The sequence below is a fragment of the Schistocerca serialis genome, chromosome 8, assembly GCF_023864345.2.
Source record: "Schistocerca serialis cubense isolate TAMUIC-IGC-003099 chromosome 8, iqSchSeri2.2, whole genome shotgun sequence".
Taxonomy (NCBI): domain Eukaryota; kingdom Metazoa; phylum Arthropoda; class Insecta; order Orthoptera; family Acrididae; genus Schistocerca; species Schistocerca serialis.
Genome location: NC_064645.1, coordinates 620,096,207 through 620,384,564, shown reverse-complemented (window position 1 = coordinate 620,384,564; position 288,358 = coordinate 620,096,207). Strand labels below are relative to the sequence as shown.

Genomic DNA, 288,358 nt, shown 5'->3' with positions numbered 1-288,358 from the left:
AGAAAACTTGAAAGTTGTATTTGTGGCCTTTCGGCTTATAATTAGAACACTACTACGGAATCGGAATCGCTCGAAATTTTGTTATCCTGCCCGTTCGCAGAGTACAACTATACGAAATACTTTCATTGTGTGTGTGTGTGTGTGTGTGTGTGTGTGTAAGGGGGGGGGGGGAGGTGCAGGAGGAAGTGGTTAGAGACAGGGGTTACGAGGACACGGACAGAGAGTGCGAAGAAAGAGATTAGAATGTGTATCCAGTTTCCCTTACACATTTAACGATTGCAAAGTAGTGCTGGGTTCACTAGTAAATTAGATACATAAGCCTTCCTAAGCGAATTAGTCAAGGTATTAGTGAAAACCGTGTCAAAATCCCTACAGTAGTTCCTGTTTTCGCCGTCCACATTCAGAAGGAAAAATGCGTCAGGAGGCTTTTCAAGATAGGAATGTTGAAGACCAGATGGTTAGATCGAATAACAAATGAGGTGATGTGTCGCACTGAAGAAAGATCACTTGTATTGCAACGTGTCTAAATGAGGGGATCGGTCGATAGGATATTTTTAAGCTGCGTTTAAACCAGTGTGCTTTGCGGCTAGTCGCCCAGCGGCTGTGCCTGGCCCACACGCAAGTAGAGGTACCAGTCTGTCGCCAGCTATGACGATACTCCTGCGTCCCCGTGCGCACTGAAGAAAACAACAACAACCGAGATCTAAACACAGGTTCTGGTCAAGTTTCACTGCTCTCTCGAGTTGCGGTGGTTGTTTAGTTTACTGCTTTTGCCGCTAGATATCGCCTCCTCTGCTGCTAACAAGCCTATACCTCTCATTGCCATGAGATGTCATTCCAGCCGCCAATTAACAATGGACCAGATAACGTTACTTGTATTATATTCTCAGCATTGCTATAATTATAAGTTATGTACAAAACCTTCCTCGTGAAATGTTCTATTTATTCATGAAATCCGTATCAAGAAAAGCGCAGGTGACGCGTGTATATAAGAAGGGTAGAAATACGGATCCTCAAAATTACAGACCAATATCCTTAACATCGGTTTGTTGCAGGATTCTCGAACATATTCTCAGTTCGAATATAATGAATTTCCTTGAGACAGAGAAGTTGCTGTCCATGCATCAGCGCGGCTTTAGAAAGCATCGCTCCTGCGAAACAAAACTCGCCCTTTTTTCACATGATATTTTGCGAACCGTGGATGAAGGGTATCAGACGGATGCCATATTCCTTGACTTCCGGAAAGCGTTTGACTCCGTGCCCCACTGCAGACTCCTAACTAAGGTACGAGCATATGGGATTCGTTCCCAAGTATGTGAGAGGCTCGAAGACTTCTTAAGTAATAGAACCCAGTACGTTGTCCTCGATGGTGAGTGTTCATCGGAGGTGAGGGTATCATCTGGAGTGCCCCAGGGAAGTGTGGTAGGTCCGCTGTTGTTTTCTATCTACATAAATGATCTTTTGGATAGGGTGGATAGCAATGTGTGGTTGTTTGCTGATGATGCTGTGGTGTACGGGAAGGTGTCATCGTTGAGTGGCTGTAGGAGGATACAAGATGACTTGGACAGGATTTGTGATTGGTGTAAAGAATGGCAGCTAACACTAAATATACATAAATGTAAATTAATGCAGATGAATAGGAAAAAGAATCCCGTAATGTTTGAATACTCCATTAGTAGTGTAGCACTTGACACAGTCACGTCGATTAAATATTTGGGCGTAACATTGCAGAGCGATATGAAGTGGGACAAGCATGCAATGGCAGTTGTGGGGAAGGCGGATAGTCATCTTCGGTTCATTTGTACAATTTTGCGAAGATGTGTTTCATCTGTAAAGCAGACTGCTTATAAAACACTAATACGACCTATTCTTGAGTACTGCTCGAGCGTTTGGGATCCCTATCAGGTCGGATTGAGGGAGGACATAGAAGCAATTCAGAGGCAGGCTGCTAGATTTGTTACTGGTAGGTTTGATCATCACGCGAGTGTTACGGAAATGCTTCAGGAACTCGGGTGGGAGTCTCTAGAGGAAAGGAGGCGTTCGTTTCGTGAATCGCTACTGAGGAAATTTAGAGAACCAGCATTTGAGGCTGACTGCAGTACAATCTTACTGCCGCCAACTTATATTTTGCGGAAAGACCACAAAGATAAGATAAGAGAGATTAGGGCTCGTACAGAGGCATATAGGCAGTCATTTTTCCCTCGTTCTGTTTGGGAGTGGAACAGGGAGAGAAGATGCTAGTTGTGGTACGAGGTACCCTCCGCCACGCACCGTATGGTAGATTGCGGAGTATGTATGTAGATGTAGAAAATCCCTACATTAGTTTCTTTCATTAGCCTTCACATACAGACAAAAAAAGCGGCGGCGGACTTAACAATATCTACAGATTTCTCGTTGGCTATAGAAATACTTCACGTTATTCTAATTTTGATGCTACTCATCCGATTTAATAATTATTTACACCAAGACAGCGATGACCAATAGATATGTTCCTTTACGATTGACTAAAATGAGGAAGCTACAACCGGAGTTCAGCTGACGTTTGGGTCACGTGACGTCCCTAACTCGCCGTATCGAGCGATCTCTCATTTGACCGTCGAAGTTAGAAAAGCGTTCTTAACGATTAGATCACAGCTACTTGTTGTAACAAGCAAGAATATAAAGTAATTTATGCTGTGCTCTGAGGTTTCTCTCTAAGCACACCCTCGGAAATCGGAAGACATTCGGAAAAACGCCTAAATATTTGTGACAATTGAGCAGACAAATCACTGATAGTCGTTACAGTCGCACGAATTTCATCTTCCGTTTTTTTCAATCGGACTGAAGTCACAAAATTGAAGAAAATCGTTCCTAAGAGAGCACACTCTTATATGTAAATAACATCGAATATTGCAGAATACACTTCTGCTACACGAATAAGAACGAACCAGAATCTGTTAAAAATGCAATGGTGAAAAGAAATAGGTTTGCGTGTAGCAGGACACAATCCTAATTTCTTCAATTCCGTAACTGCATGTGTCTAACTGCAAGGCCACAGCAAACACATCGAACTACAACCGAAATTAGGATTTCCTAAAGGCCTTTATCACTGTTGTGCTGTTAACTGACATTTAACATTTAATTGTGACATTTTGTACCAAGAGTGACGTGTCTGTGATACGTCTTCAACGCGACATCGCCTTGTAAGACATACTGTCATAACACGGAAGTTATTACGTGAAAACAACACAAGACGATGAAATCCAATGAAGCCTCTCAAAAGTAGTGAGCGAAGGATGTCACGTGAGCGCCAGTCGCCTGTTGTAGTGTCATCATTTTAGTCACTCGTGTTTCATTGGAGGAGGACTCCATAAGTGCAAGGATACTTGTGAGAAGAACAGTCGGTGGTTGGTCCCAGACAGGTGGTAGCAACCCAACAGATCTGTAATGTTGCCTCATAACTCGCTAATTCAATTGGTTGTTTTCTCAGGCATCCATTTGGGGGCAATATAAAATGGTGTCAACCATGACAGTGTACTTTTTTATTGTTAGAGGCGAGTCTTCAGATATGACAGCTCAGCTCACTATTGTTGATTTTGTGTAGCAGCAAGGATTGTCCCGGTTTCTTAACATAACATACTGTGTCCCGAAAAATTCTTTCTGGGCTCTCATAGTCATGGATTCAGTTTTTAAATGTACTTTATAAATTTCTATTAGCTATTAGACATTTCGATCAACTAAACGAACACGACACGATAGATTAATACTTTTTATGATGATGCTGAATAGACAGCCGGAGTTGCAACTAAAATGGACGTTTGTTTAGTCGATGACCGATTTCGGCCTACCTCCATTCTCAAAGCAACCTAGGTACAGAAGGCAAAATTGCGATTTAATCAAACACATGTTTTAAATATGAGTGCAGATCATAAATGGATCGCATATTGCAATCGGTAAATACCAAAATAGCAGTAAATTAAGAGGGTATATGTGTGTATAGCACCAACTAACGTTCGTTAACGAATGATACTGGTCAAGTTGGCAGCTGTTAGGAACCCGGCCGTGATTCTTTTATTTCGGGAAAGATTTCCGTAGCAATTCAGACTCTTAAAAACAAACAGTCTACAAAACGATTACATAAGATATGTGGCAAGTGTGTTTTGTAAGAGCGCTTATCTGCACAAAATTTCAAATTGCTCTGAGCACTATGGGACTTAACATCTGAGGTCATCAGTCCCCTAGAACTTAGAACTACTTAAACCTAACAAACCTAAGGACATCACACACATCCATGCCCGAGGCAGGATTCGAACCTGCGACCGTGGCAGCAGCGCGGTTCCGGACTGAAGCGCCTAGAACCGCTCGGCCACAACGGCCGGCTATTTGCACAAATTTTGAATCTAACTTCTGCACCATTTCAGTGCAGTAATGTGTTCATTGTAAATAAGTGTGTGTGTGTGTGTGTGTGTGTGTGTGTGTGTGTGTGTGTGTGTGTGTGTGTGTGTGTGTACAATCTAACTTCAGCATCATTTCAGTGCAGTACAGTAATGTGTTCATTGTAAATAAGTATTGTAGTAGTTCTATTATATGTTTATTACTTTATAAACAAAAAAAACATTTTTTTTAATTTTAAATTCAGTGCATTAATGCGATCTTAGTAAATGAGTGTTTGTAAAATGATTCTTCCATATAGTGTTCATTAAAAAAATGACGATCATTCCACTTTGGACCTGTGGAAGGGACATTTGCTTATTTGTTTAAGTTGTAAATATTTGTCATGTATTATTGTTTTTCTGACATGTTCTACATTCTGGAGGACCTCCTCACTACGGATCAGTTGGAATGAAAGTAAATCTAATCTAATCTAAATGAAATATAATGCAATGCTAAGGTGTAACTTAGAGATCCAGAGAGGGCAAGACGTCAATAAATCATCATAGAACCAAAACGTAACATTGCTCCATTGTAGCCTACATAGCGTTGCCATTTTGTAGCACAACTGTGGCAAAGACGCCAAACATGAGCATAAACTGCAAACAAATGTTTAAGAAAGCACCATTAAAAGATATCCACAGGCCTAATCATTTTTACATTTTTTGAAATAAAAATGGACCGATGTACGTCCCCCCCTTTCGAACCCTTTCCTCACATCTATCTCATCCACATCTTTTCCGTACCGTTTTCTTTTCGCCCTCTCCCTTCCCCTTACGCACCCCATTCCCCCTCCCCTCCCCCTGCTCTTGCATCTCTCTTTGTTCACGACGTGGACTGGTCTAATTTCGTTTCAAGAAATGTAAAAATGAGCTTTTTATGACATGTTTTTAAACTTTTTAAACATTTGTTTGCGGTTTATGCTCGTGTTTGGCGTCTTTACCACAGTTTGTGCTATAAAGTGGCAACGCTATTTAGGCTACAACGTAACAATGTTACGTTGTAGTTCCGGATGATTTTTTGATATTTTCATGTCTTACAGCATGTAAATTTTACTCTCTTTGGATCTCTAAGTTAGACCTTAGTATTACATTGTATTTTATTTGTGTTGGTAAGCACACTTACAAAAGATATGTATATTTCACGTATGTTATGTAATCGATTTGTACACTGCTTTTTTTCAAGATTGGGATTTGCTATGGAAAGAACCTTCCCCGAAATAAGAATTACGGTCCGAAGAAGGCGCCACCTCTCCTAGGTTTCGTAGAAGTTGTCAACTTGACCAGTATCATTCGTTAATGAACTTTAGTTGGGATCATACACGTATGTACTCACTTTATTTTCGACTATTGGAGGCAGACATTTAACTTGGCAAACGTTGTTATGTACCGGTTGCGTTATGCTCTCTCTCCATTTATGCTTTGCACTCGTATTTAATGTAAACATGTGTTTGGATATATTGTAATTTTGACTTTTGTACATAGGTTGGTTTGAGAATGGACATAGCCCGAAACTGGTCACCGACTAAACAGACTTTAGTTGCAACTCTGGCTGTATTTTTTGAATCACAGTCCAAAATGAGTTGCTGTCCCACTTTAACCAACATGCTGCAGTCATGCAATACATTTTAGCTTATTTCTCTAAACTCCACAGTCTAATGCACGAAAACAGTAATTTATTTTAAGCGGTACTGTGGCGGCAGAGTGCCAAAATGAGAAAGCGTTGAAGAGACAACTTCTTAATTGAAGGGGAAAAAATTGAAATAGATGACTATTCTCTTTGATCAGTTCGGGAAACTGACAATTTTCGTGTAAGAAGAACTCCACTGGTGAAATGATGCAAACGTAGCACCACTGCAATGCATGAGACGTGGGTGAGTTTTTTTAATAGATGTGACCAACTTCAGCAATACTCTGACACAGTGTCAATTACAATCTATTTGTTTACAGTACCAGCTCATAAAGCCAATGTAGAAAAGGTATTTTCATTCTTGAATATCAAATGGACTGATGAAAGGAACTGAATGGATGTGGGCCTTCTTGAAGGAATACTACTGAACCTGTACAAACACGAAATCTACTTTGTAGAATTTTACCACTATGTCTCAAAGAACAAAGACATGACCAAGAAGGATGGAAGCAGTGAAAAATGGTCTTTTCTCCATGGAAAATTAACACCATCTATGAGCGCTCGGTAATATTTACAGCTTATACTAATTTTACTTTATGAAAATTTCCATGGCTGTAATGTTTTGAAATATCGTAATAAAATTTTTATTTTGTGCGTCAAAGATCGTTAATTAAACATATATTGTGGAAATACATCTGAGCAAATCTGTTTTCAACCTTTTTATTAATAGTGAATACGCTCTCGTCGGTTAACAAATCAGATTAAGAAAACATTAATAAGTAAAAATTAAGAAAAAACGGGGTAAATTTAGGAACCAGCTGATTTTGTCCCGCTCTTCTCCAAAAATGATTTGGTCACTCACAATGGAACTCATGCTAGGCGCCACATTGGCGAAAGTCTGGCACTGAGTGTTCACGCACACAGTGGAGTAGCAAGAGCCTCTAACATAGGTCATAAAGTTCACTGTTTGTGAGGAATAAATCGTCTTCGTGATTTGAGAGATCCGAAGGTGAATCGCCAACGCGTAGTCTTGAGCTACATGTTGGGTGCTGCCGTCAACAGGCCAGCCAACAGTATTTAATATTCCACTGTCGCTTGTCATTGCTTACATTTTTGTCTGTTAACTGATTTCAAAAACAAAATGCTCTTTAAATATCAGAATATATTCGTTTCTCAAACCCCTTTTTTTAAATTTTGACTGAAAATGTCTGTACGCTCTTTTTTACTGGTAATTGGTCGAACTTTCTTGTATGGCAAAATACTGGTAGATTTGATTCCCTTATAACTACGAGACTAATAATGCATAAATAATGTTCTTTTAAATTACAGACCTGAATGTACAACAATTTATTCAGTTGCCTGAAAGCTTCAAAACTATACAGCTTGACTACAACTATAAAATTTTTCTAAACCAAAGGTTTTTTAAATTCTTATAATTTCAAAATTGCAATTGTTTTGAATGTTACTATACAAACAATTGACATAATTATCTTATCCCTGCAGTACCCTTCTCCTTATGCTGCTGCTTATTCTCCTCGAGCTGATACTTCAGCTTCCCATATGCTTGTATCAGCGATCAATCTCTCACGTTCTGTAGGAACTACTTTTTCTTGTTTTTGCAGGAGTAGTTGAGACCACTAGCGATATTTCGTTACTGGCTATGCTTACATGTATTAACCTCAAGCTGTCATAAAGGCGAAGGGTGGACACACTTCATAGTGACGTCCAGTAGTAGTTGTCTATATACTTTGATTAAGATACTGCACTTCAGCAAACTTCAAAAGAGTCATATCATCGCTTCCATATTGTCTATAGGGACTCGGCTGTAGTGCAATGACTGCAGAAAGAGTGGCGACGAAATGAAGTAGGGCTCAAATGGTTCAAATGGCTCTAAGCACTATGGGACTTAAAATGGTTCAAATGGCTCTGAGCACTATGGGACTTAACAGCTGTGGTCATCAGTCCCCTAGAACTTAGAACTACTTAAACCTAACTAACCTAAGGACATCACACACATCCATGCCCGAGGCAGGATTCGAACCTGCGACCGTAGCAGTCGCGCGGTTCCGGACTGCGCGCCTAGAACCTCGAGACCACCGCGGCCGGCAGTATGGGACTTAACATCTGAGGTCATCAGTCCCCTAGACTTGAACTACTTAAACCTAACTAACCTAAAGACATCACACACATCCATGCCCGAGGCAGAGTTCGAACCTGCGACCGTAGCAGCAGTGCAGTTCCGGACTGAAGCGCCTAGAACAGCTCGGCCACAGCGGCCGGCATGAAGTAGGGATACTAGTGTGGTAAGAAGGGTAGACATGCTTTCATCCAGAAAGTACACCATGAGAAGATCGCAGGATTGTTCGGCTGGCTCTAGCGAACGGCTCGATGGCAAAAACTGAAATCTGAGCAGAGGTTACAGACAGTGTCTCCACGAACCGTCGGGAAACAATTATAGGAAGCTGGGTTAAGATTTCGAGTTGGCATCCTCGATTACAGCTGACACCATATCACGGGCAACAGGACCTCGAATGCTGTAGAATAGGCGTGGCCAACCTATGGTGATCCACAAGCCTCGTTCACTAACTTGTATTGTATTGTTCTGTATGGAAGTGGGGATCCAGAAACGACGGAATGGCTTCGTCCCCGCCGTAGACCTCAGTGGTACACAACCCCGGAACCGGCTACAGCAGTTCACTGACCCCACTGCCACCCCACAGCGAACCCAGGGTTATTGTGCGGTTCGGCCCCCAGTGACCTCCCGGGAACGTCTCACACCAGACGAGTGTAACCCCAACGTTTGCGTGGTAGAGTAATTATGGTGTACGCGTACGTGGAGAAAGTGTTTGCACAGCAATCGACACTAAACCGCCAGGTGGATTCGTGCCGGGAAACAGCACATCTACCCGCCCGAAAAGCAGTGCATTAGACTGCACGGCTAACCGGGCGGGCTTCACTATTTTACTAAAACTCGTTGGCTGCTCACGAACTTTTTTCATGAATAAAGCGATGAAGAATTGTTAAATTGGTTTTCTCAATATTGAATTCAGCAGATTTTTATTTAATATCTTTTATAAAAACTTTCTCTGAACTGACCATCACAGGTGCTCCATCAGAACTAATTGCAACGAGTTGAGTCTGCCATACCGCCTTTTCGCCAGTTTCGTGAACAAGGAGAGGAATGGCTCGAGTGGTTGGAACAGTTTGAAGCCAACGTAATTGCTCATAACCTACAAGGTACTGTGGAACTTCCCTAGCTATTGTCCACGGTAGGAAGTGCAGTGTTTAGACTCATTCAAAAATTGATTCCTAACGCTACTCCGAGTGAACTTTCGTATGATCAGGTTGCAGATTCGCTAATTATTATGATCAACAAGTGAATGTGGTAGCAGCTAGATACCAATTTTTTAATTGCAAGAAACGGTCAGAGCAAACTTACCACGAGTGGTTAACAGATTTGCAGGGTATGACGAGGAAATGCAAATTCATATGTGCTTCTGGTGCGCTATATTCAGATGTTATGTTGCATGATGCAATCGTGTAAAATGTAACTGTCAGGCTTCGAGAATAGATTCTGAAATAGTCCGATCCATCATTTCAGCATATAGAGCAAATTCTAGATCATTATGATTCAGGTGCCATGTCGGCCGATAAGTTTGAGCAGGCAGCAATTTGTCGCATCGAGTCGTCTCTTGCTTGCGACCGGTCCATTAGGCAGCGGCAGCTTGCGCACGGTATGCTGCATAAACAATTCTCCATGCCGTGTGAAACGTCCCCTTTTGAACAATTATACAAGACTGTGCTTAAACTGACACACAATATTTTTAGCGCAACGCAATCTGACATTCAAAAAATTCCTACGAAAGAATGGCCCTGACTAACATTAACCTATACCTTTCACAAATCACTTACCTCACAAAAATCTTCGTTACTGGAACTACTGCAATACAGCGAGCGCCACTACTGCCAGCTAAATAAAAGATTCAAACTACGGAAGGCACTAACTACTGATAGGCATAGTCAGCAAATGAAAGATTTTAATAGAGAACAAACAATGTATTTACCTTAATAGTCACAATATATATAGCAGTTCATGACAAATTACAAAACTCCGCCATCTCTCTCCCCACATCCACCACTGCTGGCGGCTCACCTCCAACTGCGCAACGCTACGCGCTGTTCACATCCAGCTGCCGCTGCCCAACACTACAATGGCAGACAACAATGCAAACTAGCCACAGACTGCACACAGCACAGCCAGTGATTCTTACACAGAGCGCTACGTAACGTTGCCAATAAGAAAACATAAACAGCCTACTTACACGAGTAAACAGCTCTCTAAACAGGCAAACATAATTAAGTCATGGCCGCAGTGCTATTCACACCACAAACGCCGAGACTGCCCATCCCAACAAGCACAGTGTTACGCTTGTGGCAAGAAAGGACATGTACAACCCGTGAGTTTGCATCGGAACAAACTTAAGAATTCTGTCCACTCACAAAAATCTAGTCACAAGGCCTATATCATTAATGGAGCATCCGACGCCTTCGACATCTGGTTGTGGGCCTCAGGAGATGGACGCATACCGTTCTTGTTGTTTTCCAGGGGACGTTTCCACCAGAGCGAAGGCCGGATGGCGGGGTACGACCAGAAGCCTGACATGCCCTGCAGCCATAGCTTCCGCTCCGGTGTAGCAACCATACTCCTGCCTCCCCCGTCGTTCCTATATGACGACAGTCCTTTGCTTTGGGGGGCGGGAGGGACGTTCTGGTGTAAAGTCAAGCGCCGGCAAGATGGGCAAGAACGTTAGAACAGAAAGTAATAGAACTCAGTACGTTGTCTTCGATGGTGAGTGTTCATCGGAGGTGAGGGTATCCTCTGGAGTGCCCCAGGGAAGTGTGGTAGGTACGCTGTTGTTTTCTGTCTACATAAATGATCTTTTGGATAGGGAGGATAGCAATGTGCGGCTGATGCTATGGTGTACGGGAAGGTGTCGTCGTTGAGTGACTGTAGGAAGATACAAGATGACTTGGACAGGATTTGTGATTGCCGGCCGAAGTGGCCGTGCGGTTAAAGGCGCTGCAGTCTGGAACCGCAAGACCGCTACGGTCGCAGGTTCGAATCCTGCCTCGGGCATGGATGTTTGTGATGTCCTTAGGTTAGTTAGGTTTAACTAGTTCTAAGTTCTAGGAGACTAATGACCTCAGCAGTTGAGTCCCATAGTGCTCAGAGCCATTTGAACCATTTTTATTTGATTTGTGATTGGTGTAAAGAAAGGCAGCTAACTCTAAATATAGATCAATGTAAGTTAATGCAGATGAATATGAAAAAGAATCCTGTAATGTTTGAATACTCCATTAGTAGTGTAGCGCTTGACACAGTCACGTCGATTAAATATTTGGGCGTAACATTGCAGAGCGATATGAAGTGGGACAAGCATGTAATGGCAGTTGTGGGGAAGGCGGATAGTCGTCTTCGGTTCATTGGTAGAATTTTGGGAAGATGTGGTTCATCTGTAAATGAGAGCGCTTATAATACACTAATACTACATATTCTTGAGTACTGCTTGGGATCCCTATCAGATCGGATTGAGGGAGGACATAGAAGCAATTCAGAGGCAGGCTGCTAGATTTGTTACTGGTAGGTTTGATCATCACGCGAGTGTTACGGAAATGCTTCAGGAACTCGGGTGGGAGTCTCTGGAGGAAAGGAGGCCTTCTTTTCGTGAATTGCTACTGAGGCTATTGAGGAAATTTAGAGAACCAGCATTTGAGGCTGACTACAGTACAATTTTACTGCCGCCAACGTATATTTCGCGGAAAGACCACAAAGATAAGATAAGAGAGATTAGGGCTCGTACAGAGGCATATAGGCAGTCATTTTTCCCTCGTTCTGTTTGGGAGTGGAACAGGGAGAGATGCTAGTTGATGTACGAGGTACCCACCGCCACGCACCGTATGGTGGATTGCGGAGTATGTATGTAGATGTAGAGAGAGCTGTGAGACGATATCCGCCAATAGTATCCTGAGCGATCCCTCTATAGGACGACAAAGAGACAGTACCACCACCTAGGCAAAAAGAGAACATAAGCGCCGCACCAACTGGCCGCAGCCCAGTTAAAGTCAAGCCGAGTTAGGAAATGTATTGTTTCACTGTATTGGAATTGGGTATACTGAAGAGACTTCTTATTTGTCTGTCGCCATTTGCTTGCGACACCATTGTAAATTCCCAAAGTTAACTATTGCCATTTATCTTAATGTAACAAAAATCGTTTGAATTTTTTTCTAGCGATCCGAGAAAGCAGGTTTCCTAGGCACCCCATATCGACAAGTAAGCACGACACAACAGACTCTACTGCAGATTGACTGTTTCGATGATTTTTTTCACCCCTTAAAAATGTCTTCAGCAGTAGTCGTGGTATCACGTATTGATACCGTCCCAAGGGCATCATAGCAATGACACTGCAAGTTTCCGTTAGACGCCGATAGCGGTCGCGCAGGATCTGGTGGGCCCAGTAGCGCGTGGCCACTGAGCCACGCCTTCTGCAGCTCTGGCCTATGAGCGGCTTCTGCCACTGCAGTGGCAGCTCCCTTGCATTCGGAACCTCTACGCTACGTGAACCTATGAAGATGTCGCCTTTTAGCTGCTTTGACCCAATAGTTCATACTTTAGTTCAGGGTGTCCCATTCTGGTTGACATTGTGACAGCTTGCTATATTAATTGTAATGAGTCTTCATACGTTTGGAGAAATAAAAGTTAAGTAAATCTTCTGTTTGTTGTGCTAACTTCTTCGCTAATCATTTCCGCTCCTGTCCAGCTTTCCTGCAACGACCACTCTGTTGTGTACGAAGACCTGTATCTGACAAATCAATGCTCTTATCCAAACTAATAGAAAATGCTTTGATGTAGCAGCACGATCATACAAACGCTTTTAATGACGTCGTACCGGTTCGTCGAACAACTGATCTTATTGATAGACTTACTCCTTCGAAATCCTTTTCTTTGCCAGGACGTGGCACTTCTGCTTCGCGTACGAGGCACTCCATTACAGGTTCGCCTTCAGCAAAAATCTTTAACGATTTCGAAATTTTTCTGTTTATTATAAAATTAGCTCTAACAGAATTGTCACACTGTTGCCTCGGCTTGGCAAACATTTTCTGTTGCTCGTTCAAACTGGAAATTAAAATATTATCTTCGTCTTTCTGCAACTTCCCTGGAAGTTGTGTTGATCAACGTATTTTGCAGAAAAGTACTGAGGTCCCCTGCTATACCCGCAGAACAGGACACACAGTTTAATTTGTGAAAAGGGGCCAAAATGAGTGGCTGTCAGTTACACTCGAACATACAACTTTATTCATTTGACAAACATTACAAGAGTAAAGAAAACATTAAAAACAGAGCAAGCCAAACATTAATTTTAGAACTTAATTCCCGGCTAATTGCGCCATTCAATCTCACGCCTCAACGGCAATAGAACTTTAATTTAAAAACGGCTGAAGACCAATCACTTAAGACTCAAAAACAAGAATTTAAATTTAAAAGGCAGAAAGCCTTATCTTAAAACATTTCTCTAAATTAGGCTGAAGGTCCAAACAGTCTCACGCCCTAAGGGCAAAACAATTTTAACTTAAAATCAGCTGAAGGCCAATAACTTAAGGCTCAAAACAGGAATTTGAATTTTAAAAGGCAGAAGGGCTTATCCTAAAATTTCTTTAAATCAGGCTGAAGGTCCAAACAGTCTCACGCCTTAAGGACAAAACAACTTTAATTTAAAATCGGCTAGAAGCCATACACAAACAAACAACAAGGACAAATAAGAAAAGGCAGCACATCAAACGGCGCTCTGAAGTTTCCAAGCTGTCGATCTGGAATTCAAACACTAACGCTCGCTTTGGTGAGACAGGCAGTCGGCCCAACAATTCTCAATCCGACGGCAACCCATCCGACAGACAGTCAACGGACCAAGCGACACGATAATTTCGGCTCCACCCGACCAGCACACAACAGGGAGTTCAATGGAACAACGAATTACACATTCAGCTGTCAAACTACATGCCGTGCTGGACAGCCACAACACGAAAGGGAAAATACACTTCCTGAATTTACGTCAGCGGCCAGAGCATGTAATTAGAGCGTTAACGGCCACAAGGCAGAATGTTCCGCTGGTGCACTTCAATTCAAAAATAATCAAGTTAAACTCTACAGGAATTTCGCCAACTTGAAAATACACGTGTTTGCTCGCGAGAATGTCCCAACAGCCCACAACGAAATTCAAAAGATGCAATGTGAACAGTTGGGGCTGACTGGTAGATTAAGTAAATGGTCAACTTTCGTGTCCAAGATCAGTGAGCCACAGACCTCGTCCATGGAGACTTCTCCGCTGCTCCAGGCCAACCGACCAACTGCCCGCACACGGCACAGCCGGAAACTATTAGCGCGAGGCCAAAGATGGTACAAGGGTGTGAATATCGATACACGCTGCTGCTGCGACTCGCGGAGAGAGCGGAATACAGCATAATCGCGATAACCGCGGGAGACTAATCACAGAATAGCAACCAAGGTTTAATGCCAAGCACAACACGAGGCAGCAACGGCTCAAGTACCTTCTGATATTATATTCGTTCACAACGGACAGTGATTCAATAGACAACAAGCCAACATGGGAAAGAAACAGTCCTTCGTCTATTTCTCCCGGAGTCGATGATATTCAGTATGTGCTTTTCACATCTTAATGTCAGACAGGAGGACGCAATGAAACACTTGCACGAATTAACGACCAGATAGCACAGAACTTGACGCGTAAAATCAAAATGGTTCAAATGGCTCTGAGCGCTATGGGACTCAACTGCTGTGGTCATCAGTCCCCTACAACTTAGAACTACTTAAACCTAACTAACCTAAGGACAACACACACATCCATGCCCGAGGCAGGATTCGAACCTGCGACCGTAGCAGTCGCACGGTTCCTGACTGCGCGCCTAGAACCGCGAGACCACCGCGGCCGGCTGACGCGTAAACTGACTTCAGATAACTAATTAGTTCATCATGTTAAGGCCCCGGCTGCCGTTGTTCAGAGTAGCAAATTTCGCTAACACTCAATAGTTTTCGCAGCATTGTCGCCTACTACTAACGTTTGTGATCTGGAAATATGTATCAAAGACATAAGCCGTAAATAATGCGTATTTGTTGTCAGCACGGATCCAGAGGCGAAAACTCCCCGCACCCCTTCAAGGCAGTGAGCTGTCCTGCAATCGGCAGAGACACTAAATGCCATTCTGTGTTGTTCATTGATGATCCTTGCTGCTTCTTGTGACGGTCAGTTCGACCTCAACATGGCTGTAGACTCCCCCTGCGGTGTAAGGGGTTAGAACAGACCCGCGGCCCTTCCTTGCCTGTCGAAAGAGGCGATTAATAGGAGTCTCTTTTTTTTTTTGGATCAAGGTTTTTACTTTGCTCAAGTAACTGTTCTTAGAACTTCTGAAGGCTTTCGCTTTTTTGACTTTTTTAACGATTTTTGCCTCATCAGTTTTGATTACTTAAGTCGCCTTTTTGGATTTGACCTCCACTTTCCAAATTTTACCAAAGTGCAGGCCGTTTGGGGAAAGACACCTTACTGTGGTGCATTGACTCTGCACTGCTACCTTTTGCTCCTACCAATTAAGTGAATCTACCTCTGCACCGGAAACCAGTGCTGTAGCCAGTCCATCATGGTGAAGTTGTCATGTACCCACTCGATGGTAGCCCCCTGACAACGCACGGATCGCACTGCCAATACCTGAGTTGTAACCTCCCCATATCAGCCAAGGAGTAGGTGCCTGTCCACTTTGATGTACTGGGACTCTGAGCAACAACTATGAGGTGCATTCAAGTTCTAAGGCCTCCGATTTTTTGTCTCCAGACTGGAAAGAGATAGAAACATGCGCATTGTTTAAAAATGAGGCAGGGTTCATTGTTAATACGTCCCAGAGATGGCAGCATCGTAGGGCAGATGGAATTTTACCGCCAGCGGCGAGAATGAGAACTGTTTTAAATACTCAAAATGGCGACGTTTTCCTTACTTGAACAGCGTGCAATCATTCGTTTTCTGAATTTGCGTGGTGTGAAACCAATTGAAATTCATCGACATTTGAAGGAGACATGTGGTGATGGAGTTATGGATGTGTCGAAAGTGCGTTCGTGGGTGCGACAGTTTAATGAAGGCAGAACATCGTGTGACAACAAACAGAAACAACCTCGGGCTCGCACAAGCCGGTCTGACGACATGATCGAGAAAGTGGAGAGAATTGTTTTGGGGGATCGCCGAATGACTGTTGAACAGATCGCCTCCAGAGTTGGCATTTCCGTGGGTTCTGTGCACACAATCCTGCATGACGACCTGAAAATGCGAAAAGTGTTATCCAGGTGGGTGCCACGAATGCTGACCGACGACCACACGGCTGCCCGTGTGGCATGTTACTAAGCAATGTTGACGCACAACGACAGCATTAATGGGACTTTCTTTTCGTCGGTTGTGACAATGGATGAGACGTGGATGCCATTTTTCAATCCAGAAACAAAGCGCCAGTCAGCTCAATCGAAGCACACAGATTCACCGCCACGAAAAAAATTTCGGGTAACCGCCAGTGCTGAAAAAATGATGGTGTCCATGTTCTGGGACAGTGAGGGCATAATCCTTACCCATTGCTTTCCAAAGGGCACTACGGTAACAGGTGCATCCTACGAAAATGTTTTGAAGAACAAATTCCTTCCTGCACTGCAACAGAAACGTCCGGGAAGGGCTGCGCGTGTGCTGTTTCACCAAGACAACGCACCCGCACATCGAGCTAACGTTACGCAACAGTTTCTTCACGATAACAACTTTGAAGTGATTCCTCATGCTCCCTACTCACCTGACGTGGCTCCTAGTGACTTTTGGCTTTTTCCAACAATGAAAGACACTCTCTGTGGTCGCAAATTCACCAGCCGTGCTGCTATTGCCTCAGCGATTTTCCAGTAGTCAAAACAGACTCCTAGAGAAGCCTTCGCCGCTGCCATGGAATCATGGTGTCAGCGTTGTGAAAAATGTGTACGTCTGCAGGGCGATTACGTCGAGAAGTAACGCCAGTTTCATCGATTTCGGGTCAGTAGTCAATTAGAAAAAAATCGGAGGCCTTAGAACTTGAATGCACCTCGTAGTGTACCAGGTGTCCTCTGCCTTGGTGGTGTGGCGCTCAAGGGGAGAGCCTCCAATCAAAGTGAGATCGGGGAAAACGATCCACAATGAAACGGGTCAAACTTACTGGTGGCCTTACCAACATAGCCGTCTCATCAGTCAGGAACAGTGATTTCAATGCAGAAGTTTGCAATCTTACGGCATTCATGACATTTACCGTGCCTCAAGACGAGAGCGAAGCAAGGAGAAATGGAAGTGGATAGTTTGTCGAGTTCTTGGTTTGTTCCCCCACTGACGGCGGCTCTTTCGCTACAATGAAGCCAATGTTTTTCGTTGAAAACATGGAAAATGAGTTGGGGGAGGCTGCAGCAATAGAGAAGATGAGAAATAGATCTCTGCTGATAAAAACATCACACGACAACCAATCATGGGCATTTCAAGCCTGTGTGAAGTTAGGAGATATACCAGTCACCATGTCTCCTCATAACAAGCTCAATAGAATTTACGGGTTTATCTTCTACTAGGACCTTACACTGCAAACTGTTGAAGAGCTCTGTACTAATGTGGCGCGATGTGGAGTCCACTTTGTTTGCTGCACCCAGAAGGGATCCAAGGAGATGTTTTAAATGCCAAAGGTTGGGAGACATGTTCTCCCTCTGTTCTAATGAGGCTATCTAGAAAATTCAAGGATTTAAAATGATTGACCACCTATCTTATCAAGATGCTAGGAAGAAGTTTGAAAGATTTCATCCAACTAATATTGTCTCCAATTTTGCGACTGTCGTGTCACGCGATGATAAGGATTGTCCTAGAATTGGGGGAGGGAACGTCAGCTCCCTCTTCCCCTACACCAATAACACCAGTGGTTCCCATGGCATTGGCCAGAGATACCTACCCTTCCTCTGGCATTGTCACGGACGAGGATACCCGTCAAGGCGTCCACCTCTCAAGACAAGGGCCGAGAGACACAGGCTATGGGCCAAAGAAAAATATGTTCCTCTTTGCTCCCGGAGGATAAGATGGGGAAATCTTCACAGGAAGAATAACCAGAAAGATTGGCTACTTTCTAAGGCTCTATATGTTCCACTCCCCAGCCCTGCCATGGTCATGCCTATACACACAAAAGATGGGTCACGCTATCAGGTGGACCACGACCAGGTAGCGAAGTAGTCTTTTCCGTTCGCTGCTTTTCTTACCTGACACCAACGCTCCTTCTATGGAACTGCAAGGGCTGCTATCGCCATTTGACCGAACTCCGTCATTTTATGGCTACTTACTCCATAATTGGCATATAATTTCAGGAAACACAGTTTACAGCAACACGTCTCCCTGCTCTGAAAAACTACAAACCCTACTGTACCAGTCGCGTTAATGTCGAGAGAGCATTCGGTGGGGAATGTATCCTCATATTTTCTGATAAGAGGTGCTCCTTACCACTGCACTAGAGGCCGTGGTCGTAGGCGTCTGTCAGTTCAGATGAAAATATGTAATGTTTATGTACCACCAGACGGACATTTCCATTATCAAGAGCTGTTGGAGTTAGTGGCACAGCTTCCTGCCCCCTTCCTCTTATCGGGGGGACTTAAATGCCGGCAATTCTCTGTGGGGTGGCGATGCTGTCTCACAGATGCTGTGTTCTAGAACACCTCCTTCCAGAACTGGAGGTCTGCCTACTCTGGAGCTACAAATCGTTTCAGTTTGGCCATGGAACGTTTTCAGCTATTGATTTCGCAGTTTGCAGCCCGAGTATGTTACCCCTGATTGAGTGGCGCGTCTATGGCGATCTTTGTGTCAGCGAACACTTTCGTATCATTGTCTGCGTCTCCAATCACAGACACCTAGAACATGCCTCATGTTGGTCACTTCGGAAAGCTGATTGGCAGGTCTTCTTCTCTACAGACACTTTTGCAGGCAGTCGTGTGTGACAGATGTCGACAAATTGCTACAGGATACTATCGATACTATTACTCATGCTGCAGCAGCAATGATACCCTACTCCTCCGACTCATCCTGGCGGTCGCTGGTGCCATGGTCGTCTGAAGTTATAGTCACAGTTGTCAGGGAAGGCCGCAGTGCGCTTCAACAGCACAGATGCCATCCTCCAATGGATTATTTAATACGATTCAAGAGACCCCAGGCGAAAGCGCAGTTTTTAATAAAGAAAAGGAAGCAGGAGTGTTGGGTTGGTTGGTTGGTTGTTGTGGGGAAGGAGACCAGACAGCGAGGTCATCGGTCTCATCGGATTAGGGAAGGACGGGGAAGGAAGTCGGCCGTGCCCTTTGAAAGGAACCATCCCGGCATTTGCCTGGAGCGATTTAGGGAAATCACGGAAAACCTAAATCAGGATGGCCGGACGCGGGATTGAACCGTCGTCCTCCCGAATGCGAGGCCAGTGTCTAACCACTGCGCGAGTGTTGGGAGCCATACGTCTCAACAATGCTATCCCACACCCCATCATCCCACGTATGGAATAAACTCCGCCGCATCTGCGGCCATCCACCACCCACGGCGGTTTCTGGCACATCCTTGTCAATGGTAATATCTGGACTGATCCTGTGGTACCTGCCGAATGTTTTGCGGTTCACTTCGCTGAAATGTCCGCTTGCAGTAATTGCCGTCCTCATTTCCTGACACGGAAACACCTTATTCAGTTTGTGTACAAGCTACCAAACCACCACCCGAGCCAGAAAAGAGGCATGATTAATACGCTCGTAATGCGAGCAGGACGAACATATGGGCCGCAGAACCTCAGACGAGAAATGAAACACCTGGAAAGTGTTCTGAGGAGCAGTGGGTACTCCACATATTATGTCGGAAGTGTAATACAGCCAAACACTCGGAGAAGTAATAAGTCAGAAAAAGAAACGTCGAGTACGGCCCTTCTGCCATACATTCCCAGAGTGACGGACAGAATCGGCCGTGTATCGCGCAAACACGGCGTATGGACGGTTTTCAAACCGATAAGGAAGGCCGGCCGCGGTGGCCGTGCGGTTCTAGGCGCTACAGTCTGGAGCAACGCTGTTGCTGCGGTCGCAGGTTGGAATCCTGCCTCGGGCATGGGTGTATGTGATGTCCTTAGGTTAGTTAGGTTTAAGTAGTTCTAAGTTCTAGGGGACTGATAACCACAGCAGTTGAGTCCCATAGTGCTCAGAGCCATTTTGAACCGATAAGGAAGACCAAAGAGTGTCTTAGATCGGCAAAGGAGAAAAGGGACCTACTTGCAATGTCGGGAAGATAACGCGTACCAGGCACGTGCACAAAAGTTTATGTCAGAATGACTGGACGATCAATCAACACCAGGATCAAAGAACATAAGCGATATTGCAGGTTGGGCAGGTGGAGTAATCAGCCGTGGCAGAGCATGCACTGAGTGAGACCGACCACGTAATAAAACTCGCTGACATGGACATTCTGGCTGTAGAGAAGCACTATCACACCCGCTTGTCCAGAGAAACTATAGAAATACAAAAACATGGGAATAGCTTCAACAAGAAAGAAGAAAGCCGTAAGTTAAACGCATCCTGACCTCCCATGCTGCAGCAAACGACTGTCGCAGGTAGCAAGAGGAGAACCGCACCGGAAATGACTGCAGAGAAGCCCTCGGACGTTGGCAGGACAGGTACATATGGACTGAGGCCGCGAGCTCGGCTCCAGTTCGCAATGGAGGGTGAAGCTTTGACAATGCCAGCCACTCGTGCTGGCAAAACGTCAGTAAAATCACCAGAAGAACGTCGGCCGAAGAAGCCGAGACAGAAGCCAATAGGCAGTTTGTCAACAAGTAACCATGAACGCCTTAACAATTTTGTGTTATTGACGCTATCCACCATGAGGGGATTAGGCTCGCCACAGGTGGTTATAAGAAGTAAGATAAAGCTGTCATCACCCAACTCTGCGTTGTTGCCAAATTTTTCAAGATGGCGGATCCAAGATGGCGCCGATAGATGTGGTAACGTTGCAATGATGTCATGGTTGCAAGTGCAAATTCTGGCGGGAAAATAGGTCGATTGGGCTACCTCCACTAACCTAACACCCCCACATCCCGTCCTCAAGAAAACGGCGGGAAGTTCAAATTTTGCTGGGAAAAAGGTCAATTGGACTACCTCCCCTAACCTACAAAACACTACATAGCCTACAGACCTGCAAACTATTCGTAAATCATCGAAATAATGCAGTACACTGATGTGCAGATACGAAAACAACTCGTAAAATGTCAAAATGATGCATGTATAACGCTCCACAAAAAACACACTAAATGTAAACTGTCGAAATTTGGCATTGCACAGGCCACAGACATGTTCACAAAGTAATGCAACAGAGACATTCACCACTCACTAATTGGCGAAATAATGCATGTATAACACTCTGCAAACACGCTCACAACGCTTAAACAGCCGAAATAATGCAGTGCACAAACACTCATTGCATGTAAAAACACTCGGTAGGTCATCCACCGCAGCCGACAGTCACAAGTCATCTGCCCCCGCACACACAGTGGCCAACGTGTGACCAGAACACTCTCAGCAGACCGAGGTCACTCTCCGAACTGTTGTACAAAGGCTGGGTCGGTTCCCCTCGTCACAAAGGCATTACTGTTTCTGGCCATGACCTGCTTGCTTGCCTGCTTTCTACACCCATCTCCAGACTTTGGGATTACAAGAACAAATGTATTTTCACTTGGTTTATCAGAATATCATACCATTTTCGCGATATTTCTCGATATCAAGCACATAGCAATATCGCTGGCATAGAAATATCGCCTGCGCAGTATAATTCCGAAGATATAGACTGAAAATTATTTCTCTATAAACCCAAAACTTTAGCGAGGTACACCACTGAACAACTAGAAACTTATCTCACTCGCAAAGACCTTTACGCGAAAACTCGAAAAAATTGAGTTAACTGATATTTCCATTCACGAATACCGATGTCAGTGATATACCAGATTCCATATCATCCTTAGAATTTACAAAGTCAACAACGGTGTTTCTCATATCTAGTGAAACAGCAAACGTGTCTTCCACCCGTCTTTCACCTGCTAGATGCACACAACACACACCACAATCGATGTTCTCTCAACTAAATAAAGATAGGAAATGTGGAGAAGCAGTCAGCCGGACAATTTACATGGCAGGGAATAATGGTGCAGCTCAAAGACACACCCACATTGAATCTCCTCGATTTTCCACGGGAAACACACGCGATCAGGAAGGCTGTCCAACACATACTTAGTGTTAGTTCGATGTTTTCAGCCGTCTAGAGGACGACACAGTTGGGTCAGCTACATTCCTGCACCCCAACTGGACAGTTCCTTCCATTACCTGGCAACGTGATCATTCCCACCACAGGCCATCACCGCCATGCGCCCTGCACCCCCAGACAAAATCGTCCTAGGAAACTAGCTACATATATATTTGATCGCTACACTTACAATTAAATATTATGATTGTGTCTTCAATTGGATGACGTTTGACAATGAGTGAAGTTTTGGAAATACACCCTGCTGACAGTTGTGTCTCTGGCAGTAGCAATATCTGTACCATTCTTATGACTTGACATACTTTTCCAAGCAAAAAAAAAAATCTTCCATTCCCTTTGCTATCGCAATCATATCTGTACCTTCCTACCCTCCTTACTACCAGACATAGTCATTTTCTTTGCACATGTCAGAAAACACACACATACTTAACAAGCCTAATGCTCAAGATGAACCTATCATGCATCCCCTGCTACTAAGCATAGTACTTCGTCAATAACTGATTGCTGGTGACACTAAACAATAGTGAACGAAAATCAGCAATGGGTGGACATGTCTCATAATCTGTATCGATGCCATTTCAGATGTTCTGCAACATATATTCACTGGGTTATAGGCGATGAGTCATTGAGAAGGATCACAAACAGTAGATGGTGTGTTGATTGAGATCGTAAGAAATGTACACTAGGTTTTCAGATCTCTGGTGCTACGCTTTCCGGTAGAAATGCTGTCTGTGATTTGGAATCAAGTTTCTCCATTCAATCACATGCGTGCATTGGATCCTATGGAGAAGTCTTTTAATGGTTACGGCCACTAGTGAATCATATTTCTGGCACACTCATATCTCGAAATGAGTCACTTTTTTCGAACCTATCTGCTACAGTAACATTTTAGATAGTCCCTATGCATCTCGCATCTACTCCTCAGACTCTGCACTGCCACCCTCCAGCTTTGTGCATGTGATTGTTCCAGTTTAAGTCGGAACTGAGCAGAAGTCGGAGAGAGCTATTCTGCAGCCTGAGTAGAAACAGGCTAAACTGAGTTAGTGCAACAGGGCCATGTTCTGACCATTCGATGGAAACGGGAACATGTTGTCATAGCTCCGCCAACAGTGTTGTTGTTGTTGTGGTCTTCAGTTCAGAGACTGGTTTGATGCAGCTCTCCATGCTACTCTATCCTGTGCAAGTTTCTTCATCTTCCAGTACCTACTGCAACCTACATCCTTCTGAATCTGCTTAGTGTATTCATCTGTTGGTCTCCCCCTACGATTTTTACCCTCCACGCTGCCCTCCAATACTAAATTGGTGATCCCTTGATGTCTCAGAACATGTCCTACCAACCGATCCCTTCTTCTGGTCAAGTTGTGCCACAAACTTCTCTTCTCCCCAATCCTATTCAATACCTCCTCATTAGTTATGTGATTTACCCATCTAATCTTCAGCATTCTTCTGTAGCACCATATTTCGAAAGCTTCTATTCTCTTCCTGTCCGAACTATTTATCGTCCATGTTTCACTTCCATACAAGGCCACACTCCGTACAAACACTTTCAGAAACGACTTCCTGACACTTAAATCTATACTCGATGTTAATAAATTTCTCTTCTTCAGAAATGCTTTCCTTGCCATTGCCAGTCTACATTTTATATCCTCTCTACTTTGACCATCATCAGTTATTTTGCTCCCCAAATAGCAAAACTCATTTACTACTTTAAGTGTCTCATTTCCTAATCTTATTTCCTCAGCATCACCTGATTTAATTTGACTACATTCCATTATCCTTGTTTTGCTTTTGTTGATGTTCACCTTATATCCTCCTTTCAAAACGCTATCCATTCCATTCAACTGCTCTTCCAAGTCCTTTGCTGTCTCTGACAGAATTACAATGTCATCGGCGAACCTCAAAGTTTTTATTTGTTCTCCATGGATTTTAATACCTACTCCGAATTTTTCTTTTGTTTCCTTTACTGCTTGCTCAATATACAGATTGAATAACATCGGGGAGGGGCTACAACCCTGTCTTACTCCCTTCCCAACAACTGCTTCCCTTTCATGTTCCCTCGACTCTTGTAACTGCCATCTGCTTTCTGTACAAATTATAAATAGCCTTTCGCTCCCTGTATTTTACCCTTGCCACCTTTAGAGTTTGAAAGAGAGTATTCCAATCAACATTGTTAAAAGCTTTCTCTAAGTCTACAAATGCTAGAAACGTAGGTTTGCCTTTCCTTAATCTTTCGTCTAAGATAAGTCGTAAGGTCAGTATTGCCTCACGTGTTCCAGTATTTCTACGGAATCCAAACTGATCTTCCCTGAGTTCGGCTTCTACTAGTTTTTCCATTCGTCTGTAAAGAATTCGTGTTAGTATTTTGCAGCTGTGGCTTATTAAACTGATTGTTCGGTAATTTTCACGTGATGTGTGAAGTCAGCACCAAAGGAAACCCTCTCCTGCAACACAAGGTTGTATAAAGACAGTACAAACAATTACTTACAGTGAAAATGAGTAAGACTCAATATCATACAGTTACTGCAGTCTAAAGCAGTCCGCGGGCCTCAGGGTCCATTCATCTCTATCACCCCAACATTCTATCGTCGTTATTCTGCACCATCCAACAGGAAAAAATTACAGACTATAAAAGCTCTGCTAACTTCATCCGATAGAGAACTCAACAAGATTTTTACCACATCTCTCTCTTCTCATATATCGAAAACAAATATCGTCTGCATGCCGGCATCGAGCGCATTTGGCGATCCTATTAAATATACTGTTACTGATCCATTGGAGCACGCAGCCAGTGATAGAAGTTGCTTGCACATTCCAGTGCCAAGTGTCAACGCCGATACTGTAGGAGCATGACCATATCCCACAGGCTGCTGTCAGTCGCAAGAGAGGCTCCCTGTATCATTGTTTGAAACATTGGTTTCTTTCTGTGGTAAAACGTTTTGTACACTGCCATACATTTTGTTTTTACCACCACGACTTCGAGGTCTGTGTCAGGTTCTAAACTCCAAACTGCTGTACGAATGTGATTGAACACCTCTACATTTAAACTCATCTGTCCCAGTGATGGGATAGCTGATGGCTCTGTGTTCCATTTTGATTGATTCCTCGTATTGCAGTCATGTACATAATCAGTGTTTCAGTGCTAGCCACCCCCAAAAGGTGTTGACCCTCCTCCGAGGCTCTTTCTCCATCTCAAACAAGCGATGTCAGAAAATCATTATGTGGCAATCAACAGGGAACCAGTGGACGAATGGGATGGAAAAGACACCATCGACGTGCTGCAGTAATAAGCATCACAGTTGATAGTGCGAACAATTTTAGCAATTTTGCAGTAATTTCAACACCGACCAATGATGCGACAGCATACTTCCCAATTCCAATATCACCGCTAAACTTCCCCTCCTCTACTTTGCGAGTACCATTTCGAATGTAAGTAGATGACTGTGCAGTACATCCATTCATTGTTAATTCTAGAACATATACATCATCAGACTTTACCAAACAGCTATCTACATATTTCTAACACCTCTAGTACAGTACTATTTTATGCCGATGGAACAGAAAAATAGTGCATTTACACTAGGTTTTGGCAGCTGTACTACATTTACAAGCAATTTTAGAACACGGAACGAGACGTCATGCCATCATAACGTGGACAGAAGTGCCTTAAAATCGATAAAGTTACAAAAAATGACGGAAAATACGTAGATATTGAGGAGAAAATACACCAAAATGCAGGGAAATTGAGGGTGTACTTGCTTGTCTTCTGATAGGTGCAGAAGAATTCGTATACTTGGGAAAGAGTATGCGACAGCAAGAGGAAAACGAGGAAACGTTTACATGGAAGCATCGGGAATCAGGGAAATAGTCATATTTTTCTTCGAGGCAGCATTCTGTGTATGCCTATAAGGTAATAGTGATACATGAGTTGACTGCTGTCTTTGATGCTTTCCTGGAAAAACAGAGAACCATCTGCCTCTAAACGTACTTGCAACTGCGTTAAAGGATGACAGGGAGTGGATGGAGTGATCGGTTGAGATGGAGTTGTAATGAGGTAGGATGTAATGGTAGACTGATGATGCATCCTAGAGAGGGAGAGAGATGTTGCTGCAGGTCATTTCACCATTTCTTTCTGATGTTCAGTCAGGCTGCAACAGTTGTGTGACATAGCCTGTTTTCGACTCACATACAACAGCGTGTTCTGTTTGTGTCTTAGAGCACTGTCTACTTGCGATCGTTAACAGCAAACCTCTCAGTCATCAGAGGACTTCCAGCTCATGTGTGATGAAATGTGACCATACTGTTTCGACACATCCCTCTAAACGAACGAAGATTTATGATATGTACTCCATACCCCTGTCGTATCTTGGGTATAAACCGAGATTTCAGTTTCGTAACTAAGATGATTCTGTGTTAGCTATAGGTGTTTGTGAGGTACTGCAATCCCCGTGTATACATTTACTTGACAGATGTCCTGTTTACAGAGTTAGTGGCAGCATGACATGTGATGTCACATGTCAAACGGCACTGCTATGCGTTTATCAGCTTCCTTGTAAGAGGTATTCTCCGTTACTAATGATCATTTATATAGTATAATTTCTGAACCGTGATCGGATGTGAAAAGTGAACGCTATAGATCTTTGCAAAGCTATGTGCATGTATCCCGCAGAACCTATGTTGTAAGGAAGTAGTTTTTTCACTTTACAGTTTTTTACCATAGTTTATTGTAGAGAAACCTGCAAGAAGGGTGTATGTCATGCGCTGGAAATATATTTCTTACGTTGGAATATTAACAGCGTTACATTCCACTAATAGGTTGGAAACTAAAGCGATCTAACATCATAGCCTGTTTTAAGTGCAGAACCGTGTAGCTTTAGGAGTGCGAGTGTTTATGTTCTATCTTACCAATACCCTCCTGGTACTGATCCAGACACTAGACTTCTGACTTGATAACGTAATTGATTTACATAAAACGTTTCGAACTCCATCTGTCTGGAGCTCCATTATGCATAAAAACCACCCTTTTCATGTTCTTCTTAACCGTCTGCTACTACATCACAACACTTTCAAAACTCTCACTATACACCGATAAGGGGTATCCTCCTCGAGATGCATGCATCTGGAGAAATCTTATGCACTTGTGTAATTGCGGATGTGGCAAGATCCACTTATTCACGAGACGCGGAATGTAGCGGTCTACTTCTGGTCAGCTGGAGATTAAATCGATAACGGTTTTGCAGGGCGGTTTTGTCAAAGACAGTGCGAGTGGGTCTTTCAGTCTCTAACTTTATCCTAAGAATGCGAGAATGTTCTGCGACTACCAGCTGAATAGAGACAGATCATAAATTACACGCTATGCTCGAGGTGTTAGAAATATGTAGATTGCTGTCTGGTATACTTTGATGATCTATATGTTCGAGAATTAACAATGAATGGACGTAATACACAGTTATCTATCTACATTCGCAATGGTACTCGCAAAGTAGAGGAGGGGCGGTTTATCAGTGATACTCAAATTGGGATGTATGCTGTCACACCATTAGTCGGTGTTGAAATTACTGTAAAACTGCTATAATTGTCCGCACTATCAAGTGTGTTGCTTATTATTGCACTTCATTGAGGTGTCCTTTCCATCCCATCTGTCCACTGGTATGATGTTGATTACCACATAATGACTGACTGACATCGCTTGTTTGAGATGGAGAAAGAGTCTTGGTGGAGGGGCAACACCTTCTGGGGTTGGCTGGCAGCGAAACAGTGATCACGGACATGACAGCAATATGAAGAATCAGTCGAAATGGAACACAGAGAGTCATCAGCTACCCCATCACTGTGACGGATGAGTCTAAATGTAGAGGTGTCAATCACCTTCGGACAGCATTCCGGAACACTTCATAACACCGCAAAACTCTCCCAGTTTCCTTATGTTGTAACTCTCTTTTATTTAAAATCATGCAGCAACAACATGCTTAGCACTGTGCGACATCTAGTTTTATGTGAGAGGCAATGGATTAGAACATGTTAATGCCAGTTTAGAACCTGACATGGACCTCGAAGTCGTGGTGGTAAAACCAAAATGTATGGCAGTGTACAAAGCGTGTTGCAGCAGAAAAAAAACAATGTTTCAAACAATGACACAGAGAGCCTCTCTCGCGACTGACAGCAGTCTGTGGGACACGGTCATCCTCCTATAGTACAGGTGTTGACAATTTTCACTGGTCTGACCAAGTAAATTCGATCACTGGCCACCTGCTCCAATAGATCAATGTCTCTATTTAATAGGATTGCCACATGCGCTCGATGCCGGCACACACACGGTATTTCTCTTCGATACATGGGAAGAGAGAGATGCAGTAAAAATCTTGTTGCGTTCTCTGTCGGATGAAGTTAGCAGAGCTTTTATAGTTCGTAATTTTTCTCTGTTGGATGGTACGGAATAACGATGATAGAATGTTGGGGTGATAGACGGTCTTGGTTCTACAGGTGCTCACAAGTGTCGCTAACGATATCCGTATTAAAAACTGTACGAGCCTTATAAATCGAGGTATGGCATTACCTCCTAAAGAAGTGGTTTTTTCATATAAATACCACGACACTGAATATAGAGTGTATATCATCAGACCAACAGTGTAGTTACACGTCGCCGATGGGTTTAAGCTCATAATAAAATCACCGAATTTAGAAAGTGATTCGGCTAAGGGATACAGTATGAAGCCAATATTTGCAACTCCCTCATGCTGCTGCTAGATATTTCTCCAGTATTTGTAACACTTTCTGTCTCGATGCCATGTCAGAGGTTCTGCTATATATCCACTAGGCTTTAAGCGATGTTTGATTGAGGAGGATCACAAACAGTAGATGGTGTTCTGACTGAGGTCGTAAGAAATTTACACTAGGTTTACAGATCTCTAGTGCTACGCTTTTCGGTAGAAATGCTGTCTATGATTTGGCATCAAGTTTTTCCATTCAACCACATGCGTGTGTTGGATCCTATGAATAAGTCTTTTAATGGTTACGGCCACTAGTGAATCATACACTACTGGCCATTAAAATTGCTACACCAAGAAGAAATGCAGATCATGAACGGGTATTCATTGGACAAATATATTACACTAGAACTGACATGTGATTACATTTTCACGTAATTTGGGTGCGTAGATCCTGAGAAATCAGTATCCAGAACAACCACCTCTGGCCGTAATAACGGCCTTGATACGCGTGGGCATTGAGTCAAACAGAGCTTGGATGGCGTGTACAGGTACAGACAGCTGCCCATGCCGCTTCAACACGATATCACAGTTCATCAAGAGTAGTGACTGGCGTATTGTGACGAGCCAGTTGCTCGGCCACCATTGACCAGACATTTTCAATTGGTGAGAGATCTGGAGAATGTGCTGACCAGGGCAGCAGTTGAACATTTTCTGTATGCAGGAAGGCCCGTACAGGACCTGCAACATGCGGTCGTGCATTATCCTGCTGAAATGTAGGGATTCGCAGGGATCGAATGAAGGGTATACCCACGGGTCGTACCACATCTGAAGTGTAACGTCCACTGTTCAAAGTGCCGTCAATGCGAACAAGAGGTGACCGAGACGTGTAACCAATGGCACCCCGTACCACCACGCCAGGTGATACGCCAGTATGGCAATGACGAATACACGCTTCCAATGTGCGTTCACCGTGATGTCGCCAAACACGTATGCGACCATCATGATGCTGTAAACAGAACCTGGATTCATCCGAAAAAATGAAGTTTTGCTATTCGTGCACCCAGGTTCGTCGTTGAGTACACCATCGCCGACGCTCCTGTCTGTGATGCAGCGTCAAGGGTAACCGCAGCCATGGTCTCCGAGCTGATAGCGCATGCTGCTGCAAACGCCGTCGAATTGTTCGTGCAGATGGTTGTTGTCTTGCAAACGCCCCCATCTGCTGACTCAGGGATCGAGACGTGGCTGCACGATCCGTTACAGCCATGCGGATAAGATGCCTGTCATCTCGACTGCTAGTGATACGAGGTCGTTGGCGTTCCGTATTACCCTCCTGAACCCACCGATTCCATATTCTGCTAACAGCCATTGCATCTCGACCAACACGAGCAGCAATGTCGCGATACGATAAACCGCAATCGCGATAGGCTACAATCCGACCTTTATCAAAGTCGGAAACGTGGTGGTACGCATTTCTCCTCCTTACTCGAGGCATCACAACAACGTTTCACCAGGCAACGCCGGTCAACTGCTGTATGTGTATGAGAAATCGGTTGGAAACTTTCCTCATGCCAGCACGTTGTAGGTGTAGCCACCGGCGCCAACCTTGTGTGAATGCTCTGAAAAGCTAATCATTTGCATATCACAGCATTTTATTCCTGTCGGTTAAATTTCGCGTCTGTAGCACGTCATCTTCGTGCCGTAGCAATTTTAATGGCCAGTAGTGTATTTCTGGCACACTCATATCTCGAAATGAGTCACCTTTTTCGTACCTATCTGCTTAACTTTTTAAATAGTCCCTGTGCATCTTGCAACTATCCCCCAGACTCTGCTTTGTGCATGTGATTGTTTCAGTTTAAGTCGGAACTGAGCAGAAGTCAGAGAGAGCTATTCTGCAGTCTGAGTAGAAACAGGCTAACCTGCGTTAATGCGACAGGACCGTGTTTAGACCATTCGATGGAAATGGGAACATGTTGTCATAGCTCCGCCAACAGTGTACGATGTATAAGGTCAGCACTGTACGGATGGTCCCGGCGGAGATTCGAGTCCTCCCTTGGGCATGGGTGTGTGTGTTTGTCCTTAGGATAATTTAGGTTAAGTAGTGTGTAAGCTTAGGGACTGATGACCTTAGCAGTTAAGTTCCATAAGATTTCAATTTTTTAAATTTTTTTTTAAAGGTCAGCACCAAAGGAAACTCGGTCCTGCAACACGAGGTAGTACAAAGACAGTACGAACAGTTGTGGTGGTGTTTCTTATCTGGAAAGTTAGGAAGACTCAACATCATACAGGTACGGCAGTCTGAATCAGATGCAATCACATGAATGTGGTGATACTTTTACAATTTTGTGAACTGTCCGACATTTTCTCTGAAATTTTAGGGTGCCGTTTTTAATGTATTATCTTGGTGGCTAGCTCATCCGTGCTTTTGGTAAGTGATCAGCCAGCCACATATTGCTGCAAATCTCTTACAGTTTTCCTCTAGTCTTCATTGTGTTTTAATTGACAGTTTCGCACTTCTCCCCATTTCTGGCGTTGGTTTGCTTGTTGTGAGCTAGTGTGATTGAATGTGTGATAATGGGTGGGGTTGGGAGAGGTGAGTGTGACTTTCTTTTAGTTTGCGTTTTAGTTCTTTCATATGGCACACTTACCGTAATTTGTTTGTCCTTATGGTGGTTCAAATGGCTCTGAGCACTATGGGACTCAACTGCTGAGGTCCCCTAGAACTTAGAACTAGTTAAACCTAACTAACCTAAGGACATCACAAACATCCATGCCCGAGGCAGGATTCGAACCTGCGACCGTAGCGGTCTTGCGGTTCCAGACTGCAGCGCCTTTAACCGCACGGTCACTTCGGCCGGCGTTTGTCCTTATCTTGCATATCTTCGGTACGGATCTTCGGGAACTCTTATAAAGTGTTCACATATGCGTTAATAACATGTCATGTAGAAGAAATCATTGGTTACTGTGTCTGTGTATTGAGATTAGTTGCTTGTTTCATTGTCCTCTACTCGCTCGTATAACAGCCACATACCTTGCATTAAAATCTGCACCTGCTTTAGATGTGACACTACAGCTGCACCGTCATCACACTCCGCGTGAGACAGAGCGGAGGGTCACTACTTACCTGAACTGAGATCAATTCTCCAAGCACACGCGCTCCCAGCTTTACCGCGACTCGGCTGGAGCCCACGTGGTGAGCGAATTACCTTACTGAGTTGGCGGTCGATGTTGGCCGAGGTTCGCGGCGTATCCGGCGCGTGCGGGAGTTGCTGATGGCGGTGTTTACTTGCTGATAGAAGGGCGTTCTTGTCCAGAGTGAGGTACGAGGGCGGAGGGCGCGGGGCTGTGCGCTGGTACCCCCAAGCCGCGTGTCTAACGACGCTACTTCGCAAGCGCTTATCTCGTTAACTGCGAGCGCCGGACGTGACGCGGACAAAACACTGTCGCCACACGGCCCCCGCGCCGCGCCGCACTTAACCCACATTTCCTTTGTACCCCCAACGAGCCCACGCCTTCTTCTCGTATTTGTCTTAAACTACGTAAGCATAATAACACAGCCAATGGAAATATTTTAGATCTGGTAGCCACGAACAGACCAGACCTCATCGACGGTGCCAGTGTTGAGACAGGGGTTAGTGATCATGACGTTGTCATTACGACTATGGTTACGAAAGTTAAAAAGTCGGTCAAGAAGGCTAGGAGAGTATTCTTACTAGAAAGAGCAGATAAGCAGTTGCTAGCATCCCACTTAGTAAATGAATCGACTTCATTTACTTCCGATACGATGGACGTGGAAGAATTACGGGCAAATTTTAAACACATTGTAAATCACGCATTGGACAAGTATGTGCATAAAAAGTGCGTTACGGACGGAAAAGACCCACCGTGGTTTAACAGCGCAATTCGGAGAATGCTCAGGAAGCAAAGGCAGTTGCACTCGCGGTACAAGAAAGATCGGGAGAATGAGGACCGGCAAAAGTTAGTAGAGATTCGTGCAGCTGTAAAAAGAGCGATGCGCGAAGCATTCAACCACTACCACCGTCATACTTTAGCAAAAGATCTTGCTGAAAACCCAAGGAAATTCTGGTCTTACGTAAAATCGGTAAGCGGGTCGAAGGCTTCCATCCAGTCACTCACTGATCAGTCTGGCCTGGCAACGGAAGACAGCAAAACGAAAGCTGAAATTTTAAATTTAGGATTTGAGAAATCTTTCACGCAGGAGGATCGTACAAACATACCGCCGTTTGGGTCTCGTACTGATTCCCGTATGGAGGACATAGTGATAGACATCCCTGGGGTTGTGAAGCAGCTGAATGGGTTGAAAATAAATAAATCGCCAGGTCCTGATGGGATTCCAATTCGGTTTTACAGAGTACTCTGCTGCATTGGCTCCTTACTTAGCTTGCATTTATCGCGGATCTCTTGCCAAACGTAAAGTCCCGAGCGTCTGGAAAAAAGCGCAAGTGACGCCTGTATATAAGAAGGGTAGAAGGACGGATACTCAAAATTACAGACCAATATCCTTAACATCGGTTTGTTGCAGGATTCTCGAAGATATTCTCAGTTCGAATATAATGAATTTCCTTGAGACAGAGAAGTTGCTGTCCATGCATCAGCACGGCTTTAGAAAGCATCGCTCCTGCGAAACGCAACTCGCCCTTTTTTCACATGATATCTTGCGAACCACGGATGAAGGGTATCAGACGGATGCCATATTCCTTGACTTCCGGAAAGCGTTTGACTCGGTGCCCCACTGCAGACTTCTAACTAAGGTACGAGCATATGGGATTGGTTCCCAAGTATGTGAGTGGCTCGAAGACTTCTTAAGTAATAGAACCCAGTACGTTGTCCTCGATGGTGAGTGTTCATCGGAGGTGAGGGTATCATCTGGAGTGCCCCAGGGAAGTGTGGTAGGTCGGCTGTTGTTTTCTATCTACATAAATGATCTTTTGGATAGTGTGGATAGCAATGTACTGATGATGCTGTGGTGTACGGGAAGGTGTCGTCGTTGAGTGACTGTAGGAGGATACAAGATGACTTGGACAGGATTTGTGATTGATGTAAAGAATGGCAGCTAACTCTAAATATAGATAAATGTAAATTAATGTAGATGAATAGGAAAAATAATGCGGTAATGTTTGAATACTCCATTAGTAGTGTAGCGCTTGACACAGTCACGTCGACTAAATATTTGGGCGTAACATTGCAGAGCGATATGAAGTGGGACAAGCTTGTAATGGCAGTTGTAGGGAAGGCGGATAGTCGTCTTCGGTTCACTGGTAGAATTTTGGGAAGGTGTGGTTCATCTGTAAAGGAGACCGCTTATAAAACACTAATACGACATATTCTTGAGTACTGCTCGAGCGTTTGGGATCCCTATCAGGTCGGATTGAGGGAGGACATAGAAGCAATTCAGAGGCGGGCTGCTAGATTTGTTACTGGTAGGATTGATCATCACGCGAGTGTTACTGAAATGCTTTAGGAACTCGGGTGGGAGTCTCTAGAAGAAAGGAGGCGTTCTTTCGTGAATCGCTACTGAGGAAATTTAGAGAACCAGCATTTGAGGCTGACTGTAATACAATTTTACTGCCGCCAACTTACATTTCGCGGAAAGACCACAAAGATAAGATAAGAGAGATTAGGTCACGTACAGAGGCATATAGGCAGTCATTTTTCCCTCCTTCTGTTTGGGAATGGAACAGGGAGAGAAGATGCTAGTAGTGGTACGAGGTACCCTCTGCCACGCACCGTATGGTGAATTGCGGAGTATGTATGTAGGCGTAAGTAGGCTGTTTAGGTTTTTATATTGGTAGCGCCACGTAACGCTCTGTATGAAAATCACTGGCTGTGCTGTGTGCAGTCTGTGACTGGTTTGCATTGTTGTTGGCTATTGCAGTGTTGGGCAGTTGGCTGTTACCAGCGCGTAGCGTTGCGCAGATGGAGGTGAGCCGCCAGCAGTGATGGATGTGGGGAGAGAGATGGCGGAGTTTTGAGAGCGGTTGATCTGGACAAAGACAGTAAATTTGTAAGACTACATGTCATGAACTGATATACACTCCTGGAAATGGAAAAAAGAACACATTGACACCGGTGTGTCAGACCCACCATACTTGCTCCGGACACTGCGAGAGGGCTGTACAAGCAATGATCACACGCACGGCACAGCGGACACACCAGGAACCGCGGTGTTGGCCGTCAAATGGCGCTAGCTGCGCAGCATTTGTGCACCGCCGCCGTCAGTGTCAGCCAGTTTGCCGTGGCATACGGAGCTCCATCGCAGTCTTTAACACTGGTAGCATGCCGCGACAGCGTGGACGTGAACCGTATGTGCAGTTGACGGACTTTGAGCGAGGGCGTATAGTGGGCATGCGGGAGGCCGGGTGGACGTACCGCCGAATTGCTCAACACGTGGGGCGTGAGGTCTCCACAGTACATCGATGTTGTCGCCAGTGGTCGGCGGAAGGTGCACGTGCCCGTCGACCTGGGACCGGACCGCAGCGACGCACGGATGCACGCCAAGACCGTAGGATCCTACGCAGTGCCGTAGGGGACCGCACCGCCACTTCCCAGCAGATTAGGGACACTGTTGCTCCTGGGGTATCGGCGAGGACCATTCGCAACCGTCTCCATGAAGCTGGGCTACGGTCCCGCACACCATTAGGCCGTCTTCCGCTCACGCCCCAACATCTTGCAGCCCGCCTCCAGTGGTGTCGCGACAGGCGTGAATGGAGGGACGAATGGAGACGTGTCGTCTTCAGCGATGAGAGTCGCTTCTGCCTTGGTGCCAATGATGGTCGTATGCGTGTTTGGCGCCGTGCAGGTGAGCGCCACAATCAGGACTGCATACGACCGAGGCACACAGGGCCAACACCCGGCATCATGGTGTGGGGAGCGATCTCCTACACTGGCCGTACACCACTGGTGATCGTCGAGGGGACACTGAATAGTGCACGGTACATCCAAACCGTCATCGAACCCATCGTTCTACCATTCCTAGACCGGCAAGGGAACTTGCTGTTCCAACAGGACAATGCACGTCCGCATGTATCCCGTGCCACCCAACGTGCTCTGGAAGGTGTAAGTCAACTACCCTGGCCAGCAAGATCTCCGGATCTGTCCCCCATTGAGCATGTTTGGGACTGGTTGAAGCGTCGTCTCACGCGGTCTGCACGTCCAGCACGAACGCTGGTCCAACTGAGGCGCCAGGTGGAAATGGCATGGCAAGCCGTTCCACAGGACTACATCCAGCATCTCTACGATCGTCTCCATGGGAGAATAGCAGCCTGCATTGCTGCGAAAGGTGGATATACACTGTACTAGTGCCGACATTGTGCATGCTCTGTTGCCTGTGTCTATGTGCCTGTGGTTCTGTCAGTGTGATCATGTGATGTATCTGACCCCAGGAATGTGTCAATAAAGTTTCCCCTTCCTGGGACAATGAATTCACGGTGTTCTTATTTCAATTTCCAGGAGTGTATATAATATGACTTTTGAACAATATTAAGGTAAATACATTGTTTTTTTCTCTATCAAAATCTTTCATTTGCTAACTATGCCTATCAGTAGTTAGTGCCTTCAGTAGTTTGAATCTTTTATTTAGCTGGCAGTAGTGGCGCTCGCTGTAGTGCAGTAGCTTGAATAACGAAGATTTTTGTGAGGTAAGTGATTTGTGAAAGGTATAGTTTAATGTTAGTCAGGGCCGTTCTTTTGTAGGGGTTACTGAAAGTCAGATAGCGTTGCGCTAAAAATATTGTGTGTCAGTTTAAGCACAGTCTTGTATAATTTTTCAAAGGAGACGTTTCATAGTAGATGTAGAATTCTTTTTACGAGCGCTATCCGGGAAGTGTGCATCCACACCTAAACGCTGCAATCCAAAGTGAATTTCATGAATTTCGTTGCACACTTATTAAGCCTGGTTTACACTGAAGCGAACACAGGCGAACTTGCGACATCGGACGACAGTTCTCTTCGGCGCAAACGGTAGGTGAGGGAGAGCGAACACCATCCGGTCGTGTTCGGCTCGCGTTCACAGGTACTCCTTGGGTTACGCTGGTTATCGGTCTTTCTGTGCATCAAGGGGAACTCGAGTCTCCTCCGCTTCGACATTAGTAGCACAGAGAGCACTCATACAACTTTCGTCTCCTGTTTTGAGGGCGATCTGCCTTGTTATTAACATGATTAGCATGAGCAATGGATTTGTCGGAAGAGAACACAATGTTTCTAACAATAACATACACATCACTGGAACCTGTGAGGTCCAAAAGATACACAGCATAATAGCCGAGCAAAATGAAATAGGATTCGTAAAAAATAGTTTACACATACGAAGTACTAGCTTGGGACGTGAGAAAGAAAATAAATTCATTAAATACCTCTATCAGACGCGAAATGGAAAGTATATACACAAGCTTAGTGTTTATTTTTTATTGAAAAGTAACAGCACAATATATTTTCCTGAAAGTAAATAAACACGGATACGTATCTGTAAAGCCTATTAAAATTAAGATTACGAAAGTCCTTATCATTCTTGTTGCCTACGTTAATTATAGCTGTAATTACATCCTCATGCTTCATTGTTGTTTTAGGGCTTTTTGTCCTAATAACCGAATAAATAAAAATTGGTTTTTCGCGAGCACGCTACCTTTCCTCTGACGAACTAGCAGATTTTATCCAGTAGCAGGAGTGTGTATCAGAGACAAGGGCATCGTCAGCACCGCCTCCCAGCGAAGGGTGATAGGACTGCTCTTATTCTGTATATGCAGGGTGGCCCATTGATAGTGACCGGGCCAAATATCTCACGAAATAAGCATCAAATGAAAAAACTACAAAGAACGAAACTCGTGTAGCTTGAAGGGGGAAACCAGATGACGCTATGGTTGGCCCACTAGATTACCTTCACCGAAGAGTCAAGCAGTATATTGCTCCCTCCTACGTATATCTCGCGAAGGGACCATGAGGATAAAATCAGAGAGATTAGAGCCCACACAGAAGCATATCGACAATCCTTCTTTCCACGAACAATACGAAACTGGAATAGAAGGGAGAACCGATAGAGGTACTCAAGGTACCTTCCGCCACACACCGTCAGTTGGCTTGCGGAGTATGGATGTAGATGTAGATGTAGTTACGTTATTTACAGGAAGTGTTCACCCACATGTAAAACGTCAACCACGACCTGCAACAAATGATGATGCCCAATTAGGTGTTTTAGCTGCTGTCGCGGCTAATCCGCACATCAGTATCAGATAAATCGCGCGACAATCGGGAATCTCAAAAACGGCGCTGTTGAGAGTGCTACATCAACATCGATTGCACCCGTACCATATTTCTATGCACAAGGAATTGCATGGCGGCGACTTTGAACGTCGTGTACAGTTCTGCCATTGGGCACAAGAGAAATTACGGGACGATGACAGATTTTTTGCACGCGTTCTATTTAGCGACGAAGCGTCATTCACCAACAGCGGTAACGTAAACCGGCATAATATGCACTATTGGGCAACGGAAAATCCACGTTGGCTGCGACAAGTGTAACATAAGCGACCTTGGCGGGTTAATGTATGGTGCGGCATTATGGGAGGAAGGATAATTGGCCCCCATTTTATCGATGGCAATCTAAATGGCGCAATGTATGCTGATTTCCTACGTAATGTTCTACCGATGTTACTACAAGATGTTTCACTGCATGACAGAATGGCGATGTACTTCCAACATGATGGATGTCCGGCACATAGCTCGCTCGTAGTTGAAGCGTTATTGAATAGTATATTTCATGGTCATCGAAGCACCATACCATGACCCGCACGTTCACCGCATCTGACGTCCCCGGATTTCTTTCTGTGGGGAAAGTTGAAGGATATTTGCTACCGTGATCCACCGACAACCCCTGACAACATGCGTCAGCGCATTGTCAATGCATGTGCGAACATTACGGAAGGCGAACTACTCGCTGTTGAGAGGAATGTCGTTACACGTATTGCCAAATGCACTGAGGTTGACGGACATCATTTTGAGCATTTATTGCATTAATGTGGTATTCACAAGTAATCACGCTGTAACAGCATGCGTTCTCAGAAATGATAAGTTCACAAAGTTACATGTATCATATTGGAACAGCCGAAATAAAATGTTCAAACGTACCTACGTTCTGTATTTTAATTTAAAAAACCTACCTGTTACCAACTGTTCGTCCAAAATTGCGAGCCATATGTTTGTGACTATTACAGCGCCATCTATCACAAAGCGAAAAAAGTGGTCCAACTAAAACATTCATATTTCTTTACGTACTACACGAATACGTAATTTAAAAAAATGGGGGTTCCTATTTAAAAAAAAAAACGCAGTTGATATCCATTTGAGTTATGACAGCGCCATCTAGCGAGCCAACCATAGCGGCATCTGGTTTTCCCCTTCAAGCTAGACGAGTTTCGTTCTTTGTAGTTTTTTCGTTTGACGCTTATTTCATGAGATATTTGACCCGGTCACTATCAACGGACCACCCTGTATATGTAAATGATCTGTCGGACAACGCGAGCAGCACTCTGCAGCTGTTGACTAGTGGAGCTATGGTGTACGGGAAGATGCCGTTGTTGATTGGGTGTCGGAGGATATGAGATGAATCAGGCAAAATTACTAGTCTGTCCGATGAATGGCAGCTTGCTCTAAAAGTAATGAAACGTGAGTGAAATTAGATAATTAAAAAAAGAAAAGAAAAACTCGTAGTGTTCGAATACAGGATTAGTGGTGGACTGCTTGACACAGTCAAGTGCATTAAATGTCTAGGTGTAAAGTTGCAAAGCGATATGAAATGAAACGATCACGTATGGACGCTAACAGGAAAGGTAAATTGTCGACTTGGGTTTATTGGGAGGATTTTAGGGAAGTGTAACACATCTTCAAAGGAGACCGCGTATGGAACACTTGTACGACCAATTCTTGAGTACTACTGGAGTGTTTGGGGTGCTCACCAGGTCAGATTAAAGGAAGACATCGATGCAGTGGAGAGTCGTGCAGCTAGATTTGTTAAAGAGAGGTTTGATCAACGCCCGAGTATTAGGGAGATTCCTGGGCAATTCAAATCGGACTCCCTGGACGGATCACGACGTTCTTTTCCCGAAACGCTATTGAGGACGTTGCTATTTTTTTCATTTCTGGCACACACTCATTTTTATGATAAAATCGTAACTGTTTCGGCCTTCAAAGGCCATCTTTACATTCTGTGGGCGGCATTTCATGTCGACAACATGTAACCACTTATTCATCAAATGCAGTCCAGTGCATCTGAAGATGGGCTATGAAGGGCGAAACTGGTTACGATTGTATCATAAAATGTTCGTGTGAAAAAGAAAAAATCATGCCTTATACGTCAGTCACTGTCTCCGCAAATGGAATGTCGTTTTTTTCCAAAACTATGGAGAAAATTTAGAGAATCGGCATTTAAAGTTGGCTACCGATCGATTCTACGGCCGCCAACATACATTTCGCGTAAGGAACCACGAAACTGAGATAAATCAGAACTCGTACTGAGGCATACACTCAGTCGTTTATCCCGTTCTCTGTCTGCGAGTGGAACGGGAAAGAAAATGACTAGCAGTGGTATAAGGTACCCTCCACCATGCACCACACGCTGGCTTGCGGCGTATGTATGTATATATTTCGCATTTCATTAATCATACTTTATTGACATTACTTTCCAAATACTTACTTCAGCAAAATACTTGAAGTGCTTCGCATATGTTGTTGCAGACCACAGGAACTATCTGAGATGTAGCAGCTATTGAAATACGAAACAGTTGTCAACGTAAATGCCCCCAGTTGCGAATAACCAGTCTGTAAATGCTACGGTTTCTCCATGTTATGTAGTTCGACCGTAATTATTCTGCTTTTAAATGTCTTCTTCAATTGCAACGATGAGCCAGCGAAAAGCGTCAAATGACATACGTGCAAAGTTATGGTATAATCCGAAGGAAGACTCGAGCAGCAATTCAGCGTTAAGAGCACCACCTACACACGTTTATCACTTGCGTACAGGTTGACACCTACATTTTTATCGAAGGCCATTTTGTATTCTTCGTCAAAAAAGCGGACTCGCCATGATAAATAATCCTATCTGAATATTACAGTTTTGTAACATGGGGAACAACCACATCAGTCCTCCGAGGAGCATCCCTTGTAGTGGTATACTCTGCAGCAGAATACTGTGCACCAGTTTGACTCCGAAGCGCCCACGTAGTGTAAGTAGACGTCCAACTGAACTCAGTTATAAGAGTAATTAGTGCTACAGTCCGGTCTACACCTACTTGCTGGCTACCAGTGCTTTCTGACATCTGGCCACCAGACCTCCGTCGAAAGGCTGCTCCTTACAACCTCCGTCAGCAAGTTTCTGAAAACAACTCGATCCCTCTTCATGACTATTTGCTATCACTGCCCAGGAAACGCCTCAAATCTAGAAGACCAGCATATGAAATGGGAGTCCAAATGCTATCCACAGGATTCGACCAGGACGCAGAGTGGAAACGTGAGTGGCAAGCTACAAGAACCCGAAACCACGAACTTGTAGACAATCCAACAGTTCCAGTTCCATGCTTCCACCAACCAAGGGAGGTGTGGGTGCAGTTAAACAGATATCGGACTGGAGAGGGTAGGTGCAAATACAACATGCACAAGTGGGGCTTTTCAAGGGACAGTGTGTGTGACTCTGTGGTGACACCCAAACAATGAGCCACATTGTGAATGAATGTCCAGTCAGACGTTTCCGTGGTAGCATGGAGAAGCTCCATCAAGCATCCCACGAGGCACTCCGCTGGATCGAGTCCATCAACATCCGAGTGTAGTCTGAGCCGTTTTAAAGCTTGCGTACTGTATATACACTCCTGGAAATGGAAAAAAGAACACATTGACACCGGTGTGTCAGACCCACCATACTTGCTCCGGACACTGCGAGAGGGCTGTACAAGCAATGATCACACGCACGGCACAGCGGACACACCAGGAACCGCGGTGTTGGCCGTCGAATGGCGCTAGCTGCGCAGCATTTGTGCACCGCCGCCGTCAGTGTCAGCCAGTTTGCCGTGGCATACGGAGCTCCATCGCAGTCTTTAACACTGGTAGCATGCTGCGACAGCGTGGACGTGAACCGTATGTGCAGTTGACGGACTTTGAGCGAGGGCGTATAGTGGGCATGCGGGAGGCCGGGTGGACGTACAGCCGAATTGCTCAACACGTGGGGCGTGAGGTCTCCACAGTACATCGATGTTGTCACCAGTGGTCGGCGGAAGGTGCACGTGCCCGTCGACCTGGGACCGGACCGCAGCGACGCACGGATGCACGCCAAGACCGTAGGATCCTACGCAGTGCCGTAGGGGACCGCACCGCCACTTCCAAGCAAATTAGGGACACTGTTGCTCCTGGGGTATCGGCGAGGACCATTCGCAACCGTCTCCATGAAGCTGGGCTACGGTCCCGCACACCGTTAGGCCGTCTTCCGCTCACGCCCCAACATCGTGCAGCCCACCTCCAGTGGTGTCGCGACAGGCGTGAATGGAGGGACGAATGGAGACGTGTCGTCTTCAGCGATGAGAGTCGCTTCTGCCTTGGTGCCAATGATGGTCGTATGCGTGTTTGGCGCCGTGTAGGTGAGCGCCACAATCAGGACTGCATACGACCGAGGCACACAGGGCCAACACCCGGCATCATGGTGTGGGCAGCGATCTCCTACACTGGCCGTACACCACTGGTGGTCGTCGAGGGGACACTGAATAGTTGAATAGTGCACGGTACATCCAAACCGTCATCGAACCCATCGTTCTACCATTCCTAGACCGGCAAGGGAACTTGCTGTTCCAACAGGACAATGCACGTCCGCATGTATCCCGTGCCACCCAACGTGCTCTAGAAGGTGTAAGTCAACTACCCTGGCCAGCAAGATCTCCGGATCTGTCCCCCATTGAGCATGTTTGGGACTGGATGAAGCGTCGTCTCACGCGGTCTGCACGTCCAGCACGAACGCTGGTCCAACTGAGGCGCCAGGTGGAAATGGCATGGCAAGCCGTTCCACAGGACTACATCCAGCATCTCTACGATCGTCTCCATGGGAGAATAGCAGCCTGCATTGCTGCGAAAGGTGGATATACACTGTACTAGTGGCAACATTGTGCATGCTCTGTTGCCTGTGTCTATGTGCCTGTGGTTCTGTCAGTGTGATCATGTGATGTATCTGACCCCAGGAATGTGTCAATAAAGTTTCCCCTTCCTGGGACAATGAATTCACGGTGTTCTTATTTCAATTTCCAGGAGTGTAATTTCACATGTTCATTTTTATATATATTTCCTTGTTTTGCTAAATGTGTATTACAGTAATTGATGCATACGATAATAATAACGGCTAGTTCAAATTCAGAAATGGTTCAAATGGCTCTGAGCACTATGGGACTTAACATCTGAGGTCATCAGTCCCCAAGAACTTAGAACTACTTAAACCCAACTAACCTAAGGACATCACACACATCCAAGCCCGAGGCAGGATTCGAACCTGCGACCGTAGCGGTCGCGCGGTTACAGACTGAAGCGCCTAGAACCGCTCGGCCACACAGGCCGGCTGCTATGGCCAGCGTAGTAACGAGTAAGACTTGGGAGACGAGAGTTCGCACAAAAAAGTGATGGTAGTGAAAACTGGCGAAGTGTCTGCGAATGCTTATTCGTTCCCATTGGTGTAAACAAGGCATTATGGTGTGGAGGGAGGGAAGAATGACCGCTTTAAACTGGCTGTGCTCCATATAATTGGTCTAATCTTGACTTCGCGGTCCCTGCAGGAATGGTCAGTACTTGCCTATATGGATATGGTGTCCGTTCTTTCGGACATGTCCGAAAGAACAGACATCATATCCATATAAGTACAGGGCTATTACAAATGATTGAAGCGATTTCATAAATTAACTGTGGCTCCATTCATTGACATATGGTCACGACACACTACAGATACGTAGAAAAACTCATAAAGTTTTGTTCGGCTGAAGCCGCACTTCAGGTTTCTGCCGCCAGAGCGCTCGAGAGCGCAGTGAGACAAAATGGCGACAGGAGCCGTGAAAGCGTATGTCGTGCTTGAAATGCACTCACATCAGTCAGTCATAACAGTGCAACGACACTTCAGGACGAAGTTCAACAAAGATCCACCAACTGCTAACTCCATTCGGCGTTGGTATGCGCAGTTTAAAGCTTCTGGATGCCTCTGTAAGGGGAAATCAACTGGTCGGCCTGCAGTGAGCGAAGAAACGGTTGAACGCGTGCGGACAAGTTTCACGCATAGTGATGTGAAAGATTCAGTGTTTAAACCTCCTCTACCAAGAAACGTGCCAGAACTGCGAGCTCGCATCAACAGTGCTTTCGAACTCATTGATGGGGACATGCTGCGCCGAGTGTGGGAGGAACTTGACTATCAGCTTGATGTCTGCCGAATCACTAAAGGGGCACATATCGAAAATTTGTGAATGCCTAAAAAAAAACTTTGTGAGTTTTTGTATGTGTGTGCAAAGAATTGTGAAAATATCTCAAATAATAAAGTTATTGTAGAGCTGTGAAATCGCTTCAATCATTTGTAATAACCCTGTATATAGTTCTGGCAATACCAGCCATGACCTTCTTCTCCTGTGCCTATGCACACATATAGTGTGTGGACATACAAGGTGAGGCTGTGGGTCTCGCGGGAAGCGTGCGCGAGATAGTCCCAGTCCCTGCAGTCGCGCTATCCTCTGTACCCTCGGTGACTCAGATCGATGCCGGCACGGTAGCTCGGTAGCTCAGCGTGTTCGGTCAGGGAGCTGGCTGGCCTCTGCAATAAAAAAACTGAGTGGAAGGGTCAACAAACGAACTGTAACGGATGTCATGTGACGTCCGCAGCGACCAAATCCAACGATTAAAAAAATGTATAGAGCTTCTGCCATGTAAGCAGGAGATCCCGGGTTCGAGTCCCGGTCGAGGTACACATTTTCACATGTCCCCATTGATATATGTCAACGCCCATCAGCAGCTGAAGGTATTCATATAGTTCTAATTTTGGTCAGTATTCAGTGATGTGACAGGAACGATCATTCGAAGCAATAAAGTCCAGCAAATACGAGCTCTAAAATGCATCCTGAAGAGCTATGAACACTTGGTCAGTAGAAAAGATGCCTCACAGCATCGAACATGAAAAATTGCTCATAGCTCTTAGGGTATTCATTTTAGAGCCCATGTTTACTAGATTTTCTTGTGCTTCGAATGATCGTTCTTGTCATATCCTTGAATACCGACTGTTCCTCCTGAGATACCCTGTGTAGGGAAATGTATGACGCTTTCAGATTTCGCACTTAATATTGACTCTAGAATTGTTGTTAACAGGCTATCGCAGGGTGTCAAGCGTCTGCCAATTTAGGGTTTTCAGCACCTCGGCGACGTTCTCAAATGGGTCAAACAAATGTGTAACCATTTCTGATGTTCTTCTTTATACACTGAGATCACAAAAGTCGTGGGCTAACTATATGCTTATATGCAATTGTGACGGCAGTATTGCATACAAAGGTATAACAGGGCAGTGCCTTGGAAGTGCTGTCATATGCACTCAAGTGTTTCACGTGAAAAGGTTTCCAACATGAAATTAACACATGAGAATTAACAGACTTTGAAAACGATCCTGGTTGGAGGCGGTTAAGTGGGAGATGTGTCTCAGAGCTGGATAGTGACAGATGGTGATGCGAGACTGGACGCGCACGTAGTTTATGTATCAGCCGATAGAGGACAATATTGGATAGGAGGACTGTGATTTTAGTTTCCATTGTGCCCACTAGAGTGCACTAAAGTAATAGAATGTTTTTCATAAACTGTTTTAGTAGTTTCATAAAGTGTTATTATTTCTTTTTGTGCGTGTAAAATGTTATAAATGTGTTTTAGAAGTATGAATGATGCTTGAGTGTGGTTTAAGGTTAATATGGAGATAATTGTTTAACGAGTTATGTAGTAGGATAAAGTGTGGGAACATTTTGAAGAAGTATGGATATGGACAAAGGGGATTTTTGTAGAATGGATTTGTAAAGTAAGTTTATGGTACAGGGAAAGTTAATTCAGGTATAAATAACAACAGTAAATAACTTTATGCATAAGCAAAACTTCAGCGTATAAGATACTTACGTCGGTAAAGGTGCAGTCGTTAGGTTTACTATTTTGCCATTGGTTATTGATGAAATGCGCGGACTGACGCGGAAGAGTGTTGAGTAAACTAACCAATGGTAAAGCAATATTCTTCGCGCGCCTTTCTCTGCTGGTAGAGAAGACTTAGGGTATTCTAGGTAGGAGTCGAAGCCTAGCCATGAAAGAGATCGGACGTGTGTAGTAGTAGTTCCGATGGAAACGATAAGTTGCCGGATCCAGCAGTGTTTCACACATCAAAAGTGTTGGAAAGTAGTTGCAAGGGCAACAGTCTGGATGATTGACTGATCTGGCCTTGTAACAATAGTCAAAACGGCCTTGCTGTGCTGGTACTGCGAACGGCTGAAAGCAAGGGGAAACTACAGCCGCAATTTTTCCCGAGGGCATGCAGCTTTACTGTATGATTAAATGATGATGGCGTCCTCTTGGGTAAAATATTCCGGAGGTAAAATAGTCCCCCATTCGGATCTCCGGGCGGGGACTACTCAGGAGGATGTCATCAGGAGAAGAAAACTGGCGTTCTACGGATCGGAGCGTGGAATGTCGGATCCCTTAATCGGGCAGGTAGGTTAGAAAATTTAAATAGGGAAATGGATAGGTTGAAGTTAGATATAGTGGGAATTAGTGAAGTTAGGTGGCAGGAGGAACAAGACTTCTGGTCAGGTGACTACAGGGTTATAAACACAAAATCAAATAGGGGTAATGCAGGAGTAGGTTTAATAATGAATAGGAAAATAGGAATGCGGGTAAGCTACTACAAACAGCATAGTGAACGCATTATTGTGGCCAAGATAGATACGAATCCCACACCTACTACAGTAGTACAAGTTTATATGCCAACTAGTTCTGCAGATGACGAAGAAATTGAAGAAATGTATGATGAAATAAAAGAAATTATTCAGATAGTGAAGGGAGACGGAAATTTAATAGTCATGGGTGACTGGAATTCGAGTGTAGGAAAAGGGAGAGAAGGAAACATAGTAGGTGAATATGGATTGGGGCTAAGTAATGAAAGAGGAAGCCGCCTGGTAGAATTTTGCACAGAGCACAACATAATCATAGCTAACACTTGGTTTAACAATCATGAAAGAAGGTTGTATGCATGGAAGAACCCTGGAGATACTAAAAGGTATCAGATAGATTATATAATGGTAAGACAGAGATTTAGGAACCAGGTTTTAAATTGTAAGACATTTCCAGGGGCAGATGTGGACTCTGACCACAATCTATTCGTTATGACCTGTAGATTAAAACTGAAGAAACTGCAAAAAGGTGGGAATTTAAGGAGATGGGACCTGGATAAACTGAAAGAACCAGAGGTTGTACAGAGTTTCAGGGAGAGCGTAAGGGAGCAATTGACAGGAATGGGGGAAAGAAGTACGGTAGAGGAAGAATGGGTAGCTTTGAGGGATGAAGTAGTGAAGGCAGCAGAGGATCAAGTAGGTAAAAAGACGAGGGCTGGTAGAAATCCTTGAGTAACAGAAGAAATATTGAATTTAATTGATGAAAGGAGAACATATAAAAATGCAGTAAATGAAGCAGGCAAAAAGGAATACAAACGTCTCAAAAATGAGATTGAGAGGAAGTGCAAAATGGCTAAGCAGGGATGGCTAGAGGACAAATGTAAGGATGTAGAGGCTTATCTCACTAGGGGTAAGATAGGTACTGCCTACAGGAAAATTAAAGAGACCTTTGGAGATAAGAGAACGACTTGTATGAATATCTAGAGCTCAGAAGGAAACCCAGTTCTAAGCAAAGAAGGGAAAGCAGAAAGGTGGAAGGAGTATATAGAGGGTCTATACAAGGGCGATGTGCTTGAGGACAATATTATGGAAATGGAAGAGGATGTAGATGAAGATGAAATGGGAGATACGATACTGCGTGAAGAGTTTGGCAGAGCACTGAAAGACCTGAGTCGAAACAAGGCCCCTGGAGTAGACAACATTCCATTGGAACTACTGATGGCCTTGGGAGAGCCAGTCCCAACAAAACTCTACCATCTGGTGAGCAAGATGTATGAAACAGGCGAAATACCCTCAGACTTCAAGAAGAATATAATAATTCCAATCCCAAAGAAAGCAGGTGTTGACAGATGTGAAAATTACAGAACTATCAGTTTAATAAGTCACAGTTGCAAAATACTAACACGAATTCTTTACAGACGAATGGAAAAACTAGTAGAAGCCAACCTCGGGGAAGATCAGTTTGGATTCCGTAGAAACACTGGAACACGTGAGGCAATACTGACCTTACGACTTATCTTAGAAGAAAGATTAAGGAAAGGCAAACCTACGTTTCTAGCATTTGTAGACTTAGAGAAAGCTTTTGACAATGTTGACTGGAATACTCTCTTTCAAATTCTAAAGGTGGCAGGGGTAAAATACAGGGAGCGAAAGGCTATTTACAATTTGTATAGAAACCAGATGGCAGTTATAAGAGTCGAGGGACATGAAAGGGAAGCAGTGGTTGGGAAGGGAGTGAGACAGGGTTGTAGCCTCTCCCCGATGTTGTTCAATCTGTATATTGAGCAAGCAGTAAAGGAAACAAAAGAAAAATTCGGAGTAGGTATTAAAATCCATGGAGAAGAAATAAAAACTTTGAGGTTCGCCGATGACATTGTAATTCTGTCAGAGACAGCAAAGGACTTGGAAGAGCAGTTGAATGGAATGGACAGTGTCTTGAAAGGAGGATATAAGATGAACATCAACAAAAGCAAGACGAGGTGATGCTGAGGGAATTAGATTAAGAAATGAGACACTTAAAGTAGTAAAGGAGTTTTGCTATTTGGGGAGCAAAATAACTGATGATGGTCGAAGTAGAGAGGATATAAAATGTAGACTGGCAATGGCAAGGAAATCGTTTCTGAAGAAGAGAAATTTGTTAACATCGAGTATAGATTTAAGTGTCAGGAAGTCATTTCTGAAAGTATTTGTATGGAGTGTAGCCATGTATGGAAGTGAAACATGGACGATAAATAGTTTGGACAAGAAGAGAATAGAAGCTTTCGAAATGTGGTGCTACAGAAGAATGCTGAAGATTAGATGGGTAGATCACATAACTAATGAGGAAGTATTGAATAGGATTGGGGAGAGGAGAAGTTTGTGGCACAACTTGACCAGAAGAAGGGACCGGTTGGTAGGACATGTTCCGAGGCATCAAGGGATCACCAATTTAGTATTGGAGGGCAGCGTGGAGGGTAAAAATCGTAGAGGGAGACCAAGAGATGAATACACTAAGCAGATTCAGAAGGATGTAGGTTGCAGTAGGTACTGGGAGATGAAGAAGCTTGCACAGGATAGAGTAGCATGGAGTGCTGCATCAAACCAGTCTCAGGAATGAAGACCACAACAACAACAACAATTATTCCGATGTGTGTGTAGAAATTTCGGAAATTTTAAGTGAATTTTGTGACGAAAAAAGACATAAATTCCGTGTGGCGTATTGAGCAGGTCGGTGGCTACAAACTGTGACTGCATTTGGTACCGACAGACTTAATATTTGGCGAGCATTATCAATCAAAACCATTAAGTATTTTTGTAGCTATTACGTTTTCGGGAAATGCAACACCATAAACTTGCTAACGTGAGTGAAAGAGATTATGAGTGACTGTGTTAAGACTAGCACGGGCGTGGCAGTGATACTTGTTCACCTACGTTTCAGAATATATTAATTGAGGACAAAATTTCCAAACTTTCATTTCGTGTTTCTCCCGAAACGTAGATTAGTGACTTAAATTGCAGCCTGGTTCACGTCGAAGTGCAGTAGGTTTCACTCGGCTTTCCTACTGATGATCTGCTGAGACAATGTTCACAGGTAGGTGCAGGTTCGTCGTAAATGGACGGAAAGAACCACGCCGCCGCACACGGAATGGTAGTTGCAGCCAGACGCATGAGACATTCCATTTTGGAAATCGTTAGGGAATTCGATATCCCGAGATCCACAGTGTCAAGAGGGTGTGGGAATACCCAATATCAGCATTACCTCTCACCCTGGACGACATTCATTTAACGACCGAGACCAGCGGCGTTTGCGTGCGGTTGCCAGTGTCAATAGACAAGGAGCACTGAGTGAAATAACCGCAGAAATCAATGCAGGACAGAGCAGTGAAATCAGGCGTCAATGGACAACCGATGCGAGTGCCTTTGCTCACAGCACGACGTCACCTGCATCACCTCTCCTGTGCCCGTGGCCATATCAGTTGTATTCTAGATGACTGGAAAACCGTGGTCTGGTCAGAAGATCGCGAGACTCCCCAGCGAGATGGGCAGTTTTCGCGGAAGCCTGCTTTGTGCTTCTTTGGACACAACCATCACCCGGCACCTGTCTTAGCTGACAGCAGGGGACACCGTGCTTCCACTGCCGCCCCCAGAGAATAACGGAGTATGACATTTTTGCCTTACCTGCATGAACATCAAAGGTCGACACGCCGGGACTGCCTGGCCAGCGTGAAGAAGATGGCTGCTTTCGCTCCAATATTTTTTGTCATCCAGTCGAACTGAGTTGCCATGCTACCTTGCTTGTCACCAACAGCCCAACCAATAGAGGAGACACACTGCTCTTGGCCAGCACCAACCTCGCGTTTCTTAACGTCTGTTTAGTACACCAGTAGAGGACAGTTTCTGCAGCATTCCCCTTTTTGTCATGAAGTAAGTGATGCTCTTGTTCGTCACAGTGCAAATAGCATTGAATATTTTCCTCTATGTAGGAGCCGTCCACAGCTCGTGGTCTTGTGGTAGCGTTCTCGCTTCCCACACATGGGGTCCCGGGTTCGATTCCCGGCGGGGTCAGGGATTTTTCCTGCCTCGAGATGACTGGGTGTTAGTTGTGTCGTCTTCATCATCATCATTCATCCACAGTACGGTCGGAGGAAGGCAATGGCAAACCACCTCCACTCATACCTTGCCTAGTACAGCGGTGCGGGTCTCCCGCATCGTCCCCTACGCTCCTCGGAGTATGGGAGCTCATCATCATGTAGCAGCTATTTTCTGCACATTCGAGAAAAGAGGAGTAGATTTTCTGGGTTTAGTTTTCCAGTCACCTTGCAACTGGTCTCTCTCTGCTGCTGCCTGGTCTCAATGAGCAATCACTTTGCTAATTTTGGGAAAATACAAGTTTCGCAACATGTGTGAGCATGACCCGCACTCTAAGCAGTTTGCTACCTAGTTGTTCTGGTAACTTAAGTTACCCACTTGATTATAGTTCATGACTTCACCTCATTAATGTTGAATTTGCGAGAGGAAGGGGAATTTGAGTTTTCTCAAAGCAGTCTTTCACATAATTTGTTACACTATCCTCCCTACCCCCCCCCCCCCCCCCCAAAGTTACTACCATTTTGTGTGAATTTAATCCCGATATTTAGAGTCCTTTGCTCTCTTTTAACTACTTCTGTATTGTATCCAAAAATTGGAGCACATAAAAATCTGTTATGCTGAGCCTTGATTTAAATTACAAAGTCCTTTAAAATGTCCTAAAACTTTTCCATGTTTAGGCGACCGACTAATAGTAAATATAACCTGTTGCACACCTAGGCTTGTTGTTATCATTTTTCACAGTGGCCAAGCTCAACGATCATTCTATCATTAATCAGTACAGGTAACGAGCATTGCACTCGCTCATCTCGTTTGAAAATAAACCTGTTTATTCACTAGGATGAGCTACGTGGATTTCCTAACGGACTATGTTTGCTGTGTGTTGTTTCATGACTATTTGGCTAACAACATACCTTAATGTTGGTCTAGGTTTAAACACTCACATAAAGAGCTAAAACTTTCAAAAGAAAGTTACTAATTTTTGCACATCTTTGAAATCCTGTCAAGATCTGATTGAATATTTTTGCTGCTCTTTTCCAGACATTCCTTTCTTATCAATTACATCCATCCTTTGCAAAAAGTCTGAGGTTATTTATGTTGTCCAGCAGTTCATGAATAAACATCGAACAACAAGGGTCCCAACGCACTTCGCTGAAGTTCAAATGGCTGTGAGCACTATGGGACTTAACATCTGAGGTCATCAGTCCCCTAGAACTTGGAACTACGTAAACCTAACTAACCTAAGGACATCACACACATCCATGCCTGAGGCAGGATTCGAACCTGCGACCTAAAACCGCTAGGCCACAACGGCCGGCTTCGCTGGAGTACTGCTGGCATTGCTTCTACATCTGCCGATGCTACTCTATCCCAGATAATATGCTGCGTCATTCCTACCAAAAAATCCTCAGTCCAGTAACACATTTGCTCTGGTATCCCATATGATCTTATTTTTACGTAATAAGCGTTGATGTGATACTTGTTAAATGCTTTTCAGATTCCAAGAAATACTACATATACCCAACTGTTTTGATCCATGGCTTTTAGAATATAATGTGAAAAAAGTTTGAATTGAGTTTCGCATGGCCAATGTTTTCAAAATGGGTGCTGGTTAGTTTTCTAGAGGCCAGGGTTGTGACCTTTACTGTTGTGGGTTGCAGTGGTGGACTGTGAAGTGGGTTGATAACTGTTGGATACTGTAAAGGGACACCCTCGTCTAGTATTACTTTTCCTCGACAGAAGTAGGCGATACCAAAAATAATTACGGATTTTTAAACAGTTTAATGTTATCTCAGCTATTTTTCTAAAAGAATTTCATATGATTTTGTATACGATGTGCTATATTTCAGGCTAAAATGTACAAAATGAAATTACTTTAATTACGTTGTTACAGTCGATATGTAGTAGCTCTCTATGTAAGTTAAAATCACCCTTTTTTTTTTTAGAAATATTTGAAATTACGAAACATCTGGCACGCTTAAAATTGCGCAATCAGACGATATTTACTATGTTTACTTCTGGATTCACTTATAAAATAATGATGTAAATTGGTGGAAATTAATTTGCCAAGAAAATTTGTAAACTCTTTGGAATATTGTTAGTACCACAAAATGGATTAGTAGTGGACATACCTCTGATATGATCGGATGTGTTTTTATTTTTGGCAATAACAATGTAATTTTCGGTTTTGAAGTGGAGATTGCAAAGATAATGCGATATAGAAAAATGTGAGAGAATAAAATTAACTGCTCAGGCAATGCTTCAGCATTATTTGCGTCAATTGGAACAATGAGAACCTACAATGTCAAAAATTTCAGCTTCAAGAAACAGCCCCTAGACGTGAAGAACTGGAGCCAACTATGAGAAACGAAGATAAGTACAAAAGTTTATTGTAAATCTTACTCCTCTCGAAGCTTATGACAAGAGTTAATTACGAAGTCAGTGACAATCAACAAATGATGTGAGGGAGGGGTAGATTACAATGCCCAGCATGGGGGGTAACATTATATTTGGACACCAAACATTTATTGTTCATGAAATGAAACAGGTGATCTCTCTACATCCTAGGTAGCTAGCATTGGCAGTTGTGCTGTAGAAGGTACTCCACTTGCATGCACTGACCAAGCCATGGTGAGCCGCGTGGCTCGATCAGCGATATTCCCACCGCCAGTATGGGTCACCTTTCCAGTGGTGTGTGCAGAGCGCGTGGAGGTGCTACCTACTAGGCCGATCGGGGAGCGAGGGGTAAGCTCAAGGAAGTAGCGAGGATTGGGCTTTGGGATGTTTGACAAGTCTGGCGGACAATACAGGTGCCGTGTGAGGCAGCAGGAAGAGCACATTTAAAAGATGTTTACCCAGGTGACGGCGCCGTAGGAAATATTACCGGCGTGGAAGCAGTCATGTTACTTGGAAGCCATTTGTTAGCATAGGATGGTGCCATGCAGGTGCCCATAGCCATACCCTGAATTTGTTTGTACGTAATGCCTTCAAAGGAGAAGTAATTGTGGGTGAGGATATAGTTGGTCATGGCGACTACGAAGGAGGCTGTTATTTTTTGGAATCTAATGCAAGGCCTTGGGCATTAGGAATGTTAGTGTACAGGGAGATAGCATCAATTGTGAGGAGCAGAGCACTGTGTGGTAATGGGACAGGAACTGTGGGGAATATGTGGAGGAAATGGTTGGTATATTTTATATAGGAGGGTAGTTTCTGGGTAATAGGTTGAAGGTGTTGGTCTACAAGAGCAGAGATTCTCTCCATGGGGGCACAGTAACTGGCCACAATGGGGTGTCCTGGGTGGCTAGGCTTATGGACTTTAGGACGCATTGCTGCGCTAGTGTCAGTCCTAGTCGAGGGAAAGGGAAATTTAATCAAAATTCAATGAAGGTGTGTTCGGGCAATGAAATCTGGGTTCGCTGACACTCGTGGGCGCGGAGCTGTGACGGCAGTATTGCATGCGTGATTTGTTTTGAATGGAGCAACAATGAGGCAGGAAACGTTGCTTTAAGCTATTGCAATTTATGAGGTGGGGCACTAGGCCAGAGCCAAGAGTGGCAATTTTTAAATGGCTAATATGTAGGAATTTATCCCTGCCATATAGTTTCTGTCTCTCTCTCTCTGACACTATATCAGAAGCGAGGGAGGAACCAATACAAATAGACAGGCAATTTTAGCTTGGGACAGAGTGTGCCAGGTCAGTTGAGCATCAGGACAGACCTGTGCTGGTCTTCGCTTTAGGGGCCAGTCTGGCAGCAATGTTATAAGTATTCTGTATAAAGTTGTATTCTGTTTCTGTGTACCTGTTCAGGCTATATTCCTCCCCTGGGGACACAACACCAGAGCATGACAGAACGGCAGCCTGGAACTTGGGAGGTTGCATGGTCTGCCTGAAAGAGGGCAGTGACAGTGGTCTGCAGTGGGTCCAGGAGGGGCTCGGTTCCACACAAGTCTATGGACAAAATTCGCTGTCCACCTGGCGTACCGGGGTCCGGGCGAGACGTACGCTGTGGGAGGCACGGCAGCGTTGCAGTGGCGCCAGAGACGGTGGCAGGTGTTGCCGTCCAGCAAGCACAACTAGTGGCAAGTTACAGCACAGCATCCAGAAGGGTATGGATTCAAGTCTGCTCCTGTCCTGTGAGCAGCAGCGGCCTGAGGGCCACGAGTGACCTTTGTCCCATGGTCAGACAGAGGAAGCCAAATGGGGCAGAAGGCAGCGAGGACCAGGGACTGTAGCAGTCTCCGGAATTGCGGGCAGCAGTGCAGCGCAAGTCGCAACGCATCAGTGGGTGGCAACCAGGAGAGTAATGTCTACTTCCAGGAGGGTGGCCTTGATGACAGCAGCAGCAGCGCAGCATACCAGGAGCCGGCTGGACTCGTGGGACAGCACGCAGGTGGTGCGCCGACACTACGCTTCACCCATCGAGTACTGTAAATTATCAGAATAAGCAAATGTTGCACTGCCCCTCGAATCTCTTGAACTTGCTCAGCCTCCTGACAAAATGCAGCGTGGGAGTCCCAGCTTCAGCTCTGCCATCTGGAATGACAGGTTCGACACTGACCCACAACAGCATGTAGAAAGTAGGAGTGTGGGGAGTGGTAGGGTTGAGTAGAGAGATGGACTCCAGGGAGAGGTTCTGGGGTGGGACTAAGGATTTGAGTAGTGACTAGAGATAATGCTGGATTACTGGAATGGGGTTATTGTGGCAAAGTTTGTAGGTTCAAGTATCTGACAGCTGCTGGAGTCCTTCTGCCAGGTAATCCTTGCAGTTCAAAACGACAGTGGTGGAGCCTTTGTTCACAGGTAGGATAATAAGGTCAGAATCAGTTTTTAGATGGTGGACTGCGGTTTTTTTCTGATGATGTAAGGTTAGTTTGCATGTTGAGGAATTTTGGGAATGATAGTGGGGCAAGATTTGACGTTAGGAAATTCTGGAAAGTTAACAGGGGATGGTTTGGAGACAGGTTGGATGGATCATGGTTAGAGTGAAATGAGTTAGACAAGGTTCAATACTGGTTTGTGTTTGAGTATGATTGATAGGGTCGGTGGCAAGAAAGTGTTTCCACTGAAGGGACCGGGAGAAGGAGAAAAAATCTTTAACAAGTCCTGCAGGATTGAATTTGGGAGTGGGGTAAAAGGTTAGGCCTTTGGAAAGGGCTGATATTTATGTGGGGCTACGGTTTCTGGAGGACAAATTCATGGCTGTGTTGCGGGTCTTCACATTTATCCACCCTCAGACCTGCTACCCGCAGTAATATATTTCATTAGTTATTCTTTACTTTGGTCCATGTGACTTCTCACTCGTGGTTCAGGATTCTATGTGGTGGTGGGAGGGAGTTTTGGAGGGTGGGGTAAGTGTAGTAGGTCTGCAAGACAGAGTGTGTCAGCTGTGAGGGGACGTGGGGGAGGTTTGGAGGCTGTTGTAGAGGTGGTGGACAGTGGTACTCCAAGTGAGCAGGATGGAGAGTTTTTTGAGGTGGTGTTGTGCATTTTGCTCAAGTTCTTGCAGGGTTAGTGTTTCAATGTTTGTTATGGGTTCCAGGAATTTGGGGCTGCATAACATGAATTTTGTGGATGGAGAGAAGGAACTGTAAGAAGGTTTGGGTTTGGTTGATATGGTTTAGCAGGATTGTGTTGGTGAGGGCTAAGGACTGGCAGAATCTGAACAGGTGGAAGGAGGAGTGGTAGCCAGAGATGAATAATTTGATGGTAAGGCCATTAGGGGGAATTCAATGCGCCAAGCTACAATGCAGGAACAATATGTGGGACTGGTATCTGGCTACAGATAAGGAAACTTTTCTGTATTGATGCAGTTGGAAGGAGCAAGGATCCGTGGTCATGGAAAAATGCGAAAAATTACCTAAATAATGTAGAATTACGCCCGAAAAATTTCGCAAAATACACCAAAATACGTGTGGAAATTCATGAAAAGGATGAAATGGATGCAAAAGAAGGAAACAAGATGAAATCTGGGGGAGTCGATGATAGCGAAAGGCGAAAACTCACTAAAATTGGTGAAAGATCATGTGGCACCAGAAAGATGAGGGAATTAGTACGCAAAAATATAGGAAATGACATGAGGAGAGTGGTCAATTTGAAAGGATAAGAATAATTATATCGGCAGAAGTAATGTGGCACATAAGATGCTGCACCAACAATCAGCATGGTCTTGTAGCTGTCTGTTGTGCGCGGCCGAGACAGTTCTCCTCATACACTCCTGGAAATTGAAATTAGAACACCGTGAATTCATTGTCCCAGGAAGGGGAAACTTTATTGACATATTCCTGGGGTCAGATACATCACATGATCACACTGACAGACCCACAGGCACATAAACACAGGCAACAGAGCATGCACAATGTCGGCACTAGTACAGTGTATATCCACCTTTCGCAGCAATGCAGGCTGCTATTCTCCCATGGAGACGATCGTACAGATGCTGGATGTAGTCCTGTGGAACGGCTTGCCATGCCATTTCCACCTGGCGCCTCAGTTGGACCAGCGTTCGTGCTGGACGTGCAGACCGCGTGAGACGACGCTTCATCCAGTCCCAAACATGCTCAATGGGGGACAGATCCGGAGATCTTGCTGGCCAGGGTAGTTGACTTACACCTTCTAGAGCACGTTGGGCGGCACGGGATACATGCGGACGTGCATTGTCCTGTTGGAACAGCAAGTTCCCTTGCCGGTCTAGGAATGGTAGAACGATGGGTTCGATGACGGTTTGGATGTACCGTGCACTATTCAGTGTCCCCTCGACGATCACCAGTGGTGTACGGCCAGTGTAGGAGATCGCTCCCCACACCATGATGCCGGGTGTTGGCCCTGTGTGCCTCGGTCGTATGCAGTCCTGATTGTGGCGCTCACCTGCACGGCGCCAAACACGCATACGACCATCATTGGCACCAAGGCAGAAGCGACTCTCATCGCTGAAGACGACACGTCTCCATTCGTCCCTCCATTCACGCCTGTCGCGACACCACTGGAGGCGGGCTGCACGATGTTGGGGCGTGAGCGGAAGACGGCCTAACGGTGTGCAGGACCGTAGCCCAGCTTCATGGAGATGGTTGCGAATGGTCCTCGCCGATACCCCAGGAGCAACAGTGTCCCTAATTTGCTGGGAAGTGGCGGTGCGGCCCCCTACGGCACTGCGTAGGATCCTACGGTCTTGGCGTGCATCCGTGCGTCGCTGCGGTCCGGTCCCAGGTCGACGGGCACGTGCACCTTCCGCCGACCACTGGCGACAACATCGATGTACTGTGGAGACCTCACGCCCCACGTGTTGAGCAATTCGGCGGTATGTCCACCCGGCCTCCCGCATGCCCACTATACGCCCTCGCTCAAAGTCCGTCAACTGCACATACGGTTCACGTCCTCGCTGTCGCGGCATGCTACCAGTGTTAAAGACTGCGATGGAGCTCCGTATGCCACGGCAAACTGGCTGACACTGACGGCGGCGGTGCACAAATGCTGCGCAGCTAGCGCCATTCGACGGCCAACACCGCAGTTCCTGGTGTGTCCGCTGTGCCGTGCGTGTGATCATTGCTTGTACAGCCCTCTCGCAGTGTCCGGAGCAAGTATGGTGGGTCTGACACACCGGTGTCAATGTGTTCTTTTTTCCATTTCCAGGAGTGTAACTCAGTACCACCCAGGACTGGAGCAACTGAATTACATTCTCTGCCATGGTTTTGATTTCCTCTTGTCATGCCCTCAAATCAGAAATGTCCTGCCCATTATCCTTCTCACCCCACCCACAGTGATATTCTGCCATCCACCAAACCTACGCAATACACACGTCCATCCCCTGCTCCCAATCCCTCACCTCATGGCTCATACCCCTGTAATAGACCTAGATGCAAGACCTGTCCCATACATCCTCCCACCACCACCTACTCCATTCCGGTCACTAACACCACCTATCCCATCAGAGGCAGGGCTACCTCTGAAATCAATTATATGGTCTACAAGCTAAGCTGCAACCACTGTGCTGCATTCTATGTAGAGGCATGACAACCGACAAGCTGTCTGTCCACATGAATGACCACTGACAAACTGTAGCCAAGAAACAAGTGGACCATCCTGTTGCTGAACACGCTGCAAAACATGATATCCTTCATTTCAATGACTGCTTCACAGCCTGTGTCATACGAATTCTTCCCACCAACACCAGCTTTTCTGAATTGCGCAGGTGGGAACTTTCCCTACAGTACATTCTATGTTCCCATAAGCTTCCTGGCTTTAACCTTTGTTAGTCTCTGACCTCACCCATCCAGCGCCTTTCCTGTTCCCATTCCAGCACTACACAGCCATCATTCCACCACCACACCCGTTTTTTTTTTTTATTTCTCTCCTTTTCCGCCACTCCCGTGCCCCCTCTCCACCTCTCCCCTGTCCACCATCTAACCTGCAGCACTTCACTGTCCTGTACTCCCACCATACTATCACTCTCCCTCCCTTCTCCAGCCTCCTCCTTACTCCCAGCCAGATGCCACTCCTGTCATGCACTGATGCTGCTGCTCACAGTGTGGTTTCAGTTGCCTGAGACTGCAGTCGTTTGGAGTTGCGCGTGTGTGTGTGTGTGTGTGTGTGTGTGTGTGTGTGTGTGTGTGTGTGTGTATGTGTGTCTATTGCTGACAAGAGCCTTAATGGCTGAAAGCTATAATTGTGAGAATATTTTTGTTGTGCCTATCTGCGACTCAGCATCTCCGCTATATGGTGAGTAGCATTTTACTTCTCACAACATTGCTACAGAGACAAATTAGTCACTGAGGCACTATGAATTACAATGCTAAAGTTCATTGTTACCCATGGTCTACCATCTCAATACTGTTCAACATCCTGCATTAGTTGTTCTGCAGTGATCCACTCAGTGAATGAACTAGACTTCATTCCCAACTATGTAAGATTTTGATGAGGCAACATGTCCAATGGTCCATCTGACCAATACAGCTGTGGCTGTGTTATATTTAGAAGAGTAACTCCTGTCATTGTAGCTGGTAAATAAAACGTGGGTCCCACACATGGTTCCATTTATCAACAACTCACTGCTTCTTAACTCTAAGTGTCTTGCTACCATTAATTTAACTTTTTTAGCAAGTTGCCACCACTATTATATCATCATACATAAAGTATATGAAATGTGGAGCTGCACGCTGGAAGTATGGCTTTGATCCTCCAGTGTGTTCATGGCACTTTTGTGAGTTTTTTTTTGCTGGGCACATGGTGCCCTGAGTTATTGCAGCCCTTTCTTCCTTCCCGGGCTTCATTCTCAGTCCAATGCCCCTCCCTCCATATCCTAGCTCCTTCCCCTCTGCTCCCTTGTTCCCATCTCTCAGTGTCCTGCTTATGTCGGCCCTGCTATCCTACTAGTTTCTGCTATCACTTGCAGTTTAGTTCCTCTTGAATTTTTTTCACGTTTCCTTTTGGTGTTCTTGGTCTCCCTTTGGTGTTTTATCTCCCATTCTAAGTTTAGTCGCCATAGTGTCTGCCAACTGGGGAAGAACACCTAACTTAGTGTCTTTGGCATGTGGTCTCTACCACCTCTTCCATCTTTTCCTCAATGCTGTTGTCCTTATAATGCTATATAGCCAGCATTGTAGCCTGTCTGTGTTGTGGGGTCATTACATATCCTTTTGGTTGAGACCCCTGACAACGCAGGGATCACACTTCTGATACCTAAACTGCTTCCTGCTCATGTATGCCTACGAGTGTTTGCTTGTCTTTCTGGAACATCAGAACAGCCATTGTGGCAGATGGCCTTTGGTATGGTTGGCTGGTACCCACAGTGAGAGCCCCTAATCAGAGCCAGTGGTATCAGGGTGGACACTTCCTGTGTGAAATGCGTGAAGCTCAAAAAAACCAGCTGTTCTTCTATGGCCATCTCTTTAGTTGGTAATGGGAGGAGGAGGAGGAGGAGGAGGAGGAGGAGGATATTGGTGTTTAATGTCCCGTCGACAACGAGGTCATTAGAGATGGAGCACAAGCTCGGATTAGGGAAGGATGGGGAAGGAAGTCAGCAGTGCCCTTTCAAGGGAACCATCCCGGCATTTGCCTGGAGTGATCTAGGGAAATCACGGAAAACCTAAATCAGGATGGCCGAACGCGGGATTGAACCGTCATCCTCCCGAATGCGAGGCAGTGTGCTAACCACTGCGCCACCTCGCTCGATGGTTGGTAATGGGTCCTTTAAAGCTGTTTCTTATGACCCTACAGCCTTCCCTTCCTGGCTACACCCTGAGAGGGGGGTCTGGCTTGTTGTTGACTTGGAGTGAAACCCTTTCCCAGCTACCTGACCTGCACCAGAACTGACGAGGACACTTTCACTGCCACCAAGTCGTTTTCGTCATGGAAATTATCAAAAACAAGTTTGGCAAAGTGGACTCTCTGAGTAAGATTTGGTCAGGTTCTCTCTTGATCAAAACTTCTTCTGCTGCCAAATCAGCAGCCCTTTGTGCCTGTGATCATCTTTGCAAGATCCTGGTGTCCTTTACTCTGCACCAGCCTTTGAGTATGTTTCAGGATGTCATTTTTCATTGGGACTTCATCCTGCAAATTGATCAGGAACTTAGGGCAAATTGGTATGACGGGGCATTTTGTTTAGCATGTTCAGGAAGGCAGTAAGGACAGTTGTATTGATAATGGAGCTTTTATTCTGGCGTTTGAGGAGGATAAATTTCCAGAGGTCAAAGTTAATGGTTAATCAGTGTGATGTGAAGCTGTATGTCCCACCACCCATGAGGGGTTGCCACTGCTTGTGTTTTGGGCACATGTGTTTGCGCTGTACAGTGGACCCTGTATGCGTTGAACATGGATGCCCACTCCATGAGAGGAGCTCGTGTGTTCTGCCACCCATGTGCATTGTCCTGACATCACTCCCCACACTCACTGGATTGCTCATTTTTATAAGAAGGAAAAGAAGATACAGGAGTATAAGTCCCTTGATTGTTTATCCTACATTGAGGCTCTTCGAAATATGACTGTCTTCACCCTGTGTCTATAGCATCTAATGTTGCCTCTGTTATGTCCTTTCCTCCTCCTTCCTTCTCTTTATCGCAGTCCCATCCTCATCTCCACTTCTCCTCCACTGCAGTTTCCACACTCTCCCCTCCAGGTGCCACTGCCCTACCTGGCCAGAGAAGTGTCCCCTTCTTCAGCATTTGCCAGTGATGATGCCTTTTTCTTACCAGCATCTCCCAGACCAGAAGCTTACTACCACATGTCGTCCAGGAGACCCACCGGCCGTGCACCCCAATGCTGCCTGCTCTCTGTCAGTTCCACATCTTGCTGAAGATGCTCTCTCTCTGGGCCCGGTACTTCTCGACCCATGAGAGGGAGGAAGAAAAAAAAGAAGAAGAAGAAATAGTAATAGTCCTGGGACAAGACCTCTCCAGTGCCCCTGAAGGTGCTGACTCCCCCTTTGCAACCTGAGTCTGACCTCTTGTTTATGGACGATGCACCATTCTTGTAGCTCATGGATGGTGACCCAGCAGTGTGACAAGCTTTGGACCATTTGCCTCCCATTTGGATCCCCATTCTGCACTTATTCAATGGAATTTTAGTGGATATTACTGTCACTTTCCAGAGTTGCAATGCTTTATTTCCTTTTTCTCTGCAGTTTGTGTCATTTTACAGGAATCCTATTATATTGATGCGCACTCACTGATCCCTCACAGGTTTCGTGCTTCCTGCTGGAACTAGGTTGGCCCTATGAGGGCTTTTGGTGTTGTTTGCATGTTGATCCATTGGAACATGAATACTCTTTCATACCACATAGTAGCTTGTTGCCGTCCAGGTCCACTTGGACACTGTGGTCATCATCTGCAATCTCTATTTCCCTCCTGACAGGCAACCTATACCCACTGCCTTAACTGACTTCCATCCTCCCTTCCTCCTCCTCGGTGATTTCAATGTCCATCACTCCTTGTTGATTAGTGCTTTTTTGTTTCTTCGGGGACTCCTCATAGACCAGTATCTTGTAGACCATGACCTAGGCCTTATTAATGATGGTTCCCCTATCCATGTAAGGAGGTCGGGACGTATTGAAGAAGTTCATGATGTGTCTGACATATTTATTCACACTGCCCACATTGCTGCCTGCCCCTGAATGGTCCCCTTCCACTGCTGGACGGTCCTGTGGTGGAGCATGGCTATTACCATCACAATCCATGATTGCCTTGCAACGCCTTAAGTAACACCTGTCCTCTGGCAGTCTTATTACCTTTAAATGCCTCTGCACCAAATCCCGTTGCTAAATCAAACAGAACAAGTTGGTATATTGGAAACAATTTGTATCTTCACTGGGCTCTTGTTGTTCCTTTGTCATGGGTGTGGGCTAAGCCCTGCAATATCCAAGGTTGACAACTGCTGTCTTCCATCCAAGGCATTTGCCCTCCATCAAATCTCATGGAACACCTTGCAACCCATTTTGTGATGGCATCTGCATCAGCCTGCTATGTAGCTGCCTTCCTTCTCCAGAAACAGCAGGCTGAAGCTTCCCTCTTATGTTACACCTCATATCAGATGGAAGCCTACAATGAACTTCTTACTGAATGGAGACTTCTTCTGGCCCTCACCACCTCCCACAACTCAGTCTCTGGCCCTGATTCCACCCATAACTAATTGCTTTAACATCTCAGTCCTCCACAACAGCAATATCTTCTCCAGGTGTTGAACCTTATTTGGCTCAAAGGTGTATTCCTCTCCAGGTGCATGGACAACATTGTGGTTCCTGTCCTTAAGCCTCGTAAGGATCCATCATCCCCTGATAGTTACTGCCCAATCAGTCTGATGACCAATGTCCCCTGCAAGTTAATTAATACACTCCTGGAAATGGAAAAAAGAACACATTGACACCGGTGTGTCAGACCCACCATACTTGCTCCGGACACTGCGAGAGGGCTGTACAAGCAATGATCACACGCACGGCACAGCGGACACACCAGGAACCGCGGTGTTGGCCGTCGAATGGCGCTAGCTGCGCAGCATTTGTGCACCGCCGCCGTCAATGTCAGCCAGTTTGCCGTGGCATACGGAGCTCCATTGCAGTCTTTAACACTGGTAGCATGCCGCGACAGCGTGGACGTGAACCGTATGTGCTGTTGACGGACTTTGAGCGAGGGCGTATAGTGGGTATGCGGGAGGCCGGGTGGACGTACCGCCGAATTGCTCAACACGTGGGGCGTGAGGTCTACACAGTACATTGATGTTGTCGCCAGTGGTCGGCGGAAGGTGCACGTGCCCGTCGACCTGGGACCGGACCGCAGCGACGCACGGATGCACGTCAAGACCGTAGGATCCTACGCAGTGCCGTAGGGGACCGCACCGCCACTTCCCAGCAAATTAGGGACACTGTTGCTCCTGGGGTATTGGCGAGGACCATTCGCAACCGTCTCCATGAAGCTGGGCTACGGTCCCGCACACCGTTAGGCCGTCTTCCACTCACGCCCCAACATCGTGCAGCCCGCCTCCAGTGGTGTCGCGACAGGCGTGAATGGAGGGGCGAATGGAGACGTGTCGTCTACAGCGATAAGAGTCGCTTCTGCCTTGGTGCCAATGATGGTCGTATGCATGTTTGGCGCCGTGCAGGTGAGCGCCACAATCAGGACTGCATACGACCGAGGCACACAGGGCCAACACCCGGCATCATGGTGTGGGGAGCGATCTCCTACACTGGCCGTACACCACTGGTGATCGTCGAGGGGACACTGAATAGTGCACGGTACATCCAAACCGTCATCGAACCCATCGTTCTACCATTTCTAGACCGGCAAGGGAACTTGCTGTTCCAACAGGACAATGCACGTCCGCATGTATCCCGTGCCACCCAACGTGCTCTAGAAGGTGTAAGTCAACTACCCTGGCCAGCAAGATCTCCGGATCTGTCCCCCATTGAGCATGTTTGGGACTGGATGAAGCGTCGTCTCACGCGGTCTGCACGTCCAGCACGAACGCCGGTCCAACTGAGGCGCCAGGTGGAAATGGCATGGCAAGCCGTTCCACAGGACTACATCCAGCATCTCTACGATCGTCCCCATGGGAGAATAGCAGCCTGCATTGCTGCGAAAGGTGGATATACACTGTACTAGTGCCGACATTGTGCATGCTCTGTTGCCTGTGTCTATGTGCCTGTGGTTCTGTCAGTGTGATCATGTGATGTATCTGACCCCAGGAATGTGTCAATAAAGTTTCCCCTTCCTGGGACAATGAATTCACGGTGTTCTTATTTCAATTTCCAGGAGTGTAGATGGTGGCTCTTTGGCTCTGTTGGGTCCTTGAATCTTGGGATCTTTTATCTCCTTACCAGTGCAGGTTTCAAGAGGGACTGATCATCTGCTACGGTTGGAAACTGAAGTCCGGTAGGCCTTTCCTCAGCACCGCCATCTTGTCACAATTTTCTTCGACATATGTAAGGCCTACGACACGGCTTGGTGTCATCATATCTTAATTACATGCCATGGTTTTTATTCGTCTGTTCCTCTCCCACTGGTCACTCAGAGTTTGGATTGACACCATTCTGAGCTCTCCATTGGCTCTGGAGAATGGCATTCCACAGGGTCCCATTTTAAGTGTCCTTCTTTTCCTCATTACTATTCATGGACTCTTGGCCTCCACTGGAAAAAGTGTTCAAATCTGTGTGAATTCCTAAGGGACCAAACTGCTGAGGTCATCAGCCCCTCCAATTACACACTACTTTAATTAACTTAAACCAACTTATGCTAAGAACAACACATGCACCAACACCTGAGAGACGACTCAGACCTCCAGTGGGAGGGGCTGTGCAATTTGTGACATGGCGACTCAAACCGTGTGGCCACTTCGCGTGGTGCCTCCATTGGACTGTTGGTCACCACTATTCTGTATATGGACGAATTCTGTATCTGCGCTAGTTCCCATGACAGCTCCAAGGTCTCACCTGGTTTGCTTCCATGTGGACTCTCTCCCATGGTTTCCAATTCTCCCCCCTTGAATCGTGTGTCATGCATTTCTGATGCTGTATTACAGTCCAACTTGACCAGGAGCTCTACATCTACACCCAACGTCTGACTGTGGTCCTGTACTTCCGTTTCTTGGGTATTCTTTTTGACAACAAGCTTGCCCCTCCTGGAGATTGGCAACCCCCCCCCCCCCTTCGGGTAATAAAGTATGTGCAGTTAAAGATACTCCTCAACCCCTCCCAATGAATCTAGCATCCTCTGCTGCCTTCATATCAGCCATACCAGGTTGACCCATCGTTTTTCTTCTCCAGAATGAGCCACCACCCATTCCCCCCAATTTGTAGCTATGCAGCTCCACTCTTAGTGAACCATATTTTGCTGAACTGCCCCTGCCTTTTGTCTCTCCACTCTAAATACACCCTCCCATTCTCCTTTTCCTGGGTGTTGGTGGCCAACCCTTCCTTGCTATGTCCATCCTTAGTTTTCTTTGTGAAAATTGTTTGTCCTCCCAGATTTAAGTATCTGATCTCCTTCTGGGATTTGAGTCCCTCAGTCCGTCGCTTTATTGTGCATTAACAAAGGATACAGAATTAACTTTGTTTGCTGTTTCTCACTGCTCTACTGCTCCAAATTTGTTGACACCAGCTACATTTCAGTGTTCACACTATTTTCATCAACACACACTGTGGAATACGGAACAAAAAACTTGCATGAACATCACCTCATCTGAGACACCGACTGTGATTCAACAACAGCTGCCATCAGAGCCTTAATTAGTGGACTTACATGCCAACCCAACACTGACCAACCTTGAGGACAATACAAATTCTGTTTTTGTGTGAACAGATAGGGTGCCAGCAGAGTGTTCTGCATCTACCATAATGCAATCATCGACATTAAACATGATCACTTCATGCGTGCAATCATTGTGCAACATTGATGCTATGTTCCCAGCTCAAAGCACACCACGAACAACAGGTTCAGTACCGGTCATACCTTACTATTCAGGCTTCACAGGACAGTGTAGAGCTGCACCACATCCTAAGCTCCCAGGTCCCAGCCTGATCAAGTGGCATTATAGTCACAGTGGCTGAGTGTGTATTCATATCACTAGGCATTGTAAACAGCAACTCAAAATTCGTTTTTGTTCATTTGGAATTAACCAGTGACATCATCCTATTCCCACCAGCATAAAGTAAGTACAGCATAGCAAAAACAGCATTGTTGCAATGGATTGCTCACAACCCTGAGCAACAGATATGATAAGACGGTCTACAACAAGCAGCTCACTGAGGGATCTCCTTCACAATTATGGCACTATTTATGTTTGCTAGTGGACCCTACATTAATGCCGGACCCAGCCCCCTGGACATTAAGGATCATTTGGGTATAAGCAGGGGTGCCAACAGTTGCAGATGGCTGTACTGTACTACACATTATACCAACAATGTGTAGCAAAGGGGGAGGGGGGAGTGAGATCAGCTGGTACAGCATTTCCTGTAGGTAATGTGGTGCCATGTGCAATTTGTGGTTCGGTGCTTGGAGAGGGGCCTGTGACATCAATTCCATGCAATTTTGAGTGGTGTCAAGATTGTTCAGATTCCTTGCCAGCCGACCAGATGGTGGAGGCAGGGATGTTCAAAACTGATGTGCTGCATTACTAAATATAATCTGTTCACCACACCGAGTTTTTTTTATCTAACAGTTCTGCCTCACTCACAATCATTATGAGTTGTAACCGAGGTGGATATACACTACTGGCCATTAAAATTGCTACACCATGAAAATGACATGCTACAGACGTGAAATTTAACCAACAGGAAGAAGATGCTGTGATATGCAAATGATTAGCTTTTCAGAGCATTCACACAAGGTTGGCGCCGGTGGCGACACCTACAACGTGGTGACATGAGGAAAGTTTCCAACCGATTTCTCATACACAAACAGCAGTTGATCGGCATTGCCTGGTGAAACGTTGTTGTGATGCCTTGTGTAAGGAGGAGAAATGCGCACCATCACGTTTCTGACTTTGATAAAGGTCGGATTGTAGCCTTTCACGATTGTGGTTTATCATATCGCGACATAGCCACTCGTGTTGGTTGAGATCCAATGACTGTTAGAAGAATATGGAATCTGTGGGTTCAGGAGAGTAATATGGAATGCCGTGCTGGATCCCAATGGCCTCGTATCACTGGCAGTCGAGATGACAGGCATGTTATCCACATGGCTGTAACGGGTCGTGCAGCCACGTCTCAATCCCTGAGTCAACAGATGGGGACGTTTACAAGACAATAACCATCTGCACGAACAGTTCAACAACGTTTGCAGCAGCATGGACTATCAGCTCAGAGACCATGGCTGCGGTTACCCTTGATGCTGTATCACAGACAGGAGCGCCTGTGATGGTGTACTCAACGACGAACCTGGGTGCACAAATGGCAAAACGTCATTTTTTCGGATGAATCCAAGTTCTGTTTACGGCATCACGGTGGTCGCATCCATGTTTGGCGACATCGCGGTGAACGCACATTGGAAGAGTTTATTCGTCATCGCCATACTGTCGTATCACCCGGCGTGATGGTATGGTGTGCCATTGGTTACACGTCTCGGTCACCTCTTGTTCGCATTGACGGCACTTTGAGCAGTGGACGTTACATTTCAGATGTGTTACGACCTGTGGCTCTACCCTTCATTTGATCCCTGCGAAACCCTACATTTCAGCAGGATAATGCACGACCGCATGTTGCAGGTCTTGTACGGGCCTTTCTGGATACAGAAAATGTTCGATTGCTGCCCTGGCCAGCACATTCTACAGATCTCTCACCAATTGAAAATGTCTGGTCAATGGTGGCCGAGCAACTGGCTCGTCACAATATGCCAGTCACTGCTCTTGATGAACTGTGGTATCGTGTTGAAGCGGCATGGGCAGCTGTACCTGTACATGCCATCCAAGCTCTATTTGATTCAATGCCCAGGCATACCAAGGCCGTTATTACGGCCAGAGGTGATTGTTCTGGGTACTGATTTCTCAGGATCTAGGCACCCAAATTGCGTGAAAATGTAATCACATGTCAGTTCTAGTATAATATATTTGTCTAATGAATACCCGTTTACCATCTGCATTTCTTCTTGGTCAAGCAATTTTAATGGCCAGTAGTGTAGCCGTGGTATGTTATGTTGTTGCTAATAGTGCACTGCCAGAATCTAACTCATGGTGTGTCATGCGAGGGGTTGAAATGTCATTGTCAAAGTGAAGTTAGTGAGGCTGGTAGTGCTGTACTGAGCTGTTTAGTTTTTCTGTTGCTGTTTGCGATACACAGACTGGCTCAAGCCATAACACCATGTTACCTCTATCTCAAGATGGTAAACTTCTCACAAAGGATGTCTATCTACATATCTGAGTAGATTCTGCAGAATTATATTTCCTTATTGACACAGGGTCAGATGTGGGTACATCACCTCATCTAATGTTTGAACCACATGTCAAAAACTTTGGACTGCAACTATGTGGGGCTAATGTATTACACACCATACAACTTATGGGTGAGTTACAGTACACTTCAATCTTTTATCTAGCCGATGTCACTCATCCATGATAGGGGTCTACGTCCTTCACAAATTCAGCCTCTAACCTGACCTCCAATATGGTGGTTTAGTACACCACATCACATCACAGTCTATCCAGGGTCATTTCGCCAGAACCTTGCCACAGGAACCATTGTGAACCATTTCTCGTGTCCACCTTCAACCTATGTCACAGTCAGGTTGACAGATGTCAAACACTGCAGCAGCAACAGCACACACAGCCCAGGCCCATCCCCCTACCAGATGACCACACCACAACATACAATGCATCTAACCGACAAACTAAACAGCTCAGTACAGTGCTACTGGCCTCGCTAACTCAACTTTGACAATGACATTTCAACCCCTTGCATGACACACCACGAGTTACATTCTGCCAGTGCACTATTAGCAACAACATAACATACCACATCTATATGAGCCTAGGTGCACCCATTCACCACAAGGCACAGTGCTTCACACTGGCTCTTCTCCAGGCAGCTAAGACTGCAATGGATGAAATGTTGCAAGTGGTCATTGTCCATCCGTTGGACAGCACTTTGGCGTCACCCATAAAATCAGTACTAAAGACAGTTCTGTGAAACTCTTTGGGGCTACAGATCTCTTAATCATCACATTATTCGTGACACTCTGTGCCAAACATTCAAGATTTCCAACATTCGCACATGGGAGATACAGCTTTTAGTGTGACTGACTGCTGCAAAGCTGATTATAAAATCCTCACAGATCCAGACAACATCAGTAAAATAACTGTTATTACACCCTTCAACTTACTAAAGTTCGTGGTAATGCTATACAAACTGAAAAACATGGCACAGATATAGTAGTATTTTATTGACAGAATAGTTTTCAAGATCGATTACTGTTACATGTATACCTTGATGAAATTTTAATTTTCTCCACTGACTCCCACAGGCACAAAAAACACCTTGAACTCATTCTCACTGCCCGGACACTCAATGCAGATGAAATCAAACCACCTCGAGATGGTGCTGAATTTGTCTGCCAGATGTTGCCATGGCAAACTTACCATGACCTCCACCAGTTACTGGGTATTCTAAACATCTGCCAGTGATACTTACCTCACACAGTTGAAGTTCAGGCATCTGTAATTGACGCCCTGGCGGGTCCTCATGCACAAGGGAAATGGAAACTTGTATGGACCACAAACATGCAGTGTTTGGCCAAACTAAGTAATGCCTTGTAACAGCAATCTCACTGGAATGTTCTATACTGGATGTTCAAATTATTATCACAACTCATGCCAGTGACTCTATCAGGGTGGTCCTGCAGCAAGAGGTGGTAGGTGATACATGGCACCTCAGATTCTTCTCCAGAAAACCACAGCATCCCACTCAAAATGGCCAACTTTCAACAATGAATTACTGGCAATACATGAGCCTGTATGATACTTTTGGAGAAGGTATAGAGGGCTGTCATATTATCACTGGAACAGAACGCAATCCTCTAGCAGACACCATATGACAGCCATGAGTAATGATCAATCCAAGGCAGTTCCACCATCTTGATTTAATTGCTCAGACTTTGCTTTGGGTAGACAGCATCATGGATGCTTATCTTTGTTGAATGTAGACATACTCTCTTACGGTGGATTACAGGAGATAAGCATAGGAACAAGAGCGGGACCTGACAGTTTAAGCTCGAATCACAGACAATTTTTCCAACTTCAAAATTGAATGGAAATTCATCCCAGGGTCAGAGGTCAGTGTTCTTAGTGATGTGTCAGAATTGAAGATCCAACTTATCCTACCCACGTCTATGCTGCACATAACCTATGATCGCCTACACAATCTCGCATAGTCAGGTGTTCGACCCATGGCCCAGCCTGTGACCAAGCACTTTGTTTGACCAGGTGTCAAATGAGACTGCTGTGAGTGGATGCGTATCTCTCAATTGTCTGCATAGCAAGGTGGGCTGATGTGTGCAGACACACCTTGACAATTTCGATATACTATGCAGGCACTTCCGCCATGTACCTTTAGACCTCGTGTGTCCCCTACCAGTCGTGAAGCGGACAAATACCTTCTTCCCTCGGTTGACAGTTTTTCATGCTGGATACAAGCAGTTCTGCTGACAGATATCACATTGTAATCCATGGCCAAGGCTTTCATACCAGCTTTGATGCCATCACCACTGATTAGGGCCACCTATTCGAATTGTCACTCTTCATTGCCCTCTGAAACTTCTGCAGTATCTCCCACCATCACACCATGGCATACTGTCCCCTGGTGAACAACAGCATTACACGATGAAGACAGCATTCGTGTGCTAAGGTGGGGCACAGACCAAGGTCCACTTGTGGATGCTTCTCAATGTCTGCACAGCATTTAAAGACAACCTACGAGTGTCACTTGACTGGTGCCTCCTCCACCAGTGCGCTCAGCTCCTAAACCATTCATACACAAGAGACTCAAGTGTCACACACATGTGATGCTCCATGACGACACTATAGAGCTGCCCTTGCAGCCTCTCTTCAAAGAAGCAGTTCAGGTGCTAAAACAGCCACACATTTGATACTGGCATCGACAGCAACCATAAGACAATCTCCATTAATAGACTAAAATTCAGATGTACCATTGTCATTGGGGAGGATACAAATGACCAATACTTATGACTGGATTACAACCTGAGGAACCACAAATACTCGCAGTCAGCATGAGACTTCCAAACAGAGAGAGTCATGGTCAAACTAGTGCCACTGACCTCTGTGTTGAAGCAACTCATACAGCCCAGGATGCCAGGACTGAGACAACTGCTATTAGTCTTGTCAGGACCTTCTGCCTATTAACTACCATGGTGTCTTCACTAATCTCCCTGGAAAGTGAACTCGTGATCATCCTGCTGGTTAGCACAGAGAGCAGCTTGCCGACCTCGGTTACACCTTCCCATCAGCAGCCACCCAGAGATGATTCACAGCCATTGTCAGCAGAGAAAAAACCAACTGTGACACCTGACACCTCCTGCTATGGCTACCCACGTTGGCCTATGCTGCAATGTGGGCCTGGTATGACACACCATACAGAAGCAACAGCCAGTGATGGTGACCAACAACCCTCACCCTTCACAGATGCTGACTTAGCACCACACTCTACAGTGCTATGCACTCTGGTGGGCATGGGGATGAGGCTCTCAGAGTCTCTGTGGAGCAGTGAGGCAAAGAAAATGGCTGACCAAGGCAGGTGAGCATGGATGCAGAGCATGGTGGCTTTCTGTATTGTGCAAATACTAACAAATGTTTAATCTATAACACTGGTGTGTGAATGTTATTGGTGTATTCCAATTACATGGAGGAAAACATCTACAGTCATGATATCATCTTCACCAGAAGCCCAAACCCTACAACTGTGTAGAACTCCAATCAGTATAGAGACATACTCCAGAAGATACTACTTGGTTCAAGATGAAGATCTGAAATATTTCTGCATGTTATGAGTACACTCACAAGGGTGCCCATACAGTAGTTTGTACATGGGGGGCCCTACACATGGGAGTATGGTACATTTTTAATGTTTTGGAGGACAAATGGTGACTTGTAAGCTGCCATAAAAAATTTTCAGATTTGACTATGTTAAAAACAAGTATAATATCTGTCATGGGACATTCCTATCTGTGTTATCATAAGTGGTGTCAAATGTGCAGTCTGCAAGCTCCCAAATGAAACAGTGGATAAAATATGGTGTGAAAGGAGCTGTGTTCTCACAAAAGCAAAGTTACCAGCACCCAACATGACCAGGGATGAGTGCAAAGGCATGTGAGCACCACACAATGATGAAAGCAATGTGGTCCTTCCTGCTGACAAGGGGAATGCAGGCATAATTATGGAATATGTGGACTATGATATGAAGATCTGCACACTACTGGATGAAGATTCTTATTGTAAACTCCCATGCGACCCGACATTGAGAACAATAAGAAAGACATGTGAACTTCTCCAGTGCTTTTTGGTGGAAGACCACTGTGGTCAAGAATCTTCTCCCACAGGCATCTTGGCCACCTACTGATTATGCTTTGCCAAAAATCCACAGGGACACAATGCATTCTGCCTCATCATATCCACCATTGGTCCACCAATGTACGTGGCAAAGTACTTGGCCAATCTCCTTGTTCCACATGTCAGACACTGCGATCATCACACTAAAAATTCAGCAGATTTCATCAACTGAATTAACCATCTTCTACTTAGTGAGGGTGACATTATGGTCAGTTTGGATGTGGTGGCACTGTTCACAAACGTGCCTGTCAAAGACTGATTGGCCCTAGTATCCCACTTCTTTGTAAGTGAAGTGGTCGAGCTATTTAGACACCTCTTACATCTTCTTATTTTTCTTATTAAGACTAGATGGATGGTGTTGCAGTGGGTAGCCTGTTAGCAGTTGTTGCAAACATCTTTGTGGAGAACCTTGAGGATATTGCAGTAGACACGGTGCCATTAAATTCTGGTTGTTTTTTTCGATACGTTGATAATACGTTTGTCATTTGGCCCCATGAACATGAGAAACTTGACAAGTTCTTGGAAAAATTCAACAGAATTAACAATAACATCCAGTTTACCATGGAAATAGAAAAAGATGAGGTATTGCCATTCCTTGACATTCCCATCTGTTACAAACAAAATGGATGCCTTCATCACTGCGTCTATAGAAAACCCATCCACACTGATCTGTACTTGCAAGACATCAGCCATCACCACCCAACACAGAAGTGCACTGTTTTACAAATACTGGTGCATCATGCAAGAATGATATCAGACACTAATAACATGCCCATGAATTGAGGCTTCTATGCAAGGTCTTCAGGAACAATGCTTAAATATTCATCAACTAAATAATGTGATTTCAAGCAAGACTCACAACAAGACTACCTAAAGGGGCGAGAAAAAAACTTGCTGTTCTGTGGTTCTGTATCAGGCAAAATAAGCCGCCTAATGAAACAACACCAAATCGATCTTCAGGCCTCCAACAAAAATCCGACAATTACTCAGACCAATTAAAGATGCAGCAGGTCACAGAACACCTGGAGTCTACAAGATACCTTACAAGTGTGGCCAGTCTTAAGTTAGACAAACAGTATGCACTGTGAAACAATGCAGGAAGGAGCATGAGTTGTTTTTATCACCTACACTACCCTGAAAAATCTGCTTTAGCTGAGTGTGCTTTAGAAAATGGACACCAGATAAAATCTGACAAAACATCTGCCTTGGCTCTGTGACATTACAGCCTTTATCACTGCGATTTTTAACATGTAAAAGTTTTTTTTTCTGTATTCGCGTCAGTATGTGCGAACTTTTAACATATACCAATGAATGTTGTAACCAGATATCTTTGCCGCACTCCTGAAAAGCGCAGAATATCACGATAGCTATAAACTGTTACACGCTGCTATCGATCAGTAAAAAAAAAAAACGATGCACCTATGTTTCAAAATAACAATTGCCAATTTTTACTTCTGCAGGGAGCCGCGCCGCTCTCTAGTTGTTCTTCTGTGAATGTGTTGCGAGTCGGACGCAAAAGTATTGTGCACCATACTGATATAATCATTTTATTGTAAATTTAAGAGTTTAAGTGATTAAAAATATATGTCGCCACAAACAAGCGAGAATGTGTATCATGAAAATTCGCTCCACCGCTACAATGGGTGGCCATGTTAATGTAAGTTTCCGTTTCATAATATAATACTTGAAGCCTTGAAGTTTATTTAATTTCAAAGAAAATATCTCAACCTTATTTTCATTAATTATACTTGTGATAATCTTTCCTGTTTAAAAGATTTATGCAGCTTATGATCCAACGTGTGTTCTGTCGGAACAGGAGGCTGTCGTGACGACATCGTTATAGTATTTATTCCAAGTTCTTTCAGTTCCGTTTATATGTACGTACAAATCCAATTAGTTGGTCCCTTAGGTTTCTTTCATGTAACTTCCGTCTGTTTTCTCCGCGCGATCTTCCTCCGAAAAAAATTTCTGTTCATTTTTTTTGTAATTTTTGATATCGCGAATGAGAAAAGACAGCCGCCTCCTGCTCCGAACGGAACACCACGACTTTTCTAACGTCGGAGAGTACCGCACGAATTTTCCGCTAAAAGGTAATAGAATTTCTTAAAGCTGGATCAATTACACATGTTGCTGCTGTTCTCCGACAAATCTGGTGTGATTAATAGTAATTTATTGTGTCACGACAAAAAGAACCTATTTTATTTTTACCAAAGCAACAAAGCTTTCAATTAAATTACAAAAAAAAAAAAAAAAAAAAAAAATCATACCAGATCTGGCGCCCGAACAGGGACCTGACTAAAATATTGAAAGTGTCACGGTACTAATATATGATTGTCTTATTTCATGTATCGCTCTTTGGAACCCAATGCTGCATAAAATTACGGATGAGCAATAAATATATGCAATATTGAAGGACGCGGTATTTACACAAATATCTTGGGATTTAATAAGACGCAGATTTGCAGTTTTGAAGACAACGCCGAGTGAGTACCAAATTTTCGTTTGCCATAGTTCTGTCTAAAGAGTAGCTCATTTGACCTTCAAATTCGACCTCACTCTATCCTTTCTGTAGCTTAACGTAAAAAACCACTTTTTTTCCTACGTAAATATTTGAACATTTTCTGTAACCTTTTGCTTGGACTATTTGTTTTATACTGTAGTTAGTATTCTCGTGTAAGTTCAAGATGGATGCCATTTCAGTCTTTTCTGTGTAACAGCGTTGGCAATCAATTGTTCCAACGGCGTTGACTCCATCTTGTCTTTTTGCTACAGACGTGTGTCAGTTATTACCCACGTAACATTAGACATTTGACGAACGCGCCGCGACTTTAACTTGCGCGGCAAGAATAATTGACAATCAGAATTTCAGTTGGCAGTACCCATTTTAAGTTGGCAATAGTTGAATTTCATTATGGCGGACGGACAATCGACCGCGAACTCTGCAGACGAAAGCGACGGCACTGTTAACAAACATTACCGACTCCGCTCACGCGGAACGACGGCCAGGACAGACGACAGACAAGAGGTAGCTAACGTGGACGACACTCAGCAGGAAACACCCACCTCCCCGATAACGGTATCCATTGACATTGTCAAAATGTTACAGGAATTGATACTAGACAGACAGGAGAGGGAACAGCGCGAACTTGATCGCGAACAACGTGAGAAAGACAGAGACAAGTTTTTATCAGAGTTGAAAACGGATATGACAACACAGATTGACTCAGTTAGGAATGACGTAAATACCACCATTGATGCGAAAGTAGGTACCCTCACTACGCAAGTAGGCTCTCTCACAGCACAGATAGATTCCGTTAAGGGTGACGTCACGGCGCAAGTAACCACTTTGACAACAAAGATAAGCACTCTGAATAACAAAATTGATAACATTGGTCAGAATCTCACAACTCAAATCGAAGCGTGTCGCAAAGAAACCGATTCGGTAAAACTTGCGTATAAAACAGTTGCACGACAGGTAGACGAGTTAGCGACAGCGGTAGACACTGTAGAATCAAAAGTAAGTGCAATGGCGAATGACATTTCGGACCGAACTATTGAGGAAAGAGTTAACAGTAGTGTTGCTTCGCACACTAAAGCACTTACCGAACATTACAAAGAATGGATTGATGTACAAGAGAAGCTTGTTGAGGAGAAGGTTACACGTGACTTGAAAGATGTTGTTAAATCCGCAACCTTAGACATATTATCTGCACCCGGCAGTTCAGGAGACACTGTTTGTACTGAACTAGGCCAAATTAGACGAGTGTTTACCCGGGACTTGCCGGAATGGCGGAAGCAAGTAACAGATGAGATATCCGACCTGAAACAGCAAATTCAAACACTATAGTATGATAACCAGGGTGACGGGAAACACTCACTACCTTCTGAGCCAGATGAACATCAATACCAGACAACACAACAACACAACACACCACAGTACATTCCGCGACCGAAAAATGAATTTAACGATTCACACAACAACAACACTGAACAATTGACACCACAACCCTCATGAAAGAGGAGAGTGTATTGAAACACAGAGTTTTTCAACCATTCCAACCGGAAAAGCGAAATATTCATCCAGTCGTTTTCCTAAAGAACTTTTCAGGAGTCTTTCCAGCTGCCTGGAATGACAAACAGAGAATACAGTTCATTACCGGATACATACAAGGAGAAAGTGCTATATGGGGAACCGAGATGGTTGATAGAACTTTTTAAGCAAATTTTGGAGCGCAGGTGTTCAGCAACGCCTACGCAAAGAGGTCTACAACGCCGAACCTTTCCATTCGAACAGTGGCGGACTTCGCCGGTACTTTGAAAAGTACTTGAGAAAGATACAATATTGGGACACTCCCATAACAACAAAAGATGTTATTATGATCCTTAAGTAAGTCAGAACTACCCATTTCTATACGCGAAAAATTAGTGAACGTGTCAGAGGAAGATCAGGACGCATTTTTATCCGTCCTTGATTCGCTCGATCTTATACACGAAGACGCGCGTGCGAATGCTAACCGTAAGAACAACAACGCAGGCACGTATTCGAATGGAAACGATAGTAATGGAAATGGTTCACACGAAACACAATACGGAAACAAACAGTACAATAACCGCAATAGAGGCCGAAACAATGGTTACCGTAATGGTAAACACAAAAACATGCATTACGGCAACCAACGGTACAATCCAATATACAACACGCAACAACAGTATTACGGGAATGCCCCATACCAATCAAACAATAACGGTAGTAACTTCTACCAGAATGGGAACAAATACAAGGGTAAATGTTGCAACAATCAAAATTGTGGAGGTCAGCTACCTCCACCACAACCCTATGGGCAGCCACAACACCAGCAACAACAGCAATACACGCCTCAGCAACAACCATTCATGCAACAACAACAGTACACGCCACCACAACAGGACTTTAGATACAATAACAATAAACCAAGAAAACCATACAATCCACCGGTATATTTTACGCAGACAAGTAATGTACCGATTTTTCAGCCTGGTAACCAAGTGCAGTACCAACAAGGGTTTGATACAAATCAACACACACAATGGGTAAAAAACCAGCGAGAATGGTCAAGTGATGTGACAGAAGAATCAAATCAGTCGCATCACAAGAAAGCGGAAAACTAAAGGCAGCACCTTTTCGCCTCCTTGGGGATGCTGCGGGACATAATGGGGGCAAACTCGACCTTGAACGACTTAACGTAATACGTTATGATCGCGACACTGACTTGAGAGACGATTTGTTGCAGGAAAATATTGAGACAGACTTGAATGACGTATGGGAAGACGAAGTACAAGCAATGACTAAAATTTACATAGCCAATACACCAATAGATGCTATTATTGATACTGGTGCAAACGTAAATGCTTTATCACTATGTATCTTTAAGAAAGTTTCTGCAGGGATGAAAATTTTAACGTTACCAGTACAAGGTTGTTCAGTAACAGGAGCGGTAGGATCTTTATCACAGCGAGTCAATTTGCAAGCTCAGGTACCGATAAGGATTAATTCTACTTCTTTCATGTGTGTATTTCTAGTAGTTAAGAATTTGTCAGTGTCATGCTTATTAGGAATGGAGTTCCTGAGGAAGAATAAGGCAGTGATTGATATAGAAAAGGGTATCTGTACAATCCGAGTAGGTGAACAGGAGGTAACGCTGCAATTGTTGCACGGCAAGGTCAAAAGAGTCAACACTGAGCACAAAGTTAAGGTACGCAGACTGGTACAGCGAATGTTTTTGAACCAAGCACACATGACAAGACAGGGTAACAGTTGGACGGATTTTGATACTGATGACGGACTTCCGACTAGAGAAGAGATTTTGAATAAAGTAAGCGAATCAAGTGAACTTGATTACATACACTCCTGGAAATTGAAATAAGAACACCGTGAATTCATTGTCCCAGGAAGGGGAAACTTTATTGACACATTCCTGGGGTCAGATACATCACATGATCACACTGACAGAACCACAAGCACATAGACACAGGCAACAGAGCATGCACAATGTCGGCACTAGTACAGTGTATATCCACCTTTCGCAGCAATGCAGGCTGCTATTCTCCCATGGAGACGATCGTACAGATGCTGGATGTAGTCCTGTGGAACGGCTTGCCATGCCATTTCCACCTGGCGCCTCAGTTGGACCAGCGTTCGTGCTGGACGTGCAGACCGCGTGAGACGACGCTTCATCCAGTCCCAAACATGCTCAATGGGGGACAGATCCGGAGATCTTGCTGGCCAGGGTAGTTGACTTACACCTTCTAGAGCACGTTGGATGGCACGGGATACATGCGGACGTGCATTGTCCTGTTGGAACAGCAAGTTCCCTTGCCGGTCTAGGAATGGTAGAACGATGGGTTCGATGACGGTTTGGATGTACCGTGCACTATTCAGTGTCCCCTCGACGATCACCAGTGGTGTACGGCCAGTGTAGGAGATCGCTCCCCACACCATGATGCCGGGTGTTGGCCCTGTGTGCCTCAGTCGTATGCAGTCCTGATTGTGGCGCTCACCTGCACGGCGCCAAACACGCATACGACCATCATTGGCACCAAGGCAGAAGCGACTCTCATCGCTGAAGACGACACGTCTCCATTCGTCCCTCCATTCACGCCTGTCGCGACACCACTGGAGGCGGGCTGCACGATGTTGGGGCGTGAGCGGAAGACGGCCTAACGGTGTGCGGGACCGTAGCCCAGCTTCATGGAGACGGTTGCGAATGGTCCTCGCCGATACCCCAGGAGCAACAGTGTCCCTAATTTGTTGGGAAGTGGCGGTGCGGTCCCCTACGGCACTGCGTAGGATCCTACGGTCTTGGCGTGCATCCGTGCATCGCTGCGGTCCAGTCCCAGGTCGACGGGCACGTGCACCTTCCGCCGACCACTGGCGACAACATCGATGTACTGTGGAGACCTCACGCCCCACGTGTTGAGCAATTCGGCGGTATGTCCACCCGGCCTCCCGCATGCCCACTATACGCCCTCGCTCAAAGTCCGTCAACTGCACATACGGTTCACGTCCACGCTGTCGCGGCATGCTACCAGTGTTAAAGACTGCGATGGAGCTCCCTATGCCACGGCAAACTGGCTGACACTGACGGCGGCGGTGCATAAATGCTGCGCAGCTAGCGCCATTCGACGGCCAACACCACGGTTCCTGGTGTGTCCGCTGTGCCGTGCGTGTGATCATTGCTTGTACAGCCCTCTCGCAGTGTCCGGAGCAAGTATGGTGGGTCTGACAGACCGGTGTCAATGTGTTCTTTTTTCCATTTCCAGGAGTGTACAAAGGCAAGATTTACTGCACTTACTTATGAGGTATCTTCATGTCTTTTCTTCGAAACCTGGAGTAATACGTGACTACGAATACGACATGAAGGTCGCTCCCCATTCTACTTTTTGCAAGACAACGTACTCTGTCCCGTATGCAAGTCGAGAGGCTGTGAAAAATGAAATACGTAAAATGCTTAAGTGGGAGATCATTGAACCGTCAGACTCACCTTACAGTAGTCCGTCATTGCCAGTTTTGAAGCAGGATGGTAGTGTACGTATAGTTTTGGATGCAAGAAACATAAATAAAATAATTATTCCAGTAAGAACTCGACCTGAGGCTATGGATGAACAATTACAAAGGTTTCATGGAGTAAAATTCCTCACATCAGTAGACTTGAGATCGAGCTACTGGCAGGTCAAGATGACATCACAGTCTCGAAAATATACAGAGTTTATATTTGCAGGTAGATCATACCAATTCAAAGTAGTTCCATTTGGTTTGAATGTGAGTTCAGGCGTATTCATAGCTGCACTTGATCATGTATTAGGACCCGAACTGTTGCATCGAGTAACAGTGTATGTTGATGACTTACTGATTGCTACGAAATCTTGGGAAGAACATTTAGACATAATAAGCAAAGTTTTCCAGAGGTTTGTTGACTATGGAGTCACAGCTAATCTACATAAGTCTAAATTTGGTAAAAGCGAGATTAAATTTTTAGGACATCTTGTATCATCGCAGGGAATTACCGCAGATCCAGACAAACTAGCAGCTATTAAAAACTTTCCTGTGCCCTCTTCTAAACGCCAGTTGAAAGGCTTCCTCGGAATGACTTCCTTTTTCAGAAAGTTTATTTCGGACCAGTCGATGAACAGTCAAGCATTGCATGATCTTCTAAAGAAAAATATTCACTGGCATTGGACGCCAGAGTGTCAGGCAGATTTTGATCGCATTAAACAAGCACTTCTTAACAGCAATATTTTGTTCCATCCAGACATGGATAAAGAATTCTGTATTTCGTCAGATGCTTCATTTCAGGGGCTTGGTTCTTGTTTGTTTCAAATAGAAGCAATTGATGGAAAAGAAGAGATAAGAGTTATCAGCTTTGCAAGTAGGGTTCTCACAGAATGTGAGAGGTCATACTCGGTGACAGAGTTGGAGGCTCTGGCCATTGTATGGTCCTTTAAAAGGTTCAATTACTACATCCATGGTCGGAAAATTAAGGTCTTTTCTGATCACCAAGCTCTTAGTTTCTTGCTCTCGTGTAAACTTCTTCATCCTCGTCTTACATGATGGAGTCTCTTCTTGCAAGAGTATGATTTCGAAATAGTATACATCAAGGGTAAAAACAACATTATCGCGGATGCTTTGTCACGCATGCCGCAAGGACTTCCCGAGTCCAGTGAACTTATCGAGCAGATGTCTAACTACCGAATTCTTCTAATGAAAGACCCACTACATAGAAAGTATTTCCTTCAGCTCTGCAAGCAGATGCGTATACTCCAAGAAACAGATCCCAAATGGCGTAAGGTCAAACAACTTCTTCTAACAAAACCCGATCACCACTTGTCCAAATTTTATAAACTACACAACGATGTTTTATTCCATCGAACTTCTCTCCTCTCTGGTAGATGGTGTGTGTGTATACCACACGCATACGTTGAACACCTTATCTGGTACACACATCTTTCCTGGGGTCATTATGGACCTGAAAAATGCAAACGAAAGATTTCTGCGTATTGCTATGTACCAAACTTGCACCATCGAATCCACAAGTTGTTAAGTACATGTCTTATCTGCCAGAAGGCAAAACCCTTCAACCATTCGAACCTAATTCCTCTGAATCCAATTATTACTGAGAGACCAAATCAAGTTCCGGCCCTTGATCTCGCCGGCCCCCTGCCGCAAGGGAGGGGAGGGGTGAAATACCTAGTCGCATTGTTGGATCTTTTCACAAAACATGTGAGACTTTATGCAGTGAAATCATCCAGTGCACTTCCGATCATCCGTCGAATCGAACAAGACTATTTTCCTCGATTTGGCAAGCCGGAGGCCATTCTATCAGATAATGCATCGAATTTCACTGGCAGACAATGGCGCAATTTTCTTGCCAGACATGGCATCAAACAAATACTTATATCTCGTTTCAGACCGCAATCTAATCCCACCGAACGTATCTTCAAAGAGTTCAATAGATTCATTTGAACCTACATACCTAATCGACAAACCCGTTGGATTGACTTTGTATCTTCATTCGAGCAGATTGTCAACAATCTTCCACACTTCTCAACTGGATTTACACCTGCGGAATTAATGACGAGTCATCGGGAAAGAAATGAATGGTTAGATCCCATACTTAAAATTGTAGAACCAGAATTAGATTTAGATGCAAAACTTAGGCAAGCATTGGTATCCTTAGCTGTACAGGCGAATCTACGCAAGAAGTCTTATGACAAGAAGGTATCTAAGGCTCTTACATATGATATTAATGAAAAGGTGCTTTTACGGACACATTTTAAGCCATCGAAGTTGTTGAAAAGAAATCGGAAATGGAGGCTATTGTACGACGGACCATTTGTGGTAATTAGAAAACCACATACAGGATGTTATCTAATAGCGGATCCAGCATCTGGCAGAATTAAAGGATTGTATCACTACCAGGATCTCAAGAAGTATAACGAGGCAAAGTAACAAGCAAAGGAACATTAGCCTAAGGTTTAACCTGTGAAACACTTCGGTATTCAAACACACCAATACGAGTACTCACACTTTGGCGAAAAACTATGGAGGTAATTGAAGATTTGATTTATTATGATGTACGAAAAAGAAAGCACATTCCATTTGAGAGGACAGATTCTCAGTTAGTTTTAAGTTAGTCTTTGGTGTAAGCAGTCCAAGTTGGCTGTTTGCATTGAGGAATGCCGTTATTGGTGAAAGGAGATACGGAAGGAAGTAACAGATTGCCACCTTCCAACTCCAATGAATATATATGTATGTGAAATATTAGGTTAAGCAATTTCTTTTTCAGCCCTCAAGAGGGAATGTTAGTCTTTAAGTGTACAGAGTACAGCCTATTGCGTGTAAACTGTGCGTTATTGTAACACCGCTATGAATTATACCTTTTGTTAGCGCGATCTTTAGAATTAAACAGATTTGTGTAGCCAAGTATTTGAACTGTCAAAAGCTGTAAATAACAGAGAGAGAGAGTATCAAGTAGTATTTGATAGTTTTCAGGAGATTCAATCTCAGATTCAAAGTATCATCTACGAACAGTAAGCCTCATAAAGATTTAATAGCTAAGCAACAAAGCACTTCCTTTATTCTGTTTTACAACAGCTGTTAGGCCATGTAGTCGAGAGTGCCACTACATGGAAACATATACGTCGTACTGACAAGTCTGAAGTATTCCTGATGGTAAACGTTTCTTCTTTAAACATGTAAGATGCACGAAAGTAATTAGCTATTTCACAGCCAAGCCCGACAATCGCCCAGAAGGAAGCGTGAGAAACTAGAAAGCTGTCACCAGATATGACTCACATTATAATAATAAAACTAAGATCTGATATTAGATCAAAGAATAGCCACTTGAAGGCACACGTGACGCATGTCATGCATCTAAGATCACAAAAAATATCCTAGTGTAGTTGTGCTAGAATTTGTATATGTATATAGTGTATTTATGTTCATATTTGATCCTCTCCTCTTCCACTTCCCCATCCTATCCCATTAAAAAAAAGTGAGGATTAGAATTTGACAGGCTCATCTGAGTGCTCTTTAGACGGTTGAAGTGGAAAAGAAATTTGTGGGAGAGATCCGTTAGCGAAAGTTTTGTTCTAATCGCGTATCCGAAAATTACCTCGAGCAATTAAACAGAGAACCGACTCGTGGAGATAACATCTTGGACCTACTGATAACAAACAGACCCGAACTTTTCGACTCTGTATGTACAGAACAGGGAATCAGTGATCATAAGGCCGTTGCAGCATCCCTGAATATGGAAGTTAATAGGAATATAAAAAAAGGGAGGAAGGTTTATCTGTTTAGCAAGAGTAATAGAAGGCAGATTTCAGACTACCTAACAGATCAAAACGAAAATTTCTGTTCCGACACTGACAATGTTGAGTGTTTATGGAAAAAGTTCAAGGCAATCGTAAAATGCGTTTTAGACAGGTACGTGCCGAGTAAAACTGTGAGGGACGGGAAAAATCCACCGTGGTACAACAACAAAGTTAGGAAACTACTGCGAAAGCAAAGAGAGCTCCACTCCAAGTTTAAACGCAGCCAAAACCTCTCAGACAAACAGAAGCTAAACGATGTCAAAGTTAGCGTAAGGAGGGCTATGCGTGAAGCGTTCATTGAATTCGAAAGTAAAATTCTATGTACCGACTTGACAGAAAATCCTAGGAAGTTCTGGTCTTACGTTAAATCAGTAAGTGGCTCGAAACAGCATATCCAGACACTACGGGATGATGATGGGATTGAAACAGAGGATGACACGCGTAAAGCTGAAATACTAAACACCTTTTTCCAAAGCTGTTTCACAGAGGAAGACCGCACTGCAGTTCCTTCTCTAAATCCTCGCACAAACGAAAAAATGGCTGACATCGAAATAAGTGTCCAAGGAATAGAAAAGCAACTGGAATCACTTAATAGAGGAAAGTCCACTGGACCTGACGGGATACCAATTCGATTCTACACAGAGTACGCGAAAGAACTTGCCCCCCTTCTAACAGCCGTGTACCGCAAGTCTCTAGAGGAACGGAGGGTTCCAAATGATTGGAAAAGAGCACAGATAGTCCCAGTCTTCAAGAAGGGTCGTCGAGCAGATGCGCAAAACTATAGACCTATATCTCTTACGTCGATCTCTTGTAGAATTTTAGAACATGTTTTTTGCTCGCGTATCATGTCATTTCTGGAAACCCAGAATCTACTATGTAGGAATCAACATGGATTCCGGAAACAGCGATCGTGTGAGACCCAACTCGCCTTATTTGTTCATGAGACCCAGAAAATATTAGATACAGGCTCCCAGGTAGATGCTATTTTTCTTGACTTCCGGAAGGCGTTCGATACAGTTCCGCACTGTCGCCTGATAAACAAAGTAAGAGCCTACGGAATATCAGACCAGCTGTGTGGCTGGATTGAAGAGTTTCTAGCAAACAGAACACAGCATGTTGTTATCAATGGAGAGACGTCTACAGACGTTAAAGTAACCTCTGGCGTGCCACAGGGGAGTGTTATGGGACCATTGCTTTTCACAATATATATAAATGACCTAGTAGATAGTGTCGGAAGTTCCATGCGGCTTTTCGCGGATGATGCTGTAGTATACAGAGAAGTTGCAGCATTAGAAAATTGTAGCGAAATACAGGAAGATCTGCAGCGGATAGGCACTTGGTGCAGGGAGTGGCAACTGACCCTTAACATAGACAAATGTAATGTATTGCGAATACATAGAAAGAAGGATCCTTTATTGTATGATTATATGATAGCGGGACAAACACTGGTAGCAGTTACTTCTGTAAAATATCTGGGAGTGTGCGTACGGAACGATTTGAAGTGGAATGATCATATAAAATTAATTGTTGGTAAGGCGGGTACCAGGTTGAGATTCATTGGGAGAGTGCTTAGAAAATGTAGTCCATCAACAAAGGAGGTGTCTTACAAAACACTCGTTCGACCTATACTTGAGTATTGCTCATCAGTGTGGGATCCGTACCAGGTCGGGTTGACGGAGGAGATAGAGAAGATCCAAAGAAGAGCGGCGCGTTTTGTCACCGGGTTATTTGGTAACCGTGATAGCGTTACGGAGATGTTTAATAAACTCAAGTGGCAGACTCTGCAAGAGAGGCGCTCTGCATCGCGGTGTAGCTTGCTGGCCAGGTTTCGAGAGGGTGCGTTTCTGGATGAGGTATCGAATATATTGCTTCCCCCTACTTATACCTCCCGAGGAGATCACGAATGTAAAATTAGAGAGATTAGAGCGCGCACGGAGGCTTTCAGACAGTCGTTCTTCCCGCGAACCATACGCGACTGGAACAGGAAAGGGAGGTAATGACAGTGGCACGTAAAGTGCCCTCCGCCACACACCGTTGGGTGGCTTGCGGAGTATCAATGTAGATGTAGATGTAGATCGCGAGTAGCAATGTTGAGAGATTATAATACATTCCGCGAGTAGTACTTGCAGCCAGTAACTTTATGAAGCATGAATCTTCCGGAGAGAAATGCATGAGTATGCTCGACCAGTAGAGATAGAATTTGTTCAATCTGTGCTCTACATAAACAGTGACACTAAATTTTGAAGAGAAACGAAATAACAAGCTGCTTAAAAGATTTGTTTTAAGAAAAATTTTACCTTTGTAAAAGGGAGAGAGAATAACCGAAATAATCGTGCCTTGATGCACAAGTAGTGGTATTCAATACGCTAATCCGGCGTGGCGTGACTGAAAAGGTTAACAGAATTTTGTGACTGTAAGCAAACTTAAGAAATGTATGTATGTATGTATGTAATTTATGGACATTGTTTAATCTTGTAATGTATTTACCTGTGAGTAACTTGAACTGTGAACTTTGAAATCGCAATGTGAGATGGGAGATGTGAATTTGCAGACACCCTAAGACGTTCTAAACAAAATGCGAGTGATAAAGTGTACAAAATACGTGTGCAGTGACGTGTGTACGCGCAAGTGCAGGTAGTGACAGCGATCACGGCAAAACATTTTGCAAACTATATGTAAAACGTTGGCTTCACTTACCTGTGTGTAAGCAGCATGGCAGGTCGCAGGGACTGTCGTGTGAAATCCTCGAAACAGACGGTGGTATTTTCTACCCAAGTTTTCGATACGCCGATCGACGATGGAGAAAGGACACTAGACGTGTGTTTTCCGCGTGTTCTCATTTTAGCAGAGCGCGAGTGACACACGTTAAACTTCATACGAGCATACACGAGCGCGTGTTGCACTGGACTAGTAACCGGCAACAGCGCGGAGCTGCTTGCAATTGGACTCAACAATTAACATTTGAAACACAACCGACGCGCGCGCTGTGGAGGCGTGTCATTGACCTTAGAATGTTTTCCGTCTCACAACTACGCAAGAGACATTGCTAAAGCTATCACAGTGAAACTTAATTATGAACTTTATTTATTCTGTAAAAAGAGAAGTCTTAGCTTCAAATTAATTTCCATTTAATCAGTCACGTCGGATATTTTGCGATAGATAGTTAAATAAAGACACGGCATTACTGAGCACTGAAACGTTAACTGGAAGGGAAGGTTATCAATCCTGTCCAGAATCCTATAAAACCTTTACCTGTAAGTCTACATTATAGCACGAACCTAACACAGGTTTCTTTCTGTTTATTCGCATGTAAACGACATGACGCTTGATGCGAGACACTAGAGAGGCAACACGAGCGAACACAAAAAAGACGCTACCCAGGGTCGTGACCTCTCGGACGACGCCGCTCACCGAACGAGAATTGACGTTGCAGACTCCGGTTAAGTGAGCGCGTGACAAATAAAAGTGTACAGTGTAGTGTCAAGTGCAACGTCCTGATTAACAACGACATTCAAAAAGAATCTAATGAAACGGATAAAAAACATTACGAGACCAAACAGGTCACAGACAATTTTAGAGGACTGTTTAAGTAATTATTTCAATGTATCTGTGTATGTTTGTCTACTGACATGTTTTGTTTTCTATATAGAGTATTATTCATTTATCTTTGTGTGTGTTAGACTTAAGATTGTTTTTTGTCATATTTTGATTCACAGTAACAGCAATTAAGATAACAGTGCAAGGACACCTTACAATGAACTGAGAGAAGTGCCAAAGTGCACAAAAGACTATTTGTTTTCATAACTGTACTGGATGCATAAAATAACTAGATGTCAAACTCATTCCAATTTTATGTTAGAACGAAAGTAAACAGATGATAAAACACAGTAATGTCTTGAAACTACATGTGAGTCCTGATGATCCTTCCGGAATCATCATGCCTCACATGGGAGGCATTGTGACATTACAGCCTTTATCACTGCGATTTTTAATATGTAAAAGTTTTTTTTTCTGTATTCGCGTCAGTATGTGCGAACTTTTAACATATACCAATGAATGTTGTAACCAGATATCTTTGCCGCGCTCCTGAAAAGCGCAGAATATCACGATAGCTATAAACTGTTATACGCTGCTATCGATCAGTAAAAAAAAAACGATGCACCTATGTTTCAAAATAACAGTTGCCAATTTTTACTTCTGCAGGGAGCCGCGCCGCTCTCTAGTTGTTGTTCTGTGAATGTGTTGCGAGTCGGACGCAAAAGTATTGTGCACCATACTGATATAATCATTTTATTGTAAATTTAAGAGTTTAAGTGATTAAAAATATATGTAGCCACAAACAAGCGAGAATGTGTATCATGAAAATTCGCTCCACTGCCACAATGGGTGGCCATGTTAATGTAAGTTTCCGTTTCATAATATAATACTTGAAGCCTTGAAGTTTATTTAATTTCAAAGAAAATCTCTCAACCTTATTTTCATTAATTATACTTGTGATAATCTTTCCTGTTTAAAAGATTTATGCAGCTTATGATCCAGCGTGTGTTCTGTCGGAACAGGAGGCTGTCGTGACGACATCGTTATAGTATTTATTCCAAGTTCTTTCAGTTCCGTTTATATGTCCGTACAAATCCAATTAGTTGGTCCCTTAGGTTTCTTTCATGTAACTTCCGTCTGTTTTCTCCGCGCGATCTTCCTCCGAAAAAAATTTCTGTTCATTTTTTTTTTTGTAATTTTCGATATCGCGAATGAGAAAAGACAGCCGCCTCCTGCTCCGAACGGAACACCACGACTTTTCTAACGTCAGAGAGTACCGCACGAATTTTCCGCTAAAAGGTAATAGAATTTCTTAAAGCTGGATCAATTACACATGTTGCTGCTGTTCTCCGACAAATCTGGTGTGATTAATAGTAATTTATTCTGTCATGACAAAAAGAACCAATTTTATTTTTACCAAAGCAACAAAGCTTTCAATTAAATTACAATAAAAAAAAATCATACCAGAGCTCACACAAATGGCTTCTGGGATTGTGTAATTACAGAAGCCACTGAAATAAAAATCACCGACAATGCCCTAAACAGATGCGGTGGCCTGTAGTTCAGCACAAAGTGGGATCCAGCAATCACACAGTTGAAGTGGGAGCAGCAAACCCTGAGTCAATGTATGCCCGTGTATGGTGAGCTCGCGGGTACCAGTGAAATCACAGCCAACAGCTAGTGTATGCAACGGGCATACTCGCAGTCCACTATCACTCATACCATTTGACAATGGCCAAGGATTGCTTGGCCGAAAGCTCATGTAATTTTAATTACTTGACATGCTTGGAAACCTGAGAACTTTTATTCAATGTTACTGCCATAAGACTCTGCATTCTTACAGCTCTGTATACAATTTTCCATGGGTTACACATGCCGTATGGTGTTTGTTTAAAGGATTCTACCATTAGAAGATGGTTAAGAATATGACTAATCATTTATTAATAACTTGGAAAAAATAAAATTTAGACTGCACTATTGGTAATTCTTATCCTTCTTACTAACTGGTCATTGCAGTTATCCTAGTTACCAGTTCTGCATTCCGACCTTGGCAGGGTATCCATTGCTGATTGGTCTCTGCATTATCCCATGTCTTATGGTGTTATTTGAAAGTGGTATGATGAGGTATGGGGAGAACATACTGACCACCCAATTATTGTCAGCTTCCCAGACTCAGAGCTACTACCTCTTGCTCATGTAGCTCCTTAACTGGCCCCATGAGGCTGAATGCAGCCTATTGCCATCCTCCCACCATGGGAAATTTCCTGGCAGTATTGAGAACTGAAGCCAGGTTTTCCACATGGCAGTCAAAAGCACTGACCACTAAGCTACAGATGCAGATGTTATCCCATTTTCATTCTGGCATATCTTTTCTTTCTTAACATGTATCTTATTCCGTCATTTGCTCTGACAGAGAGTAGTAAAGACAGTTAATTTCCCTGGGTACAATGTTCTATAATAATGTAATACATCAAAGAATGGAAACTACTGCTAGGAATATAAACAATCTAGGAAAAGGCAGACTGGTATTTACCATAAATAAGACACATAACATTGCAGACGGGCACAATTAAGAGACACTTACATAAAGCCTTTCGCCTCAAGTATCATCAGCAAAAGAAAAACACACATCTTTCATACGCACAAGCAAGCACACTACATGCACACATGATCTCCAACTCCAGTATCTCAGGCTAGAATGTAACCATCACATGAGGTTGCAAGCAGCAATGTGGAGGGGGCAGGAACAGAAATGCAGGGGTAGGGGGAGAGATGAACACTGTCTGGTGGAGTGTGCAGGAGCTAGAATGCCAACAAGTGCATCCCCTATTTCCGGTACAATAATTCTTGCTAGTATTCTATTGAAGTTGGTTGGTTATGTATTTTTTGTCTGATAAGGGTTATTGCTTATTTGGGTTTAAAGTTTAATTACTTTTGGTTATTTTGAGGTTGCGGGGCAGGGAGGTGGGGAGAAAAGGAGTAAAAAAGGAGAGGAGTGGGGAAAGATGGGTTGGCAGAGAGCAGCAAATAAACATGGCGAGAGACAAGAATGGGGAGCTGATGATGTACACTGCTACCCCTTCCTCTTCCCTGCCAACTTCAGATTGTTGCTTGCATCCCATGTGATAACTGCATTCTGGCCAAGATGCTGGAGTTGGCAGTAATGTGTGCATGAGCTGTGGTTGCTTGTGTGTCTGAATGGTGTGTGTTTCTCTTTTGCTAATGAAGGCTTGCACAAAAGCTTTATGTAAGTCTCTCTCAACTGTGCCTGTCTGCAAACTTAATGTGACTTCTTTACAATAAGTAGTAACTGTCTTTCCCAACATTGTTAATGTAATAAATCATGTATGCATGTAGCTGATGAGAGGAAGAAGGGATTTTATTCAGATCTTAAACAATTCTGCAAAGTAGGTCCAAAAGACAAAATTAGCTAACAAAATAATCAGTTTTTGAATATATAATTGGACAGAAAAAATCTTCTCATCAAGCAGTGACAGGAGAAAACACACATGAAAGTTAAGGGAATTTGCAAGCTTCCAGAACCAGTGGATTCTTCTTCTGGCAGAGGGGTTGAAGAGGAAGGAATAGGTATTAATAAAAAGGACTGCTTGAATTTTAGGTAATGGAGAGAGTTATGGAAAAGTCACCCAAAACCTTGGGTCAGGAAGACTTGCAGACAAGATGAGAAGCAAAGACTTAGCTTTCTGCTCTTATTAACCCTTACACAATGTTTTATCAGTAATCCCTCTTGCTTATTAACAGTCTTTCCTTCTCACCCTGTCTTGTAAATCTCCCCTGACCTGGGGTACTGGGCAACTTTTCTGTAACTCTTCCTATGTTCTAAACCTTGCCAGTCTTTTTCCTTCATCTTTCTCCTTCCCCTTTAACCCTTCTACCAGAAGATGGAGTCATTGGCTGTGAAAGTTTGCACATTTCCTTAACATTATGTGTGTTTTCTTCTGCTGCTGCTTGGTGGAAATATTTTTTATCTATCTGATAATATTTTAATATATCTAGAAACAAAGATGATGTGACTTACCAAACGAAAGCGCTGGCACGTCGATAGACACACAAACAAACACAAACATACACACAAAATTCAAGCTTTCGCAACAAACTGTTGCCTCATCAGGAAAGAGGGAAGGAGAGGGAAAGACGTATGTTTGTGTTTGTTTGTGTGTCTATCAACGTGCCAGCGCTTTCGTTTGGTAAGTCACATCATCTTTGTTTCTAGATATATTTTTCCCATGTGGAATGTTTCCCTCTATTAATTCATATCATTGATTATATTTTAAGAATGTGTCAATTGCTCTGACACAAGTGGGTTTGTAATGTTAGTTCTAGAAGGCAGACCGAGCGAGGTGGCGCAGTGGTTAGACACTGGACTCACATTCGGGAGGACGATGGTTCAATCCCACGTCCAGCCATCCTGATTTAGGTTTTCTGTGATTTCCCTAAATCACTCCAGGGAAATTCCGGGATGGTTCCTCTGAAAGGGCATGGCCGACTTCCTTCCCCATCCTCCCCTAATCCGATGAGACCGATGACCTCGCTGTCTGGTCTCCTTCCCCAAAACCAACCCAACCCAACCCTCTAGAAGGCAACAGTCTGAAGAAATAACCTGGAAACACGAAATATTATTGAACCTACTCTTAATCAACAGAGGGGTTAATACTTCATAAACATAATGTTCTACATCATCACAGCAGCTGTCTCCACTATGCTTTTACACCTACACTCTTACAAATGCAAAATGTTTCAGTATTTCCACTACATGGAAGTGGAATTGCTGACATCTGATATTACAATTGGTGTGCTTTTCAAGCCAAGAAAAGGAAATAACAAAGGCAAATAATTTGTGCATTTAATACTGTCAAAGTAAGGAAACTAATGGTATAATACATCCCAAATGAAAGTGAACCTCATAAAAACCACAAAATCTAGGTCATTTAAAAAATTGGGCTTTATGCTCTGTTAACGGATGCAAGGAAATCTGTTAAGAGTGGGAATAACAAAAAATAAATCCAGTTTAGAAAGATAAAAAAATTGCAATTAATTGGGCAGAATATTATTATTTTGTTAGTGTTAGGTATTTGTAACTGTGTCAAACTTTCACTAACATTAAGCAGCTCAAAAATTTTTTAGCAAGGACAGCAGACTTACTTGTAAAGGCAAGTACACTAACATTCATGTAGCAGAAAACTAACAAGTAAAAACAGAGAAGTTCTAGTATATAACATGTAGACTGGTCCACTACACACACTCACAAATATGTGTTCAGTCATGTAGTGATGTTAACTTAATTCTAATACCCGAGAAGGAAGTGCCATGAACCTGACATTATGAAATGCCCACAGAAAAATTGAACATAGTATTAGGCAGGGACTGATTTCAGACTGAGTTGGTCAGAGTAAAATAAATCAATATGTGATTGACAGTCATCAATCAGATTGTTCTATTATGAGAAGATTATGAACAGTAGTTACAGTTTTTGTTCCTGTTGGGGTAAAATAACGATTGTATGGCATTATTGGCTGGGTAACCCATCTAGCAATGTTTGGCCATCTGGTGCTAGTGTTTCTGAATGATGCAAATTCAGCAAATTGCTCGTTGATGAAGATGAGATGATTAGGCAACACAAGCACCCAATTCCTGAGTGAAGAAAATCTTTTTCCTGGACGGGAATCAAATCCTGAACCCCATAACCTAGTAGCAGCAATGCTAATCACTAGGCCACAAGTCATGGACTTTTGGGATGAAGTGCTCAAGCTGAATTAATGTACAGTCAGTGCATTAACATTAATTTAAAAAAAAAACCTAGTAAGATGATATAAAAGAAAAGGGCACAAATAGATCTGAAAATGTCTAAAGTTCTCCAAAATATAAGAGCTGGTAATCAACCTGATAAAATTATGTGATCCTTCCAACACTGTGAAGAACTGAATAGATGGAGAGAAATTTAGTAAATTTTAAAATTCTAGAATCCCCATTAGAAGTGAAATTGTGTTTAAATTAAATTATTTTAGGATTTTTCTTTTTGCAAATGACCTAATTTAAAGAAAAACACCAGAAATTAAGAGGCCACTACTGTCTAGAACATATCAGTAATTTATTCATTAGGTTTGAAAGGACACATCATGTACCAAGCAAAGGTATTTCCTTGCTAACCAATCACAGAATACCTATCAGTATCAATGAATTTTCATGTATAACTAAACATATTTCCAAATATTTCACTATACGGAAAATAAACTGACAAAATAATTTACACAAAATACGAAAGATAATTTAATGCAGCATATAGGTCAAGCTATCCACAGATTATAGTTTAATATCATGTGGTTTAAAGATGAAACTATTTTCATGAGTACAGACTTCAGAAAACTTGATAAACCACAAAATTTATTAATTAGTTCAGAAGAATGAAAATATTTCCAGTAGTTATAAACATCCATTATGAATTTTCACTTAATTTGTATATTTATCACAAAATACAAAAAGTACCACTGTCCTGTTTCTGAAATTTGGTTTAACCATATGTGTAGATTATATTAGACTTATAAACTCATCTCCAGATGTAGGTACAGTTTGCAGTACAGACAGCATCCAAAATGATGGAATCTGTAGGCTTTAAATATATCAATTTTGGAAATAATAATGGTATTCAGTACAGAATGACAGCCTGATTTCCATCAGTAAAGTACTGTAATACAATAGTGCTCAGTCAATGTGAGGTCTGTAATTACATGTTTTAATTTATAAGACACCCACAGTAACATTAAAAATTCCCCTTCTCAAAAACTAACAGATTCAGAAAATATCTTCAATTTATTCTCACATCATGCCTCTGTCAATACACTGAATGACAAGTTTTAAAAATTTTCTAGCATGTACATAACATTCAAGCTGAAGTATTTATGTTTCATCACAAAAAATACAGGTCTAGAGGCCATAATTGAAATGAAACTATTCAAGTTCTGGATACCGTTCATAAATATGGCAACAGTACAGCATGTTCTATCGAAAAGTTGTAAATTACAACAACACTGACACTTATAAATTTAATTTTGACAGAACCAAACATAGTATTTGTAAGTTGCAATATACTCACAGCAGATGATTTTTTATGTAAATTTTTGGCTTGAGAAGCAGTGCCTTCCATTTCTGTGAATACAATGTATCCAGTACTATGTATAAACACCACCACAAAGGAACTGAAGAATACGTGTAAGTGTATAGACTGCCAGAAGAATTTAATTAAATAAAGCTATTTCTTTCAGCATGTTTAATAATGTATGAAATTCAAAAATTGTAATTGAAAACTATAACATTCCAGTGTAAGTCTGACATGCACTTTCTCATGTTTGAAGTATTACATACAATCTGATTATTACACTACAAAAAGTTAAAGCATCCCTTAGTTTCATCACAGCTTGATACAAAATCATAAATTGTTTTATTAACTGTTACATAATTTCATGAAAATAAATATGAGAACTTCCAGAGGATTTTCAACAGGAAAAAGCATAAATAACAATAAATTATTAGATTATAAAAAGTGTTCATTATAAATACTAATGTACAAAATACATTTTTGCATTAATGTATGGGTAGGAAATAGAGGCCTGAATTATCTTTAACACAATTAGCATAGCAACATTTAGAACCATACACTAAGGACCAGGCAAGGAAGCTATTTAATTCCTACAAAATAGCACAGACTAAACAAAATATAACCAACAAAAACTATAAATATTCCCTTCAACACAAATATGCAAAGCTTTTGCAAAGTTTAATGGAGAATGTAATTGAAACAGAATTTTGAGCACATCAGTAATTACATGGCAATAAACTGCAACAAATTATTTTTCATCCATTTTTCCCTCACTTCCTTTGCTGCTCTGCTCAGGTGTTGCTAAATCTGTTTCTTTGCTTTCCACAGCTATTGTTTCAGCATCAGTGCTGCAACAGTTTGGATTTCCTGTTTCATTTTGCTGAATTTCAACAGCTGCAGAATTCAACAGCTCTTCTTGCTTAGTATCTCCAGGTGAAAGACCAGGGTCACTTGTGCGCACTGTCTCAGCATCCACAGCAGGACTACCAGTAGAATCATGTGGAGCATTTCCACAGCTCTCTGCAGTTGACTGGCCAGTAGAACTAGAACACAAGTTGTTAATATCAGACAGTGTTTCAGTAACCACAGCAGAATGATCAGAATCACATGCAGTTTTTCCATGATTTTCAGCAGTTGACTGATCAGCAGTACTAGAACATAAGTTGTCAATATCAGACATTTTCGTTTCTGTGTGGTCTGTTCCTTCTGATGGCATAACAGCTTCTTCAGAATTATTTTGGGTTTTGCTCATATAATTAGCTTCAGAAACTTCCTTTGTTTCACTCAAACTCAAATCATTCATAGCAACTACACATGGACTATTTTCCATTTGAGAAGGCACAGCATCTTCAGACATACTCTCAGTTCCACTTGTAGTAGTGACATCTTCCCACCCATCATCTCCCGATTCACTCCTTTCCTTCGCATCATCACTACTTTCCTTTTTATCTGAGTCACTTGACTTTGTTCCATAACTTTTATTTGTAGAATTTCTCTGTCCTCTCTGTCGTACTGCTTTTAGTATCTGTCGCTTTGGTTTTGGCGTTTCATTTCCTGTCCTTGAGTCACAAACAGGGGGTAACGGTGGCTTTGAAGCACCAGTCACATTAGCTTCAGAAGCATCATGAGCCACCTCTTTCTCCTTTGATGATGGTGTACTAGCCCCAGAAAGAGGTTTAGTTTCTGGAGATTGCTCATATTTCTTGTTCTGTCGTTTGCTGGGAACCTTCCTTTCAGTATTCACACGGACTGTTTCATCTTCTGACTGACTACTGTAGCTCATTCTTGCTTGCTGACGTGGTCCTACTCTACCTGTTCCTGCTATGTTCTTTGGTGATACTGGAGACAAAACAACAAACATTAGTAAGGTTTTCTAATACTTATATCACAAGGTAACTATCTACACTTTCTGAGTAATTCTACAAACTACTTCCAACATCAATTTTTGTACTTTCGTGCAATCACTACCAGATTTGTAATTATTAAAACTGAAATATGATTAATTATCTGCCTCAGATGTACATGCTGTGTCACTGCAAACTTTTCCATGAATTTATTGTCAAGGAACAATTTTACAAGAAATGAGGGAGTTGCCTGCAATCATAGTCAATTACATAAAAATGAGATGAAGTACATGTCTGTGCATTTGCAAAATGACAAATTATCAAATATACCCCTACAACATAAAAACAAAATAAGAAACAAAACAATAGTACAAAGAAACAAACTCTTTTGTGAAACAAAACAGAAATAAAAGGCACTTCACTCAAACATTTTAGAAACAATTCAAACATTTGGAAACAATGAATTGCCCCTTGGGGAAGTACAGGGAAGAACACAAGAATTTGATAGCTCAAGAAAAGTGGGGATCTGGTTTAGAGTCCCAGATCAGCTAGCACATATTTAGCCATGTCAGGAAGTTTGACAGATACAACTGTCAGGTCCTGCCTTTCAGAATGGCTTTCACACCTTTGTAGCAGGGATTGCTCCATGTACCACACTCAGAAATTGTTTTTTGAGTGTTGTGAAGAATTATTTATACAGTAAAAGGAATTGCAATTACTCTTGTTTTGACAGAATGAGATTTTTGGAGTGCGATGGATTTATCTTTGCATTTAAAGAGTCACTTCTGTCAATCAATTGGAACATTACAGTAATACAGCCACATTTGTACTGGCTGTAATAGTAGTATTGACATTGAAAGATACATCAGACTAAAATTTGTCAAATGATTTTTTTTCTGCACTCTTAGATACAATGTGTCATCTACTCCACTCTCAATGAGTTCAGTACTTGCAAAGAACAATGATTTTTTTCCTTTGATGTGACCTTTCAGAATGATCCTGCAGTTCTTATATTTGGTGTGTGCCAAAGCAGTCTTTGTCCACTACCTTCCACAGTGCAGTAACATTCTCCTCAGTGGCAAATGGAGTAGTTTGGTAGGAGAATGTCCCCCCCCCCCCCCCCCCCCCCCCCCCCCGCTCACCAACCTGCCCCCACAAAAAAGTCAATCATCTGAAACTCACTAACAATGATAATACAATAAACCAGTGTATGCTGTTTCAACAACTGGACTGGTTTTATCCCAGAAGTGACTAGTTGCTGGTGGACCTCAAGGAAAGCTGTCACAAAACCACACATGGCTATTCTTATTTCCACTGGGACATCTAACAACCAATCAACAAATACATCAAAAGTGATAACAGAACCTTGTATTGTTATCCACAATAAATTTGTGAGAAGGGCTAAGTAAACATTCACAGAAGCAGGTTACGTCTTGTTCTTGGAGAGTCACATGTTGTAAATCATTGCTAGTACCTTAGTATTTAGTATTAATAATGATACAGACTCAAAACTGATAGAATATGTTAGTCTTATTTTCCAGGAATTTATAGCCAACCAGAAAGAGACCTAGAGTTAAAGTCCTGTTACAGTGACATGAAAGAAATGCAACACACCACATTTTCCTATTTATCTTGAGGACACACAGACAAGGAAATATTATGTGGAATAATTTTATGCTGCTGCAGTCAGTTTTTATTAATATTTTATTAGCACAACGCATTTCGGCAGCATGCTGCCATCATCAGGTGCATTATACAGTTACTTATACATCAGCTGATAGGTTATGTACATTGGCTGTGTGTGCCAGTGGGGTTAAGAATCGAAAAATAAACATTTTTGTTGGCAATTTCATTTTTTGGCACACAGAGCACAGTGACAGGTCAATCACTGCTTAGCATTTTCATAAATGTCTGTTTACAACTTGTTTGTGAAAATGCTAAGCTGTGATTGGCCTGTTACTGTGCTCTATGTGAAATCGCCAACAAAAATGTTTATTTTTCAATTCTTAACCCCACTGGCACACACAGCTAATGTACATAACCCATCAGCTGATGTATAAGTAACTGTATAATGCACCTGATGATGGCAGCATGCTGCTGAAATGCGTTGTGCTAATAAAATATTAGTAAAAAGTGACTGCAGCAATATAAAATTATTCCACACAATCTTATAATACAGTTGCAGACCTCAAACAACATCCATGTAACATGAATAAATTTAAAGGAAATATTAGTTCAAAAAATTACAGGAAACTGATCTTGTCAGTATTCTACGTCTTCCAAGAAAGAACAAAATCTTTTCTGAAAAGGGAATATGTTGGTATTCTCTGCAGATATAGTGCACATGTTAATTGATGATAAGTTTGTAAATGATCACTGTAGCAGAATAAACAATGTGCAGGCTTCATATGCAAAGTGACTCATGATTGAATCAATGTGAACCCATGCCTCCATCCCTCCCACCCTCCCTCTCTCCCTCCTTCGACATAAGGCACACACTCTTGTCATTCAACAATTTGCTCGCTATGAAATCCACCATTGTATTATGTGAAACCTATGTCAAGGAAGTGCAGCTGATTTTCCTCAGAAGATGCAATGGAATTTTGGCTATGTACTAGTGAGAGTTCCTTATGCTGGAGAATGAGCTCCTTGCTGACAAAAAATTAAATTTACTACCTCTGTTTGAATTATACATGAGAATTATTCACACAGTTTCATCAATATTACACGGTTATAAATTAACAGTATGTTGGGGCGAGTTATGTCTGCAAGCACACAATTCATTCTATAACAGCCAATGACAGTACAGGAAAAAGTGCAAATATCTGCTCAACATTGCTTTCAGTCTAGTCAAGTTATTCATATGCCATGCCTCATTGTCAACAGGCTATTCATGATCACGTCATTTCTCTTGTGGAGGAAGGGGATTTGACATTGCTGGAGGCTGGGGCACAGTACTGAGTCACTGAGTGTACACGTGACAATGCAGATACTGCAGCATCTAGTACGTATTTGGGAACTGGAGTTTGTCATGTAAGGATACCCATCCAAGATAATGAACTTCTCAAAACGTCATGGCAAAACCCTTTTTTAAACACACCTGCATTTCCCAGGTCAGTGGATAAGGGCTGGCACCAGCTTCAGGAGACCAGACTACCTCACAAACAAGCAGCAACAAAGGAGAAACTCAGTGATGATCATCGACTCTACATATTAGTGTTTGCTGAGGACATTGTCAATCTTGAACATGATATTTTCTGACAAATCAGTACTGTTCTTAGTGAATGATGGCCCAGTACAAATACAAAGGCTGCAAGGTGCCCATTTTGGCCATACATACATCCATGAGTCACTTCACTGCAGCCTCATGTCTGTTGCAGTTTGGGGCTGGATGCATTCCTGTGGACTTGGAATGCTTCACAGGATAGATGGTCAACTTGGTGCTGCTCAGTATTATGAGTAATATTCTGGTCCTGTCAGTGCAACAACTACATCCAGAGGGATTAACCTGTTTCCAGCAAGACGAGTCTCCTATACGTGTCAGTGATGGTGCAGGGTTGGTTTACAGAAAAAAAAAGTGATTTCCTCCTCTTGATTGGCCACCTCCAGCACCAAACCTAATCTCTTTTGAAAACTTATGGGCAGAAACAAAACAGATCATGCCAGAAACTTGCCTGACCACACACTTAGAACCTGTGATGACCTTTAGAACATCACTGTAGCTCCTTGGGAGGAGGTGTCCGAAAATGAGATATTCATTACTCACCTCACAGACTCCTTTCCTCACAGATTCAGACAGTGATTGAAGCTGAATGCCTCTGATTAGAATATTATGAGGTAATGAAGCATCATGCAATGCACTTTTGATGGCCAAAAATAGCTTTATAAAAACCCTGGACTATTCATTCTGTTAGTTTTGTGATTCCTACCAGTTACAGAAATTAATGGAGCAATGGAAAAAAAAAAGCTGCAATAAGCCTTATTTGAATCAAACCTTTTTGCCAGGGCCACTAGACTGTCAACTAGTCAACTATGTCACAGCTATGCATGCATTATGCTACAGCTTTCGACATCAGCTTTCGACATTTAGATACTTCTTACTGTTCCTGACTTCACATCGCAAAATACAGTGCCTTTACTATGTCCGTAATGCTACAAATGATGCAGCATAGCTTTCTTGTAAATTTTTAGAGGATGTATCTGCATGCTAAGTGTTAAGAAGGTGTTAATCCTTCTATTACACTGTTCATTACATTTCAACACCCCATAATAAGATAGATTCCTGTGTAACATGGTAGGTAATTCAATCTTCAGCCTTGGCCACTTTTTGTGCTGTCAGGTGTACATAATAGTACAGATGGATATGAATTTTTCAGGTGAGATGGTATAAAAAGTGTTTAACTTCAATGCATTACGTTCAATGTTATATTTTATTCAAGGTAGACTGCAGAAAATTCCTATAACTGGCTGACTGTGATTTTTCAATTTTTTCCACAAAGTCTTCAATGTACTAATGGAAAAGTATGTGTATTTATTTCAGTAAGTATCCACATTGCCATAATCAGGTACACTGGTAAACTGACCACTTGAGGGATGGCACAGCACTTTTCTCTCTTCCCCTCCACCCTCCAATCTGCCATTATATCTGCTAACTACTCTTGAGTTCAACAAATAGCTCTGTCCTAGGCTTGTGCCCTGGAACACATGCTGGCAGCACCTCTGCTGTCCCTCTACCTGCCCCTGAAGTCAGTTCATTACAGGTATCCCCTTCCTCTTCTTAATCAGACTAATTGCTGGTTCACAGGACTTAAGCATGTAGTCATTATAATGACTGATCAGTGGTTCTCTTACTAGGATATCAATAAATTCAATGAAGCAGTTCCAGAAGTTAAATGCAGGTGTCAAAACCACAGTATGGTCATAATCCATTCCATGTAATCCTGTATCCAGCACTGTCCAAGTTTAGGCAGAACCACAGTATGGTCATAATCCATCCCATGTAACCCTGTATCCAACACTGTCCAAGTTTAGGCAGTAGGCAAAACAGCCATCATCACTTGGTGTTTCAAATTCATCATATCTTTCCAGACAGAGCACCATAAAAAGGGAATAAATGCAGTGGCCACTTCCTCCTGAGGGTCCTCTTCTGTTTCTGCCAGTGGTACAGTGGGCTCTCTGAATTTGCCACTCCTTGTAGCCATTCTTCTGGAATACCATCCTCAGATGTTCAAGCTCTTGGATGAGACTTTTGTTGTCATGCAGGGTCTTGTAAAGGATTCTTGTAAAGGCAATCTGTGTGTGTGTGTGTGTGTGTGTGTGTGTGTGTGTGTGTGTGTGTGTGTGTGTGAGAGAGAGAGAGAGAGAGAGAGAGAGAGAGAGAGAGAGAGAGAGAGGTGGGGGGGGGGGGGGGGGGTGAGGGGGGGTGCAAATGTGGTGTGAATGTTTCCCAACATAAGGAATAAACAAACTTAGCACATGACTATGTTGAGTCACAAATGTTGCTAGTAATGGGGCATAAAAGTGAACTTCCAGCAGTCCATAAAGTTTCGGAGGAACTAATGGTCTCTTTCATAACTTCTTAACACCCTAATTTGAGAAACATCATTGTCTTTCTCTCACCCTCTTTGTAGGGCCAATGTTGACCCTTTGGTAGGCACTATCTTAAGCAGGCATAAAATTTCTTCACATAATTCTGGTGAGACAGGGCAACAGCTGCATTGCCTTTGTTAGCTGTTAAGACCACAGTATTTGGATCTTCTCTTAGTTTCCGTACTGCTGCCCTCTGCTGCCAGACTTGTTTGGTTTAATAGGTCTTGTGCACATGAGAGCAGGAAAGGTTTCACGATATTCTTCAGCTGCTTCAGCCTCAAGTTATTAAGAAATGAAAGCATAGCCTCATCCAATTATTTGGATCTGAGATTGATGATAGTCTGACAGGATGTTTCAGAAGATTGTCTCACTCATATGTACTTGAATTTTGATGTTTGATATCTGGTGGCCTTCCTTTGTGCAGAATCCACTGCAGCCCATTCAACAACATCAAAACATTCCCACATCCAGCAATGAAATGGTTGGTCAGCAGTACATGTAATTTGAGTATCTGTTTGTTAGTAGAGCCCAGGCACTGGGAAGCAATATGTACTCTCTGCTGTATGATGACTAGACCAGGACATTTCTTTATTCTTCCGGCTGCCACTTAAGTCAGTGTGATGTGTTACCTTGGGAAGGTTCATAACCACACATTCTTCATGGCATCTCAAAAGGCATGCAAATGCATTTAGCAAATGGCTCCTTTTCAGTGGCACAGCTTGTCAAGTATTTTCATGCTGTGATACATCTCCTCCCCATAGCAGTATGTGATGTGGTTCTTCAGCTTATTCCAGCATATTCAGGATGATGTAGTTCATGGGTGAGAGGCCAGATGTCAGTTTCCAATGGCCACAGTAATTTAACAAGTGACCAAATTTCCATCATCAGGTGCACTGATAAACTGATGTCTCAGAAGCCAGAGCACATTTTTCTCTCTTTCCTTCCTCTCTCTGATCTGACATTCTGTTCACCATTTGTGCCCAGCATCTCCTCCCCTACTACTCAGACTGACACACTGTTCTATCTGTTGTGTTGGCAGAAGAACCAACACCGTGTTACTAGAGGAGGCCGAAATGCACACTTTTTAGCTCACGCAGGCTGGCGTGAGGAGGGAAGAACTATACTGACGTGAAGTCTGGAACATGACAAGGAATTAGAATTCAGAAAGTGGACATAATTACTTTGATACTTAACTTTAATCCATTAATGATGAACGTCACTCTTGACGATACATGATTCACAATATTATCTGTTCAGAATAGTAACTGAATATGGTGCCCCACTAGGTCGTAGCAAATGACGTAGCTGAAGGCTATGCTAAACTGTCGTCTCGGCAAATGAGAGAGTATGTAGACAGTGAACCATCACTAGCAAAGTCGGCTGTACAACTGGGGCGAGTGCTAGGGAGTCTCTCTAGACCTGCCGTGTGGCAGCACTTGGTCTCCAATCACTGATAGTGGCGACACGCAGGTCCGACGTATACTAACGGACCACGGCCAATTTAAAGGCTACCACCTAGCAAGTGTGGTGTCTGATGGTGACACCACACTATCCTACATTTCTGACCAGTTACACATACTGCTGGCAACTCTGCTGTTCCTCTGCCTGTCTTCATAGTCACTTCATTGCAAGGTATCTCTTTCCCCTTCTTAACCAGATTAATTGCAGGTTTCCAGGCCTTTAAGCATGAAGCCACTATTATGATTGATTAGTGGTTGCCTTACTCAATACTCAACAGATCCTTTTATGAAATGATCCCAGAAGTTAAATGCCTGTGTAAGAATCTCAATATGGTCATAATTCAATCTTTGTACTTTCCACAGAAAATGTGATTCAACTGCCGACTTGTTAGGCTCCTGCAATCTGGTGTTCTGTTGATATCTCAACAATGACCTTTGACAGTACACACCATCTGACCTACGTATGTCTCGCCACACTGGCAAGGTGTCTGGTCTGACAGGTGCCAGATTTCCATAATCCAAGGTTGTTGTTGCTACTGTCAAGCAGTGCCCATGTTTTATGCAGTGGGCAGAAGATTGTCTTCACTTGTTGTTTCAGAGTAATTCATCCTATCTTTCCAAATAATGTACCACAAAAAGGAATACATGCAATGGTCTTATCCTCCTGAGATTGCTCTTCTATTTCCATCAGTTGTACCGAAAATGTAGGATGTAGGGCTCCAAATCAGTCACTCTGTAGCTGTTCTTCTGGAACACTGACCTCAGGTGTTCAAGTTCTTGGTTGAAACATTCAATGTTAGAGAATTCAAGTCCTATGTACCAATGCTTTGAGCTTGCCATTCCTCTATGCTGGGTAATAACAGTGGTCTGCATCTATGTATAGGTCAGCGTGCACCTTTTTCTGGTAAACACTGTGGCCCAATGTGCCAACATCTCTTCTTTTTACCAGGGCATCCAGTAAGAGAAGCACTCCATCCACTTCCACTCCCATGGTAAATGTATGCAGCCTGAAGTAATAAATGAAAATTCATCAGGTTACCTTCCATTCAGAAAGTTGTTGCACTCAGCAACTGTTATATTGACTTGAAAATTATAGATTGCAGCAATCAGTTATTCTTTTTAAATTTTACTGTGCATTCTCGAAGCACTATTATTTTCACTCAATGCATGTAATTCCCTGTTGGTTGGGCTTCATCCACAGTTCATTGAATTCATTCCAAGGTTAAATCAATGTTCTGATGAATGGAATTCAGATGTATGAGGAAGTCATTCAAGGTCTCTCTTCTATGTGGCCACATGGCAAAGGTGAAGGTGTCATCTACATATTGAAAAAAACAGGTAGTTTTCATTGGGCTGGCTCCAGGGCTTCTTCCTCAAATATTCCATACACATGTTGGTGACAATTGGTGAGAGTAGACTCCCCATGGCTACTTCTTCTGTCTGCTTGTAGTAGCCACTGTTGACATAAAAAAATTGTGTCTGTTGGACACTGACATCTGGCCATTCACTCGTGAGCTATTTTGTCATGAAGTATGCTGGGACAAGCTGAAGGATCACATTTATAAATTATCAAAAGATGTTGGGGAAATACTAACAAGTCACAGATTATATTCTGCAACACACATGTGCTTACACAAATACACCACCAGGATTGTTACTGACAATACTTAAATGCTACCTCTATTAAAACTGCTCACAGAACATTAGGCCAAACATTAGAACTTGTAATGGAATTAAGATACAAAATGTGTTTGAACAAATGGAGATATGAATAACACTAAGATGAAACACTAAAATCAAGGTATCATATAGCAGAACAGGCTAATCCATTAGCAACCCAATAATTCATTGGTGTATGTGTAATTTAAATATATTATTGTAAGTGCAACAAGATAAATTTGCTTAATTGCAGGCTGCTTTCATTGTGACAGCATAAAATTTTTCAACTTCCTGTTTTTAAAGTATTATATACCTCAAAGCATATCTGATATTATTTCTGCATTCTAACTAAGCTCTCACTGTTAATAAAAATAATGCATATCCCTCACATACACACACACAACAGTCTCCCTGTACTAGAAACTAACATTCCAACATGAGTTTAAGTTTCAGTTCCACTGTCCTCCCTGTTCAACTATAAATATTTAAGTACATAATAAAATATTTTAAACTCAGTTCATTCTTTTTGTAAGAAACTGTTAACTGTCATCATTCATGTTTTTTCTTTCTTCCTTCATGTCCCTTCCTTATCTACACCTCTCCCAGGAGCTTCCATTCTGATAACTTTCTTTTAAATTGATCAATTTTGTTAATGATTAGTTCTCCAAGCACACATCTTTCTAACTGACAGTTCAAGAGTTCAAGTTGAATTAAAAATGTGTTGTTATACTTCAACTGCTAGTGTCCTCATGTGTTGGTGTCATCCTAGCTGTAAATAATATTTATTTCCAGTATATAATTTCTATTAGTTACCTTTCACTCTCTGAACTGGAGGTGCAGCAGCATGATCATTCTTCACAGACACTTGCAGTGATATTCCCAAATCCTTCACAATCCTTCTTTCTGGTTTGGGGCTTTTAGCTGCAAGCCTTTTATCTAGAAAGATAATATTAAGAGGTATATAATGCAGTCATTACAACAATTATTAAGAGAGGCACAACAAGAATGTGACATTTATCTGTATATGTATCGCTACTTCTACGAAGTAATATCCAGTGATGAATTCAGGGGGTGGCCTGGGGAGGAAAGTCGCCCCCCCCCCCCCCCCTAAATTACCCCCGAGAAATTCATATCTATAGTTGTGGTGAAACAAAAAAATTATTACCTAGTCTGTTAACTTGTACCATTGTGACAAAATTTAAACTACGCCAGCTGCTGCTACTAACGAAGTTTGGAGTCAACTATGGAGAAGTCAAGATGACATGCAGTTTTTACAAGTAAAATGAATGTGTAACACAATAGGTGGTAGCTGGGTCCCTATAGTTTGGTTTTGTTACTTATCAGTTCGGTTTGGAACACTTAGTGTCGATTGTTCTGTTTTTATTATTATTATTGCCAACACCAACAAATTAGCAGTTGCTGTATAATAAGTGTGCGGTAAAGCTAAGCATTGCAAGGTGTGTTGGCAATGCCGATTGTGAAATAAGTCAGCCTTTCCTCTCTCATGTCTTCCCTCACCGCACCTCCAATCGGCCTAACGTGTAAGCTAATCCCTTAGGTACGCAGCCCACCCTCGCTGCAAACTTTATTCTTATCCGCCGCTCATATCTATACTTTATTTGCCCTTATAATAAACCTGATGTCGCAAAACATGTCCACGGGTATTGCTACAGAATTGGAAGTAGCATCTGACATTATAAAAGATTGTATTAATTTTTTTATTACATTGCTGGGAATATTTCCAAGATTTAATAGCCATATAGATTTTTCCTAATCGATGAGTCCAAAGCTCAAACCAAATATTTGTGTATACTTGACAATGATTTTTGCAGTGTCAATGGGGATACACAATTTTTGCCTAAAGAAGCGATACATTCCACCATGAGTGGGACGTTTGGCAATGCTGCTCTACGAGTATAATCTAAGCTTTCATTGTTGTATAAAAACTCAATGCATTGTTGAAACTGTTGTAAGGTTGTAACAGTCAGTTGACAGGTTACAGTAACCTGTGATTATGTAGTGTACTACGTGCAGTCTTCGTCTTCGTCGGTTTATAACATAAAAAGAAGTGTTAGTGCCGAAATACAATGTCGAAACAACAAACTTCAATTTCTTTCTTTTCTAATAAAAGACAGTGTATTGCAAAAGACAAAGATGAGTGTGAGTCTACTGAAAGAAGTGCTAGTGATTGTGACGATGAATTGCATAGGTCTACCAAGTCTTCAGTTTCCCTTCCACAGTTTTCAAACGATAAATGTGCTATTTCTGGCCCATCCATAAATTGCAATTCTAAACAAAGTATTGAATGCGAGATTAAGTATCGGCAAAAATGAGAGTGTGAGTACAATTGGTTGTACTTTGATCATGAGCTGGGTGGGGCTTTCTGCAAATTGTGTGAAATGCATTTAAAAAACGATGTTGAAGCTCTACAGAAAACAGGAGGAGTGTTCATTTCTGTACCTTTCACTAAATTTAGAAAAGCTACTGGAAACACGGGAAAACTAGAAAAGCACGGCAACTCAGAAAAACATGACAGAGCCATTGCACTTGAAAATTGTAGATTACAGGGATTAAATGCTCCAATTCATACACATATTTAAACAAAATGAAAATGAAAAAGCTTTAAACCGCAAAGCATTGTCATCGGTAATTCGAAGTCTGTATTTCCTTAGTAAGGAAGAAATACCCCACATAACAAAATATGAAACTCTACATCGTAAGGTAGTACTGAAAAGCGACATTAATCTTGAAAAGTGGTTAAAATTTCAGAGCAAAAGGTCCACATATCTTAGTAAGTATACTGCGTCAGAATTGTTGACTTGTTTGGGAGAGTCTTTAGACTTTTAAGATGAAACACTTCTCCATCACAAATATTTTTCATTAATGGCAGACGAATCTACAAATGTTTAAAATCAAAGTGAACTGTCTTTAGTAGTTGGATATGTTGCACCGTCTCCATCGTTTGAAGTGAGGGAAAGGTTTTTATGTCTCGTTGAGTTGAAAAGCACTTCAGCTGAATCCATATTTACAGCAATTGATACTGAACTAAAGAAAAGAAAACTTTCTTATGACATATTATTATCTTGTTCTTTCAAAGGTGCTGTTAATTATAGTGGTTCTATCTTAGGAGTCCGCACTCGGTTGTCAGAGAGGAAGGGCCATAAGCTGCCATACATTCACTGTAGAGCATATGTTATGTCAATTGCTGCCACCAACTCTAGGAATAAACATCCCATTACAAAACGCACATTACATGTTGTTACAGACATTTACAAACTTTTTCATGGTTCTTTCAAACGAGAAAATGTTTTGCATGAAATTCAGTGTGCTTTAGAGCAACCTGTTTTAAAAATACCCAAAGCTGTTAACATCCAATGGTTAAATACCTATCGCACAGTTCATGCTATTTTGCTAACCTACAAATCCATGATAATGGCACGTGAACATATACACAAGGACGATGCGGATTTAACAAGTTTAGCTGGAGGAATCTTGTTAGAAATGAAGCATTCCAATTTCATTGTAGGTTTAGTGATTTTAGACGATACGTTAAATGCAGTCTCGAACTTATGTAAACTTTTGCAGAGACAATCACTTAAAATTTTGCAAATCCGTCTACTTGTTTCTGGAACTCTGGAACATTTAAGACACATCGACTGTCTTTGTGACTGTGATGGACATAGCACAGAAAATGAAACTCTTAATAAAATTAAAAAAACTGCAGGAGGATGCAACAGAAGTTAAAGGTGTGCTATTCACGAACGTAGAGGAGCAGATTCAAGCTATGAAAAGTGCAAGGAAATTTGTTAAAAGTATGATTGATGAAATTGAGCAATGGTTTGATGAGAAGGCAATAAAAGTGATAGAACTAAGTGCATATTTGGAAAGTTTTAAAAAATTTCTAGAGTTTAGTGATAATGATTGTAAAGAACAGTGCTTGATTTTGGGACTTACAAACATTGATGCTATTATTGCAGACTTGCATTCTTTTAGGTATGATGTTAGTAATAAATTAGATGATACATCTTCTGATGTTGCTTCTTTCATTCTGAGAGCCGACATCGGCTACGAAGCACTACGGACACTCGCTGAATGTGTACTGTGCATTCCCATTTCAACTTGCAGTGTGGAAAGGTCACTTAGTACAATGAATAGGGTGATGACAGAATTAAGGAATAGGATGGGTCAGGAAATGCTCCAAGCTTGTGTGAAGATTTCAACTGAAGGGGACGATGAGCCAACAGAAAGTTTTATTGATGACGTCATCAAGAGATATGCTGTAAGAAAGCCTCGACGTATTAGTTTGATGTAAATGTGAGTTTTTTTGCATGCAATAAAATTATTTTATTATTTAATATAATTAACTTAGGCTTAGCCTAACAGCTTAGTACTTAACCTACATATTATTTAATTATATATTAGCTATTCATGAAAAATTTTAAATATTAATAGTGCTGCTATGTCTTTTGAATGCTATCACTTAAATTTTAAGCCTATAACTTTGTCCTCTCCCCCCCATCCTCCCCCTCCCCATTCAAGCTATATATCCCCCCCGGGGGAAAGTGGCTGTATTCATCACTTGTCATATCAGGAAAAACTCTGACTACAGCTGTCTCTAGTGAACTCATTGTTGATGGAAGGTTAGACCCTAATCTTCCTTGCTTCCATCTACAGACAGTAATAATACACTACTAAACTGCAGGGAAAGGAATAAGGGGATGGAGGTATGACACCAGTAATATTTTAATGAGTCACATTCCTCACTAACTAAATAATTTGAACCAACATTTGACTGTGGTTAGTGTGTGAATGAGTAAAAGTCTGCCCTCCAAATGTAGAAGAAAATAGCATCATTATTTTGGTAACATGTCTATTTTTGCTTCCAAAAACAAGAGATAATAAAAATAATACAGGTACTAGAACCATGTAACTCAGAAGACTTATCTGCTAGCCTTGTCGTTGTTGTTGATGTTGTGGTCTTCAGTCCTGAGACAGGTTTGATGCAGCTCTCCATGCTACTCTATCCTGCGCAAGCTTCTTCATCTCTCAGTACCTACTGCAACCTACATCCTTCTGAATCTGCTTGGTGTATTCATCTCTTGGTCTCCCTCTACGATTTTTACCCTCCACGCTGCCCTCCAATACTAAATTGGTGATCCCTTGATGCCTCAAAACATGTCCTACCAACCGATCCCTCCTTCTAGTCAAGTTATGCCACAAACTTCTCTTCTCCCCAATCCTATTCAACACCTCCTCATTAGTTATGTGATCTACCCATCTAATCTTCAGCATTCTTCTGTAGCACCACATTTCGAAAGCTTCTATTCTCTTCTTGTCTAAACTATTTATCGTCCATGTTTCACTTCATACATGGCTACACTCCATACAAATACTTTCAGAAACGACTTCCTGACACTTAAATCTATACTCGATATTCACAAATTTCTCTTCTTCAGAAACGCTTTCCTTCCCATTGCCAGTCTACATTTTATATCCTCTCTACTTCGACCATCATCAGTTATTTTGCTCCCCATATAGCAAACTCCTTTACTACTTTAATTGTCTCATTTCCTATTCTAATGCCCTCAACATCACCCGACTTAATTTGACTACATTCCATTATCCTCGTTTTGCTTTTGTTGATGTTCATCTTATATCCTCCCTTCAAGACACTATCCATTCCATTCAACTGCTCTTCCAAGTCCTTTGCTGTCTCTGACAGAATTACAATGTCATCGGCGAACCTCAAAGTTTTTATTTCTTCTCCATGGATTTTAATACCTACTCTGAATTTTTCTTTTGTTTCTTTCACTGCTTGCTCAATATACAGATTGAATAACAACGGGGAGAGGTTACAAGCCTGTCTCACTCCCTTCCCAACCACTGCTTCCCTTTCATGTCCCTCAACTCTTGTAACTGCCATTTGGTTTCTATACAAATTGTAAATAGCCTTTCACTCCCTATATTTTACCCCTGCCACCTTCAGAATTTGAAAGAGAGTATTTCAGTCAACATTGTCAAAAGCTTTCTCTAAGTCTACAAATGCTAGAATCATAGGTTTGCCTTTCCTTAATCTAGCTTCTAAGATAAGCCATAGGGTCAGTATTGCCTCATGTGTTCCAATGTTTCTACGGAATCTAAACTGATCTTCTCCAAGGTCAGCTTCTACTAGTTTTTCAATTCGTCTGTAAAGAATTCATGTTAGTATTTTGCATCCGTGACTTATTAAACTGATAGTTCGGCAATTTTGACATCTGTCAACACCTGTTTTCTTTGGGATTGGAATTATTATATTCTTCTTGAAGTCTGAGGGTATTTCGCCTGTCTCATACATCTTGCTCACCAGATGGTAGAGTTTTGTCAGGACTGGCTCTCCCAAGGCTGTCAGTAGTTCCAATGGAATGTTGTCTACTCCCGGGGCCTTGTTTTGACTCAGGTCTTCAGTGCTCTATCAAACTCTTCACGAAGTATCGTATTTCCCATTTCATCTTCATCTACATCCTCTTCCATTTCCATAATATTGTCCTCAAGAACATCGCACCCTCTATATACTCCTTCCACCTATCTGCTTTCCCTTCTTTGCTTAGAACTGGGTTTCCATCTGAGCTCTTGATATTCATACAAGTGGCTCTCTTTTTTCCAAAGATCTCTTTAATCTTCCTGTAGGCAGTATCTATCTTACCCCTAGTGAGATAAGCCTCTACATCCTTACATTTATCCTCTAGCCATCCCCGCTTAGCCATTTTGCACTTTCTGTCTATCTCATTTTTGAGACGTTTGTATTCCTTTTTGCCTGCTTCATTTACTGCATTTTTATATTTCCTCCTTTCATCAATTAAATTCAATATTTCTACTAGCCCTCGTCTTTTTACCTACTTGATCCTCTGCTGCCTTTACTACTTCATCCCTCAAAGTTACCCATTCTTGTTCTACTGTATTTCTTTCCCCCATTCATGCCGTTTGTTCTCTTAGCTCTCCCTGAAACTCTGTACAACCTCTGGTTTAGTCAGTTTATTCAGGTCCCATCTCCTTAAATTCCCACCTTTTTGCAGTTTCTTCAGTTTTAATCTACAGTTCATAACCAATAGATTGTGGTCAGAGTCCATATCTGCCCCTGGAAATGTCTTACAATTTAAAACCTGGTTCCTAAATCTCTGTCTTACCATTATGCTAGCCTTATGTAACACATAAAAATGGAAGTTTGCTTCCTTGTTTGTTGTTCTTCTGTTTGTTTCTATACCATTCATCCAGTCTAGATGATACTTTGGTGAGTTGTTGTATGTCTGTCTGTAATGCTTTCTGTGGGGGTAAGAACCAATACCACCTTAACCACTACCAGCTTAACTCAGGAATGTCTGGAGCAATTTCAGTTAAAGTTTGTACTTACATGACTCATTATTTGTACAAAAATATTGGGGATGGGGGGTAATACGCCCTAGCCAGCCCTATGGTTGGGGCTTTAGAGAGAAAACGTGTAGAAAATTTCATCAAATGTAGACCCTTAAGTTAGAGACGCCACACTCACAAATCCTCAGAAAAATGAAGCACTGGATAAATGGTTCTTCAAGAAAAAGAAGCTACAGGTCAAAAGATCAATATTAATGTCAAATCCATAGTCCTTGGGGTCGCTAGATTTAATGGTGAAAGCCATGATGATCTTTCACCCCTACACTTAGGGCTAGGAGGGAGTGCAAAGACAGTAAAATGACAGCATATTATTTCGTAAGCTTCCATGGCCAGTGTCAATTTAGATAAAATCATTTTGGTTATTAGGGCATGTCATTATGAAACACTACAACAACGAAGCAGTCATGTTTCATAATAATGGAGCCTAATACCCTAAATGATTTTATTCAGATATCAGCATACCTTTGTAACACCCAAAGGGCCTTATACCAAAACTGGCACACACCACTTGGTACCTATGAAAATTTACTGTGATACTAAGACACCACAAGCACTTCTATGGCTGAAGGTAGGAGTAAAAAGGTGTTACATAAAAGCATGATTCAGGCACCCCTGAAACCATTTCAACCATATTTGGTACATACATAACTCAGTATTTGTATAAAAATATGGTGGGAGTAAGTTGAGTTATAGGTGGGGGTGACAACAGAAAGCAGAGAAGTGTAAAAATATCCAAAAATAACTTGATGGTATTTCTTTCCTGTAATTAGTTGACTTGGAATATTTTAAAAATATGTAGCACGCTCTGTCTCTCAATTGCATTATTCATTGCATTGACCACATAGTGTGAATGAGCACTGAAGCGAGCCAATAATTTTGCCAATGTGTTTTGGTACAAAAGATCATGCCACACAGCTCAGTACCACAGATACATTTGACTTCCCCTTGAGAGTTGCTTAGTGTAAAACAGTGGAGAATCATACATTCACCAGTGAAAGTCCTTTTCCTGAACAATACAATCAATTACTATCAGAATTAAAACTTTTCCTCAGAATTCATGTAAAACTGCAGGGTTAAAATTGCTAGAGACATGGATGAAATATGTTAAATGTGTGTGAAACATATGTGACATGTGTATGTGGGCAATGCCATGGGAAATAGTTAGTTACAAATAAGGGCAGGAGTAAAGGTAACCATCCAACTTAGAGCTGAGGCATTGAGCAGATGACAGTACATAAAAAAGGTCAAACACTTTCAGACAATGTCCTTCCTCTGAGGAGCTGTACATACAATGTTTATTAGCCAAACTGGTATTTGGGTGTATAACCCATTGTTGGTGGTACGTGAACAGGAACAAACAACCGTATGTGCATCAATTTCTACAACATGATAATTGCATACATAACAGCAGAAAAATAAGTCTACTTACATCATGTTTGTATATTGGATGAAATGTGTGTCAGTTACAAATTCTTTATGATGATCAGTCTGAGGTGCAGCTATTAAATTGGTGCATAAGTTTACAGCATTTTTGTTTTGCATGTTGGTATTCTGGTTACTATTGTTTTATTTGTTGTTCACTGTTGCTATTTTTGTTTACATATAGTCATTTGGTCATTTGGAGATAGCAAGTGGATCTGTAGACACTAAAAAATGAAGTGCCAAGTGAATAAATCTGAACATCTCTGACATTCTTCTGTCTGAGTTCAATAGAGAGTGACAACAGCACAGGCAGCCAGAAACATTTGCACAATGCATGAATATAGTGCAATTGGACATGTTTTGACATTAGTGGCTCTCCATGTTCAGGAAGACCTTTGGGGTTTGATCCACAATGACCCACATCAGTGTACTTAATGCAATGGGAAAGGTTCAAAAATTGGGTGTACAGTACAGCGTGCTCACATCCAGTCACAAAAAATGTCAAATTTGTAGTTCAATCATATTAAAGTCTATTGTTGAAATCCTGAATTGACTCTGAAATAAGTGTTCAAAAAGAATTTGGGAAAATTTAATTGACTGATCACTTACAAAATAACAGGATGAGCCAGCCACACTCTTAACACATTAAAATCTTCTCCCTAAAAATTTAGAAATTCAGACATCTCACAAAATCTTGAAAGTTGTACCATATTCATCTCATTGTCAGGCAAAATACAGGACAGATTGACTGGCATACTAATCTTCATTTCCATTGGAACTACTGACGGCCGTGGGAGAGCCAGTCCTGACGAAACTCTACCATCTGGTGAGCAAGATGTATGAAACAGGCGAAATACCCTCAGACTTCAAGAAGAATATAATAATTCCAATCCCAAAGAAAGCAGGTGTTGACAGATGTGAAAATTACCGAACTATCAGCTTAATAAGTCACAGCTGCAAAATACTAACGCGAATTCTTTACAGACGAATGGAAAAACTAGTAGACGCCAACCTCGGGGAAGATCAGTTTGGATTCCGTAGAAACACTGGAACACGTGAGGCAATACTGACCTTACGACTTATCTTAGAAGAAAGATTAAGGAAAGGCAAACCTACGTTTCTAGCATTTGTAGACTTAGAGAAAGCTTTTGACAATGTTGACTGGAATACTCTCTTTCAAATTCTAAAGGTGGCAGGGGTAAAATATAGGGAGCGAAAGGCAATTTACAATTTGTACAGAAACCAGATGGCAGTTATAAGAGTCGAGGGACATGAAAGGGAAGCAGTGGTTGGGAAGGGAGTACGACAGGGTTGTAGCCTGTCCCCGATGTTGTTCAATCTGTATATTGAGCAAGCAGTAAAGGAAACAAAAGAAAAATTCGGAGTAGGTATTAAAATTCATGGAGAAGAAATAAAAACTTTGAGGTTCGCCGATGACATTGTAATTCTGTCAGAGACAGCAAAGGACTTGGAAGAGCAGTTGAATGGAATGGACAGTGTCTTGAAAGGAGGATATAAGATGAACATCAACAAAAGCAAAACAAGGATAATGGAATGTAGTCTAATTAAGTCGGGTGATGCTGAGGGAATTAGATTAGGAAATGAGGCACTTAAAGTAGTAAAGGAGTTTTGCTATTTGGGGAGCAAAATAACTGATGATGGTCGAAGTAGAGAGGATATAAAATGTAGGCTGGCAATGGCAAGGAAAGCGTTTCTGAAGAAGAGAAATTTGTTAACATCCAGTATTGATTTAGGTGTCAGGAAGTCATTTCTGAAAGTATTCGTATGGAGTGTTGCCATATATGGAAGTGAAACATGGACGATAAATAGTTTGGACAAGAAGAGAATAGAAGCTTTCGAAATGTGGTGCTACAGAAGAATGCTGAAGATTAGATGGGTAGATCACATAACTAATGAGGAAGTATTGAATAGGATTGGGGAGAAGAGAAGTTTGTGGCACAACTTGACCAGAAGAAGGGATCGGTTGGTAGGACATGTTCTGAGGCATCAAGGGATCACCAATGTAGTATTGGAGGGCAGCGTGGAGGGTAAAAATCGTAGGGGGAGACCAAGAGATGAATACACTAAGCAGATTCAGAAGGATGTAGGTTGCAGTAGGTACTGGGAGATGAAGAAGCTTGCACAGGATAGAGTAGCATGGAGTGCTGCATCAAACCAGTCTCAGGACTGAAGACCACAACAACAACAACAACTAATCTTCACCCTCTTGCCTGAATATAAAATATATTCAGTTAAAAAATAGCATACTGTAATATGTACACCACAAGCTCTACAGATTGAAGGGTCCTCCTGCTGGAGTAGGAAGCCATGCATCATCAGACTTCATGATGTCCCAATGGCTGGAAGGAGACATGCCACGGCCTAAAAGTTGGTTTTCGTATGCACAACTTACTGTCCCTCACTTCCAGCCGTTCTTTTCCCCAACTGACACACAACAATGTAGCTCAACACTGAGCTTGTAGGGAAACAGCACAGTTCACTGCCTGATTTAGAAAAAACGCTTCCTTGGCTGTCACATTTGCTGATTCATTTCCCTGAATTTCATTGTGTTCTTGTACGCAGCAGAATGCCATCCACTTCCTGAGCCTTTGCATCTTGAGATGGAAGTCCTGGATGTTCAGGTCATTTTTATCTGCTGGGTAAATCCACTGAATAAATTGAAAGGTGTTTAAGGAGTTGAAGCAGACAAAAATATTCACAGCAGGGGTATGTCCTGTCTTCTTCAGTGCACTGAAGATCATATGCATCTCTGCATAATAGAGAGTAAATTGCTAGTAAATGAATCTTTAGGACATGCTCCAGGAAAACCACTGAGCAGCCAAGAGTTACCCCCTGCCGAGACTCATCTGTAAATACAGTTACATAGTTGTGATATGATTTAATATTAATTAAAACTCACTCATTTAAAATTTAATTAAAACTCAAATCAGAAACATAGACAAGAGTGCTCCCTCTCCTGTACCACTGCAAATCTAAAATTATTCTGGGGCCCTTCAGTAGCCAAGATGGCAGTCAGCTCAAGCCCCAGGTAAGTGTTGGTATTTTTCCAACAGCAAGTGATCTTTGCACAGATCCCGAACAGCCTTGTTGCTCACTGATTTATAAAAGTTGCTTCCATGGGAGGGTAAGCAAAGATTTGATATGCTGGTGAATTGGAACAGCAAAGAACCTTTAAGCCTGACATACCACAAGCAACTGCTGCCAGATGGCAAGTGGCAGCTCCCCATCCTCAGCACAGAGGCTACGTAATTACCTGTAGCCACCAAAATCCCCCTCATGGTGGATAGCATCAAGGATCTTGAGATAACTAGGTTCCACTGATCCATAAACCATACAGCCACAATGTAGCCTGATTTGCACTAATGCTTTTTAAAACATGAAAAGACTCACTCTGCCTGCTTCCTCCCCTCCCAACGCCCACATGCACCTGTCGAAAAATCAAAAATCAGTAACAGCAGCCCACTATAGCAGGGTTAAGAAGAGGAACAAAATAATGCAAAATCGAACCAATACGATGAGCACTGCATTGGGCTCTTTGCTATGGACGCTTTTCTATTACAGCAATGGAAAACAAGATTTTCATATAAAATACTGCCTTGAGAGACACCATTTTCTCCCTAAAATATGACAGACGGAACTCCACGAACTCGGTATCTAAACTGTGACAGAGCGGCAGGATGACTTGGAGTGGGCAAGTGTTGTAGTGACTCGAGAATTTCAGAGTAAATTCTAGAGACACTCGCCCTTCCATCATCTCAAACACCAGATATTTTAAAAGTATGTAAGAGAGCAGAAACATATCTACTGCGCTGTCAGTTTCTGCGTGCAGTATGGAAGTTTGTAATGGGAAGATGATAAGCGGGGCAGTCAAATGACGCCGTCAAGTGTTTGCCGCAAGAGCCACAGACACTGCGTGAGAGGACATGGAGTAATTAAATGCTATTCTCTGCTGTGTCAGTGAATGTGAATTTTGAAAAAAAAAAAAAAAAAAAAAAAAAAAAAAAAGAAGACTTTTAACTTACTTCATGTCTTAGCTCGGAATGAAGCAAGAAGCATGGGACGTCTATAAATTATTTGGTTGTTAAAACAACGTAATTGTGATTATATTTAATTGTATCAAATAGGTTAAAGCTCAAAATACGAGAAGATGGAAATATTTATATGTGAAATGCAAGAATGTTACTGTGTATAATCCAATACATTGTTAACTGGTGAAAACATACATTTTGTATATTTACTCTAAGTGTTTTATTATCAGATACCATTAGAACGTGGCGACCAACATGATCAGGACTCGAAGAAAGAGGAATTTTCAAACGAAATCAAGATAAAAATACTTGTGAGTTGCTATAGCAACCAATAGTAACAAAGCAGGGAAATACTTGATTCGGTCATGACTGGGTGGAGTATCATGAGCTTCACAGAGTGCTGAGTCCAATTCTCACATGGTAAAGAGGCAGTTATAGGTCTCAGAGCTACTGTATATGAAGTCCAACCCATCCCTTTCTATGTTCATATTATGATGGGATGCTGGATCAAGACTGGAAAAACAAGTAGTTTTGGCAAAATTCTGTGCCACTGGCTGGCCAGTGACTCTTCGATTGCCACCAGCTCGAACCTGGTAACATGTGGTCATAGATCTTCACAGTAAATAAGAAACAGGTTGGCATCTGTGCAAGATGATCACTGAGAGCCTTAGGAACTAGGTTGTCATTTAGGGGAACATGTAAGGAGCACTGTGCCACCTTATATGGCACATGTATTATTGTAGCACCTGCTTGCAAGTTTGTGTTGAAGAGGAGAGGCAAGGTTGGCATTGTCGACCTTTGTATCTGCACAGTGAGTGTACTAATGTGTGCAAACTTAGCTTACCACTTAGCATACAAATGGGATAAACATCTGAACTGTCTTCTCAAGCACAGGGTGTCAAACAGAGATTCTAAGTAAAAATGAACCTGGCCCCATAAGGCAGCTGATATTAAGTGCAGATCATAACAAAAATCATTAGAAATGCTGCTGCCACGTAACTAGAATGCATGAATTAATAAAGGTGAAAGTTTTTTGTCTATCCTAGAAAGACAAAACAGCTATTCCCTTTTTTATTCTACATATAATTTATCAACTGTGCTTTCAGGGGTCAAGTGATACAGAACGTTCAATCGTGTTCAATTACTTTTGACACTCAATAACAAAATATTTAACTCTTGGACATTCTGAATTGAAAATTATTAAAATCGTTATCTCTACACATGAGAAATTTTTATCACAGGAAAGAATGATTAAAAATCTTCATCAACTCATTTTCATCTATTTTGTCATTGCTGGTCAATGCACTGAGTTGGTGGAGAATAAATTGACTTTTTGTACCAATGAAAAAACTCTCATGTACTCAATGTGAGGGTAGGTTAGTATCCTAAATTTTGATATTCAATGGTCAAAGTGTATGCAAGTTGGAGTGAGCAAAATCTAGACAAACATTTACTTTGGCCTAATGCACGATGGTACTTTACCACACAGCATCTGCAACAGCATTGTCTCCATGCTGGAACTGAAACACTAATTCCCTACTCTGGCCTTGACTGAATTCACTCAGCCTCAACTTTCCTGCATTCTGTAGAATTTTAATCTTTCCCTAGTTGAAATAAAGGCTGTTCCACACTCACAAAGGGTTGGAGCAATGTGCACAAATTATTTGTGCACAAAAATTCCCAGAGGAATATTTAACTACCACTTTGATATCTGTCGCCACGATATGTGAAGCGTATCATCCTCACTTCGCAGTAAGCAATCCTCTCAATGCCCTTGCTTATTTCCACAAACTTGTGCGGTCCAACGGGAGATGAGAGAGAGAGATCTCAATTTTAGGTCTCAAAATGCTTTTATATAATGGGGATCTCCCCACCTCATCACGTCTGCATCGCCCAGTACAGCTTCGGCCAATCACCATCTCGCTACAAGTGAATTTTGTTTTTCTTGCTGGGTTGCAGCCTAGCCCTGTTAATGCCGTGGAGCCACATACCCTTGGCCCCGGCTGTATTTACATTAAAAGGAATAATGTATTGTTCTGGCCTTATCCCTTTCTGCGCTGAAGCTCACCGTTCTCTTGTTAAACGGGGTTTTCCGATGCCATTTAACACCTGCTCGGTTCATCTCCAAAATGCGTTTCACTTTAACCTGTTTATTCATGCCCCTGTCCATATATTGGTAGATATTGTTTTGTTAGTTTTCAGTACATGAGATTAACTGCAGTTGCCTTTTATTGATATAATATAATTAGTATTTTCTGAGGATCTCATACTGTTTCGTACTGTCATTACGGATCAAGCTTCTGTAAGGTCTGTAAAATCCAGACACCTTACAAGGAGTGTTGTTCGTTATTGATGAATATGGATGCACCATCTTTACCTCTCTTCTCACTGAAACCTTCCTTCCTGTGAATGCTTTAAATCCATACTACTGGGCTGTCACACCCTTTAAAGTGTGTCTCTTGAAGATGTAGACACAAGGTTCTGTCTTAGTTCTTACATGTGAACTCTAAACCCATTCACATTCCATTGCAGTATGGGAACCATTTTATTAGTGAAAGTTTTCTGCAAAATATTTTTTGTTTATTGTGTTATACAGCTTTTATAAATTGTAGAAATGATACCTTAAGATATTTTATACTGGGACTGGTTTTGGAGAAAGTCATTTTCCAGTATAGGTTTTTGTTAAAAGCAAGAACACAACATCAAAAATATATTATTTATACATAATATTTAGCCACACAGAAATAGATCCATGGAGTGCTCTTTTCCACATTGAGATAACTGCAAAACAATGAATTTTGTAGCTCTTTCCAGCACATAGGAGGAAGACAATGAATTAAAGTTGTTACTTGTTTCTTCATCCAGGTTCCAACTTCAACAAACCAAATGCAAATACAAAGCTCTGTTTTGAAGTCTTAACACTATATGCATGCCTGTTGGTTACAGATGAATTCTGACATATGGACATCTCTCCATTTCATAGTCTATCCCATTCAGAAGTTGTGGCATTACTTCTATTCAAAAGAGAATTTGTCTGACTTAAAATTTCATCTGGCAAAGTGACACATGATAGTACAGTAGCTTTACTGATCATGGGACCCCTTCACTTCGCAGTTTTGCTCTACCAAGCCAGTGATTTGAGCACATCCGCATAGGTAAGTCAGACAGCAGCGACCGGCCAAGGCAGATGCAGCAACAGGGAAGTAACCAATTTTGTGACTTTTATGAGTTCCTAACCGTTCTCGCATTTTTGTTTGTGTCAGAAAGTAAACCGATTTTGTGACATTACAAGTTCCTAATTAGTCTCTCCTGAGTGCTTCGATAGTTCGGTTTTTGAATCTCTGCTTATTAATCTAATTTATTAGACACAGTTCATTTATTTTTGTCAGCATCTACAGTAGAGCTCCACAGCACATGCCGACAGTCCATTTATCTGGGTAGTGTAGTTTCCCACAATCATTAGAATGGATAGGGATTGTGATTGTTGTGTGTGGAAGAGAGCCAAGTTGGTGACACTTTGTTCTCAGCTCCAGGCTGTGATGACTTTGGTCACACAGCTTGAAGCTGCAGTGGATGGGCACCACTGTTGTGGGGCGGCTGTGAGGATCCAATGGATGGCCAGCCCAATTACTGCTCACACTGAGGTTGACCCCTCACCTGTGGTCGAATAGGAGGTCACCTCGGGGTGTGGCAGGTGATGAAAGAGTTCCCAGGGTGCTGCACGTAAGGCTTTCCCGGTTAGCCTGACAAACAGATTCCACGTTCTGACTGTGGCTGACACTGTCGCTCAGCCAGATGCAGAACCTGTCCTGTTTCAGAGGATACCTCTCAGCTGCAAGATCTGGGCAACCACAGAGGGTGTGATTATTGATAGTTGGGAGCTACACCAATAGGCGTGTTATGAGGCCCCTTAGGGACATGGCTGCCAAGAAGGGGAAGAAAGCCAGTGTGCATTCCACGTGCATACCAGGAGGAGTCATTCCAGACTGTGTAATGGGTCCATCCACATGCCATGAAGAGCACAGGGTGCAGCCAACTGTGGGTGGTGGCTCACATCAGTACTGATGATGTGTCTCACTTTGGATCAGAAGAGATTCTATCTGGTTTCGAGCGGTCAACATGAGTGGTAAAGGCTGCCAGTCTTGCCTGTGAGATGAAAGCAGAGCTAACCATTTGCAGCATAGTTGAGAGGACAGATTGTGAACATATGGTACAGAGCCGAGTGGAGGGTCTGGCAGTCTTTTAGGTTAGAGGATCTCAGGAAAACATAAAATGGGCCTCAGTCACAAAGGATGGAGGCCAAACACAGGAAGAACATAGAAACAGGAACCATCGGTACAACAGCTGTAAATTGTTGTAGCTCTATCGGGAAAGTACCAGAGCTCCAAGCGCTAATAGAAAGCGCTCATGCTCAAATCGTGATAGGCACTGAAAGCTGGCTAAAGCCAGAGATAAAGTCAGCCAAAAGTTTTGCGAAGAACCTTATGGTGTTCCAAGAACGTAGGCTAAACACAGTTGGTGGTGGCGTATTTGTTGCTGTTAGAAGTAGTTTACCTAGTCGCAAAATTGAAGTAGATAGTGCCAGTGAGTTAGTAAGGGCAGAGGTCATTCTTGGCAACTGGAATAATATAATAATTGACTCCTTTTACCAACCTCCCAATTCATTTGATGTTATTGCTAAAAGGTTCAAAGAAAACTTGAGTTTGATTTCAAACACGTACCCGACTCATACAATTATAGTTGGTGGTGACTTTAATTCAGCCTCAATATGTTGGTGAAAATACATGTTTCAAGCCGGAGGTACACATAAAACTTCATCCGAAATTGTGCTAAATACATTCTCAAAATTATTTCAAGCAGTTAGTTTATGAGCCCATGCAAATAGTAAACAGTTGTGAAAATAAACTTGACCTCTTAGCAACAAATAATACTGAGCTAATAACGAGCATCAAAATAGATACAGGGATTAGTGAACACAGGGCTGTTGTAGTGAGACTGAATATTGTAACCTCCAAATCTACATCTACATATATACCCTGCTAGCCACCAAGCAGCGTGTGGCGGAAGGCATTATTAGTGCCAAAGTCATATCCCCCCTCCCCCTGTTCCACTTGCGGATTGTGCGAGATAAAAACAACTGTCTGAATGCCTCAGTATGAGCTCTAATTTCCCTTATCTTTGAATGGTGATCATTGTGCGATTTGGAAGTTGGTAGTAGTAATATATGATCTACATCCTTCGCAAAGATTGTATTTTGGAATTTAGTGAGCAGCCCCTTCCGTTTAGTGTGTCGCCTATCTGCAAGTGTGTCCCACTTCAAACTTTCTTTGAGATTTGTAACACTCTCATGATGGCTAAATGTACCAGTCGTGAATCTTGCCACTCTTCTTTGGACCTTCTCAATCTCTTGAATCAGACACAACTGGTAACAGTCCCATACAGATGAACAATACTCTAAGACTGGATGAACTAAAGTATTGCGAGCAATTTCCTTTGTTGAAGGACTGCATTGCTTCAGGATTCTACCAATAAACCGCAATCTAGACTTTGCCTTACCCATTAGGTGTACAATCTGATCGTTCCATTTGAGATCATTTCGATTAGTCTCACAAAGATACTTGGCAGATGTTACCACTTCCAAAGACTGGGCATTTGTTTGTACTCACACATTAATGGGAATTTTTGCTTTGTTATACACAGTAGGTTACACTTACTAATATTGACTGATAACTACCAGTCATTAGACCACACATTTATTTTCTGCAAATCCTCATTGATTTGTTCACAACTTTCATGTGCTACTACTTTCCTGTAGACTACCCTACAGCATCATCAGCAAACAGTCTAATGCTGCTGTCAATACCATCAACCAGATCATTTACGTAAATCGTAAAAAGCAGTGGACCTATTACGCTGCCCTGGGGCACATCTGATGTTAGGTTTGTTTCTGTTGAAGTCTCCCCATTCAGGATGACATATTGCTCTTTGTCTGTTAGAAAACTTTCTATCCAATTGCATATGTCATACGATAGATCTAACCAATTTTTGGAGCAAGCGACAGTGCAGAACTGAGTCGAATGCCTTTCGAAAGTCAATGAGTATGGCATCAACCTGGGAGCCGGTATCTAGGGCCTGTTGTATGCCATGCACAAAGAGGGCCAGCTGTGTCTTGTATGACTGCTGTTTCCTAAAACCACGCTGGTTTCTGCAGATGAGATTCTCAGAGTCTAGAAAGGTCATTATGTCTGAACTCAAAATATGTTCCATGATTCTACAACAAATCAATGTTAGTGAAATTGGCCAGTAATTATGTGCATCCAATTTTCTACCCTTTTTATAGATTGCTATGACCTGGGCCTTCTTCCAGTCTCGTGGAACTTTCCACTGTTCCAATTATCTCTGACAGATAGTGGATAAGAATGGTGCTATATTTGTAGCATAGTCAACACAAAAATCTCGGCCAGATGCCTTCCTATAGTCTAAGGATCTTAACTGTTTTACAATCCCAGATACCTAGATACACTAAACACTATGTTAGCTATCCTAGTGTTTGTTCGATAACTTAAAGGGGGAATGGTGCTGCAGTCCTCTACCATAAACGAGTTTTTCAAAGCTAGGTTTAGAATTTTGGCCTTCTGTTTATCATCATCTGTTACATTAACCATACTGTCAGTAAGAGAAAGTATTGAATTATTTGTAGCATTCATAGATTTTAAGTACAACCAAAATTTTTTGGGGTTATTTTTAGAATCTGCAGATAAAATATTGCTTACTAATTCGTTAAAAGAATCTCTTATTCACCTTTTGACAGCTGCTTTCACTTTGCATAATTTCTATTTGTCAGCGGGGCAGTGACTGTTTAATTTAAAACGTGTGTGCAAAATTCTCTGCTTTCTCAGCAACTTCCTAATATGTTTGTTGAACCACAGTGGATCCTTTCCCTTCTCTATATTTTTGCTAGGCACATATTTCTCTAGCACGTGGTGGACAATACCTTTAAATTCTGACCACCCTTCACAATTCTAACCTCATATAGTGTGCGGAAAAAGCGAACACCTATATCTTTCCATGTGAGCTCTGATTTCCCTTTTTTTATTATGGTGATCATTTCTCCCTATAAAGAAAGGTCAGCATCAACAAGATATTTTCACATTTGGAGAGAAAGGTGGTGACTGAAATTTCGTGAGAAGATTCCGCTGCAATGAAGAATGCCTTTGTTTTAATGATGTCCACCCCAATCCTGTATCATTTCAGTGACTCTCTCTCCCCTATTTCGTGATATACAAAACATGCTAACATGCTGCCCTTCATTGAACTTTATCAATGTACTCTGTCAATCCTATCTGGTAAGGATCCCACACTGCACAACAGAATTTTAAAAGAGATCAGACAAGCATAGAGCAGGCAGTCTCTTTAGTAGAGCTGTTACAATTTCTAAGGGTGGTGAGCACTAAATTAGTATAAATTACTCTTGTAGTAACTCTTACTTCTTTAGTCTGGACTACTTTAGTAAATTATGTCTGTAGTAATATACTCTTTTAGTAGATGTTGGAGAGCTTAACTTCTGTTTACTTCTTTAGTTGTAATTAAAGTAGTAATACATTTTTACTAAAGAAGTAAGCCATTCCTGCACACTGCTGGCATGTGCATTATGTGCTCTCTCGGAAAATATTGATTGTTGGCAGACGTTATTGCATCACCTTCTGTGTAATTTATGTTCATCACTATAATTTTAGAAGCTAGAAAGGATTATTAAATTGAATTGAACTGAATTGAATTGAATTAAAATTGGAAAATCTAAAAGTTATTGTAATAATTAATGATAAGATCTGTGTATTATGAAAAAGAAATATGCTGTTAATGGATGAATGTATTGTTAACCCTGCCATCTATAGCTATCAACGTCCATTGTTGTTGGTGACACGTATTTATTTAAATCAGTGTTGCCAATTTAGCGACTTTGTCGCTAGAAATGGCGACTTTTGCTTTCGTCTTAGCGACAAAAAAAACTTTTTAGCGACAAAAATTATTTAGCGACTTATCTGGCGACTTTTGGAGTACTGACGACTTTTGAAGTACAAATCAAAACTATTTTCATTAACAAAACTAAGATTTTAACTATAGAATGGGTACTACACTGACTTTATCTAGATTTACTAAGTTGAATCAAGTTCTTAGCAGATCATGTAGCATTGTTCAGCATTTAGTAAACCTGAATGTGGGAATTGCCTACAGAGTAAGAAAACCTTGGCTATAGAACAATTCATTAATCATTACCCACTAGCCTGTTATCGTCGATAGCGTATCGATCTATAACTCTTCAACTTTTGAACTCCCTTTATTTTTTGAATTGACAAAAAACAAACTTAATATTAAGTATAATAAAATACATTTCTGTCCAGCAACTTCTAATTTTTCGAAATGTTAAGTTGCAGTCAAATTATTACAACATTCACAGGGGTATCTCAGATATTATTACGTTTTAAACAATGAACAATAGGACTGATATCGAGTAACCGAGTGAGTAGTGTAACAGTTGTGACACTAAATATAACACTTCTGTCACTAAATGTAACTGGGTTTTCTCTTTTGATGCTGTCAATTGTCAGGATGAGCATTCTAAAGCATTATGTCAGGGTGAAAATACTAGATAAATTAATTTTTCTCTCTTAACAACATGTGGGCAGGGTGGGTTCTTCCTTGGCTCGGGTATGAGGTAGAATGAAACAGCATTTTTACATAAGATAACTTTTATTGAAAGTTTCGTACAACTGTATCTTACTGGACGTTCTGGTTCAGAGAGCGGCAGCCGTGTCGTTTGCGTAGCCTTCTGCTGCGGCGGCGGCGGCGGCGGCGGCGTCTGATTACGCGTAGCGGTGTGTATCTCGTGTCGCTGTCTCGCCCAGCTAACTGGAGACGCGCAGCGCGAGGTGGCCCGTTTAATTATTGCGAGCGAAGTCGTGCATCGGATGGTGATACCTTGGATGTGGAGTCCCAGTGTTTCTCTTTTCTAAGCGGCCGCGTGGGTTGTGCGTCGGCCAGCGGAGCGGTGCGGCGGGGGAAGGCCAGTGTCCTGGACTCGAACCACGGACTCCCGCTTGCCAGTCTTCGGCTGTCAGGTCTTCATCCCAGCTCACAGGTGACTGCTGATGTGAGGCCGTCTCCTTCCCGTCCTCATGAGTCACCCGGGTACGTAAAGATCAGACTTCAAATACCTTTTAACTTCTGTCTTCTGGCACCGAGGCTGCTGCTTGCTATTCCATTACAGCGGCGGACTTGGTGCATCTGTGCATGATGTAGTCTCTTCTTGCATGACGGTCTTCAGCACCGAAACTGACTGAAAACAACTGCTATCCTTCTTCACTTCTTCGTCTTCTTCGTCTCCGTCTCTGTCTCCGTCCTCGTCTTCGTCTTTCGGGCCCACTGCGTCTCGCGTATTTATTCACTTCAGTTTACTGGAGGTAAACGACTTCACGGTCATTGCCCCTTCTGTCACGTTGAAAAGCTTCTCGAAGAATCTTCTTAACGTCGGTCATTGGCTCTTGGAATGTAGGCGAGGGCCTTTGATCACATGCGACAACTGAGAAACACGTGAGTCGGTCGGGCGATGCCCTGACGGCTGAATCGACAGCGCCCGCTTATGTAGAACTTGCTGACTTCACGGTCATTGTCTCTTCTGTTCTGCTGTTCTGCCCGCTGAATGCCAGTATGTAACTCTCTAAACTAAACCAAGTTTTTCATTTATATTCTAATTTCTACTTCACTTTGATTTCACTAATTTATTTACTTAAGTACCACTCAACAGTAGATTGTTTCATGACCTCTAGTTCGCCTGAGTTTTAATGTATTTTCAGTAATTATAAATTGGTGAAACTTATGTCGCAGTGGCTTACATAATGGATTTACTGCAGAAGAAGAAGCAGTACGCTCAAAAATATCGGGATGCGTGGGAAGCAGAACCTTAATTCAATGGGTGTGGCCGGCCGCGGTGGTCTCGCGGTTCTGGGCGCACATTCCGAAACTGCGCCGCTGCTACGGTCGCCGGTTCGAATCCTGCCTCGGGCTTGGATGTGTGTGATGCCCTTAGGTTAGTTAGGTTTAAGTAGTTCTAAGCTCTAGGGGACTGATGACCACAGCTGTTAAGTCCCATAGTTTTATATATATAAAAAAAATTTAAAAAATCAGTGGGCGGCTGAAACCAGTCGTTGGAGACTTATCCAAGGCAAGATGTCAAGTATGTGCAACAGAGTTTTATGCTAAATTGTGTGATATTAAAAAGCATTCGAAAACTATTAAGCATAAACAATAAATTGATTTAAAAAAAACACTAACCACCTTACCTGTGAAAATTGTTCCGAAAACCACAGTTAGAATAGCAAGCAGAGCGGAAGGCACCCTTTCTTTATTTATTGCTGAACATTGTTCTATTTTAGCTGTAGATCATTTAGGAATACTGTGCAAGAAGGTGTTTTCCGTTGATGAGGGTGCTAAAAACATGCAATTACATCGTACAAAGTGCACTAACATTATAACTGAAGTTTTGGCTCCGTATTTTACACAATCATTGGTTGAAGATATAGGTAACCAAAAATACAGTGTACTAATAGATGAATCCACAGATGTATCAATATCTAAAATGCTAGGTATCGTTATACAGTACTATAGTGTAAACAACCAAATCATTAGATCAGCATTTCTCAAACTCGCTGTAGTAGAAACTGCAGATGCAATAAATCTGGCTGCTGTTCTTGTGAGTTCTTTGAAAGATCTCAAACTTCCAATCGCTAATATGGTAGGAATTGGCACAGATAATGCATCTGCAATGGTTGGAATAAACAATGGGCTTTTCAAACAACTCAAGAGAGAATATGGTTTGAAGCATTTGGTATTGTTCTGTTGCAGTTGTCACTCTCATCAGCTTGCAGTTTCGCACGCCTCAGTGAATACCCTACTTAGAAACATAGAGTTTCTTGTACGGGAAACCTACAATTGGTTCTCCATTTCATCCAAAAGACAAAAGGAATATAAAAAGGTTTCTGAAACAATAAATTGTGGAAAACAGCCACTAAAAATTTAGAAGGTCTGTGCAACACGTTGGCTTTCAATTGAACCAGCAATACGAAGAATTCTGTAGCAGTTGTAAGAACTAAAGCTACATTTTTCACTTGCCATGGTTCAAGACAATTGTTACACTGCCGATCTTTTGTACAAGATGTATTGTGACAACTCAAATCATCTTTACATGTTTTACCTTAAACATGCTTTAAAAGACGTACAAATAGCAATAAAAGCTTTTGATGGAGAAGACAATGACCCCACTGAATTACTAGATACACTTGTATTTCTCATGCAGTCACTCGAACAAAACATAGTTTCTCCAACCGTTGATTTGTTGACAACACCAGTTCCAAGCGAATGTATGTACGCAAATCCGAACCTTGGCTTTATGTTTGAACAGAAATTGTCTGAGTCAAGTTTGTCTGAAGAAAAGAAAGTTTATTTGAAGAAGAGATGCATTCAGTTTAGTCTAAAACTCATAAAAGAAATTCAACAAATACTGCCAAGTAACGTTACGATCCTGAAAAAAATGTCAATGATGAATGTTGAAGAAACACTAAAAGCGAATAAAAATAATGGTGTAGCGTATGTAGCCAAAGAATTGGTTTTTAGTGGCGATTTCATAGACGGTATGCTGCAAGAATGGCATAATATCAATTTCATTAGGTGGAATAACACTTCCAACACTGTTCGATTTTGGAGTAAGGTTTTGCAGAATGAAAATGCCGCTGGGGAGAATCCGTTCTCTTTGATTTCACAGCTAGCAATGACTGTTCTATGCCTACCGCATTCAAATGCAGAAGTGGAAAGAATATTCAGTTCTATGAACATTATAAAAACTAAACAACGTAACAGATTATCTTTAAAGACAATTAATGCTTTGATCATATTGAGAGACCAGCTGAAGAAACAAAATAAAGATTGTGCATGTTTTGACATACTGTCAGATGTATTGGAGCTTACTGGAATGAACATAAGTTACTCTTTTGCGACAAAACCAGTCGAACTGCAACATCATCTTTTGAGCGACGTTTAACCCTCTACATCAACTACAGCTCTGTCAGAGCATGAAACAGAAGAGTTATTCGATCTTCTGAGTGACGACGATGAATAGCTCACATACCGGTATGTATATATTTTGTAACCTAATTTGAGCTCTTGCTATCTTTTGTTACAAATATAGCTGTATCTTTCTAGTATATTTGACTACTGTGATTGAAACAACAATTTATGTGTTGCGTCAGTTATGATAACAGCGTATTTTATATTTTATATGTATGTTGTTGCAAGCGATGCGTCATTTAATTAAGACAATATAGCAATTACGTTTGAGGCAATTTTTATTAACATTTTATTACCCCCCCCCCCCCTCCCCCCCGCCCTCCCCCACTGGCTCATTGCACGTTTCACAGGATGAAATTTTCAGTACACCCCTAGTAAAATCAGTTTCAGTGACTTTCTAGCGACTTTTGATATTGAATCTAGCGACTCGGGTTTTTTAAAGTTGGCAACACTGATTTAAATGCCAGTCTGAGATACAGGCTAGCAGCGACATGGAGGTAGCAAAGAAACATTCAAAAAACATACCAGAAAATGAAAAAAGTGATTTGCTGAAATAATGAAAAAGTACATAACAACTATTGAATCTAAAAGCACGATGTCAACATGCTGAAAAAGGGAAAAGGAGGCTTGGGAAAAAAATACACGTTGAATACAATGCAGAAGCTCTTACACAAAGATCACAAGAACAGCGTAAAGTAATTTGGAAGGACATGAAAGTGAAAGCAAAGAAAATGAAAGCTAAATGTAATCAAGGACAAATTCAAACTGGCAGTGGAGTAGGTTTCTTTGAACTCAAATCACATCTGGTCCACACTTACATAGTTAGTTTTGAAGGAGTGGAGAGTCTCTCTCAGGAAGACGGAAGACACCAAGTAAATTTCCATCTACTTTTTTGAATAGGAATGTTTTTCATTTATTTTTGTATGAGTTTTCCTGTTTGGGAAAGCAAATAAAAGTGTCATTAATGTAGTTTTGAAGGAGTGGAGATTCTCTCTCAGGAAGACGGAAGACATCAAGTGAATTTCCATCTACTTTTTTGAATAGGAATGTTTTTCATTTATTTTTGTATGAGTTTTCCTGTTTGGGAAAGCAAATAAAAGTGTCATTAATGAATATCTTCATAGTCAGCTCCAAGCATTCACCATGGGACACAAAGATGAGGTCGGAATTGTGAAGGGTGGTTCAATGTACCCTCTGTCAGTCATTTAAATGTGATTTGCAGAGTATCCATGCTGATGTAGATTTAGAAGCATTGCCACCAGTGGAGGGTGGTGTGTGCTGCCTCATGGCAGCTGATCATGTTTTGTGTTGTCCAGAAGGTCTCCTAATGGAAGATACCACAACTCAACACTAATCAAGACATTGTTTCTTGGATGGATCATATGATTTGGTGTTTCGCTGTGTGTAGCTACAGATTCAAGGCACTAGAAACACTCCTGCAATGCACAGAATTCAGACATCTTTCTACAAAATGACTAGTAGAATATTTACACATTAGCTATGTGCTTCTCTCAGATTATGCACCTCCAGACATTAAACAGAAACCTTATCAACTGGCCTGATTGGCATGCAAACTGCAGTCAAAAATGACCTGCCAGCAACAACCTGAAGAACTGGTGTACAAACAAATGTTATGCCTACCTGGGGAATTTTTTTAAATTGCTTCCAATAATGAAATTGAAGTACAAGATTTTGTACAATGGTTATACACAGAAATCTGCAGGGTCTGACCCAAGCATGCGCGCCAAGTGTCCATTTATTTTTCAAAACTTACAACTGAATGAGTGTCTCTGTGCATCATGATGTGTTTGGGAAATCATTGTGGCCATCATATGAAGCTCCTTTAATGCCACAATAAGACATTTGTCATTGACATGAACAGTTTGCCTATCAGAGTCTCACTCAGTAGGTTAAAAACAGCCAATTACCACAGCGGAACCGTGAGACTATCAGACTAAGAAGGGCGAACAGGATAACCATCTACTACTGACACTGTTATTATAGTTGGTGCCAACTTCAATCTACCTTCAATATGTTGACGAAAACACATGTTTAAAGTCAGTGGTGAACATCAAAAGTTCAGGAACCGATCCATAGTGTAAATGTTTGCAAAAATGTACTTGACTTCTTAGTAACAAATAATTCTGAGCAAATAGGGGGCATCATGATGGATGGGATTAATAACCACAAGGTTCAAATGGCTCTGAGCACTATGGGACTTAACTTCTGAGGTCATCAGTCCCCTAGAACTTAGAACTACTTAAATCTAACTAACCTAAGGACATCACACATACCCATGCCCGAGGCAGGATTTGAACCTGCGACCATAGTGATCACGCGGTTCCAGACTGTAGCACCTAGAACCGCTCGGCCACTCTGGCCGGCTAACCACAAGGTCATTGTAGTGAGACTGAATCCTGTAACCGGTCTGGAATTGCGCAACCACTATGGTCGCAGGTTCGAATCCTGCCTCGGGCATGGATGTGTGTGATGCCCTTAGGTTAGTTAGGTTTAAGTAGTTCTAAGTTCTAGGGGACTGATGACCACAGCAGTTAAGTTCCATAGGGCTCAGAGCCGTTTGAACCATTTTTTGAATCCTGTAACAACCAAACTTACCAAAAATAAATACAGAGTATGTCTATTAAAAAAAAGGCAATAAAAGTTCACTTCACACTTTCGTAAGAGACAGTCTCCACTCCTTCCAAACTATCTAAGCACAGACCAGATGTGGTTTTAATTTAAATAAATAATATTGACAGAAATTGAGGGATTTCTAATAAATAAGTTAATAAGAGACAGAGTTGTTCCCCAATTGCACACAAAAGAAGTCAGATGGCTGCTGAAAAAGCAATGAAAAAAGCATGTCAAATTTAAAAGAAAACAAAATTTCCAAGATCGGTGATGTTTTACTGGAGCTCAAAATTTAGCACAGTCTTCAATGTGAGTTGCTTTTAATAGTTGCTCGAAATCCAGCAGAAAATACAAAGAGGTTCTGGTTACCCATAAAGTACACCAGTGGAAAAAAAAGTGGAGTAGCTAAACACACTTTCCCACAGTTCCTTAATATGAAGTAAATATTACAGACTCAAACCAAGAAAACTGCAAACATGAGAAACTTAGAAGTCAAAATCCTCAGTGCAGCAAGCAACTTAAATCACTTAATAAAGGCAAGTCTTCCAGTCCAGCTTGTATATCAATTAGAAAAATGTAAAAAACTGTGTAGACTTAATTTCTGAACCACTGACATACCTCGTAAACCTGTCCTTCTCAGCTGGCAGCTTCCAAAAAAGTTTAAAAATACCTAAAGTTAAACCACTACACAAAAAAAGAAGCCAGGAAGAGGTGTCAAACTATAGACCAGTTTCTCTACTGTCTGTGTTTCCTACAATTCTTGAGAAACTCTTTTGTAAAAGAATATCAAATGTCAAAGATAAATATAATATACTAACATAATCTACAGGAAAATTAAAGAGACCTTTGGAGATAAGAGAACGACTTGTATGAATATCAAGAGCTCAGATGGAAACACAGTTCTAAGCAAAGAAGGGAAAGCAGAAAGGTGGAAGGAGTATATAGAGGGTCTATACAAGGGCGATGTACTTGAGGACAATATTATGGAAATGGAAGAGGATGTAGATGAAGATGAAATGGGAGATACGATACTGTGTGAAGAGTTTGATAGAGCACTGAAAGACCTGAGTCGAAACAAGGCCCCCAGAGTAGACAACATTCAATTGGAACTACTGACGGCCCTGGGAGAGCCAGTCCTGACAAAACTCTACCATCTGGTGAACAAGATGTATGAAACAGGCAAAATACCCTCAGACTTCAAGAAGAAGACAATAATTCCAATCCCAAAGAAAGCAGGTGTTGACAGATGTGAAAATTACCGAACTATCAGTTTAATAAGCCACAGTTGCAAAATACTAACACGAATTCTTTACAGACGAATGGAAAAACTAGTAGAAGCCAACCTCGGGGAACATCAGTTTAGATTCCGTAGAAACACTGGAACACGTGTGGCAATACTCACCTTACGACTTATCTTAGATGAAAGATTAAGGAAAGGCAAACCTACGTTTCTAGCATTTGTAGACTTAGAGAAAGCTTTTGACAATGTTGACTGGAATACACTTTTTCAAATTCTGAAGGTGGCAGGGGTAAAATACAGGGAGCGAAAAGCTATTTACAATTTGTACAGAAACCAGATGGCAGTTATAAGAGTCGAGGAACATGAAAGGGAAGCAGTGGTTGGGAAGGGAGTAAGATAGGGTTGTAGCCTCTCCCCGATGTTGTTCAATCTGTATATTGAGCAAGCAGTAAAGGAAACAAAAGAAAAATTCGGAGTAGGTATTAAAATCCATGGAGAAGAAATAAAAACTTTGAGGTTCGCCGATGACATTGTAATTCTGTCAGAGACACCAAAGGACTTGGAAGAGCAGTTGAATGGAATGGACAGTGTCTTGAAAGGAGGATATAAGATGAACATCAACAAAAGCAAAACGAGGATAAAGGAATGCAGTCGAATTAAGTCGGGTGATGCTGAGGGAATTAGATTAGGAAATGAGACACATAAAGTAGTAAAGGAGTTTTGTTATTTGGGGAGCAAAATAACTGATGATGGTCGAAGTAGAGGATATAAAATGTAGACTGGCAATGGCAAAGAAAGCGTTTCTGAAGAAGAGAAATTTGTTAACATCGAGTATAGATTTTAGTGTCAGGAAGTCATTTCTGAAAGTATTTGTATGGAGTGTAGCCATGTATGGAAGTGAGACATGGACGATAAATAGTATGGACAAGAAGAGAATAGAAGCTTTCGAGATGTGGTGCTACAGAAGAATGCTGAAGATGAGATGGGTAGGTCACATAACTAATGAGGAAGTATTGAACAGGATTGGGGAGAAGAGAAGTTTGTGGCACAACTTGATAAGAAGAAGGGATCGGTTGGTAGGACATGTTCTGAGGCATCAAGGGATCACCAATTTAGTATTGGAGGGCAGTGTGGAGGGTAAAAATCGTAGAGGGAGACCAAGAGATGAATACACTAAGCAGATTCAAAAGGATGTAGGTTGCAGTAGGTACTGGGAGATGAAGAAGCTTGCACAGGATAGAGTAGCATGGAGAGCTGCAACAAACCAGTCTCAGGACTGAAGACCACAACAACAACATAATCTCAACATGGTGTGGCATCAATAGGTCACATTGACCACGTAAAGCATGATCTTTGAACTCTAACTGCTCTGATGAGCCGCCATGTTAATATTCCAGTCAGCCTTTGTACCTTGTACAGTGTACACGTGCATCTTTCTTTGTGCTGAAATATATGTATGTATAGGCATTTATGGGAACAGTTTGTTGCGTATACAATTATCCGTATTCCCATTTTCAATATTGGTGACCCCAAAGTTTCTACGTCTTCCGCGACTTCTGCTCCGGCTGTGTGGAATCAATAGGTTTTATGTTCGATGCAATGGCTGCCTCACCCAACGTTTTATACGAGGATTTGGAGGCTCAGCTACTACTACCAGGCCACTCCAATCTCCTGCCAACAGGTGTTTTGCCACTAACGGACATGATTCGTGATCTTCAACGAAATTAACCTCAAACTTTGTAGCTCTACAATGGCTGAGTCTTACCCCGTTACCTCAAACAATGGACTCAGGTTTTGTATCACCGGACTGTGCACTCCAACATGTGAAAGATGAAGTGGACGATTTCCAGAATTGTGTAACAATCAATCGCTCATGTAGAGTTCAAAGGGACCAAAATTCGCACACATGCTTTGGTTCTCTGCGCGCCGCAACATCGTTTACAGTAGTGTCATGTGCAACGCCGCCATTTGTGCAAAATGCACACACGGTCAATGCTATCAAGCTATGACAGTTTTGCCTTCCTCACAATTTAATAACAGACATTTTTATACATCAAGTCCGCCAGGCTCAACCACCAGATCTGTCGCCCAGTTTCTCGACCATGGGGGTTGGAGCACACCCGACGGCACTTCACCATCCAGGAGCATTGTACCACAATGTGACCACCAGCAGGTTTCACCAGTGATTTATGGTCCTATCACATGGGGTGCATTTCCGATGTGCACAGAAAACAGTCACTGTTGCCACACCAAATACCAAACCACCCCCTCCCCCTACCGCCCGACCCCTCACTCACAGGGGGGCCTGATTCCAACCATAAAGCCGCTCACTCCTTCCACAGTACCGTCTGTGCCTAACATGCCGGCCTTCCACGTCATTTCCGAGGTGGACAATTTAATTACTGTGCCTTTAACCTACAGTCCAGTTTACAGGCCTACCTCACACACTGCACATCCATTCGTTCCCACGATACCGACCGTGCCTGCCGCATTGTGCTTCCGTGACTCATCAGGGACACTGCAACATGCCGTTGTTCGGGACATGTTTCCTGGTAACACTCCCACGCCAGTGGTGCAGGGTTACAGGACAGCCTATCCTACCACAGGACAGCAGGCCTTCCAAGATACACCGAAGCCACTCCCCTCCCCCCCCCCCCCCCCCCCCCCCCCCGGCCGTCTGTCGAAGCTACTTCCTTTATACAAGGGCAACCCCATCTCATGGTTCCCACTTGTGGAGCACTTTTTCGAGTTACATCAGGTGACCGACGACACCTCTAAATTTCTATGTCTCGTCACGCACCTCCATGACCACCCAAATTTAATTTGTGACCTCTTCCTTTCGCCACCGCCACCACCAAAATATGAGTTCACCAAGAAGACAATATTGGACCGACTTGCCTGCTTGCCACAGGAATTAATGAAGACCCTGTACGAGGAACACCTGGAGGACCGCACTCCGTCACAACTCTGGCGCCGCCTTTGGCTACTTGTGAGTGAACACACGATGCCGGACTTTACCCCGTGGGCGGTATGGTCTGCCAAGTTACCTACCGACCTGCAGATACACCTGCTACCACACTTGTTCGAGTCTATCGGCTCTCACCTTCGCATCGCAGATCAGCTGTATGCACTACTGCGACAAAAACAACCAGCACACCTCTCACCGCTGGTTGGCACTATGCCGTCTGTTTACCAGCCGTCTGCGGGCAGAGGCAGGGCTCGTTCTGCCTTGATGCCATCTACACCACCGGGCAGTACTCGTTCCCTCTCTCCTCTTTCTCAGCACTCAAGAATAGCATATGCACCATACGTCCCGGTTTACATTCTGGAACAGATCAATGAGGACAAACCTCCTCCGCTGTTACAATCACTGCCACCGCCACATCCAGCTCATCCGTACTGTTGGTACCACTAGATTTTTGGGGATGAGGCCAAGAAGTGCAGATTACCTTGCCAGCACCCAAACGTCGACCGCAGGATGTAAAAGACACCGAGTCCTGCAGGGAACTTCACAGGCGTCCTGAAACATTGCACTCTGTCCACTCGTCCTCTTAGCTGAGCGGTCGTTTATACATGACCAACATTTCGTCACGGCTTGTTTTCCTAATCGGCACAGGCACTGACGTGTTCATCATACCTGCATCATTGGCTCCTTCCGTTTTTCACCAACAAAGTCACTTCTACGCGCTGTCAACGAATCAACATTACAAACTGTCAGCTCTGCTAAAGTTATGGTGCATCTATCTCCTTCTCTACGTTTCCTAAGGACTTTTTACATTGCCGACATTGAGAACCAATTCTCAGTATGGATTTCTTGTCCCATTGTAAACTCTCCCCGAACATAGTCCAAGATTCAATGCTTCACCACCCTTCTGACATTCAGATACCGTGCTCAGGCACTTATGCTCATCGTCCTGTTTCTGTCGCGACATCTGATTTAGTTCGCGAGTGCTCCATCTTCGTGGACAAAATTGTGACCTGCATCACTAATCTACTGTCAGAGTATGATGCAGTGGCGTGACTCCATTGGCAAAACGACGAGTTGAAACAACGCACTGCTCACACTTTCGAAGAGCTCACCGCGGCGGCTCATACCTCGCTGCTGCAACTGCAATCCACAGTTCCTTCACCTCATCGACCTTCATCAGCAGACACCAGCACGGGCACTCATCAGGTTAGTTTAATACCATTCATTGCATGTGATGATTCATGTTCAGTGATCTCTGAACCCGCCACACGCTGCTGCGTGCAGTGCCATGTGTTTCAAACAGTGCTTCTAATGACAGTCGCGCGCACGATGCGAACACACCCACCGCGCAGGCTGCCATCCCACATGTTGGTAAACATTCCCCCTCTCTCGCGTGCCTACCACGTGATTCGGTGACCACCGCCATTCCCCACACAACGCCCGCACAAGTTACTCAAGGCAAAGCTAACAACAGACAGTCACTGCGCGCCCCAATTCGCTCCATGCTGTGTGTGCAGCCGACCTTTCCAAACAAGTGCACGCCATGCTCACGAAATAGGCATGTGACTTTCATGCTGCCTTTTCCCACCCACTAATTGCTACACCTCATCACACCCCACTCATCCCAAAACTTCACGTCAGGATGTTACTCAGCCTCGTGTGCAGTTCTCAGTCTCTTCCGTCACTGACGGAACGACACACAAGATAATTACCACTGCTGGCCCTCCTATTAGGCACAAGGTTAGACGCCCCAACCCCATTAATTTGTGCACGGCCCGGCAGCAAATTAATGAACTTCTGGAGGCAGGTGTTGGACAGCAATTGGTGTTCACCGATTCACCTCGTCACCAAACATGACGGTTCTTTTCGAATGTGTGGTGATTACACACTTAAATGCTCGTACCATCATGGACAATTACCCAGTGCTGAACATAAACGATTTCACCCCTATGTTATCGGGCACCACAATCTTCACTGTGATTGACTGTAAACGTGCCTACCATCAGATTCCCGTAGTGCTGGAAGACATTCCAAAGACTGCTATCATCATGCCACTTGGTTTGTTCCAATACAAATTCATGCCATGCGGCTTAAAGAATGTGGCACAAACGTGACAATGTTTCACTGACTCAATCCTATGACAGTTCAAGTTCTGCTTTGCATACCTGGATGACATCCTCATTTTCAGCAAGTCGACTGAGGACCACAAAGATCATTTATCCCAGGTCCTCCAGATCCTGAATTCCAATGGTGTCAAGGTCAACAAAGATAAATTCCAATTGTGCCAGTCTTCTGTGACATTTTTGGGTTACACCGTCTCTGCAGACAGAATACAGCCTCCCAAATCCCGTGTGCAGGCTATCACATCATTGTCACCCCCAGCTACGTACAAAGAACTTTGACATTTCCTGGGTACTATAAATTACTACCACTGACATTTACCTTCTGTTGCCGCCATGCAGGCCCCTCTGACGGACTCGTTGTCCAGCAAACAGACTTCGGGCCTTAAGCTAGTCTGTTGGACCGAACCTATGCTTGAGGCCTTCAGGGCTCTAAAGGCAGCATTAACTCACACCATCGTACTCGCCCACCCCGATCCGTCTGCAGAGTTCTTCCTCACTACGGATGCCAGTGACATCGCGGTTGGGGCAGTATTACAGCAACTCAAAGGCGACATGGTTTTACCCCTTCATTTCTTCTCTAAAAAACTATCTACAGCATAGAAGAAATATTCCGCTTTTGATAGAGAACTTCTGGCAGTCCATGAAGCCGTCAAACACTTTTGCCCTGACATCGAGGGCCGTTCTTTCTTCATCCTTACCGACCACAAACCACTGGCGGATGCCTTCTGCAACCCTCCCAAGTACCCACCCCCTTGGCGTTTCCGCCACTTCGACCTGGTCTCTCAATTTACTGTGGATGTACGCTACATCAAAGGCACTGAAAACATCCCCACTGATTTCTTTTCGTGGATCAATACTGTCTCACGCATCGTCAATTTATCCGACCTTGCCACTCTCCAGGCCTCTGACAAGGAACTCAAGCTCTCCTCACAGATCCCCAGACATCGCTTGTGTTTACCAAAGCCAAGTTCCCTGGCGTTTTGGATGAAGTGTAGTGCGACTCTTCTACCGGCACTCTGCGGCCGTTGTTGCCTCCCACACTATGCCGACAAGCCTTCGACGCCTTGCATAACCTCGCCCACCCTGGAGTCCGCGCCACCACACGCCTTGTCACCAAGGGTTTTGTTTGGAAAAAATGTTAAGCAGGACTGTCAAACCTGGGCACACAGCCTGCCAATGCAACAAAATCGGGTGCCACACCTCTACCCCCCCCCCCCCCCCCCCCCACCCCCCTTCTTGGCAAGTTTGACATTACGCAAGGACATTTTTGTCATGTACATATTGACTTTATTGGCCCTCTGCCACCATCAGAGGGCCACAGATATATCCTCTCCACAATCGACCGCATGTCTCATTGGGTGGAAGCTGTTCCTTTACCCAACATCACAGCAGAAACCATGGCCAAGGGATTCGTCTCATCATGGATCGCTAGGTTCAGTTGGCCGTCCACCATCACTACTGACCAGGGTTGACAGTTCATGTCTGCACTTTTCATGATTCTATGTAACCTTTGCGGTATTAAAAAAATTCATACAACAGCCTACCACCCACAAAGCAACGGTTTAGTGGAACAATGGCACTGCACCCTTAAAACAGCCCTCAGGTGCCATGACTGCCTCTGGTCTGAGGCGCTTCCTTGGGTGTTACTCAGTCTCCATCCGACCTTTAAACCTGACTTACAGGGAACCATCTCCAAATTCGTTTTCAGCGAGAACCCAGTTCTACCTGGGGAACTTATCCTGCTTCAAGCACCCGAGGATTTCCCCACCTCCCCAGACATTATTAGTGGAATGCGCACCCACTTTAGACACATATGGCTACACCTGTCATTCCCCACCGGACACTTACGTGCCAACCGCACTCAACACATGCTCCCACGTTATGCTCAGGGACGATTCCGTTAGACAACCCCTGCAACCCCCATACCTCGGCCCCTTTGAAGTACTCCGGAAGGGCGAGACGACGTTCAACATTATGGTTGAGGATCACCTGCAGACTATTTCGCTACACAGGCTCAAGCTTGCTTTCATGGACTCCGATGCCCCTCTCCATCCCAGTTAGACCATCCAGACAAATTTTCATTGCCGAGCCCAATAACGAGTTAGCTTATCCCATGGTAGAGTCTTCTCCTTCTGATGATTTGTCACCGCAGTTCATGGGTTTCCCAAGCATGTTGTCATCAACCCCATGCACAGGTTTTGATGACGTTTCATCTACTGGAGAGACTTGCTCCTCGACTTTCAATTTGCGCTCCAATGTACCACCTAACCGCGTTGACGACATATCAATTGTCGCTTTTGACAACCGTGTACTCGTGCTCCTTACAGACAATGCAGACTCGACACTCAAAGAGGAACTAGATGTCAAGATAGTGCACAGCCTGTCCCTCACTGATAGTGTGATCCATCAAGAGTTCGTGCATTCATCTCCTCGGACAGCGCCATCTACATGCTCGCATGCCGCACCCCTACTCACACCTCTACTCCTGGGCTGGCCAACGCATTGTCTGTGCCCGCTTGCTGTCTGATTACAGTGTGGACCTGCAGCCTGTACCTGTGCATTCGCATGCCGGCCTAACTGGGATGGAGCTTCCAGTCATGCACCTGCCACCTTGCACTACTCACTCCAACGCTGACGCCCACATGACCTCCCCTCAGGCCTCACAGGCCATACTCCATACTTTGGGAGGGGGGGCGGGGGGCTGTGTGGCGTCAATAGATCACATCGATCACGTAAAGCATGATCTTTGAACTCTAACTGCTCTGACGAGCCACCATGTTAATGTTCCAGTCAGCCTTTGTACCTTGTGCAGTGTACATGTGTATCTTTCTTTGTGCAGAAATATATGGCATTGTTGCATATACAGTTATCTGTATTCCTGTTTCCCATAATGGTTTTAGGACAAATCACTCTATGGAAACAACAATCTTTTCTTTTCTGTATGGAAACTCTACAGACCTGGGATAGGCAGGAACATACCTCAAGTATATTCCTAGCCTTGTCAAAAGCGTTTGATACCATCAGTCATGATAAATTACTAGGTACGATTCAGAAATGGGATATTAGGGGAGCAGCGCATAACTGGATTAAACCATACCTCCATGAAAGAAAATAGCTCATAGAGAGAACACATGAAGTAAATGGGTCAGTCAAAACTCATCAGTCAGATTTATTAGTTGCCAAACATGGAATTTCCCGAGGTTCCACAATGGGTTCAATTCTCTTCCCACTATATATAAATAAACAGTAAAAACAGTAAGCTATATCAGTTTGCAGATGACACCACCCTCTTAATTACAGGAAGTAGCAAAGAAAATTTTGAAAATGACATTAAGACTGTCACAGAGAAGACAGTACAGTACTTTGATGCAAACAGTTTGATTATAAATCTGGAAAAAAACTGTTGCAATGAATATTTTCATCACCCATAATAGAACACCAGCAAATCCTCCTGTAGAAATAAGTGGACCAAAAATTGAAAAAACAGGAAGTACAACATTTCTTGGTATATGGATTCAACAAAACATGAAATGTGGTACAGACGTGGATTACGTGAACAAAAAAAATGAGCAAAACATGTTTTGTAATGACAGTAATAAGAAACTACATATCACATGAAAATCTCAGAACCATATATTTTGCTTATGTTCATTTAATATTGAAATATGGTGTAGTGTTTCGGGGAAACTGTGGAGCTAGTCAGAAATCATTTAGGCTGCAGAAAAAGATTATTAGATTAATGGAAGGGTTGGATCAAAGACCATCATGCAAGCCACTATTTAGGAAAAATAAAATACTACCACTTCCATGTATTTAAATACTTGAAAATGTAATTATTATAAAAAAAAAAACTAAACAGCGGCTGTCCGAGCATGACCTGTAATGAATCTGTACATAGCTACCACACAAGACAAATAAATAATGTACATGTACCACAGACAAACACAGGACTATTACAGAAAGGCGTACTCCATCCTGGCATCAAATTGTACAATGCACTACCCAAATCCACAAAAATAATAATGGACTTAAACAACTGCGAAGGACTACTTGGTTGAGCACTGCTTGTATACATTAAGGGAATACCTAGAAAAACAAAACTCCCTCGCCGATTAAGACTGTTTTTATAAAATGTGAAGAGTAAGAAAATATAGTAATTTTATGTTTTGTTAAAATGATGTCTGAAAAAAAAGGAATATGTGTTGTAATTAATGAATGATCCAATATCTTTTGTACACTGTACAGTCTAGATTCACAGGACCAATAAATAAACAGATAAACACCTCGTTAAAAAGCCTTGATTCACCTGTCCCGGGTGATAGTACCTTGTGAGGATCCCTTGCCAGGGATACGGTGAAGACCTCAACGGCAGTGAAGGCGGAGAAGGTGGACTTCAGTACGGTGCAGCTGGTGCAAGAGGTGGCCTCTTGACCAAGGCCAAAGTGGACGGAGGGCACGATGGTTCCACATGTTAGTGGTGTTTCTTCCACATGTTAGTGGCGGCTGAATGAGTAATATTCCAGGCTAACAACGTGGTCATACTTTGCGAATTCAGGGATGACTTTGGATTCCCGACTCTTTACAATTTACAGCTTCAAATCGCAAAATGGAAAGTTCGCACAATGGATGCTCTACTCCAGGTGGTAACTCTGATGAGGAATCCACCATTACATCATGTAATGCAATGGGACCTAGGGTTCTGGGGGGTCCCAACATTTGTGATGAAGATTGAAAAGCCTTCCAAGTTACAGTTCAAGAAGTAGTACTACTTTGGAACATTAAATGTAAATTCTCTTATAAAAGTTGGGAAACAAAAGGAATTAGAATTATTTCTGCAGAAGAAAAATATACAAATTATAGCAGTCCAGGAAACACAATTCTTAGATGAGAATGTAGTTGATACACAACATTATAGAATTTATAAAGGGAAACCAGCAGTGAGAATAATGGAAAACATGCCGATGTTTAGAACAGCATTTTAAGCAAACAAAAAAAAATCATAGACAGTGTATCAGAATTTAGATCCAATTCAGAAAGAATATCCATGTCAACAATAAATTGCAAGAATAAAAGTTACACCCTCATAAACTGTCATGCGCCTATAAATGTAGACAACAGAAGAAACCTGGAGAACGTAAATCAATTCTGGGATCTTTTAGAGTCTGAAATTTTCTATCATACCTAAAAAGGATGTTAAAATACTTCTTGGTGACTTCAATGCGCAAATTGGGAGGGAAAAGAAATTTAGGACTATTGTAGGTGCATATCCAGCACACTCAAGAACAAACAGAAATGGTGAAAGACTTATCAATCAATATGTGTAAAATGTTCTAGTTAAAACTCATGTCCACACATTTCCACAAACTACCAAGAAAAGCCAAAACTTGGAGACATCCAAATCCAAACCTAGAAGAATTTCAACAGGATCATGTAGCCATATCTAAAAAGTATATCACGGAAATCATGAATGTTAAAATAGTCATAAGTGGGGAATTCGACTCAGATCATTATCTCTCTGAGGTTAAAATAAAATTTCTCCCATCTAAAACAAAAAAGGTGACCAAGAAAGTGATCAAATACAACACCACTACAGCTAATATTACAAAAGAAAATATAGACAAATTTAGAGAAGAAACTGAGACAAGTAAAGAAGGTGATTGGCATGAACTCCGGATGCAAATAACTCAAGCAGCAGAGAAAACTTTAGGATTGGCCAAGAATAAAAAGAAGACATGGTGGAATGAGGAGTGTGAAGAAGCAAGAGATCAAAAGAGTTCAAAAATGGAGAAAATGGAGATGTTTGAAAAAGAGGAAGACCTTGAATACTTCAGACAAAAAAGAAAAGAAACATCAAAAATAATCTGGAAAATCAAAAGAAACTTTGAAAATTCTCAGCTTATTGAAATTTTAGCAAAATGTCTTGAAAAGCTGTTAAACTGTCCAGTTCCAACAGATAAATTAGAATTTCCAGTGACATCTCAAAGAGGAAGATTTCTCACCAACGAAGTTAGAAATTTATAAAGCCATCAAAACACACAAAAACAATAAAGCAAGTGGCGAAGACTCCATTACAGCAGAATTACTTAAGTGGTCAGAACCAAAAATCATAAAGGACCTACAACTGCTTCTTGAGAACATTTGGAAAACTGAAGAGATTCCATTTGAATGGAAAACAGCATCAATCCACCCACTACATAAAAAGGGAGACAAACAAAATGTCAATAATTACATAGGAGTGTCACTTCTGCCAGTGGCATACAAAATATTATCAAAAATTCTCCTGAAAAGAGTGGTAGATACTTTAGACAAACAACTGGGAGAATATCACGGTGGTTTTCGAAAGGGAAGATCCTGTGCAGAACAAATTTTTAACTTAAAGTCAATAATTTGCCATAAAATGTTAACCAGCAAACCAATAATAGTGTCATTTATTGATTTCAAGAAAGCATTTGATTCTATAGACAGAGAAACAATAGATAAGGTCATTAGAGAAATTGGTGTTAAATCAAAATTAGTAAATATAATTCGTGAAACACTAACAGGTACAATATCTAAAGTCTAATTTATGGGATAAGTATCACAGCCATTTGAAATAAAAACTGGTGTTAGATAAGGTGATGGTTTATCACCTTTACTGTTTAATTGTGATCTAGAAAAAATTGTAAGAATCTGGAATTTGGAGCTAAAAAATCACAAAATTGAACCAATAACTCTGGGAAGGAAAACAAATGGAATCAAGGTAAACTGCTTGGCTTTGGCAGATGATTTTGCAATACTTTCAGAACACCTGACAGAAGCAGTTATTCAGATAAAGCTTCTGGAAAAAATAGCAAACAGAACTGGTCTCAAAATTTCAGCTAAAAAAACAAAATTCATGACAAATATAAAAAATGCGCCAAAATTCATGGAAACACAAATAGGTAAAATAGAGCGAGTAAATAAATTTAAATATCTTGGAGAGACTATACAACACAATGGACTAGAAATATCTGCAATAGATGTAAAAATTAACAAAATGGAAAGAGCATATGGTTTGACCAAAATTATTTACAACAAGAAATGTATATCTAGAAAACAAAACTAAAACACTACACCACAGTGGTACGAGCAGAATGTTTACATGGATCTGAATCCCTAACGATGAACTATAGGGTGGACAGACTAGAGGTTCTGAAGAAGGATTATTAGAAAAACAATGGGTGCAATAAAAACTGCAGATGGTTGGAATGAGGAGGTTTACAAAAATATAGAGAAAATATCTGAAGTAATGGCCAAACAAAGATTAACCTATTTTGGACACCTCTGCCGAATGGATGGAAATAGACTAACAAAACAAATACTCTTATCTTTCTGGAAGCAGAAATCGACAATAGCATGGATAACAGAAGTAAGGAAAGATCTAGAAAGAAACAACATCAAAGAATCAGAAATAGCAGAAAGAAACCATTTTAAAAATAAAATAATTAATTTGGAAGGCTTTAAAAGCAGAAGAAATAAAAAATCAGGAACAACATGGACAGAAGAAAGGAAGAGACTTCGTGGGGAGAAAATGAAGGAATACTGGAAAAATAGGAAACAACAACAAAGGAAGAAGATGAACTGAAAAAAAAAAAACAGATAAATAAATAAATAAATAGATCCCTTTCAGAGCATGCTGATATAATAGCCATCACATACAACTGCTCATGTGATGGACAATCCACATCTAAAGACTGGAAAGTTGCACAGGTCAGACAAATAATCAAGAAAGAAAATAAGACTAATCTGCTGAATTACAGATCTGTATCACTGATGTTGGTGAACTGTAGAGGTTTGGAACACTCATGAGGTGTTGCAATTAAATAATGAGGCTGCATACCTCCTATCATGCTGCAGCATGGTGAGAGGTTGGTATTGGCATGTAGCTGACCTTGATTATTCAAGATCAGTCACCATTCATTTCATCTTTCTCTGCTTTGGTTGGCTTTTGAGCCTTGGTTGTTTAGAACATTGTTCTGTAATAGTGCAGTGATCATGGTGAACTTAAAAACTGAGCAACACATTAACCTCAAACTCCTTGTGAAATAAAAAGTGTCACTAACACAATGTTTTCACTTGTTAAAGGAGGTGTTCGGTGATAATTTATGTCACAAGTGCAAATTTTTTAATGGCACAAATAGTTTTCAGACAGGAAAAGATTGAAGATGAAGAATGTACCAGGGAGTTCAAGAAACGAATCAAACTAACATAAAATTAATAGAATTGAGTGGAACAACTGATGTCTGAGCACTCAGATGATTTCAGACATAAGAAACAGAAACCAAGATAAATTTTGCATGATGAATTAAACATGACAAAAGTTTGTACGAAACTGGTTCTGAGAAACTTCTTTCAGGAACAACAATAGCATTGCAAGAATATTTGTGCTGATGTCATAGGACAAATCAACTAAGGACTGGACTTGCTTACATGTGTCATCACATATGATGAAACATGTATCTTCCAGCAAGTCCGAGAAATAAAGTGTAATTGATGCACTGGAAGACTCCCACATCGACGAGAAGGAAAAAGGATGATTGAGTAACTGAAGAAAACGCTGATCAAAAAAAAAATCATGACTGGACAAGTGCCTGGGGTCAAACCATTCATCAGAAATACTACAACGAAGTCCTAACCCAACTGAGGGGGAAGAGTAAGGATGAAAGGATTTCTGGAAGAATGGTGCATGGATTCTGCATCAGGATAATGTGACAGCCCTCAATGCCACGTATGTGAAACAGTTTTTAGCAGAAAAACAAATTCCTGTACTCAAACATCCTCCATATTCACCAGATCTGGCTCTCTCTGACTTTTACCTGCTCCCAAAAGTGAAAAGTGCATTGAAAGGGATACATCTTCAGTTGAATAGGGTGAAAATGGATGGCCTACAGCAATGCTTTGAACAATGTAGGACACACATACAGAGGTGTATAGATAGGGGAGGGGCACATGTTGAAGGGGATAAAAGTTAGGTGTAACTTTGTTTGCATTAAATCACATTTCACAGACCAGTCTCATTCTTCACTTGCCATACCTTGTATTGTGTTCAAACATAATGAATTACCTTGATGAAAACGTTGTATTCACACATAGCATGGATCCAGAAAATATCATTCTTATGAAACACAACTAGGTCTTTATTCACAAAGAAGTAATGAGTGCTATTGATTAAAGATCTCAAACTGATTTCATATTTCTAGATTTCCAGAAGAATTTTGGCACTCTTCTTTGTAAGTGACTTCTAATTAAACTGTGTACCTCTGGAGTACTGCCTCAATAGTCTGGCTGAATTCATGATTTTCTGTTAGGTAGTTCACAGTCCATAGTAATTGATAGAAAGTTGTCAAATAACATATAAGTGACATCTGGTGATCCCCAAGCAAGTGTTATAGTACCCCTTCTACTCTTAATCTACGTAAATGATTTATGAGACAATCTTAGCAGTGGTCTTAGTTGTTTGCAGACAATGCTGCCATCTACTGTATAGTAAAGCCAACAGAAGATCAAAGCCATTGCAAAATGATCTAGGCAAGAGAGCTGTATGATGTGAAATGTGGCAATTCACTAAATAATGAAAAGTGTGAGAGTACTAAAAGGCATGTTGACTGGAAACAAACTGTGTTCTATAGTTAAGACATGATTCATTATGGCTATCATGTTTGATTTATCAGATGCCTTTTTGTAACTGTGAAATAAGCATATGAACCCTTTTTCTCATACCTGATACATCATAATCACTCATACAGGTATTCATTATGGCATTTTCTAAGCTATTAGGGGTTAATTTTAATACCAAGAGTGAGCAGGGAGCTCACATGTAAAAAGATCTGTATAAAAAGGAATCCGAAGCAAGAAAACTTGATTTTATTTGATGACAAGCTGGATGTGAGAGAATTACCAATATATATCAATCATTGCAAATGTATAAGCATTTTTAAGTAGTTTTTTAAAGTGTTTTCAATGAAACATTTATACATGAAATGTTTCCACCTAAAAATTATTTTGATAAAGTGGCAAAACAATTAAAATGGGTCCCTAAAGGTATAAAAGTCTCTAGAGCTAAGGAAAGACAGATATATCAGGAATTAAGATATAGCAAGCTGTTGAATATGTTAGAAGATACAAAATTATATTTAAGGAAGTTGTCTTGGTAGCAAAGCAAATGACAAATAATAGATTAATTTTAAGACATGAGACTAATCAAAGGCAGTGTTGTCAGTTGTGAAATCTGAATTAAAGGACAAAGTGAACACTGCAAAAACCTATACGGTACATTTCAAAACCAAATATTCAAAATGTGTGGAACTTAAAATACACCATAACAACCAACTTATGGAAGAAGCTGACACAGTCAGATTCCTAGGACTAAATGTGGACAAGAACTTTAAGCTGGAATACACATATTGATTTCCTATCAAATAAATTATGCAGTTTAATAAACAGTAGCAAATTCCACTGATTTGAGTACACAAAAGTTGCTTATCATAGTTATTTTGAATCTATTATTAGATATGATATAATTTTTTGGGGAAGCTCAAGTAGTGTATCTCAAATAGTGAAACTGCAAAAGAAAATTGTCAGATACATGTGTACCACGCAGCAAATGGAGTCTTGTTGATCATTATTTCAGAAACTACAAATCCTAACTGTTCACTCCATACACATTTACGAAATTATAATCTCCCTATACAGCAGACAAAAATTATTTGAGGAGAAGCATTTTAACCACACATATCATGAAAAATTAAAAATAATTTTATGCTATCCACTCTCCTGTTGAAATTATATGCTCTGACTCCACAGTACATAGGAATGACAATATATAAAAATTAACGGACAAAAACATATTTAATATGAAGGCAGAAATTTTAAAAATGAGGCTACAGCAGATTCTATGGGAGAAAGGCTACTATTCAATAGAAGAATTCATAGAGGATGAAATGATAATTTGAGCAAGGAGTAATCAAGTGTTAGATTTTATTCTATGTATATATAACAAAATTGTATTACCATCATGATACTGTTTGTTAACATCAGCTGTTCTGTGTTTCTGGTGAAATTTCACCACAATTTTGATGTGTCTCCTGTACTTGAATCAAATGATTTAGATTACGTATTTAGATTACGTATGTTATGAGACAAATAAACCACAATTCACTACTTACAATAATAAACCAATCTTTCGAGCATGGACGTTTCCCACAAGTGCTAAAGTATTCAGAAGCAAACCCATTATTAACCCTTTAACTGCTCTGGATGTGTTAACGCGCACGCCTTTGTACCTATTCCTGTGTGATCTGAACATGTTGATGCGCATGTACGTGTAGACACATTCAGAGTACCAGGTAGAAAGATTGGTGGCGCGCGTAAACCTGTTCAGAGCACACAGGGACAGGTACAAAGGCAAGTGCATTAACACGTCAGAGCAGTTAAAGGGTTAAAAAAATTGCCAAGAGAGAGTATGGGAAATCATTATGCCATCTTTCATCTTTCAGTTCTGCTAAAAGGATCTGAACAAGCTGTTGCCATTCAGATACAAAATTTTATTGAAAAAATATAAGATTATTTTGAACAATCAAACTGGTTTCCAGCTTGTTAAAAACAATATAGATGTGAGTAACAAATTTGTTGACCAGTTTAGCACTTCATTAGACAATAAGAATAAAGTTTCAGAGATCTTTTGTCACCACACAAAAGCTTTTGATGCAGTAAATCATGCAAGTCGTATCTACAAACTTGACAGATATGGAATTAGAGGGGTAGAGTTCTGCACTGACTTACTGCCCACCTTTGAAATAGAAAACAGTATGTTGTTGTCTCTGCTAATGCAGCGAATTATTCTTCTGAAGGGAAGATGGTAACAGAAGATGTCCTTAAAGGTTCTGTCCACGGACCTACTTTTGATTCTGTTCTACATTAATGACCTAACAATCAACATAAATGTCACAACAGTTTTATTTTCAGAACATACACAACTATCAGTTGAGGACCATGAGTCAGAAAACAAACGTGTCAGCATCATCAGTACATCATATTGTCTAGAAACATGGTTTCAACTTAATGGATTAACCCTGAACAACCCAAAAACCGATATGATCCAATACAGAAAAAAATAATCAAAATTACACGAAATGAAAATCAATCTTAAAAAATCAAGATCTAGAGGTAGTGGCCACTGTGAAATGATTGCTATTAAACATAGACAAGAAACAAATTTAAATTGGAATAAATCTGTTTGGTATCTAATAAACAAATTCTTGTTGGTGAAAACAGTATTATGTAACTAGCAAATGGTTGATTTTGCATTTTTTACTTAGTTACATGTTCCATAGATCATGTGAATAATTGTTTTATCGAAATGATGTGGAACAAGTTATTTTAGAGAATACTTAAGGAACATATTATTACTTTTTTCGTCCCACTTGTGCAGCTATACTTAATAATTTGATATGAGTGTTCTATGTGAATTGCCTTGAGTAAGAACCATCTAATAAACTGAGTGTTGACAATGAAGTCGATTGGTGGTTTATCCCTCTAATGTGTTTTCACCAAGGCACTTAGTAGCTGAGGGTGCTTGAATCTGATGAGTGAAACTAATCAAATAATACATGGCCTGTGGTGGCTTATCTGAACATTAAACCGGGTAAAGGTTGTAGAATGAATATCTACTGTCTTTGAGATACATACTGACACGCACATTTTCACTTGCAACTGACAAGGCAATCAGTCTAAGTTACAAACACTGCTACTCACCATATAGTGGAGATGCTGAGTCGCGATAGGCACAACAAAAAGATTCACACAATCATAGCTTTCGGCCATTAAGGCCTTTGTTAGCAGTAGTCACACAAATGACGGCTACGCAGGCATCATTTCACCGCCATACCCAGTCTTTTAATTTCTTTTTATTTCTCTCCTTTGCGCTACTCCTACCCTCCGTCTAAACTGCAACAATTCACTGTCTGCCACTCCCACCATACTATCCCTCCCCCTCTCCACCCCAGTCTACTCCTTACCCCCACCCAGTCACCACTCTCATCATGCACTGATGCTGCTACTCGCAGTGTAGTTTCAGCTCTCTGAGACTGCAGACGTGTGTGCAAGTTGCATTTGCTCGAGTGTGTGTGTGTGTGTGCGTGCGTGTGTGTGTGTGTGTGTGTGTGCTTGTGTGTATGTGTGTCTTCTGCTGACAAAGGCCTTAATGGCTGAAAGCTAAAATTGTGTGAATCTTTTTGTTGTGCCTATCGCATTTCAACATCTCCGCTATATGGTGAGTAGCAACTTTCCTTCTCTGGTATTGTTACATTCCATCCTGGATTTTCCATTGTCTGATTTAAGGTACAATCATTATCATCTTTGACCACAGAGTCATGAGTTCTAGTACTTTCATCAACAGACTTACTCAAAATTTTCTCCACTGCGAGATTACAAGTAGTGCACTACACCATATTTTAAGTGCATAATAAATCCAGTATTTCTACAGTCCACGAATAAAGATATCCCTGCTCCCTGTTATTGAGGTAGAAAGACAGGCAGCAAAACAATACAATTTTATCAGAAATAGTGAATTTGTGGAGTAATACTCAGCCACCAGACAACATATTCAAGTTGTGCAACTATGTGCTGGAGCTTGTGATGAGAAGTGTTAAGCCATACATTAATAAAAAGCAGATTTATAAATTTTAAAAATTTATGTCAGGACTGGTGTCTTCTACAATTACTGTTCCCATCTATTGCAAAAAGTAATCAAGATATTTTCAACAGATTGCTCTTCAGCTGATGAATCGGAATAGACAGCAGCATTTAAAATTTATTGAGGAAATGAAAGTCAGTTTAAACTCACCTTATAGTTATTTCGGATAAAGGAAAACATTTGATGTCTCTCAACTGATCTGCTGTCAAATATATTTAAGAAGCCCATTGTATAGGAGCACAGCTAGTATATTTGTTACATCACAATCAGTATTAGAACGCAAATAATTTAATAACTAATCAAGATTACTGCTAATAGTTAAAGGCATTTTGTTAACAAAGTTTCAATGAAAACATCTTCAAATACATAATAAAAATGTATATTAAATAGAAAAAAAGTAAATGATAATATTCAGAAGCATTAGTCTTTTGACCAATCAAGTATAAATGTGTTTGATGCAGAAATGATTGAAAATGTATGGAGCATCTTGACAGATTTACCTTGAGTGGCAAAAGGAGAGGCCGCATCATGTGTTTTTTTCTTTCTTGTGACTCCTTTTCCATCTCTGTTTGTTTCTGGATGATTTACTCCAGCAGGATGACCTCCATCTCTAGGAATATCTGAAGGAGAAAAAAGGAAATTCTTTTATCCTAATGTTCCCTGCACAGACAAAGGAAGCCAATAGTTCAATAACAAAATAAGATTCCTGTAACCTAAGTGGTTGCCTCCCTCCTGGTGACAAACTCAGCCTATAATGGTGTGAACTCTTAGTCTGCCATACACCACAGCCCAGAAAGAAGCACTGGTTCTGATGTAAAATATGTATAAATATATTACTTTTGAACCGAGATAGAAGTGAAACTATCCCCTTACCACAGTTTTTTGCACCTATAACTAAACCACATCAAATGCAGAGGAACAACAACTTAAAACATAACCCCCTTGGGTATTTCTACATTTTTGATATTTCTCACAAATATGAGGTTATTCAGAACCATTCAGTTACTTTTTTCCACTTCTTAAACAAAGCCACCCCCACAGCCATAGCTACAAATGTAAACTTGTGTTGTGGCACACTACAGAGTGACAGCTGATTCATGTCCTGTTGGTGGAACATAATTATACTACATAGGATGATGGTACATGCAGTTCAAAGACTGTCCACCAGCATCTAGAACTATATTTGAAATCTCTCTAATTGTGAGTTTGTGAAGGCATATGATACAGCTGATGGTGATTTGGCTACTGGATGGATGTGTTATTCTCTGCTTTGGGCTGTTTGAGCAGAATATGCTAAGTGCTGGGACTAGGTTTTTGCCATCTCCCTTATGTTCTGTTAGAAAAAACTCTAAAAGAATTACTTAATGTGGATGAAATATATTGTCTGTTGAACAATAAAATACCATGAGTGACATATGATATCAACCAGTAGACTCTCCCCCTCCAACCTCAGGAGTGTGGCAACTGTGATATGAAGCAGTGCAAGTGACAGCTGGAGAGACAAGTAAGAATGGTATATTCTCCTCATTTTCTGGATGCTTGTCCCATCTATATTCTTGCTGTAGTACTCTGTCACCAGAAATGGCAATGCCTATCCCTGCTGAACTGAATAAGCCAAGAGTTTTGCAAAGCACTTACTATATCATATCAGTGCCACAGAACTGTCTATGGATGGCCAAACAAAATCACATGAAAATGAGAATATTATGAAAAGGAAAGTTGCTACTCAGCATATAGAAGATATGTTGAGATGCACCTAGGCACAACAAAAAGACTCTCGCAATTAAAGCTTTCGGCCGTGAAGGCCTTTGTCAACAGAAGACGAAAGACACACACACACACACACACACACACACACACACACACACAACTACTCACACACACAACTGCAGTTTCAGGCAACTGAAACAACACTGCAAGCAGCAGCACCAGTGCATGATGGGAGTGGCGACTGGGTGGGGGTAAGGAGGAGGCTCGGGTGGGGAGGGGGAGTGGGATAGTATGGTGGAGGTGGCGAACAGTGACGTGTGACAGGCGGCAGGTTAGATGGAGGGCAGGGCAGATGTGTAGTGCTGGAATGGAAACAGGGAAGAGGCTGGATGGGTGAGGACAGTGACTAATGAAGGCTGAGGCCAGGAGGGTTATGGCAACGTAAGATGTATTGCAGGCGAAGTTCCCGCAATTCAGAAAAGCTGGTGTTGGCGGGAAGGATCCAAATGGCACAGGCTGTGAAGCAGTCACTGAAATGAAGGATATCATGTTTGGTTGCGTCTTCAGTGACAGGATGGTCCACTTGTTTCTTGGCCACAGTTTGCAGTGACGAGCAGTCCATCTCAAAATATGCTGAGGGTCTCACTCAAGCCTTCACTGACCATAATTATCCTCCAAAGCTTCTACAAAAACAAATCTCCGATGCCTTATCCTTCCAGTCTCCCACCAGCTCCCACAGTCTGACCATCCAGACACAGAGGAGCATTCCCCTCCTAACTCAGTGCCACCCAGGACTGGTGCAACTCAATTACATTCTCCACCAGGACTACAATTACCTCTCATCATACCCTGAAATGAGAAATGTCCTGCCCACTATCTTCCCAACCCTGCAACAGTGGTATTCCACAGTCCACCGAACCTACACAGTATACCCGTCTATCCTTACATAACCCCTGCTCCCAATCCCTTACCTCATGGCTCACACCCCTGTAATAGGCCTAGATGCAAGACCTGTCTCATTCATCCTCCCATCACCACCTACTCCAGTCCAGTCACTAACATCACCTTTCCCATCAAAGGCAGGGCTACCTGTGAAACAAGTCATGTGATTTACAAGCTAAGCTGCAACCACTGTGCTGCATTTTATGTAGGCATGACAACCAACAAGCTGTCTGTACGCATGAATGGCCACCGACAAACTGTGGCCAAAAAACAAGTGGACCACCCTGTTGCTGAACAAGCTCCCAAACATGATATCCCTCATCTCAGTGACTACTTCACAGGCTGTGCCATATGGATCCTTCCCACCGACACCAGCTTTTCTGAATTGCGCAGGTGGGGAATTTCCCTGCAATACATCCTATGTTCCTGTAACCCTCCTGGCCTCAACCTTCTTTAGTCGCTGTCCTCACCCATCCAGCCTCTTCCCTGTTCCCATTCCAGCACTACACAGCCGTCATTCCACCATCACAACCAGTCTTTTTATTTCTCTCTTTTTCCACTACTTCCCCCCCCCCCCCTCCCAACCTCACCCCTGCCCTCCGTCTAACCTGCCGCACTTCACTGTCCACCACCTCTACCATACTATCCCTTCTTACCCCCACCAAGTTGCCACTCCCATCATGCACTGGTCCTGCTGCTCGCAGTGTGGTTTCAGTTGCCTGGGACTGCAGTTGTGTGTGAGAGTTGCATTTGTGTGTGTGTGTGTGTGTGTGTGTGTGTGTGTGTGTGTGTGTGTGTGTCCTCTATTGTTGATGAAGGCCTTAACAGCTGAAAGCTTTAATTGTGAGAGTCTTTTTGTTGTGCCTACCTGCGAATGAGCATCTCCACTATATGATGTGTTGCAACTTTTCTTTTCATAATATAGTTAAATTCCATCTTGGATTTTCCACTATAAGAAAATGATAGCTATACAAAAAGACCATAAAAGAAGGAAACTAAACTTGCTAACCTATTCAATCACTCTACTCCATGGTGAAACATCAGACATAACTCCATTCTCGAAAGTTTCCATTTTTATATTTTTTGTGCTAGTTGTAAGGATGTAAAGTGAATTCGAACTCCACTGACAAAATTTCACAGGTTTTTCAGGAACATTTTTTGGACATTTTGGTGTAAGTGATCTGTGGTCTCTGGTGATTCATTCAATAATAATGTAATTATAATATACTCAGTTTTTTACCACCCCTAATTAGCTTTGTTTCTGTGAAAATACCTTCTCAAGAGTGAACAAGTCTGTAACATCAACCATCTAAACACACAAAACAATTCAGAGTAATACAACACTCTCAGATGGAATGCATAAATTTTATCACAGTATATTCAACATGTTCTATCAGTGCATAGTACAGTATGTAGCTAATGCATAACTGTTCTCTTACAGGTATTGTTCAAAATGTAGACCACAATCACAACAATGTGCACAGTGACACACTGTAAACTGTCTTACGTGCTCACAAATCCCACGAGTTTCATGTACTACCTCCACAGTTGTAGCAATCCTAGCAACCAGGTCCTTGCAAGTATCAGTCAGTTTCATAAATGTGACTCTTTTACCTGCCTCTAGAAGAAGTACTGGTAATCCATTGGTGTCTGGTAAATGAGCTGGCCACAGAACAGGACCACTGCAACCGGTCTATTGCTGTCCAGACTGTACATGAACATTCTGCAGAAAACAGATATCCAATAGCCATACATTTATAGAATAATTTTATTGTGCTACCAACTTTCATGCCACATTGAACCCATCTTCAGGCCCCTACACATGAAACGAGATAGGGCATCCAGTCATCTGTGCTTACTGGAGACACCACTATATCAAATTGGTTTTTGTAGATACCTACACAACAGATGTGGACACTTCACACATCTAACAACAGCTCTTGCCATTGAAGAAAAATCAAGATACATTTGTAGTTTTTGTACACCTGGAAAAAACATTCAGTAATGTAAAATGGTGCAAGATGTTCGAACTTCTGAGAAAAATAAGGGTAAGCTGTAGGGAGAGATGGGTAGTATACAATACGTACAAGAACCAAGAGGGAAAAATATGACTGGAAGCTTAAGGATGAAGTACTCCAATTAAAAAGGATGTAAGGCAGGGATGTAGTCTTTTACCCCAGCTGTTCACTCTACACACTGAAGAAGCAATCATGGAAATGAAACTTCCTTTTAAGAGTGGGATTAAAATTCAAGGTGGAAGGATATAAATGATAAGATGCACTGGTGACATTGCTGTCCTCAGTGAACTTGAAGAAGAATTACAGGATCTGTTGAATGGCATGAAGAGTTTAATAAGATCAGAATATGGACTGAGAATAAATTGAAGAAAGACAAAAGTAACAAGAAGTAGAGGAAATGAGAACAGTGAGAAACTTAACATCAAAATCGGTGATCACTAAGTAGATGAAGTTAAGGAATTCTGCTACGTAGACAGTAAAAAACACATGATGAATGCAGCAAGGAGAACATAAAAAGCAGACTAGCACTAGTAAAAGGGCATCCCTGGACAAAAGAAGTCTACTAGTATCAAACATAGGCCTTAATTTGAGGAAGAAATTTCTGAGAATATACATTTGGAGCACAGCATTGTGTGATAGTGAAACATGGACTATGGGAAAACCAGAACAGAATCAAAACAGTTGAGATGTGGTGCTACAGAAGAATGTTGAACATAAAGTGGACACATAAGCTAAGGAATGAGAAGGTTCTCTGCAGGATCTGCAAGCAAAATCATATATGGAAAAAACTGGAAAGAAGGGGGGGACAGGATGATAGGATTGTGATAGGGGGTGACTTCAACTTGCCAGGTATAGATTGGGAGTGTTATGCCATCAAAACTGGAGCCAGAGACAGGGATTCATGTGGCACTGTTCTGGATGTCTTGTCGGAAAATTACCTTGAGCAGATGGCCACTTGTGAGGCTAACGTCTCAGATCTCTTGGCAACAAAGAGACTTGAACTTATCGAATCAATTTACATAGAGGAAGGTACCAGTGATCATAAGGCTGTGACAGCATCTATGATGACAGGTCCTACAAGGAATGTTAAGAAAGATAGGAAGATATATTTGCTCAGCAACGATGACAGATACAAATTTCACAAGATCTCAGCAGTTAGAATCAAGTACTTGGTGATGAGGACGAAGATGTGGAGAACAAATGGAAAAAATTCAAAGGCATTGTTCAATATGCCCTAGACAAATATGTTCAGAGTAAGGTTTTAAGGGATGGGAAGGTCCACCATGGTTTAGCCACGTTAGAAAAGCACTACAAAAACAAAAAGCACTTCATCTTAGGTTCAAGAGAAGTAAAAATCTAGCTGGAATGTGGCTTAGGACATTAAAGGCTGCACTTATGTGCCACAACAGTTGCTGGATAGCTGCCCTGCCACAAGTCTTGTTAGAACTTCGTACAGAAGTTAATCCGGACATTTGGGCATCAACCACCAAGAAGGTTTATGGGAAAAAGTTGTGTCTGCTGTCAGACATTTTTTAGCACAGTCGGCATCTATGGAACCGGAACTGTCATAATGCTACAACATGCGAAGCTCCAGATAGCCAGGCTATGCCCACCCCATTATCATGTCAAAGGGCTCCAAAAGTGTTTATATGTAAATAAATTGTGACACGCTCCAATGTGCTGTTGAACAGATGCTATGTGCAGCCCTTACAGTCGCCATACTTGGAACCTTCCTGAGTATTAAAACGCAATGGACATTTGGTCCTAATAGCGTACAATGACTGGCTGCTGATAATGTCCTGGGAGAGGGTTAAACCAGCATACATGCTCAACCACAGACTTACCTGCACAACAGCAAGAGAGTGTGAGTCTTACACTGGCAACTTTTACCCCACCTGTCATGGAGACCATACAACAAGCAGCAGCATCACCTTTGACATGACAAATGGGCCCAAAAGTCAAGCAGAACAGACAGGTGATATATACAAGGGCATGTCAATGTGTACAGCATAAATTCCCAGACATGGCGGGAGAGAGTGGGTGGTTGTGTGGTGAGCACCAGCCACGGCCAGTGACAGAAAAGACTTAGATGTTCTTTGGCTGACTGTATGGTTGTGTTTCCTTATTTATTCCTTGCTTTAATGTTTATGAGAGTTCTTTATTTATCCATTGTTAAGTAGCAATTTTTGTGTAGTTACGAAAATAGTTATTTCTTGGTATTATGGGAAGTTTCTGTTTCTGTATCTATAGATTAATGATGAGCAACACCTAGAAGTTGTGCACCTAGCTACAGTTGAAAACCTGACACCGTAGTGTAAAATGTTGGAGAAAGTGTGTTGGACATATACATAATTGTGAAAATTGTTGCACCATTGCTGTCCAAGTAAAATGTGTTTAAAGCAGCGTGGCACAGCCTGTCATAGTGTCAATAAAATCTGGAAAAATTGACAGAATGTCTCATCAAAGAAGAGTTCCACTTGACCATGGTTGATGGAGAAGTTGTGCATTTTCAGTGATGGTGATCAGTAAGCAAACAAAAACGGCAAGTCAGCTTGATAAAACTGATGTTTCTAAAGAGTGAAAACACAATACATTGTTGTGTGATGTGGAGAAACATAAAAGTGCCAAAGATAAATTTGATTGTGAACTTCTCCCCTCATCAGATAAAAATGTCAAGTTGCCAAAATATCACTAGACACTTGCGAAAAATGGCAGAGTACAATCAGCTGGATGTATAGTCGATGACGAGAGGTATGTTGCATCATTTTACTTTTCAATGGGAATTGTTCTCAGAGTTTTGGTCCTTAATGGCCACATACATATTACTCAGCGATAAAATATGCCATGTCACCAGTATGGGAACTGTCATTGTCGACAGGGAAATTCATTGTAAATGATGTGAGGCACATCTTTAAAATGTTTTGTATGTACCAGCTAACAAAAAGAATTTGTTTTGCTATGAAGCATGTACTTCAAAGAAAATCACTCCATTTTTCAAAGAAGATCTAGTTATAGTTGTGCGGGACAAGTGGAAAGTTTGAAGCAAGAGATCTATATTTACTGGTTGTTTTTTATAACAAAATCCACTTGAGGAAGTGATGAAATAAACATTGCGGTAAATGACATGAAACAATGGCATGATTTACGGACCGGAAAATGTAGCATCTACTTTTGGCAAAATTCGTATCTATTTTTTGCAAAATTCCCAATTATTTTCATTGTTTGTAAATGATTAGATGCACAAATTTAAAAGGTTGTCACACTACATGAGCGAAGGCAAACAAATCATTAGTTCTTTGAAACTGACTGCTAAAAAAAGTGCTGACAGGGAGCTTTTTGACTGGAATGTTTTCTTTTGCAAAAACTTCAACACCTTTCAAAAATGCTTATTCTATTGAAAAGCAGCAGCATTTTCCCAACAGATAAGTGAATGCGACTCCTATATAAGGTATTTCTGGACATTGTCTTTTCCTGCCCAATTTGAAGATTAAAAAATCTGCAAACTACTAATTGTGATCTTCCGTGGGCATTCATAGCCCTAAGACACATTCTTGACAATGCTACAGATAGAACTGACAATGAATTTTGGGTAGAAGTATAACCGAAAGTACAGTAACTCCATTTTAACATTAGAGGAAGAATTTCGGCACCGTCAAAAAACTTTACAGATTTTGTTTTCTAATTGTTATAGTGGAAAGGGCAGGTGCTATAGGCTATAGTCACAAATAGCTGTGAGCATAAATAGATGCGAATTTTGACTGCTACAGGGGAAAGAGCAGTGTGATGAAACAAACCACACCTCAATTTTGCTGGGCAGCAGCCTACAGCAGAACTGACACATTGTCACAGGGACTGCCCATCTCTTCTGGTAGTGTAAGGGTGGTAATCGAAATCTGTGATGGGCCAGGATTAGTCACTTCACTTATTTCAAAATAAGAAAATAAAACAATGAGCAATGTGCACACAACGCATTTGGGGACAGCTACCATGCAATTGTTTGTTGAGGTTAGCAGAGTATTATTAATGATGTAGTTCAGGCCTGACCTCTGGTGGTTTTCAATGCAACTAAGGTTCAAAGCATCCACCACTTAATTTTCCACATTAAAAATTTTCCACGTTATACTATCTTTTGAGCTTTAGCTAACAAACAAACAGACATGTTTCTTCCTTATAAAATGCTAGCTCCCATGGCTGAGTACAGGTACTACGTTGCATTACACGACTTGTATCTTAAACAGATCATCCAACCATCCACAGTTGGCATGGCACCAGATCATTCAGTGCATTGATACATCATTGCATTCGTACACTTTATTTTGCAAGTAGGTTCTTGTGCACATTACCTTTCCAATTTGGGCTTTGCCAGATGATTTATAATGGCAGTAACTGCTTACATTTTCGATATTGTATGCAGAAAGTAAAGCTATCTCAAACCATACTGGATAAATACCTCATCTGAATACAATTAGCTATGAAACAGTGTCTATTAAGCAATTTCACTCTTATGCATTTTGAGGCAGAATTTGCATTTATTTCGCATTTATCGCAAAATGCGAATTTTTACAGTCCCTACAGGATGAATGAATGGGTACATAAATGCAAGGATGCTTCAGCAGGTGTCGGCCAAGAGATCATTGGAGGACTTAATATAATAAAAGAAGATGACTTTCTGTGAACCCTGTTGGCTAGGCAAGGAGCATCAGCTTAAGTTAAAAAATGATGGGACAATTTGTTCTATGAACCCAGGTAAATTTATTCACTCAGATCTCTGCAGTCTCACATCATTTGAATCAATCAGTGGTGAAAATTTTTCTGTCACTTTTAAAAATGAAGCAACTTAATACAAGATTGTAATTTTCTCAGACACAAAACTTATGTCAGTGACGGATTTCATGAAACAAGTTTGGTTTGTTGTGTGTGGACAATGGTACCACAGTCTAACATAAAATGGTACTCTGAGTATTAATTATGACGTAAAAATGCTTGTCAGAAAACGTACAATCCTGCAGGAGACAACTGCTCCATACAGCCCAGAGCACAAGGGAGATCGGAGAGTGACAATTCAACAATTGGTGAAAGAGAGCATATACATTGTTGAAAACCAAGATTATCTCAAAGTTCTTACGAACACAATGAGGTGCTATTCAAAATTTTCGGGACTGGCGCTGCCACCTGTTAAAAACCTTACCTTTGGACTAATGGTCACCATCACCCTTGAAGTAGCTCCCATCCACATGTACACACCAGTCCCAGCACTTCTGCCACTGGTCAAATGTTTTCTCGAAGTCCTGTTCCTTGAGGGAGTTTATCACTGCCAGCAATGCTTCTTGAATCCTCTCTAGAGTGTTGAACTGACGGCCTTGAGTTTCAGGTTTGGGAATAGCGTGAAGTCGCAAGGTGCCAAATATGGTGAGTACAGTGTGCGGGGTACAACTACCATGTTGTTTTTTGCCAAAAAGGTCTTGGTGAGCTAGGATGTGTGACAGGGTGCATTGTCATGACGCAGCAGCCAGTTCCCTTGATGCCAAAGTTTGGGCCGTCGTCGCCACACGTTTTCATGGAGCCGTCACAAAACATCACAGTAGTATGCAGAATTCACTGTTTGGTTGGGTGGGATGAATTCTTTGTGCACAATTCCCTTGGTATCAAAGAAGACAATGATCATGCTCTTCACTTTTCTCTTCACCTGTCTCACTTTTCTGGGCCTTGGAGAGCCCAGGCTCTTCCACTGGAACAATTGTACTGCTCATGCTCTGTCCCCCAATCATTGCAAGGGTCTCCGTAACACTTGTCCCGAGATTTGCACATAATTTGATACACACACACACTGTTCTGTTCGCAGATCCATCGTAAAATCGCCACACACCAAACACAAGAGTATTATGGAAATCACTGTGGACACTCAACACGTCCTCCCACCTGAATGTCACTCCACACAATGACTCATCAGATATGCAGCTCTCGCAACCTAGCAGTGCAAAGATCTACTACTCCTACTTTCCAGATGGCAGCACCAGTCCCGAAAATTTTGGATTCCACCTCGTATAACATTGCTGTCTACATCAGTAAATATGATTCCAATGAAATACTATTTGAAGTAAACTCCATAAGACTTGTGGACTGGACGAAAACCTTATATTCAACATCTTTGGATCTATGGATCCTGTCCTTTTGCTCATGTGCCAAACAATTTTGAAGCAAGCTCCATTTCAAAAACTGAAAAGTTATGTTTGTTGGCATCTAGCAGAATCATCAAATTATTAATTTTTTGACCCCACAAATTGGAAAATTTTTATACACTGACATGCCACATTCAGTAAGGTGAGCAGTAGCACACCACCATCACCATAAGAAGTTGATAATTCATACCTAAAGATGACAAAGAATGAGAAAATGGGGGTCGTACCAAGCAAACTCATGTCACGCAATTACAAGTACAATAAGAGACAGAGTCACCACAAAAAGATATAAGAGCAGCATGGCAGCTAATGGAAGAGCAATATCTTGCATGCCTGCAAGATTGTTCCACTGTTCATAAGCCATCAAAGTATGAAGCTGATTTAATCCAATATCATGTCTCTAATACTATTAAAGAGCCACTTTCCAGTCCCTACTCAAAACGCTGGAGAAAGGTGAATGCAAAGAAACTGGAAGCTCATGAGGAGAACGAAAACAGGAATATCATTTGTAAAATCAGCAGTCAGCAAGTTATTGACTCAATGTGGATCTTCAAGGTCTTCTTTTACACAAACAGCAAAACTACTTGGAACAAAGCACGGGTTTGTGCAATTAGTATGGCATCAACTACAACAAAACTTTCTTACTGTCTTTAAATATGTCTGCTTGTGTCTGTATATGTGTGGATGGATATGTGTGTGTGTGCGCGAGTGTATACCCGTCCTTTTTTCCCCCTAACGTAAGTCTTTCCGCTCCCGGGATTGGAATGACTCCTTACCCTCTCCCTTAAAACCCACATCCTTTCGTCTTTCCCTCTCCTTCCCTCTTCCCTGATGAGGCAACAGTTTGTTGTGAAAGCTTGAATTTTGTGTGTATGTTTGTGTGTCTATCGACGTGCCAGCGCTTTTGTTTGGTAAGTCACATCATCTTTGTTTTTAGATATATTTTTCCCACGTGGAATGTTTCGCTCTATTAATTTACCAGTTACGTGGTATGACTTGTCCAGAGTTTTTCTGACAAAACTGTCACATACAAAAATTTGGAGATTATATAGTTCCACATTTACACTGCATTTCTACACAGCAACATTAAAGAAAAAATCTATATGGAACTGAGAAGCTGCTGAGTGTCACAAAGAAGCCTGTAACCTGCAAGCTTGAGAAGGAACTGTATGGGCTCAGTCAGCCTCCTCGTTGCTAGAACAAGAAGTTTCTAGATTTTCTTTTGCAGTTTAATTTTCAAGCAAGTGACACTGATCCACGTTTATTCCATGGCACAATCATGCTGAAATTGTTATGTTAGCATTATTTGTAGATGATGGACTTACCTTACCACCTCAAAATCGAGGAAACTGATTAGAAAAATTGTAATGTCATGAGAAGAAACACTTGGTATTACAGTCAGAGATGATCATTGTATTGCGAGACAGGAAACTGAGTGAGATCAAGCAGGAGAGAGAATATTAATTGGAGGAAAAAAATGTTAATACATCTATGCATCTACATGAGAAGAATAACTGAAATGTTTGGAATGGGTTATGCAAATGTTCTGTGTGTTCCAATCGATCCTCACGTTCATTTCTTACCTGTTGAGAAAAGAGGTTGAGGTTGAGAAAATGCCTAGTAACATGAAGTGATCAGACCATTTGTTTTTCTCTTTTATCTCGTAACAAGAAGATATTTCATTATCAGTGAAAAGTAGTTTCTGAATGATCATAATAATGCACATTGGCAAGCTGTAAAGAAAATTTTCCATATTCCTATGAAATGGAAGTTATGGTATAGAATACTCCAACAGCAGCTGCGGATAATAACTAGTAGGTTTTTCTGATGCTGATTATGCAAGTGGCTCAATGAGCTGGGCTTCCAAAAAAAAAATTATTGTTGCTCTGAGTACACCCAATATGAATACGTAGTTGCGAAATATTACAGCAAAAGAAGCAATCTAGCTGTGAAAATTACTTGGTAATCAGCTGACATATTGGGAAATTAGTGTTATGTAAACTTACAGGGCTGTGAAAACAAAAGTGCCCCAAAAAAATATTTCCTAAACCTCAAGAGTAGGAAACCCAATTTATATTACCCTTGCCTCTTCTTAATGTGCACAAAATATTTTGCTATGAGCTGGATCCACACTTCACTGTTATGATACCGAACTGATTTCCATTTTGGAAGCCGTACTACTCTTGGCACAGACACCCACATCAGACATAAAAGTCATCATCTCTGACAATATGTCAGCCCTACAACTGATTAGAAACCATTATAATAGTTGTACCATCCCCACTGTTGCAGCTATTGTTGATGCTGCATTTCGGGTGCAGAGGAACTGTCACAACATTGTGTTGATGTACATGAAATACTGTGGGACACCTGAGAATGAGCAAGTGGGTGCACTAGCAAAGCAGGCATCTCTGGACAGAGCTCTTAAATATGATAAATTGCCTGTCACAGAAATGACACCCACACTCAAAGTTGTTGTCATCCGGCTGGAAAGAAAAATGGTACTGGTAATCTAAAATCAAAGGCAGTCACTACACACTAGTTCATTCCACGATTCCAAGAGTACTATGGTATAATAAGGCACAAACATCGAGGAGCTTCACGACAATTATAGCATGGCTGAACTTTAATCATTAAAAGTTCAAGAGACATCTCCATCTGCTTAACCGAAGTGCCACCTTCTGTGTGTTTCCAAGTAATCTTCAGGCTCTAGATCTTCAGTTCCCAAGTAGCCTCAAATCTTGTTAGCATCTAACTATGCAACTTATAAACATGTTCGTCAACAGTGCCAACACCAAGATATAAATCCCTGTGCCACTAATGTAGAGCTCCTGGTAATTAGAATGCCTGAGGAAGACCAATGAGCAATTAACTGACTATACCTCCACGTGCTGCTCTGCAGAATATGGAACGCTCAGACGCTGAATATGGTACTTATCGACCTGGACTAATATTAAATTTTCAATCCGCAGCTTTTGTACAATTCTCACAGGACATGTGACTATCATTTTGTTAATAATTTATATGTGTAATTATTCAGGTGAACTGAATTGGGAATATCCCAAATTTCTTACACACTACTTAATCTAATTTAGTCCGCAGCTTGTGGTCTCGCGGTAGCGTTCTCGCTTCCCACGCACGGGGTCCCTGGTTCGATTCCCGGCGGGGTCAGGGATTTTCCCTGCCTCGAGATGACTGGGTGATGTTGTGATGTCTTCATCTTCATCATTCATCCCCATTATGGTCAGAGGAAGGCAATGTGGCAAACCACCTCCGCAAGGACCTTGCCTAGTACGGCGGTGCAGGTTTCCCGCAACGTCCCCTACACTCCTCGGAGTTTGGGACCTCTTCATCATCAATCTAACTTAAACTAACTTATGCTGAGGAGAAAATACACACACACACACACACACACACACACACACACGTGCCTGTGGGAGGACTCGAACCTCCGATGGGGGGAGCCACACAAACTGTGGCAAGGTGCCTATCCGCCATTTACTACTTGTGTTGTTGTTGTTGTGGTCTTCAGTCCCGAGACTGGTTTGATGCAGCTCTCCATGCTACTCTATCCTGTGCAAGCTTCTTCATCTCAGAGTACCTACTGCAACCTACGTACTTCTGAATCTGCTTGTTGTATTCATCTCTTGGTCTCCCCCTATGATTTTTACCCTCCACGCTGCCCTCTAATACTAAATTGGTGATCCCTTGATGCCTCAGAACATGTCCTACCAACCGATCCCTTCTTCTCATCAAGTTGTGCCACAAACTTCTCTTCTCCCCAATCCTATTCAATACTTCCTCATTAGTTATGTGATCTACCCATCTAATCTTCAGCATTCTTCTGTAGCACCACATTTCGAAAGCTTCTATTCTCATCTTGTCCAAACTATTAACCGTCCATGTTTCACTTCCATACATGGCTACACTCCATACAAATACTTTCAGAAATGACTTCCTGACACTAAAATCTATACTCGATGTTAACAAATTTCTCTTCTTCAGAAACGCTTTCCTTGCCATTGCCAGTCTACATTTTATATCCTCTCTACTTCGACTGTCATCAGTTATTTTGCTCCCCAAATAGTAAAACTCCTTTACTACTTTAAGTGTCTCATTTCCTAATCTAATACCCTCAACATCACCCGACTTAATTAGACTACATTCCATTATCCTCGTTTTGCTTTTGTTGATGTTCATCTTATATCCTCCCTTCAAGACACCATCCATTCCGTTCAATTGCTCTTCCAAGTCCTTTGCTGTCTCTGACAGAATTACAATGTCATCGGCGAACCTCAAAGTTTTTATTTCTTCTCCATGGGTTTTAATACCTACTCTGAATTTTTCTTTTGTTTCCTTTACTGCTTGCTCAATATACAGATTGAATAACATCGGGGAGAGGCTACAACCCTGTCTTACTCCCTTCCCAACCACTGCTTCCCTTTCATGTCCCTCAACTCTTATAACTGCCACCTGGTTTCTGTACAAATTGTAAATAGCCTTTCGCTCCCTGTATTTTACCCCTGCCACCTTTAGAATTTGAAAGAGAGTATTCCAGTCAACATTGTCAAATGCTTTCTCTAAGTCTACAAATGCTAGAAATGTAGGTTTGCCTTTCCTTAATCTTTCTTCTAAGATAAGTCGTAAGGTCAGTATTGCCTCACGTGTTCCAGTATTTCTACGGAATCCAAACTGATCTTCCCCGAGGTCGGCTTCTACTAGTTTTTCCATTCGTCTGTAAAGAATTCGTGTTAGTCTTTTGCAGCTGTGGCTTATTAAACTGATTGTTCGGTAATTTTCACATCTGTCAACATCTGCTTTCTTTGGGATTGGAATTATTATATTCTTCTTGAAGTCTGAGGGTATTTCGCCTGTTTCATACATCTTGCTCACCAGATGGTAGAGTTTTGTCAGGACTGGCTCTCCCAGGGCCGTCAGTAGTTCCAATGGAATGTTGTCTACTCTGGGGGCCTTGTTTCGACTCAGGTCTTTCAGTGCTCTGTCAAACTCTTCACGCAGTATCGTATCTCCCATTTCATCTTCATCTACATCCTCTTCCATTTCCATAATATTGTCCTCAAGTACATCGCCCTTGTATAGACCCTCTATATACTCCTTCCACCTTTCTGCTTTCCCTTCTTTGCTTAGAACTGGGTTTCCATATGAGCTCTTGATGTTCATACAAGTGTTTCTTTTATCTCCAAAGGTCTCTTTAATTTTCCTGTAGGCAGTATCTATCTTACCCCTAGTGAGATAAGCCTCTACATCTTTACATTTGTCCTCTAGCCATCCCTGCTTAGCCATTTTGCACTTCCTGTCGATCTCATTTGTGAGACGTTTGTATTCCTTTTTGCCTGCTTCATTTACTGCATTTTTATATGTTCTCCTTTCATCAATTAAATTCAATATTTCTTCTGTTACCCAAGGATTTCTACTAGCCCTCGTCTTTTTACCTACTTGATCCTCTGCTGCCTTCACTACTTCATCCCTCAAAGCTACCCATTCTTCTTCTACTGTATTTCTTTCCCCCATTTCTGTCAATTGTTCTCTTATGCTCTCCCTGAGACTCTGTACAACCTCTGGTTCTTTCAGTTTATCCAGGTCCCATCTCCTTAAATTCCCACCTTTTTGCAGTTTCTTCAGTTTTAATCTACAGGTCATAACCAATAGATTGTGGTCAGAGTCCACATCTGCCCCTGGAAATGTCTTACAATTTAAAACCTGGTTCCTAAATCTCGGTCTTACCATTATATAATCTATCTGATACCTTTTAGTATCTCCAGGGTTCTTCCATGTATACAACCTTCTATCATGATTCTTAAACCAAGTGTTAGCTATGATTAAGTTATGCTCTGTGCAAAATTCTACCAGGCGGCTTCCTCTTTCATTTCTTAGCCCCAATCCATATTCACCTACTACGTTTCCTTCTCTCCCTTTTCCTACACTCGAATTCCAGTCACCCATGACTAGTAAATTTTCGTCTCCCTTCACTATCTGAATAATTTCTTTTATTTCAGCATACATTTCTTCAATTTCTTCGTCATCTGCAGAGCCAGTTGGCATATAAACTTGTACTACTGTAGTAGCTGTGGGCTTCGTATCTATCTTGGCCACAATAATGCGTTCACTATGCTGTTTGTAGTAGCTTACCCGCAGTCCTATTTTCCTATTCATTATTAAACCTACTCCTGCATTACCCCTATTTGACTTTGTGTTTATAACCCTGTAGTCACCTGACCAGAAGCCTTGTTCCTCCTGCCACCGAACTTCACTAATTCCCACTATATCTAACTTTAACCTATCCATTTCCCTTTTTAAATTTTCTAACCTACCTGCTCCATTAAGGGATCTGACATTCCACGCTCCGATCCATAGAACGCCAGTTTTCTTTCTCCTGATAACGACATCCTCTTGAGTAGTCCCCGCCCGGAGATCCGAATGGGGGACTATTTTATCTCCCGAATATTTTACCCAAGAGGACGCCATCATCATTTAATCATACAGAAAAGCTGCATGCCCTTGGGAAAAATTACGGCCGTAGTTTCCCCTTGCTTTCAGCCGTTCGCAGTACCAGAACAGCAAGGCCGTTTTGGTTATTGTTACAAGATCAGTCAATCATCCAGACTGTTGCCCTTGCAACTAGTGAAAAGACTGCTACCCCTCTTCAGGAACCACAAGTTTGTCTGGCCTCTCAACAGATACCCCTCCGTTGTGGTTGTACCTACGGTATAGCTATCTGTATCGCTGAGGCACGCAAGCCTCCCCACCAACGGCAAGGTCCATGGTTCTTCTAACTTGTGTTAGCAGTAGGATTTTTATAGTGTAATGACACTTTATATCCTGTGTTCCATTTTTGTCTTGTTTACCTGTTTTAGTATACTCTGATTACAAAACTTGTTTTATGTCTAATCAGACCGTAAATCATGTTCTACATTGTACCTGGCTACGACATAAAATAATGTCACACTGAATTGTCAAACCCAATTGTCATAAAATTTTCTGTGCTTGGATGGCTAAATGGCATATTCCAAAAGCCAATAAATTAAAAAAAATAATCCAGAACAATTTCATTTTGCTAACCGCATACAAACGCTTTTACCAAAATGTTTTTTGCTTGGGGAGTTTCGAAAAGGTTTGCAATTATGTGTAAGGTTTGCTGGCAGTCACTGAGATCTCTAATTGTGAAATACTGGATGAGTAAAGTCTCTTTAATTTGCACACTGTGAGTTACTCTGCATGGAGATGTATGCACAGTTTCTAATTTTAATAACTGACTTACTGTGTTAAACCTTTGCCATAAAATTATACCTCTCAGTGACTAGATCACTTCACTTAATAACTCTATGAAATATTGAAAGTCAATTTTTTGCTGCCCCTGGAAGCTCTTAGATAAGCAACCTGCAACTAAGATGTGTACAGTGCACTGTTTTAGATATTTAGTAATATGAATGAAATAGAAAATAGAGTAATGTTTCTTTTTTCTTTCACATGCATTGTTCATCATTGATTTGACCTGCCAGGATAGCCTAGAGTGGTAATGCACTGCTTCCTGGACTCAGGTAGGCATACTGGCTCTGGATCGAATCTGCCTGATGGATTAATGCCGTGGGCTTGTGTGCTGACCAGCCTGGATGTGGTTTTTAGGCATTTTTCCATATGCCACTAGGTGAATACTGGGCTGGTCCCCGCATTCCACCTCAGTTGCATGACTCACAAACATCTGACACATGTTCCCATTGTTTCATTATTTACACTAGACACAGACAGATGGGGTACACTGATTCCGTCTCGGGGGGTATGGGGTGGTGGCAGGATGGGCATCCGGTCACCCCTTTCCATTAGCTATGCCAAATCCGACTGTAACAATGCAGACGCAGTGAAAACTGTGGGATAATGGCACAAGCTAAAGAAAGAAAGAAGTAGAATTCTAGGGATAGAATCTGAAACACCTATCACATTAAAAATTGATAATCAGAGTGCAATTTCGTGATCAAAAAAATTCTGAATACCACTTAAACACCAAAAATATTGATATTCAGTTCCATTTTCTGAGTGAAAACATTTTGAATTATGACATAAAAGCTGAATATATTTGTATCAAAGAACAGCTTGCTGACATGTTGAATGAAGTGTTAACCAAAGAGAGAGAATATTATGAGAAGAAAAGTTGCTACTCACCAAATAGTGGAGATGCTGAGTCGCAGATAGGCACAATAAAAAGACTCTCACGATTAAAGCTTTTGGGCACTAAGGCCTTCTTCAACAATAGAACAGAAACACACACTCATCACACGCATCTCACACACACGACTGCAGTCTCAGGCAACTAAAACCACACTGTGAGCAGCAGCACCAGTGCATGATGGTAGTGGCAAATGGGTGTGTGTAAGGAGGAGGCTAGGGCAAGGAGGGGGAGGGATAGTGTGGTGGGTGAGGCAGACAGTGAACTGCTGCATGTTGGACAGAAGGCAGGGGAGAGGGAGGGGGGAAGTAGCGGAAAAGAAAAGAAATAAAAAGACTGTGTGTGGTGGTGGAATGATGGATGTATAGTGCTGGAATGGGAACAGCGAAGGGGTTGGATGAATGAGGACAGTGACTAACGAAGGTTGAGGGTTACGGATGTATTGCAGGGAAAGTTCCCACGTGCCCAATTCAGAAAAGCTAGTGTTGGTGGGAAGGACCTATATGGCATACACTATGAAGCAGTCATTGAAATGAAGGATATCATGTTTGGCAGCATGTTCAGCAACAGGGTGGTCCACTTGTTTCTTGGCCACAGTTTGTTGATGGCCATTCATGCAGACAGACAGCTTGTTGGTTGTCATGCCTACATAGAATGCAGCACAGCGGTTGCAGCTTAGCTTGTAAATCACATGACTGGTTACACAGGTAGCCCAGCCTTTGATGGGATAGGTGATGTTAGTGACCAGACTAGAGCAGGTGGTGGTGGGAGAATTATGAGACAGGTCTTGCATCTAGGTCTATTACAGGGGTATGAGCCATGAGGTAAGGGATTGGGAGCAGGGGTTGTGTAAGGATAAATGAGTATATTGTGTAGGTTTGGTGGACGGTGGAATACCACTGTGGGAGGGGTGGGAAGGATATTGTGCAAGACATTTCTCATTTCAGGGCACAACGAGAGGTAACTGAAACCCTGGCAGAGAATGTAATTCAGTTGCTCCAGTCCTGGGTGGTACTGAGTTATGAGGGGAATGCTCCTCTGTGGCTGGATGGTGGGACTTTGGGAGATGATGGGAGACTGTAAACATAAGGCACAGGAGATTTGTTTTTGTACAAGGTTGGGAGGATAATTACGGTCAGCGAAGGCTTCAGTGAGACCCTTCAGTATATTTCAAGAGGGTCTGCTCATCACTACAGATGCAAAGACTACAGGTGCCTGGGTTACTATGGAACAGACTTCTTGGTATGGAATGGGTGGCAGCTGTCGAAGTGGAGGTATTGCTAGTGGTCAATAGGTTTGATTTGGACAGAGGTACTGATGTAGCCATCTTTGACGTGGAGGTCAACATCTTGGATGGTGGCTTGTTGAGTTGAGTAGGATGAGGTGACTCAAATAGGAGAGAAGTTGTTGAGGTTCTGGAGGAATGTGGTTAGGGTGCCCTCCCCTTCAATTCAGATAGCAAAGATGTCATCAATTAATCTGAACCAGATGAGGGGTTTAGCATTCTCGGTTTTTAGGAAGGATCCCTCTAGATGGACCATGAATAGGTTGGCCCATGAATAGGTGGTGCCATGCAGGTGTCCATAGCCGTACCACGGATTTATTTGTAGGTAATTCCTTCAAAGGAGAAGTAATTGTGGGTGAGGATATAGTTGGTCATGATGACTAGGAAGGAGGTTGTTGGTTTGGAATCCATCAGGCATTGGGAAAGGTAGTGCTCAATAACAGTAAGGTCATGTGCATTATGAATGTTAGTGTACAGGGAGGTGACATCAATAGTGACAAGCAGATCACCGTGTGGTAAACGGACAGGAACTGTGGAGAGTCGGTGGAGGAAATGGTTGGTATCTTTTATATAGGAGGGTACGTTCAGGGTAATAGGTTGAAGGTGTTGATGTACAAGAGCAGAGATTCTCTCATTGGGGTCACAGTAACCGGTCACAATGGGGCGTCCTGGGTGGTTAGTTTTATGGACTTTAGGAAGGATGTAGGAGGTAGGAGTGTGGGGAGTGGTAGGGTTGAGTAGAGAGATGGATTCTGGGGAGGGGTTCTGGGATGGGCCTATGGATTTGAGTAGTATCTGGAGATCCTGCTGGATTACTGGAATGGGGTCACTTTAGCAAGGTTTATAGGTCGAAGTATCTGACAGCTGGTGGAGTCCTTCCGCAAGATATTCCTTGCAGTACAAAACAACAGTGGTGAAGCCTTTGCCCGCAGGTAGGATTATAAGGTCAGGACCAGTTTTTAGATGGTGGACTGCAGTTCTTTCTGTGGATGAAAGGTTAGTTTGCAAGTTGAGGGATTTGGTGAATGATAGTGAGGCAAGGTTTGAAGTTAAGAAAATCTGGAAAGTTAACAGGGGGTCGTTTGGGGGCAGGGGGTGGATCATGGTTGGATGGAGGAGTGAACTGCTTCAGATTCACTGATGATATCTTTGCTATCTGGATTGAAGGTGAGGACATTCTATCCACACTCCTCTAGAACCTCAACAATTTGTCCCCCTTTTGCTTCACCTGGTCCTACTCAACCCAACAAGCCACCTTCCTAGATGTTGACCTCCACCTCAAAAATGGCTACATCTGTACCTCCGTCCAAACCTACCATCCACCAGCAATACCTCCACTTTGACAGCTGCCACTCATTCCATACCAAGAACTCCCTTACGTACAGACTAGCCACCTGTGGTCATCGCATCTGCAGTGATGAGCAGTCCATCCCAAAATATGCCAAGGGTCTCACTGAAGCCTTCACTGATCATAATTATCCTCCCAACCTTGTACAAAAACAAATCTCCTGTGCCTTATCTTTCCAGTCATCCACCATCTCCCAAAGACCTACCATCCGGCTATGGAGGAGCATTCCCCTCTTAACTCAGTACGTCCCAGGGCTGGAGCAACTGAATTACCCTGTGAAACCGGTCATGTACTCTACAAGCTAAGCTGCAAGCAATGTGCTGCATTCTATGTAGGCATGACAACCAACAAGCTGCCAGTCCGCATGAACGGCCACCGACAAACTGTGGACCACCCTGTTGCTGAACACGCTGCCAAACATGATGTCCTTCATTTCAATGACTGCTTCACAGCCTGTGCCATATGTATCTTTCCCAAAAACACCAGCTTTTCTGAACTGCACAGGTGGGATCTTTCCCTGCAATACATCCTAAGTTCTTGTAACTCTCAGCCTTCGTTAGTCACTGTCCTCACCCATCCAGCCCCTTTCCTGCTCCCCATCCCAGCACTACACAGCCGCCATTCCACCGCCACACTCAATCTTTTTATTTCTCTCCTTTTCCATTACTTCCCCCTGCTCTTTCCCACCTCTCCCCTGCCTTCTTTCTAACCTGCAGCACTTCACTGTCCACCACAACCACCATATTATCATTCCCCCTCCCCACCCCAGCCTCCTCCTAACCCCCACCCAGTCGCCACTCCCATCATGCACCGGCGTTGCTGCTTGCAGTGTGGTTTCAGTTGCCTGAGACTGCAGTCACATGTGTGAGTTTTGTGTGTGTGTGTGTGTGTGTGTGTGTGTGTGTGTGTGTGTGTGTGTGTGTGCATCTATTGTTGACAAAGGCCTTAATGTCTGAAAGCTTTAATCGTGAAAGTCTTTTTGTTGTGCCTGTCTGCGACTTAGCATCTCCGCTATATGGTGAGTGGCAACTTACCTTCTCATAATACTGTTACATTATATTGTTTGATTTTAACCAAAGAGAGACTTATTTATTTGTATGAAAAACTTAATACTGAAAAAGCACAATGCATTCACTAAGACGGAGGGAGTACAGGCAAGGTTATGCATGCTTGTATTGAGTTCCAGTGTCCTTTAGAATAATTTTTTTAGTTTTCAGAGATGTGCATACAGTTTGTTCATCACCATTAGATGAGTTCTTATTCTTAAGGCAGTCACTGTAAATGATGCTAATTTGGTCAAATAAATCAGCAATTTAATTGATATAAAAATGTTATTTCTCTCTGCAGTTCTTCAAACATCTCATCACATGAGCTCCATTGAAAAAATGCAAAATTTCTGCAGCCCCATTTGACTAATAACCAAATGCCTTATCAGTATTTACTCATACAGAACAACATCAAACATAACATGAACCTAGATCTTTCCCCGTCAATTTCAATAGAAGATTTATAATTTTTTAAGACGAAAAAGGGAGCATTTTATTCTTCTCCCATTCTTACAGCTAAGTAAATGCCACGATATATCATGTTGATAGAACTCTAGGATGTGAAAAATCAACACAGTACTTATCTCACATTAGTTTGAAGATGGGCAGTAAAAACTGAAGTAAACTTTCTCTCTGTACATAATTAGAACAGCAAGCACCAGCTGTGACAAACCAGGTGGATTATTGCCTGTCCGTTATGTTTCCTCCTCCTCCAGAACTTTTATTTTTTTTTTTTTTTTTTAATTTTGTAGTATATTTGATATTCCCATTTACATAGCATGCACACAGTATGTAAAAATATAAAATATTGACCCATGACGAATTCAACTTAACTGTATTATCTGTTATCTTTTTTAGGTTATTCAGAACCCATTAGTATAATTAGTTTGGCTAAAAGCTGTGCTAATTACACAATATCAGTAATTTAAAGTTTTGTTATCATTGTTCATGTTGTTGTTGTGGTCTTCAGTCCCGAGACTGGTTTAATGCAGCTCTCCATGCTACTCTATCCTGTGCTAGTTTCTTCATCTCCCAGTACCTACTGCAACCCACATCCTTCTGAATCTGTTTAGTGTACTCATCTCTTGGTTTCCCTCTATGATTTTTACAGTCCACACTGCCCTCTAATGCTAAATTGGTGATCCCTTGATGCCTCAGAATATGCCCTACCAACTGATCCCTTCTTCTAGTCAAGTTGTGCCACAAATTTCTCTTCTCTCCAATTCTATTCAATACCTCCTCATTAGTTATGTGACCCTCCCATCTAATCTTCAGCATTCTTCTGTAGCACAACATTTCGAAAGCTTCTACTCTCTTCTTGTCTAAACTATTTATCACCCATGTTTCACTTCCATGGCTACACTCCATACAAATACTTTCAGAAACGACTTCCTGACACTTAAATCTATACTCAATGTTAACAAATTTCTCTTCTTCAAAAATGCTTTCCTTGCCATTGCCAGTCTACATTTTATATCCTCTCTACTTTGACCATCATCAGTTATTTTGCTCCCAAAATAGCAAAAATCATTTACTACTTTAATTGTCTCATTTCCTAATCTCATTCCCGCAACATCACCCGATTTAATTCAACTACATTCCGTTATCCTCATTTTGCTTTTGTTGCTGTTCATCTTATATCCTACTTTCAAGACACTGTCCATTCCGTTCAGCTGCTCTTCCAGGACCTTTGCTGTCTCTGACAGAATTACAATGTCATCGGCAAACCCCAAAGTTTTTATTTCTTCTCCATGGATTTTAATTCCTACTCCAAATCTTTCTTTTGTTTCCTTTACTGCTTGCTCAATATACAGATTGAATAACATGGGGAGAGGCTAAAACCCTGTCGCACTCCCTTCCCAACTACTGCTTCCCTTTCATGCCCCTTGACTCTTATAACTGCCATCTGTTTTCTGTACAAATTGTAAATAGCCTTTTTCTCCCTGTATTTTACCCCTGCCACCTTCATAATTTGAAAGAGAGTATTCCAGTCAACATTGTCAAAAGCTTTCTCAAAGTCTACAAATGCTAGAAATGGAGATTTGCCTTTCCTTAATCTATTTTCTAACATAAGTCATAGGGTCAGTATTGCCTCATGTATTTCTACGGAATCCAAACTGATCTTCCCCGTGGTTGGTTTCTACTATTTTCTCCATTCGTCTGTAAAGAATTCACGTTAGTATTTTCTAGCTGTTGCTTATTAAACTGATAGTTCGGTAATTTTCACATCAGTCAACACCTGCTTTCTTTGGGATTGGAATTATTATATTCTTCTTGAAGTCTGAGGGTATTTCGCCTGTCTCATACATTTTGCTCACTAGATGGTAGAGTTTTGTTAGGCCTGGCTCTCCCAAGGCTGTCAGCAGTTCTAATGGAATGTTGTCTACTCCCGGGGCCTTGTTTTGACTCAGGTCTTTCAGTGCTCTGTCAAACTCTTCACGCAGTATCATATCTCCTATTTCATCTTCATCTACATTCTCTTCCATTTCTACAATATTGTCCTCAAGAACATCACCGTTATATAAACCCTCTATCCACTCCTTCCACCTTTATGCTTTCCTTTCATTGTTCATATGTACACCCAATTACTAATTTCCTGATAAAGTAGATAAAAAAATAAGTAACATATTCATACAATCTAAGAGGCATGTTGGTTGCTGGTTTCTGTAATGAGCAAGATCTATGTCAGAAAATATGGGATGATTCAGTGAGTGAGTGTGAATTTGTAATTACTTTCATTGAAAATGTTTAAAAGTCTAGAACATCTTGCGTTAATTGTGACAACAGGGTATGACTACGATTCAGGTTGTTTCTAAATAATAATTATTGCAAACATAGTGTTCATACTGATATGACTTTTAGATCACAAGGACATTAGTTTGAGTTTTATTCAATGACTGTGTTAATTATGTATTTGCCGCGTGGAGACTTTTGTGAATAATTATGTCAGTGTTACTTTACTGCATTTGAACATTATTGCAGGACAGCAATGAAGTGCAGTATGTGGCTCTCCGCTTACCTGTGCATAGTTAAAGTAGAAAAATCTCAAACTCGCCTTGTATAACATTTCAGTCAGCAACCAACTGCAGTTAAAGTGTGTGAGCTGCAGTTTTCATTGTCAACAACATTTTTGGTAATAGATTGTTCATACCATCAACTTTTCAGTTAATTTCAAGGCAGGTGCTGCTACAGAGTTTAACAATGAGGTTAACTGATAAGCTAAATTTGGTTCCCTTTCCGTATGAGGACTGTTCCACCCAGGCACTATTTGGACTTCAGAATAACATGACATAGCAGGGAACTATCTGTTGGACAATGAACTAATTGTATACAGTGGTGCAGTGACTGTCATACAGTAAATACATTTTTGTATGTCAAAAACTAATTGAAATCACATGTGGACTGAAGGTAGGACAGTGCACAGACAAATTTTCGAGGCAGTACAAGCATTATTATTTGAAGTAATAATGACGGAAAAAAGCAGAAGCATTGTGAGGAAGAATTCGACCAGTCTTGCTAGTGCTGCCGCCAGCTAGACAGCAGACATTAATGTGACTGGATTGTGTACAATAATAGTTTTCTGTGCAAAGTGTGAATAGATGTCAAAGACTGACTATTTACTGACTCAATGTGGAAAAATTGGAAATTTTATGCAGAAGAGTTTATCCTGATTGTTGGAAGGAAAAGTGCAGTGAAATTTTTGACTTACATAAGAGAAAAGTGGGAATGGATAAAAGTTTGACTGTATTAGATTAGAGCCCACACAGAGGCATACCGACAATCCTTCTTTCCACGAACAATAGGGGACTGGAATAAAAGGGAGAACCGATAGAGGTATTCGAGGTACCCTCCGCCACACACCGTCAGGTGGCTTGCGGAGTATGGATGTAGATGCAGATGTATTTTTCAGTAACTTGTGCAACAGTAACAGTAATATACTCTGAGGTGACAAAAGTCATGGGATACATCCTAATATTGTGACAGACCTTTTGCCTGGTGCTGTGCAGCAACTTGGCATGGCACGGATTCAACAAGTCGCTGGAAGTCCCCTACAGAAATATTCAGCCATGCTGCCTCTATGCCTGTCCAAAATTGTGAAAGTATTTCCAGTGCTGGATTTTGTGCATGAACTGACCTCTTCATTATGTCCCATAAATATTTGATGGGATTTATGTCAGGTGATCTGGGTTGCCAAACACTCACTCAAATTGTCCACAATGTTTTTCAAATGAATCGTGAACAGTAGAGGCCTGGTGTCATACATTGTCATCCATAAAAATTCCATTGTTGTTGGGGAGCATGAAGTAAAAGAATAGCTGCAAACTGTCTCCAATAGCAAAACATAATCATTTCCAGTCAATGATTAGTTCAGTTGGACCAGAGGATCCAGTCCCCTCCATGTAAACGCAGCCCACAACATTATGGAGCCAACACCAGCTTGCACATTGCTATTGAAAACTTGGGTCAATGGCTTTGTGGGGTCTGCGCCACACTGAAACCCCACCATCAGCTCTTACCACCTGAAACTGGGACTCACTTGACTGACCACAGTTTTCCAGTTGTCTAGGGTGCAACTGATATGGTCACGAGCCCAGGAGAGGTGCAGCAGCTGTTGTTGTGCTTTTAGAAAAGGCACTCGCATCGGTTGTCTGCTACCATAGCCCATTTTGTCACACTGTTGTAACAGATACATTGATCATATGTCCCACACTGACTTTTGTGGTTATTTCACAAAGTGTTGCTTGCCTGTTAGCAACTTTACACAAATGCCACTGCTCCCGGTCATTAAACGAATGCCGGCAGCAACTGTGTTGGCCATAGTGAGAGGTAATGCCTGAAAAATTTGGTATTCTCGACACACTCTTGACACTGCAGATCTTAGAATATTGAATTCCCTAAAGATTTCTAAAATGGAATATCCCACTTGTCTAGCTCCAACTACCATTCCATGTCCAATGTATTAATTCCCGTTGTGTGGTGATTATAATGTCAGAAACCTTTATGACAGCTCCGTCAATATGTTGCCCTTTTATGTCTTGTGTACATGATACTACCGCCATCTGACTCTTTCTCACCTCAGTGTAAGTGACAGTAAAAAGGAAACGGTAGAGATACCAAAGAATGTACTGAAAGATTCTTTTTGTAATTGACAGTAAAGTGAGCAATTTGCAAAAATAAATATTCAGTATAAATGTGCAGACAGTGATTTTTAGGGTGTTTATTATGAAGGGTTGAATGTCCAGCATCTCTGCTGTGGTTTGCTCTGATCTGGCAAATGTAAAAGATGAAGTCCGACCTTCAATCCATAATACAAAATTATATAGAAGGGCTGGGGTCAAGTTATCAGTAAGTGATAAGTAAGTAGGAACTTCAGTGCACTGTTTTGAATTCATTATGTGACAGTAACGCTTTCCCATAGGTAGGTGATTCTGTTCTTCCTTTCATAGATCACTCAACCGTCTTCTACAGTGCTGTCTGTAGACTGTAAATGAACAGTAATCATCTTCTACTTTGCTTGGTTCAAAAGTGTATAAAAATTTACTGCTTTAGAACTGGCATTTTGTATGTTAGTAAGAACTATGACGACGGAATCATGTGAAACACATACAGTATAGGGAAGTTTTACTAAATCTTGTGAAATGTTATTTAACTTGCTTTTTGAGCATGGTATTAGTAAGCAGAATTTTAAGTCACTAATAATAAATTTCTTTCAGCCAAAACATCAGCTAATTGTAAAATAGAACTGGTGTCAGAATATAAGAGATGTGAGTTGGCAAAAGTTTATATAGCAGCATCTACATCTACAGGATTACTCAGCAATTCACAACGAAGTGTCTGGCATAGCATTCACCGAACCACATTCTGGCTATTTCTCTACCGTTCCACTCCTCAACAGCATGCGAGAAAAACGAGCACTTAAATATTTCTTTGGGAGCTCTGATTTCTTTTATTTTATCATGATGACCATTTCTCCCTCTGTAGGTGGGTGCCAACAGACTATTTTCGCAATTGGAGGACAAGGTTGCTGACTGAAATTTCATGAGAAGATCCTGCTACAAAGAAAAACACTTTTGTTTCAATAATGGCCATCCCAAATCATGTATCACATCTGTGACACTCTCTTCCCTATTTTGCAGTAATATAAAATGAGCTACCTTCCTTTGGATTTTTTCAGTGTTCTCCATCAGTCCCATCTGATGCAGATCCCACACCGCACAGCAATACTCCAGAAGAGGGCAGACAGGAGTCATGTAAGAAGTCTCTCTAGTAGAACTGTTGCATTTTCTAAGTGTTGTGCCAATAAATCAGTCTATGGTTTCCTTTTCCCATAACATTATTTATGTGATCATCCCAGTTTAAGTTGTTTGTAACTGTAATCCCTAAATATTTAGTAGAATTTACAGCCTTCAGTTTTGTGTGATTAACTGTGTAACCAAAATTTAGCACATTTCTTTTAGTATTCACAGGGATGACTTCACACTTTTCATTATTCAGACTCAGTCATCACTTGTGCACCATACAGATGTCTTGTAAAATCATTTTGTGGTTGGTCCTAATGACTTTACATGACTTAATAGCAACATCATCCGCAAACAATCTATGAGGGCTGCCCAGATTGTCTCCCATGTTGTTTGTGTGGATCAGAAAGAGCAGAACACCTGTAACACTTCCTTAGGAATGCCTGATATTATTTCTGTTTTACTCAATGACTATCAGTCAGTTACTACAAACCATGACCTTTCTGACAGGAACTCACAAATTCAGCTGCACCACCGAGGCAGTACTCTACAGACATACAAACTGATTAGAAGACTCCAGTGAGCAAAGGTGTCAAAAGCCTTCAGGAAATCTAAAAATATGGTTTCAATTTGATATCCCTCATTGAAAGCACTCATTACTTCTTGAGAATAAAAACTAGTTGTGTGTCACAAGAATGATATTTTCTGAAACTCATTTTCTTTGAGGTAATTCATAATGTTAGAACACAATATATGTTCCAAAATCCTACTGCAAATTGACATTAGTGATATAGGTCTGTAATTCAGTGGATGACTCCTAGCCCTTTCTTCAGTATTGGTGTGGCTTGTGCAACTTTCCAGTCTTTAGGTACAGATTTTTCAATGAGGAGGTGGTTGCTCATGATTACTAAGTATGAAGCTCCTGTATCAGCATACTCTGAAAGGAACCTGACTGGTGTACAGTCTGGACCGGAAGCCTTGCCTGACTTAGGTGTTTTAAGTTGCTTTGCTACACTGAGAATATCTACTTCTGAGTTACTCCTGTTGGCAGTTGTTCTAGATTTGAATTCTGGAGTATTTACTTCATCTTCTTTGGTGAAGGAGTTCCCAAAAAGTGTTTAGTAACATTGCTTTAGTGGCACTGCCATCAGTAACATCACCACTGTTATCGTGCAGTGAAGGTATTGATTGTGTCTTGCCATTGGTTTACTTTACATATGACCAGAATCTCTTTGCGTTTCCTGCCAGATTTCAAGACAGTCTCTTTGTGGAAACTATTAAAAGCATCTCGCACTGAAGTTGTGCTAAATTTCGAGCTTCTGTAAAACTACACCAATCTTGGGGATTTTGCATACTTTTAAATTTGGCATGCTTCTTTGGTGCTTCTGCAATAGTGTTCTGACTCATTTTGTGTGTCATTGGGGATCAGAAGTAAAGAGGGAGATAATATCTTGAATACATTGGTTTAGTACTATTTGTGGTAACATGTAAAAGGTTTGGTGCTCAGTACAATTATTTGTAAAAAGATACACCTGTGAAAAAAGTGTTATACCACAGACTTTCCAGTTTCAGTTAGGAGAAGTGCAGTCCAGTTGCCTAAAGCAATAACTGAAGTACCAAAACAAGGTTTGTGTCTATTTTGCCCTTCAGGCCTCATTTCAAAGTAACATAGACGTATGAAGTAAATGTAACGAAATCAGAAAATAAAAACTCATATTTTGTCATATGAAAAATATGTTTTGTCTATAAGATCAAACAATGGAAAAGCCAGGTAAGAATATCAACAATGTAGGAAAATACAGATTGCTACTTACCATAAAGAAGATGCACCAAGTTGCAGACAGGCACAATTAAAAGACACTCACATGAAGCTTCTGGCCACAGCTTTCGTCAGTAAACACACACACACACACACACACACACACACACACACACACACACAAGCAAGCAAGCACACCTCAAGCCCACACAACAGCTGACTCCAGCACCTCGGGCGGGAAGCATATGGCCCAAGATGCTGGAGTTGGCGGTTTTGTGTGTGTGTGTGTGTGTGTGTGTGTGTGTGTGTGTGTGTGTGTGTGTGTATGTCTTTACTAATGAAAGCTGTGGCCGAAAGCTACATGTGAGTGTCTTTTAATTATGACTATATGCAACTTGGCGTGTCTTCTTTACGGTAAGTAGCGAACTATTTTGTCTACAAGAGTATGATATGTTACTGTGGAGTATTATTCTTTAGAGTTATTTTGTACTGTGCAATGCAGATGTTTAATTGATGTTTAATGAGATGATAAAGTATAATGAATATGACAGCTGAAAGCAAGGGGAAACTACAGCCGTAATTTTTCCCAAGGGCATGCAGCTTTACTGGATGGATGGTTAAATGATGATGGCATCCTCTTGGGTAAAATATTCCGGAGGCAAAATAGTCCCCCATTCGGATCTCCGGGCAGGGACTACTCAAGAGGACATTGTTATCAGGAGAAAGAAAACTGGCGTTCTATGAACTGGAGTGTGGAATGTCAGATCCCTTAATCGAGCAGGTAGGTTAGAAAATTTAAAAAGGGAAATTGATAGGTTAAAGTTAGATATAGTAGGAATTAGTGAAGTTCGCTGGCAGGAGGAACAAGACTTTTGGTCAGGCGAATACAGGGTTATAAATACAAAATCAAATAGGGGTAATGCAGGAGTCGGTTTAATAATGAATAACAAAATAGGAGTGCGGGTAAGCTACTACAAACACAATAGTTAATGCATTGTTGTGGCCAAGATAGACACGAAGCCCACACCTACTACAGTAGTACAAGTTTATATGCCAACTAGCTCTGCAGATGACGAAGAAATTGAAGAAATGTATGATGAAATAAAAGAAATTATTCAGATAGTGAAGGAAGACGAAAATTTAATAGTCATGGGTGACTGGAATTCAGTAGTAGGAAAAGGGAGAGAAGGAAACATAGTAGGTGAATATGGATTGGGGCTAAGAAATGAAAGAGGAAGCCGCCTGGTAGAATTTTGCACAGAGCACAACTTAATCACAGCTAACACTTGGTTCAAGAATCATAAAAGAAGGTTGTATACATGGAAGAAGCCTGGAGATACTGACAGGTTTCAGATAGATTATATAATGGGAAGACAGAGATTTAGGAACCAGGTTTTAAATTGTAAGACATTTCCAGATGTGGACTCTGACCACAATATATTGGTTATGAACTGTAGATTAAAACAGAAGAAACTGCAAAAAGGTGGGAATTTAAGGAGATGGGACCTGGATAAACTGACTAAACCAGAGGTTGTACAGAGTTTCAGGGAGAGCGTAAGGGAACAATTGACAGAAATAGGGGAAAGAAATACAGTAGAAGAAGAATGGGTAGTTTTGAGAGATGAAGTAGTGAAGGCAGCAGAGGATCAAGTAGGTAAAAAGACGAGGGCTAGTAGAAATCCTTGGGTAACAGAAGAAATATTGAATTTAATTGATGAAAGGAGAACATATAAAAATGCAGTAAATGAAGCAGGCAAAAAGGAATACAAACGTCTCACAAATGAGATCGACAGAAAGTGCAAAATGGCTAAGCAGGGATGGCTAGAGGACAAATGTGAAGATGCAGAGGCTTATCTCACTAGGGGTAAGATAGATACTGCCTACAGGAAAATTAAAGAGACCTTTGGAGAAAAGAGAACCACTTGTATGAATATCAAGAGCTCAGATGGAAACCCAGTTCTAAGCAAAGAACGGAAAGCAGAAAGGTGGAAGAAGTATATAGAGGGTCTATAAAAGGGCGACGTACTTGGGGGGAATATTATGGAAATGGAAGAGGATGTAGATGAAGATGAAATGGGAGATACGATACTGCGTGAAGAGTTTGATAGAGCACTGAAGACTTGAGTCGAAACAAGGCCCCGGGAGTGGACAACATTCCATTAGAACTACTGATAGCCTTGGGAGAGCCAGGCCTGACAAAACTCTACCACCTGGTGAGCAAGATGTATGAGACAGGCGAAATACCCTCAGACTTCAAGAAGAATATAATAATTCCAATCCCAAAGAAAGCAGGTGCTGGCAGATGTGGAAATTACCGAACTATCAGTTTAATAAGTCACGGATGCAAAATACTAACGCAAATTCTTTATAGATGAATGGAAAAACTGGTAGAAGCAGACCTCAGGGAAGATCAGTTTGGATTCCGTAGAAACACTGGAACATGTGAGGCAATACTAACCCTATGACGTATCGTAGAAGGTAGATTAAGGAAAGGTAAACCTACGTTTCTAGCATTTGTAGACTTAGAGAAAGCTTTTGACAATGTTGACTGGAATACTCTCTTTCAAATTCTGAAGGTGGCAGGGGTAAAATACAGGGAGCGAAATGCTATTTACAATTGGTACAGAAACCAGATGGCAGTTATAAGAGTCGAGGGGCATGAAAGGGAAGCAGTGGTTGGGAAGGGAGTGACACAGGGTTGTAGCCTCTCCCCAATGTTATTCAGTCTGTATATTGAGCAAGCAGTGAAGGAAACAAAAGAAAAATTTGGAGTAGGTATTAAAATCCATGGAGAAGAAATAAAAACTTTGAGGTTCGCCGATGACATTGTAATTCTGTCAGAGACAGCAATGGACTTGGAAGTGCAGTTGAACGGAATGGACAGTGTCTTGAAAGGAGGATATAAGATGAACATCAACAAAGGCAAAATGAGGATAATGGAATGTAGTCGAATTAAGTCAGGTGATGCTGAGAGAATTAGATTAGGAAATGAGACACATAAAGTAGTAAAGGAGTTTTGCTATTTGGGGAGCAAAATAACTGATGATGGTCGAAGTAGAGAGGATATAAAATGTAGACTGGCAATGGGAAGGAAAGCGTTTCTGAAGAAGAGAAATTTGTTAACATTGAGTATAGATTTAAGTGTCAGGAAGTCGTTTCTGAAAGTATTTGTATGGAGCGTAGCCATGTATGGAAGTGAAACATGGACGATAACTAGTTTGGACAAGAAGAGAATAGAAGCTTTCGAAATGTGGTGCTACGGAAGAATGCTGAAGATTAGATGGATAGATCATATAACTAATGAGGAGGTATTGAATAGGATTGGAGAGAAGAGAAGTTTGTGGCACAACTTGACTAGAAGAAGGGATCGGTTGGTAGGACATGTTCTGAGGCATCAAGGGATCACCAATTTAGTATTGGGGGGAAGCGTGGAGGGTAAAAATCGTAGAGGGAGACCAAGAGATGAATACACTAAACAGATTCAGAAGGATGTAGGTTGCAATAGGTACTGGGAGATGAAGAAGCTTGCACAGGATAGAGTAGCATGGAGAGCTGTATCAAACCAGTCTCAGGACTGAAGACCACAACAACAACAACAACAACAACAACAATGAATATGTAATGATGAAGTATATATGGAAGTATGTGGAATGCAAGAATACTGATACATCGACAATAAGTGAAGTAAAACAGAAATGCTAATAAGAAATGTATTAGATACACTATGTGATCAAAAGTATCTAGAGACCCCCAAAAACATACATTTTTCATATCAGGTGCACTGTGGTGCCACCTACTGCCAGGTACTCCATATCAGTGACCTCAGTAGTCATTAGACATCATGAGAGAGCAGAATGGGGTGCCCCACGGAATTCATGGATTTCAAACATTGTCAGGTAATTGGGTGTCACTTGTGGCATACATCTGTACACAAGATTTCCACACTCCTAAGTATCCATTGGTCCACTGTTTCTGATGTGATAGTGAAGTGGAAACATGAAGGGACATGTACAGCGCAAAAGCATACAGGCTGACCTCGTCTGTTGACTGACAGAGACCACCGACAGTTGAAGAGGGTTATAATGTGTAATTGGCAGACATCTATCCAGACCATCACACAGGCATTCCAAACTGCATCAGGATCCACTGCAAGTACTATGACAGTTCGGGGGGAGATGAGAAATCTTGAATTTCATGGTCGAGCGACTACTCATAAGCCACACATCATGCCAGTAAATACCAAATGACGCCTTGCTTGGTGTAAGGAGCGTAAACATTGAACAATTGAACAGTGGAAAAAATGGCAGGGTATGGGTATGGCGAACGCTCACTGAACGTCGTCTGCCAGCTTGTGTTGTGCCAACAGTAAAATTCGGAGGCGGTCGTGTTATGGTGTGGTCATGTTTTTCATGGAGAGGGATTGCACCCCTTGTTGTTTTGTGTGGCACTATTACAGCACAGGCCTACATCGATGTTTCAAGCACCTTCTTGCTTCCCCTGTTGTAGAGGAATTCGGGGATGGCAATTTCATCTTTCAACACAATCAAGCACCTATTCATAATACACGGCCTGTGGTGGAGTGGTTACATAACAATAACATCCCTGTAATGGACTGCCCTGGACAGAGTCCTGACCTGAATCCCATAGAACACGTTTGGAATGCTGACTTCGTGCCAGGCCTCACCGACATCGATACCTCTGCTCAGTGCAGCACTCCATGAAGAATGGGCTGCCATTCCCCAAGAAACCTTCAGCACCTGACTGAACATATGCCTGCAAGAGTGGAAGCTGTCATGGTGGGCCACCACCATATGGAATTCCGGCATTACTGATGGAGAGTGCCACAAACTTGTAAGTCATTTTCAGTCAGGTGTCTGGATACTTTTGATCACATAGTGTAGTGTACCAATGGTTAGGGAGCCTGACTTTTGCAGTAGAGTAATCATGATGAATACACTCCCATAGCTAACAAAGTTCACAAAGAAAGTATATGATGAAAGTAAAAGGCGTTAGTATAACACGTTAAATGTGTACAGACGCATATCATTTTTTGTCTAGGGGAACATCTTTAAGAGTTAGGCAACATGTAGTTATTTTGTATACAAGGTGATACTTACTACCATTTAAAATCCTCTTAAATGGCACAGATGACACCCCAGTGTAATTGAATATAACACACATGGGGCTGCAATTATTCAGAAATACCCCAAAAGTGGAAGACAGATGCTGACCATGTGCCATCACCAAGTGACATACCTCACCGCACATTTAGCGGTTGAGCCTACCAACCTGATGCACCTTGATCATCCCAACCCAAGTCAAGTATTCATGTTGGTGTGTCTTTGCACCTGCCTGCACGACTTCAGTGCTTGGAACTCAGGTTTTGAGTTGTGTGTCTAGCACGCAGAATTTTTTCCATTGCTTTGATAGCGATGTGTTTACACTGAGCTTTAATTTATTAATTTATTTACTGGTCTTGCAGTCTCCCTTGGTTTACTGCAAAATACAATAAAACACAAAATCCTACTATGAGTATAAGCTTATGAACTGTGTCACTTCCAGTAAATGACCTACATTTTCTTTACTACATAACTGTATATAACAATAAAATAAGGGAGAAAAGAAAAGAAACACAAAGTAAGAACAGCTTTTGATTGATTACAGTGAGGACAATAATTTCATAACTTCCACATTTACAACAAATCACATTTCCAAAAGGTGTTTGAAATTTTTGCTATTTGCTTGAACACAAGTGCTGCATCACTCAGTTGTCCCTTCACACATGCGCTCGAATCCTCTGAATTTTTATGCGATCTCACATGATTAACGTATATCATCCAGTGCTGGGGTATTTCCCGACATTTGTGGCCCATGTCTCTTATATTAAATTACTTGTTACAGCGTCATCTACATCGCTTCTGCATTTTTTAAACGTTAATAAGAATAACACTGTATAATGTACGACACTGGAAATGAAACACTGAATAAGAGAGTAACATTTTGATGAAGTACTGATAATATTCTGCTGTGTATATAATTTTCTTTCTGTTAATAGTTGCTTTCGTGTTCATGCTAAGAATGATGATCAGAAAAAAACAATGTTTTGCTAATGAAGTGACAATTATTAAAAAGTGGTAGGAATTTGAGTACATTGACTGGATTTGATATTAATGAGGTGGAAATTATGAGAAGTAGTTTCAGTTCAGTGATTTGAGTTAGAGTGAAAGCTAACATGAAGCACTGTCCATTCTCTTTACGTTGTTAGATTACCAGTTATGTCAACGTGAAAAACAGACACACACACACACACATACACACACACGCACAAACACACACTTGCACACACTCTAAAGCACAAAAAAAACTGGTATAAGCAAGCGTATTCAAATACAGAGACATGTAAGCAGACAGAATTCAGCACTGCGGTCAGCAACACCTATATAAAATAAGTGTCTGGCACAGTTGTTAGATTGGTTACTGCTGCTACAATGGCAGGTTATCAAGACTTAAGTGAGTTTGAATGTGGTGTTATAGTTGGCGCATAAGCGATGGGACACAGCATCTCTGAGGTAGTGATGAAGTGGAGATTTTCCCATATGACCATTTTACGAGTGAATCAGGAATCCGGTAAAACATCAAATCTCCAACATCACTTTGGCCGGAAAAAAGATCCTGGAAGAACAGGACAAACACCGACTGAAGAAAATCATTCAATGTAACAGAAGTGAAAGCATTCCGCAAATTGCTGCAGATTTCAATGCTGTGCCATCGACAAGTGTCAGTGTGTGAACCACTCAACGAAACATCACCAATATGGGCTTTTGGAGCCAAAGGTCCACTTGTGCACCCTTGATGACTGCATGACACAAAGCTTTATGCCTCACAAGGGTCCATTAACACTGGCATTGGATTGTTGATGACAGGAAACATGTTGCCTGGTCAGATGACCCTTGTTTCAAATTGTATTGAGCGGATGGACGTGTACGGATATGGAGACAACCTCATGAATCCATGTACACTGCATGTCAACAGGGGCCTGTTGAAACTGGTGGAGGCTCTGTAATGGTGCGGGGCGTGTGCAGTTGGAGTGATATGGGACCCCTGATATGTCTAGAAATGTTTCTGACAGGCGACATGTACATAAGCATCCTGTCTGATTGCCTGTATCCATTCATGTCCATTGTGTATTCCGACAGACTTGGGCAATTCTAGCAGGACAATGCAATGAAAATAGCAATTAATGGAAATAAAATGGAAATGAGCGTTTGGCATCATTGGCCCGGAGGCCCCTTGCAGGGCAGGTCCGGCCACCTTGGTGCACATCTTATTACATTCGACGCCACACTGGGCGACCTGTGTGCTGGACGGGGATGAAACGATGATGAAGATAGCACAACACCTAGTCCCTGAGTGGAGAAAAACCCCGACCCAGCCGGGAATCGAACCCGGGTCCATAGCACGACAATCTGTTATGCTGACCACTCAGCTATTAGGGCGGACATAGCAATTAATTATTTTAGGTAAAACATTGTTACTGAAATACACTGATGGAAAAAGTTACAGCACCAAAATATAATTAATGTAGAATAATGAAATTTCAGGATTACATTTGTCTAGGTAACATATTTAAGTAATTTACATTGCAAGATCACAGGTTAATGTAAGCGTTAAGCAACTGCAAATGTGAAATGCTAGAACATTAATAACCAGTGTAATGATCAGAATGTTGAATTCAAGCGTGCAAACATGCAGCACTGTGTTGTACAGGTGCAGGATGTCAGCTTGTAGCATGGAACGAACGCCTATTGTGCTTGATCAGTCAATATAGGGATGGTTAATGCTGTTTGTCAATGACGCTGTAGTTGTTGTTTGATGATGTCCAATATGTGCTTAACTGGAGACAGATCTGGTGATCGAGTAGACCAAGGCAACATGCCACCACTCTGTAGAGCATGTTGGGTTATAACAGCAGTGTCCGCAGCTCGTGGTCGTGCGGTAGCGTTCTCGCTTCCCGCGCCCGGGTTCCCGGGTTCGATTCCCGGCGGGGTCAGGGATTTTCTCTGCCCCGTGATGATTGGGTGTTGTGTGATGTCCTTAGGTTAGTTAGGTTTAAGTAGTTCTAAGTTCTAGGGGACTGATGACCATAGCTGTTAAGTCCCATAGTGCTCAGAGCCATTTGAACCATTTTTATAACAGCAGTATGTGGGTGAGCGTTATCCTGTTAAAACAGCTCCTGGGTTACTGCTCATGAATGGCAGCACAAAAAGTCATATCACCAGACTGACGTATAAATTTGCAGGATGGGTGCATGGGTCACCCACAAGAGTGCTTTTAGTGTCATACGAAATCTTACCTCAGACACAACTCCAGGGCAGGTTGGTTACAGGCCCTCAATTTCCTCCCACTAAACAAAACATGGCTGTCACTGGCACTGAGGCAGAACCAGCTTTCATCATACAACACAACCGATCTCCCCCTGCCCTCCAACGAGCTCTTGCTCGACCCATTGAAGTCGCAAACAGCGGTAGTTTGGGGTCAGTGAAATGCACGCTACAGGGTGCCTGGCTTGGAATTGTCCTTGAACTGCTACTCAAATTGCTGTTGCAGATGCAGTACAAAGCACCAGAGACACATGCCAAATACAATGGTCTTCCTTCTTGGTAGTGCCGTGTGGCCATCCAGAGCTCATACTTCTTGGAACCATACATTGTCTTGGCCACCTCTGCCAGCAGTCGTGTATAGTGGCTACATTCCTGTGAAGTCTTTCTGCAGTATCACAGAAGGAACTCCAGCTTCTCATAGCCCTGTTACATAACTTCATTCAAACTCAGAGAGGTGTTGATAACAGCATCTTTTCATCTTAAAGGCATTTTTAATTAACATCAACTCACTATGTCCAATTTCAAAGGCAACTAACACACACGACTGTTACAGTGTTTATTTACAGGAAACCTGACTTGCATCCTCACACTGGCACTACTATCACCACTCTTACGCGATTGGCACAAGATTTGACTAGACATCATCTTTCTGATGCAGAAACATGCCCACCAATTTCTGTTTGTCACACAATTTCTTCTTGGTGTCGATATTTTTTTCCCCCCTTCAGTGTAGAAATGCATATTTGAAAAACCAATTAGTAGAATACAATAGGAATTATTACTGTATCTGGAAGTTTGCATTTAAACAAAATTCCATCCACTATTCAGTTATTCAGAAATGTAAATCTATAATTGCAATTTGCGGAAATCTCGCAAGCAACAAAAGGCAACTTCAGTTTTAATTGTTGTAAACTTCTGTAAGTGGCATGTTGGCAGCCATTTCACTTCAGTCTGTTGAGAGTTATGAAATGAGTATGCTCCAGGTTCATGGGATAACATACCAAAGACAATTTAGTATGGCTTACAAGGCAGGACACATACTGAGTGTTACCTAAATTTCATGTTCAGGAGTTTATTCAATGATTCAGTGACCACTTTTGGATGATTGAGTGCAAATTTGTAATTATTTTGATTGAAAATGTTAATAATCAATAATGGCTAGAGTAAACTGTGACAATAGGGTAAGACTATGAATGGGTTGTTTCCAAATGATAATTACTGTGCATAATGTGTTCATATTGATATCATTGTTCAATCTAAAGGACAGTGGTTTAATAGTTTTATTCAGTGACTGTGTTAATTACATAATTGCCACATGCAAATGTTTGCAAATAATTATGTCAGTGGTAGTTTACTGCACTTGAACAATATTGCAGGACATCAACGAAGTACAGTATGTGGCTACCCATTTAACTGTACATAAATAATACAAATACTTCTGTCAGCAGCCAAGTGAAATTAATGTGTGTGAACCACAATTTTAGGTGTAGACTACATTACCGATAATAGGCAGTTCCCACCATCAACTTTTCAGTCAGTTTTGATGGAGGTGCTGCTACTGAGGTTAACAGTGCAGATAAAAACAGGTAATCTACAGAGCATTCAGCACTACTCTGGTGAGTAGCGGATCCAACATACCATGTTCGTGACTTTTAAGACAGAAATAACAGCACAATCAACTTAAATTTGGCATCAAACTAGTCTTGATGTTTAAAATAAAAGTAGAATTGTGCCTGACGGTGTGCAGACAACTCGAAACAGCCACCACATCCATTTTCAAGTATGACATAATCAATCAGACTGTGTTACCAACAGATTGCAAGAAGCTGTGCTTTTTCTATGTTCATATTTCATCAATGGTTTCTTGTCATGTTTTTCTGATACCAGCAACTGGAATTCTGAGAATAGTTACATTACTTTAGCTGCTGGTAACAAACTGAATGATGAAAATTATATGTATACTAACACTCCACCTGGTTTCGCATGGGTAGCATTGGGTATCTACAGCCAGACAAACTATTTGGTGTAGTGTATTTTGTTTGCAGGTCACTGCATAGAGTTATGAATAAATGTGAGAGAACAACATTAAGTAACTGAATGCCATCACTTTCAGATAACTTGTGCAATGTAAGCAGCACACAGCAGGAAAGATGTCTGGAGGAATATTGAATTGGTGTTTGGAGTACATATCATGACAATGCTTGGAAGCACATCTTGTTGTAAGTAATACGTTTACATCCAGGGTAAACACGGCATGATAATTTTTTTTTCTTTTCTTTTTTCTTTTTTTTTTTTTAAAAAAAAAAAAAGAAAAAATCCGGTATGAGGTACATATTTAGCTCATGTTACAGCACTTCCCTTGTGAAGCTTAGTATGCACTGTGATGCATTGTTGACACTCGTTGTCACAATACAGGGTGTTTCAAAATTAATATATGGGTTTTAAGGCTTTGCTGCACATATTACTTTCACCTTACAATTATAAATAACACACCTAATGGAAGAGAAACACAAACAGTTTTTCTTACAATTATTCAGTGCGAACACCAATCACACATCGAGTCGATAGATGAGTTGCTCCAAAACTTTGATCAATTGCCAGGAGTAACTGTTGTAATAACACTGTTTCTACAGTCGGATAGATCAGCTGGTATCGGAGACACATACACATATTCACGTCAGATCATGTGTGAATGTTGAGGTCATGCATAAAATGCTCTGTCATTCGGCCCCTTGGGGCCAATCCAGCGATCAGGTACAACGTCGTCTAACCGGTCGCATACTGAGTTATGTCAGTGAGGCGGTACACTATTTTGCTGTCAAATAAAGTTGTGTTGTTCAACTTTTTCCAATTGAGACATGGGCCATAGTTGTAGCACATCAAGATAAGAAATGCCAGTTACAGCTGCTGCACCGAAAAAGAAAGGCCCATAAACTTTCCACAGGGATACAGCACAAGAAACATTCAGTTTGCAACTGTATCATCTCCTGGCGATTATCTGATCACCAGATGTGCACATTACATCACTTCCTCTGATGTGAAACGTTGATTCATCACTGAAGATGACACGACCCAGAAATCTTGGTTGTCATGCAGCAACATTTCGTTTGCTAAGTTGGCACATAAATTTTAGTCTGTATGTATTAGAACTTGTAACAACTACAAATGATAAGGATGTTGTTGTAAGCGTCTCCTTGAAAGTCTCCACACAGACTCCACTGAAGCTGCTAATTCACGACTAGACTTCCGAACTGATTTCTTGGGGCTACGCATGAAAGACTCTCATTCGTTCTTCAGTCACTCTTGGTCGTTTCATACTCTTCCCTTTGCACACAGGTATACAAATATCATTGTAAGTTGAACATAATTACAATTGTAAGTTGAACATAATAAATGCTACAAAGCCTTAAAAACCATACATTCATTTTGAAACACCATGTACTTTGTCAGGGACTCTTTATGGCATACATCTTTGCCATGCCATGCAAAGAATCGTGTCCACAACTAGGTTTGATTCAAGGAAGGCAGAAAGCTGAGTCATCTGATGTGCTGCTGAAAGAACGTACTGTATGTGAATGAAGCAAAATAGCTGAAGTAGTTTTTCATGTTTTTTCACAGTGCACTTATTCTCAAATTATTGCAGGGAAACGATTGGTTAAAATATTTTTAATTCAAACTGTAAATCTCTCATCACAGCCTGATGATAATGAGGTGGTTAGTTTCCTGTTACTGGTCAGATTTATTATGATTCTTCAAAATTGAGTAACTCGCTGCCTGTTGTTTGAAGGAACTGCAGTGAATTAATATAGCAAATTGCGATTGCTAATTGAGAGAAGCAGAAATCGGCAGTCTGAAACTGTTGTCATATTTTGAAATGTATATCTGAAAGTCGAGTAACTCACTGCCCATTGTTTGAAGAAATTGCAGTGAATTAAGGGAGCAAATTGTAACTGCTAATTGAAAGAACCAGAAATCGGCAGTCAGAAACAGTTGTCATATTTTGAAGTGTATATTTCCAAACCACTGAAAGGTGAATGATAGGTTAAAAGGCAAAGTGAAAAAATGTGACACAGCCAGGGCTCAATCTCCCAATCTTTTAGTTTTCAGCCACATGCTCTACAACTAGATCATCAAATGCAAAATAGATCCCGCTTGCTGCATTCTTGAGACACCCTGTGTAGTAACACGATTCACGTTTCCGTCACACTTCACCTAGTGTAGACCGGGAACTGTCTGCTAGACCTGCCCGATGTGAACTGACTCGGCCCAGCCCGTGCTGCCGGAGTTGTTGTTGTTGTTGTTATGCCAGCAGAGGTCGCGTCCGAATTTTCGCGTGCCCTCTGGTGGACGGGACTCTACTTGCAGCAACTACCGTCCGTGACGCGCCGTGCCAATGTGCGCCTCCCGCGATCTTTCTGGTGGCTACAGCACTCCTCCTCCTTCGGGGGGTGCAGCCACTGTGATTCACTGCGTCGGAAGGCGGAGCGTCAGGCCGGAGCGATGACCTCCACATCCATTGGATGGCTGGAGTCGAGGGGATCTGCCAACCCTTGAGCCGGAACCTTCAAATACGGCTGGAAGTGACCCACACGAAGAGGCCCCCGTCGTCCCACAACCGGAGCCCGGGACAGAACGGGCGACAAGCTGTCGAACACCGGATCCTGTTCCACCTCGGGAGGGGCAAGACCCAGTGGCGGGGACGAAGGGGAAGGGACGACCCCAGGTGACCCAGCCTCCTGAGAAACCGGGCCTGCTAGGGGGGCTGGCTCTCGCTGTGGCATCTCGAACGATGGGGAAGCTGGTGCTGGAGCTACTGGAGGCTGCCAAGGCTGAGAACCATCGCAGTGCGGCAGAGTCACAGCGGGGAGAGGAGGTAACGTCCCCTGTGAAACCAACACAGGTGCCGGCAATGGGGAAGCCGGTGTCCGAGAGGTCGGAGGGTGGGTGCCCGAATGTGGACGTAGCTGATTTTGGTGACGACGGACCACCCGGTCCCCCGCCTGCAAGGTATAGAGCCGGCGGCCATGTCGGCGCAGGACCACCGCCGGTATCCAACGTGGATTGCGACCAAACCCACGGGCCCAGACTGACATACCCAGTGGAAAGCCAGGCACTCCGGTTTGTGAAGACTGGCAAGGACCAGGCCGGAGGAGGTGCAGCAGAGTCCTAGGTTGACACCCATGGAGGAGCTCTGCGGGGCTGCGTTCTCCCATTGGTGTGGTCCGGTATGCCGTCAAGAAAAACGTCAATGCTTCCACCGCAGGAAATTCGTGCACATACTTTTTCATCTGCGTCTTAAATATGCGCACCATGCGCTTGGCTTCCCCATTCGATTGTGGATGGAAGGGAGGAGAGCAAACGTGCCGAATACCGAAGCGCCTACAAAAATCCTGGAAGGTCTGCGAAATAAACTGTGGTCCATTGTCTGAGACCAGGGTGATTGGCAGACCTTCCACAGAAAAGATTTTTGCTAGTGCCTGAATTGCAACTTCTGAAGTGGTTGAGGAGCAGCGAACCACATATGGGAATCGGGAATAAGCATCAATGACAATGAGCCAAAAGCCATTGAGAAACGGGCCCGCAAAATCGATGTGAACACGTTCCCATGCTTGGGTAGCCGGCGGCCATGAAGAGAACGCTGCCCTGGGAGATGCTTGTTGGCTCGCACACTGGGAGCAGGCGGCCACCAAGTGCTCAATTTCTCTGTCAATACCGGGCCAGTACACATGTCTGCGAGCCAAGGTTTTAGTACGGGAAACACCCCAGTGACCCGCATGTAATAACGTGAGGACCTCCCTTCGTAAACCTGCAGGAACAACCACGCGAGGAGCTGTATCATCGGTAGCCAGAAGGAGAACTCCTTCCAAGACCGAAAGGTGGTCTCATAGAAGAAAATAATTACGAAGAGGGCCCGAGGCCCAGCCCGGAGGGCGGGAAGACCACCCCTGCTGAATGAGGCGAACTACTTGCCGGAGAACCGGGTCAGCAGCCGTTTCCCTGGCGACTCAAGAACTAGTGATCGGGAAGCCATCAACCGCGTGGCGGGACGCCACATCCAAATGAAAACACATAATCTCCTCTCGATCGAACGTAGGATCCGGGCCCACCGGAAGACGGGAAAGAGCGTCGGCATTGGGATTCTGTCCTGTAGGGTGAAAATGAATGTCATAATGGTACTTAGAGAGGAACAAGGCCCAGCGCTGTAGTCTGTGGGCCGCCCTATCCGGAATCTGAGAGGCGGGGCCAAATAACGATATTAATGGCTTATGGTCAGTGATTAACTGAAACTTCGTGCCATACAAGAAAGGGTGAAACTTGGTAACAGCGTAAACAATGGCCAAAGCCTCTTTTTCCACCTGGGAGTAATGGGCCTGCGCGGGACTAAGCGTTTTAGACGCAAACGCCAGTGGTTGCTCGGAACCATCTGCGTTGCGATGGGCCAGGACCGCCCCCACCCCAAACTGCAAAGCGTCTGTAGCCAGGACCAACGGCTTATGGGGATCAAAAGTAGCCAAACAAGGGGCTGACGTGAGGAGGCCCTTCAACGAGGTGAACGCTCGCTCGCATGCAGGTGACCAATCAAAAGGAACACCCTTGTGCAGAAGGCAGTACAGGGGGTGGGCTATAGTGGAAGCCCTGGGAATGAACCGGTGGTAATAGGCTATCTTGCCTAAAAAAGCTTGTAACTCTTTCAGCGAAGCGGGCCGAGGAAGGTTGACGATACCTTGGACCAAACTTCCTAGTGGCTGGATGCCGTGCCGAGATATGCTGTAGCCCACATACTCAATGGACAGTTGGAAGAAGGTTGACTTATGCAGGTTGCAACGCAAGCCCACAGACCTGAATTTGAGAAAGAGGGTGCGAAGGTTGTGCAAGTGTTCTTTCGTGCTGCGGCCTGTGACAATTATGTCATCCAGGTAATTAATACAATGAGGGATTGTTGACGTGACATGCTCAAGATAACGCTGGAATATCGCCGGGGCACTGGATATTCCAAAGGCCAACCTCTGGTATTGGTAAAGGCCAAACGGAGTGTTGACGACCGCCAGCCGTTTGGAGTCCTCATCAAGTGGTATCTGATGATAAGCCTCCGACAGATCGATTTTCGAAAAATATTGGCCTCCCGCCACAGCGGAGAACCGCCACAGCGGAGAACAATTCATCAGCACGAGGCAAAGGATAGGTGTCCACCACCAATTGTGAATTAATGGTGGCCTTGAAATCGCCACAAAGACGTAATTTTCCCGAGGGCTTCCTTACAATAACGAGGGGCGAAACCCACTCACTGGAAGAAATGGGAAGAACGACCCCTAGGGCTGTCAGTCGGTCTAGCTCTTCCTTTACTTGAGGGCGGAGAGCCAAGGGGATCTGCCTCGCGCGTAGAAAATGCGGGCGAGCCGACCCCTTCAATGTTAAGTGAGCTTCAAAATCTGAAACACGCCCCAGGCCGTCCTCAAAAATATCTGGAAAGTCTGAGATCAAAGATTCCAATGATTGATAGGGAACGTCTTCGGAGACCAACTGTATGGTGTCAGCGATAGAAAAACCGAAAGCTTGAAAGGCATCCAGGCCAAAAAGGTTAGCGGAGCTCGCATCACTGACAACAATAAAAGTAATAGGCCGAGTGACTGATTTGCAAGTCACGTCGGTAGTGAATTGACCCAACAGGGGAATGAACTGTTTACCATAACCGCGTAGACGCCGGTAAACTGGCGCCAATGGGGGCGATCCAAGGTCGGAATAAGTTTGTGCATTCAACAACAAAACTGCCGCGCCCGTATCGACTTGCAGTTGTAACCGGAGCGACCGAACCGACACCTCGATAAAGAGTTTGCGTGCTGATGCGTCAGGAGCCTGGCCCGATGAAACTTCCTGAAAGTCAACGTCCATGTCCTCTGTACCTGCTTCCTTCGATTCTTTTGAGGCTGAGCGGCATACTTTAGCAATGTGACCTTTTTTATTACATTTGCGACAAACGGCCCAACGCTGGGGGCACTCTGACTGATCATGACGTATATAGCACGACGCACAGGACGGCAACAGGGGCCGGCGGCTGGAATTTTGTTTACGTGCCGTGCGGGAGCGGCCGTAACGGCCGGATTTTACCGCTCGCACGTCGTCGACCCCGGACACAGTGGACGTGGCCGCGCCGCCCTGAACCTCCGCGACGTCGCACCACGCTTCCAGCTGTTGACCTGCTGCGGGAGAGACTTCATACGATTGAGCAATGGACAGGACTTCCTCGAGGGAAGGGTCTTCTAACTGCAGGGCCCGTTGCTGGACCTCCCTATAAGGGGCCGAACGAACAATGACGTCGCGTACCATAACGTGGGCATACGACTCTCGCGACTGCTCCGTGACAAAATGACACTTGTGACTAAGACCGTGCAGGGTAGCTGCCCACACCCGGTAAGACTGATGGGGCTGTTTCTTGCATTGATAGAACTCGACCCTAGCCGCCACAACATGTGTGCGGCGGCGATAATATGAAGACAGCAAGGAACACAATGCCTCAAAAGACAAGGACGAGGGTTCCTGCAACGGCGCTAGCCGCCGCAAAACGTGATACAGCGAGGGAGATATCAAAGATAAGAAGAGAGCACGACATACCTGCGCATCGGCAACATGAAACGCCTGGAAATGCTGCCAAAGGCGATGTTCATATGCGTCCCAATCCTCCGCCGTCTCGTCATACGGGGGAAAGGGAGGAGGGAACTGCGCCAGAGCAGACGGAGTGGAGAGCAACGCCGGAAGCACTTGTTTCATGGTGGCCATGAGCTCCGTCTGCTGCGCAACCAAAACCCGCGCCAAATCCTCCATGCCGTGGAGAAGCTGCGAAACCGGAACAACGACGCAACACGCAAAAGAACGACCCTACTCGTCGCCAATTGTGTAGTAACACGATTCACGTTTCCGTCACACTTCACCTAGTGTAGACCGGGAACTGTCTGCTAGACCCTGCTTTCTCGTGTTACGATTGCTGTTCGCTAGGTGGCAATGGAATCATTTTCATTGTTCAACTTTAATTCAACATCATTCAGACAATTTGTACAAAATATTTATAACTTATATGCAAAAAATTTTCGTGTGAATCAGTGTATTTGTTAGTCAAAACTGGATCAAAATCACTCTGGGAGTGCCTGTGATTAGCCTGCATATGCAGATGGATGTGAGCAAGTGACTTCAATTTTTATATAGAGATAAGAGAAAAGAAGAGATGAGAATGTACACTAATAAATGTTTAAATAAATTACATCATGGTTCACAACAATTTCAGCAACAAACATTTATTTTGTTAGTATCAGCTTTTTTGAAAACTAAAATGATGAAAATTTATTCACATCTGGACACAAACAGATTCAGAATTGTGATGTGTTAGTCATTGCACAACATAACAGTAATTGAAAGAGACTGAAATGATATTAAATCTGAACATAGAATGGTTTAGAAACAAACATGTTCTTCCAAACACAGCACATAAAGAAGCAATAGTATGTTCAGATGTTTAGAAAGAGATTTCAACTTTATTTAATCTTTCCAGAAACTTTACAGAAAAATATTCTGCTTAACCCAGATGACATACAGACACAAAATCCACATGCATTAATCAAAAATATCTTGCAAATTGCATAGTATGTACACAACCTCAACATGACAGTAATTGTAACATATTTTCACAGAATTAATATTCTTCATTTTGAAATAAGAAGATAAATTGTATAAGGCACTTTCCAAAGGTAAGGGTCAACTGGAAATAAATTTAGATACGAAGGCGACAACAAGTAGAATAGGATGTGCAAAGATTTTTCAGTTCAATTCTTGTTAACTGGCAGCCCTACTTTCATAAGTTTAGTTGACATTTTGGTGGCTAACAACTATCAGAAACTAAACTATACAGTCAGTAATGAAGTCCAGACTGAAAATCAAATTCCAAAAATAAAAGAGACATTTTAACAGTCAATAATAATGCCACGAAGGACCTGCAAGGCAGACATTTAATTACAAAATACTGGACATTTGTGTTTGGGTTCTAGAGCTAGAAATGATATCTGACTGGTTGAGGATGTGACAATGTGGATGAAACCAAAAATACCTTTGCAGTGTCTCCAACTATGTAGCTTAGTTGGCATCTGTCTTTAAATGTCTGCCAACTGAGGTTTTTCAGCATTTTGGTGACACTCCCCCATGAGTCAAATAAACCTGTCACCATCTGTGATGCGCTTCTTTACATACATTCAATATCCCCTGTTAGTCCTATCTGATATGGGTCCCCACACTTGAGCAATATTTTAAAACAACATACACAAGTGTTTCATAAGCAGTCTCCTTTGTAAACTGACTGCATTTTCACACTATCCAGCCAATGAACCAAAGCTTGCCTTGCTTTACCTCTGATTGAGCCTGTGTGATCATTCCATCTCATTTCCATAAAATTTTTTATAGTTAGATGTCAATAAGATCTGATGATTCCAATTGTAGCGCACTGACATTGTAATCACAGGATGTGAAATTCCTCTGTTTTGGGTAGTGCAAGCCTGAAAACGTGTCATGTCCCAAGAATTCAATTTGACAATAAGTACCCAAAACACAATATTGATAATTATCTGCTTAGCATTTTTAAGGTAGATTACTTTGATACAACATGATAAGCATAATTCAATAATATAAGTAACATAAATTCTTTCATGTTACTAATATGAATATAGACGCCACATTTTTAATTCAACAATCCGAAAACACATCCTCATTTGATCCACTCCAGCATGTCCAATGGATTGTGCAATAAAGACAGAATATATTCTTCAAAATAGTTTATTCATACTCCTGTAATGTTAGGTTGAAACTGAAAACTAAAAAAATGAAATAGGGGGAAAAAGGCAGAATGTCTGAGACAATTCTGTCTGGATATCACCAAACACGGCACATTAATACCCCTCACACCCTTCCAGCGGATCTTGAGAAAGAGGGAATAAGCTTTAAAAAAAGGCTTATTCAATTTAGATGCTATCTATAATAATGTGTTTACTTAATAAACTTCAGATGTGTTCACAATTAGCAGATTTAGAGTACTTTCAAGATTTCTATTTTTTAATGTTGACTGGTGTAACTGAAGTTCAACAAAATGTGTTATGAAAGACGTTTTTTGGACTGGTTGGGTATTGCACAGCCAGGACCAAGGTATGATTAGATGGATGTGGGAAACCTCCCAAAACCATCTTTGAATTGGCTGGTAGAATCAACTTTAAACAGCTTAGGACTGCACCAAGGGAATCCTCCTCTCTCCACTTTGCCACATTATTGTGCAGCATGCAGAATTAGTAGTTCTCTGACTGCATGTGGCACTGTGCGTGCCCATAGACTTTGAGAAGCTCCCAGTCCTCAAGAGCAAGTTCTTTTCGATCTTGAAATTTCACACTTTTTCCTCTTTTCTTGTTCATAAAATAGTGTTTTCTTTCTGTGACTGATGTGATTAGGATTAAGTATAGATGTACACACCCACAACATAATATCACTGTTCTCTTCTGAATGCACTTGTATTATACTGAATGTGGAATCAGCAAGACATAATGGGTTTTCTTTTTGCACAGACAAATAGTAAACTACTGTTGTGTTTCTGCTGAGCATCAACAGAAGGCGGTGGTGTCCTTATGCGAACTGGGGACAGATGACCTGCACTTATACCACTGCCACATTTATGTATTGGGAATGGATGATACAATCTGTGCGCCATAGTTTTAGACTGGCTCCCTTCTGCGGTTTGGTAAGTGCTGAACTAGGAAGAGACAGAAAATGATTGAAGGCAGTATTTTGGAACAGTTCTGTAAAGGTTTGTACTCATCTATACACTGATTGCTAAAGCTACAATATTTCACAATGTGATCACCAATGTTAAATCTGCAGTTTAGTCGAGTCGCAGACAGTGATTACTAGGAATCTGAGAGAAGCTTGTAGAGAATAAAGAACCTGTACCCAGATTTCAGGAGGGCCAAGTGCCCCCTCTTGCACCCCTTGCAAAAGCCTATGATAATGACATTTTTCGAAAACAATGGAGGTACATTATGTGCACCACCATTCTTCAACAAATGCACAGTTCTTTCATCCTTCTATTTTACAATACATAGCACAGTATCACTTGTAGCTCAGCCACTTTCACCACATTTCAGTTCTTTATATTGTTTCTGGTTAGGCATGTTCTTTTTTGATGTACTGATAATCGAATAAATTTATCAGTGATAAATGTGTAGGACAAGATGAACTGCATCTAATCAGGCTAGGGTCAGCAACATGCATAGTGATATATGTAAGATCATACTTAGTAAGGGAAACTAGTATGCAGAGATGGGGGTGTAAAAATTGACAAAGAAGTTGAAACAAAAATACACAAACAGCATTTCAAACCAGATGCCATTAGGAATATTCAAAACAGTAATAATATGTTCGTAATGCACTTGAACATAAATGGGTTAAGTTCAAACTACTCAAATGGTAGAGAAACAAAACTTAATGACTTGCAAATCATTTTGTCAGAAATACCAACTATCAAGGTTGTATGCTCGAATGAACACTGGCTTACAAAGGATAGTATTAAAATCTAAAATAACCTTGATAATTTTTATGTTGCCAGCAGCTTTTGTAGGAGTAATTTAACTTGAGGAGGATCATGCATACTTGTGGAAAGATCAGTGGAATATAGAGCAAGACTGAATTTCGATTCCCTTACTGAAGAATGTATATTTGAAAGCTGCTGCGTAGAGGTAGGGGAAAATATTGTAATTTTATCTGTATATAGAATTCCAGGCGCAGAAATAAAGAAACATTTTTTGTTGAAATTCCAGTGTCTATTGCAAAAACTTAAAAAGGAAACCAAGAAAAGAGTCATAACAACTGCTGATTTCAACATAGATCTAGCCAGTGAAACCAATAACTCAACAAAATTCATTGATATGATCCAAATATCAGGTTTCAGCACAAATTTCACTGATTTTACTCAAGTAAACGAAATGTCTGCAACATGTACAGATAATATTGTAACCAATTACACTTATAATGAGGCAAATAAGTTTTGTTTAGATTTAGGACTTTCTGATCATTGCACTCTATTCATGGAGTTACCAAAAACAATAGAACCTTGCTCAAGAAAAACCTACATCACATGCCAGTTCAGCAAAGAAAATATGAACTTATTCTACCACAGATTAAATAAGGTGGAGTGGGCTATAGATCATAGTATTTCATGCTCTGAAAATTTTGCTACTTTCTTGGAAAACTTCCTACACATTTTCTTGGAAAACTTCCTACACATTTTTAATGAAACTTTCCCCCTTACACTGTAGGAAGTGGATTACTGAAGGAATAAAAATCTCGAGTCCAAGAAAAAGATGGCTACATAGGGAACTAAAACATAACAAAAGTCCTGATTTTGTTGCCTATGTAAAAGACAACAAAAATATTTTTTAGAAAGTTGTAAAGGCAGCCAAAGAACTGGCAAATAATAGATTTATATTGGATAGTGAAAACAAATCAAAAGCATTATGGTCAGTGATCAAAGCTGAAACAGATGCCACAGGTAGAGGCCATGATATTTCTGAAATCAGGATAGAGGATAAAACTATTGTAAATCCTGCTCAAATTTCTGAATTATTTAATGCATTCTTTATACATGTAAACAAATCTAATGGCAATGTAGCAGAGCACCCAGACAAGGCAATTTGATGGTGAATTTTTTGGTACATTTACCAAAACTACTGTAAAAGATACAGAAATGTGATACTATCACGAAAAAGTAAAACATCAGCAGGATGGGATGGGATGCCAACAAAAGTGTTAAAAACGGTCTCTAACATAATTGTACAGCCACTAATTACAATAGTTAACCAGTCCCTTCAAAAAGGTTATTTTCCAAACACACTGAAGTACACAGTAGTTAAGCCAATGTTCAAAAAAGGCACAAAAGTAGATATGGGAAACTATCGCCCAGTCTCTCTTCTTCCATCACTATCAAAAATATTTGAAAAGGTAGTCACCATACAAATTCAAAATTTCATCTCAAAAAATCAGTATGTATTTGAAAAAGGCAAAACCACAGTATCTGCTACAAATAATTTTGTTGATAAAATTAACTCATCTCTAGACAACTCACAGCATGCCACAGGAATTTTTTGTGACCTATCAAAGGCATTTGATAGTGTGAAAAATATATCTAAAAAGAAAGATGATGAAACTTACCAAACAAAAGCGCTGGCAGGTCGATAGACACACAAACAAACACAAACATACACACAAAATTCTAGCTTTCGCAACCAATGGTTGCCTCGTCAGGAAAGAGGGAAGGAGAAGGAAAGACAAAAGGATATGGGTTTTAAGGGAGAGGGTAAAGAGTCATTCCAATCCCGGGAGCGGAAAGACTTACCTTAGGGGGAAAAAAGGACAGGTATACACTCGCACACACACGCATATCCATCCACACATACACAGACACAAGCAGACATTTGTAAAGGCAAAGAGTTTGGGCAGAGATGCCCAAACTCTTTGCCTTTACAAATGTCTGCTTGTGTCTGTGTATGTGTGGATGGATATGCGTGTGTGTGCGAGTGTATACCTGTCCTTTTTTCCCCCTAAGGTAAGTCTTTCCGCTCCCGGGATTGGAATGACTCTTTACCCTCTCCCTTAAAACCCATATCCTTTTGTCTTTCCTTCTCCTTCCCTCTTTCCTGACGAGGCAACCATTGGTTGCGAAAGCTAGAATTTTGTGTGTATGTTTGTGTTTGTTTGTGTGTCTATCGACCTGCCAGCGCTTTTGTTTGGTAAGTTTCATCATCTTTCTTTTTAGATATATTTTTCCCACGTGGAATGTTTCCCTCTATTATATTCATAGCATTTGATAGTGTGAATCACTCCTTGCTACTCTGTAAACTGGAAAAGTATGGAATCAGGGGCACGGTATTAGAATGGTTTAAGTCCTATCTAACCAACGAAGACAAAGAGTGGTTATAACATCAGAGAGAGGAACTTATACTTCAAAATGAGAGACCATTTCACATGAAGTACTCCAAGGTTCTGTCCTAGGTCCCATTCTGTTTTTGTTTTACATAAATGATCTGCCCCTTAATATTGGGTGTCACTCAGTTTTATTTGCAGATGACACATCTTTAATCCTTGAAAGTAACAGCACTGATCAAATTCCACAAACTGTATTAAATACTTTAGAAAAATTAGATACCTGGTTTGATTTAAAGGGGTTAAAATTAAACATGGAAAAGACTTTCACATATACAGTATCTTGCAAATAAATTAAATAGCCTAACATTTGCAATGAGAATATTGTACAATGCTACCAGTATGGGCATAAGAAAAGTAACATATCATAGCTACTTTGAGTCAGCAATAAGGTCTGGAATTGTATTTTTGGGTAACTCAAATCACCTGTGTCGAATACTAAAACTTCATAAAACCATCATTAGAAATATGCACAATGTAGGGTGAAATAAAATCATGTTGCCTACGCCTAAAAAACTAAGTATATTAAATGTATCCTCAGTATACATATATGAGCTGTTTATCTTTGTACACAGTAACCCTGATTTATTTGTAGCAAATCATTTCCAACATGATCACAACACCAGAAATGAAAATAATTTTATGTTGCCCACCCACTGTTTGAAACTTTATGCTCAAACTCCACATTATATGGGTATGGAAATTTATAACAAAGTGAAAGGAAGAGAATTGCTCAGCATAAATTTAGAAACACTGAAAAAATCCTTATATGAGAAACTAGTGCAGAAATGTTATTATTCAGTAGAAGAATTCCTAAATGACGACCTCAAAATTTGAGCAGGAGAGAGCAAGTACTTAGGACTGTTAATCTTCAAAGTCTGTCACTTTTGAAGAAAAATTATTAATTGCTTGATTAAGTAATTACTCAGTACTGCATATTATATTACTGGTATTATAAGGAAAATTGTAAACCAGTTTTTGTGTTTTGACGAGTCTCCTGTACATTAAGACAATGGCTTGAAAGTTACGAGACAATAAACTTCTACTTCTACCACACACATTGTTTCTTTTCCAGAAGCTCTAGCACTTGTACACTGGCAAACTAACTGTCAAAGAGAACTACACGATTATTTCCTCCAACACCCGTTAGCAGCTCTTTCATGATTCTCTCTAACACATTTCTCCATTGTGTTACTTATTTTACTGGTATAAACATCAAATTATTGCACATTATCAGACTTGACTGCAAACTTATACACTTTACAGCCCCCCCCCCTTCTATCTTTTTTTTTTTTTTTTTTTTTTTTTTTTTTTTTTTTTTTTTCCCCCCCCCGGGGGGGGGGGGGGGGGGGGAGAGAATTACTGCTTCAAGGATGATCTATCTTTGAATTTGATCATTGACTCATCTTCATGTACATCACTTGGATGATTGATGACAGAACTTCAGAAATTCTCACAACCATAGACAAAAATGGTTGTAACTTGTATAGCTAATCATAACTCTACTCACCCTGCTTCAGCATGCAGCTATTGTCATTTAGATGCAAATGAGACGAAAGCCATCCACGATGATTAATTGTTGTCATTGAACTAATGTAGCTCTCTTAAAGACCTGGCACTGAGGTTCAGTAATTCCTATAACTTGCCAAGAAATATTTCCATCTTTCCACATGCCATGGGTTTGTAAGGTTTCTCATTTTCTGATATCTCTGTTCAGAGTACACTCTGCATAACAATGCACTGAATCACATCATCAGATATCAACAATTTGTAAAAATTAGGAGTGGGGTTCTTGAAGTCACTCACATATGCAGAAGGATAAATTACTGGGGAAAATAGTGGAGCTGTTTGGGTATTTCTGTTTCCCCACACATGGCTGGCTGTTTATGTGATGTTTGGGGTTGCATCTTCATCACCTGCATTATATGCTGGTACTTGTTTCGGATCATCAGTTGAACTAGATGCAGTTCGACCTTAGCAGTAAGATGAGATTCCATTGTTTGGGCTTTATTTTCTCTGCTGAGTCACTTTTGTCTGAAGAGATTGTTCCAGCAATAACCATTCCCGAATGAGGGGCACAGTAATCTGGGTCGTCATCACTAAAGTCTGCATCTTTGTCTGATGAACTTTGATCTAAAGTATTTCAGCACGGAGTATTGCCATTATATCATTATCTTTCACTATTTCCCTACAGTAACTCATTATAAACTGAAATGGAAGACAATGTCTCAAATTACATACATGTTCATTTACCCTCTCATGCAACTTTAGCTGGCTGCTGTGGCTGAGTGGTTCTAGGCGCTTCAGTCCGGAACAGCGCTGCTGCTACGGTCGCAAGTTTGAATCCTGCCTCGGACATGGACGTGTGTGATGTCCTTAGGTTAGGCATGGATGTATGTGATGTCCTTAGGTTAGTTAGGTTTAAGTAGTTCTAAGTCTAGAGGACTGATGACCTCAGATGTTAAGTCCCATAGTGTTTAGAGCAATTTGAACCACACAATTTTACTATACAAACACTGAAAGAAATGTGTAACACATTTTGATGTTCCATGCAGTATCTAATGTAGCAGAGGGACACTGATGCAGTGTGGTACATATTTTGAACTCGGAGTTACTTGTGACACGGTCGTCTCCTGTAGAATATTTCTAAGAACCATGAATTCTACAGAGATTCTGAATGTATACACATCATTATCTTACCTGTAATAAAGAGCAGAAACAACAATATATTACATAAGGATGGAAACAACTACACATTCAGTCACAGTGGGCACAACCAGCAACACTGTGCACATCATGGGAAATAAGAATGTCCCCAGACGGACTATATGGAGCAATGCTACTTCTGACCTCTCTATCATAGTGTAACTACAACACTTTGTACAATGGGTGGTTAAGCAAACATACTTTCAGATTCGATGAGTCAAGACTTCACAGTTAAGTGGTACTTTTTGGGGTAAAGCCTAACCTGAAAGAGTTAATGGTGTCAAACCAAGATCTGTTCAGAATTTGTGCTTGTATTTGAGCATAATCACTTCCTTTGGTCCACGAGCTCCGAGATGATTCATCTTGCCAGCAACTGAACACTCCTTCACAAATGGTATGTCTATACTCCACATGAAGTTTTACGTCTAGTGGGTTTCCACTGCATACAACTCACTTTGCCGAGTCGTCTGCTTTTTCACTACCTGCAATTCCACAATGAACTTAAATTCACTCACTTCACCTGTTGAGGAACCTGCTGTTTCCTGTGTCAAGGGCTGCGAATGTAAAGGGGTAGGGGCCTATTACTTATCAACAGTTAAAAAATACAATGAATAACAGTACCCCTTAGGAAAATGGCAGCAAGGGATGGGAAGGAACACCAGATGCACTCAGTGTGTATGCCTGGAGGCCTCATTCGGCATGTTGAAGAGCCTATTCTGGCAGCCATTGGGGGAACTAGGTGCAGCCAACTGCAGATTATGGTACAAGTTGTAATAAACCATACCTATCGTTTGGGATCTGAGGTTATACCTGAATCATTCCAGTGACTAGCAGTGATGGTTTAGAATACCAGCCTTGCTCATGGAGTTTCAATGCTCAAATCTACAGCATTGTTGCCAGAGCAGATTGTGGCCCTCTAGTTCTGAGTTGAGTGGAAGGCCTGTACCAGAGATTTAGAGTATTATGTGGCAGACTAGGCTGTGACTTCCTAGATTAGGTGACTCTCCATACCGCCCAGATAACAATAGCTGTGGGAAACCCAGAAGTCGCTGTACACAAGAAACTCAAATCCATCAAGATTGAAACTGAAGTTCCACGTGAAATTGTTACAGCAAAATTCTCTCTTTTGCAATAGAGTAGCCATACATTCCAGTGGGGAATTTTACATTATTTTATTTATATATGTAGGAATTAAGTATAGGCTATTTTTATCATTATCACATTTTTATTTTTTATTTTATTTATTTTTTACTACATATTATATATATGTGCATAATCCACAGTCTTTGTATGAAGAGGTTAACTGTGTCAATAGAATTATTGTTCCAAATATCATCTATTTGATCAATACTGTGTTCTTGACCTCTCCTTCAGGTGTGATGGTTGGGGCTGAGGAATATGTGGGTGTGGTGTATAAGGATTCTTTTTAATGTGAGATGTTGTGACAAGAATCTGTGTTGTGTGTTATGTGGGAGATAAATTCCTTCTCTCAATTCAGTTTACTACTATGGTTTCCAGCCATTGTGACATAGGGTCTGTAGCTTACATATTCTTCAACTTTCTTAATTTATATATTGAGAGTAGCTGATGTTTCTTTTATCTCCTGTTACTTAATATACATTGGGCATGATTTATCCCTTGGTGGGTGATTTCCTTTACAGTGTGCATAGCATCTTAACTGACTTGTACACTCTACTGCCTTATGATTCCCTCCACATTTATTACAGTTAGCCTCTGACAGTCACTGGTTACTGAGATGCCCATATCAGAGCCGATAGAAGTACTGTCTTACTAGTGATATGTATGGCCTAACATTACATCTCATACAACAGGGTGATTACAAATGATTCATTGGGTTTTGGCATCTTATGGCTTCAAATATATAATGCCCACCCATTTGCACTAATAACCAATTGAAAGAGCATACTTTAAAGTTTCGTTTGTGTCATTGTAGGTTCCATTTTGACCCATCAAGTGGAAGGGTGATAACAGTTTGCAAAATGGTGACTAATCAGCAGAAAGCATTTTGTGTGTTGCAGTATGAAAAGACAGAATCTGTCACTACCATGCAGCGTGCATTAGAAGACAGTGCAACAAACAGCTACCACTTCAGCTAAGTGTTCTGTGATGGCACTGATAGTTCAAAGACTAGTTGTTTCCGAGACTGACAGCTGACAACTCGTGCTTCACATCTGAACAAGATGGAGCTCCACCTCATTGGTGTAGAGAAGTGTGTCGCCATCTAAACCAGGATCTTCCAAACATGTCGGTTGGGCAATGTGTTCAGGATGATTTTACACTCTTCAGGTGGCCCCCAGGATCTCCCAGCCTTACAGTTTATGATTTTTTTCTTTAGGGATACACGAAAGACAATGTGTATGTACCACCTTTTCTGGAAACACTGGCTGAACTCCAGGATCAAATCACTGCTGTGCCGGTGAACACTGACAGGGACATGCTTGAATGCATATGGGCTGAGCTTGACCTCTGCATAGATGTGTGTCATGTAACATGAGGACAACACGTAGAACATTTGTAATAATGTGTAAGAAACTTGAAAATGTACTTTATCATATAATGTATCAATCACTATTTTGTATGTAATACTTTGTGAAATACGTTCATCCAAAACCTGATGAATCATTTGTAATCACTCTGTATATATTGTCACATGCTATAGCAGAAACTGCGATGTAAATGTGACAACACACCACAGTGATTCACTTGTTTGATCATCCTATGTATGTGAGTAACAGGGATCAAAAACTGAATAACTTCCTTCAGTTCTAGCTCTGACAGTTTAGTGTCCATATTTCTTATTACTTCCTGGTAGTGAATCTTGTGGTTTGGTATATATGCTGCCATCTGTTTGTGACTTAGAAGGTAGTCTTCCACACTTTTATTGGCAGCCTCCCTCATTGACAGATCAGTTTCAATCCTATTCTTTCCAACAACTGTGAGTCATAATTTTATGTTTATATTCAGTCTGGAGTGAACATTAAATCCCCCAAAACCATGGGATGGTATTTACCAATATTGTCACTAAGACCCTCAACAAATATATAAATAGGGCCATCTGCATCAGTATGATAACTATTGGTTTTGTTCTGATCGTAAATTACATTCACATCTGTTTGATTAGTAATTTCCCCCCTGCACGTTTTGTTTCTTGTAGATGTCATCTACTGAGTTGACACCCAACACTGTGGGAAAGGAGACTTGGCCCTTTATTGAAAGATAAAGTGTCAGGCATACCTGGAGTTAACGTTGTTGGATTTGGTACCTACTTTGCTGTTGCTGATGTTCCTGAGTGGTGATCCCAAGTCACTTCTCCTTTAGTTATTTGTTTTGTTCCAGCATACTTTCGCCACAAATCTCAATTGGTCATTATCCACACTCATGCTCAGGATTGTACCATCTAATTCAACAACTGAACATCATGTAGAAAATGAAAGTTGGGAGAATAAACCTGGCAGGGCACAGTACCAGGAGGCCAGAAACATACTGGGCTAAAGCTGTGCTTATGGGAAAACCTAATGGATCTTGTCCAATTGGAAGACCAGGGGAGTGACAGGAGGACGAACTGCAGTCCAAAGTGCACAAGATTGCCATCTATGGAGGAACACTGTCAGGTCAGCACATGATCTTCAGGGTTCGTGATCAACAATATGAATATGTATATGCATGTATGTATGTATGTATTTGAGTCAGTATCACATTTTCAGTTATTATTAAAAGTGTGGATCATGTGGGGTATTTAGCAAAATTTGTGAATGGATTGACAATATTTTTTTCAGATGGTGTGTCATCAACATATGTAAAAGTTACTTTGGGTGTGCCCCAAAGAAGTGTGTTAAGATCCTTGCTGTTCGTGTCATATATTACTGACCCTATGGACAATATTAACAGTAAACTCAGACTTTTCACAGACAGTGTTGTTATCTGTAATGCAGTACAATCTGGAAGAACCCGCACAAATATTCAGTCAGATCTTGATAAGATATCAAAGTGGTGCAAAGAAACACAATTTGCTTTAAATGCTGAGCAATGTAAAATTGTGCACTTCACAAAATGAAAAAATGTTGTATGCTATGACTATGATATCAATGAGTCACAGCTACAATTGTTCAAATTGTACACATACCTTAGTGTAACAATTTTTACGGATATGAAACGCAACAATAACAAAGTCATGGTTGCAGGTACAGCAGGCAGCAGAATGCGGTTCATTGGTAGAATACTAGGGAAAGGCAATCAGCCTACAGAGGACACTGCATTCCAGTCACTCGTGTGACCCATCCTAGAATATTGCTCAAGTGTGTAGGACTCACACCAAATAGGACTAACAAGGGTTATAGAACGGATACAAAGAAGGCCAGTACGAATGGTCACAAGGTTGTTTGACACATGGGAGAGTGTTACGAAGATGCTCAAGAACTGAACTGGCAAATGTTTGAAGATAAATGCAAAATAACCCATGAAAACCTACTTACAATGTTTCTAGAACCAACTTCTGGTGATGAATCCAGGAACATACTGTAATCATCTACATATTGCTCCCATAGGGATTGCAAAGACAGGATTAAGCTAATTACAACAAGCACAGAGGCATTTAAGCAATCATTCTTCCTACAATCTATATGTATATGTAAATGGAGAAAGCCCTAATAAATGGTACAGTTTGTTTTATAAACACAGTAATTTATTTGTTCAAGGAGCATTTCACTAGGAAAACATAGGCCATTTACTGGGTGGGTCACATAAGACACAAAACACCTTTTATTTCATGAACAGTTGCTGATATCGAAATGAAGTTTTCAGCAAATAAAAGTATGCTTAGGAGCAAATACTTTTCTTATGTGGTAAAGAGTCTTAATTCTTGTATCAATTGAGGTAATGAAGCAAGTACGATTTTTAAAATAGAATGCTATGCCTTTTTTTTTTTTAGTGCCTGAAAGCACTTAAAAAGATGAGCAGTGGCTGCTTACAGTCAATGGTAAAATTTGAACACATGCTTAAATGAAGTGTAAAAGTAGTTTTCATTAAGAAACTATTTATTTTGTCAGTGACAATTAATCAGTCATTCTGGACAAAATGTTTATTTTATTTAAAGAACCATTCCATCTAGTTACTATTTCAATTAGTATCTGTAGACACATTTGTCTGGCAGAGGGAGTTTTACTTTTAAGAAGTGTTCAGATGTCTCGAGGCAAAGACAGGTCAGGTATTTTTCTTTTCCGTTTTTCCAAATCTATGTCATTCTGACATATGAACAACTGATGTTTCTGTTTTGGTTTTGAGAAGTAAGCAGCAATGGGAAGGGTTTAAATGGAAAACTGCCACACACAACTGCAGTTGTTTCCACAAAAAACTTGAAACATACACACATTTGAAACAGCTTTTCTAAGCCAATCCAATGCATCACAAGGTAGCATATGCCATAGTTCCTTATACAAAAACCATAGCTGATGCTGTATCTATGTCGTACAGGAAATTTGGTTTGATCTTAGTAGCATTGGACTGTCTTGCTGCATATACAATGGAGCCTGGCATGACAGCTCTGCTTTGCAGTGTTTAAACGCCGCAATAGCTGGATGACTGCATTGCTTTCCAATTTTAGTACATTTATTGGATTCTTTTGCAAAAGGTTTGAACATCAATATTATCAAGCACTATATCACTGTAATTGTCTTTTCAAGAGCTTTTGAATGCAGTTACAAAAAGTATATGGCTCCATTTAAAAAAAAATTGAGATGTTGCCAAATGTTTTCCTGTGACTGATGTCCTGTGCAATTTGATGACATTGCCCTTCAATATAGGATAAGTATCCTGAGAGTGTAGAATCTCAGTTTTCAATAATGTAGGTAGTAAACAGTTTTAATCTGCCAGGAAGTTTCATATCAGTGCACACTCTGCTGTAGAGTGAAAATCTCATTCTGGAATGTAGGTAGTAATTGGAGTTACATGCTGTCAGGCCACATCAGTCCTCATTCAGATAGCATGCTTTCATTATATCAATGATGGCTAGCCAGTGGCTAAGAAAATACCATAAATCCAGCATTGCTCCACTAACAAATTTCTGTGCGAGTGAGTCAATATTTCTCCATTTGTGGCAGGTGGCTGTTGCCCTGAGGTGAATTTTGTGCAGTTTGTCATTTGTAAGAATTTTGTGACGGACAATCGGATATCATCATGAGTGAATCTGTGAGGGCAATAATGTCTGGTGAATATTTCACCATGGTATTGTCCAGTTCATCTGTGATTCCCTTTTTAGAATCAGGTTTTCAGATGCAGCCTTAGTCATGACTTTATATATTGACCCATTAAGAACCTGTGAGGCGTTTGATATGCTATCTAAATATACTGTATAAATAACTAAATTCAAGAAAGTGTTTCTGGATGTGCTGGTATTCAGGAAGAATTGTCTCTAGGTGTATTAGTGGCACTAGGCTCATTGGTCTTGTGCTCGTTAAAAGACTATGAAGAAGGCACGTGCTCTGACGTATTTATTTTATCATTTGGTTTATGAAGAGTCTTGTGTATTAGTGTCAAATGCTGATTAGATCAAGCTTGCTCCACCAGGAAGACAAGATGAGTGCCATGAACTGTACTTGAAAGATACTATCATGAAGAAGAAACCACCTGAATGCCTGCTGAATATTTGCTGCCAAAGCTTCAGGGAGCAGTAGTACTTGGGCCACATAGTACATTTTGCTTGCAAAGCATGCATACAGTGTTTGCAAGTTTTGCAGCAGCTTCAGGTGCAGGTGCAACGTGGCCCTGGTGCGATTCAGAAGATCCACCCAGTTCTAAGCTATGTAGCAGCCAGGTGTGGCCATCCACTTGATGCCCAGAGAACAGTGTAAGGTTTGTTGCTCAGCTCATGTCACTCAGGAGTTTCACCAAAGATCCCACTAGGTATAAGTATGGGCTTCTCCTGTTGTTGATCTGAGTGCCAGTGGCCTTTATGTAGATTTTAAGAACATTTTCCTGGGAAGCCAAGTCTTGTTGGGAAAACACAACAGATATGTACATCGTCAGTATTCTGTGCGGCATATCCGTGTGCTCTGAACCATTTATCCTCTAATTCTACTTTCAGTGAGATGCAGTCATGGTTAAATGGCTATGGCATATAGGGCCACTGATAGTGGGCATAGCTGGTGGATACATCAACTGATGCAGAGTAATTTTACGAGGCAGCCATTGATTGAAATGCAAGAGGAAGCATTTGATACCATTCCATGGAGGATTGTTGTGATACAATCTCCATATCCCATCCTCATCATCGTTTCTACTAAAAATTCATGTCTCACACATTCAAATGCCTTCAAAAAGACTAAAAGCACAGTTGCTCCTTCGGTTCCCACTGCTGCCTGCAGAGTGTATTGCATCCTCTAGACCCCACACAGCAAAACCAACACTTCTATGAAGGACAGAACAATGTTGTTAGCTGCCTAAAATCTTCTCCAAAAGTGATTTCATAGAAATGTTAGCTGCTCGCACAAAGATCTTGAAACCTGCATTATGCAGTGTGACAGGCTGGAGGTTTACATACGTGACTGCTCCAGCCAGTTTTTTTGGATAACTACTACTAACCCTTCTTTCAGAGTACTGGGTACCACTGTGCCTAGCCACAAGTCACACCTTGAGAGGGGTTTTTGAGTATTTCACAATAGCACTGGTAGAATTCTGGCTCAGAGGCCATGCACTACACAGTGTTTGTGAAGTCTAGTTAGATGTAGAAGTAGATATAGTGTGATACCCTCTGTATCTAATACTAAGTTTGTTTACTTTGCTTACTTTCACTCTCATTATCCCATATGGTGTTATATTTTAGGGCAACTCTGTACACACACCAAAAATATTCTTAGCTCAGGAAAGGATGGTCGAACTGATCTGTTGTGTCAGTTTGCAAACTTCATTTAGCCTGAAACCTAAATTTGTCATCTCTGTATGTACACTCCATCACAGAATTTATTGTTGGAAACATTGATCATTCAGAATAAACTGCAACATTCATCAAGGGAACACTCAATGGAATATTACATGCACATGGGTAACACTTCCTAGAGCATTGTACAGCAGCAAGATGTGGACTGTCCACCAGATTTCGTTACCAACAGGCTTCCATCAAAACTGAAAAAAACTGAGTGATAAATTCTAAAATACTCACGCTGATAATTATGGGGATTACTTTAAATGCCACTGCTCCTCCTCTTACAATATAAGCAGTAGTGGTTAATAATGCTCCTTTAAATAACGAAGATTACAGCTTATCATCTCATGAATCATAAGAAGTGACACAAAAATATCACAAAAACAATAATGTGATAAATAACCCAAAACTGACGGTATTGGTTAAAAACAGTCTTCGTTGCAATTTTAGTTTTTTATTTTTCAACTACGCATTTTGCCTTACTTAGGCATCTTCAGGTTGATCTTTTCTAGATGGATGTGGGTTACTCCATGACCCGCACAACGCATTCCCATTCACAGGAGCGAGTAACAGAATAAGATGGGGCTCAGCAGGTCTCGGAGCCACTCACGTCCATCTAGAAAAGATCAACCTGAAGATGCCTAAATAAGGCCAAATGTGTATTTGAAAAATAAAAAACTGAAATTGCAACCAAGACTGTTTTTAACCAATACTGTTAAGCACTGGTTTGCTGTATGCCACATATGGATTGGAAGAATTCCAAAACTGAAGATTTTTACAAGATATTGTGGAATTCATAATTTTGCCATGGAAAAATGTTATAAATCTGAGGACAGCAGATTACTAATACTCATAACTGGTAGGTAGCTAAGGAATGTTAAAACTATACGATTTTAAACTAACAATTAATTTCCTATGTGATGAACGTCAATGTTTAGAGGAAAATAGCACCGAAATTAGCAAAAATAACATGGAATATGACAAAAAAATGTCAATAAGGCAGAAAAGTAACACCGAGTGTGATGGAAAAGTGACACAGAACTGACAAAAATAATAACTAATTTTTCAAAGCTAACAAATCTGTCCAAAAAAAAAGCGCCTTGAATTTGGTCATAAAATAAAACAACTTTTTCCTGTTTCTAATGATAAAGTCATCTATCTAATAGAGAAAAAATTATTCAGATATTAATGAGGAATAAGACTCCAATCACCCAGAAGACAACTAGAATAGAAGGCAGCATTCATTACTTAGAGGCCATACCCGTCACCAAGAAGGAAGAAGCGACCAAAGTTGTGCGGGCAGAGAGTGTGTTTGACTGAAGAAACATTGTAATTCATGCTGTTCTTGTCTGGCTTTAGAAGAGCAGTCAGCTCTTTGTGTTGAAGAGTGCTTCAAGCTTTATCATCAATAAAAAGAATTTGACTTTTTATTACCATACGCAATACAGTGATTACATTTCATGTCTTAAAACTACATTGCTTATATGAAACTTTGTTTGCACTTTAAAAGCTGCTTTATTTCCAGTATGAAAATAAAACTAGTTCTGCCATACCTGAATAATTTACTACACCTGTCTCTGATGCCCATTACATGTATATCATGTGTTTTATGCCTGGCTGTATGTAGAAAAATGTTTTGTATAAGTGAATTCATTAGTGGAACCAGCTACAAGTAAGATATAAATCATAGCTGGCAGTCGGTATGTTAAGTAGTGAAAGCTCTTGCACGTATCACACGACTATTTCGCAGGACAAAAATAATGTAGAAAATGCCATAGAAATATGTACGTTTATAACAGTAATAAATTCTGCAACACTTCTGTCACAGTTTTTTTTACATAAATTGCCCTTACTCTTGAAAAGTACCTCTTGGTTCAAAGTTAAACCATTAATAAAAGCTCTACCTTAGTGTGTTATGTATAATCCATAACAGACAGCATGCCAGCACAGGAAAGCTAAAAATCAGAAATGCTTCTAATGTGCTTACAGCTTTCCAATGTGTGTTTATCACGGCGGTAGGGAATTCTCCCTTGTCCTGCACTAGGTGGCCAGTCATTGTCAACACTGCAACAAATATAACAAAAAGCACGTGTCATGTATTATCACATTTAATAGCTTCTAAAATATTGCACACCAATTTCATAACATTTAGAATAATGCTAAATACAGCTATCTGTGACTACAGTACTAGAATAAAGTGAAGTACTACAGTAAAATTAACAGAGAACTTAACAAACAGCAACTTACGTTAATTTTACGGTTCATTTACAATCTATGTTTCACAATGAACAACGCCCCCCCCCCTTAAAAAAAAAAAAATCTCTCTCTCTCTCTCTCCCCCCCCCCCCCCCCCTCTCTCTCTCTCTCTCTCTCTCTCTCTCTCTCTCTGTCTCTCTCTCTCTCTCTCTCTCAAAAATGATAATGTAAAAAATAACCCAAAACTTATGATTTTTACAAGATGTTGTGGAATTTATAATTTTGCCTTTGAAAAATGTTATAAACTTTTATTCAAAAATATTCGTTAAGAGTACTGAATACGGAGCAGTTGAACATTAAAATGTCTTGAAGAGTGAAGCACTCAAAGGCATTTTAACAAAGTGTTGATCTCAGTCGAACAACTGCCATTCAATCTAAGTTATTTCCTAAATTTACAGAATGGCTTTTTAGACTAATTGTTCCAAAAGGACAGAGCTGTAGAATAACGCTACAATTGAAACAATGCAACTTAGTATAAATTACTACACTTGAAAGACACAATAAGTGAATGCTCTTTCAGTATACGTTCCCAAAATGGACAAAACTCCATAAATAAGGGGGACTCAATTACACAAAAAACAACTAAAAAAACCTCTGCATTCTTTTTTTCATCCAAGCACCACTGGAAATAATCAAAATAAAATGGATTCACATACTACAGAAGAGCTAATTAGGAGAAAGTTGAGTTAATATCAGGTCTCAGATGAAGACTCAATGTAGATGAACTGTCCTTTGCAAGCCTTATTCTACCAATTAATAAGCCAAAATAAGTGTTGTGGACCAACTCCAGTATTAACTTACTGTTAATTCCTCTCATTCCTAGGAAACTTCATAGCTCACCCTCCAACACCAGCAATCTCGGGCAAAAATTATGAAACTAACTTGACCAGTGTCTGATGATTGTTAGCGACTATGGAAAGGTACCAATGAGCGGTTGCAGTTGCAGATCAGAGCAAGACGCATATTCAAATGACACAGTAGGAAGAGTACTGTCAGGAAAAAGTTGGTACCTCCAATCAAATACCAATCTCGTACAAAGATTGCTAAAGTTATTAGGTTTTTTAATACCTTATATTTACAGTTCGCCTAGGTTTACCCAAATCTGCGTACTTCAATCTTCAGTTTACTTTTTTGGAATCCAAGTAATTTCCCTTCCATTTCCAGAAAAGAAAATGTTCATTCTCTATTGGCAATGGTTTATCTTCTCTTTACTTCATTTGATGTCATTCTTCAGTCTCATTATCAACAACAGAATCAAATGCACACCAAAGCAGAAATATCAAGTATGAAATTAAATCTGGGATTCCCAATATTTATCCAAACATGAAGACTCATTTCTCTTTATAACAATAACAAAAACAGTGAAACCATTTTCTATTACACATGATCCGAAAACAATTTTTAATCAACATTCTGATAATGACAGAAATGTACTCACTCTTCAGACACCTTTTCCTTGTCCCATTCTCTCTTCCATTCTCCTCCTGCAGTCTTCTGTCTGTTTATGCGTTCTTGGTCTATCTGATATCTTTCAGATTTCCACATCTCGTAGGCATGTTGATGAGGGCCATCTGAGCCACGTCCACGACCTCTAGAGAATTTGCCCTTAAAGAGACAAAGAAGAAATATTTACTTATTTTAAGACCAATCCCTCAGTTTTTCCCAGTTACAACTCACTGATGACACAAAAAAAGTTGTGGAAAGAGAAAAGTGTTACAACATGAACTGTACATCACAAAACAACTGTTAGTAGTTGAACCATACAGAAATAAGAAACAGAGGAGAGACTTCAGTGTGATGGTAGTTAACTGTAGGGTAGGAAATTAATATGTGCACTTTATCCTTTTCCATTTTGTCAGTGTTAAAGTAATCTGTGGATATCATTTCTAGATTGTTTGGCTACTTTCTTTCCAGAGAGTGCGTCTATCGTAAGTGACACATCAGAGAGGACCATCTTTCTTTGGGACCTTGTGCCTCTTCTCTTGCCTTTCACTCTCTTGGAAGGAGGAGAGGGATGTGGTGTCAATCTTTGGAGTTCAGCATAGGATACCAACTTTTTCATACCACTGTACTCCAATTACTGTTGTTTTACACCAAGGTAATCATTCTATCTGACGACTTCTAGTGATATAATCTATAACTATACATCAGTTTTTGCTGGGTGAAGAAAAATTCATTATATGTATTACGTAACTTCAAAATGTAGTTACTTTCTCAGTTTTCAATAAAAAAGTATCGGTAAGTGGAATACTTGAAAATCTAGCAGACTGTTTATTCTGTTGTGTATCAAACTAGGAGGGTGACAATATGTCAAAATACAATACTGCCACTAGACTCATACTATTTTTACAATTTTTTGAATTCTTTTTTCAAATATTTCTTCACTTAAGAAAATATGCATATGTAGATGACCTTGAGTCAGCAGAGCAAACTGACATTAATAACCACTTAGAATTAGTCTTATACCAGAACTTGTTGACTGCATAATAATAAGATAATAAGAAACATCTGGAGATTACCCAAGAAAGGGCCACTTGCTTTGCTATGTATCTCAGTAATAAGAAGTCAACTTAAGTTCAACGTATGTGTTCAACTTACTAGGAAAGAGATAACATTTAAGTATTTAGGAATAACACTAGAGGCCAGATAGTTCCAATTATAACCAAAAATGTATCAAAACTCACTTGCACATTATAGGTGAGCCAAGTTATATTCTTCAGAGTATCCTTTCTCATAACCGTGTTTTAATTGGGCAGTATGTAAGGAATCACAATAATATTTCTGCAAATGTAAGTCAGCCTTAAGGGAAAATATTACACACTGAGTCTTCAGATGAACAATTTGAACTGAACAAAGGGCACGCTGTGACAACACTTGCCAGTTTTGCAAGGTGTTACAATGTGATCACACTTCCTGACAGCAGATCAACTGCTTATCACCGTACATGAGCTCTACAGTGATAAGCATTATAAAAATTGGCTTAAGGTACCAAAACAGGGCATTATACAAGACTCACCTTGTAACTTTTATCCAAACAATGAAAGAAAAACAATTTTATTACTTCTCTAAATATTCATCATTAAAATTTATGTACTTCACTCTGACAGCTTTAAAAAATTATATAAGTAATGTCAGAAAACTGGAGTAAATAGCAGGTAGCCTTCCGGGGATTGATGATAGGTGCAGAAATGTAAGCAAATGTAATGTACTGCATGTAACTATATGAAGAAATCCACTACTGTGACTCTTCATGCTTTCCTGATGGATCTGTTGCAAATACAATTCTCGGGTTTGCCACCAGATTGTATACTGCACAATATTTCATTGACGCAACTGCTTGACACCTTCAGGTGGTGGCAGTTGCTGCTGTCACTGCTGCAAGGCACAACTGATGATAATCATGCGGCAGCATTGAAATTTATCAGGCTGGACAGGCTACACATGTGTGTAGGCAGACACTTGCAGTTGGAGGAAAGTGGCACTCCTGCTGGGAGCCGCAGAAAGGCCTTCCATGCATGCGATGTGGGCAATGATGTGCTTCTGGATGCTCCTGTGTTAAAAGCTGAATTAAAGCTCAACAGTGCTTTAAGTCCTGTGATGAGTCAGAAATTTTTGTTTTCCCTGTTTTGATTTAATGGCCGGCCGAAGTGGCCGTGCGGTTAAAGGCGCTGCAGTCTGGAACCGCAAGACCGCTACGGTCGCAGGTTCGAATCCTGCCTCGGGCATGGATGTTTGTGATGTCCTTAGGTTAGTTAGGTTTAACTGGTTCTAAGTTCTAGGGGACTAATGACCTCAGCAGTTGAGTCCCATAGTGCTCAGAGCCATTTGAACCATTTTTTTTTATTTAATGGCAGCCAGTGCTGGAGTCCAAGTGGCACTTAGCTGAAAACTTGAATACCTGTTGATAAGATTGTCTGGTGTACGAACATGTATGGCCTCCTTAACAACACAGTACCAGAAAGATGAGCTGGGGATAAAATTTCGGTCTTTTCGTAAAACATATGATGCCCTGTGTTTAAGAAATGCTCTGCTACCACTGCTTTATCGAGTTGCCCCAGCTTGTATGATGATGGTGTTCAATGCAATATTCTTGCATGGTTTTGCATGTCTGCCCAATAGAAGATTTTCCACATTGGCATGGGATCTTATACGCACCACATTTCCTAAGGTCTAGATCGTCTTTGACCGAGAATAATAAATTCCTCAATTTTGCTGGTGGTCTAAAAACAAAATTGGTGTCATGCCTTTTGAGATTCTTTCTGTTCTTGAATACAAGCTGCCAAAATAGGGCAAGAACACTTCCACCTCTTCATTTACATCCCTGCATTGAATTTGCTTAGAATGGTATTCTTGGCGTTTTGTCTATTGGAATAGCCATTCTGTTGGAATACCATTCTTAGGTATTATAGCTCATCAGGTAGACTGTCAGCATCTGAGAGCACATGTGCTCTATGCACTAAAGAGCGTAAGACAGTACCACGTTGCACAGGGTAATGACAACTTGTGGCCTGCAAATATAGCTCCGTATGAGTTGATTTGTGACAGGCACTAGTCCCAATGTACCATTGGCTTTTCTTTTGACTGACATCCGGGAACGGTAAAATGCCATCCTTTTCCACTTTCATCGTGAACTGTATATTGAGATGGAGCAAGTTCAGATGCCAGCGAAACACAGGTAATTTGTCTATTCCATGGGGCCACACCACAAATGTATTGTCTACATACCGCCAGACATAGGAGGGTTTGAGACTTGCCAACTGCAGTGCTTTTTCCTCAAAGTCTTTCATAAAATAGTTGACCACCATGGGAGACAGAGTACTTCCCATGGCGACACCATCCACTTGCTCTATATACTGGTTATTGAATAAGTTGGGGTAAGCACATGTTTAAAAAAATGCCACAATATCTTTCTCAAACTGGCTGCTGATAAAATGGAAATGTCGTGTGGCTAGGGCCTCCTGTCGGGTAGACCGTTCGCCTGGTGCAGGTCTTTCGATTTGACGCCACTTGAGCGACCTGCGCGTCGATGGGGATGAAATGATGATGATTAACACAACACCCAGTCCCTGAGTGGAGAAAATTTCCGACCCAGCCGGGAATCGAACCCGGGCCCTTAGGATTGACAGTCTGCCACGCTGACCACTCAGCTACCGGGGCGGACTGGCTGCTGATAGGCACTAATGAGTCCTGCTGAGGTACTTTAACAAGTAAAGGTACAACGCCAAAGCTAACTAAACAATCCAACAGTTGTAGCTTAAGTGTCTTCAGGCATCTTATGGATGATCTTATGGTGATCTTATGGTGATCACACTTGCCTGTGAGAGGTTCCAACAGCATACGTATTATACTACATACAAAATAAATGGAAAGAAATTTAAAGTATAGTACAATTGCATTATCAGGGATGTTCTGCATGTACAAATTTAGGCTGTTTGGACTCCCTCTCTCACATTTCAATTATAGATGCAGGCAGCCGACTTCATTAAGTCTTCTCTTACTCAGACTCACATGTAATACATAACACTCATAATATTTCATACTTCGAGCTATACATTTTAACCATCCTTCTACGTACAAGAGTGTGAAACAAAATCATGCACAAAGAAAAATGAATGTCTCCCCCCCCCCCCCCCCCCCCCGCCTTACCGTGCATTCATAATTAATGTCTTTGCCAATGCTTACGGTCAATCGCTGTTTCATTTCTTTATTTTTCTTTATTTTTCTTTTTTTAATAAATTTTAACTTTACCCTATCTGAAGGGTCTTTCACCATATATCATATCTACACATGTAGTAAGATGTTTGTCCAGAAAATAGGTAGGAGCTCCAATGTTGCTCACTATTGGGCGAATAGGAGTCCCATCCTTATACATCTTGGGTACGACGTACAGTCTTGGAGAACTGTAGCCTGTTGTTATAGGCTCTTAATCACTTTAGATTGAATAGAACTCTTCTTGAAAAGATCTAATGTTTTTCTCTGGATCATGCCAGTCGGATCGTCTCTTAGCCTGTGATAGGCAAGATTGTCGAGCAGCACCTTTTGAGAGAAGAATGGTGGCGTTCCTCTTTTCGAGGGTATGTTATACAAGACGGGAACTGCACATGGTGTGCACAAAGTTACTATCACTGCATCTGAAGATATCTTTGAATCTCTCAGCTGTATTCTGGGACTGAGTAGATAGCGCTAGCCGACTGGTCAAAACAACAAGCCAAGGTTTGCCAAATATCAAAGTATACTCACCTGAATGCCCAACTGCAAGCAGGGAATGCACCACATCAATGCACCATGTTTAATCTCATGGACAGAATCCTGGATGATGCAACTGTTACAGTACTCGAGAAAGGTTTGGACTCTGCACCAACACCACGAACAACTGCTGAACTTTAACACGAGCCCCACCAAGAAAGTTAAACATCAGCTCAGCAGAAAGGAAGGCTCTGCAAGACTTTAAGAGGTAGACAAATACCTCGTATTTTACTTCCCAATAAGGGGAACGCCACTGTCCTCCTCTCACGAGGCGAATGCAACAGCAAGATGGAGGTGCAGCTTGACGATCCTGCCTATTGCACGCTAAGAGAGGATCTGACTGGCAAGATCCAGAGAAAAGCATTAGATCTTCTCAAGAAGAGTTATTTTCCTTCAAAAGTGATTAACAGACTATGCCAACAGGTTGTAGTTCTCCCAAGACTGTACAGCCTACCCAAGATACATGACGATGGGATTCCTTGCACAATAGTGAGCTACATTGGAGCTCCTACCTATTTTCTGGGCAGACATTTACTACACTGTTGAGACATCTCATAATCAAGTGTGATCACCATATCCGGAATTCAGAGAACTTCATAGGATGCCTGAACACAACTTAAGCTACAACTGTCGGATCTTTTGGTTAGCTTTGATATTGTATCTTTATTTATGAAAGTACCTCTTCAGGACTCATTAGATCTTATCAGCAGACAGTTTGAGAAAGACATTGTGGTATTGTTAAACATGTGCTTATCTCAACTTATTTCTTATTCAACGATCAGTATTTTGAACAATATTTTTGAACAAGTGGACAGTGTTGCCATGGGAAGTTCTCTGTCTCCCACGGTGGCCAACTATATTATGGAAGACTTTGAAGAAAAAGCATTGCAGTCAGCAAGTCTCAAACCTTCCTGCTTCTGGCGGTATGTACATGATATATTTGTGGTGTGGTCCCATGTAATACACGCATTACCTGTGTTTCTCTGGCATCTGAACTCGCTCCATCCCTACATACAGTTCACAACGGAAGTGGAAAAGGTGTGCATTTTACCATCCCCGGTTGTCATAGTCACAAGAAAAGCCGATAGCACACTGGGACACAGCATCTATCACAAATCAACTCATAGGGAGCTATATTTTCAGGATTTGCAGGCCACAAGGTGTCACCATTCTGCACAATGCTCTTTGGCACACAGCGCACATCTGGTCTCAGACACCAACAGTCTACTTGGTGTACTATAACACCTAAGAACGGTATTCCAACAGAATGGCTAATCCAATAGATAGATACACCACGGATTCCATTCTAAGAAAATTCGAAGCAGGAATGTAAATGAAGATGAGGAGGCACTCACTGAAAGAGCATTCTTGCCCTATTTTGGTGGCATGTTTTCAAGAATAGAAAGTTCAAATGGCTCCAAGCACTATGGGACTTAACATCTGAGGTTATCAGTCCCCTAGACTTAGAACTACTTAAACCTAACTAACCTAAGGACATACACAAATCCATGCCTGAGGCAGGATTCGAACCTGCAACTGTAGCAGCAGTGCAGTTCCAGACTGAAGCGCCTAGAACCACTTGGCCACAGCAGCCTGCAGAATAGAAAGAATCCTCAAACGGCAAGGCATTTTTTTTTTTTTTTTTTTTTTTTTTTTTTTTTTTTTTTTTTTTTTTTTTTCCCCGGCCAGCAGCAAAATTGAGGAATTTTTCATGCTTGGTGGCCTTAGGAAACGTGGTGTGTATATGATCCCATGCCAATGTGGAAAATCGTATATTGGGGAGACATGCTGAACCATGCAAGAACATTGCATCAAACACAGTGGACATACATGCCTGGACAACCTGATAGATCAGCAGTAGTAGAACATTGCGTGAACATGGGGCACTGTTTGTTTTACGAAAAGACTGAAATTTATCCCCGGCGTCATCTTTCTGGGACTGTGTTGTTAAGGAGCCCATATATATTCATACAGCGGGCAATATTATCAACAGGTATGCAGGTTTTCAACTAAGCGCTACCTGGAATCCAGCACTGGCTGCCATTAAATCAAAACAGGGAAAACACGAACTTCCAATTCAACATGCGACCCAATGCACTACTGAGATTCAGTATAACTTTTAACCACAGGAGCATCCTGGAACACAGTCATTGCCCACAGTGCACACATGGAAGGCCTTTCTGCGGCTCGCAGTAGGAGTGCCGCTTTCCTCCAACTGCGAGCATCTTCCCGCACATGCATATTGCCTGCTCCCGGCCTGATAAATGTCAATCCCACCATGCGATTATCATCGGTTGGGCCTTGCAACAGTGACAGCATCTGAAGATGTCGAGTAGTTGCATTGATCAAATTTTGTGAAATTTACGCAATACGATCTGGCGGCAAACTCAAGAAGTATACTTGCAAATCCACCATTGTTTGACTACCCTACTGGCAACAAATCACTGAAAACCATAAATAATGCAAAATATCTATGAGTAACCTATGGAGCCATGCAATGTAGAATGACCACATAAAATTACTGTATGAAAATCAGATGTCAGACTGTATTTCTCTGAGGAAACATACAGAAATGTAATTCATTCATTAAAAAAAAATATGCTCATCTGAGCAGTTCTTTAGTACTGCTCATCATTCTGGGACTCTTACTAGGCAGGACTAATAGAAGATAGAGAGAGGATCCAACAAAGAGCAGTGAGTTTATCACAGCATTGTTTAGTCAGCATAAGAGCTTTACAAAGATGCTTAACAAACTATAGTGGCAGATGCTACAAGAGAGGCTCTGTGCACCATTAAGAGGTTTACTACTGAAATCCCAAGTGCATTTTCTGGGAAGAGTGTGGCATCATATTTCTTCCTGGCACATACATATTGCAGAATAACCACAACTAGAAAATCAGAGAAAGCAGAGCTCATGCTAAGGTTGCCCCAACATCATTCTTCTGATGCACCATTCACAAATAGAATAAGAAAGGGGGGAGGGATAGTGGTATCAGAAGGATCCTTCACCATGCACCATAATGTGACTTGCATTTTATAGATGTAAATATAAATCAGGTGAATATATGCAATGAGATTTTAATTCAATGTTTCTATTCATCAAATACTTGGACTGTTTGACATGCTGTGTGACAGATGCTACTGCCATGAGAAGAAAGGCACAACTTTAATATTATCCATTCTAAATGTGTGAGGTAGTGGTTGTTATATTTTAACAGTAATAACTGGTAACATCAACCATTTTCTGTCCTTCACACAACTCAACTTTCTTCTTTTAAAGTGTTTTGGGAGACAATACTCTCACATCAGGTTGTGGAACTTGGCTCATGAGGCTAAAACACTATAAAATCTACAACACATTCGTGACATTCATAAACTGAAAACACATTGGACAGTGGGTCTTTGTCTTACATTAAAATTGTTGGCTTCTTTCAGTAGTTGTGTATGCATAGGACAGAAAGCAGTGGAATGCTACCAATTATTACTGTTCTTGGATGGGTGACCATCCAGTCTGCCGAGTGTTGTTGGCAAGTGGGGTGCACTCAGCCCTTGTGAGGCAAACTGAGGAGCTACTTGATTGAGAAGTAGTGGCTCCAGTCTCATAAACTGACATACAGCTGGGAGAGTGGTATGCTGACCACATGCTCCCCACATCTGCATCCGATGATGCCTGTGAGCTGAGGTTGACACGGCGGCCAGTCAGTACCATTGGGCCACCATGGCCTGTTCAGGTAGAGTTTAGTTTTAATTATTACTGTTGAAAAATGCTATAAACTTCTGTTGTTTTTCCTAGTTTCATCAATGACTTGTGGCAAACGATTTGTTGTGTTTCATTCAGCAGTAACTGTTCTCCAGTCATCTAAATAGATGGTCATGACACATCCAGTTATCCAAAGAACATACAGTAATTTTATGGAAGTGCTCTGTAAACAAACAATTTCTGTCAGTTTTGATTTATAATAGAACACAAACAGTTGTCTGCTGCCTAATTTCCCACTTGAATGGGGTGCGACGTGTAGACAACCTCCAAGATGGTGCACCCCGGGCAACGGACTGCGATAGCAGGACAGCAGAAAGTCTACACAAATGCGGGCCGAACTAGATCAATGATCTCTGACGGCCACACAAAGTGACAAAACAAGAAAGAGAAGGATGCTATCATCGAGAAAGGCTCTTCTGAGAGCCAACAGACTAAAGATATTGGACCCATCGTCCATGTTCTGCAAATTAATGTAGAAGGCCTGACAAAGGATAAATGTGGCTACATAAGCAAGCTGGCTAATGATCATAAAATCGACATCATAGCACTCCAAGAAACTCATCAAGTGCAGGAGCGTATAACAACATGCACCATTCCAGGCTGCAGGATGGTCGCAGCACTGCCATTGCACATTCATGGATCTGCTCTGTATCCTCGTAACAACATTGCTGGGTACAAAGAAGTGATATGACAAGAAATTAATGACATAGAAATAACTGCTATTGAACTTAATGGAATGACCATAGCAGCCATTTATAAGCCCACACAAAGTAAATGGCCAACACCAGATTTACCAGTACTGCCCAACCCCTGCATGTATGTGGGGGATTTTAATAGCCGTCACACTCTCTGGGGGTATGGCAACATCGACGAAAACGGAGAAACTCTGTCTGAGTGGATTGAAGCACATGACATGTAACATGTACATGATATATGATGCCAAGGACCCTAAGACATTCCAATCGGCCAGATGGCAAACAGATACCAATCCTGATCTCTGCATTGTGTCCACTGATCAGATAGAGTCCCACTATACCATACAAAAAGAGTCCTGAAACACTTTCCAAAGAGCCAACATCGTCCCACCATACTTAACATAGGCCTCCAAATCCCAGTAGTAAAATCTATCAATAAAACGCAATGGAACTTTAAGAAAGCTAATTAGGCAAAATATGCTCAAGAAGTTGATCAAAATTTGCACTGGATTACCCCAAAGCAAGAAAACTATAAACAATTCACTGGAGTCATCATCGCTGCAGCCAAAAGGAATATACCACACGGAGTTAGACAACAGTATATTCCTTGCTGGGACAATAATACTAACAAACTTTATGATAAATACCAAGAAACAGGAAACCCTGAAATTGGTGGACAAATATTAGAGCGACTAAACACACACAGAAAACAAAAGTGGCAGGAACTCACATCCCAGCTGAATTTTACACATTCCAGCAGAAAAGCCTGGTCATTATTGAGGAAACTTGGTAACTCCTCTTCAGCATGCCACCAGGAACCTAAAATAAAACCGCCAGAGATGGCATTGCACATAAAGATGCATACTGATAAAACCCCTCTTGATCCAACAACTGAAGCAGAAACTAAGAAACTACAAGAACTTGATAAAACTCTGAATGACGATACATTGCTTTCATCACTGTTTAGCGAAGAGGAAATCAAGGGTGCAATAAAAACCTTAAAAATAAGCTAAGCTGTGGGATTTTACAGTACATTCCCAGAATTTATAAAACACCTCGGACCTAATGGAAAAGCGTGGCTAAGAAACTTTTACACCAACATTTTAAACACTGGAATAGTCCCACCACAATTTAAAATAGCCCACATGCTAGCAATCCTTAAACCTGGAAAGCTACCAGAAGATCCAACTAGCTACCGCCCCATCGCCCTCTTTAGTATATGCTTTAAGTTGTTGGAACGCCTAATTCTTAATAGAATTCAGGACATTGTGGATGGAGTAACCCCTCCATATCAGGCAGGTTTCAGAAACAAGCGCAGCTGTTGCGAACAAATTTTAGCACTAACATCATATATAGAAAGCGGATTCCAGAACAGGATGAAGTCAAGTGCAGTTTTTGTTGATCTGTCATCGGCATACGACACTCTGTGGCTCCAGGGTCTTATCTTAAGTTCAAGAGACACATACCTAGTTTAAAACTGGCAACCTTAATGAACAACATGCTGACGAACAGGTCTTTCAAAGTGAGCATTGGCCACAACACCAGCAGATCGTATAAAATAAAAAATGGCCTCCCTCAAGGATCTGTGTTGGCCCCAACCCTTTTTTATTTGTATATTAGCGACTTGCCAAATACAGTCAACAGGAAGCTTTGCTACGCCGATGATTTGGCACTAGTTGTAAAAATCTAAAACAATTGGGGAAGGAGCGAATGTACTCACAGAAGATCTGGAGTCCTTGAATTCCTATTATAAAAAATGGTGACTCTGCCCTAATCCAACCAAGACTGAGGTGTGTGTTTTCCACTTGAACAATAAAATGGCCCACCAGGAACTGAATGTGAACTTCTGTGAACAAAGAGTCAAACACAACTTCAACCCCAAATACCTTGACATAACACTAGACCGCTCCCTGACTTACAAAAAACATCTAGAAAATGTAAGCCAAAAGCTAAAGATTCACAACAACGTCCTGAGAAAATTGGCTGGCTCGACTTGGGGAGCTCAAGCATCCACCTTACGTACTGCCACAATAGCCCTGGTATATCCTGTTGCCAAATATTGCTCTGCTGTCTGGTATTCGAGCACTCATACTAAGAAAAGCGATGTCCAGTTGAACGAGTGTATGAGGATAATAACGGGTACTATTAAACCCACCCCAGTCCCTTGGCTGCATACTCTAAGCAATATCCCACCTACACAATCGACAAGGCAAGAAGCAGCAGCAAGAGAGTGGTCAAAAATTCATGACTCAGATTACCCACAGACTCTACCAACCCATGATGTTTTGAACGAAATACCATCGACCCGCTTGAAGTCATGGAAGCCTATATGGGTTAATACACAAGAACATCAACCTGGCATCAAGGAGCAATGGCGGCACTTTTGGAATGACTCTGGAATTAATGAACAAGGTATTCAGGATCCTACTCTGGAATTACTGGGCTTTGACCTGAAGAGATGTACCTGGACTAAATTAAACCGTATCAGAACGGGCCGTGCAAGGTGCAATGCTTATGAGTACAAGTGGGGTCTATGCGACTCACCAGCCTGTGACTGTGGAGCACCAGAACAGAACGTCCGCCATATTATTGAGGAATGCCCCTTAAGAAGATACGCTGGACCTGTCTCTGAGGTTATATATGTGAAACCCTCTGCTTTGGATTGGCTGTGAAATCTAGATATCGAGCTTTAAATATATGAATGAGTTTCTAGTCCAGCTTGCCAAGCTTTTAACGTGTAGTTATTTTGTCTTGAGTGTTTGTACTTTATCCTTTTGTCCTATTGTTTTTTTTTTTTTGTTTTTTTTTTACGCATGTACTATTTACACATTGTTTTGTTTTATACATTTCGTTTACATATTGTTGTACTTATATAAAATATTGTCGCTGTACTGCCATACAAAAAATAAAATAAATCCCATTTGAATGAAAATATCTAAGATTAATCTTCTCTCATGAATTTCCATTTCCTTGTTCCTGTTTTTAAGGTTTGGTTAGTGGCTGTAATGGACACACTAGAATGTTAACTCTGTACAAATTAAGGGTACACACTGAAGTAATCGGTTTTCTGTTTATCATTTCCACTGCAACTGGTATTAAAAAATGTTTAGTGCATTCATGGTAGTTTCCTGTGTGTGGTGCTACATAAATAATTATTTTTACTAGAACCCATAACCAGTGACTCCAACATGATTGTGAGCACACAAGAATCACTCCAATTATTATTTCAATTTTACTGTGCAATTAAAATATGTTTTTTCATGGAAAACTTACCATCATACAACAAGGGTATAGAAATATTATGTGTGACAGTGAAAATACCAGCTTTCTGGGGAAAAGACGGAAAGATATGTTTTTTGTAAGTGGATTCCCAATTTATTACCACAAATAGCAGCAAGAAAGTGATAAAGTTTCATCAAGGTTCAAAATTGCTTGATAGTGAAGTTGCTGAGCTGATTTCAGATTTCATGTCTATAACATAATCAACTTCCCCAAATACAAACTTAAAACCATATCTTGCCACAGAATTTGTACAATCAGCCACACAAAGTTAAAAAATTGATAACCGAAGTAGAACTAGGAGGCAAAAAGCAATCTACTTTGCTCAGAGAGATGCATTATCTTGCTGAAACATGAGTAACCAGTGATTTTTAAGAACTATATTTCTTAAATAGCTACCAACCAATGCATGTTCTGTACTAGCATCTAGTCAAGACGTAAATCTTGAAGCAATGGCTAGAACAGCTGACAAAATTGTAGAAATTATGACATCCAGTCAGTTCATATATAGCATAGAAACTGTGTCATCTCCATCTCAAGATGACACACTTTCCCATCTGGGAAGACAGCTTTCAGAACTAATGACCCAGATTCAGAAACTACAAACTGGGACAAGATCGAGAAGCACACCACAATCACTGTGATGTGCACAAAAACAATCTGTGTGCTGCTATCATTATAAATCCACAAGGACAAGAAGAAATGCACATCAATTTCTCAACAGTCTGCTAATGCTCAGATGGAAAATCTACTATGCTATTCACTTGGTGTGGCAAAGAGTGTGGAGGCTGAATTATCTAGCTGCCTCTTCATAATGGATTGGTAGTAGATCTTTTTCACAGTTAAATGTTCATGCGAAATTGAAGGTACTGCAGCATCTGATATGCGTAAGGATGCCTGTGTCTCATAATAAGCCATCTACTAATCCTCTTTGATCATCTTAAGCACAGCATCAGTTTGTATTGGAATTACAACCTATTTTGATGAACGTTCTCGAAATTTATGACTAACAGAAGCTGACCATGATGAAATTCTGCAATCCAATTCCAGTTGTAAACAGTCTTTTGTGAAGGTGATTGGTTACCAAAAGTCGACTGAAGTGATTTGCTGTATTTTTGCTAAGTTAGGCCTTAACAAAAGTCATTCAATACAAACCTGTACATGAAATTTCCATTTTCACAACACTCTCCTTCAAACACTAGATGTAAGCAAACTACTTGGCCAATTTCAGAGTTGCCACTGATTTTACAATAATCAAATGAATAATTTTAAGACAATACTGATATCAGATCTCAATACTACCATCTAGTAGCTGCTTTATGTTTTTACAAAGGTATACCTCATAGTACAAAAAAGGACCAAATATGGGACGCCAAGCAGTATCTGGGGCAAATGAATGAGGTTTAACTGTTTTTCACTACTATTAATTGTTCTGACTTGCCAATCTTTCAAAGTGCCGCCGCGCAGTTACGCGCGTCCTCTACATGCGGCACTGTCTGCCAGCCATGCAGCAGCAGCGCCACCTAAGCGGTCAGCCAGCCAGCAGCCGCTAGACTTGGACTCGGTTATGGTTTGACTATTAAAGTGTACACATCTTACTCTGTTTACTTGATTTGTGACTTTCATGTATTGCGTCTTCCTTGAAATATATTTGTTCAACTTGAAGTTATTACAATTGGTGACGAGGTAGTGATTTTTCTTTTCCATTGTTGACCCACATGTTTCCATGGCTACTTTAGAGCAACTATTGCAAGGTCTCATAGAACAGCAAACGCTTCTCACAAATGCGATTCCTGATTTCGTCATTCTCTCTACCTACTTTTCTTCCTTACGACGAGACGGCTGAAGACTGGTCTGATTATAAAAAATGTCTTCGACAGCACTTCTTGGCATTTCATGTCACGGACGAACAAACATGTAAGTCTCTGTTCCTTTCATGGATTTCACCTCAAATGTATTGGTTGTTGTCACAATTGGCTCCTTTGAAAGATCCTGCATCTTTGTCCTTTGCTGAAATGTGCTCACTTCTGTCCGTCTATTTTCAAAAGCAAACGCATGTGGTAGCCTCTCGTGTTGCCTTTTATCGTTGTCAAAAACAACCAAATCAATCCTATCACACTGGGGCTGCTGAACTTCACTGCCTCAGTAGAAAGTGTCAACTTGTTACTGAAGTTCACAAAGAATCCTACGCCGATTCCATGGTATGGGATGCTATTATCCAATCGGCGCCCGACAAAGAAGTTAGGCAACATTCCCTTCAGTTGGCAAATCCGACTCTACATGAATTCCTATCCATCGCTCAGTCTTTTGAAATTCCTCACACCGCTGGAGTGCAAATAGAGGCATGGGGTGACGTCGGGGAAATACAACCTCTGTGCGATGTTGACGAATCGTGTGGCGTGTCCCCGCCGGCCGACGTGGTCGCAGTACGCTCCCAATCGCAGCCTCGGCCTAACCGTAAACAAACCTCTCAGAAACTGCAGCAAAACCCGCGGCAACTTCCTTCATGTCCGCGGTGTTTTACGAAACATTCATGAGAAGATTGTCCACAACAGTGGGCCGTGTGTCACAAATGCAAAAAAAAAAAAAAAAAGGGGGTCATGTGTCATCCATTTGCAAATCTGACTGCATACATGATGTTCATGAACATGACGCTGATTCTGATTCTGTGTTGTCTGTCAATTGCACTTCTTCCCTTTCAGGGAAGTTATTCCTCACTGTCCTAATACTTGGTCGAGATGTTCGTATGCAGGTGGATACTGGTTCTGCTGCCACTATCATCAATTCTCAGACGTATCTTCAGTTGGGTTCTCCAATCCTGTCACCTGTCACTAGGCAATTACGGACTTACAATAAACAGAAGATTTCTCTCTTGGGACAATTTGATGCTGAGGTATCTTACAAATCTGTCGGTCGCACTTTTCCCATATTTGTGGTAGACCATAGTAACACAGAGAATCTTTTTGGTTTCGATGCCTTTCGCGTTTTTGGGTTCTCCATAGATGACTCTGTCAATAGCTTCTCTGATGCTATTCCTTATGCTCAATTGGATTCCTTGTCGACGACATTTTCATCCCTTTTTTCTCCTGGGTTAGGCCATGCAAATGACTTTGAAGCTCATATCACGCTCAAACCCACTGCTAGGCCTAAGTTTTTTCAGGCCCGGCCCATTCCTGTGGCCCTTCGTGATCAGGTCAAACGGGAGCTGGATCGTCTCACTGCTTCAGGGGTCTTGCTTCCTGTCACTTCCAGTGAGTGGTCCTCTCCTGTCGTTGTCGTTGCTAAGCCAAATGGTGATATTCGTCTCTGTGGCGATTTCAAAGCCACTGTAAATGCTCAATGCCTTATCGACACTTACCCTATGCCTCAACCTGATGAATTGTTCACTAAACTTGCTGGAGGCCAGTATTTTTCTAAACTTGACCTGTCAGAAGCTTATCATCAACTTCCTCTTGACGCTGCTTCCCGGCAGTTTCTGATCCTTAACACGCCTTTCGGCCTCTATCAATACCAATGATTGCCATTGGGGTTGCCAGCGCCCCTGCTCTCTTTCAGCGATTATTGAAACAATTATTGCTCACTGTCCCTGGATGAATAAATTACAAGGACGACATTGTTGTCACTGGCTCCACCACTGACGAACATCTTCAAAATCTCCGCACACTTTTTCATGTCTTACAGACTGCCGGTCTTAAGTGTAATCTTCAGAAATCAAAATTTTTTCAGGCATCTATCATGTACTTGGGGTTTCAAATCTCTCGGGATGGTATTCGTCCACTTCAACAAACTGTCGCTGCGATCGATGTCCTTCCTCGCCCTTAACATCTGTTAAGGAACTGCAGGCCTTCTTGGGGAAAATAGCATACTATCACAAGTTTTTACCGTCTGCTGCTTTGGTGGCTTAGCTGTTGCATCGCCTGTTGCATAAAAACATGCCTTTTCACTGGTTCGCGTCATGCGATGCGGCTTTCCAGAAATTGAAGACTATGCTGAAACAGGCCCCATGCCTGGCTACTTATCGACCTGGCCAACATCTTGTTCTTGCCACGGACACCTCTCAATACGGGGTCGGTGCAGCCCTTGCGCACCGATTTTCTGACGGTTCTAAACAACCCATTGTTTATGCCTCCAAAACGCTCACGGATGCCCAACAAAAGTATTCTCAAATTGAAAAAGAAGCTTTGGCCATTATTTATGCTCTTCATAAGTTTGGTGTTTTTCTCTATGGATCCAAATTTCATCTTGTTATGGATCACAAACCACTTGTTTCCTAGTTTCATCCATCAATGTCACTTCCCGACAGGGCTGCACACTGCCTCCAGCGCTGGGCTCTTTACTTGTCTCGTTTCAATTATGAGATTCATTTCCGGCCGACGAATCAACATGCGAATGCTGATGCACTGTCTTGCCTTCCCATGGGTCCTGATCTGGCATTCAATAGGGACAAACTTTTGTCTTTCCACCTGGATGTTGCCAAGCAGCGGGTTGTGGACGGGTTCCCCATCACCGGGGACCGGCTGGCGGCTGCTTTGGGTTCTGACCCTACCCTATCCCGGGTTTTACACTGTATTCAGAAGGGTTGGGCCAGATCATCCATCCGCTAAGACTTCTGATCCATTGCAGAACTACTACGCTTTGCGTTACCGCCTCACGGCTACGGATGGTGTTATCCTCCTTTCCACTGAAAATGCTCGGCATCCTGGAATCTCTCATTACTCACAACACAGTCCTCTCACCATCATATTGGTGCCAGCACAAGTACTGACGCCACCAGGAGACGTGCCCATGCAGGAACCAGATGACCATCATCTGTCGGAGCAACTCTACTCGCCTCCCTCTCCTATGGATGCCCATGTATCCTGTTATAACAACTGGACTTGCTGCAATGGGCAGATTGGTGGATGGGGCCCCAGCAGATTTGACCCCCACATCTCCTCTCATCTCGACCCGTTATCATCGGGGACACTTCGTCCGTACGGAAAGCCTCCTCCTCGAGACTTTACGGACAGTCAAACAACACCTATGGACGTTAGCAATCTACAGGCCACCTCCATCAAAACCTGTGCAAAAAAATTCAAAGGGGGGAAAAGTGTTGTGACTCACCAATCTTTCAAAGTGCTGCCGCGCAGTTGTGCACATCCTCTACATGTGGCGCTGTCTGCCAGCCATGCAGCAGCAGTGCCACCTAAGTGGCCAGCCAGCCAGTGGCCGCTAGACTTGGACTTGGTTATGATTTAACTGTTAAAATGTACACACATCTTACTCTGTTTACTTGATCTGTGACTTTCATGTATTGCGTCTTCCTTGAAATATATTTGTTCAACTTGAAGTTATTACATTAATCAAATGTGTTTTCTCAAAAACTTCAGTAATCACTGCTCCAAAAATTTTGTTCTCCAGATGTTTTTGCTGCTACTGTTGTGAGCCACAGTCATTTCAGGTCGATCCTGCCAAATTGCATTTATGTCAGAACAGAAACTGTGTACCTGGCAACTGATTGTATACAGCTCGACTTTTCAACACATACTCTTCTAGCTGATTATGAAAGCATCTGTACACTTCCTGTGCAAAGCAACATTTTGTGTATATGTCAAAACAGAGCAACATTTGGTCTGAAATGGATGGACACAGTTAAACATACTAATGCTATCAGTGTTTCACTTAACTTCCATTAACAATATAGTTGTATGGTTGCTGGCAAGACCTTTTACAGAAATTAGGTCCAATGCAATGTAAGGCTACAACATTTGCAATACAGGTCTTAGCAGATCTGACCAAAAGATAGCATACTACCTATCTAAAAGAAAACAACTGAAGAAATGAAAAAAACTGGTTTCTTTTCCAGCTTTTAGTCTTAGTGCCAGTAATACTTCTATTCTGTGTTGAGAAACCAGGAAGCAAACAGAAATAAATGTCTTTAATTTTACATAAAAGTCAATGAATTTGCATTTTGCATTCCAGAGAAGTAACATGTTAAAATATTACTCCAGCAAATCTGAAGTGCTATTGAAAACCCAGTCTCCAAAGAGTTAATAATCGTGACATATGGTTGACTGAATATATGACACAAATAATTAGAGCCATCAGAGCTGCTCCCTTGGATATATATACTATTATCGGGTAGTATCGTGCACTACTGATACCATGTCACACCAGTCCACGTCTAGAAGTTGGCAGTAACACATGTAACTGCACCGCCAATCTGGGGCCAGATACGAGACACACCGTCTATAGCCCGCATGGCCAGCGCCATCACAGGGCCGGCAAAAGAAAGCCGCACCAGAGTTACGTTGCCTAGGTGAAGCTTTGTCACTTCGCCTCTGTTGTTATTGTTGATATCAAACCAGCCTATCTCATGTACTCACTTTGGATTTTGCTCTGGACTTGTTATCCAAGTTCAGCAAAAGAGGTTTTCAAACACTGTGTGTGCATCTCACTATTTTGCTCTGTGTCTCAGAACCCACAAACTCCTAGGCATACACCACCGAGATAGCCAAACATCTGCCAATGAGGGAAAACTGTGTTGGTTGCTACTTGGTTCTATTTCTCGCCATATGAACAACTGGCAATGATATTAATTGTGTGTCTTTCTTGAAGAACTGTGGTCCTTCACCATGCTTCCTGGTACTTTGCTTCAGTGTTTCTGAGTGTGTTACAGAGCATTGGCCCTGCAACTAAATGTGTTTTCTTGTGCTTTTCAGAGGCTGATATCCCTAGCGATATTTCTTAGTTGGACAAAAAAAAAAAAAAAAAAAAAAAAAAAAAAAAAAAAAAAAAAAAAAAAAAAAAAAACGCTCACCAATTGGTGAAAAGAGGACATACATATAAAAAGGTATTATAGTTTGCAAGGTTTTGAAGCCAATGGCTCTTTCTTCTGGCAGAAGTGTTGAAGGGGAAGGAAAAGGGGTGAAGTGAGTTTTAGGGAAAGGTGTAGAGTTCAAAAAAGTCGCCCAGAACCTTGGCTCGGGGGATGCTTACTGGACAGGTTGAGAAACAAAGATTTATTGTTGGGGACTGCACTGGTCGAAATTTGAAAACCTGAGAGCTTAAAGGTGGAAGATGTGATAATATGCAAGACAAAGATTACTGCTAAAATATCGTGCACAAGGTAACAAGAGTGGATAGCTAACTGTATTGAAAGTGACAGATGTGGGAAGGGGAAGGTGAAAAATAGACACATCAGAAAATGAAAGATGTAGAAAACTAAAAGGGAGTGAAGACAGGAGTAGTTACTGTGAAGAAATGCTGAGACCGAAGAAATTAACACAAATTAAGGCCAGCTGAGAGGCGAGGACCAATAACATGTTGTAGTGCCAGTTCCCACCTGTGGAGTTCTGAGAAACTGGTGTCTGGGGTAAGAATCCACATGGCACATGTGCTGAAATAAGCATCGAGGTCACGACTGTCTTAGGGCATGCTCTGCAACAGGATAATGTGTGTTGCCAATATACACCCTCTGCCTATGCCCATTCATCCTAACTGATAATTTTATAGCAGTCATGCCAATATAAAAGGTCAAACAGTGTTTACATAACAGCTGGTATACAACAAGTGTCATTTCACCAGTGGCTCCCTCTTCGATGGTATATGTTTTGCCAGTTACAGGGCTGGTATAGGTGGTGGCAGGAGAGTGCATAGGGCAAGTATTGCAGTGGGGATGGTCACAGCGGTAGGAGCCATAGAGTAGGCAAATGGGTGTCAGACAAGGAGACTGCAGAGATTGGGAGGACAATAACAAGCTATTCTAGGTATGGTGGGCAAACCTCATACAGAATGGACCTCATTTCAAGGCATAATTTTAGGAAGTCAGAGTCCTTTTGAAGTTAGCTGATTAATAACATTCAAGACTAGGACAATACTGAGTGACAAGTGGTGTACTCCAAAGTTGTTTTTGGGAGGAATTCAGGAGTACCAGGGATCTTCCACTGTGGTACTCGGTCAACGGGAGTATGTGAGTCAAGGTCTACACCAGCTGTCTGACACCTTTACATACAGCATCTGCCATCAAGATCCCATCCCTTTTATTCAAACTGACCTGCACTCCCTCCTTAAAACCCGACCCTCACAAGGACTAACACCTCAAGCCATACAACTTCTTACCCCACCCAAACCACACAATCCCACCTTTTACCTTCTTCCTAAGATCCACAAACCCAATCACTCTGGCTGTCCCATAGCAGCTGGCTTCATAGCACTCACCGAACGTATGTCTGCCTTAGTTATAAACACCTGAAACCCATAGTACAAACACTTCTCTGCTATATTAAATACAACAACCACTGCCCAGATCAGCTGAAATCTGTGTCCATCCCACTCGCACCACAAACATTGCTTGTCACTACTGATGCCACTTCCCTCTACTCCAACATCCCCCAAGTACATGGCTGTCTATGGCTAAACATTTCCTCAGTCTGCACCCACCTGATTCTAAATCTATGACATCCTTCCTTATCTGTAACGTGAAGGTGGAACGGGCACAAAGGAAAGGAAAGGGAAGGGAAGGAATTAGTGATGTCAGCTGCATCTGGACATCAAGCAGAATCAGCAGTGACAAGCAAAAATGTGTGCCACACAGAGATTCAAACCATGGATCTCCTGCTAGAAGGTCCGGCACACATTTTCACTCATCGTTGCTGATTCTGCGTAATGTCCCAATGCAGCTGATGTCATGAATCCTTCCTTTCCTTTCCTTTCTCCCCCCTCCAACTCCAATTTACATATAATGTATCACAGCTGCGGATTCTGCATTGTGTCTGTCCTTTCAGACATGTCAGAAATAACAAACACCATGATTTCATATAAAAGACACCCTTCATGCTCACCTTAATCAACTTTATACTTACCAACAACTATTTCACCTATGAGGAGCAGACATACATACAGATCAGGGGTGCAGCCATGGGAACCAGGATGGCTCCTTCCTATGCCAACCTTTTCATGAGTCGCTTGGAGGGGGTTTTTCTGGGATCTTCAAGCCTTCTGTCCTTGGTCTGATTTAGATATGGTGATGACATTTTCGTCATATGGACTCATGGTAAGGCTGACCTGTTAAAATTCCTAGAGTCTGTATACACACTCTTCCAATTAAATTTCACATGGTCCTATTCCAAATCCCAAGCCACTTTCATTGCTGTTGATCTTATATTCTCGCCAAAGGTCAGCTACACGCCTCTGTTCACATAGAACCTACTAACAAACTACAGTACATACATTTTGACAGTTGTCATCTTTTCCATGTCAAATGTTCCCTTCCATACAGCCTTGGCATTCGAGGCAAACATATTTCTTCAGAAGCAGACACTTTATTTCTTCAGAAGCAAACTCTTCACAGCAATACACCATCATTCTCAACTCAGTCTTCACTGGATGTAATTACCCCACCAGCCAAGTTCAAAAACAGATTTCCCAGGCCATCATATCCAACCCTGGTACTGCTGATCCCTTCAAAAAACTACTTTGGAAAACGCCACTTGTCATTCAGATTATCCTGGTCTTGGATGTATTACTCAGCTACTTCAACAAAGCTATGACTTCCTAAAATCATGCCCTGAAATGAGGTCCAGTCCGTCTGACATTTCAACCACCACAACTAGAATAGCTTTTTGTCACTCTCCCAGTCTCCGCAACATTCTTGTCAGACACTGTGCCTGCACCCATTCCCCTATTCTGTGGCACCTACCCCTCTGACAATCCCCACTATAAGAATTTCACTATGGACCCTCCTACCACCACCAATAACAGCCCTTTAAGTGGTAAAATATAACTATCAAAGGAGAGCCATCTGTGAAGCACCACATCATATACCTGTTATGTAAACACTGTCAGCCTTTGACATCAGCATGAATACCACCAAGTTATTGGTTAGGATGAACGGGCATGGTCAGAGGGTGTATACTGGCAATACATAATATTCTGTTGCAGAGCATCTCTACAACATGACAGTTGTGGCCTTTGTGCCTGTTTCGCCACATATACCATTTGGATTCTTCCCTCAGACACCAGCTTCTCAGAACTCCCCAAATGGGAGCTGGTGTCCTTGGTTCTCACCATACACCTGGTATTAATTTATGTTAATTTCTTAGTCTCACAATTTCTTCACTGTACCTATTCCTTTCTCCACTCACTTTTAATTTTCTACATCTTTCATTTTCTGACCTGTCCCTTTTTCACCATCTCCCTCCCACCTCTATCGCGTATAATGTACTTAGCTTTCCACTCTTATTAACTCGTGCACAATGTTTTAACAGTTATCCCTGTCTAGCATATTACCCTATCTTCTACCTATAAGCTCTCAGGTTTTGAAATCTCATCCAGTGCAGTTCCCATCCACCCATTAAGTCTCCCCTGAGCCATGGTTCTGGGCGACTTTTTCAACCTCTATCCCTTTTCCTCAACATCATCAGTCATTTTCCTTCACCTTTCTTCCTTTCCCCTCAACCCTTTTTCCAGAAGAAGCTAGCAACCTATAATACCTTTTTATATGTGTGTTCTCCTGCTGCCACTTGGTGAGTAGATTTTTTATGTATCCAATTATGTATATTTTCAAAAATTGATTATTTTCATTGATACAGTGATTTTTCTAGTCATTTTATGTGTGTTTCATTTTGGCAGTCCTCCACAATAACTGTCAGTAACTTTAGACAGTTCAGCTTCAGGTGCAGCAGATGCGTTCAGCTTCAGGTGCAGCAGATGCAGCAACTCACGGAGGTGATGGCGACACTGCTTGCTAAGCAAGCAAACACAGCAAACATTGCCCTTAACACCTGCAGTACTGCCACAACAAGCAGCACCTGTTTTTGTACTGCTATTCTTTGCATTTGATTCTACACAAGAGGAATGGTTCGAGTACCGTGCACAGCTCAACTCATACTTCATAGTGCATCACGATGAAGGTACAGACAGGCATCCTTATTCTCTTGCAACAGTGGGAGTACCTGTTCACCAGTTGGTCTGCAAACTTTTTCGTATTGATCGTCCTGAAAGTGTTTTTTTATGAAGAACTAATAGGTGCACTAAACAATGATTATGATGAACAGATTAATGTGGCAGCTGCAAATTACAGCTTCTTTCGTTTTCATAGGCTACTCAATCACACACACAAGCAGTGGGTAGTTGACTTACAAGGAGTTACATGCCAATGCAGCTTCAAGAGTGAGTGTGGACATTAATATAGTGATGCCGCAATTAGGGATGTCATTACTCAAAATGTATTACATCCTCACATACGTGAACAGATTCTTAAGTATCCTGATCCTAGCTTGCAATAGGTTTTGGAATAGTGGAGCATCGGAAATTTTGTGATAGTGTAGCATTAGACTTTGATCCTGCTCCTATTCGTGCAGTTCAGAGTATTGGTAAACACGTTGTGCCCGTAATTCACACAACGTAGCACACAAAATCTTAGACAGGGTAGCAAGGTAAATACAACCACTGTACTAGACAGCAGGCTATCAGTATTAAACCCTGCCATTGATGTTTAATGACCCACAAGTGACATGTGTGCCCCTGTCTTGATGCTAAGTATTAGCATCATGGCAAGCATGGTCATGTTCAGTCTGTGAGTTTAAAAAAAAACACAGGTCCAAGAAGCACTGTAAACATTCTACATGGTCTCATTCAATGAATGTAAATGAATTTTTTTCTAAGCACATTGCCAATAAATTGTTTGTTACTATGCAGATTGTCATACACAAAATATGCATGCAGTTAAGACTCTCGTGCACCAGTGACTTTGTTGGAAAGAAGTACTTCCATCTGTTACACAAGCGCAATCAACACAAATGACAAACAACTTTTTCTGATTGCGGTGGACATTACACTCCCTGTGCTACATATTTGCAGACTATGTGTCATATTTTGTAATGTTACTAAAACAGTTTCATTCATCAATATATTTTAGGCGTGGACTCTTCTGATCTGTTTGGTTCCACATTCAAGACAATGTTTTTTCAGTGAACTCCTTTTTGATGGCAGATGAACTTTGTGATGAATTTAGTGACATTTTTCAAGATAGCCTAGGCCAAGTTAATTATTTCACGGCTCACGTTGCCATGAAAGATAATGTGTAACCCCATTTTTTCTGAGCATGGCCTGTCACTCATGCTATCGGAGATCAAGTGGCACAAGAACTCTTATCTTGGCAGAACAATGGTGTGATTCCCCGTCACAGCCACTTAGTGGCCATCAACTTTGAATAATTAGAAAGAAACCTTTAGGCAAATAATGCTTGTGCACATATTTCAGGACAATTATTAATCTATGACAGTGATTAATTATTTTCCTTGGCCATGGCCCGAAGAACTCGTGGACAAGCTGTGTGCAGGTCACTTCGTCTCCAAGACGGAACTTCACTGTGCTTACTTGTGTCTTCCCTCAATGAACAGTTCCAACAAGTTTTTGTGGTAAAGTCCCACATGTGGTTATTTAAGTTTTTAGTTTGGTCTTTGGCAGCGTGTCAGAGCTGACTACTACGGTTCCTTCTTTTTTGAGCTATCTGGATGACATTGTAGTTTTGGGTTGTAGTCCTGATGGACAGCTTGCCAACCTCAGGAAATTGTTTCAAGTGCTCTCTGATGCTGGGTTCTACATCTACATCTACCTAGATACTCCGCATGCCACAATATGGTGTGTGGCGCATGGTACCCTGTACCACTACTTGCCATTTCCTTTCCTGTTCCACTCGTAAATGTAGTGAGGGAAAAACAACTGTTTATATGTCTCCATATGAGCCCTAGTTGCTCATATCTTATCTTTGTGGTCCTTACATGCAATATATGTTGGCAAGAGTATAATTATGTGGCAGACAGCTTCAAATGCCGATTATCCAAATTTTCTCAATAGTGCTTCTTCCTCCACACTGAGATTAAATGACTTTCTCATTTACGATACCATGAATCCCAGCTCCTGTAACTCTGGACGATTATTATTATTTTAAGTTTGTATGTAAAATTTAGATGGAGGCGACGATCTTCATGATGGTGCTGCTCAACAATAGAGGTATGTGAATGTGTTCATCTCTTTCTCTTCGTGGCCACCAATGTCAATTTGAATATTTAGGTCATATTTGCCGCAACATTCAGAACCTGCAATCTTTCTTTTCATTTAATTATGAAGTCTGATTATTTTCTTTCTTAGAGGAATAAATGCATTTTAACCATAATTCTTTTTACCCAGGCCACAGGTAACGTAACTATACTTATGACCCATTTCCTTTACAGTATTAATTCTTAATTTGAACCACTCACTCGTGAATGTACATGTCCTCTTATTTTGTGGAGTCAGTCAGGTGTATTTCCTAATGACATTACTTTTAATATTCAGTGGCTTAGTTTCCACAACTGAGCTTTGCGAAATATTTACTATGCAACAGCCATACTAACTCTCATTTCAAAATTACAACACTGGCTGACTAAGCTTTTAACAATTTAACAGGGCGGTTTCAAATGTCAGTGAACTCCAAGTTGTGTTGGCTAACTACTCCAAGTTGTGTTGGCTAAACTAATTTATCACATTCTGTTCTTTCTAAACGCTGCACAGATTGCAACTCCACTGCATTGCTCTTGATGAAAGAATGTTCTGTATGAGTGGACTAGGGAGTGTCAAGTCACATTACAGAAACAGAAAGATTCTTTATTGATCAATCAATGTCTGGTACATTTTGATTCCACTAAGCTGGCTGTACTTGCAGTTGAAGCATCCTCATACGGAATTGGTGCTGTACTCTTGGACAAAGATGGATCACTGGACAGCCAATTACAATTGCCTTCACATCTAAATGCCTCACCACAGCACACTGCAACCACTTGCAGGTAGAGAAGGAAGGACTTCCCATCATATATGGGAATGACCAACTTCCACCAATACTTGTATGGCAAAAAATTCTACATAGTGATGGACCACAAGCTTCTCACCTCATTGTTTGGCCCACCAAAGCTAGTCCTTCTGCGCACGGTGCAAAAGTTGCACGGCTGGTCTCTGTTCTTCTCCAGTTACCGGTATGAAATTGTGTACAAGCCAACGGCTAAGCATTTGAACGCAGACACTCTTTCTAGCTTACCAGTCAGCATTGATTTGGCATTTGATACCTCAGAAGACTATTGCTTTCACACTGACACCCAGGACAATGAAATAATTGATGGCTTTCCCATTGGCCAATGACAGATTGCTCAAGCAACGGTTGCGGACCCCAATCTCAAGATTCTGTTGCAGTACCTCCACACTGGTTAACCATATCAATTAAGCACATTAGTGAGCCAGAAAAATGCCATTATTTTGTGCTTTCGCAGAGCTTGTCAGTGCAGCAGGGTTTCAACCTATTACATATAGACAATACTCAGTGCTGTGTGTTTGGGCCACATTGTTTCAGAGTGAAACTCTTTGCCTTCTACATCAAGGTAATTGGGCATTATACGCACTAAGCAGCTTGCCTGATGGCATTGCACATGGGTTGGCGTGGATACTCAAATAGAACAATGGACTCCACTATGTCCAGCACATGCAGAGCACCACATTCCTATGCCACAAATATTTTTTACTGGGCCAAGCCCAGCACCCCTTCACAATGTTTACATATTGACTTTGTGAGTCCAACTGGAATTCACAATGGGTTATTGTGGTCGATGCCTTCAGCAAGTTTCCATTCATGGTGCCCATGGCCTCCACCACAACGGTTAGCACTATGAAGATGCTGACATACCGTAATCTAAGCCGCACTTTTTTTCCAGTTTTTGTAATCCAAAAAACCACCTGCGGCTTAGAATCGAGTGCAAAGTTAGTGGAAGTTCTGAAAAATGTTGGTAGGTGCCATCACAACTAACTTCTGCCGTCGAATATATGTAGCACTACACAGGCATGCTTTGTAGGCACAAAGATAAATACTGGCAGCAAAACCTCTGCGTCTGTAAAAAAAAAAAATATGGGGGTACAAGATGAGCTTTTTTCTCCGCCCTGAGTTTCAACCACAGCATTTCCATACATTATCCAACGAAGTAAATAGAAATTCCGTATTGTTCAGCTTTGAATGTAGCAGCCTTTCACATATTCGTAGCAAACAAAAAATAAATTTCTTTACACAAAAATAACAACAATGCACAAGACTTTAGGATTGTTGCACGAGCTGATACGCTGGGGCTCATTAAGAATTCACATAGCGGCACCTACTGCTCTGTGGAATTTTTTGAAGTGCTTGTTGGTGTTAGTTAACCACAATGAAGCGCTTTCATTATAGTGCCAAATTCAAGAGGAGAGTTATTTCTTTTGCAGAACAAAGTTCTAATAGTGCTGCAAGTCTGCAATACAGGATTGATGAGAGCAACATCAAGCGATAGCGACTGCAGAGAGACAAATTTTTTGAATGTTCAAGTAGCAGGAAAGCATTTAGTGGGTCAAAGTGTGGCCGATATCATGCACTAGAAGTGATTTTAAATGAATTTGTAAAGGAACAGCATCAAAAATCCCTGCCTGTGAACGCCAAAATTTTAAAAATTAAGGAACATGAAATTGCTAGAGAGCAAAAAATCGAAAATTTTAAGGCTAGTCACAGCTGGATTGATCTGTTTATGAAGCGCTGGGGTTTTTCACTTCGGAAGCGAACTTCAGTTGCACAGAAGCTGCCGAAAAATTATGAAGAAAAACTTGTGGAATTTCAGTGCTTCATAATTAGGTGACGCAAAGAAAAGCAATACCTTCTTAGTCAGATAGGAAATGCTGACCAAACTCCCGTATGTTTTGACATGCCTTCGAATTATATGGTTGACACCAAAGGAAAGAAAGATATAAGTGTTCTTACATCAGGGTGTGAAAAACAGCGGACGTCTGGCATGCTTGCTTGCATAGCAGATGGACATAAATTACCCCCATTCATAGTTTTCAAGTGAGAGACTTTACAAAAATCGGAAGTGTTTCCAAAAACTATAATTGTACGAGCAAACGAAACTGGGTGGTTTTCAGAGAACATGTTGCTGGAATGGATTAGGTGTGTGTGGAATCATTGCCCTGGCACAATGCTTGGTTTACACAGTCTGTTGGTATTAGATGCGTATGCAGGCCATACAACACCTGCAGTAAAATGAAAATTAGTGGAAAGCAAAACAGACTTGGCAGTAATTCCAGGCAGGATGATGTCAATTCTGCAATCACGTGATGTCTGTCTGAATAAACCATTTAAGGACAAGCTTAAACGCATGTACACAGACTGGCTTTCAAAAAGTGACAGACAACTGACACCAACATGTAAAACGCGCAAGTTTGGCGCAAGTGTGCCAATGGATTTATGATGCATGGAAGTGTGTTCCAAATCAGACTGTGCAACAAGCATTTAAACAATGTTCAATATCCAATGCACTATATGGTATGGAGGACGATACTGTGTATGAAGAAATGAGCAACAAAGAACTGAGTGATAGTGATTCAGAATCATGACTGATATTTTAAACATTTCAAATAAGATGTATTACAAACCTAATAAAATTTTGTTTCAAATTTCAGCATTTAATTTCTAAGTTGTTTTCATTCTTATTTTATAAGTATTGCAACTCTGCATTGCACAGGATAGAAAAGCATGGTGAGCTGCATCAAACCAGTCTACAGACTGAAGGCAACAACAACACATTCTGCATTTGAAGTCATCACTAAAAATCTACTATGAAAATCCGACTGGCAAGACTGTTTGGAATGTATGTCAATATGGCCAAATCTGCAGTCTGAATTTTTTCCTACCTGTGACGAGAGATAGTTGCTAATAGGAACTTTTATGAATTGTGAATCACATGCAGTATTCTCTTCACCATAAGAATAATACGAATGTAAACATTATGCCATGTATTCTTTCGTGTTTGCTGCTATCTCATTTAAATCCTGACTGCTTAATAAACTACGAAACCAGAGTGAGAGAACAACAAACATGGAAGAATATACATATCATGTCATGTTTATATTCATATTATTCTTATGCTGAATAATGATACAGTCAGAAATGAAGCACGGCAACTGACTAGATTTTTAAATCTAAGATGACTCTAATTTCTGTGCAGAATGTAATGTACTAAATAGATGCCTGCAAAGATTTTCAAACGGAGAAAATTTTTCGCTAAACTCTTGTTCATAGCATCTTCTATCATATGCAGTCTTTATTTGGTTCTTGCTGATCATTATCAAAGAAAGCAGCAGTGTAAGTAACAAGAAATAGCAGTCTCTTGCCAATGTTTCACTAATGAGACAATTCCTCTTTTTTCTTTTTTTTTTTTTTTTTTTTTTTGCAAGCGGCAGTAGTGCGCACAAAAGCAAGCCACGCCACGAGCGGCAACAGGTCGTAAACACTCATTATCAGAAAGCAACAAACAATGCATGACACAGTACAATAATGCATTTTCAGCTTAGAGTGACGTAAACACCTATAACAAAGAGAACGGCACTTATCAGATCAAAGCAAAATAAGCAATTGATTCAAACCAGACTAAGCACGTGAAAAAGGAAGGCTACCCATATAAATATGGACGGAATACCTGACGCATAGCAATGGCTACCTGGTAAAGCTTAACTGATAAGCTTACGATTCGAACCAAACTAATGTAGCTGTATCTTCATCCATTCAACCTAAATTGTGTCTCATGTTACAATGGACCAGCTTTGTTTAGATTTGGAGGTGTGGTCTAAAACTTTTCTCTCCCCTTGAATTTTGAGTCTCAAATTTTAGGTGCGGCTTAGATTTGGGCAATTTTTTTTTCCTTGATTTCGAGTCTCATTTTTCAGGTGCGGCTTAGATTCAAGTAAATACGATAAGTCTTTAGCATCAAATGCCTATCACAAATGCTGGTTTCTGACAATGGACCTCAAATCACACTGGCAAAATTTCAGCAGTTTTGTGACGCCAACTGCATCAAATATGTGACAACTACACTGTTCCACCTTCAGTCTAACGGTAAAGCAGAACACTTCATCCAAACTTTCAAGCAAACAAATTAACAAGTTATGTGCTTCCCCTTATGCAGGAGCAAGCTTTTGTGCTCTTCCTCTCGTCCTATCATTCCATCCATACAACAGAACACCACCAGCAGAGCTCTTGCATGGAAGTCAACACAGGACACTGTTTCAGCTTCTGCACCCCCAAAGCAGTCGACCCATCATCCACAGTGCTCTAAGTTTAAAGTAAATGATTTGGTCTTTTCCAGCACTGGCAGCAACACACGCTGGGAATGAGGCATTATCACCAAAGTCTCGGGCTGCTCTTTGTATGCCAACAGAAACAGCTCCACCTGTGCGAGCTGTGTTATCGAGCTACGAGTAGTTTGTTTGCAAATTCAGTGCCCAGGAGAATCATACAGCCTCAGCTGCCTTTGCCACCCTTGGGTCCTGTGCCACCTCTGGCAGATGGAGATCCAATGGACTTTGATGCACCATCACTGTAACCACAGCAACAACAGCCCCAGCCATCACCCTACCACCTTCCTGTGGGCCGTTGTGGACCTTCTAGTCACTGTTGCACCTCCACCGACAGAAGAAGATGCTCCACCCCTGGGCATGGATGCGCACCCTGCAGCTGTTCCCCCCCCCCCCCCCCCCCCCCGCCCAGCTATTTGCATAACGAAAGTCAGGGTCTGGGCAAAAGGAGCTTGTCACTGACTGAAGTTCCACCTCCTGCCCTCTCCATGGCACCCATCCCCAGATCTTCCCCCTGTTGCCCCTTCTGGAAGCACTAGTATATGACGGCAAAGTTTTTTTTTTTTCTTTAGGAGGAGGGAGGGGGACGGTATGTGGTATGGCACTATCAATGCAATGCCATGCCATGCCAGTCCATGTCTACAAGTTAGCAGTAACCCATGTGACTGCATCACCAACCTGTTGCCAGCTCCAGAGACACATCCTCCTTAGCCTGTGCGGCAAGCACCGCCACAGAGCCATCAAAAGGATGCCGCTCAGGAGTCTAGTCTGTTAGTTTAGTTGTGCTTTCCTAGTCAAAGCATTGTCAGTTAGCCTCTGTCATTACTGTGGATACTGAGCTGGCCTATCTCAAGGACTCGCTTTGGATTTTGCCCTGGACTTGCTGCTATTCAAATAAAATAAAAGAAATTATTGAAAACTACATGTGCATCTCATTTGCTGCTCTCTGTCTTAGAGCCCTCTATATCCTTGGCATCCACCACTGGGACAACCAAACATATGGAACCAACACTCTCTTGCAAAGGAAGGTTTAACTTACAAGAATTTTCTACTAAAATGATACAACTATTCCACTGAGATGTAAAAAGGCATTGGCTACAATGTAGAAAACTACTCTCGAAGGTAACCAGGTCCTTAATATCTTGTACATAAGCAAAGACTATTGTGATAGCAGGCTACAGTAAGAAACTCACCAATAATCATAACATGAACGTACATCAGTTTAAATTCTCTATGCTAATGTGATCAGTTCAAATGAAACTGCAACCTAGTTTTTGGAGAAGCAGCAAGACTTCAGTGAAGATCCTCGGCATGAATACTGCAAAATCCAGACTACGGACAACAGATCTATAGTTTTATAGATGGGCGTGTTATAAGACTGTGATTTGCAACCAAAGATCAATGTAGCAATTTTAAATTGTTTGGTGATAGTTTGTTTGAGTTTCTCTGTCAGTGGAGTCTGTAAACTGAAAACTTTGACTGTGAGGTCCAAATATCTTCAAACTTCTTAGAGTGTACATTTTCTAAATTGACTGTAGTAACCACAATTCACAATGGATATCGACTCAGTTTTGATATATGCAACAAATAACAAATTGTTATAATTGCTGGCATTAGTCCAAAACTTTCCTATCCACTCCCATGCAAACACATGCACATACTACTGACACACTTTTACTTGATCCCCCTCTGATCGATGAATGTCTGCTGACTTCAGACCGCTCTGGAATGTTCATGGCCATTGCCAACTTTAGATACACAACAGTATTGTGCATCACTGGAATAAATAGCCATTGTGTGAATAGTATTGATTTACATGTGGTGTTGTGCCTAGTGATTGCCAGTATCGTTTACAAAGATGAGTGAAGAGGCTTTACTGGTACCTGTTCCTTCCAGCAGCTCTCCAGCTACTTTCATGTCACTTCTGCAACACATTTACCTACTACACATTCGTTTCCTTCATAACCTGTAAGCACTGCTATGGAAGGAGCAGGCACCACAAGCTAGTCATCATAAGCTTCTGCTCCCAGCATTGCCTCCCTAAAGGGCCAAATAAAAATGTGCAATCAATACTCACCCTTGTTTCAGGTGGCCCTGTTCTCTCTCTATACTGTGTTGGCATGCCACGGTTACCACGACCTCCTCTTTGAAATGGAGCACCACGAGAACTGGCTCTCGGATCACGCTGTCGATCTGCCAAGAAGTTGTACACAGGATCTGGAGGTGGTCCATCATCCTAAAATATCATTAGGGATTAGCAAATAGCTGTAATTTTTGTCCATTACAAACACAGGAATTAAGTAAGGCACCTAAAATAAACAGTATGTTCTTCAAATTATTTTGTCTATTGAAGATTTATTATCAACAACTGGCACAATTCTAGTGCACACCAGGATCATTCCTACAGTTCCATTCTGTGGTCTCGAGTCCAAGTACATTTCACTGTCAAGAACATAACACTAGACAACTAAATTAATTTGGCTGCAAGTCCTAAAAATATCCTTTTCCTCATGTGTAGCAAGTCTCAGAAGAAGACATCCAAAGCATGACCACTACACTGATATCTTTACATGTGATCACAGCATGAATGACATACGAAAATAGATGAAAACGTGTCAAACTGTGAATCAAGACAAGCCACATGCTATGGAGCTCTCAAATGTCTCATGACAATTAATTTTAGACTTGGAGAAGAAAAATGAGCAAACAGTGGAAGCTGAGAGAAAAGGTGGCTAACACATGGAATCAAAGGTATTTTGTGCCAGGAAGTGAGAGCTTTATTTATTGCAAAGAGCAGAATTAAACATGTGTTAACACACATTGTTTCAAGCAAATATTCAGCTCTTTGCTGTATAATATTTCATTAATACCTTTGTGAATTGACTAGTTATAACAGTCTGTTACACAATATTGTTCCTTCAACAACTTGTACTTCTGTAATCTTTAAATATGTTAACCTTCAAAAATCAGTTATTTTACAGACAAGTGGCATTGTCAGGTGATAGGAAACACACATCTCTGTATTTTAAAATCATTGTTATACAGCTACAGCTATTCAAGGAGGGATGTTTCCTTTGTGAGAGGTGGAGTGTCTGCTTGGCAACTGTTGGAACAGGAACATCAGTAGGAGTGGCAAACTCACTATTTAAAAACAAACAAAAATAAATATGAAGTTTCCATTAAAAATTGTATTTTCTTTTTCAACAGAATACTTTATGGAGACACATGAGTTTCAAGAAAAAAGGCACAAACAAAATGACCCAATCGCCCTGACTCATGTTCCAAAGTGACAGTTTATTATTATCTGTTTTGATGATGACAGCCAGCAAATCATTAAGGGTACTCCAGAATTTTAATCTTCATTATTAGTTCATTTTGATTTCTGGCTCATGGAACACCTGCTACAGCTAAAAAGACTGTTTGCAGTTAAAACTGGAGCATCATCAGGAGGGCAGCATGCAACAAAAATGGCATAAGTGTAGTACATGTTTGGCTAAGCAAATGACTAGCCCTTGAGTGCAGCTGCACTATGAAGGATGGAAATGCATGACCACAATCTGACATCCTGCATTCCCACATGCTTCTACCATTCACCTCACCCACCCCCTCTACTCTGATACACCCGCAAGGATACACTTTATGTCTTAATAAAGCTCCACTGCACTTTGGCATGGTACACACTTACAGGCTGTAACAAAAATATACAGCACAAATTGCAGGACACATTCCTCACACCAAGACGAAAAAATTATGTTATATGAACATGGATCTGGTAACATATTGTTTCTATATTACAACTCATTTTCTCCAACTCAATAATCATGGGAAACACACAAGAACAAAATGTTATGATTATGGGGAAGATGCACCCTTGGTGACATCTGGTTACATTGTGCACTGCTAGTGTTTTGTTTTACATGTCCTTTTTGCCATGTGAAGTACATCGCTGCTTGATTACGGGTAACGTCAACTGTTCCAGTGATCAGTATGACCACTGCAAGCACACGTGTTACTACATACATTTAATCACAGATTTGGCTCATGCAGTGGCAGTGTACACAAATGCAGAGTTGGCAGATGCCCATTTGAAGTATGGATTAGCTGATGGCAATAGAACTCGCATTTACTGTTTATACTGGAAGAGATTTGTGGGAAGAAGGTGCTCCGACAGGAAAACGTTTGAAGGTATTGATCATTGTCTTAGGGAATATTGGGCATTTAACCCTGATATTCGCCACCAGAGGAGACCAGATGGACAAGGACACCACAACAGGAGACAGCAATTCTCCATGCAGTTGATGAGAACCTTAGTGTCAGTACAAGGCATGTAGCTGCAACACGGAATGTTCACCACATGACTGTCAGGTGAATGTTATATGAGGACCAGCTGTATCCATACCATTTACAGCATGTGCAGGCACTATCAGCAGCTGATTTTCCTGCAGAGATACTCTTCTGTGACTGGTTTATTCAACAAATCATCAACCCTAATTTTAGTGCAACTGTTCATATATGGGGCATCATTTAGACATCAAACAAGATTTTCTGCCAGTGTTTGGACTGGCATTGTTTGTTACTGTTTGATACAGCCTTACTTTCTTCCACCCAGTCTCAATGGACAAAGTTATCATAATTTTGAAGAGAATATTCTACCTGATCTGTTAGCACATATGACTTTAGCTGTGCGACAAAACGTGTTTAATGCACGATGGGGTACCTCCCCATTTTAGAGTTAATGTCCATCGGCTTCTAAATAACAGATTCAGTGACATAAATTTAGACAACATTGTCTGTGGAATGCAGCGATCTGATGCTAACTTTGATTAAAACAACAATTGAGATTGCAATAACATGTGTTTATTATTCCCAGTTCAGGGTGTACGATCATGGTATCACGTGAAGAAACGAGGAGCCGCCAGCACCAGCCATAGGGGGACCAAAAAAATGTGAGGATGGCTTTAATGTAAGTTGAAACCAGTAATAGTAATCAAATGTTATTGCCATCTTGACTGCAGTTTTAATCAAAGATTCGGGGGCAGATGGATCGGTAGAGATGGACCAACTGCCTGTTCTATATGCCCTCTGGACCTAAACCCACTGGACTTTCATTTGTGAGGGCATTTGAAAGCTCTTGTGCATGGAACTCCAGTACAAGATTTTTAGAGTATCCATGCCCATATTATCGAAGGCTGCAAAACCATATGGAATACTCCAGGGGAATATCAGCACATCCAAGATTCACTACGAAGGAAGGTTGATGCATGAATCAATGCCCATGGAGGGCATATTGAATATCTCCTGTGAGAAAGAGTTGCATGTGGTATGCTCATGCATTCTGCTCGTGTGTGTTTCCCATGATTGATGAGTTGAGAAAATGAGTTTTAACATGGGTACAAAGTGTTTTCAGACCCATGTTCATAAAAACATCTACTTTTGAGGAATGTGTCCTGCAGTTTGTGCCATACACTTTCGTTACACCCTGTATAATATTTGTTCTTAGCCCCCCTTCATTTAATAAACAGCAATTTTATACCATTAAAATAGTATTTCAATAATCTGTGATTTTTCTCCAGCCCCTAAAATGTGAAACCTATTATCCTATAGAAAAAATTAATATTGTCATTTTTGCAGGAAATTTAATGTAGTTTAATTTACTACTAGAGAACATTTTTTCTAGAAAATGAAGTTTTTGAGTGATTTAAGAAAAACAAAGAAAAGTGATATTTAATCACCCTTGCCCTCCCTCCCACACATAACCCCACCAGTGGGGATTCATAGTATGTTGTTCATGCCACCTCCTCCTACCACTGTACAAAAATTTGTGGCTGCATGACATTTTCCCTATTCAACTTTTTGTGGTCTTTGTTGACTGGGCTATGACTACATGTTGCCTGTGCTGCTCTCACCTACCTTGATACAAAATGTTCGATTATGACCCTGGTAATACTTCCCCCAATCACTCACCCAATGAAAATGTCTAGTCACGAAATGCCAAGAGGTTGGCACACCACTTCTAATCAGACATTACAACTGATCACGTATGGCGCATAGTTTTAGCATCTGAAATGCTATAGCCTTATCTGCCACCCAAGCTCAGTTGGACTTCACAACCAGCCCTGTCAGAGCCACTGTTCCTGCTAGAGGCGGCAATTGTATGTACTAAATTCCACACCCTGTATATGCCACCTATAAATTTTTCTATGTATTCTTCCTACTACAATGAGTATGCACATCAAGTAAAATTTCTTCATTTACTATTTTTCCTGATGAGACAATTTTAAGGTCCAGGAGTGTAACTACAGTCTTGGACTGCACCACATATTCCACGAAATGGCTAAAGTCAGGGAACAAATGCCAAACAATAATAAAAAATTAACATTTCAGCACTTAAAACTACTTTTCTCACCACTCATCTGTTACCCAGGACTACCCTCTTGTGCCTACGCTAAACTAATGCCTTAGTGACCAATGTACACAGTCCAGAACTCGACAACAATCACCACAACTAAAATAATTGTATAGCTGTGTCTGCAAATTATTTTAATTTAGAGTATTTTGTATAATTACATTTTACAATATCAAAGTCATTTTCAGAGAAAAGAAGTGTCTTGAGCAATTGCATCTGACATTTTCAGATCTTTGTCTCCTCTCAACTTTTTTTGTGAAATACGAATGAATCCCTCTTGAAAATGAAAGGTGGCCAGGGTGCCCAACATAAGCAGTTACAGGAGGTTGCAATCCTCATGCAGTGTGATTGTTTAAAAAATAATGTCTGCTGCACCAGTGAGCACATTTAGCATATTCTTGGGACTCATTTGGTGGCCATCACAAAATCTTAAAAGAAATTTTATGTGCCTATCTTCATGCTGGTGCACACTACATATCTGAAGCAGGAAGAAAAGGAGCATATCAAAACTCATAGAGAAAGCAGCAACCATAGGCCTGCATCTTCTTCAGCAGTGCTTGCACATGTGAAGAAAGCAAGATGTGTATGCTAAAGAATGATATGCACTTTCTTTGTGAACTGATTATTGTGCAGTCATATTTTATGACAGAATTGAGCCACTGGAATATATTGTTCTAAGCATATCACAAAAATCCCAGACAATCAAGGTGACATGGGCCTACGAAATTTTTGTGAACAACTTTCATACAAGGTACATTATGGGATTTACTGATCTGAGAGGATGCACTGGTGCTTATATCCTTAAGGATAGTACTAGACGAAGATGTGAAGTTCTCCAAAACACAACAATCTGCATTACCTTCTCCAAACTTCTGTAGTTAACCCCGCACCCCCAAATCAAATAATTACTTTGTAAATAAAATAATCGTTTACACGAGGAGAACAATTTTGTAAAGTTTAAGGTCTGCATGTTGCAGAGGGCTCAGTGTTAGACCCCCATGCATACATGTTATCATCACCAGTTTTCTGCTGTATTGGGAGGTCCTTTGCATCTCCATTTCCTTCTTTATGTTCCTGTATGTGCTGCAGTCCATTACATCTCTTCCTCCTTCACCTCTTCTTTTCTTCCACAAACACTTCTAATACTGTTTTATAAGCTCTCCTTCTTGCTTAATATAGGTCCAATTTAGTTTTGTTTCCTTCTTTTTATTATTTTCAGACATACATAGTGCAGCATAAAAACTTGACAGAACAAAGTGAGGAATATTAAGCTGTTTTTTTTGGGACATAAGATTATGCTTGTATTACATTAAATTTGCTGTGATGAAACTTCTCAGGGAGTTACACATAGTGATTACGTGGCTGGCGACCACGGGGTCCTGAGCTGAGTCCTGGCATTGCTTCCACTTACTTATGCCAGGCTCCTCACTTTTATCTTTCCTATCTGGCCACCCTCGGCCAGCTCTTGTTCTTTTCCGACCCTGACGCTATTAGGTTTCGAGGGCTAGGAGTCTTTCATTTTCCTACCTATACTTCTCATGCAGCATCTGACCTGGAGCGGGCAGCTGCAAAAGGCGTCTGTATCCCATGTTAGGGGCGGCCTCCAGAACTGCAGAAGGAAACGGAATACCACTGCAGATTATCTTCCCTGCATAATGCAGTCTCCATTTTAAGCACAAAAATGGCTTCCTCTCATGTTAAATCAGTGTCCGGAGATAAAATAGTCCTCCATTCGGATCTCCAGGGGATGGGAGGCGGGGGGGGGGGGGGGGGGGGGGGGGGGGGGACACAACTTGAAAAGAGGCAAAACATCAAAACGAGAATTGGTACCTCGAATGTTAGAACTCTGCTACAAGTAGGAAAACTAGAAAACTTTAAAAGAGAGATGGAAAAGAATCATATGGACCATGTAGAGTTGCTGAGGTAAGATGGAATGGACATGAAGAGTTGCAGTCAGATGAATATGTGTTGTAATACTCAGAATGAGAAGTAAAAAGAACGAATGGAGTAGGAATGATTATGACAAAGGAATTGGCTAAATGTGTGGAATACGTAGACTATGCAAATGACCGGGTCATTGGTGTAAGGCTGAAAGGAGCACTAAAAGATTTACTGATTGTCCAGGTGTATATGTCAACTTCAGAACATGATGACCAAATTGTAGAGGAAACATACAATGTAATAGAGAGAATAATGGATGAAAATAAAAAATGCTGCAAAATAGTAATGGGAGACTGGAATGCCATTGTGGGAAAATGGAAAGAGGGAAACATAGTAGGCAGTCATGGTCTTGGAAAGAGAAATGATAGAGGTGAATAGCTGACTGACTTCTGCAGGGAAAGGCAGCTCATAGCGGCAAACACATGGTTCAAGAAACACAAGAGGAGGATCTACACTTGGAAATCACCAGGGGATAAATACAGAAACCAAATCGATTTTATACTGGTAGAAGAAAGATACAGGAATGGAATCAAGAAGGTGCACAGATTACCAGGTGCAGATATTAATAGTGATCACAACTTATTTATGCCAGAAATAGAAATAAGAATGAAAAAACTGAAGAAGGCGACCATGGTGAAGAAGTGGGATCTAGAGAAGATAAGATCCAACAAAGAACAAATTACAGAAATACTGTCTCGGGAGTTTCTAAACACATTACGAGACAAAGAACCACCTGATAATGCCAATGAGTACTGGAATATGCTGAAAGAAGGAATCATTAAAGCAGGACAGCAAAATATAGGATATGTAAAAGGGAAAAGGTCAAAAAGACCATGGGTCACGCAAGAAATGATTTCCAAGATGGAAGAGAAAAGAAAATTGAAAAACAAGATCACTGAAGATGCAAGAAAGATATACCGAAGGTTAAATAATGAACTGCGAAGAGAAACAGAGCAGGCTAGGAAAAAATGGCTAAAAGAGGAATGTCATGAAATTGAAGAACTGGACAGGACAGGAAGATACAACTTACTATACAAAAGAGTAAAGACTATGACATGGGAACAAAACAGAGCAGGAAGTGCTACTATGGAAATTTTGAGTAAAGATGAAGAGGTAGTGTACAAATATCGTGAAGATGTCCTCCAGAGATGGGAAGAATATCTAAAAGAGCTATATGACACAAACAGCAAACCCAAAACTCTGGAACTTGAATCACACAACAGTGTAAGTGATGACGAGAAAGGACTGTTGTGACAGTGCCACGACATTCAAAAGTGCCGCTACGTTAGTACGCGAACACGGCGATAGAGGCGCTCCGCAGCTCGGCCGAGCGCGGGAGCGCCACCTGGTTATGAACGGCGCCGGCCGCATGTCACGGCCCGGCAGTCGAGTGACAGATACGGAGTTAGTAACATGTAACCCGCGAGTGTTTCTACTTTTGTATCTCCACGCACTTTATTAGTGATTAAAGGTTATAACACTTTTTGGCGACGAGGTCGGGATATTTTTTTTTTTTTTTCCCTGCGTTGTGGACTTGTGTGTTCGTGTCGGGGCAGACATGGAACAGCTTATGCAAGCGCTTATTGAACAACAAACACAGCTGACGGCTGCTATTCAGGCACAACAAACACAGCTGATGGCTGCTATTCAGGCGTTGTCGACGTCGCTTACTCATCGTCTGTCTTCCTCTTCTCCGCCTCCGTTTCCTCCTTATGACGAGGCCGCTGAAGACTGGGAGGATTATGAGAAGCGTTTGCGGCAACACTTCTTGGCTTTCGGTGTTGTCGACGCTCCTATGTGTAAGTCGTTATTTCTATCTTGGATTTCCCCACGGATCTATCAGCTGTTATCTCAGTTAGCCCCTCTGCGGGAACCTGCCTCTCTGTCCTTCCAAGAAATGTGTGACTTATTGTCTAACTATTACCGAAAAAACACCCATGTCGTTGCCGCCCGCGTGGCTTTCTACCGGTGTCGTAAACAGCCCCATCAATCTTACCGGGCTTGGGCGGCGGAACTACACGGTCTGAGTCGGAAATGTCAGTTTGTCACGGACACTCATCATGAGTCTTACGCTGATTCAATGGTTCGGGACGCTATTTTACGGCTTGCTCCTGATAAAGAAGTTCGGCAACGTGCCTTACAATTGCCAAACCCGTCGTTGTCGGAAGTTCTCAGCATCGCTCAATCGTTTGAAGTGTCTCACGCTGCTGGTGCGCAAATAGACGCGTGGTGTGATGTAGGCGCTGTACACACCACTTTCGACGCAGACAATGTGCCTGTTTCACAGGAAAACGACGATGTGGCGGCGGTGCACTCGCGTCAACAACGTCGCGTTGGGCCGCCACGCTCGCAGCGAAAACAGCAACCACAGAAGCAGGCTCGTTCCGCCCTTCCTTCTTGTCCACGTTGTTTCGTACAGCATGACAGAGCCGCGTGTCCAAAACGTTGGGCCACGTGTAATTCATGTAGGAAAAAAGGCCACATTGCTTCTGTGTGTCAGTCCCCTAAAGTTCCTGTCGACGAGGACGAGGCATCGAACATGGATGTTAACTGTGTGCTTTCTCCAATGAATAAGTTGTTTGTTACTGTTCGTGTTCTGGATAAAGACATTCGCATGCAAGTGGACACTGGCTCTGCAGTAACTCTCATTAATTCTCGCACGTATTTGGAGTTAGGCTCCCCTTCCTTGTCTCCAGTTACGCGAAATCTACGAACTTATAATAAGCAGAAAATTCCTATTGTTGGCCAGTTTGATGCTTCCACTGCCTACAAGTCTGTTGTTAGGCCCCTCACGTTTTATGTGGTGGATCATGCGGGCACTGAAAACCTGTTCGGTTATGATGCTTTCCAGTTGTTCGGGTTTTCCATTGATGATGATGTGCACCTCATATCTGAGGACGTTCCGTATCAACAGCTGGATGGCTTGTGTTCTGAATTCTCGTCCGTGTTCTCTGCGGGTCTGGGTCGGGCCAAGGATTTTGAAGCCCACATTACTCTTAAACCTACGGCTCGCCCTAAGTTTTTCCGGGTACGCCCTATTCCGATGGCGTTGCGTGCGCCTGTCAAAGCTGAGATAGACAGGTTAACGGCTTCGGGGATTCTCCTTCCTGTTACCTCCAGCGAATGGGCATCGCCCATCGTGGTGGTTTCTAAACTAAACGGGAGTCTGCGATTGTGTGGTGATTTTAAAGCCACTGTCAATGCTCAAAGCCTCATTGACACTTATCCTCTTCCCCGTCCTGAGGAGTTATTTACCAAGCTCGCTGGGGGCCAGTTCTTTTCCAAACTTGACTTATCGGAGGCGTACCATCAGTTGCCGCTGGATGCATCTTCCAAGGAATTTCTCGTCATCAACACTCCTTGTGGGTTGTATCAGTACCAGCGGTTACCATTTGGCGTCGCTAGCGCGCCGGCCATTTTTCAGCGGTTTTTGGAACAGCTCACGGCTTCCGTTCCCGGCTGCATCAACTACCTGGATGACATTGTTGTCACGGGGGCCTCCACTGAGGCGCACCTTCGCAATTTGCGTTCACTGTTTCGGGTTCTGCATTCAGCAGGGTTGAAGTGCAATCTGGACAAGTCTCAGTTCTTCCAACCCTCCATTGTGTATCTTGGTTTCCACTTGTCCCGTGAGGGTATACGTCCTCTACGACAGCACGTTGCGGCCATTACCGCTCTACCCCGGCCGTCTACGGTCAAGGAACTTCAGGCGTTTCTAGGCAAGGTTGCTTATTATCACAAATTCATTCCCTCCGCGGTGGCGGTGGCTCATCCTCTGCATCAGCTGTTACGCAAAAATGTTCCTTTCTGTTGGTCCGCCGAGTGTGAGCAGGCTTTTGTCCGCCTGAAGGCTCATTTGCAGTCGGCGCCTTGTCTTGCCACATTCCGTCCGGGTCAGCACTTGGTTCTGGCGACTGACGCGTCACAGTATGGCCTAGGGGCTGTTCTCGCCCATCGGTATGAGGATGGGTCGGAACGACCCATCGCCTACGCTTCCAAGACCCTCAACGATGCCCAACGGCGTTACTCTCAAATAGAAAAGGAGGCGCTCGCTATCATTTATGCTCTCAAAAAGTTCAGCGTTTTTTTGTATGGCTCTAAGTTTCACCTCATCACCGACCACAAACCTCTGGTCTCTCTGTTCAGCCCCTCGGCGTCGCTTCCGGATAAGGCAGCTCACCGCCTGCAACGTTGGGCCTTATACTTGTCTCGTTTTCACTATGAGATTCACTATTGCCCCACGGCCCAGCACGCCAACGCTGACGCGTTGTCGCGTTTGCCGATGGGCCCCGACCCGGTTTTCGATCGCGATGAACTCCTCTGTTTCCACATTGATGAGGAAGAACGTCGTGCGGTCGAGGGTTTTCCACTTACAGGTTCGCAGGTCGCGTCGGCTACTGCGCAGGATCCGGTCCTGCGTCAGGTGATTGGTTTTGTTCAGCGGGGTTGGCCGGACAGGACCAAGGGCCGGGCGTCGGATCCCCTTCGCAACTACCATGCCTTGCGCCTTCGTCTGTCTGTTCGTGAGGGTGTTGTTCTTCTGGCCACGGATGGCGCATCTCCACGGGTTGTGGTGCCCGCCTCTCTTCGCAAAGCTGTTCTCAAACTATTGCATGAGGGCCATTGGGGGATTTCTCGGACTAAGTCCCTGGCCCGCAGGCACGTTTATTGGCCCGGTATCGATTCGGACATCGCCCACATGGTCGCTGCGTGTGATCAGTGTGTTCAACAACTGGCTGCGCCTCGTCCTCTGCCCTCTCCGTGGCCTGATCCGGCGCAGCCGTGGGAACGGGTGCACGCTGACTTTGCCGGCCCCTTCCTCGGCACTTATTGGCTACTGTTGATTGACGCCTTCTCGAAGTTTCTGTTTGTTGTTCGCTGTCCGTCGCCCACCACTGCGGCGACGACGCTGGCTTTGTCAAAAATCTTTGCGCTAGAAGGTCTTCCATCCACGATTGTCACGGACAATGGCCCTCAGTTCTCTTCGCAGGCCTTCCGTGATTTTTGTACTGGACAAGGGATTCATCATGTTACAGCACCGCCCTTCCATCCGCAATCGAATGGGGTGGTCGAGCGCCTTGTCCGCACTTTCAAAAGCCAAATGAAAAAATTCCTTAGTGATTTTTCCACAGATGACGCTCTGTTGCAATTTCTGAGTTCTTATCGCTTCACGCCTCTGGGTGATCGCAGCCCTGCTGAACTCTTGCATGGCCGCCAACCGCGCACCCTACTGCATCTGCTTCACCCTGTCAGGCCTTGTACTGTGTCCCCTAGTGCGGGAAAATACCCGGTGGGCGCCGACGTGTGGGCACGAGGGTATGGATCTCGCCCTAAATGGATTCCAGGGGTGGTCCAGGCTCTTCGCGGCCGCCGGCTTTGTGAAATACGTACGGACGACGGCATGGTTGTTCGCCATTACGACCAGATGCGCCCACGAGTGGTGGCCACGCCGGTACCACCGCCCCTTCTTTCGTCTCCACCAGCCCGAGAAGCCAGTCCTGTCGCTGCTGCCGATCTTCCGGGCGTGTTGCTGCCGCCGCCGTCGCTACCGCTTCCGAGTACGCCGGAACCGGCCCCAGTCGCGACGCCGCCTTCTCCGGGACCCATCTCGCTGGAGCACACCCCCAGGTCCACGACACCTATGGATGCTGCTCCGGAGTTTTCACCCATCATCTCGTCCAGGAGGCACGTTCCACGCGCCAGCTTCCGTCCTGGACATTTTCGACCATACTCTCGTGTTTCTCCGCGGGATCTTCTCGGGACCTCCCAAGAGGCCATGGATGTCTCCGCACTGTCCGTGTCTCCACGAAAGTGAGCGTTTTTTTTTCAAGGGGGGAAAAGTGTTGTGACAGTGCCACGACATTCAAAAGTGCCGCTACGTTAGTACGCGAACACGGCGATAGAGGCGCTCCGCAGCTCGGCCGAGCGCGGGAGCGCCACCTGGTTATGAACGGCGCCGGCCGCATGTCACGGCCCGGCAGTCGAGTGACAGATACGGAGTTAGTAACATGTAACCCGCGAGTGTTTCTACTTTTGTATCTCCACGCACTTTATTAGTGATTAAAGGTTATAACAAGGACCAACCATCATAATGGAAGAAGTAAACTCTGCCATAGCTGCAATGAAAAATGGTAAAGCGGTAGGTACAGATACGGTACTGGGAGAAATATTAAAATGCTTGAACCAAGATGGGATAAGAGAAATATTGAGATTATGTAATAAAATATATGACAGTGGTGAATGGCCTGTGGACTTTCTGACAACAGTAATGATTCCATTACCGAAAAAACAAGGAACCAAGAAATGCAGTGAGCACAGGACAATCAGCCTCATTTCACGTGCAGCCAAAGTGATGTTAAGAATAATTAATAAAAGATTTGAAAAAGTAATGGAGGAGAATCTTGGTGAGGAGCAGTTTGGCTTTAGGCAGAATACGGGCACCAGAGATGCAATAGGGCTCCTACGAATCTTGGGAGAAAGATTTATTGAAAAAGGAAGAGACCTATATATGTGCTTCATCGATCTAGAAAAGGCATTTGACAATGTGGTTTGGGACAAGCTGGTGACTATAATGAGGGAAAAGGGAGTGGGCTGGAAAACCAGAAGACTTGTAAACTCATTATATCTTAATCAAAAAGTTTCAATTAAAGTGAGAGGAGAAAGTCCAAACTGGATCGGACTAGGAAAAGGAGTAAGACAAGGAAGCTGTCTATCACCTACTCTTTTCAACCTCTACTTGGAAAACATGGTGGACTAATGCTCATTAGATGACAAAGGCGTAGAAATTGGAGGAAAAAGAATAGGGTGTTTGAGGTTTGCTGATGACATGGTCCTTCTAGCCACAGGGGAAAAAGAATTACAGGATTTGGTGGACACCATTGAAACTAACGGGAAAAAATATGGAATGAAAATTAACACAAATAAAACAAAAGTATTGGCACTAGGAGGAAATAAAAATTATGCTGAATGAAGAAATACTAGAACAGGTGCAAAATTTTAAGTATCTTGGAAGCAGGATAGACACTGACTGGAAGTGCACCACAGAAATTAAAACAAGGATAGCAATGGCAAAAGAGGCGTTTTATAAGAAAAGGAGAATTTTCTGCAGCGGTCTGGACAGAGAACTCAAGAAGAGACTCATAAAATGCCTTGTATGGAGTGTTCTTCTATATGGTGCAGAAACATGGACTATGAGGAAGAAAGAGAGAGAAAGGCTGGAGGCTTTTGAGATCTGGACATGGCGGAGGATGGAAAGAATAAGTTGGATGGACAGCGTAAAAAATGAAGAGGTACTGAGAAGAGTGGGAGAGAAAAGACAGTTACTAAATGTAATAAAGAGAAGAAAAAGAAACTGGATTGGGCATATATTAAGAAAGAATGACGGACTGATAAAAACAGTTTTAGAAGGTTATGTAGAAGGGAAAAGGCAGTGAGGAAGGAAGAGATTCCAGATACTGGATGACATGATGGACGATACAACATACAGCACCGGTAAGAAGGAAGCAATGGATCACAGAAAATGGAGAGGCAAAGGACCTGCTAATATAGGAGATAACTGATGATGATGACGATGAAACTTTATATCACATATTTGGAAACAAAAACAACAAATATAACTTTACCTGCGAGAAACTGTGGCTTTTTGTGCTGGTATATGGTTGTGCTGATGGACCAAATCGATTATGTTCACGAGCTGAGGCTCTCGGTGAATAACTTAGTTCATTCTCCTGGCCCTGCTCATGCACGTCCCTCTCAGACTTCTTTGGTAATCTTGGATGACTGAACCGTGGTTCTTCATCTTCATGTGGAGGAGATAGCTGAACCAGAGCATTTAATTTTGCAGCATTCTGTTTATCAGCTTCCACTTCCTGGAAGTAGTGACAAACAGCACAGTTAAATTACAAATCTTTTTTTAACATATTTCAGTCATAAATATTAGGTCATAAAAAAATTACTAATTGTTTTAGGTTTCATATCTTGTCAACAACAGGCACAATGAGATACTGACAAACTTCTAATACCCACGTACACAGAAGAATGAAAGGGATAATGGGATGTCACCAGAATTTGTACTCACCAGCTTATCACATGGAAATGACTGAAATGATGGATAAAAGCTAATATGATACTACTATGTAATCAATAAGAGGAAAGAGTGACTACATATACAAAAAAAAAATCGAGTTAAGGCTCAGGCCTTACTTATTAACAGATATCGAGTCTTTGAATGCAGTACCACCATAGCGGAGAATCGCCGTTTATATAGGACACCAGGAGTTGTTGAAGTCCAGTTTTGCATTCCAAACAAAGATTGAAGAAAATAGTGTTAAAGCAATTTACAGTTTGTTTCCATAGATTCCATCGAGAAGGATAATCTTCAGTGACAAACAAATTGAAGTATAAGTTAACAAAAGACAAGCAAAAGTCATAGAAATTTAATCAGTGCACAATATAAAAAATAAGGTGGGTAAGTCGAACCTATCGATACCGAACATGAACTTTGACCTGTGAAGTACTGATGTTGTGGCATGTGGTGTCCTGTGCACACAGAGATAGAAAAGAATATTCATAATATTTATTTGGCTTCCATATTACATTTTGGAACATGGCTTTTGGTGACAGACCAGTTGTGTGTAACGTGCATTTGATTGTGAGTTGGGAAAGCCAACAAATATGAATCAGTAATATAATTTGTGATGAATTGTTGATCTATAAGGTAGTCCAATGCCTAGGTTAGTTTGAAAGGTGGAAGTCTGGTTGTGAGTTGGTCAGTGAATGTGATGACTTGAGAATAACTACAATTCTTGTTAATGTATGTATTATAATGCACATTGAATTTCAATGAGATATTTATGTCTGTCATTTTTATGACATCATGGATGGAATCGGCTGGTTCAATATTTCCATAAATTATCACTGTAGTGTGTTTTCACCAGCTAAATGTAACCTAGTAAATTAGAAGGAAAGTCACTACTTTAAAAAAAGTTGCTGCTGTGTCAGTTATATTTAATAACTGTTGTTTATCTTCTGATGGCAGCCTTCATAATAATCTGCAGAAGTGGCTAAAGTGAAATGTTTTTAATTTGCTTATTGGATTGGTAGGCATTCCCAGTTTCTTGTTTTCTGTTAGATAGGAGCTTGCTGAATACCCTCACAGTAGGATGACAACTCCAGTGCAAATCCTAGACAATGAGGAAACTTCAACATAAAAATTAATTTTGTGTTTTGTAGGGGATTGTACAAACGTCAGTTCAGTTGAAACCATCTTTGTTATACCCAACAAAATAATTAAAGAATAAGTGTACTGGGAAATTTAAGAACACAATTACCTTAGTTGATTTAGATGAAAAAGCAATAGTTGATGATTAATTTGACCAGTATGGTTAAATATTTAAAATGAAATATACTGATTAGTCACATCCAAATTATAGAAGAAAAGTATTATATCATAAAACATAAAAAATACTAAATCACAAAGTTCGAAGTTAAATTACAGGAAGCAAAGTGGTGAAATATTTATACATCAGAAAATGCAGAGTGAAAATACAGCTTTATACACCCACAGCTTTATATTCCCACAACATTTAGAATCTGGTGTTCCCCTAAAACAAAATGGAGCAAAGCTAAACATAATCAAGAACAAGGCATGGATAATACCTGAGATTTAAGTATATTCTGCCAGGAACAGATAGCTCCACCTAAGTCAGAGGACATGTCGTAATGAAAAGATAGAAACTCCATTAACATCAGTATTTTGAGAGGTTCCAGTCTGTTACTGGTATTTAAAAAAAGGTGAAACATTTGTACTATGCTCAAAAGAAAAAATTAATAACAATTTGGAACAATATTAAACAAAAACAGTGACAGGAATTAAATTTCACATACAACTAAACTACCACATACAGAAGCATTAGTTTTAATTCAGCAGAAACTGTTTATGTAAACGACAACATTGCTTTCAAAAGTGCAGTCTATAAGGAGATCGTAATAAAGATAATGCTATTGACTGTGATTCTGTTTCTGGCACAGTATTAAAATCTTGCGCTCACTAGACAGCACTATTCTTCAACTATCTTTGTAATCAATCAATGACTCAGAACATATCTTCTGACAGGCTCAAGAATTTTACAGCAGCACCCATCTATGAGACTGGAGATAAGCAAACCAAATATAATTACAGACCTACTTCACTTCCTCCAGTCTATTCAGGGGTTTTTGAGAAAGTGGCCTATGACATAATGCTGGTTCATATTTTCTAAGCAGAACAACAACTGACTCTCATTCTGGCTTTAATAAAAGACTGCCCACAAAGAAATCCATGCAAGACCCCACAAATGAAGTCACGACTGCGAACCAGACAAATATAATGAAATGTACAGTTGCTACTCACCATAAAACGGAGATACTAAGTTGCAGAAAGTTAGCTTTTGGACAACACAGCCTTTGTCAAAGGCTCCAGCTGCCAGAGACTATGATCATGTGTGTGTGAGTTGCGTTTGTGCGAGTGTGTATGTCGTCTATTTTTGACAAAGGCATTGTTGGCCTAAAGCTAACTTTCCAACAGCCTTTTTGTTGTGCCTTTCTGCAACTCAGAATCTCCACTTTATGGTAAGTAGCAACTATCCTTTTCATTATATTGTTACATTCCATCCTGAATTCTCCATTGTTTTAAAAATTATCCTAGAGCATTTGACTGTATGGACCATAAACCTCTACTTGAAGAGCTAAAATGTTATATCGTTACTGCCAGTCGTCTTACCTGTGTAAACAAAGCTGATGGTCACACTGACAGACTATGACACTGCAATGAAACTAACATAATATGTGGAGACCAATAAAGATCAGTTCCATGTTCACTCTTCTTAACCAACACAAACTGTCTTACCATGGCTTCGAAGGACTAGGCCAATTCAAAGTTTGTGTTATTTTTGGATAACACAAACATGTATCTACGTATATGTACTGCACAAGCCACTGTACAGTGCATGGCAGAAGCTATTTTGTGATAATATCAGTTTTTCTGTCCACTTTCATTCATATTTAGTGAGGGGAAAAATGAGATGTGTGATGATGGCAGCATAATGATTTCACATTCTTCTAAAAACACGTGGTCTTTGGTTCTGTTCAATATCTATAATCATGCCCACTTGAGGAGGATTCCCAACACCGGTAACAATACTGTAGGATTAGCTGCACTAGTATCTTTTATGTAATTTCCTCTACAGCTGTATTGCACTTTCCTAAAACTCTTCCAAAAAGTCTACGTCCCTCAGTCATCTTCAAAATTCCTGATTTTACATATCTGTCCCATTTCATACTGCTTCATATTATTATCTCCCGAACAATTATACTGTGTGACATGGTCATGATATTCACCACTAATCTTGTAATTGGATACTTCTCGGTTCTTTCTCTTTGTCCTAGGCATCATCTTTCATTTATCCAATGCTGTCATTTATTACACATAATGGAAATTTTGTCCAAGTTTTTCAGCATTTCCCTACAATCGTCCAACAATGTTTTCCTGCAGACAACAACATCGACAGCAAACAAACTTATAGTGCTGCTGATTTATCTGATAATTAATTAGTCTATATATATTGAACACATAGGAAGTGCTACTAAGGTTCCTTGGAACACAGCCAGAGGTGTATATTTGTTCCTGAACATTTGCCATCCAGTATAACATGATGAGTCCTTTTAGTCAAATATTCATTGTGCCAGTCATGTATCTGCAAAAATATCCAATATAACTGTATCTTGGTTAACAGCCAAAGATATGATATATTGCAGAACACCTTTTTGACATCTGGGAAGACACTGCTCTTATTTTTTGAAAAATATCATACATGAATAAAGCAAGTTGTAGTCATACAAGAGGTTTTTGCTAAATCCATGATGATTCTTTGAGAAAAGATTGCTTTCTTTGAGAAACATCATAATATTTGAGCTCAGAATATGCTCTAAGTTTCTATAACAGAAGGAAATCAGCAAGAATATGCTCTATGTTCCTAAAACAGAAGGAAATCAACAAATTTATTATGTAATTATGTGGACCTAATGTTTTACCCTTTTTGGAAACAAAAGTCACCTGCATTCTTTTCCAACCATGGAGGATGAGTCACTGCACACCGTATGTTCAACAAATATGAGTTAGAAACAAAGATGATGTGACTTACCATACGAAAGCGCTGGCAGGTCGATAGAAACACAAACAGACACATACATACACACAAAATTCAAGCTTTCGCAACAAACTGTTGCCTCATCAGGAAAGAGGGAAGGAGAGGGAAAGACGAAAGGAAGTGGGTTTTAAGGGAGAGGGTAAGGAGTCATTCCAATCCCGGGAGTGGAAAGACTTACCTTAGGGGGAAAAAAGGACGGGTATACACTCGCACACACAAACATATCCATCCACACATATACAGACACAAGCAGACATATTATTTGGTCTTTAAATATGTCTGCTTGTGTCTGTATATGTGTGGATGGATATGTGTGTGTGTGTGCGCGAGTGTATACCCGTCCTTTTTTCTCCCTAAGGTAAGTCTTTCCACTCCCGGGATTGGAATGACTCCTTACCCTCTCCCTTAAAACCCACTTCCTTTCGTCTTTCCCTCTCCTTCCCTCTTTCCTGATGAGGCAACAGTTTGTTGTGAAAGCTTGAATTTTGTGTGTATGTATGTGTCTGTCTGTGTTTCTATCGACCTGCCAGCGCTTTCGTATGGTAAGTCACATCATCTTTGTTTTTAAATATATTTTTCCCGCGTGGAATGTTTCCCTCTATTATATAAATATGAGTTAGAACTAGAGCTAATTCAACAGTGCATTAAATGTAAAATCTAACTGTAAATCCATCATGGCTTAGTGCCTTGTTTACTTTAAGTAATCTTAATTCTTAATTATTTTTCTATGTCATTGCTAGTAACAACAACCATTGTGAATCAGCCGTTGGTATGGGAGTGTCCTTTTCGGATGAATCCGTTTTTTGAAAGCTGTATTTAATATTTCTGCTTTATGTCTGTTGACTTCATTTTCACCAGACAGATTCTCAAGAGATCAAATGGAAAGTTTCAACAAGTGCATTGACTGTACTTATGACCAGACATTCCTAGGATTTTATGACGAACATTTCACCTGGTTATGAAAGTGAACATTTTTATAGTCTTCATGTGTGGTCCTTTTTACAGATGCACAAGTTGCTAGTAAGTTTTATCTATCAATTTCCTAGCAGTCCCATCTATAACACAAAAGTAATAGTATTTGTTTTCGTAACATTCTCCAAATGGTGCCGAAGAAGTTGTGTTTGTTGTATTTTATTACTTTACTTTACTTATTCATTACGATTGACGATTATAGCTTCATTCACATTTAACCAAAATTGTTCTGTGTATGCCAAATTTGAATAAGTAAGTTTATGGAGACTGTCTAACTGTTTGACCGAACATCAACACTCTCCTTATTTTCTTGGTGTCCTTTTCGCCTTTGGTGACATCAGACCTGTGACACTATTGTTTCGATCAAGTCTGTCTGAAGCCAGAATATGTAATATACTATTATACTTATACATACTAGTTAATTGAGGCAACTATTAATCTAAGTCCACCAAGCCCGATTCCTCTCGTGCATATTAGATTGCATACATTACATGAATTTGCAATTGTAAATAAAGGCAACCCTCAGTTGTAGAACGGAATGACGACAGTGAAAATTTGTGCCAGACCAGGACTCGAACCTGGATTTCCCACTTATCATGAGTTGTCACCTTAGCATTTTGCTATCTGTGCATGACTCATGACCAGACCCAAACTTCCATGTGTTGTCAACCATGTGTCTATGACCTGTACTCACACATCCATTATGTTCCTTTGGACATGCATGCATGCAGGCACTGCAGTGACTACAGCGATTATGAAATACATTAAATGAATTCACAATTGCGAATGAGGACAACCATCAGCTGTAGAATGGAATGGTGGCAATGAAAATTTGTGTCAGACTGGGACCAGATTTCCCACTTATCATGAGTGGCTGCCTTACCATTTGGCTATCTGTGCATGACTCAAGGCCAGACCTAAATTTCCATTTGCCATCAACCATGCACCTATGACATGCATGCATGCATGTTCAAAGTAAGCTTGCATCGTAATCAAACTAACACAGACACTGCAATTTCATATTTGTTTGCCAATACCGAGCAACCAACTTTCAAGTACAATGTCTGACCTGTACAGATATATACACAATGGATGTACGAGTGCAGGTCGCAGACGCATGATTGACAACATACGAAAGTTTGGATCTGGCCATGAGTTGTGCAGGAATAGCCAAATGGTAGGGCAACTGCCTGTGATAATCGGGAAGTCCAGGTTCGAGCCCTGGCCCAGCACTAATTTTCATTGTCATTTCATTCTGCAGCTGATGGTTGTCCTTAATCGCAATTGGAAATTCATTTAATCTACTTCATGATGGTTGTAGTTGCCGCAGTTCCTGTTCCTTTGGACACGCACGCATGTCCAAGGGAACTTGGCCTCGTAATCAGAATAACACAGGCACTGCAATATCATATCAGATTGCAGTCAGATTCATTTTGTACCTTGTTAAACCCAATGTTTCTGCTTCTTACTATAAACACTCCTCCTCAGAAGTCTAATCTCTCTTTCTGACATACATTCCAAATTTAATGTTTTCATGAGATGAGAGCCAACAACCATTAAGTTGTTAGAAAATGCATTTTAACCATCAGCTGTTTTATTTAATGTGTATGTCATGTACCGGTTTTGGTCATAGACAATCATCACTGGATATAAGACAAAACACATCAGTTAAAAACACTGTGACAACCTTGATGCTGTATCAGCTTAAAAGGAAAAGGGGAAATGTTTTTAATTGGTCTGTTTTACCTTATACCCAGTGCTGATTGTCTATGACCAAAACTGGTAGATGACATATAAGCGTTACATAAAACAGTTGTTGGTTAAAATGCATGTTTTAAAGCACAGTCCACATGTTGTCAAAAGTGTCCCTACTCTCCATTTCAGATTTCAACCATCTCTCAGTTCCTATTACGGTGTGATGATGAATGCTTTCAGTGAGACGCATGAGCTTCGGAATTACTCAGGCAACAATTATTTTTGAGATTCTCACTCCAGAGATTTGCCAACCATTCTGTTGAAACGATTGGTTTAGCTGGCAGATTTTTATACTGGGAGGAGAGGGGGGTTCCAGTGATTTCAACTAATCTAAAAAGAAATTTCATTCTTCACATACTCTGTCACCTGAGTATCTATCTCTTGTGTATCAAGAGTGTAAACTAAACAATATCAAATACAGTGTAGCTGACAGCCCTAGAACTATTTCATAGGTAACACTTCATGTTGACATTATCGGTCGTACCCCTAATGAAACAGTGGGTGTAAATTATCTCGGTGTCCAAATAGATAATAAGTTAAAATAGACACACATGGAAAAACTCATCAGAAAGCTTATTTCAGCATGTTTTGCACTTCATAATATTTTACTGTATTTACCTAAAGACACGGGTGGTGACATATTTTCATTCCCAGTTTTTTGGAATTATCTTATGGAGCAATACACCTAAAGCAAATAAAGTATTTCATTAGTGAAAGCAATCAATAACAATAGTGGCCGAAGTAGGCAACTGCAGATCTTGCAGTTAGGGCTTTTTAAGGGTCTTGAAATTTTTACACTCACTTCTCAGTTCATTTATAGGAATTTGTTGCTGATAATAAAAAGTGGTTACAGCAGAACTGTAATTTTCATGAACATGTTACAAGGCACAAAAATAATTTTCTTGTAGACTTTGCATTCTTCTCTGTGGATTAGTATGAAGCTATTCACTCTGGTGCAAATGTCTTCAACCAAGTTTTCACATAACATACAGCTAGAAATTGGAAATCCCTATGAATTAAGTAAATACCTCATTAGCCACTCCTACAAAATATCCAATAACCTAATTTCAAAAGACTGAAAATTTCTTTAAACTGTATAGCAAATAGTAAATGTTGAAAAAGTACATAAAAACTAATAACGTGTTGCAAATAGGTCTTTGTTGATAGAAATGTTATTTTGCACGTATATGTAAATGATGCAAGTAAATTATAAGAGCAGCTGTTAAATGTAACTGAGGAATTTAGATTCAAAAGTTGATACTAACCTTACACTTTACTAAATGGCATTTAGGAGTTGACACTGAGCTTATAAACACAAATAATATTAGTCGATAAAGTGATAGTTTACTGGTCAATACAGTGGGAAAATTTGTTTCTAAGAGAAGTTTTGCTTTAATGTATAACCTGACCCACTCAATATCTCTGTGGGTTTTCTTCTTGATGATTTTGCGTTCAGGTGGGATGTAGATCACATTACATAAAACGCAATGGATAAATAGAAGTTACACGCTAAGGTTCCTTTAGAAAAGTTCACCATACGTTAGATTTTCTTTCAAAGTGATATAATTGTGCTCCATAAGTAAGGTTAACCTTATCGCTTTACTGAGAATTCAAAAACGAACAAATCTGTGTCAACAGCATGTTATGCTGCTCTCTGTCACCATTCAACAAGGTAGAGTAGTTTCTTTTCAAGAAGACAGAGGCATTATAGTATGAATTCACGGTTAATGAAAACATGAAATAAATATGCAAGAAGTACCAGTGTTTACTATATTTAAAACGGATAAGTTTAAGAAAACATAAGAAGCTAAGGATACTAAGGGCTAGTGATACACTAGGTTGCAGATGTATGTTACTCATCTCTACCGGACCCAAACAATATAGGAAATAAAAGGTACAACACATTAGAAGGCAGCAGATTCGATAGTTGTAATAAGATGCGTCATTATCACTTAATATTTTTCGTAGTTCATTCAAAATTACTGTACTATTGTCCTTCCCGGTGACTTCAGCTAGGCCACTTTTATTATGAGGAAGTAATGTGTCATGCTTTCCTTCTCGATATTAGGGTCTGCGACGTTAGTAACTATTGTGGTTTCCTTTATTTTACAGATGTCGCAAAACAAGTTTATAAAATGGTGTGTGGTGATGCATCTGAGAACAGAGAGACTACTGTATTCAGTCATCACATGGTGTTATTTCTCTCGCGCCTCAACAAAAAGCGGTACCACAAATGGCCTACATCGGTCTCGTCGATCGTATGCTAGTTTACTGATGTCAAATTTGGTTAAATTTCTTAGTATATTCATGCAGCTTCAGTGTAAGTACAATTGTAATTCCAACATGCTTTATTGCGTGCAGTAGCAATAAATATCCAATACTCAACTAAAGATTTCCGTGTTTTTCATTATACACACGAACTTAGATATTACGCAAAAGTCCGTTTTTATTGGCAAAGAGGTAATGTAATCATGCAAATAATTTTTAATTTTCTAACCAAATATCTTCGTTGAATTCTTTCGTTGTTTTTCCTTATTTTTTCGATTCTTTCTTCCAAAAGAGAATCGTCACTTCTTGTCGTCTGTGACATGATTCCCTATGACCAACTTAACCTCACATATTACACCGTAGCGGAGGCACACTCCGTTGTGCTACTTGGCGTTAAATTATGTCTTTGCAACAACGCGCGTTTCAGAGATAACATGTGCCTGGCTTCCACAGGTATATAAAACTTGCACATACATGCATCGCATCCCACCCCCACTCCCTCTTACCGTCAGCACAGGCCGTAGAACTGGCTTCGAGAAAGGCTGCACTCCTACGACCTACTTTACACAACCCAAGTCATAATGTGTACAACGCTGTTAAGTGTTAAGGCCACGTACTAACTATGTAGTACTGCGTTCATGGAAATACGAGTTATGAACGTTTTGACTTTGATTGTTGTGAAATGTGCAACATCTGGTAAACTGCTTCCCTAGATATCCAAAGGCCACTGATGCGACTGTAAAGGTACGTTTCCTGACTGATTTGTTATTATAGAAAAGATATTTAAGGCTAGTGTGAGAGTGTAAAGCCATATAATGAACTGCATGGATGTAACATGTTAGTACAAGGTGGCGCATTATCCATGGTAAACCTGTATTATTATCAGTTAAATGATATTATTCAGATGCCACATAACTACTATGTCTGAGGATGTGGAAGTAGTAAACGGACACATACAGAGAAATTCCGAGGAAAAGTTGGATGCTTTCCAAGAGACCCTTAGTCAGCACTAAGCATCAGAAGAAGAAGACATGACAACATTTGATACTTGTGCAGTTCTGCGAGGAAGCGTTCAAGGTTTTACTCGTCCAAAACTATGTGAAGGTTTGATTCCTAAATTTTTCCCCATTCTATCACATTATTTAATTAATGAACTAAATCTCCTTCTGGGAAGGATCCAAATGAAAGAAGGTGTATTGGAAAGCTAGTTATTGATATGAGAAATGAAGACTGATTTGCAAAAAGTGCGATTAAAAGTTTTTCAGATGTGTGTGACAATGTGGATATTACCCCTGTAAGGACAAGTGCTACAATACTGTAATATATGAGTAATTATACTTGTACAGATTATCAGTGGAAGGAATTACAAAACATCAAACCATTGTAAAGATTATGAACATATTGCTTCCCTCCACAGTTCAGCTGAAAATAAATCTAATACGACCTATTTCGATGTGAGATGATATTTCGTTCTAATGTAGCTGATTCTAGCTTTTGTCTGTTTTTTTTTAATGAGAAACTGCAATGATAAAAAAGCATGAAGTAGAAGTATGTACCAGTTTCAAACATCACCACACAAAATTCCATGCTGCCATAAAACTCTTGAGATATTTACTTAAAAGGAGGCACTGCATTACCTATTTTTTTTTATTCTTATGAGTGAAATTGCTGCTCGATATAGAGACACCAAGCAAGAATCTATCGAAGCAGCTCCTCAGAAGTATGTTGTTTGTCAAATCAGACACTGAAAAAACAGGTAATGGAATTCTACTGAATTAAGCCAGACTTGCACAGTATTTCTACACCTTCACTACTGCAGTGCTCTCAATCAGGTAGCTTCTATACACACAATGAAAAACGATTGTGTGTTGTGCATATAGGGTGCACAAGCACATTCAAACAAAGCTGTATTACAGACCTTATTGTGACAGTATGAACTGTACCAGAAATCAGAATTATAATCAGCATATAATTGAAGAGAGAGTCATCTACAGTACACTGATAGTTTGAAACGTTTTTTGGTGCAACATGCATCCAGAATGTTTTTTCTCATAGAGTAATCTTTTATTTTCACATCTCAGGAGCTGGATATGGCGTATTGCGATGAGATGGAATGACATTGTGAAGGAGGATATTAAATTTGTGCTCTCCATTTTGAGACAGCCAGTTTATGAATGCAGATAAGGACAAAATCGTATGGAATGTAATGACATCAGGGTTTGATACTCCCAAGAACCCACATCTGTTTCATTCAAATGAAAATTACCCAACGGATCCCCTGTACCTGTATTGAAGAATGGGAAGCAAAAATTGCAATGCTCTGTGGACACCATGGATAGAGGAGAATCGAATGCAGCAGTAAGTACGTGGCATACAGATTCAATTATAGGGTTTACACTAATTCATTTAGATGTGGCACTCATTTCATTTGAGGCAGAAATAATTAAATATCCAAACATGTGGATGTACTTATTAGCATTTCCTTTTGAGCCTAAAGCGTCAGGTTACAATTCACTTTACTTCTTAAAGGATTTTTGATGGTACAAATATGACTTGATAAATATGAACTGTTTTTGTACATTGCGCCCTGATTCTGTTATTACATGTTAACATTAGCAGGAAGACAGGATATTAGTTTTGTTTTAGAAAATAACAGCGAAATTACACCATTAAAAATAGTAATTTTTCTGTTGATATCATACAACTCCTCTGTTACTACAGAGTAGATGCTTTGAGTACCAACACTGCAGCCGCTGTCAAAAGATTGCCATTTTCTTGTCCTATAGACTTTCGTGACTGCTGGTCATGGATTGTGGTCCCACTGTAATGCCAGCTTACATTACAGTCAAAAAAGTTAAAAGCCGTTTAACTTAATGGCAACGTGAACATCCTCCCATCTCTGTCCACAAGCTTCTGCAGTTGCTACCAGATGAATTCATTAAACAACACATGTCCCCAGTCGTTCATTTATGCATGTGAGTAGTTCGCACCATGGCAAAAAACGGGCTTTATGTCCAACTAAGTGAAGAAATAACTTTTTAAAGTCGCAATATGTTCTTAAACTTCCTCATACGAATCTCGTTGTCACTTCCAGCAAACCTGTATAATCACTTACTTGTATCGAAGCAACACAGCGACATTTCCAGCAAAGCAAGGTAATCAAAAAGTGGAAGGTTATTCATGTGTATCTCCACGATTTTAGAAGACAACTACGTGAAAAGTTAAAGACAAACAGAAAGAGAAACATATCAGTGAACAGAGCTTGTTTCTAAGTTTTGATTCATAATACACGCCTCAGCATAGTTACAGGGCGCACCAACAAGGGCCAGGCGTATCGAAAGCTAGCGTTTTGTGTCCTTGAATCCGTTAAATGTGCATCAGTTGCGATGTTTCAGCGACGATTTAATACAAAAAAGCTCCAACAGGCAAAACAGTCAATGGGAGGTACAAAATATTCTGTGAGACTGGCAACTTATGTGGTGCGAAGGGAACAGGCTGTACATGATCAGCAGCAGGTAGAGTGGAGTGTGTACTGGTATCATTCGTCAGGAGCCTGAACAAATCGACAAAACGTGCGAACAGAATACTACAGATACCACAGTCAAGTGTCTGGCATATTCCATGCAAACATCTGGATGTAAAACCATATTGCCTGCAATACTTACATGTGGTGACTACTCGGGACAGTAAGCAATGTTCTGACGTTTCAAATGACTTGCAGCAGCTACTATAGGAAGACAGTTTTCACAGAAGTAGATTTTTTTGTGATGGTGCCACATTGAATTGGTGTGGGAAGGTGAATCATTGTAACGTGCACGTTTGGGGCACAGAACACCGACACATGACTGTGGACCACGTCGCTAATTCATCTAAAGTTAACGTCTTTTCTTCCATGTCCCCTTTAAAAGTTTGTGAACTACTTTTCTTTGTGGAGAAAACTGTGACTGGTTTCGTGTACCTGGACATACTGCAGCAAAGACTTATCGCACAATTACAGCAAGACAGTGGAGACTTTATTTTAAATAAGACAGCAGTGCACCACACTTTCTGTCAGATGTTCGTGATTACCTCAATACCGAACTGCCTCAGCACTGTATTGTATGTGCCGTCCTCTTCTGGAGTGGCCCCTGCAGTCACACAACTTAGTTGCATGTGATTTCCTTTTCTAGAGTTATGTTAAATATCGTGTGTTCCTGCCTCCACTGGAAGAATTGCAAGGGAGTATAATTAATACAGGCCCTGGCATTAACCATGACTCGTTGGGGCATGTATGGCAAGAGTTTTGACTGTCATATTAACGTTTGCCCTGTAACATGGGTTAAAAGCTTGGAGATATGCTCTATCCACTGGTGTGTGTCTGTTTCCTGCATGTCATGTAGCGTTCATGCATTCATCTTCTGAAACCACAGAAGAATTTAAGAATAACACCATATTGTAATTGAGAGGATGAGTTTGCAGAGTTATTCATTAATGCAGAAATGTCAATATTATAAAGGTATTTATACTTTAGCGGAATGATAATAAGTTTTTAGTTTTATTATGCAGTGCAAATATTACAATTAAATAGAAATAAGAAATGTATTTCTGCGTCAGAGATTTAAAGCTACTCTTGACGCAAATAAAATCCCTTGTAAATGCAACAGTGTTATTATTGACTCAATCATTGAATGATGGCTGATCCTGCACCATTCTACAAAGTCTGATTACGAAATTAAGTACAGGAAAAGTTATATTTACAGCAACTGTTGCCTCGAAGAACCGTGACTAAGGCTCAAAAACAATTCAAACTGTTGAGCGAAGGGCTTTCCTTTCCTATGTACATTCGAAGCATTATAAATAGTAGATGCAGTAAACATATTACACTGGTAATAAAGAGGTCACCAGCTGTCCGGTATCACAGTGTTACTTGTAAATTAATGTAAGCTGCGAAGTGTTACATATCGTTCAGGCAAACGACATTTCACACTCCTTGTGTAGTACAAGGAAAGATGATCGTGAGACGATAATATTAGGTAGCGAGTAAATTGCGAAACATTTACTGAGCAAGGATGTCTGTTTTAGGATGTGCAGACAATTAATGGGGGTTGTGGAATACATGAAAACGGCAAGAGGTGGCTTGACCATCAAAGAGCAACCACACTCTCCAAGAATGTAAACAAAAGACGAAAACTTTTTGTGACAAATGAAACATAGTGTAATCTGGATTTTCGTGCTGAGCCTTCGACGTGCTTGTATTATGAAACGTTGTGTTCTACTCAAATTCACGAGTCACGCTAATGATCTGTACACCCATTCAAGGAAATATGTGTTTGTAAAAGGAAAGTAGTGGACATGATTTCTCGTGATATGAGTAGCAATTATCTATTTTTGCTCCAGTAACAGCTGCAGAACATGTAGTAGTCAAGCCTTTCTTCAGCTGTACATGGGGTTTCAGAAGCACTGATTAACAGAACCTCTACTTCAAGAGAATCAACCATGGCGACCAGATTAAAAGAAAAAGGTAAAAACATCAGATATTAAGTTGGGTGACAGATCTAATGAAATTTTCTGACTCAGCTTCAGCTACAGTGTGTTAACTGTAAGACGGCAGAGTTGTGAGGCAGTTGCAGTGCTGGCACTACAAATTGCGCGTCATGCTTACACGAAAGCTGACGAAAGGCTTGGAAGTAAAACTCGCTTTAAATGTTGTCCGTAAACGAAACTGAAATCGTCATGTACATTAATATATATATAGATGTTTGTCTACTATGCGCTCACAAACCATTCATGCGACTGCAATGAAACTTTGGTGAATTGTTCTCCGAACGACCGAAAAGAGTAATAGACAATGTTTCAATGCGTAGCGCAGTTGATTAGGAAAAGGCTTGTCATGCAGAGCACCCGGGTACGATTCCCATTACTCGCAATTTTTTTCATTCCCCGCAATGTTAAACTATTAATTATAAAATTTAAATATACTTAAACACGCAATATAATTTTGCGAGCATCGCTACGTAATACTGGCTTCCTTCTAACCGTAGGCCTATCGGTAGGGGTTGTTGGCGACTCCCGAGATTGGCCAGCAACTGCCTCTTCACTCATTTTGATTATGTTTAGCACAGCTGCACAATAAAAACACGCACAACAGTACAGCGCAAAACAATAACGAAGCAGACGACGATGGCTACCTTGTACAACACAGTTAGCTATGTAATGTTGGCAGCAGTCGAAACTGCGTGCCTACCGAAGCCTCCCGACGTTTACCGACTTCTACTGATTCAGAACTAGGGAGAGGTCTGCCATCTAAAAGTTTCCACGCTGTACAAGGAGCGAGCCAGCAACTACATAAAACACTAAACCAACAAGGAAAACACTTCGTTTCGCGACCATGGCAGTATGCAGAGCATTGGAGCAACGGGAAGAAAATGGAACACTATAAATTTGTAAACTCTTGAAATTGAATGAGTGAAAAATTTCGGCGTTGCTATTAAAAACAACGATTAAACAAAATGAGAAACTACAAGTGAATGGATGTAAAACTGAGTAACGTTCTGTTAAGAAGAAATCGAAAAGAAATATTGGAACACTTCACGAAATCTGAAGACAAGTCATACAATTATGGTACAAGTATTATGGCAACTTCAGTTAAATCTATGTGCCAAGTAAACCACGTCGACACATGCATATAAGAATGTTTTTATTATGATGAAGTAATTTTTCGGTGGGTTTGTAGGAAAAGTTTGCAGTGGGATCAGAGAAGAAGATTTCGAATCTTGACATCGGTGGGGGTGCAGTAGTACGTAGACAACGCTGCAGGGATGCTGCTGTATGACACAGTGAAGTCCACCTATCGCTGTAATTGAGACACTGGCTGCGCCAGGTGATGCAACTCATCGTGTTACATCGCCACAAACATGCGGTTGCATTGGCCACAGGATAAGAGTGCAGTTCATTGGAAAGGGTAAGGTGTTCAGAAAATACAGAAATCCATTTTGAAAACTTGTTTTTGTCTAGACAGTGGCACAGTGTTTCACTGTTGTTGTGCTTAATAAAACTGTGCAGTAATAAAGAGTACATAATAGAGAATATTTGCATTGTATGATAGTCATTAGTAGATGAATGACTGCATAGGCTCCAGAAAAGGCCAAAGAATTTTGCAACAAATATCTGACAAAATGAACTCCAAATTTAAGGAATTATCTGACAAAGTAAATTCTAATGTTAAGAAACGATCTTACAAACTCGATTCTAATATTAAGGAGTTGTCTGGCAAAGTAGATCCTAATATTAAGGAACAATCTGACAAAGTAGAGTCTAAAAATAATGAACTGTCTGTCAAGGTAGAAAACACGAAAGAAGAACTAAAATTAGAGATAACAAAACATATCAAACAGGAAATAGAAGCTAAATTAATTATCATTGCAAGTTCTTTGACCCAGTTGCTTCAGGAGTTGGAGGGTAAGATCAATAACCAATGCAATTTAGTTAATGAGAAAATTAAAGAGCGAATCTCAGAGGCGAATGAATGTGTAACTGTTTTAGAACGACTGCAAAGAATTTAGAGAACTAGCTAACACACCTGAAACGTTATCGAATTTGGAGGAACGATTACATGAATTGGTAAATTCTACCATACAAGAGAAAGTAGAATCGCTTAATTCTAAAACTCTTTCTAAGGAAGGTGGCGCTGAAGAACATGAATGTTGGTCAAAGTACGTTAAACTTTATCCTATTAAACAAGCATGTACCAATACAGTAATGCATTGCTTGCAAGAGTATTTTCAAGTTGTGGTTAAACCACATTGTCTATTATAACTGGTAATGGCACACAATTTATTAGCCAAAATTTTAAGGTATTCTTGGCTTGGGAAGGGGTAAGACATGTAACTATATTCGAGTATCTCCATGGACCTTATTCAACCTCTTGTGGATGTTTCCCACTGTCTCGTTTTCACAGCACAGGAATTCTATGACAGCACGTTGCTTCTGACGAACGTCAAGTGTAGCCATCTTGAAGACATGCTGTGACGGCGCCACTCACGGGAACAGGTTGAACTAAGTTTTAAAACAAGGGGGAAGGATGTATCTACGCACCGTAAAACTTTCACACATGCAGAATGAAAACTGTATTTTTACAAAAATTGTGTGCATTTCTTTTGGAGTGACCCACGTACATTTACTGAGGATGAATAAAGTACTAAACTGTAACTTTTCTTTACCGTATCTTTGTTGGAGTATGTCGTATTGATTTCCATATAGTCTGCAGGTAACTGAACTACCATTAAACGCAGTTATTCTGTAAATTTCAAACCAGGCAAACGGTGTGTTGAAAGCAGTGTATATTGTGCTGAAATCAGAGAATTTCTGTCAGAAGTAGTCTCTGTTGCGCCGATACCAGATTAAGAGAAAAATTTGTGAGGAGGTGTAGTGGAACACTGCATTAGCCGCTGGTCGCCAGTAAGCATCGTGCCCCGACATCTGTGTTAAGGCAACAGGTTTGTGAAATTATTACAAGATGGGCTACCCTCACTCAGCGTAACTTACCAGTACAGCATTAATGCATGGCGCCGGCAAGGCGATCTTGCCAGCATTGGGGTTTCAGTGGTGTTGCCCAATATGTGACCAGGACTGGCGCATTGGCACAACAATTGCGTTGCTATCAGGTATAAATAACTCTTGATTTTATAGCAGAGTCATTCACAGTCCAGCAGTACCACCAGAATGCTGGGCCTACATCAGCTGCTGCTTTGAGACCCTGCCAAAGCAACTGCTTCCTGCACTAAGTGCGCCCACTGGACTTGGAGCCACAGTGAAGTAGGTCTGCCGGTCAACTCCAGCAACATCCGAACTCCTGCTAGGAGACAGTAGGACATAGCACCCACCTCCTAACAACTCAGTGGGCTTGCCCCTTGACGCCCACCTTGGCCGCCAGGCTGCTGTAACTCATCAAAGCAAGATTCCGGTACATGCTGCTGACATTGGTGTTGTGGCTCACACAGTAAAGGTGTGGGCACAGAGCCCGGTACCGAATTGGCAAAGCAGGGCGCCAGTACATATTGCAGCCATCTGGACGGACGCTAGTCGCCAGATGACTGACTACTGGCCCACTCCTGTGGGGCAGGAATGTGATTGCTTCCCCACCATGCCGCAGAACCAATGTATAAGTTGGAAATAAAGTGTTAATTTAGACAGTCACTTCTTTTTGGGCAACATCATCATGCCATCCAGTATCACCCCTTGGCCACCCAGCACCCTGACAACTTGGTCACCCCACGCCACTCCTGAGGTTGGCTACAAAGTGGGGGCAGGAGTTCTGACATCGCCTTCAGCGGGCATAACAGTGTGCATCATCCACACGGTGCGAGGTCTGAATCGTGATCTGCAGTATCAGTCTGGCGGGGTGAGTCGAGACACTTTATTTTCTATGTGTGTGGCAGGCATGAGATCTAAGAGAAAGTGTTATGTTAACTTGAATGTTACTATGTTTAGACCATAAGAACCAGCTGATCTGCCTGAATTATGTGGGAACAGTAAATGTTGAGACTCTATATGTTTGACAATAAGGTGCAAGGTGTAACTGTTTTCTTTCTGTGAGTTGGTAATTACTACGTATTTGTATTGTGTATGAATGAAGGATAGAGGTGTTGGAATGGCAGAGTCAAAGATACAGAGTATCACTGGGCCAAAGGCACTTCAGGCATTAGTTAATGAGGCATCGCGATGGGGAACAGAAAATCGGTCTTGCTTAGTATGATAGCAGCTGGGTATGAGGACTTAGTGTTGCTCAAGCCACCCAATCTTGTAATAGACCCAGCTGCCACTAACCTAATCAGACCACTT

The 288,358-nt window shown here is 41.7% G+C and overlaps 1 protein-coding gene across 1 annotated transcript; it reads right to left on the bottom strand.

Annotated features, from left to right (window-relative positions):
• Positions 1 to 94,628: 94,628 nt before the first annotated feature.
• Positions 94,629 to 278,926, bottom strand: LOC126416177 (uncharacterized). Its single transcript, XM_050083752.1, has 8 exons — positions 278,769 to 278,926; positions 268,982 to 269,227; positions 255,090 to 255,248; positions 222,315 to 222,481; positions 220,608 to 220,684; positions 154,393 to 154,512; positions 107,035 to 107,157; positions 94,629 to 97,508 (listed from the first exon to the last, which is right to left on the bottom strand). Exons 1-8 carry the CDS (start codon positions 278,859 to 278,861, stop codon positions 96,418 to 96,420), a joined length of 2,076 nt encoding a protein of 691 aa, XP_049939709.1. The 5' UTR covers positions 278,862 to 278,926; the 3' UTR covers positions 94,629 to 96,417.
• Between the last annotated feature and the right edge of the window lie 9,432 nt (positions 278,927 to 288,358).

Coding starts and splice junctions, on each gene's coding strand:
- LOC126416177 (XM_050083752.1), bottom strand. CDS start 278,861: ATGTCACAGACGACAAGAAGTGACGATTCTCTTTTGGAAGAAAGAATC. Junction 255,249..268,981: donor AAAGCCACAGTTTCTCGCAG/GTAAAGTTATAT, acceptor ATGATATTTTAG/GATGATGGACCACCTCCAGA. Junction 107,158..154,392: donor CTCTCCTTTTGCCACTCAAG/GTAAATCTGTCA, acceptor TTATCTTTCTAG/ATAAAAGGCTTGCAGCTAAA.